The 288,358-nt window shown below is 39.2% G+C and overlaps 4 protein-coding genes and 1 long non-coding RNA gene across 14 annotated transcripts; 3 read left to right on the top strand and 2 right to left on the bottom strand.

The window, feature by feature from the left end:
- The first annotated feature begins 6,212 nt into the window (after positions 1–6,212).
- Positions 6,213–141,608, top strand: JADE1 (jade family PHD finger 1). Of its 8 annotated transcripts, XM_086612113.1 has the most exons (13): positions 87,046–87,084; positions 96,068–96,183; positions 96,954–97,108; positions 108,766–108,843; positions 119,725–119,807; positions 123,588–123,745; positions 127,425–127,612; positions 130,910–131,121; positions 132,563–132,730; positions 133,338–133,454; positions 136,975–137,505; positions 139,229–139,346; positions 140,252–141,608. In XM_086612113.1, exons 4-13 carry the CDS (start codon positions 108,792–108,794, stop codon positions 141,151–141,153), a joined length of 2,529 nt encoding a protein of 842 aa, XP_086468239.1. In that variant the 5' UTR covers positions 87,046–87,084; positions 96,068–96,183; positions 96,954–97,108; positions 108,766–108,791; the 3' UTR covers positions 141,154–141,608. The 8 variants fall into 8 exon arrangements, with proteins under 8 accessions (XP_086468238.1, XP_086468239.1, XP_086468241.1 ...); XM_086612112.1 differs by lacking the exons at positions 87,046–87,084; positions 96,068–96,183; positions 96,954–97,108 and adding an exon at positions 6,213–6,285; XM_086612115.1 differs by lacking the exons at positions 87,046–87,084; positions 96,068–96,183 and having other exon boundaries at positions 96,807–97,108.
- LOC147528680 (uncharacterized) lies at positions 74,529–86,801 on the bottom strand. Its single transcript, XR_015222161.1, has 3 exons — positions 86,764–86,801; positions 79,400–79,468; positions 74,529–79,206 (listed from the first exon to the last, which is right to left on the bottom strand). It is a non-coding gene; the product is annotated as an uncharacterized LOC147528680 (long non-coding RNA).
- A 2,627-nt stretch (positions 141,609–144,235) lies between the features above and the next one.
- On the top strand, positions 144,236–178,362 carry LOC147528681 (uncharacterized). Its single transcript, XM_086612124.1, has 8 exons — positions 144,236–144,270; positions 148,231–148,404; positions 156,001–156,125; positions 160,708–160,867; positions 165,529–165,739; positions 168,479–168,604; positions 175,112–175,231; positions 178,146–178,362. Exons 5-8 carry the CDS (start codon positions 165,735–165,737, stop codon positions 178,258–178,260), a joined length of 366 nt encoding a protein of 121 aa, XP_086468250.1. The 5' UTR covers positions 144,236–144,270; positions 148,231–148,404; positions 156,001–156,125; positions 160,708–160,867; positions 165,529–165,734; the 3' UTR covers positions 178,261–178,362.
- SCLT1 (sodium channel and clathrin linker 1) lies at positions 144,264–190,912 on the bottom strand. Of its 2 annotated transcripts, XM_086612122.1 has the most exons (21): positions 190,881–190,912; positions 187,172–187,239; positions 186,409–186,461; positions 185,436–185,505; positions 184,321–184,376; positions 183,808–183,940; positions 182,885–183,007; positions 181,055–181,120; positions 178,382–178,452; positions 172,401–172,491; positions 172,142–172,233; positions 170,350–170,527; positions 166,801–166,899; positions 164,875–164,946; positions 163,843–163,917; positions 163,200–163,345; positions 162,119–162,311; positions 160,260–160,456; positions 151,312–151,390; positions 150,128–150,223; positions 144,264–147,349 (listed from the first exon to the last, which is right to left on the bottom strand). In XM_086612122.1, the coding sequence occupies exons 2-21, from the start codon at positions 187,223–187,225 to the stop codon at positions 147,287–147,289; spliced, it is 2,007 nt and encodes a 668-aa protein (XP_086468248.1). In that variant the 5' UTR covers positions 187,226–187,239; positions 190,881–190,912; the 3' UTR covers positions 144,264–147,286. The 2 variants fall into 2 exon arrangements, with proteins under 2 accessions (XP_086468248.1, XP_086468249.1); XM_086612123.1 differs by lacking the exons at positions 150,128–150,223; positions 151,312–151,390 and having other exon boundaries at positions 147,319–147,349.
- Positions 190,913–193,931: 3,019 nt separating this feature from the next.
- C5H4orf33 (chromosome 5 C4orf33 homolog) lies at positions 193,932–198,809 on the top strand. 2 transcript variants are annotated; one of them, XM_086611967.1, is made up of 7 exons: positions 193,932–194,129; positions 194,494–194,534; positions 195,529–195,583; positions 196,008–196,068; positions 196,256–196,307; positions 196,415–196,614; positions 198,279–198,809. In XM_086611967.1, the coding sequence occupies exons 1-7, from the start codon at positions 193,943–193,945 to the stop codon at positions 198,376–198,378; spliced, it is 696 nt and encodes a 231-aa protein (XP_086468093.1). In that variant the 5' UTR covers positions 193,932–193,942; the 3' UTR covers positions 198,379–198,809. The 2 variants fall into 2 exon arrangements, with proteins under 2 accessions (XP_086468093.1, XP_009975463.2); XM_009977161.2 differs by lacking the exons at positions 194,494–194,534; positions 195,529–195,583.
- The last annotated feature ends 89,549 nt before the right edge of the window (positions 198,810–288,358 follow it).

The raw sequence follows: 288,358 nt of genomic DNA on the forward strand, positions 1-288,358 counted from the left end.
GGCAAGGGAAGAGCAGAAACTTACAGCCAGAGATGGAGGAGAAGGAGGACAGCTGCTTTCCATGACTGTGCAAACTTAGATTGCCTCAAGCTGCTTGTGAAACCACAGTCACAGTCTTTAGGTATTTCTAGGGAGAAGCATTTTTCTATTTTTAGGTTAAATGACATTGCTACTTCAGTTTATCTAAGTAGTGCTGCTACACAATACTGCTATATTTAGAAATGACTGAACTCCTTAATGCAAGAACAACATATTATGAAAAAGATTACAGTATGCTTCTCCATTCTACTAGCACTAAGAGTTTTATAATTTATGCTAGACCACTATATTCCTTTTTAATTACCACTCACATGAATGTACATCTTCCCTATGTAATTGTGGCATCCATTTCCATCAATCTTTGTCTCAAGTGTACGTATAAAGACTATTCCCCTGATTTTCAAAGTCATCATTAGCTCTGACACAACCAGAGGCTCTGAATCATGGGTAAGGAAAATGCATACTGGCACATGAAATTAGTGTGTGTATTGGTAGATACCAATGCATATTGGTACGTGAAATTAATACCTTCATTGTTCTGCCTACTCCTTTTGAAGGAATCCATTCCCTCATTAGGATTGGAGTGGGTGTCTAATGAGGGTGGATTTGTGGCATGCAATCTGCACATTAGCAAGCAGTGTGAGACTCAAATTTCTGAGTGAGAAGTACACTGTGTAACACACTTTCACATCTCACATCTCATTTTCATAAGTTTAAATAAAGAATCAATTCATAAAAAGACATACCTCATTATAAAGCAGCAAGGATCAAAGTCAGGCACGGATAGCTGGGACATAGTACGAAGAATCTTAAAGCAGTAAAGACTAGCAAAATAGAAGTAGGGTTACCTCTGGATCAGGACTTGCTTCTTTGAGCATCCCTATGGACTTCATCGTTCAGCTCTGGATACACATTTGCTAGTGGGGAGACAAGTCTATTGTTACCAGCTTCTGGCTTTGGAACATGATCATACTAGTGGTACTAATAAATAAAAGCCAGTGTTCTCCAAGATAGAAAGTTTATCAATTTTTTCATCTCTTGTTCAGGAATTGCAAATTATTATTTTTCCTTTCAAATACCTTCTTCCTCCATATTTGCATGGATATTTGCTTTCAGCGAGCAAAGGCTGTGTGTGTGGTGTCAGGAATTGAACTCTGAATTGAGTAGAAGCAGGTTATAGAATGCATGGAAATGTGTACCGATAGTCTTTAGGCCTTTAAAAAGCTAATGTGAACTCAACACTGACATGTCAGAAATACCTATCAGCATGAGTTAATGCAAGCACTTTTGATACGCAGAACACAATTTGGCACGAGGTTGAGACATTTCAAATGTCGGGGCTGAGCAATGCGAGTGCTGTAATCTTGTTACTTCTTCAGAGTGGCACACACGAATGCCCAAAGAGGAATCAAAGCCAATTTTCTACGTTTTAAGAATATGCTACTAGAATTTTTGTGTGTGGAAGAAAGTACATGATGTTAATTAAGTGAGAGGAATTCATATTGAATGTCACATGTCACCCACACTTGCCGTGTTCCAAGCTGTGCTGAGGCTGTGCTGTGACATAATACAAGCAGTGGCGTTGCACGGAACAGGTGGGAATCCACAAGCCTCAACGCAGGCAAACCAGGCAGTCTTGGCAACGCTTTTTCTGCTATTTGTCATTTGGCTGTAATAGGACAGATTTGCTATCACACTTTCAGGTGTACAGTAACAGGAACAGATTGGTTACTAATTTGAATGATTTCAGCAGTGCATCCAACGCAAATAAAGGAATTTACCAAACAATCTGTGAGTGAAAGGATTCAGAGCTTTGCTTCAGCTTTGTCATTTGTGGATCTAGCAACTAATTGCCTGACAGAGCTTTAATTAAAAGCAATATTATAGGTATAGATACAGACATTTACTTCCTGTTTCCTCACTAGAGTAGACTGAAAAGTCTGACATAGTGGTAGAATAATGAGATTGTCCTGCAATTCGTTGGTTTTAGAACTTTAGACAAATATTCTATTCGTGGGAATAAACAGTTTCATTATTCAGTGGTTCATCTAGAATAATAAATTACTTAGATTTTCTGTCTGAAGGAGGACCACTCCCCAACTGAGCGTGTGTCTTTAGCCTGAATTGTAACATGTAATTTAGAAGCACTTTAAAAATCTAATTCATGTGAGCCAGTCCACCATTACATATCCAGTATCAGATGTGTGTCTGAGGCTTGATAGACCAGTAAGGTAGATGATTTACTTGATTTGCTTATGTAGGTGGTTAGATTAGTGGTACTAATAATTCCACAGGCTCTGTCTAAATTGCCCTCTGTAATGTTAGGATGCTGCCCCACCCAGTTTTCTGTCCCAGCTTGGCAGCTCATGGTGCCACCTACCCTGGAAGGATGTCTGTGACCTAATCTCTGTATGGTGGAAGATTCCCAGTGCAGCAGCTTAGCAAAGGCTTTCTAAATCAGCACTGGTATGAGAAGATTGCTGTTTGGTTGGTCTGGTGTGATTAAAAGCAGACCAACACCTAGTTCCAGAACAAGGTCAGGCAATTAAAGGAGGTCAGAACAAGCTAAGAATAGCAAGTCGTGCTCGGGGGCTTCGCAGGGAGAAGCATTCTTGGCTGAGCTATGATGTTTTCCGGGGGGATTTTAGGAGGGAGGCACACACCTGTAACATGACACTGTATGTAGTGGGGATAACATACAGGGAGGGAATCTCGCTGCCTAGTGAGAGGTACTGGAGAACCTGATTTGTCACAATTTTGCTTTTAGGCAGTGATATATGTCAGGCAGTCTCTAGAGTTGCCAGCCCCATTCCTGGTCTCTGACTCAGTCGTTCAGTATTCTCATAGCCTGACTTCATTCCTGCAAGATCATTGTTTTTGTAATTGTCAGAGAGGTGGGGTGGGAAGCGGAGAGGGAGGGAGAGGAGCCTGCAGTCTGCAGTGCCAACGGCAAGGCTTCTGTGCCAGATGGTATTCCCCCATCTGAGGTCAGGACAGCATATGGCATTCAGGAGCCCTAGCATGCCAGAGACATGTTGCACGCATTTTGTGTCCAGTGATGGGCACTGTGATTATTGTAATTGTAGGAGGTGTCATTCCATCCTATTCCATGGCTTGTGTGATCATCGCGGGCAATTAATTCACGGATATCAGCTCCTGACTTAGAATGGTGTTAAAGTGCATGCATAACTCTAAATGTGGCTGCTAAGTTAGTTTGGTTTGGGCTGTATATCAGGATTTGTTTGCTTTTCTAAAAAATAACAGGAATTTACAGAATATAGTAGAAAGCAGCGAAACATTGGTGAGCTCCAGAGTGATTTTTCTGCAGGTATTGTTTTATCCACAGAGTTGTTGTTATACATGGTTAAGAACTGAATTAGGATGGGGAAGAGGTAGTTAGCTGAGACATGTCTGTGGTCTCCGTTCGTGTTTTGTTCCAGGCGAGGACTGAAAGCAGTAGACAGTAGCACTGACCCTGACCCAGCCTCCCCACTCACGTGCTTTTTAAACTGTATCTGTCTCATTCATCCTGGCTGTAACAGGTGCCCGGTAGGGCTATCCTGTGTGATTGCATAAGGAGTCAGAGGATGTTCACTTGCTACAGACTCTGCACATCACCTTCTCCGTACAAAGACAAAAGAAGTTCAGGCGTGCAGAGTAACCTCAACTATAGTGAGGTCTGGTGCCATTCTGAATTGTTTGGGACAGGATAGGGTGGTGGCAGTCAGACAAAACCCATGCAATCCACATTTGGATCCTGTAACTGTGTGTGTCTGCAGTGGGGAAGTGAAGGGGCCGTGTTGGTCACTCACTGCACACAGGTTTAGAGCAGCACGTATGGGGAGATTTATGCAAGAGCTCTTCTTTCTCCTTGGCTCATACATGTATGCTTTCATTGCCCAACTTCACTCAGTTCTCCTCACAGCAACCCTATTTACTTGGACTTTCTTTGAGGTGAATTGACTGAGTTTTCCCGCTTCTCCTGATGCCTGCTCTTTCTCTTAGCTGCACAACAGCAGAACACAGAGTATGGAATCACGTATATATTTTGTCACTGCTGTACACAATGGAATGGTAACTGGTCTGAAAAACTGCATTAAGTAGATTGTACTATAGTTAAATATAACACCCTCAAAATACTCAGAAGTGATTGCAACAGCCAGCTGTAATAAAAAAGGAAATAAAATTTTTATATTCATGGATGACCGTACTTTTACTTAATGCAAGGCTTGTTTTACACTTACCATGCAGAGTGATTCAAACTTTCATATGGTTCCTAGTCCAGAAAAAGGTAAGATAGCTTAAGAAATTATTTTTTAAAATTTATTCTTAAAGAATATGAGCATTTTGAAGTAGCATACGTTCCAAAAATTAAACAGAACTTTACATAACTATGATCTGCTTCTGTTTGCAAACAGCTATCCAAAAACTTCTAGCTTCTTTCAGTACAATTTTAGTGCTTTTACCCTAAAACTCTAATGCCAAATAATGACATTTGGAACTTACCTATATGTTCTCCTACAAACAAATTTTCTTATCACTCTGTTGTTTTATTTCCACAGCCTAGTTTTTCTTAGTCTAATTGTGTTGAAAAATAAGAATTGATGAAGAGGAGAGGCTAAAATCCCTTCTTTTACCTTGCTTTTTAGGCTCAAGGCTTTTCTACAGAAAAGTTCTCCTACTGCCCAGAAGGGAACCTCCTTCCCACCTGCTCACCTAATTGTGCATCTTGTCTACAATCAAAAAATATTCACCGGCTCCATAAGTCCATCCAGTGGCTGCATATGGGAATTGCATATTTTAAAAGGTAAATTCCAGTTTCATGCAATTTAGTTTATTGAGTAGTGTAGTTATTATTATTACTGGAAATAAACATGAGCCAAAATGTTCAATTGAAATACTGCCAGCCTTTGGTTGTAAGTAGGTCTGTATCTGTAAAGTACCCTTTGAATAATACTGAGAATGGATTTGTTACTGAAGCAACAGGACCAAGATAAAAGTTGATGATAATGTATTAGTATTTAAATTAATTACCTATTACTACGAGGAACAGAAACCTACTGAGTGAAAAGCTTTAGCTTATTTTCTTTCTGAAACTCAGACAGCTGAAGTAATTGTGAATACAAACTCTTGTGAGAGTTGTCCTCTTAGATCTCAGCATGCTTGTGGTTCTACTAAAGCAAACCTGTACAAAAATACATCTTCTGATCATTAAATATGTTCTCTGTTAAATTCCATAAGAGACTACAAAAAGTAATTCAAAAACGGAATGTAAAGAGGACGAGATCTGAACAGTGTGTTCCAGAAAGTCACATTAAGAATTTATATAGACTATTTGCAGAAAATCCTTCTTAAGTTCAGTATTGAATCTTGATGGGTCGTCAGATTAGAACTGGGTAGCTGATTGTTTCAGAATCTACAATTAGATGCATCATTTCCCCTTGGTGACGACAGCAATTTGAGCCTCAGTGCCTTGAGCCCTACTTCTAACATCACTTCATTATTGCTACCAGTGCTGGAGTTGTAACTGTGGAGAATATCAACGTGATACTTTTACCAGTTAGAGGAAGTCCATTCTCTAAAAGCCTTTTAATTCTCTGTTCTTGACAAATACAGGCTTCCAAAATCTTCACCATCATTACTTGCTTTTTTCTTCCCCTGAAAGTAAATGTATCTTTAATTTTGCCTTCTAGAATGAATACATTGTGATACAGTGAACAATTACATGATAGCCTGTTATTTGCCTAGGGGTGCCCTGCTTCAGTTAGTGCATGGGTTGAGAAGGCATAAAGAGAGAATGACATTAATGACATCAGCCTAAATCTAGCTTTTCTTAAATTTTAAGTGCTTTATTTTTCAATCCACATAAATAAATTTTACCCTAGAAAGTTTCAGAAGCATGTCTAAGATACTACCATGGTAGGTACTTCGTACATGTTGAAATGACTGTATAGTAACTATTGCATGCTGTGGTAGAACAGTTGCCTTTATATTCCTTTTGAAGTTTTTATACATTTCAGATCTTCGTTTATTTTCAGTTTAGAATTGCCACTAATGAGGTTGCTGTGGTTGTAAACTCTTACAGTTTCTCTTCAACAAGATACCTGGTTTTAGTGATAACATCTAAAGTTAGAATATTACATTTCTTTCTTGCTGCAATGATTACTATAAAAATGAGAATATCAACATTTTGTGGATATAATGCAACTCAAATCTCCTGTTCTGCTGCAGAGACTCTGCTTTCAGGTTTGTTTTTTTTTTTTTTTTGCTGTTTGTTTGGGTTTTTTAGCTAGGGCCACAAGAATTTTATACCTAGTTCCAGTTGCAGCACCTTATTTGGTAACCTGAGTACTCTCCAGGCCTGAAAACATAGTCCTATGTTTGGGCTTCATGGAACTTCAAATTAAAATAAGATGGCTGCAAAGGAACACAATGAAAATATACTTTTAGGAACATTATGAATTTAAAAAAAACCCCACAAGCAGAAAGCATTCAACTCATCTCTGGGCCCCACTCTAGCAGCTTTTTGCATGGTTCCCACTTCACAGAGTTGGCTGATACCTTATGGATTCTTTTTCCTCTATAAGGGTAAAGAGCTGAGTGATCCAGAACCACTGAATCAGCTCCTAACTCTCCTTTCCCTGTAAGCAGTGACTCTCAGCATCTTTTGAGTTGGAGCGTAACATAGGTTTCCTTAGAGCTGGATGTTTATTGCTCAGCCCTCAAAAGGCTGTGGATTATAACATTGCCTTTGTCCTGTCCTTCCTTCCGAGTACAACCAGAGGACCACTTGGTTATTTTCTTTTATCTGTATTTGCCAATGTTAGGACTTTATTATTCATATGTCAGTTATGACTACATCATTTAGCAGAACCAAAAAGACTTAGCTTCTTAGTACATTACAATAGCTACAAGTCTTTCCAGAGGTGTTTACTATATTGTTTTGGTTTTGTTTGTTCCATTCAATATTCAGGAAACTACGGATTTTGCTTAGAGCTTTACAGGTTTTGTAGTACACCCTTAATCCTGTACTCAGCTGATGAGATGTTACAGAGACCTCAGTACGGAAAAATCTGTCATGTTCTAGTTTCTCTGTCAAAAGATCTCTAGCACTTCCAGAAGCTGTGAGATCCATTCCTTACCTCAACTCTGCCCTTTCACAACAAACACAAACAAGGAGAAACAGTTTTCTAGTGTTGCAGGCAGCTTGTTTTTCTAGAGTGAACCCAACTGAATGACCAGCATTGCCATTTTTTGTCAGATTTCTTATTAATAATGTTCTTATTGAATGAAAAGACTTTACCACTCAGTGTGTATTTACTTCGAAGTGGAAAAATGCAAAAGGAAAGAAGAAACAAAATTAGAAGCTTTTCAGACAAAATAATAGTCACAGAATCTAATTTACAGGTCAACACATTACAGGCATATGTTAGTCTGTCATAATTATGAACGTCCATTTGTTCTTGCTTTATGAATAAAAATAAATGTAAAAATATGCCATCTATATTCCTTAGGCAGATTTTGTCTCATTTTTTTCTAAACCAAGCACTCCTTATCTTTTAAATCTTCTGCTGTGCACAATAAAGCACAATTTAGTAAGGATTGTCAAATGTCATTGCAAAACTGAGTTAATTTAGTGCCATTATGTCATTTAATAGTCTCTTTCTAATAGCCTCTTTCAAATTCTAGAATCATTCTAAAAATGTCTAGTCAGAGTTTATGATGTTATGCTCTGTATTTCTTACACATACATCCAGAGATCTGTTTCAATTATATCTTCACAGAGATTTCTCCAGTTAGTGTTTGGTTATGAGGTTACAAGTCGGTTTTGAAAAATTTATTTCATGAATATTTACAGTCCATCTGTTTATAACGAAGCACAGACTGAAGAGACACCATATCATAGATGAGTCATAGACTGGTTTTTAGTTGTTTCGGTTTAGAGGCATTACCGAGGGGTGTGCTTGCTCCTGTTGGCCTGCATACAGTCCTGCAGCTCCTGGTCTCCCCTTGAATTAATCTCTTGACAAAGCTGGAAAACTTTGGGGTACCCAGTCCTAAGAGATGTTCACTCTTCCATAAACCTGCAACCAGAAACTGATAACTGACAAATGTTTAGTGAAAGGCTAAACAACAAATGATCTTCACGTTCTAGTAATTTATCTGACAGTTTCTTAATTTTATTGTAGTAAAAAAATCAGTCTACAAAAGGGTGCCAGTCCCATCACCTTTCTCATCTTAGAAGTGTATAGTTAAGGATCACCATTTTTTTCACATGTTTACATCACTGGTTATTTTTCCATCGCTGCTCTGAGAGAGGTACTACAATATGTTCATTTCACATTGAGGGAAGTGTGGCAGAGAGAGCAATGACTTGCTTCAGGGCACACGTCAAGAGTGGTGGAGGCTCAGTCATTCCAACTCCCACTTACAGTGAACGCTACTTCATTCTTTGCAGCATAAAAAAAGAAAAAAAATAGCCCCAGTAGCTCCTTTGTTGGGAGACGATTTACATAACCTGAATTTTGGAATTTTGGCACCCAGATGCCATTTACACCTTGCCATAATGCTTTCTTCTTCTTTTTTTTAAGAGTAACTTTGTGCCTTTCAAAGAGACTCCTAGGTACAACTAGAAGATCCAAAGCAACTAAGCTAGCTTTGGAGCAGGAGCAGAGAGTGGGATTATTTTAACTAAGCAATGTTTTAATATAATGAACAAACTAGAAAAATCTTATTCCTAACAAAGCTCAAAATGATCCAGTGGCATTTGAATTATTCCTGCTGTAAGCCTTAGCTTACCTTTGAAGAGGTCTTCCCAGAAACTCCTATGTCGAACCCACCTAATAAGCTTTTATTCGACATGAATAATACTGCACTATTTTATGGATAAGATTAGACAATTATTCTACTTGGATGTAAGTGAGGGAAGATTTTAACCATTGAGATATAATGCTGACGGAGCATGCTTATACAAACACGCATGCCAGAAACATCCCTGGCTAATCAGATCACTCCATGTAGCCAAAGAACCCAAAATATGGATTTCACGGTAGTCACAGAGTGCTGAGTCTTGCCTCGTGTTCTGTGTGCTAAAAAAAAGCTGTTAGGACCAGGGTGTTGACCGTTAGTAGTCCCATTACTTAGACTTGTGCTTGCTGATAATGGCTTTCGAAAAAGGCAGGAACTACTCAGAATGGTGAAAAAAGAGTAGGAAGGACATCCATGGAGTCACTGGGAGGAGAGCTACTTTAACCACTGTCATAATATTACTTAAGATTGCCTGAGCAGGTATCAGCTGTGCAGCATCTCTCATTAAATGATGCCTTCACTTGGCTTTGAGGAAAAGCTGTATGTGGCCCAAAAAGTTGGGATGCAGCAGAAATCTATTAAAGAAATATAGTAATGGAGAAAACCAGCACTGTTTGTGCAAAACCCAAATGTTCTTCTCACCTCTGAAGTGACTCTTAAGTTACTTTTATCTTGTCAGCCTAACTTTCCAATAGGTTGGTTTTTATGGTGTGGTGGGTTGACCCTGGCTGTGAGTGCCATGTGCCCACCAAAGCCGCTCTATCACTCCCCCTCCTCAGCTGGACAAGGGAGAGAAAATGCAACAAAAGGCTCGTGGGTTAAGATAAAGATAGGGAGATCACTCACTAATATACCGTCACGGGCAAAACAGACTCAACTTGGGGAAATCAGTTTAATTTGTTACCAATCAAATCAGAGTAGGGTAATGAGAAATAAAACCAAATCTTAAACACCTTCCCCCCACTCATCCCTTCTTCCTGGGCTTAACTTTGCCACCTATTTCTCTACCTCCTGCCTCCTAGCAACACAGGGGGACGAGGAATGGGGGTTGCGGTCAGTTCATCACCTGTTGTCTCTGCTGCTCCTTCCTCCTCCTCAGGGAGAGGACTCCTCACACTCTTCCCGTGCCCCAGTGTGAGGTCCCTTCCATGGGAGACAGTTCTTCACAGTCTTCCCCAATGTGAGTTCTACAGCAAACGTGCTACAGTGTGGGCTTGTCTCTCCACAAGTCCTGCCAGGAGCCTACTCCAGTGCAGTCTTCCCACGGGGTCATAGCATCCTTGAGGCATCCACCTGCTACGGCATGCAGTCCTGCACGGGCTGCAGGTGGATCTTTGCTCCACCGTGGACCGCCATGGTCTGCAGGGGCACAGCCTGCCTCATCATGATCTTCACCACAGGCTGCAGGAGAATCTCTGCTCTGGTGCCTAGGGCACCTCCTCCCACTCCTTTACTGACCTGGGTGTCTGCAGAGCTGTTTCTCTCACAGATTCTCACTCTTCTCCCTGGCTGCTTCCCACTTTGTTTCCTCCCCCCAGTTCTTAAATATGTTGTCACAGGGGCGCTACCACCATCGCTGATGGGCTCAGCCTTGGCCAGCGGCGGGTCTGTCTTGGAGCTGGCTGGCATTGGCTCTGGCAGACATGGGGAAGCTTCTAACAGCTTCTCACAGAAGCCATCTCTGTAGCCCTCACGCTACCAGAACCTTGCCACACAAACGCAGTACATATGGATAGTATTTAGCAGGCAGCTTCTGTAGTTTTTGCTACATGATAAATATTTTTGTCAAGGACATTTTCAAACCTGGTTGGAGCGTGGGTCCTAACATCAGACAGCTCACTGTTGGCATGTAAGGGATCCATACTGGCTGTCATGCATACATTCAGTAGGTCACCCATGTATAGAGTAAATGGGAGGAAACTGTAAGCTATAGAGTTATAAATACATGAAGAGTCTCTCAAGCAAAGCCTGAGTGGTTTCTGATGTCAGCAGAACCCTGAGATGAGTTTAGTGTCCTGCTTGGTTTTGCTGTTTTTCTATTCTCTGCGAAGCAGGGCTTGTTTATAAATAGCAAGAGAAACCAAGAGTATTTAACAGAGAAATCAAACTTGGACGCTGAAATGATAACTGTAAACATTTACAAGATGTCTTATTCTATCGTTGCCACAGACAGGTGCATACAATTGTGTTTCATGGATGTAGCTCAAACAGGAATTCTGAGTTTATTCAATATAATTTACTTAATTTCCTGGCTGTAATGATGTTGTAATTGGATATTACGTAGAACAATCTTGGGCTTTAGAATGCTGTTGGTATATAAATCCAAGAGTAAAACCAGAAAACATGTTAGTACAGTACAGATTTAAGTAGGCAACTTAGGAAGATAATGAATATAAATTATGCACTAAAGAATAACAGGATGATCTATTTTCATGGCAATGCAACAGAAAATTTTTGAGAGTAAGAATCTAAGATTTTCATACAATGACAATCAGTAGTAACAAAGGAGGAATAACCTCAGTCAATGACATTCAGAAAAACAGAAAGAGAACTAAATTGTTCCTGAAAAATAATCCATAGGCTTCGGCAATAAAAAATAGTATATTCTGCAAATTGCACTGCAGATTACTCCAAAACCTGTAGGCAGAATTGGAGTGACAGTGCCCAACTGTATTTGCTTCTGACTCAGAGGAGTAAGAGTTCTGCTCTGAATGAAAAAGACAAAATAACAGCATGTCCCGTGTATAGGCCAGAGCTATCAGGCTGAAACTCAGTCATAGCAAATAATAACCTTGTTTCTATAGAAATATCTGTTTTTCACATTGTGCAGCATAGTAATCATAAGAAATCATTTGTGATCGTGTTGAAGGATATTGCGTATTTACTAGAGTTAGACTGAAGCAGCTCGAAGCATGGAAACAGCATAATTTGTTTCAGAGGTTAAAGGTCTAGGCCAAAAAGGCAGCATCTGCCTGGATCAAAAGCTAGTCTGAAGAACATCTGACATTTAAGTGTGGGTGGAATCTATAAAACAGCGAAGTCCTCTAGGCGGAATTACCTTTGCAACATTGCTAAAATGCAAGGTGTGTCGTATCTGCAAACATTTCTTTCAAATAATCCAAAAATCTCTCAAAATCTCATAACGTGTTCTGATCTCAAATCTGAAAAATTATATAAGCACAACTACCATTGGGAGGATGTGATTATTCTGCACAACCATCCTTCCTCATCCTTTGTAAAGCTCTGTAAAACTGCAGAATATTTTGTAATACTGTTGCTAAAATATGTTGCCCTGGCAAAAATGAGGCGCACTGTGGCTCAGCTGTGATTGCTAGGCGTGCGTGGAAATGCAGGACGGGCTCTGTGGCTCTGTTGTGTTGGAACCTAAAAGACTCTAGCCAGCCTCTGGGACTTCAGGTGCACTTGACTGACAAAAGTCCTGTCATGGGAGCAGGACTGAGCCATTATGTTGGACCCTGCTACTTAGTACTAAATTTGGCTTGAGAAACATGCTAGACAGTGTTGGTTGATGGTATATCAGATATCCACATCTTTTGCAGAATTGGCTGGTTGATCAAATCTCATCTATGTGGCTATAGTGTGTGAAGTGAAGAGAAATAAAGAAGTTTATTCTTTTTATGCCATTCACAGTTGATCTTCCAGCAGTTCTTTTTAGAGTGTAATCATAGTAACAGCTAGAGTTAAGTTAAAAGTAAGGTAGAGGTTATGGGATTACAGTTAGAGGCATTTTCTTCATGTCAGATTCTCCATGGTGGCAACGAAAATGCTCACTAGATTTCAGGCCAAAATGTGGAATCAGACTAAAAGTAATTACTCCTGTGTGAATATGCACTTCCTTCTTCTGACAGTAAATTTATCTCAGTTAGGCTTTAAAGAAGTCTACAGGCATTGAGAATTATATTAAACATATTCCATGTGTGCAAGAGCAAAAAAGAAATTTAAAATATATTAATTTCAGTCTCAGATGGGATATAACTCTTTAATATTTCCACTTTTACCCTAGACAATATCTCATAGCTCTATAAAACTTCTTATTCTAAATGCAGGTGTTTTCTTAGAGCAATCTCGAAGGCAAAAATACCAGTCCTTTCCCCTTGGAAATCTAGAGTAATAACTCACAGTACAGAACAATAACTCAGTTATATCCTGGAAATGATACTGTTTGAAAAAGAAAAAAAAGCTTACAAAATTCAGATTTGATATCACTTGCCAGAGTAATGCAAAAAGTTGATTGAACACGTGGCTTCATTGTCGTACTGTGCGTAAAATTGACAGTCACACATGGCATAGAACACAGTCCTGTCGCTGGGCCCAGCCTGAACAGAAGAGAACTGGTTAAGAGAGGCCCTGAAGGACTTTGGCTCATCTCTGTTTTTTTCTGGTTTATTCCACTTGGGCTTTTTTCCCCCCACTAGATTGCTTTTTTAAAACATTGTGTTAGTTGTGTTAATATTTCTGGAATTAATTTCAGAGAAATGCCCTGTACATTGTACCGTAAAGCATAATAATGCTCAGAAATTTGTCTGTGTAAAGTATTTCATCACATATATTAGGGTGATATTTTAAAATATAGGTCTTAATTAAATAATTGAAGTTATTTGGCTGCAGTAATACGCACACAAAAAGAAACTCCTGAAAACTTCAGCGTAGACCAAATTCGTACATGTGTGTTGTCTAGAAATAAAGGATACTAATTCTAACAACAGACAATACTTATATGTGTAGATGAACGCACCTATTTTTTTTTTTCCTATTTTACTTCAACGCATTTGGGAAGATCTGTGATGGAACATGCCTGCCACTTTCACTGTTAATGAGAATCTATGAAGTATCTGGCAGGATCACTTACTTTAAGGTGTGATTTCCTGCTGGAATAAGATCTGGAGGCCAAAGGGAGGTGAGGACTTTATTAATCTTAGCTGGAAGTGGGAAAGAGAGATCACATCATAAAACATTCTGTCAATGTCAGCTATATATTCTAAGATTGGAGTACCATTTTAAAATCTTACTGTGTCTGACAAGCAAGCCTTTCCATTTTAAAAAAGAGGAAAAAACCTTCAGAAGCCTGTATGTTTGTCAGAAATTAAAGAACTTAATTTATATAAGGAATGTCCACAAAACCATATCTAAGTTAAACTATATTGGTAGATAAAGGAATCTTGGAAATATTACGTGAAGAACTGTAGGTTTGTGTGGTTTTGTTTGTTTTTTGTTTTTTTTTTTAATGGCAACTGAGTCTAGATCCTACGCAAAAGACAGGTAGGAATAAGACATATGAAATTTTTCTATGTGCCTCTCCCAAAACACAGTAGTCAGAGCCTTTTCCTAGAGCAGAGGATTTGAATTTCTTGTTCTCTAGTTTGGAGTCGGAGGGAAAGGAGAAAACAGTATTGGTCATGTGTCCTGAAAAGCAGGTAACTCACATCAGTTACGGAAGAACAAAAATCAAGGCTTTAGTTTATGCAGAGAAGGAATTCAGACATGCACCTTCCTCTGCAAAAGCAAAAGCAAAAGCTTTAACCGTGAAGTGACTAAGTATTGCAAATTGGGAAACACTGTGAATCCTCTGTCTTATTTTTTATGAGAAGAGGCTGATAGGACATAGGCACCAGTTGTAGAAGAGAGCCAGTAGCTGAGAATCCTGACTAAGGATAGGCCTCTAACTGCTTATGGGTGGCAAATATTAGATGCTCTCCTTTTTTTGGCATCATTTGCTGATAGCCTAAGTGCCAGTCTGTTAAATTTGTTGGTTTGAATGCCTAAATTTCCTGCATTTTATGGGGAGTGTGGACACCTTCTCTCAAGAAAGTGAATTTCATTGCAACACATAAATCCGTGGTGGAAGTAAGCCAAGTTAATTTTTTCTACTCTAAAAACAACTGAGTTTTTCCAACAAAATAAAGTGCCAGAGTTCTTTGTGCTCATTCAGCATCAGGCATAAGGCAAAAATGAGGCTTTTTAAAAATTCAGATGTGAGAATTTGTGCAGAGCTCTACTAGAATGTGTAACTAAAGGAATGTGAAAAGTTTTAAGCCCTGGTGTCATCTGATATGACAGACTATAATATTTCAGAGTGGGCTGCCAAATCCTAATCTAATAAAGGCAGATACATTTCCTTTAGCAAAAGAGTTTCCAGTAATGTCAGAAAAAAATTCAACTAAAGCAGGGAAGGAGATTGTGATCTACCTAGGAAAACAAAGTAGTTCTTAATCTGGATAATATTTTTAAAATTACTTTATTGCAAAAGGCTAGATTCAGTCTGGATGCTGTTTTAGTAGTTGCTGCTTCCTGATGCAGTTATTTTGGCAAGTATGGTAACTGAAAGCTTACTGGACTGACAAAATAGTGCCTCTGCGTAGCCAAAGTGGGAATTCTGAAGTATGACAGATTAGCTTTCCAGTGAAAGTCTGTGATTTTAAATCATTATAAATCAAAATTGTTTCCGTTCCCTTTGGAGTGGAATGGGATCATTTGGAAATAATATGAAATCAACTAATCAGAAAAAGACCAATGAGGTATTGTCTTTCTCAGACCTCCAAATTTGTGAAGTAAAACAAATATTTTTTTTCTAGGCTTTTCTGGTACCTAGCTCACAGAGATGTTTTGTGGAAAAATGAAAAATTATGCACAAATATTAATACACAATAGTAATTATACGGAAGGACTACATTAACCTCTTAGACGTCTTCTATTTTAGTGTTGGGGTTTTTTTTATTTTTCTGCCTTTGTTACTTACAATTACTCACGATTGAACTTCAGAGTTTGGGCCAAATCTTCACATGTTTTATGTTTGAACTTTCTGGAGTGTTCACACCTAGATTTCACCTATATGTTCTATATGTTGCCTGAAAAGACTGTGAAGGCACTCGAGGACAAACATATGCAATGGTAATTAAGTAATCAGACGTCTCTAAGTTGCTCTGAATGCTCTACTACATCAGGAACACAACAGATGAAAGGAGGTTTAGTTTCTTTTCTGAAACGACCTATTATCTCTCTTTTCATTTCCACCTTCTTTGCCTCCTCTGCTTTCTGCTAGAAACCGACGATGTCCAGGAGATGGCACTACGCCATAGCAGGGTGTTAGGATGCCAGGTCCACAGCTCCCATTTTATAGCATGGCTATATCGCTCTTTAAACTCCAGAGATTTGTTCGAACTGTAGTTCCCTTATGCCACAAATATCCTGCCTTTCGGACTGTCGTCAGCTGGGAATTGCAGGTGATTCCTGCTAGGAGACTTGGGGAAATTCCAGAAAGGGACCAAGTTACTAAAAGGTTTGGGAAACACATTTAGCCTAAGCTCCCTCCGTTAAAGGAAACTGTTACGTGAAGGATCATCTTAGATAGGAACTAGCAAGAATATCTCTGAGGAACACAGATAATCAATGAAACAGGGCTTTAAAATATTTAATTAATATGTTCTTGGCCTATCTTCAAACTCATATATAAGGCAAAAGTTGTTTTTTGGTTAAATAAAAAAAATATTAAATAATTTAGGAATTGTATCCTTCAGGTAATTTTTATCAAGACTAGCACACAGAGGTGAAACACCTTATCTAGCCCCAGCCACCTGAGACCTACTGGGCTCTTCAGGCCAAGTGAATTGGTTCTGGGACAGGGCGCCATAAGCACTGTGGAGTGTACAAGGTCAACACTACCCCCTCACCCCAAATGAGACAGAAAGAGAAAAATCCTTCCTGTCGTGGTGCTGCTGTGCAGCTTTGCAGGGAGGAGAGCTCTTGCTTTCTGGAAGAGGAAGCAACCTTTGCAGCTGTGAAACCTGAGAGAACAATGGAGATTGTGTAGACCAGCAGTTATGGGAGGCTGCTTTTTGCTCTCCAGGGCTCGATGCCAGAGAGGTCCCACAGCAGCAATTTTTTCTCTGTAATAAATTCTAAACTTCTCTTGACCTTATTGCTGCAGTTGGGGCTGAAATGCATCTGAACAATTGACAGGAGGCACCCCGTATCTTAAAAATTGTGGATGCATCCTGAATGCCAACAGAACTGTTCTGGACCCCACCAAAATGTAGCTGAAAGCATTTCCCTTGTTTCCAAACTGACTTTGAACTAAGCTTTTGTTCCTGCCTTAGCCATGCGCTGGAATAACATGTCACACTGCTCAAGTCACTTTTGGTTAGTGTGCTACAAGTAGCTCTCATTTTCCTGTATTCACTCCTGTGGTTTTGCTTTTTTGCTTTATATTATTGAAGTCTGGTTTAACTTTATTTTTCTTCTTTTCAATTAAATGAATAGTTAAAGAAACCCTTTGAGCTTTTACTTAAGAAATCTGAAGACTTTTTACTCTACAGAGATACATTGTCCTTCGCCCTTCTCCACTCCCACCAACTTGCCGTAGTAAAGTAAGTTGCTCTCGAAAGTGTGGTCAATCATATGCAGGTAGGCCTTTGTGTATCCTGCACAGGCTCTCCTTTATGTAGCACTGCTGTACTCCACCGTAGCTGCCTAGAGAGGGTGGCTCCACTTTGCTGAGAGCAAAATTAGTTTAATACATCTGAGCTCATTCCCTTCAAGAAACCTTATCTCTGATTGCTGTTCCACACTCGAAAGAGCCCTTTGTTAGGCCAGGCTGTAGAGATGCATGGCTTGGCTGCAAAACATGCCGGCATTCTATCCCAACACATCCATGTGTTCATCATGGCATTTATACAGGTAGGCAGCCATAATGTGTTCATGTGTATCCATAAGTTGTTGCAAACTTGTTCTGTTATGCACTAGAGCTAAAAAAGAAACAGTCATTTTAAAACACCTACTTCATCTCCAAAAATTTTATTTGCCTAAAAATTTATATAGTGAGTTTGCTCTTTTAGTTCTCCTTTTTTTTTTTTTTTTAAATATGAAGGTCGACTGCAAACATAGAAAAAGTGAAACCTTAAATAATTAAATACCAGACTGAAGCAATCCTGAAGGCTATTATTATTTATACTTCAGTATCACTTTGAAGCATCTGTTCAATTTAAGGTACTTGATTTTTTTCCAGGTTCTAGGGAGAACATGTCTAGTTATTACAGACCCTTCTTTTCCATTTTGTCATAAAATTACTTCTATCCATGTACATACTAAGGCCATAGTTCTTCCAACTTTATGGATATACCTAAAATCTGGTCATGTGAACGTTCCCGTTGACTTTTTTATGTTGTGTGCAAGAACTTAGGCATGTATATAACTTGCAAGAAGTGGAACTGAATTATTACTTTGTCCTCAGAAGATTAAAACCCTTAGAAATGTCTACTTCTTGCCAAATGAGACCTAAGATCCAGATTTACACCATCAGTTTTCTCTACATCACAAGACCAAATGTATTTAAACAATACAATAAAATAATATTGTTCCTTGTAACATATAACAGTGGACTTTCATAGTAAGTAGCCCATAACTGTTGGATTAATATATGTAAGGATTTGTAATTTACGTTTTAAATTATGTACCAGAATGGACAGTATATTTTTTTATACATGTAGATGTGTGTGAGTATATAGTCTTGGATTGTAGCCAAGACTATGCAAGAAATATTACTTGTGTAGAAGCTCTGAATGGCCTCCTTCACAGCCATCATCGTGCAGGCATTTTCCCTGTCTAATGTCTACTACTCCTCAGTGCTATTTCCTTTAGGTAACTGTATTTCTGGCTCATGTCACACTAGAAAATATTCCCTCCACTGCCTGTCGTCTGCTAGGATTCATTTTAAATGAGATAGTCACTCTCCTTATCTAATGAATGATAGTACTTTGGCCAATATGGTTTAAGGATTTGGAGGATTTATAGATCAGTTGTCTGAACATAATACAAGATTTTCAGCAGTGAAATAAGCATTTGAAATTCAGATTTTATAAATGGGTTCTTTAAAACTATTTGATGTTTAATCATACCAAAAAAAGAACTTTATTACACCAGTGACTGTAAGACTTTGGGATGCTGTCTGTATTCATACCACACCAACACAAGAGAAATTATCATTACTTACTGAAGAAATAATCTCTGTTCTTTCTAGTTGGATTATATTTAAATCCTAGAAAATTTTGACAAAAGAGGAAGATGAAAGCTAAGGTCAGTGATAGATTTAGTCTTGAAATAGTTGAAATGTGGCTTGTGGGATAAGTGGTGTTTTATATTGACTGCGTGTCAGCTCTGTGTAAGATGCGAGCACGACAATGTCAGAGAAGATGACTCCCATAATTTACTTGCTTTTGTGAAAACAGGGTGTTGCTGGGTTAGCTATGCAAGGAAGGTATTATATGGTAACTTCGGGTGCTTTTCACACTGCTAAATCCTAGGCACTCCAAGGCAAGTGCCTGTGTTGGGTGATTAGCATTCCCAGGATCCTCCAGGGTGGGAGAAAAAGGTTTCTACCACCCAGAGGGCAGTTCAGAGGAAGAATTCATCACAGGTAACTGAATTACTCTCCTGATGAGGCCCTCTCACCCTGATGATACACAGGAAGCCAACAGCAGCTAGCTCCCTACTCTGTTGTATAAACAGAAAAAAAATAATGACAATGTCAGGAATCAAAATCAAATCAGTATATAAGCCTGTAGTACACCAAATGCAAAATTAGGCACGGAAGGCCAAAATTATAAGCCTGAAAATGCCTACTGATGTGGTACCCAAATTCTAGGCGTTCTAGCTTTCTCAGACTGTGCCGGGTGCCTAGTGATACGTCACCGGGCATGTCTGGATCTGCTTTAGATTTGGTAGTGCTGGGTAGGCAATGTATGTCACGCCTCAGTGTAATCAAGGTACAGAAACCAGCCGTTCTCTCCATTACAAGATACAGTCTTGTCTTTTCCTCTATTTCCTTGTCAAGCCTGTTATGAATGATTTTAGTGGTTAAAACAATGGCTAGAAGGCCCATTCTCATTTAAAAGCTGATACACAAGTGGAGGACAATTTTAAGCATTTATAGTTAGAAATTAACACTGATTGCAATAGATGCTGTACAGTATCAGAAGGAGAAAACTAGTTCTTACCTGAGGCAATTGTACAATGTAATAAGATTCTAAACCTGTTTTAAGTCAGAAAGGGAGAAAAAGTTTCATCAGGCTTGAGGAACTGGGGAATTGGCAATAACAGCACCAGGCTGATTCCATTGCTGCAGCGCAGGTTTGGAGTTTCTAGTGGAACTAAGCAAAGCAAAGATTATGTTACTAATTTTAAGTTTTTTTTTTTTTCTTTATCCCTAAGAGACAATGAAAACAAGGCAAGAAAAGTGTTAGCAGAGTCAAGGCAAATTATATTAATCTGTGGCAAAGGAAAAGGTAGGTCGAAACTGATGTCTTTTCATTAATTTTTTTAATAAATGTCCAACGACTAAAGAAATCAAACCAGATCTGAATGAGTGTCTATAGATAGTACATCAAAAGATATGTATGTAACAGTTGTTGTAAGACTGGCCAATAATCACAGCCTACATTAATTCCAGAAAGTACACACAAATAATATTTCTTGGCTCCATTTTCAAAGCAGCATTTGGAAAGTTATGTGCACTAATCCCATAACAATAACAGGATTTGTGTTTCCAACACAAGCATAGCTTTGAAAATGTAACCATAAGGGTCTAATGCAGCAGTCAAAGTAATCCCTGACCTTTTACCCTCTAAGAAAAGAGAACAATTTTGCAAAAATGCTTGCCACTAAACTAAAAAAATGTCCTGTAGCATCAGGAATCCTTACATGAACAGACTCTTTCTGGACACGGATGGAAGATCGTAACTAAATGCAGGAGAAAGAACAGGTATTGAAAGAACCCAAGTCTGCTTCTTACCTGTCTGAAAATCCCCAGTTTCCCCACCGCTCCACCAAAGTGTTAACATAGAAACATAGAATACTTTGAGTTGGAAGGGACCTCTAAAGGCCATCTAGTCCACCATCCCTGCAGTGAGCAGTGACATCTTCAACCAGATCAGGTTGCTCAGAGCTCCGTCCAACCTGACCTTGAATGTTTCCAGGGATGAGGCATCTACCACCTCTCTTGGCAACCTGTTCCAGTGTTTCACCACCCTCATCATAAAAAATTTCTTCCTTTTATCTAGTCTGAATATACTCTCTTTTAGTTTAAAATCATTGCCTCTTGTCCTATCACAACAGGCCCTATGAAAAAGGTTATAACCCCTGAGATGAAGAGGAGTGGTCACTTTAAGTACTTTATGATTTTAATTGGTAAAAGTAAATATGCTAGTTTACTCTCCTGTTGTCTGACAGTGGAAGGTGTCTGTTCTTCAGTTCTGATTTCCTTTGGTCCAAGGAGTAGGACCTTTAGAAATTTCCAGAATTGGCATTTTTCTCTTCTCCCTAGAAAAAGAATTGTGCGTAAATCTTACATGTGGGTAGGAAATTAAATGAAATTCAGTGATTCATGCAGGGAAGTAGCTAGTACAGTCCAAAAAGTTTCAAACCAGGTCTTCTTAGTCAGAAACCCTGTTGACTTCAGAGGAATGCAAGATGTGGCTCTTTTTCACAACAGAAAAACGGTACCCTGCATTAAATATCTGTTGGAGTGAATGGATGTCGGTGACTTTTTGTGTTGTGCTGGAAATTGTCAAGTTCTTAGGATATTAGTTTCCAGTCTTGTGGTTGAGAGCAGGGTTATTGGTTATTATTATTTGTGACACCTATTTTAAAGGTGACATATTTAATAACTCTGTCCAGGATAGCAGTATCTGAAGATTGCAGTCATGTATAGCAGCATTGTTGTGAATTTGAATAAAACTGTAACAATAAGGTTTTTATTTCACATTAATCAAGCACAAAGCCTTCTCAGCACTGGAAAACAAGACTACTTGCACACCAAGACAATAACCTAATAATAAAGTACAACAAAGGATCTTAAATATCCTTCCAAATATCTCTCCATACCTCTCAGTTAAAAGAAGGGAGAGACAATTTCTGAGGCAGAAGGACTTTATGGAAAAAGAAACAAAGTCACACACTAATGAGGTTTTAAAAATTAAGGAAAAGGTTTTTTTCAGAAAATAACCAAAAGGTGGCAATACTTCATGCACTGCTGAGTGCCTAGAGCCCTCCGCGCTCTCTGCTACTCATTCCAAAGTGCTTAATATCCACTTTTCTTCAAATATATCCAAGGAAACAATGTCTTTAAAAGAAAATAAATCCCTTTGTGGCTACAGTTGGCTTTTTGAGAAGTACACAAGACTACATGAAATAACATATTTTAATAGGTCTGAAAAATACTTGTTTGACAGATTCCCTTTCTACTCACAGACACTCCTGCATTCTGGCTGCTGGCTGTGTCTCTTGCTGTAGTCTCACATGGCATGTTGCTATATCACAAAATTCAGACAGTTATGCTCTTGGCTTAATTGGCATCAATCTGGATCCGTAGCAAAATTTAACAAGGCTAAGACTTGCTTGATTCCTCTACTTAAGAAAATCCAGGAGACAGCTCATGTAAAATCACCATGCGTTTAGAGAGGTATCTGCAGAGTTCCATTCAGACAGGTTGATTCTTTCTGCCTAGAGGAGTCACGCTGTAATGGAACTAAAACTGCAGGTGTTGAGATGGCAATAGCTGTGTTTTATCTCCTGTGGCCGTTATCCTCCCACAACCTTCAGACAGAATCCAGCCAATAATGGATCCCTTTTACATGCTGGGAAGAAGCAACTGAAGGATCCTTGCTGTTAGCAGTGGGTAGTTACGACAGATGGGGATATACAGTAATACTGCAATTCTAAATGTACATAATACAGTTATTAGTTCCTGCAAGGCCAGGACTGGATCTGTGGCACTGGATTTTGCAGTGCTCTATCACCGTCTGCGCAGTCTGCTCTCAAGCGTAACTGTGCCCGTGCTCTGTTGTCTTTTTTTCTGTTCCCTCTTTGGCGTCCTCACAGTGTTGAGTCTGTATTATCTCTGTGGTTGTCTTGCTTTAATGGAAATGTTCACCCTCTCTTCCCCGTGGCCAGGAGCATTGCTGCTTTTTCCTAGGATAAGACTCGAAGAGAACTGAGCCACCACACATTCGGTGTGAGTGGAGGTTTGTGTGTCCTAGAAGGCAGTTAGGGATGATAAGCAGCTCAGTGAGGGGACAAAGGGACAGGGAAAGAAATCTCCTCCATCTGATAAAATCCTCTGTATTCATCTCAGTCCAAAAAGCATGTTCTCAGCTGTATCACTGCATTTATTACTAACAGTTACTAACACAAATTATGTTCTCCACTACTATTGCCTGTCATGGTGCAGGAGGATTGCTTTCATTGCCAGGAAGTTAATCTTCTCTTACTGAGAACTGCAATTCTTTGGTTATACCCTTTACAACCAGAAAATATGGAAGGTGACAAGATTTTCTTTGAAAAACTGCTAAATTCAGCTGTTGGGCCAAATTTTACAGCCAACAGTGACTGACCCATTGGTTACTATCTTCAGTCAGAGTAAGCCTTGTTTTTCTTGTTCTGAGATTGGAACTGGTTTAGTGGCTTGCCACTGCTGAAAGGGTCAATTCCATTTCCCCCTTCTCCTGGCCACACATTCCTGTTGCTTTCCTGATGCTGGCTATTGTGTTTGTCTGATCCTACCATAAACCAGTTCCACTCACTAAACCAGAGAAAACTAATCCAACAAAAAAGTGAATAGTTCTCTGTGATTTGGTGGAAGCTGAAGCACCTCTCACAGGGCTCACGAGTGCTGTATCTGGTAGAAGGAAGGAGGAAGTGAATGGAGGCAAGACTGCCGCTTTAAGTAGCAGAATGATGTTACATTGGCTCAGCCATTCTGTGAAAACTCCCACTGTGAGCAATGTTGGAAACAGAAGAGTCACTGGTAAAGTTTACTTTGCAAAAACGGATTATTCATAGGCCCTGAGGTATGCCACCAGTGAAGTAATTGAGCTCTGTACTGTCTGAAAATACAGGGATGCTAAAGGTGCAGGCTTGCTAGACATTGGTTTTCTCAAGAAAGTCTATTTAAGAAACTCTCTCTCCTTCCCTTGATGGCTTGTTTCCAGTCTTGTGTTCAAATTGTCTGCCTCCCCAGTTCTGCCAATATAATATTTTCTAGGAGGCATTGTGAACTGGATCACTGAAATGATATGGCTTAGAAATCCGCTTTTTGGAGGGCTTTTTTTTATCCCAGATCATTTCAGTGGGCCTCAGTGGAGAGTATTAGTGGTGCAGGACCTGTGGCTGGGAATGAAAGGGAGGGAAGAAAAGCAGGATCTTACCCTTTTGGTGGTGTTAAGCTCTCCTGTTGGCTCAAGCCAAACCAAGTATTTTCATCATGTCCATCTCAAAATGTTTCATTAATGAAATAGAACTAGCTACACTAATGGCTGTACTAAATCTGAAGGCCTATAATGCTATTTTTTCCTGTATTTTTTCCTATTTTCCGCATGTTGTGGATTAACACAGTGTTTCAGTGTTATAACTGCATGGTGATCCATTTATTTGTGACACCAGGAAGTATTCTGAACTCAGTTACTGATATGCTCAGGTAGCAGCCGTGTCCGTTATTAGTAAAGCACATAACGCAGTGTCAGGCTGCAGCCCTGAGGGAGGCTGCTCAGGGTGCAGCTGTGGTGTAAATTCAGAGAAGCAGCAGTTGTCACCAGCCAGTATTCTTGACCTGACAATCTCTCATTCCTGGCTATCTAATACAGAAAATTCCACAAAATTATAATCTCTAAACCGTATTTATCGAGTTTATCAGGTGTCAAGGAAAACCTTTTTATGATCAGCAGCGGACCCAAAGTACTTAATCACCAGAGTGACTCTCTGCAGTACATTGAGTTCATGTAAATGAGGCAATTGTTTGCTAATCAGCCACAGCTGATTGCCTCATTCTTGGCTGAGGCCAGCTACTTCCTTCTCCCAGTGCTTGAGGTAGTTATTCACTGGAAGAGAACTTTTTCCTCCTCCCTTTTGTATAAGGGAGCATTTTGATATCTCTCTACTGTCTTCTGCATATAATTTTTTACTTATTCTTACTGCAAGCTTTAGTCCTGTCTACACTCCCTGCCCTTCTTTCTTTCTTGCTGTTCAGGTGAAAATCTTGAAGGGAGATTTGTTGTTTTGTTGCAAAAGCGAATACTGAAGTCCTGCACTGGTACAAATAGGTGTTTTGTTGTTTTTTTTTTTTGTCCTGTTACAGCATGTGCACGTTCAGATTTTGTGCTCAAGAAGTTACACAAAGTGCCAAACACACTCAGTTGGATGAGAAATATTTTTAGTCTGTATGATGTCATTTAAACATAAAGTTTCTTCTTGAATTCCCACTGACAATGGCAGATCAGTCACTTATCACAAGTCCTAAAGAGGCTTAAAGTGTGTATTGTTAAACCTGTTGTTGAACTCCAGTAGGCACGAATCCTTCTGATAATCAAACAAAAAAGTAAACAAATTAAAAACAGGGAGAAATATTGCTTCTACTCAGTTGTTATACCTCAATAACAGTATGTTAAAAGATGCTCTGAGAGTTTGAAGCTGAGGTACCTTTAAAATTATTTTTTTCTATAAGGCATTTTGAAGATATTATAACTTAAATAAGATCAGTCTTATCAATGACACGTCAGGAACACTTACTTTTGAATATATTATTTCTATCTTAATGCGCTGTTTAGAAGTGTTACAAGTATGCTGTTTTCTGAAATGTCTGCCGTTCTCTGACTATCAATGGTGAGTAGTCAGGAATATTATCAAACATTTAACAAAACACAGAGAATAAAAAGTAAAATCTATATGGACAGCAGTGATTAACACTGAAGATGGTCCCAGTTTGATCTTTTTATATATGACAGCATAGCATTTGCTATGATTTTCTGAACAAACAGATAGAAATGCTCATCTGCTTTTCTGAATTAGTTTGGGGAAGCATCTCAAAAGGTGTACTGTGATATTAAAGGCCATTTTTTATGCTTGGTAGAGTTTTCCCTTGCGTGTGCTTGGAGGCACATAGATAGTTGGGAAATCACTCTGTGATGATTCTTCTGAATTATGTGTAGCCAAAATTGGATGCAGAGCTGATGAAAGAGTACAGGATGTGTTAGCAGTCCTGCTCCAAGCCATGCTTATAAGTAAATAATATTAATCCCTTCAGAGCAATGTACAACCAAATTATTAAAGCTGGTTCCTGAAGAAATTTAGACCATGGTGCTTAATAAAAACGTCATGTTCCTTGAGTTATTAGTTCCTCCCTCACTATTGAGAATAGTTTTGAGCTTTTCCTACTTTATCCAAGAATTTGTATCTTGCAAGGAAAATGCAGCCATGGTACAATCCAGACATTAACTGCTACTTCAGCCGGAGAGGAACAGAAACTCATGTGTGACAACAAAGGTTGTAGGAAACACTTCAGTATATGAAGATTTCTGAATGGCTGAGGTGAAAGAGGAATTTACGCTGAAAGGGCTATCTGTTGCAATGTTCAAAACTAGTGAGTTAACTCTAAGTATGAAGTCTGATTACTTCCGTGCCAGATTTTACAGTTTAGCTTAAAAACACAAATATGTTATAATGCAATGTTAATAATTTCTCCAAGAAGTTTCATATCTGTATTTTTAAATTGCCTCCATCTGGTTATTGAAACAAAATGAAACAAAAAGAACAAGGCTAGCTGCTCAGCTGGCAAAAAACATACTTCTCTTGAAATTAGTGGTACTATACCAATTGGTATCAGCAGAGGAACTAGCCTACAGGTGTTAACAGCAAGTACAATGAAATTAATCTATCAATATATGTATTTTCTGTGGTGATTTTCCATTTTTCTATGTAGCTAATATGGGAAGATGCAAAGGTAGTAATTAAATTATATTTGTAGATATACATAGATCATTTTTAGGTACAAACAAAACGTGTCATTCAAAGGTCATTAAGAGATAGTAAATATGCAGATTTAGGGAAATGTTTCAGACACACTATTTTTACAGATTTCCATTTTAATGGTGCTCCATGCAGTAATTATCGAATTGTTTATGTAGGTCTTTGTTATGTGTGATTGGTCAGCAATTTCCGTTAGGTGGTTTTGCTTTCATTAATACATACTCTTTGAGTCACTAAATCTTGACATTCTCCTTGAGAGATCAATGCTTTGCTATTTTTAATTGAAAGATGATAATTTCCTGGTATTTTCTATCTAGAACTTTAATGCATATGTTTTGCTCTTGAATCATCTTCAATTAATATTTTTGTGGTAGTCAGAAGAAATTAATTTAGAATATAGCTTGACAGGACAATATTTTGTATTCTTGTCGTACTTAAGCCAGGGGGAAAATATCTATCTATAAATATAGACAGATATACAAGCATATCCCACATATAGAAAAGTTTAAAGAATCTGTTCAAATAAAGTTCTTACTAGTGATCTGCTGAAATAAAAAGCATCTTCAATAAGCTAAAATATCTAGCCTTATATTCAACAAAGCCCTAAGTACACGCCTAAGTGTAAGTACATGTATCCATTTATTCCCCTATGCAAAACTCGTATTTGACTTTGAGAAGGTACTTCAGGGCTTTGTGGAATTAGAGCATTGGCATCATGTATTCCCCTGCAAATCTCACCATGAAAGTTCATCCTGATTTTGGCGAAAGTTACGATCAGATACGATCTTAGAATCTGTCCACTGGCCGGTATGTATGACTTGTAAGTCATGAGAATAAAACAAGACATTCCTGAGGCCTACAGGAAAGTTGGAGAGGGACTTTTTACGAGGATATGTAGTGATAGGACAAGGGGAAATGGCTTTAAATTGAAAGAGGGCAGATTTAGATTGGATATAAGAAAGAAATTTTTCACTCAGAGGGTGATGAGGCACTGGAACAGGTTGCCCAGAGAAGTTGTGGATGCCCCATGCCTGGAAGTGTTCAAGGCCAGGTTGGATGAGGCTTTGGGCAACCTGGTGTAGTGGAGGGTTTCCCTGCCCATGGCAGGGGGGTTGGAACTAGATGATCTTTGAGGTCCCTTCCAACCCAAACCGTTCTATGATTCTATATGGTGAGGCTTTTCACTTTTACATGTCTGACATTATTTTGCCACTAGTATAAGTAAATGCAAATGCTGTGTTTTAACCTAGCAGGCAGTTGAACACCACACATGTTCACCCCCTCACCCTCCACAGTGGGATGCGGGAGAGAACTGGGGAAAAAAAAAGGTAAAACTCATGGGTTGAGATAAAGACGGTTTAATAGGTCAGAAAAGGAAGGGAAAATAATAATAATAATAGTAACGATAGAAGAATATACAAAAAAGTGATGCGCAATGCAATTGCTCAGCACCTTCTGACCAATGCCTAGCCTGTCCCTGAGCAGCAGCCCCTGCTCCCCAGCCAGCTCCCCCCAGTTTTATTGTACCGTGACGTCATACGGTATGGAATATCCCTTTGGCCAGTGTGGGTCAGCTGTCCTGGCTGTGTCCCCTCCAGCTTCTTGTGCACCCCCAGCCTCCTTGCCGGCAGGGCAGTGTGAGAAGCTGAAAAGTCGTCGACTCAGTGTAAGTGCTGCTCAGCAGCAACTAAAACATCAGTGTGTCATCAACATTATTCTCATCCTAAATCTGAAACACAGCACTATACCAGCTACTGGAGCAAAATGAACTCCATTCCAGCTGAAACCAGGACAGCAAATTTACAGATGACATGTCTCATTTTAATAAAAATGTCAGATATCAATTTCTATGGGATGCAGTTTCATATACTCCTTCATTACGACTAATTTTACCACGCAGTGCTTGGCGTTGTCTCTGGTAACAACAAATACCTGACAACTGAGGAAGTTATGTGCCTTCACATTGTGATTTCTGTTTTGTGAAAAATTTTATGATCTATCCTGGACCTTCCTTCTAATAATATTTCACAGGAGGCAGTGAAGAGCTGCACTCCCTTGGAAAGGGAATCTCTGTACCAAAGAGATTGTGCCTAATACATCTTCAGAAGTGCCTGCACTTCTCTGAGGCGTACTCTGTCATGTAGTAAGGATGTAGTAGGTTTCTCCTCCTTCTCATTCTTCAACCTTGCTTTGAAAGCAGAGACTGCCTGAATTATGATCGTGCCTTCTTCTGCTTCCTTTTTTTGGTGATTTGCAGTGTGTGGCCAGGTCTCTACACATCCCGGTTGCAGAGATCATGGCTGTCACAAGCCTTTCTACACTGTGAAAAGACAGATTTCTTGAGCATCCATGGGTTTATTAGTTATGTGAGATCATTGCAATATGATTCTACTAGTCTAATGCTTTTAAAGTCTTACTTTCTTTGTAAAAAACAACCTTTCTGGCTACTTCAACACTACAGTCTCCTGCCTGTGTCCATCAGGAGTTTCTGTGGGTCCAGAGGGCTTTATGTCAATAAACAATGTTTAAACAGCCTTTGCATAGTACAGCATGAGTTTCTCAAAGGGGTGGTAGGTATTGGAGGGATGAAGCAGAAAGCCTAAAACAAGGAAGCTGAGAGTTCTGCAATGGCTGGAAATAGATGTGAACAGCAATTTGATAGAACAGCTTAAAACCGAATCAGTTTTCCTACCATGCCCACAAAAAACACATCTCAATAACTTAGTGGAGGTACTGAGGGCCCTGATCTCTAGTGGCTCTTCCATGTTCTACATAAATCTCAGAGCACTCAGGAAAGATCAATGGATTTACAGCTCTTTTGGTGTGTGGAAAACTTGCTGTCTCTGACAGTTTGAGAGAGAATCATGGATGGTTTTTGTGAATGTTTTCCCCCAGTTTCCACCCCTCAACCCTGAAGCATTACTGTTTGTGGTTAATCGAATCCAGCGTCAATATTTTTGGTCAGGTACTTGGAACTCTGCATTGCTAGAGTTACATTTGCTTATAAAACTGTAGTCTGCCTCTCATATATCTGCACAGACTTGAATAGATTGAGCACGTATAACATCCTGTTTGGTGTGGGGCATCAAAAAGTAAAGATCTATCCAGTGGGTGTTTCAGACACCTTACAGTTTGGTAAATTAGATGGGATTTTTTAAAGATTTAGGAGAAGCTTTCTCTATTAAAATGTCTTCAATTTTTCCTAAACAGTCTGAACTCTGGGATGCTTAGTTAATTCTAAGTCTGTTATTTTCACTGTCAGATAATAGCTGTCAATATCTTTAATGGACTGCCTGAAAAAAGCGGTATTTTAGATATGTTGGTCATTTTCAGCATTAAATTAAATTCTGTATGATTCTAGCAGTAGAACCTGAACTTCCTGAATTATGCCAAGAGGGAGAAATCCGCCACTTATTTTGTAACTCATATAAAAGACTTATAATTAAGAAGATAATTTGTGGAGAGATGAGTAGGATCCCCGTCTTTTTTGTACACTAAGTAGTCAGGAAAATATGAACTTCTTAGAATAATGTTGTGCCTTCCAAATGTAGCTTTAATAGCATTCTGCTCCCAGGTCCTGTACAGACTCATTGCTTGTGTAGTTCTTGCCTATAGACCTTGCTAGATCCTCCATGCATAGCAGTTTCTAATTCATACCAGCACTGGCTGGTGCACTGGGCACTTCTGCAAGCGGTGAAGCCATAGTCCCTTCCCATCGGTTAGAGCAAGACTCTTTCTAACTTTTGTGAGAATTTTGCCTCCCAGGTAGCTACTGAAGATTATAATTAAGTTACCCACAGTCTAAGCTAAATATACTGAGCTCATGGAATAATTCTCTCCTGTAGCTGGTAGATAGGAAATTTTATAATTTAAAAAAAATGGAAGCTGGAGAAAAAACTTTTCTCTGCTTTTGAAAGACTGACAATGGATCCTTCCCAGCAATCTATTCAGTAATATATGAAATTTTAGTAGAAATAGATTTTCTTTAAAGGTGTAGTGGCTAATTTTCTGTTCCTTTTGATTGTGAGAGTCTTTTTATATCAATCATAACTTTTAGAATTGGATGTTCTACAATGGGATTCTTTTCTTGGTGACTAACCTGTTTTCTTGCATTAGCCCAGAATAGTACAGATAAACATATGGAACTTGGGAGATAGTTAGAGTCAAGCATTTGCAATTATAAAATACAGACAGATTCAGAAATGCACAAATATGCCAAAGGCCATATTTTCTTTTGGCCTAAGTGCTTAAGCACAGGATAGGCTTAAATTTATAACTTAGATTTACAGGTAGCATACAGTGCTATTTTGTTTTGTGAAAACGATTCACTATAAAATTGTTTTGCAACAAGTGAGTGTTTTCTTGCTTAACAGTGAAAAGATAATGAAGAAAGCATTTTTTTCTTCTCTTTCAAAATTAACCAAAATGTTGAAGTATTAGTTTGGGGTTATGCCGGTTCATAAAACTGCCTTCCTGGACAAGATGTGTGGCTGAGATAATTAGGCATCAGGTTTTGGAAGAAAGTGCAATAACCTTACAGCATACCTTCTGTAATTGTAAATACAAATGCCAACTGTTCTTCAACAGTTTATCCAAGAATAGTATTTTAATACATTTCATTGGGCTGTCAGTCTTTTCTTTGTAAGATCTAAGGAAAGGATTTCCTTCGATTTAATCTAGAAATCATCCTCTCCCTAGAAATACGGGGCTTGGTAGTCTTCATTTCTGCCACCTTCCAGGTGATATTCTTAGTCAAATAAATGTTTAACTCTCTATAGAAAATTACTAATCACTTAACATGGAATAATGAGAATGTCATTCTTCTGCATGTAAATTAACTGATGACGAGAGTTTACAGATTTTGATTTTCAAAATATGTAACTAAGCTCAGGTTTAGTTTACTTCCATCAGGAGAATCCTGATTCAACAAATAGTGTGTGCTTATCTTTTACCGCAAAAGTCAGCTCATGGATTGGAACAGAACTACTCCCATGCTTAGTGATAGGTGTCTTTACTAGAGACGTTGAATTCCCTTGACTAGACTCCAATGAGTATTTTCCTGAGGCCACTAGAAAAACGGTGAAATTTTCTGGAGAAAGTAAAAGGAATGCCTTACAATTATTGAGAAGTTATCTATGTAATTATCTCAAAATAAATAGCTATATTAAGAAATATATAATCTCTTATAAAAATGGTGAATCAGTACAGAGGACTGCCAAATTCCAAAGAAGTAATATCAGGCAATTTGTATTTTGTGTTTTTGTATTTGTGTTTTTTTTTCCCTCCAACATAGTCTCTCCAACTTATCACAGGCATGCATTGCTCCCCAGCAGAAACATCTTTCTAGTCATCACTTCTAAGTCCAGCACATGAACCTTCAGATCCTGTAAAGTGATGGTATATCCCACTTTGAAACACCCCTTACCATGTCCTTTCCTTTTACCCTGCAAAACTCCCACTAAACTTTGAACCCACAGAGAGCAGGGTCCTGAAAGCTTGTATTCCTAGAGCAAGCTTGTAACCTAGCTCAAACATTCTGTCAGAGGGTGTATCTGCCTGCTGAGGCCCTATTCCATGCTTCAGAAAACTTGTCCCCTTCCAATCTAATTAATCCAAGGAGCCTGTTCACTAAACCACAACCTGCTCTCAGCCAAATAGAACAACCTTATTTTATGATACCTTATCTAGAAGCTACTTCTGACCTATCCTGGACTTTCCCATAAACCTGCAGTCTTTCTCAGAGAGTGCTCTCAGCTCAACACAGGTGAGAAAGATCTAAACCCTAATGGCCCAGCTGCTGCTGGGTCCTTGTGTTACTCCCTGACTTCAGAGGCCACCTGGCTAGTGCTCCTTCCTTTTCTCTCTGCATGAGTGTCCTGGCTAGCTTTGGTTAATGTTTTCTAGAGGATAGGCTTGGTTTTTGGTTGCTTTTTCATAATCCCTGATCTACTCAATGGAATCTCCAGAGGATGGATTACAGAAACGAGTATTCCCTGAACAACTTAAAAATCAACACAGGTTAGTTTGATACAAACCAGTGCAATGTGAGGTCTATTTTTTTTTCTTCAGAAGTTGGTAAATTATTTTGTGTGTGAATGTAAAATTGCTTTTGGTGAGGAAGCAATGTGTTACATGATTGACCTCTTTAAAAAGGAGAAGAACCAAACTAGTATCACCTAGCTGTTACTTTGCTTCTTATTAGCACAGCATCGTTACTCTGATGGTGAAACGTAGGCAAAATGAACAAAATTCTTCTCCAAGAGATTTAGTTTGTAAGTATATTACAAGAAGTTGTTCTCTAATGGCTTATATCCACAGAAGATAGAAAGTGGATTTTAATATTACGTTATTACACATGCTTAGTAAAGCTATACAAAAGTCCCTCGTTGAAGTTAATTTCAATTTTGCATGTAAATGTTCAATTACTTTATGCATAGAGCATATTCTTCCTAAGTTTATAGTACTTTTATGTTTTTCTTAAATTGCAACTACATTAGTAAGTTTTATTGTTAAAAATATTTTCTTTAAGAATGTAGTCCCTTTTTACTTTTTAGTTTCAAATGATTCTAATATTGATGACTCTTCAAGTCTCCTTTGTGGTTAAAATTCAAAGTATAAAACTTTTAATAGTTGCATTTAAATAATTTTTGAAGTTTGTTGGCTGTTTTATCCTACTATTTTTCATAAGTAAAAATATCTTCTTCAGCGATACTGAGTGTTGATCAAGCTGTATCAGCCCTAGGAGAAAATAGGCCTCTCTGGGCATGTCTTTTCTGTTCCTCCTCTGTGGCTATGGCTTCCTACAAGTTTTCCTCTAAACTGTAGTGAAAATATGACTGTATTTAGTCTACTCCAAAAGCAGCACAATTGATATTGTAGCAGCAAGCTATTTGTCCGGGAGCACTAGCAGAGTCTGAAATCCAAACCAGGGTTAATGTTATAGAATTTCAAAACATTTTATAAGAATATGTTCATTGGAACTTGGCTTGTACGTTAGCTGTAACAAGAGTATTATATGCAATCTGGCAGAGTGTAAATCATCTGGACTCCAATTTTGGCATGATCTAATTCTAATTGAGTCTTGTTTTGTAACATAACAGCTACTAAAAATGTGTGTGCTGTTTCGTTGAGTGACAAGAGATGCAAGGATTGCTACCTACAAATAAATCTTAGGCACGTCTACTACATCCACTGGAGAGAGTTTAAAGTATACTCTGAAAAAGAATTTGATCGTGCTTTCTGATATGCGGTAGAAATTCTGGTCTGCTTATGAGATAATTTCAGAATCTTCATCCTTCAACTTCAGTATGTGAATGAATTCTGGAAAATGAAAGTACTTGGAGGTGTTAAAGAAGGCCAATGTGTTCTGCTCACCTACCTCACACGGTGAAGAATGAAAAAAATTGCGTTAAACTATGTTATAGGTGGGACAAGTAAAGGGACAGACTGTGATGTTCTGTAAAAGCTCAGTGATGAATACTAACAATTTGTTGTTAAATTTCCCTTTATCTATTTAGCCATGGAAACCTGCAGTTAATGCTGTTAATAGGAAGGAACTCTTTAAAAGTAGGTTCAGATTAAACAAAAATCCCTTTCGTTTGCAACACATGAAATGCTCTTCTAAAAATTTCAGTATTTCACCTTATGTAGGTCACCTTATGTGACAATTGTGTCTGCTGTATAAACAGACTTCACCTAGGATTGCGTCTGTACTTGCGGAGTTATTCTCTCTCATTCAGTTGTAAGCTATAATACTATTAATCTATTGCTGGTAGCCTTTTTTGAGATGATTCAAACTCTCCTTAACTTCTGGGGAACGTGCAGTCTTGGAGTCAGATGTAGAAGAGCTGTGCATCTGCATAGACAGGGTGGATCAAAGGATGTCTTTCTGGCACGGTGTCTCCTGAGATGATAAACTTTATATATTGTCAGAAAAATTCTTGTGAAAATCCATACCAGTTTGGTAGCCAAAGCAAAAACCCTAACGTACCCAGGTATGTAACTATGGAAAATAAGAATCATTGCTTGCAAGATTATGTCTTCCATGAGAGCATTACAGTGTTTCCAGTTTTCCCCACTTTAAGTCTGATGTTTTTGAGGCAATACACATTTAAATGCAGATGCGCTTTCCTTCAGTTCCGTAATGAATAGATCTTTTGTTTCCCATCTTGTGTAAAGGTGCAAAGTCCAGATATGGACCCAGCCACCACTGAAGTTCTGGAAGGATGAGCTTTTTTTTTTTTTTTTAACTTAGAATTGACAGCTTTGTTAGAAATTATTTGGCAATTCACATATAGAGTTGTCTAAGTGATGATTGCCTTTTACACTGATGTTCTGTAAGAAAGATAGCTCTTGTGTTTTAGGTAAAAGGAGGTTTGGAGGTAAGTAAGTGAAAGTTAAAAGACAGTGAAGGATAGCTGAGAATGCTGGATAGCATGATCATAGTGAGATGTAGGACTGGACTAATTTATTTAAAGTGTTTATATTAATGAAATCCTGGTAAAATCACCTTAATCTTGAAATCCAGTGTTGCTTTCACTCTGCATTTAGTCTGCTTTTAAAAGGCTGCGAATATTTCATACGCTAGTGATAACATAATAAGAGCACATGGAAATCCTATAAAGATTGGAGAAAAGAAACTCTCATGAGAAGAAAAACAGATGCAAAGCTATAACCTTGCACCTGGGAATCTTTCACACGGCAGTTCTGTGCGTTCCCAACCACCTCATAAGGACAGAAACAACACAAGCAGCTGATAATGTGATTGTGAGGAATGTGTTGACCGTGGTGATGACAGGGTGATACATTTACCCTAGAGAGCATGAGTGCACCTGTGAAATATTAGACTGTGCTTTTCTACTAGGAGATCACTTTAGAAATATTTAAAAGTAAGCTGGAAGACCGAAGGAGAGGGCAGTTAAAAGAGGCTGGGAAGAGGTAAATGATAGACATTTGGGGAAAAGCAGAGTGTGCTTTCAGAACAATTTATTACAGAGCTTTGGAAGCTTATTCCGTTCTCATTAAGAACAAAGCCTATGCAGGCAAACCTCTATCAATGCAACTGATTAAATACATTGAAATTAGTAAACAAGGAGAGAAAACTCATAGTTTATATTAAAAATACATAATTTAACATGTAATTAGTGATATATACTTGAGAAAGTAAAAGGGAATGTTTCAGAAAGCTGATTTGCTTGCACTGACTGTGTATTTCTAATTTATGTTTTATGTTAACACACCAAATGGTACAGAAAATATTACAGACATGAAATGCATCAAAATTGAAATGACTGTTGGTTTGGTATCATCTGAGTTTCCTGAGTTCTTGGAATGTTATCTTCCATACTCACAAATAAGTAATGTTTGTGATTATATTTAAAGGAAACTCTGCACACTGGTATTACAGTTTCCAAATGATCCCTTTCCATTTTGGAGTTCCCTGTGGGCTGAAAGAAATAAGATGTGCTTGTAGGTTGGTTTATTGTTTGGGGTTGGTGGTTTGTTTTTTTTTTATTTTTTTTTAGTACTGTTTAATGTAGCCTTATGGAAAACTTAGCAAACCTTAAACTGTCTTGTAAGGGTCGTGTGTGGATCAGGGTTTTTTATAGGGAAGATTCTTCCCAGTTAGCTGCTGTTGTCTGGCAGATGTTGAAATACATTGGTCAGTTTACCTCCTTCAGTGTTTTGTTGAAACTTGATGAAAATGTGTAATCTTATACAAAGGCTGATAAAAAGAATATAATACCATCTGTATAAAATAGGGAGTGTGTTTTTTGCAGGCTTGTGAACAGATGCTAGCTGACATGTCTGAGCCAGAAACTATGAAATTAATGATAAGGTTTCCTGGGAAAAACACTTCTGTAAGTATTTGAGGAAAGCAGTTTGAGCTTAAAATGTCTTCATAGTCAATTGGATGAGGACTGATTTGGCCTGCCACCAAGGAGAAGCAGATTCTTCACTGGCAACACCTGAAAGGAAAGGCAAATGCTGAATGGAGAGTTTAATGCTGAAGCAAATAGCTGTAAGGAGCTCAGAGCCAGGTTTTAGAGCATGAAGAAAGTGGCAGAGGATACTAGGAGGCAGAAACAGTAGAACACCTGGATGTAGAGTGCATTATTAGAGATGATAGATTAAATTTTCTTAATCTTTCTGTTGGAATCAACCTTAGGAAGAGAAAAATGCCTGGAAAACGAATTAGTATTTTGGCAGTCTGTCCAACATTACTTTGCTAGTGAAGTGGAGGAAATCAATATTAAATATATTTAGGAGTGCATTATGCTGACCTCATTAAATACATCACTAACAAGTGGCTACAGTACACTCAGTAGCATGACAAAATTTGAATCCTAGTCTGCTGAAGCTTCCTTTCATGGCAAAGACTTGAGTAGCTTCTTCAGGACAGGGCTGGGTGAAATCTGCTTGAGATTCTGAAGCTGTTTAGCCAGAAGAGAAGCTGCTGTCAGTTGGAGAAAGGGAAATAAAGCAATTCAAATCTCAGTGACCAGGAGGTAAATTTCAGACTTCCCAAGCAGCCTTCAGAGATGTGCTAAGATGGGTCTGGTCACACACTTCAAAATAGCGGAGGGGAAACGCAGTAAAAGGGCTCTCTGAGTCTCATCTGCCTTGTGCTTCAGAGTGCAGGACAGTCTGTCTCTAGGTACTGCTTGGGGACACTGGCCACTGCTGCCAGCAATCTCTGCAGCTTTCTGCAGAGAAAGGGAGCTTCCTGTGGCTCGGAGAAATACCACAAATACAGTTAAAAGGAGGAAAACAAGAAGAAAGTTGTAAGGGACTAGTACAACTAAGAATCCTAGCTGAAATGAAAAAGGATGTTTTTCAGACTCAGTGCTTGATTCTTGTGTTGTTTGGTTTAAAACTGCACTAAGTGGATGCAGATAGTCTTCAGAAATGAGATAGTACTACTGATACAGGAATGTAACAGCTCCAAGTACAACGCGCCAGAGGAATTAGTACGCAGAAATGCTTACTCTAATGCATTCAAATTCTAAAGAGAAGCAATTGAGACCAGAAATTTCAGAAAAGGATATTTTACTCTTTTTAAGAAGAACTATGCTCAACACCTCAGTGAGATGTTAGGTCTTGTGTCACCACTGCCTATCTTCTACCATTTCATTCTGCACCTAGCTATAGTGAGAGTCTGATTCATTTTACTTTTGTTAATTAGGCATCTACTGCTTTCATACTAGTAACACTTTCACATAATTTGTGAGTTTCTTTATTACTTAGTGGGTTTTGTTTTCTTTTTTTTTAATGGAGTTTCAAGTTGAGGCATCTGAAAAAGCCAGTTTGCCTGCCTAGAGTAAGATTCGCCCTAGGATAACAACCAAGTGGTAATCCATGAGGTTTCTGTCAACCGAGGGGGAAGCTGTGAGTATTTGCAGGACAGTCAGTCCACAGAGTCTTGATAATCTTATTGAGGGGAATTAAATCCCTTAAGAGTCGGGAATTCAACAGTTGGCTGTTTTTGCTGGATAAGGCCCGGTAAGATTTCTTGAGTTACTCGGTCAGACTTATTTACAAGGTTCTAATTTTCTCTTAAGTAAGTACAGTTTGAAAAATGTTGCAATATGACATTATGATAATCTATCAGATGAAACCTATCTGAAAGGTGTGCATGTGACAATGAACTGAAGGTTGCAAGCCTTGTTTCTTTAGGAAATGAGACTGAGTGTAATCTCTTGACGTTTGTGCTTCCCCTAACCACTTTTGAAACCATTGATTAATTTCAGCCAAAGCTGACAATAGAGATCAACCTTTAACATACTAGATGTCTATGAGCTTCGTGAAAACACAATCTATCTTCCCTACTCACCTATCTATCAGTGTTCTCATTAGGAAAACGTCGTAGTGTCAGTTCAGCCCTCATTAGTTATCAGATAATCTGTAGGTGGCAGCAGTGGCACGAATGCCCTGATTGCTTGGGTCAGATGCTTTTGTAGGCGTGGGAGAATCCAGTTGTGAGTGCTAAGACTATAGAAATCAGTCTTTTCTAATTCTGCTGTCCATATTTCAAACCAGTTTTACTCGAGGCACTGGTACGAAGAAACCATAAAGGTGATTAATGTTTTGTAATGAAGCTATTGGCACCTAATAAGCTGTTCACTTCTACAGACCCCTTACTAAAAATATTTAAGATCTTAAAGGTAAATGTGAAATTCAATTTTGAATACATAGATTTGGATATGAGATCCTTTGTCTAAATGAATTCATTACTATTGATTGATCAATTGCCTTTCAAAGAGATAATTAAGGGGTAATCTTGGTAGAGACAAATGGACTACTTAGCATGACTCCAAATGTCAAAGGACCAAATCTTGATTTGAGAGTGGAGAATAACCTTGTGGTTACATTGGGACTGTTAAAATGAGAAAGGCAAGGGGGGCTCATTCCAAAAGGAAGTGAGTTTTTGATAGGCCTCTAAGTCAGAGGAGCCTGCAGCTGGCTGAGCCAGCAGCTTTGCTTTAATAGTGCAGAAGCAATGGGGAGAATCAGGTTCATTTTTGTATCGTGCAGCAATGAAAGATAAGGTCATCTGAGCTAAAGCTTGTAATTTATTCCTGATGATGTTAGTTTTTAAAACGAAAATGTTGTAAAGTTTTTTTTTGGCATATGTTGGAACAAACCATATGGATAATTCTTAATAATGATCATTAATCGGCTTTCAAAAGAGTATTGCAAAGTTTAATGTGTTTGAGTATTTCCTAATGGTCAGCTGAAAGATGATGATATTAGTATGTAAACAGCATTTGGAAAATGTGCTGCTTCACGTTATACTGGCACTTTAAAAAGAATTAGATCTGAATACCAGCTGTATGTTTACTCTGTTTCTCTTCTGGAGTATCTTAATTTCCATTTTAACTACCTGATATAAAACATGGTAAGCTTGAACACATATCTGTAGGCATTGGGCCCCAGATCTTCAAAGACTGTTTTGGATTTTTTTTAAATGTCACAATTTTTACTATTATAAATGGTAATAAACATCCTTGATGTCTCATTTTATTAACTTATTTACCTTTCAGATAGTAGACTTATACATAAAACATCTACAGCTACATTGGTGACTGCCCAGGATTTCATTCTCTACAAACCTTAAAATATTACTTTGGAACTAAAGCAATAGAATAAATAGCTTTTCACCTTGCATGCAGTGGCCGCTGAAGCCTGCTCAGTTTCTCTTACACCAAGCCTTGTTTGCCCTGAGCTGTGTAAAACTTACTGATGCCGGACTGACCCGTTTTATAGGGACAGACTGAAAACATTTCTGCTAAAACAAAAATCTCTCCCAAATGGATGAGAAAAAAACTTTTAGATTGTCTTTTGAGTTATAAAAACCTGAGATGCTTTATGGCAATTTTATTTCAAGCTGACCTGCAATTTTTTTTTGGTGGCATTTATGCAAAATTTAAATATTATTCAAACTTCTGCATTTGTCAAGGTTTCATGTTTGTTGAACCCTTTGGGCTGTGGCTTAATGGTACATAATTTTGTATTTTTGAAGAAATGTCTGTGACAAACCAGCTGGGGCTTACAGATTCATTCTTTAATAGGTAATTCTAATTGTAGAAATTTCTGCATATATTCTGATGCTACAGTTAATCTCCTCTACACCCTGATATTCCAAGTTTTGTTTGTGAGCCCAGGTGACTCATTGTACCCTGATCTGTGAGGATTTCCAAGCAATAAGGCAGACTAAAACACCTTACATTTCAAATTATTTTGTAATATACCCACACATGAAAAAAAAATAACATGACATAAAAGTACTGCAAGACTTTAAAAAAAATGCAAGTGCCTTTTGGAATATGCACATGAGCTTTTTTTTTTGTGAACTGTTATTCATCCGGCTTTCATTTCTGTGGTCCAATTCCTACATTTTAGGTTGTAACCTTTAAGGAAGCTGTTTGAAATGTTTACCTAGGAATGTGGAATGAAGCATTCCACCTGCATAATTTCTGAACCTCTGTTTTACTCAGAGGGAGCACGGGATTGCTTGTCTGTCGTATGCTGTCACTCGAAGCACCGGAATTTATGTGGCTGAGGAACTGGTCTGAGTAGGCACAATCCATACAGACTGCAGCTTTAGTTATCCCTGCGCAAAGGGTTGGCATAAGGTTGAGCTTTCTCCTTTGACACGATCTGCAATGAGGAGCAAGTCTGTACTGGAGCAAGAGATTGTGTATAAATACTGTAGAAATTTCAGGCTCTGGCTCAGGCCTGTGTTTCAAACACAAGTTAAGTGCATCTGTAGTGTCCCCTTTCTTCTGGTGCCCATGCTGAGGGTTCCCTAATGGTGAACCTGTTGTTCTTTGTGTCCTGATAAATATTTAGGACACACATGGCAACAGCAGCAGCAGAAGACCAGGGGCTTGACGTTCAGATCTTGGATGAAAAATGGTTTTGAGCCTGTATGAATGTTTAAATTACTGAACTGTTGAGTAAAAAGCTATTTTTCCTGATGCTGTTTTGTGAACTTAATTCTTTCTTACCAGGAAAGCTCAAGTGATGTGTTTTGCTCTATAGTACTATTTATTTTTCATCCCAAACTTAAAACCAAAAACGCTTCTCACGATTGACTTAAATCACACTGTTTTTGTGTTGTTTTCAGAGTCTGGTAGGCTGTGCAGAAAATCACTTCTTCAAGTGAATGCCCCGTGATTTAAAGACAGACCTCTGGTAATTATTCACGCTTATTAGTTGGCAATCTGTAGCAGCTACTGCTGAATTAAATGGAAGTGGTTTGCACAAGCACTTCTAATAATTGAACCGTTTAAAGTATCTACCTGGGAGTGCACGTTAGGAAGTTCCTTGGCCAGAGAAGGCTTGAGTCTCTTGTAAACCAAACCATTTATTTAGACATTTATGTCCATGTTTTGGCGTCTAAGTGTAGGCTTATGCTCCGCAGGTTGAACTGTCACCTCTGCTTTTGAGATCTGAACCGTAGTCGCTCCTAAAGCCAGCTGCAGTGCTGCCACCATTTTATGATGGGGCTTCTGTCAACAGCATATGCAACACTGCCTGGGATACACTCTACTCTAAAATAAAAAAAACCACCCAAAAATCTCAACCAAAAAATCCCCACCCAAATTCAGGATCTTGTTAACACATATAAGTAAGGAAATGGATGACACTCTTTTAAAAATAAACAAATCAAAAAAAGAAAGTGCTTCTCTACCATGGCTGTCACAGACTGAGCAATGTCTTGAGAGAATTGATGAAGCAGAGAAAGAACTACGGTGCCCACTGCAGTACTAATGCCTCATCCCCTGGTAAGTTGAACGGCATCAAGGGCTTACCAAAGAGTGGCTTCTCACTACTGCTGGTGTTTCACTTTGTTCTTGACATAAAAGCAAGGCCAGCTATATGTCGATGTAGATTTATGATGAAGAATCCCAAGATTTAAGGATAGCTTCACCGTTCACAATTTAAAGCTTGTTTGCAAAATCTTTGTGTACAGACTTTTGTTTGTGGGTTTTCTTCTTGGTTTTTTGGTTGGGTTTTGACCCTCTGAATGGCTAGGTGAATGTTACATTGTTCCACCTGTGACTCTGATGTCATCAGCTTGCCCTTCCTTGTTCCAGGTGTTCAGGATTTGGATATGTGTGCAGTTGGTGTGGGCTATCAGCTGAAGATAGGAGGACTGATTCTGAACTGATTACGGTTTGGCTCTGAGTGATGAGTTTGAGGGGAAGGTGTAGGATATGTTAGCTTAATCCTTCAGGGTAGGATTCCTCTGCTCTAAAACGTGACTTTTGAATGCATTCTTGTGAGCTGATTGATTTGCACAGAACGAACAGATGATGTAGCTTTCAGGTTTCACACATGGCCAGTTTCTTATCATGCAGTTTTGTTACTTCTTGCTGCTAAAACAACTTATACCTTCTGGTTTTTAGGCAAATGGCTATAACATGAGGTGTGCCAACACACACTGAAGAATTGTTCAGTGATTCTCGTCATAATTTGTTTTGGTGGGTATGAACTTGAAAGATTTGTTGTGGCATGGCTTTGTAGGATCAGATAAATCTGCAACTAAATGTTAATAATGTTTGGTGATGGATCTTTGGTTTTCTGTTATTTCTGGATGTGAGTGATCAAAATTGGCCTTCGTCTTTGTGATGTGATGCCATGGCATTAAGCACAATAGAATGAAGTGGCTTTAATTTGTTTCTAGATACAGTTTGCAGTATTGTCTTGTTTATAGGCATGATCTAACAAATCAGCAAATTGACTGGGATTCAAGGAATGTGAATTTTATTATTGGCTTTTCCAGCATCAAGTACAGTGGCCTGAACGGTGAATTAACCTTCTTTTGTAGATTAAAAAGTTGAGACCTGGAGAAACAAGCGACACTTACATTATAAAAACAAATATGGTCTACATAAATATTTATAAAATAAATGAAAGTTATTGTCAATATTACTGTAGCATTACTATCTGAAATTGTTCTAGAGTTTGTAATGCAAAGATTTAAACCAGTTCTCTTTCAGAGCTGCTTCTTGTGCTTTGTGATGGTAGAGACTCCTTTCTTCTTTCCATCCTCTATCTGTCCCTTCGCTACCACTCCCCACCCCACAAAAAAAAGTTATGATTGAAGTGGCTCTTAGTTCTGACCCTTCCAGCTGACAGAAGGTGCACCTCTTTTTTTTTTCTTTTCACCTGTGGCCAGGGTGCTTGTGTTCGTGCTTCTCCAATCAGCGCTCTTTTTTTTTGAAGTGACCTCTACAGCACTCAAGATTTATGGCGACGTGTATTTTCATTATGTATCAGTCTATGCCAGCTCACTGCATCTCTGTCAGAGGAAGAACAGCTTCTCAGAGCAAGCCTACAGTATTATCTTTGAACATATGTTCTCTATTAAGTGAGATGAGAAAAGTCACTTAGTTTTCCTTCCATTTGGAGGTTAAAATGGAGGGCTTGTCTAAAAACAGATTGTAGTAAATTGGAAGTTTATTTGAACAGTATGTCAGCATTATTAACTTGAAAATGTATAATAAATTGATAGATTTCCTTTAATTACTTCATCTAGAAAGCTGTTCTCAACAAACAGGCAAACAGTTCAAAAGTGATTTAATCTGCCTGAAAATGAGAAAATCCAAGGAAAGCACACAGCGCTACTTTCCTAAATATGACTTTTGTTCTAAAGAGTGCTAGATAAACTACGTAATGTTTTTGGCCTATTCTACTTCTTCCTGTTCAGAAGTAAAAACAAATTAAAAAAATTGGTTGTGTCCAGAATCTAGGGTTATTCTGCAAATGCGCAAACATTTGTCTATACTTTGTGTATCGACAGCATATTGGGTTGTGGAGGTGCTGGCTTTTGGCTGTGACCAGTTTGAAACAAGTTATGTGACTGGGATCTTAGAACACACAGTGTCACTTGGCTGCGCTGGCAGATGTTGAAGATGGCTATTTAAATGCTTCATGTGTGAAATGCATTACACAAATATCTGTGAGACTTCCTTGCTTTCAGACACTATTCTGAAGATTTTAGTGCTGTTGTATATGCCAAGAAAGCCAATTTGCTTTAGTGTTCCACATAATCATAGACATTTCAGCAGCATTCACTCAGCACTACTTATGTATGTGCTACCCTTTCAGACTGAAGAGCTAAAATTAGGGGCCTTCTAGATTACCCTTTTGCAGAGGAGAAACTGGGGATTTCTAGGGAAACTGAGCTCCTTTAGTACAGTTAATGAGAAACATGTGCCAAGTCTGACTTTCTTCAGCACAGCACATAAACAGAGACGTTTCGCAATTCGGAGCTTTAAAACTGTTTCAATAAATAACCCATTTTAAGAATCCACTTGTTCTTGTCCAGAATGTGCCAGTAATTCAGACAAGGTTTTCTTCTTAATGTGGCTTCTGAGCTGTTTCCTTCCAGGTGAAACTCTTTGGGTAGAGACTCATATCCACACCAGAGCTCAATAGCAAAGCTCACCTGCCTTTGTTTTAGGAAGCAGTGCTGCCATAGTAGGAGTTGGTCATCTTCCTGACCTAGTGAAGAGTGGTTCTTAAGTCTTGATAGAGTGTGAGAGAAACATGACATTTTTAGATCTTCCAAATTGCTCATTGTCACCCTTCTCAGTGACTATATCCAGAAAGATCACCATCCAGAAGTGATGCTTTCTGACAAAATTAACTAAGGATACTACAGTTCTTCTAGGCAGCCACTAGCTGTCTGGTAAAGGAATCTTGCAAAATTACCATTCTTTGCTCTTGTACCTCAAAAAATAAGAAAGAAATAACAGATCTTGACCTATGTGAATATTTTGTTCTGAGTAGCTTTGGCAGTGGTCGATAAATCACTTCTGTTATTTTAAATACTGAGTTTACTCTTGAATCTGCACCCAATTGTTAAAAAGACAGCATTATTGTTGTACAAATTTAATCGTGTATGTCAGTGAATCCAGCTGAGATTCCTAACCATTTATGCAACGAAATCGAGTGATGGTGCAGCACGTGATCCTGGTGTGTCACACAAGGTACAGACACTCCCTTTAGTAGAAGGGACTGTACAGTGTTTTCTCCATAGTTTGTGACTGTGCACTGCACGCTATGAGCAATCTTCGGTGCTACGGCTGAAGCCGTGGTGGTTCTGAGGTGGGATTTGGCTTCCTGTATTGTTCAAATACCTGAAGGTGGTCTGCTCCCCTGTCCTTGTGTCTCTGCGCTCTCACGCTGAAGGGGCGAAATCTCTGGGCCTCATTGACTAGTGCTTGCTTTCAGCTATCATCCCACGTCCCTCCTCTCTGGGTTATGTTTCTCTTGACCCTACCCTAAGTACTAAAGCAGAGCATAATACCAGACTATCCCAGTTGCCACGTGCTTGGTCGCTTCCTCATGAAATTTAATTTTCTACTTCCCACCCTTTCTAATGTTTATAGTTATTTTTATATGTACATCCTTTATTCATTCAAGTATGTCTAGGCTTGTTTTTTGCTGTGTTATTATGCATAATTTCCAAAATTATCCTCAGGAACATAACATTCTTAAATACCATGGAAAAAGCTTTTGCAATTGCAAGTTTTGCAGTTTCTTGCTGTCCTTATAAAACTGTGGTTAACATTGGGCGATAGTAGTTTGTCACAGAGGGATTTTGGACACTGTTATAAAACATAGCTTTTTTTTTTTTTGAGGAAAAAATAGCTTGGTCAGTGAAAGGCTTGCCCTAGGCTCATCTAGTAGAATCACTGACTATGTGTATCTGGTCTGCCAATATGCAGAACACATTTAGGGTGTCTAAACTGCTGAATAGGGGCTTGTTTAGAGGTTATAGTTGTGTGAATGTTTTCAGAAGAAAATTCTTCAAAATGCCTCTGTTTTTTCGTGGTACTATATTCCAGAAAAACAAGCATGCTTAGAAATCCTGAGAATCTGTGATCCAGATGTCAGTAGAAAAGAATTCACAGAAGTTGGGGCATCTTCCTTACCTTTAAAGGTGGTGGCTTTAAACTGTTTTGGGAGGTGCAAAATTTGGACTAGACTTAGCACAAAAAACATATGACACCTCGTATACAATGATACAGTACCGCTTATCAGGATGTGGTATTTCCAACAGGAAGCCATAAAGCCAGACAGTGTACTCACCTCTCCTTTCCATCCATTTACAGTACACGTGAATATCTTTTCATCTTGCCAGTTATTTTTTGCACTAGTGAGTTGGCTACTCCTCTTCAGTACTTGTTAGTTTATGTGATGCTTTAGTTTGTGTGTTCCTGTGTCTTATGTGGCAGCTTGTCATGAAAGGTCCCAGCAATTATCACTCTGTACAAGTCTACCAGACTCTGCTCCATGGCCAAATTCCAGTTGAGCAGTTACAGTCTCCTTAACTGTGAACTGCAAAGGAGTCAAGCTTTTGCTCTTATTTGCTCTATCGATGTTCTGTGGTATCTCCATCAAATGTTTCCACTCTGTGTCCAAGGATTCCCTCTTCCTTTACTAAAAGTATGGAGAGTAAAACTGAAGCTGAATCAGCTGCTGTGTTTACTTATTTTCCCCCCTTCAGATTTATTGTTGATAGCTTCATGCTGCATATTACATGAAAATAGACAGATTTGTATCTCAAAAAGCTTATTATGCTCCTTTTGTAGAAATGATTCATTGGGAAATCCTTATATTCTTACTAAAGTTTGGGTGTCTACCTTTCTCTGCGTTCTGGAAGTTGGTAGGTAACTTTAGACACACGAATGGGTCAAGAAAATTACCAGTACAAGCAGGACTGAAAGTATCAAAGCCTTTGTATCTTTACATGCATATAGCTGTGATGAATGTAAATGTACTTTGTGACATAAAGAGATGCAAAAAGAAGCCTTGGTTTATGATACAGGCTGTATCATGCCTTTATTAAAAACGTTTACGTGTGTTTACTTCCCAGGCAACAGGGCTGTTGCTAGAGGCCATCTGATTAAAAGCCTTCATCCTCCAATTCCCTGTATTAGGATAAATCATAGAGCGTTGTTTATATGACTCCTTGTGTTTCATGTCATGTATCCTCACATGCAGATGTTTTTCATTGTTTATTGCTAATAGTGAGTATGTGTTAAAGTTTTCTGTGCATTTTTGTGGCATTTTGTATGTTTAAACTCTACGAACATAGAATGGGAATGATTATGTATTTTGTCTGAGAGAAATGAAACTCATCCTTGGGATGCTTTTTGGTTTGTTTTCTCTGCTTGTACAACAGCCTTTTGCTGTTCTGGAATAAGGCAGAAACCTTTCACCAGCTAAACTTTTTGCCTTGCATTCCTGGATTAATAATGCAAGCAGATGATATATGTCAAGTCACATGAAGGATGACAAGATGCCAGAAAATACTGACACAGTGCAGGGTAGAGCTGGCTTGCTGAAGGACCAAGACAAATGGGAAGTTATTTAGCAATAATTCCGTACCTCAAGTCCTCTGTGTATCAAAAGGATTCCTTTATCAAGAACTTCAAAGATAAAGGCACTGGGAGTCAGATTTTTCAGCTGGTTTAAGTGACTGTAGCTCCGTAAGTGATTGGATGCATGAATGAATGAATGCATGCATGTGGTTAACTGGTCTGAGTTACTTGGAGATCTGTTTGAGAAGCTCTTTCTAACTGAGTAAAGGGGAAGGATGGGGAAGATAGTTTTGTAAAGAAGACTCTTCTGGAAAAACTGACTCAATTTTTTTTTTTTTTTTTTTTGTAACAGTTTTATTTCTCTTTATCTTTTGACAGAAAATGGCTTTGTTGAGGGGTGTGTTTGTGGGTGGATGTATGTATGTGGGATAGTGGTGTTCCATTTTGTTTCCCCCTACCACCATCCAAGTCTAATAGGAACTGTTTCTGATTTTGGCCAAGAACTTCACAACTGTTGCTCTTCTAGCTAGTGTGTTCAAAAAGATTTGGGAAGGGTTTTGACTTCTTGCAATGGAGTTAAAACTCTAGAGAAGGTTCTCATAGTCTGAGTGAATGAATGAACATATGCTTGTGCTTCTCATTGAAATAAATCTCAAAACCCTAAAAAAGGGACGATTCAAAATCTATTTGTTTAAATTCCCGACTTCCAAAGTGAAACTTATGTATTTTATAAATAAGGCTTTGTTACAGAACAGCCAAACTGTCCTTATGAGCTGTTTCTGGCATTCCGGAGAATTTTATTCTAAATCGTAAGCTTTCTTTCCTCTAGGGTTTGAAAAAGAAACAAAATGGTATATGAGCAAAACAGCAGCACATCTAGGATGAATCCGTAGGGACTAGTAGGCCTAGAGTTAATGGCCTGCAATTCTTCCAAATATATAGTACTCCCAACATGAACTACGTTTTAAAAGCACAATCTGATTTTAGTAAATGCTGCAGCACTGTGTGTAGCTGGGAAGGTTGTGTTGTGCTGTGGGATTAGAATTTAGGATTCTCTTGGATTTCGATGTTTTCAAAGCTACTCAATTGCCTTTGTTAGTTCTTTCGTTATTCAGTTACTGATTGCTTCCGCAGCAGCAGGAACAACATGACAGAAACTCTGTCCTTTTTGCTGGTGCAAGTAGTAACCCGATTCTGTCCTTAATTGTTAAGATGCTTTATTCTTGCAGTTCATGTGTTTTAGTAAAAATCTCTTATAGTAAGCAATATACTATCTAAGATCCTGACTGACTTTCCTTGTCACTCCCTTCCTAGGCACAGGGAGGATGTTGCGGAAGATGGGTTTAAGTGTACCTGCAGTCATGCAGCAGCATATAAAATGCTGCCGGCTGCAACAGATGTGTCGTACACCTGCTAAGCCCTTGCTAGCAAGCTGGCCTGGCACCCTCTGGTTGTAAAGCAGGCAGTAGTGCGGTTTGATGACATTATAATTTCATTTTTAGCCAGCCTCAGGTTTTTGGGGAGATGTTTGGTAAGTCCGTGTCTTGGTCAAACTGAGCGTCCTGTCTTCTTTGCAGAATGAAAGTCTCTGGTATCTAAACTTGTGACATGGGAGAAAAAAGTCATGTCAATGCAAACACTTCACATACTCTGCCTTTGGAAGCTATGTGGATTCTATATGTACGTCTTCATACATGTGTATGTATGTGCCCACCTTTCTCAGAAGAGTAAAGGTGTTATGCTCCGTAACATTTTTTTTCTTGTTAGGTTTCAAAGTGTTTGTTTGAAAAGGAGTGATAAAAGCTGAATAGAAAACACCATGCTTTTGAATACAGCTGTAGAAGGTATCATCACTACATCATTTACTTGCTGGAAGGATAGAGGAAAATGGATGAGATGAAGTAATGAATAGGTCTGAGAGAATAGTGTGGGAAGGTGGAAGAAAGCCCTTGCATGTGAAACGACCTGACTGGATATCTTTGGATTGTCTCATTTTAAAGAAGGCGGTTTTTGTACAGTTTTACATTTCTGGCATTTTTCTCTATCTTTCAAACTGTTCTTAATTCCTCACTGCAAAAGTGAAGTTTCTTATTAGATGAAGTAACTTTTAATTAATGCTTGTCTTTTGTGAAAGCAGCCTGAGATATACTGCAAAAACATACCAGACTCATTTGATTGAGCAGACCTACCGTGTGACCAGCTGCCAAAATTTTGACTATAGAGTCAAAGTGAAAGGCTTATAATCGATTTAGAAAAGTACATAGCTGGGCAGAGAGAAAAGTGTTTCAATTTTAATTTTTAGATAGTGATTTGAAGGACACAGAGAAGATTCACATGAAGGGAATTGATTTTTCTTTTTTTTTTTTCCTCTTCTGAACCTAAAGGAGCCGAGTTTAACACTGTTGAAGGATTTTCTGTGAGATGTTCACGCAGCTCTGGTGGTGACAGTATCTTGGCTTCAGTTCTGAATTTTGTTCTAAATTTAGGTTTCCTCTTTGCCTCTCTCTTGGAAATGTAGTTGTTCCCTTCCCTGCTTGGTATCAATAACAATCTGCCTCTCTTTCAGCATTATTTCTGCACTCAATACCCGCACAGTGTGTGAATCTCTTTATATCTTCTGTGACTATCACCATGTTGCGGACATACATTATTTTTACTTTCACAGAAGCAATTTACAATAGATGAATAGATGTTGACAGTTCTGCGCGGCTAGAGAAAACTTGTATCACAACACACTTAGTTCTGAATTAAAGAAATGTTGTCCTTACTGCCTCCTACCACATTTGCAAAACCGTTTTGAGTGAGTTGTCCATGTTTCCTCTCTTTTCTTGACAAAAAATAAACAAAAGTCAAACAGAAACCTGTCAGGAGGTCATGCCTGAAGGACAGATTATTATTATTTTTAATTTCTCTCTTCATCAGGTCTCTTGTTAACACGTTGCTACAGATCTATGTGTAGCTGCATCAGCGCTGCTAGCAATCCTGTTGTGTGAAATGGCTTGTCTGCCGTCAAAAATTATGAAGAGACAGCCGGCAGCAAGACAATAGATCAGCCAGAGTGTCTACAGATGTTTTTAATCTGATCCTCTGTTATTTATACAGTGTCATAGGTATGCATGTTGTTTTATAGATATATAAACATGAGAGTTTCCTGTCCCAAGGGGCTTACAACATGCAAGACTGTAAATTAAATCCTGCAAGATTTCTGGTCATAGTGTTCAGTGCCCAGTGTGTGTAGCTTACAGCAAGTGCGACATGGAATATACCACCTCTCGCTACCTGCATATGTGAGAGGGAGAAACATGTTTAAGTGATGTGCAGTCAATAGTGAGTGGGAGAACTGGTAATGGATCTTCAGAGCCTTTAACACTGATTTAAACCTATGTCAGGGCAGCAAGGGCAGTGCTCTTGTTTAAGCCCGAACCATGTTTTGTTGAACAAGAGGACTTTCTGAGGCCTCGAGCATGCATGAAGTGAAGACAGGAGATGTGTGTGTCTGTGTTAGTAAACTGTGTGCTGCAGAGTGGTCCAAAGGCAGCAATCTCTGTTTATTTCACTCAGCTGTACAAGAAATCATTTCTTATAATCTTGGTCAGTCTAAGGAATGTGGATCAAGGTAGCAAGCGCTGAGGAGTTGGATGCATTTTTACTACAGCCAAAGCGTCAATATTTAAGGATAGTTAAAGAGTTTTTAAGCTGATTTGTTCAGCTCAAAATCATATGGATAAAGTCTTCGTAAAAGTCCAAAATCAGTGTGACATTGTACAGGTCAAATTCCTCTGTGTCTGAAAGCACTTGAGTGTTTCTGACTTAGCAAGATCGTCTTTAGCATTGTAGATTGATCACATGTTCTTTTCTTTCTGCGTATGACCCAAGCATGCGTAGCTTATTGCATGTTTTTACAGACTTACAGATAGAATTTGGAGAAATTTTTCAGAGAATTCCAATATATGAACAGAGTTGGGTTTTGGTTTTGTAAAGTTAGTTACTGTAGCAGAGCTCAGAAACACGCTTAGCTTTTCTGTTTCACCTGCGTGTGCATGTGTCTTCAGATTAGGCAGTGCAGGGTGAATTTAAAAACTGTAGAGGAGGAGAGAGACAATTAAATAATTTCCTTACTAATGAAACAAGATGACCATTTCAGAAGCCTTTTGTAAGGCTGTCTAAGGTCACACGTTTATGAAACAATTAGATAACTTTGCTAGCATTTTACAGCTACCGTTCTGGTAGAATCCTTGCCTTCAGAATATGTCTGATGAAAATTTGTGAACTTTGCACTGTAGTTCTCCCATCTTGTCCCATTAAATATTGACTGGAAAATTTGACTCTGAAATGTATTCTTCCCTTAATATAAAGAAAGTTGTATGTTAGGAGTGTGATCTGAGAAGCAGTTTTATGGCCTCTAATACTTGTTTAAGAAGTTCTTGGCTCTCAATAGATAAGGATAATTTTTGTAGTCCTTAATTCTGAACCTGGGAAGTGGTAGTATTGATCTCATCAGCTTACTTCAAGCACAATTCCCATTTTTTCACACTACTTAGGAGTGATTTATGTTCTTCAAAATGTCTCCGTATGATACAGACCTTTTTTTTTCCCAGTCATTTTTGATTTGTGGGGTCATATAAATTGTTGTCTGATATCTTTGACTACATAAATGTCTCTCCCCCCCCCCCCCCCCCCCCCCCCCTTCAATTCTACTTTCTTTCTCCCATGTTATTCCTCATTTTTGAGATTTGAAAACAACTTTAAGACAGTGGAAAAGGCATTCCAAGAGGACGAAATCTGGAAGTTGGAGGCTCAGAAGAGAGTTAAGGGGGGTTTTTCCTTGCTGTAAAATTATTGGGCAGAAGCCAGGTGCATGAGAGCTAGAGAAGAGGAATTGCAGAAGTTGTTTCTCTGTGTGTTGCAGTCTGGGGGAGGGAAGACGAGTGGAGCTAAAACAGGGCACGACTCCAGGGAGGGAGCCTTTTATGACAGCTTTCTGGGAGCATGGAAACTAGCAGAAAAGATGGCCAGAAGAACGTGCATGAAACATGTTTGTTTTACTTAGCTCAGACTGCTGCTTAAAAATTTTAAACTACGTTAATTAGCACTTGCAAAATGCTGCTCTAATATGCTGAATTGCTTCCCGTCTTTGGGCTAGTTGATTTAGAGTTAGCCAGTTCCAGGCTGAGATTGCCAAGTTTCTAGCCTTGACTGACAAACAGTGAATAGGCTCATACCCATTTAAAACACCTCTTTGCCCCACATCCGAAACTCAGTGCACTTCCCGATTTCACATTACAACAGGTACAGTGAAAAGTGGAAAGGATGTTCAGAGATGTGGAATGACTTCCACACAAAACCCAGCTGATTGATGCTGGGAAAAACATGACTCTGAAGAAGATGTGACAAAAGACTGAAGTCCTGGGTGGCATGGAGAAGGTGACTAAGAAACAAGTAACCACACTTTGTTGTAATGTAAGGACTTAGGGCGCCTCAAACGGCCAGGTGCCAGGCTGCAAAAGGACAAGACAGACGACAGCTCTGGGGAGCTCATTGCCATGCAGCAGTACGACTGCCTGGGGTATGCTTGGGTTCAGGATTGATGAGACAAATGAAAGCCCATGAGAGACTTCTAAATGCAAAGACATCCTCTGTGGCTCAGAAAGTTACGGAAAAACAGCGGAATATGCTGGTATAATATCACTTTGTGCTTCTCCTGCTCTTGTGCTCTTTCTCCACATACCTGCCACCGGCTGTTGTCCCAGAAAGTGTGGCTGTTCATGTGGAATAGCAGGTCGTATACAGTAAATATCATATGAAACAATCACTTTGGGACAGTATAGATTTGCTTTTGGAATCTCTGAAGGTGTGTAAATACTTCGGATGCTACTTGAATTCAGCTGAATAGCAAAGTGGTTTTGCCTCTTTTTCTCATACCTTTTCTGCTTTTAAGCTGTAAGAGAGCAATTACTGAAATCTAAGGCTATTCACACAAAATATCATTGCTGAAAAGGAGGTTATGTATGAAAATCTGCATGATACACATGTTTGATTTGATGTCTAAGTAAGCTTCAAATATGTATCCAAATGTTAAGATGCTGGCAGAGATTCAGACAAGCTAATATCAAACATCAGCTGTTGCTTCAACACACTGGATATGTATTTTGCCTAATTCATGTTTAGTTCTAACAGTGGCAAGCTGCGTTGCCCTGAAGTCTAACTGTAGAGTAGTTGCAGGAAAAGGTGTAGTCTTTTTGTTCTGGAGTCTCCCTTAACAGCTGATGTTTCGTTGTTCAAGAAAATGACAGACATAGTTACTGTGAGAGTTCTGGGCTCCTTAGGAAGTTCAACAACTTCTTTTTCTTTTAAAAATCTTGTTCTTTGGCTTTACATCGATATGTTTTGAGCATAAAATAGGGCCATTGAGTATGTCTTCACCTTTGGACCTGATTTTTTGTTGGCATAGACAGTTTACCATACACTGAAGTACTTGACTGTGCCCATGTTTATATGCTGAGATTGGACTCAGATAAAAGTTATTTCTGCAAATTTAAATCATGGTGTTCACACCATGGAACTATAGCCACTTAATTTCAGAGGTTACCTTTCTCTCTAGGCTGGTGGAGAGAGAGACTCCTGCAGAACTTTGTGCTGGGAACCATCTTCCAGAGGAGATTCTTTGGAGTAAGACTGTACTCACTGTACTCTGTCTCGCCTACTCTAACTTTCAGCGTTTGGTTTTAATAGTCTCCCTTCCCTGCTTCCACCTTCTCTTCCTTCCCTTGCCCTCAGCAGATAGCTGGGAGTGGATATAACCAGGAGAAAAGAAAATTTGCTCCAGGGGATCTTGACCCCTTGTTTTTCCCCTCTCACTGCAGTGCTGGCACACAGAATTAATTCTGTGAGCAGCAGGAAGACTTACTCATGGCAATAGTGTTCAGTGGTTAGATCCTCTGCCATCTGACAAGGTGTGAACTCTGTCTGAAGCTTCTCTTGGGATGGCATTATTCATAATTTGCCTCACTCCTGTGGCTTCCCTCTGATAATGGACAAGTTCAGTTTGAGCAAAATTGCCCAATGGCTACAGAAGTTATTTGAACTCCTACTGTATGTCTTATGTGCACTTCTGCAGGTCTATCACAAAATCCTTCTTTCCTTAAAAATTAGTTAAATTACCAACTAGTAGGAAACTCAGTGGTAATTGGACGTTTTAATGAAAATCTTTCTACCTTATAACTAAAAAATACACCGTTGTAGCAGATGGCAATTCCGCACCACAGTTCAGCTGACATCAGCATACAGTGCACAGAACTGGAAATGTGTGTAATGCAAGTGTTTCTTCATGGGAGGAGAGGAGAAAAACATCCTAAACCATTTGCTATTAGGGGCAGTAATCTTAAATTATCTGAATCTAAAATTAAAACCCTACAAGCCAGAGGGAGGGAAGAGAGAATGTGAAAGACACAGGACAAAATTTGAAGCACTAGGCAGTTAGAATGGTGGCATTTGGATGTGTCCATGGTGTATAAATATTTGCGGATTTGTTTCCACTTCCGAAACTGCAGAGAATGCCTTGACTGAGGCAACGATAAGGACAAACGTAGATTCAGAATGCATGTAGTTCACCACCTACCATGGGAAAGTTTGGCTTTAGTAGAGAAAAATAGATATTTCAAATATATTTTGGAATAGGACATTCTGTTCTGTGATGGAGTGCAATTCAGCGCACTGTGAGATCACAGTATCATGATAATCCACGCTGGTGTTTTGACTCCACTCTGGTGCCACGTAGCCTCCTCTCTATGTGAGATAGCTGAAGAATTCAAAACAAGTAGCTCCTATAATTTTGTGTGTGTGTTTAAAAAAAAACCCAAACAACACTTATGTTGTGTTTGGTTGCTGTAAAGTAAGGAAAAAGATGCAGTATGAAACCTTGGAAAGCCAGGGTTGATGAAATGTCTGCGGCGTTAAATATTCAAATCTATTGTCTTAATGCCCAGGCCATGAGCAGCCATGGGAATTTCAGGTAGATATTGAACAGGAACATATGGTGTTTATTTGTTTGTCTGCCTTTAAATGTCAAAATTAAAGAGGAAGAACATGAAGGATTCCAAGAAACAAGAGCACGTAAATCAGTTACATAGGACAAGTTGTAGGTCAGATCCATGCGTGTTCTGAGGGTGACCACTGGCACATCTGAGGAATGGAGTATAAACCTCAGTACATGTGTGAGGCTTGGTTTTTTTTTTAGGGGAGCAAGTGGGACAAAAGTGAAGGAACAATGAGAGAAATCCTCTGTGAAACGTATGTCATACATGCATATCACAGGAGTAAGGTGTAACCTGCTGTGGGTGTGTCTTCATTTTAATAGGATTTGAGGCAGGAATGGAATCAGGGCTTGTGGCAAGGTGCACTTACACCTCTTCCTTCCATGTATTTTCCAAACACTTAAATAGTAGTTGTTTCCTGCAATTCAATTAATGTTTATTACGTTTTCCTTCTCATTACGTACAGTCAGGTTAATTTGGAGGTGATTGCTACCTGCAGTTGCTTAGCCTGGCACAATGGAAATGCAATGGTAGTAAGCAGAAAAAGAGAGAAAAAAAATCAATTTACAAGGTAAATCCAGTCTTCCATTAGCTGAAACTATGAGAGCCATTCAGTGCCCACGTGTTCTTAGTCAGTGTAGAGTCTTGTCTGTCTTTTCAGTTTTTCCCTTTGGAAATATAAAACTTCATACTGGAATTTGTCAATTAATATCTTTCTAGTGAGCATGACAATTAGAATCATTATTTCAAGAGAGAATGTCTCATAGCTATACATTTTTAATTTTCCTGCCCCAAACGACCTCCCAAAGGGAACTTGAAGTTGCAGGTGCACATCCATGAGAAATCCTTAAGACATGGCCTCCGGTTGCTTATTGAGGCAACTGTGTTTCCCAAAGTCTCCACAAAAACTTTCCTATTGTTTAGTATGGCTGCTAGCACAGACAGGGTTGAAAAATTAAGTACTTGAAAGTTAAAAAGTGACCGGCTGATCTTAAAATGGAATCAGAGTTTGTGTTCTTTTCACAAATTGTGATAAATTGTGCTTCTGAACTTTGCCCGCAGGTTTTGTACGCTTCAGGTATACAATAGACTAATGCTTCCTCCTTGTCAAATCTGGTAGGGCAGCTTTAATTCATACCCTGATTTTAAAATAAACTTTCTCAAAAATACACATAAATAAGGAAAAAACACCAAGAGTAGGATTCTACAGCATGATTGTAGCTGTAATTAGGTAGTACATCACAGGAGAACCTTTTAGGTGTTTGATACAGGAGGTGACACTTAGCAGACCGACTATGTATCGTATTGCTGTTTGCTAATCCAATGTTCAATTTTTAGTTCAACAAAGCTGGATAAGCGACTCCGATGCTAATTTGAGCTGAATGTTACTGGAGTCATCAAAGCTGTTCTAAAACCAAACTGAGCTCAACAAATGGCTTACTCCTGCTCGGCTGTGGGCTGGCGGGGGAGAAGTGAGAAAAAAACCCTTCACCTAATTGTGAATTCATTGTTGCTCTCTGGCACAACTGCACATCAGGACTGAAAGCTTTAATTCATTTGCTAAACCATACTCTCAGTTATGGGGGAAAATGGGTTGCATGCAATTCCCTTAATGTAGTGTGCAGTAAGAATTATTTACCCAAAGCGTAACTCTGGTTCTATACTCTGCACACTGAAAAAATTTCCAGTGCTGGAGAAGGCATATGGAATCACACTGTCCTTTGTGCAGCAACTTCTGGGGGTTATTGTCCAGCTCTACTTTTAAACTTATTTCTCAAACAAGACAATAAGTGATTTCTTAGACAACTTCTTATCTGGTTGCCAAAACTAGAACAGTGTGGTTGACAAGCAGCTACTTTGGCTATTGTAAATTTTTCTTTCCATTCTAAAAATGTTTCATGTTTGTTTAGTTCTACCAAGATTAGTAACAAAATAACAGACAGAGGGAAAAATGACTGTGACTATTGAATGTATTTATAAGAGTTTTGCATACCATTTACCACTCAAATCTGCTAGCTGAGACATCTGGCAGAAGATAACCTGAAGGGAGACATCTGTGTCACCTTATGCACTCTATCATAATTACATGGTAAATTTTTTTCCATAAACTTTTATGTTATGATGCATGGATGGTTTTGAGGAATGTTTCATAAGTTTTCCATAGGAGGAATTTTTCCTGTCTCAGTCGCCTTGCAGATGTGATGAATGCTGCCTATGTCTTCAAAACACAGATAAATGCTGCAGTAGGAAAAGATGAGGAATAAAGGGAATCTAGATTCACAAAATCAGATGATTAGACCAGCTAATCAGGTATGTAAGTTAATCGAACTGCCCTTATAAAACTGTGAAAGCAGTTCTCAATCAAGTCACTCCACCACCAGCAGAACAAATAAACCCTGGTTTCTTACAGATTTGCCTGAGTAGCTGCAGTTTTTGGTGTCTAGGAAGATGTGAGATTCAGCTGAGGCTTTTTTGCAGATAGGACAACTTCAATACTTCTGCTATGCATGCCTTTTCTGGTGTCTAGTACGGCTGGAACAGAATTTACAGCCTTCTGCAGGTGTTGATACTCTCCCTCCTCAGCTTAACTATCTAATATCATAAAGTTTGAAGAAAATCACTATCTTTGAGGAAATTAGCCTATTGATTCAGAAATTACTAGAGTGAGAGAGGATGTGAGGATTATTTCTTTGGGAAACCTTGACATAAAAAAGTTATAAGGCAGTGAAGATCAATATCAAGATAATTATTTTTATTGTGGTCTTATTTAAGAACTCTGTTTTAATTCATTCCTTTATAATGTAAGGAAGTCCAAAATGATTAAGGTTGGTTTTGGTTTGCTTTTTTGTATTAGGTTTCTGTTCTGGTCTTTTTATTTGTAAATAGCCCTTAAAATACATTGTTTGGCATATACTGGAAGCAGTAACATACATCAGGGTATGGCTGTGGTGTAAAAATCATGTGCTTACATTCTCTTCATAAGGTTCAGCTCTACAGGTGAGGCTCAGACCTGTGCAGCCTCTGCTGGATGTTTCAACCAGCACATATTCTTCCGAGAGAAAGAGAATACAGGATAGATATATATATCTCTCTATAGAAAGGTAAATAGACAATTAAGCACATAGAAGAGGAAGGAAGCAAAACTACATGAGAAAATGAGCTCCTGAGGTGAAGGAAAAAAGTTACACCCATGGAATACAGCTACAGCAGTTTCTGAAGGGTGGAGAAAAGAAGGGAGGTACACCAAATAATGATGGTATTCAGATCACAGAAAAAAAATGCGTATTAAGGCATCCATGCTTTTCTATTTATTTTAGTGTAGCATTCCCTCAGTTGTCTTTAAAAAAAATTAAAAAGTTCCCAAAGGTGAAGCTCCAGAAAGCACAATTATAAGACTGTTCTGCCTTTGTGGGGTGTGAGGAACTATGAAACCTAAAGTGACTTTTCGTAAATGCGATGTATGCATTTCTCCTTGCCTGTTGCTTTGCAGAGCTTTTTCCTTATCATTCTTGAGCCTTTTCCACATTTTTAGTAAATACTTAAAGAATCGTAATTGAAGTGTACTACTGAATCAGTCCCAAATCACAACAAAACAAACTGAGTCTCCACCTCTCAGCCAAATTATACCTTCCCTTCCAAATGCTTCCCAAACTTGTAGCTCTCAGTTAAAATCTGTACAAGGAAACATACAAGAAGGAGAGGAAAGGCTGGGGAAGTACTGTCTCTCTCTTTGTTTAAAGTAAATTAATTAGCATAATAGGTAAGATCAGAAGGAAAGGCGAGTTCTTCTCTTTTACACGGGAAATGCAGAATAGAAACCTCCTAAAGAGGAACTTTATTTCAATTCATGCTGATAATTAACACTGACATTTTCCTGTTTGTTAGAAACCTGCCTCCTCCAGAGTTGCATTAATCTTTCACTGAAATGTTGCTTCAGTAAGTCTTTTAAGAAGAAGAAAGAATAGAAAACATTTCTTTTTTTAGTTATAATGTATCTGGAACAGCAACAGTTACGCCACAAAACCCCTTCAATCTCAATAATGTGAATAACTGAATGAAGGCATTCTCGACTTTGCTGAAGTTAATTGCCGTTTAAGAGCCTAATGTTAGCCAATTCCAATTTCTCCATCGAGCAAAAAGGAAATATGCAGCTTTGTGTGGGAACAGTATATCATAACAGCCTAATTTATCCTGCAGTAGTGAACCTGACTAGATGTTGATTATGTCAGTCAATGCTAATGTTTCTACTTCTGAAGACTAACTATGAGCAAAAAATGATAGTGTGGAACCTTATTCAAAACCCAGTTTTCCTTCGTTCTCCCTTCATTTGTAGGAAGGGATGCTGTGCTGCTGATGTATACTAAATTTATTTCAGCAGTTGGAAGCAATGATTCATGTTAGATGAATTTGGAATTTTGAGATTTGTACTAATTAAGAATCTGGCTTTTGGGGTCAAAGTCTCAACTTCCTTTCTCTGGCAGTACTGGAGCTGAGAATTGGAACTCAGAATTTACTTCAGTTAGGGTTTTTTTTGTTAAAAAAATTCTCCAGCTTTTAAAATTTTGTTTAGGGAAGAGAGAAAGAATGGTGAAGTTACTTTTATATTTTATTTCCATGAAGATGAGGAATGTATATGACTCTTTATATCCAAAAGCATATCTGAACCAATAATCCAGGAAAGATCTGCTTATTTAAATAACAAAACAACAGAACAGCTCTCTTGGTTTCTTGTCTGATTAACACTAGAAAGGTTTGTAAGCCTTGAATGGTCAGCATAACTTGGTCCATAATCTCCATCACAGTAAACAGAAGCTCCTTGGACTTGGAGAAGAATCAGCTTTGATCCCGTGAGATTATGAAGCTGCGTTAACGTTTTCAGACCTTCTTACCAATTCCCATACGTGTGTTTTTCCCACTTCAGAGACAGATATATATTGAAGCGACCTGTAAAGAAACAAGAACAGAATATCCAAAGGATGAATCCAGATGCAGAGATTCTTTCTCTCCTTAAAATAACCTTACACACATGCACACACAAGTCATACATGTATATGTTAAACATGAGTTACGTATTGAGTCAAGAATCCTACTTAGCTTTTCAAGTTACCTGATCAGGATTCAGGTAAAGCCAGTGTACCTCAGCGTATTTGTTGAGGACTTTTCATTGTCGTACAAACCACTACTCTGACAACTTGAATGTCAACTGCAAATGACCAGAACAACACCTACAGGTACGGATAGGTTCACTCTTCCAGTGCTGACTTGAGAGCACCTGATTCATAAGCCGTGCTATTTTTCTTCCTCCCTTTGGCAGTCAATCCAAGATAGACTGGCCTTTTTCTAAGCCTTCAAACTCTTTCTTTCGTGGTTCTAGTGGTTTTGCTCTCTGTGGGCAACAACTGGGATAGTATCTTGATGTTGCTCTGCTGTAACGAAAGAATGAATACCTCCTAAGGGGCACGGTGAGTTTTTCTTTAAAAGCTAACCTTAGATATTAGAAATTATCATAGGCTTCAGTCTTCACCTTTCCTAAGCATGTCTCTTGGTGATGTGGAGCTACAAATGAACAGATTAATAGTTAACAGGCTCTGGCATTTTTGTCTACAGCTCCAGTATTTTCATCCATACATGATTCATAGCATCGTATCCATTCTGGCTTCTTGATAGCATGTGTCATACAGGGAGCATTCCTGTGAAATACTCCTTAAAATTGCTGGAGAGTAGTATGACCACCTTTTTCCAGCTAGTCCCATGTCGTGGCTGTCAGCTCTTCATTCCTTTCATCTCGAAACCCATTTTTTTCCCAGCTTCTCTTCAGTTTCTTTAGATGAGGATTCTAGTGATAATTTGTAGTGACTTGTCTTGATTGGAAGGAGTTGAGAAAAAGAGTGGTCTTACCATTTTCTTCACTGTTTCAAATCTTAGCAAGAGGATTTTAAAGATGGCATGCACTGCATCAGTATTTTATGTAGACCTAAGCCACGTGTTGTTTGGTGCACATTAATATAATTATAAAAGGTGTAATTTTATATTGCATATATATTATGTATTTTTATGTATATATTATATTTTTAATTGAGGTAGAAATAGATAACTGGGCAGCCTTGCTCACTTTGCTGACAGGGTATGAAATCAATACAGGTGCATGAGAATCAGAACTACAATTACATAAGGTCTTAAGGACTCAGTGAAGTCTGTGAGAGCTTGTATTAGTTTTGTTTCTGCTGTACATCTATTCTGTGTCTATATGCTGTCTGTGCCTTGTCCTCCAGATTCTATCAGTTTGTTTCTTTTAATAAAATTTGACTCTGAATTCCTTGATAGGCGCATGAGCAAATATACCTGCCTGTGGAATTATACATTACAGATGACTGCAAGTAGTTTTTTAGGTTTCTTTTTGACTAAGAGTTACATTTTGAAACAAAGTTGCTGTCTCTCATTGCTTCTTACCATGATCAGTCCACGGATGATATTGTAAAATATTTTTACGTCACAAACCTTAATGTGTCAGGTTTCATATTTTTCGCTTGGTATCAGAGAGCATTTTTTAGGTTGCCGTGTTTTCTACATGTTCTCCGTGTTGGCATAATCCTATTAATATCATGTTACAGATGTGAACATTTTGGATCAATATAAACTGTATTTTTTGTACAAATCAAACTATCCATGCAAAATGAAAATCAAGAGACTGACAATAAAGCAGTGAGGAGTTGTTGACAGGCAAATAAAAGAAAGCATTTATAGTTGATCCAGGTTGTATCGTAAGAGGCCCAAACTCGGTATGCAATGAGATACAAGCCATCATCTGAATTTTTTTCCTGCTCAAGAAATGGCCTACTCTAAAAGATTACAGACTCATGCCTCACATTTAACAGAAGATAATCTACTTTTGTCCTCAGGTAATTTTGTCTTGGATACTAGTCAAGTTTCTAATGTACTTTGGTAGAATCCTCAGTTTTGTCGATTTTCAAAACCTTTTAGTATAGTATAAAAGCAGCTGCCTGTTTCTGGCAGTAGGTATTTGACCTCTAGTATCCTTACCGTACTCTTTGCATTTAAAAGCCTGATTTTCATTTAGTTCTTGAGGAACTCCAGATGCAGAGGAAGAGTTTTGTGAGTTCAGAATTTGGTTCTTACTTCCATCTAACAAAGCAGGCACGACTTTCTTGTGGATCTTCGTATAATTGTTTTTCAGGCATGCATCAACTGCTTTCTACAACTAAACGAATTCTTCATTGGAATTACTTTTTACCAAAGGCCCTGTTTTGGGCAAACAGAACCATTTCATATTTTTTTTGTCTGGCACATTGAGATGTTTCAGTGTGCAGAAAGAAACTTGAAAAAATTCTGAAAAAGACTGTTTCATCTAGAAGATCCTCTTTTAAGATTCTTGTTTTCTCTCAAAGGAACTGAATTATTATAATAGGAACCAATGTATTAATTTTGACTCTTCCCACCTCCCCTCACTCCAAGTCACCCAGTGGAGGAAAAAAAGTCAGTTTTCTTACAGCTTTTCTAAGGACTTTAGGTGGACTTGGATGGTCCTGCAGAGATGCCTATTTCTGTTCGATGATGCAGCCAGATGGGCAGCTTAGCAGATCTTCAACCCTGAGCTGCTCCAAAAAGGAGTGGCCCCACTTCCACTCCTTCCTATTCATTTTTGCCTTCTTTTGCATGTGATTATTTTGGCAGTAATCATGTCACACCTGTTTCTTCATAGAAGGATCTCGGAAATTTTTCTTGAGGGAGGAAAAGTGGAAAATTTCTCCATAGGTGATTGAAACTAGAGATTGTCGTTTAAGCAAAACTCATTGTCTCGTGTATAATCATGGGAGGAGGCAAGAAAACTTGGCAAACTCATTTATCTGAAGTTGCCCATTGAGATGACTGTTTGTTCTGTCTTGAAATATCTGTAAAGCAAACAAACAACATGGGGTATTGTTCAGTTTGCATAGTTTGAAGCTGTTACAGACATATGCTTGAGTGAGACCTTAAGAATACAAAGGACAGCAGGGGATCTTCTCCTAGACTTTTCATTTTCTCCCATAAAACCTGCTGCTAGCACCATCGAGTTAATTCATGAGTAAAATGTTCTATGTTGTGGGAGAGGCAGTCTTTAGCAAGTGTGTTTTTAGCAGGATTCCAGAAGCTCGGGTTGTGTCTTGGCAAAAAATAATCCAGTTGTAAGTGAGATGGCTCAGAAATAAGGTGGTTGGATGTCTAAGCACTATGCGATGTGTTTGAAGGAGTTTGTGATACAAAATAGGAAGAAAATGAGAGTTGAAATCCTTGTTTAAAAATTATGCGTGATTTTTCAACTTCCTTTCAAATGTGTTGAATGAGTTGAATCTCATACCTGCTGACAGATACAGGAATCTTAGGACATGTTCATATGCAGACTTGCAGTTCTGGTTTTATCACAGAGAGAAGGTTCCTGCAAACAGTGTTGGAGAACAAGTTTTTGATGGGAGAAGGTTTCTTTTCAGCTATTTAACCAAAATAAAGTAAAACTGAGCAAATCTAATGAAAGTAACTTCTCAGAAGCGTTATTGAATTTTTGTAGGATTTCTTGGAATGGTGTTAGCAGGAAAGCTATCTTAGGTCTTTCTAAGGCTTTCTGTAATTTTCTGTCTTCTGTGCAACTCATCACTACTAAAGCTTTACTAAAGAAATTATTTAAAAGCAGTTCTAATTTAAGAAACAGACAAAGCTCAGACCCTTTTAAAAACATTTAATGCTTGACAAACTGTATTAAATACATACCTTATTTGTGGATTTTAATTTGTAATTTATTTGTGCATATAGTGCATATAGTGTACAGATTTTTTTTTGTGAATTTGTCACACTAGTGAAGATGTACAGCCCAGTTCCCTCAGCTGCTTCTCGTAGGACTTGTGATCTAGACCCTTCACCAGCTTCGTTGCCCTTCTTTGGACACGCTCCAGCACCTCCATGTCTCCCTTGTAGTGAGGGGCCCAAAACTGAACACAGTATTTGAGGTGTGGCCTCACCAGTGCTGAGTACAGAGAGACAATCACTTCCTCAGTCCTGCTCACCACACTAGTTCTGATACAAGCCAGGATGCTGTTGGCCTTCTTGGCCACCTGGGCACACTGCTGGCCCATATTCAGCTGGCTGTCGACCAACACCCTCAGGTCTTACCCTCAGGTCTTTCCCACAGGCAGGACGGGAGTGCCTTGCTTGGCATATACTTGCATTCAAACTTGGTCTTAGTTTGTTGCTGTTACTTGCCATAGGCTTTGGTACCCATGAGAAGCTATTTCCATAGGCTTGGCCAGCTCTTGTGTCTCTCTGTCTCCTGCACAGATGAGTTGCTTTTGGGAAGGAAGGTTTTTTTGCTTCGTCCTCTCCAGTGCATCACTTATTTGTATGTGCTGGGCTTAGATGATTGATTGCTCTTGAGGACTGATGCTTTGAATTTGGTTTGCTAAGCTATGGAAAGCCAGAATGCGTAGTGGGGGACACTTACGCCTCTACTGTTTGGGAAATGAACAGCAGCGTTTGTTTGTATCTACTGTTTCTTAAGGGCTTTACATTCAGGTACACAGTGCTGTTGTAGTCTCAGTCACACCTTGGTTCCTCCTGGGTTTGCTGTGTAAAGAATTGTAAGAATGGGGCTTATAGTTGATGACAAGTCTACACTTCAAGTAGTTAATCTTGAAAATGAATTCAAGATAAACAACACTAAATCCACTGTAGTTCTGAATGAGAGTACCCACACAAAGATTTAATGGATTAAATATTCCATTAGATTAATTTGGATTTCTGAGTGTACTTAGTCCACCATATGCTCTGAAATAATTTCCTACAGACTTCAGTACTGTGGAGGATTGTAACCTGAAGATGTTTATACTTTTCATTTCTTCTGCCTCCTCGCTGTGCTACCAAGTATGTTCTGATACTGCTGTTACTTCGCTCGCTCCCATGTGATAAGTCTTAACAGCTGTATTTTAGGTGGCCAGAGACATGTATAAGCTCCACCAATTTTGGTGGCCTCAAAACACTTGTCTCAATGCTCCAAATTTCTCTGAAGCTTATGTTACTAAGAATGCCGTTAGTTTGCCACTGCAACAACTTGGCTGTGGTATAAATGATTTGGCTGTACCAAAAAGTTACTTTTATAAAATTTCTCTCTTCAGATGCTGTTATCTAATGGGTAGCACCTTCGATTGTTTGTTGCACAGATATGCTCCCCTATTTGTGGTAGTTGTTTTCAATTGATGTTGACAGAGGCACAAAGACTGATACTTTTTTTTGTGCTTCTAGATGCCAGTGTCCAGGGTAATGATCTGTAGGTTTCTAGTATTTTAGCCAATTGTTTGGCTGTGACTCAAGGACTTCAGCTATGTGTTTTGAAAATACAGTTCTGTAGCAACCATGTGGTAAAACCAATTTCTCTTCCAGTGTTGGTGCAGGGAAAGGAAATGAGTGACAGTGGCTTATTCTACATGACATATTTACATGTAAGTCCTATCATGCTAGTTCATATATAGGACTATTCACAGAGGTATCTTTTAAGTTCTTTTTAAAAATCAACATGATTTCTCAAAGAATAGGACTGTTTTGTTTATTTGTGCCCAGGAGTGCTTGTAAAGGACCATGTACGTGTTCTATTTCCTGACAGCCAAGGAATGTTCTCCCCAAAGAGGCAAATAGCTGAGCTAAAGATTGTAGCTGACATGGGAGAGTCGCTGATGTGACAGTACTGTGGCTGCTAATGACAGGTTTACTGCTGTTCTTGCTGCCCTGAAGGATTTTTTGCTGAAGGTAGGAATATAGCACAGGCAGTGAGAACTAGAGGGCTGATGGTTCAGATTGCTGGCTTTGCTTGTAATACTGCTTGGCATAGCTTGTAAGGAGATCTTTTGTGTAACCTGAAGTTTGTCACTGTCAGCTCAGCTGCAGGCAACTCCCTTGTCTCTGATTGCAGTTCTTTATTTGGTATATGAAAAGCATAGATTTGCATTACGGGGCGGGGGAGTGGGGAGGATGTGAGGCTTGGGGCAGGTGGAGAGAACTTCGCTGTGCCGGCAGCAAGGAATTATTATCCAGGCTCAATAATCTGAAACATCAGATAAATGTTCACTGCATCGTGTTGCTCTCTAGAAAGATAAAAGATTTGATTGAGACATTTTTTGAGCCACTAGAGGTATATTCAAAGTGCCTTTAAAATGTTGGCTCCAATGCTCATCTTCTCCAGAATCTGAAATGTGACTGTGTGTGGAAGGGGGGCTGAGGGTGCTGATTTGACTCACAGAAGTAAATGTTTATCTGTAAGCAGTGGTTTTTTTTGGGAGCTATAATTTTTGAAAATTAATCCTTGAGGGACTGCCAATGGCCCATTTGTTCAAAAACCTTGAGCAAGAGCTTTAAATGAATTGCAAAAAGAAGGAAGCCTTTGATGCTGAAAGAAGTTTGTCAACACGCTGTCACTGTGTCAGAATGTGTGCCTCTTCCCCTCACCCTGCCTTTTGTTGAATGTCCTGTTGCTTGATCTTGTAAAATAAAGCTGGGCTGTGCCTAGAATTGGGAATAAACTTGCTTCTTCCTCAATCTCTTCCCTTTACATCTTGGGGAAAAAAAGACATTTATGTTTGTAAAAAGGTACATTCACAGAAAAACAAGGAAAAAAATCTTAAAAAAAAAATAAAAAAATCCTACAGACCTTTAAGGACTGATGCTAAGCTTTGGGTAGCAGTTTTTGTGAGAGAAAAGTGGTTAGAGGAATAACCAAGAATAAACTCTTTTTGTTGAGTGTGGTGAGAGGTGTCAAGAGGAAGCTGGAGGTGAGAGATGCTTGATGTTGAGCAGGTGAAGAGAGGAATGTGTATAAAACTTATTTTATGTTGTGTTTCTGTCAAGTTAAAACACCTTCAACACTGGATGCAACTCGTAAATTTAAATGTAGCAGACCGAACAGCAGAGCTACACTTGGGAAAAAGAGTAGGCAAAATGACCTTTGCAAGCACAGTCACTTAAGCTCACAAGTTTTCTACTCGTATATGCAGTTATCCAGGTGTGTCAGTATGGGCTGCGTGTTCACAAGTTTTGGTAGAGTCAGTCCCTACTCGTATTAGTCTTTGGGCTTGTCCGAACTGTGGTATCTAGGTTTGTTACACACGAGTGTTTATTCTGTTGTTCTTGTTTTCCCCTGTAAAAGTGCAAGTTACTTGGTGTTGAAGGAGACTGAGTAGACACACATGTACGTTTTCTGCTTTGCACATAAGTACTGCTTTGTTGATGTAGATCACTCCCTTAGCCCTATTTCTCATTCCCTGCTGCTTCTCAAAATGGCCACCAGCCACACATTCAGGGGTGTTATGGGCTGAAAAACTATTGTTAACAGAATACGAAAATCTATTTATAAAAGAATTAAAGGGAGTCGGGTGCCCAAAACATTTGAATTTCAATTGGAAGTATCCAGCCCTGTTAACTGAATGTATTATTTTGCCAGCTTTCTTTTAAATGACATCATGATAAAAGAACTCAACCTGTTTTCAAATGGCTGCATGTTAATAGCTTCTAGCAGGTGCTCCAGAAATCAAGGGAGTCTACAAAATTTCAGAACGCCCCCTCCCCCTAAAGAAAGCTTATTTTGAAAAAGTGCATGTGTTTTTAGTCTGGTTTATCGAATGTGTGAGACTATGATCTGTTTGTGCTTCTGCTGTTTTGAGATGGGTATTTCTGTAAGGATTCAAAGTGCATCTGTCTTAAGTGGAAATTCCACACAAGCTTAGCTATATTGATGTCAAGGCACCTCTAAAGCATATCATTTTAGGGTTCCGAAAGTGCAAAACCAGTTGACATAAAGCTTCAAGGGGAAAAAAAACAAAAACAACCCACAACCAAACAACAAAAAAAGCCCGAATCTCCCTGAAATGTCTGTTGTCACCTAAACTGCAACTGCTTCAAGAAGCCGGCACAAAAAACTACAAAACCGCATTTCATCTGCAGTTACCGACTGATAGATATTCTTTGTAGCTGACAGTAGGCAGCGAAGCGTAATTCCTTTTGTTCCTTCAATTGTTTAGCTCAGTAAGTAAATTTAGGTCAAACTCTCAATCATTTGATCACATGCCTGGAGATGTAATACATTTTGTCTAATAGCCAGGGGAAACAGTCATTTAACTGAGTAACTGTTTCATTTCTTTAAGTGACTAATTTGATAGACAAGGCACAGTTCATAGGAAGACAATGGATTCTACAATGGGATGTTCTCAGCCTGACCTTTGCGCCCAGCTGGGTACCGGTGGGGCCTGTTAACATGGAGATGTTTGCCAGATTGAGATGAGGTTAGCAGCATCATACATATAATGCAGTTTAAGTGACATCATGCAGCACATTGCATCATGCGTCTACTACAAATAATTTGCCTCTCTCTTTTCCTGCCACAAGGTTTCCGAAGTAGGGTGCGAAGTAAGAGCGTTTAGTTAAAAAAAAAAGCAGACACCTTGCTTTACCTTTAATTTCAGAATAGGTCTTGTGTCTTTTTCACCCTTCTTTATCCCGAAGACCCAATTCAGCACTTTATTGCACATTGACTATCACACGAGAAGCAGCTAAAACAGCAGGTGGATTTAAAATGAAGGGACAGCTGTATGGATGAGATGCTGTATAAGCAGATTAGAAAATACACGGTTTGGAGAGGTGGAACTTATCTACCCTCAGAAAGGAACTCTTTGCTCGTCATTACTTGATAAGTTCAGCCGTCATCTCTTGACGATAAATTTTGGTATTGCCATTGTAGCTCTGACTAATTCCACATCGGCCTCTTATCGTCACGCAGTCATGGTTTTGACTCTTTGGAAAGGTTTAGTTTATCATGGAGATGTATTTTGCTGGTCTACTTTAATAATTAAAAAATCCTATACCTGTAGTTTAGTGCTGTCAACTGAGCGTTTGTAATTATTCAGTATATCATGTTCCTCTTCAATGATACAGTTGCTTTCAGTTTGGTAATGACCCAGGAGAGATAATCTGCATTTCTATCTAAACAGAAAACCACTAGAGGAACTGTATTGTTAAATGAGATATTTTTTTATTCTGATTTAACTGAAAAAGGAGTTTCTACTGCAATTTTTAATTTAAATGTGGAAAACAAGGCTGTACAGCTAGCTTTGCAAATTGTTCTAGCCATTTTGTCAGGCAGAACAAGTGTCTGTCTTTGCTGTCTTCCTACCACACCTTTTATCCTAGGCTCTCATTGATGTGCCTCCTTGAGGGAAGGTCTTTATTGTACCTTCATCTGTGATGAAAGTTTGCAGCAATTACTGCTCATTCTCTTCTTTCTCTAGAGCATAATATGTGCATGATTTTTTCAACTGCATACCAGCTAATAAGCATATTTAAAATAATGAGTCCCAAGGACTGTGGGGAAAATAAAATATATACAAGTTAGCTTCTGAAAATCTTTGTTTTCAAAACCAAAATTTATTTCACTGGTAATCGTATTCCTTTATTTCCTTGCACTTTCACTTCCCACAGGTTCTTCCCTTAATGCCGTTGCATTTAAAATCTTATTTTATGCTGCTTTTTTTAATTCATGAAGGCATAGTGATCTTGTGTGTTAATTTGCCCATGATGCCAAATTGTGTGTTAGACTGCCTGCCACAATGCCCCTGGTAGCTCCTCCTTTCCAGTGGTAACTGCTGAAGTCCATCTACTCCTTTTGTCACTACCTGGTTTTTATGTACCCCTTCAGTAACGGTACGGTTACTAATTCTTTCCATTCCACTTCTGTTTCTCACCAAAATTGTTGGAGTCCTGCCCACTTACAGCTAGAACGTTAGCCAGAGTTTTCACTGATTGCATACATCATTCAGAATTTCTCATGTTCAGCTAGATATACAGAGAAATGCTTTTAAATAGAAAGTCTTGCTTCATCCTCCTCCCTCCCCCACTTCCAGTATAATATTCTCCACGTTTAGCTCGCAGTGAAGAAAAGATCTCTGATTTGAACTAGCAAAAGTAAGTCATGTTGCCACGTTTAAAACCTGATGTGGCTGAAGGAGCGGAGCAGTCGCGAGAGAGACTGAAGCACTGGACAACTTTGGGTAGGCAAATGCAGACCTATGGTACTCTTAAAGAGAGCACATGTATTAAATTAGTTTAATCATTTTATCTTCCTGCCTGGCCAAATCCAAAAAGCTGAGCAAAGTTTTATGTTCTGTACAACTGACTGCTAGGCTAGCATGATTTTGTATGTGCTACACACCTGAAAATACGAGAACTTTTTTTTTAGGCACCAACGTGGATTTCTTTCTTTCTAACTAAATGTTTAGAAACTAAGTGTCTGGCTTTGCTTCTGACACACTTTGGGAACAGTTTTACACACAGACTTCTCTGGAGACTCCTCTCCCTCAGTTTTCCTATTATTAACATACAAATCACTACTGTTGTAAGTGAGAACGGAGCCAATTTTATGATCTCCCACCAGGGTCCTCCCAGTCTTCTCGCAGCTAGGGAAAACAAATGGGCCTTTTAGTGTGCCCTGAAAGTCAATAAACTAGAACTAGTTTGTAGGGGGTGGGGTACAAGTTCCCCAACTGGAGGGGCTACAGCAGAGAGTGCACATCTGCCTTCTTTTAGAGGCATTCCTGCCCTAGTGCTCAGCTGCTGGCGATCTGGTACAAAGAAGTTGTTGTTTGTTGGTTTGGTTTTTATAGATGCACGCTTTTCCCAAATATTTTAAGGCAGATTTCCCAAATACTTTAATAATTTAACCAGAAAAAAATAAGATCCTTGAATGCCATGTCCAGAAGGGGTTAAGACAAGACGTATTTGGTAAGAAACGGGATGCTGATGCTATCTTGCTTTATAGGTGGCTTTTGAATTGGACACATAGTAGTTCATCTGGAAGGAAGATGCTGTGCTGAGAGCTGCAAAATGTAACCACTGGTAATCTAATGGCAGAGAAAAAAACTGATTAGGTTGTAGCTGTTAAGCTCTTCCTGGTTTGGGGCAGAAATCTATTGGCGGCTGCTTTTCTATCCTGCAGAGCAAGTTTAATATTCAGTAGAACGTCACAGTTTTTTAGATATAGTAATTTATTAAATTTCAATGTACAAAGTTGTGAGGATTAAAGAGAAAAGGAAATAAATTTACAAACGTTTACTGTGTAGCTGTTATTGGACAGGAGTGAAGGGAAAGGGAAAAAGAAGTTGTTTTGATTTTTGGCTTTGTTTAGTCTTTTTCACCCATCTTTCTCAGCAGAATCTTCCCCACAGTGTGAAAACAGAGCAACGTCCTTATATCCTCAAAAAAGGAGGCACTACAGTAGCCTAACAATAACGATCATGTCTAAAGCAACTTAACAGTTGAGATTAATTAGGCAAGAGTAAGTTACTTTATTACTTTGCAAGCAGACAATGATAAGAACATACATCTGCTTTAAAATGGCGTGATTTCCTTTTCCAGTGCTGAGACAGACTTGCTCTCGTAGTTATCGGGTCCGGCCTCGAGGATGCTGCCAGCAGCTCCAGGTTGCACTGCGAGCATGAGAACGCGTTAGGGCAGGACAGGCTTGTCTTAGTCAAACAGATGTCAACTGGCTTTGTAAAACGAGGTAGCTCCGTTTTGTGTCTGGTTAAGGGTACCAAAAATGTTCTGCCTCAGCTGTGTTTTTTTATTTCTTTGGTGAGTACTTTTGAGGTGGTGTGTTTAGGGTTTTTTTTTTTTGCTTTTTACAGAGAATTTTCTTCTATACTTGCTTTCTAATAATGAAAGAAGTGATAAGTTTACAAGCTGTGGGGTTGTGGGGCTCTTTCGTTTGCTTTAAATTTGAGTAACAAAGATGTTACACCCATACCACATACACAAAGGTATGCATCATGTGTTATATTAGCATATAGTTTTAGATGCTCTCTTGAGAGTTAAGAGAAAAGGACTTGGTTGCATCACACATTTTTATGCTGAAGTACACGTGCATTAAGATATCTTTTTCATTCTATACAGGGTCTATATTTTATCCAGAAAATTAATTAGGGATGATAAGTTCTCAAATCCTGGGCTTTGCCTTTTCAGAAAGAGGAGAAAAATTTGCAACACCAGCAATAATGTGATTTCAGGCTTTGCCTACCTGTGTCAGATGAACTACCTACTGTGAAATCCCAAGGGAAGCAGGTTGTTTCTGGGGGGTATTTAAGGATAGGTTTTACTGTACTCATTTGCTCATGGCTGACTATCTGGTTTGTTTTGTGATAAGACTAAAGACTCTCTGTAGACTAGAAACTGTCTCTACTAGTGAATAAACAAAAGAAACCCATTTCTGGCAGTCAGGATAGAGCCATAATGTTCCAGATGGCTCACAGTATTTGAAGTAACTCTAATATTAAATACATACAGTGTTTCAAAAGCTAGAAGTTTTTTCTTTTTGTCTCTTTTTTTTTTAAATTTCAAGATTATTTGACGCAGCCTATTGTTGAAGAAAAATAAAGAATTGCAGAAGATGTGGCGCTTCACACTAAAAGTTTGAGAGGCTGCAAAATAAGCCAGACATTATCTTTAAGTAGTGCTCTTGTGGTAAACTCATCACAGGGTGAAACCCCACAGTTCTGACGTTTGTAAATGATACGGGCTTGTTGTAGTGTGTACAGTATCGTATCTTTTCCTATGTGCTGAACTAAACATTTTTACAGTGGGAGCTTAATATAAGTACAGTATCTTAAGGTGTAAGCTGTATTCTGACAGATAAAGTCTTTGTAAGTATCAATTGCAAATCTAAACTTTCCTTTTAAAGGAGTTATTCAACAAGAAAGACAAACAGATTAGGAACATGATGCAGATGAATGGGCAAGTACAATGGTAACAGTGAAGTCCCAAGCAGTGCTGGAAGCAACGTATTTGCAAAGATATGCACTGATCTGAAGTTAGAAGTAGGAGTGGGTAAGCAGATCAAGAGTCCAGGGGTGGCCAAGAGGTTAATTTCTTTGATTCTTTAATCTTTCTTCAGGATTCCTAGGACTTGCTTAGATCAATGGAGAAGATGTATTTAAAGTGAGCTATTGGAGAAAGGTATTAGAACTAGGGTCAGTCTCTCCTTGGCTTTCAACAAAACTTTGAAAATGCTGGTTTGAATCTAATTGTAGCTAGAGCAGATTCTATCAAAAATGAATTTACTGGTTTTGAGTGAACACATGCCTAAATCCTGGGCAAAAGAATTAGGCAAGACTCACTTAGCATGTTTTGGCCTGTTCTATGCTGGTTAGATTTTTATCAGATCCCAATATGGTGATGAGACTGGGCTACCAGGCCACAACTACTTCTGGTTGACTGCATGAATACCATGATTTATTGGCATAAAAAGTAGGAGTGACTACAGCCTTGTGAACAGTAGTTAAAGAAATTCCCTGTGGAACCAGCATCAGTTGGAAATGACCTTGGGTGCAGTTACAGTATCTCAGGGACACTGAAATTTATGTGAGCTTTTTGGCTCTATTCAGAGAAAGAATTTTTGTGTGTTCTTATTAGCTGCTGAATTGCAACTTGATATTTTCGTTTTCCAGAGGCTCCTAAATCCACTAGAAAGATCATCAGTGCTTTGCTTTCTCAGCTGAACCATGCACAAGAGTTGTGGCCAATAATGTGGTTTTGGGAAGATTTGCACTTGGCAGGGAAATGCATTGGGGATGCCCCCTCTTTGCTCTTTTTCTAGAACCCTGTGCCCTTGGAAAGCTTTGAAACACTTACGTAAACGCCTGTGTGGTGTGACTATGTAGGTCAGACATTGCACATGACCCTTCCTAGTTTAACACCGCAAAACTGAAGATGTAGGTTAGACTTCACAGTGCTTAGGATTTACAGTGATTGATTTTTATTTTTTGTAATAAAACTTGAAGATGCTTTTTTTTTTTTCCCCAAAAGGTGCAATAGTCTCAACTTGTTTCTAAAATGTGTATAGCACTGGCAATGATTTTATAAGTTTACTTACACTGCCTAATATGCATCCTTCAACCCCGACTCTTTGAGCAAGGTGAAAAACTAACACACTCCACTCAACTCACAAACAATTCAAGTGCTGTGATCCAAAACCCTGCGATTTTTACAGGCATTTTTTATTCTGAAAGCATAGGAACTCAATGGAATGGATACCATATTTATCCAGTGATCAGTACAAAGGAAGTCTAATCCCTGATTTTCATCTTTAGATGCTTTTCAATAGACAGCATAATTTTTACATCAGATCCTGTATCTTATTTAATCCTTAGACTATGAGGTTAAACTGGTATTTGGAGACCTGTGGTGATGGGGGAGGAGGGATGTTTGTTAGCTAGGCAATGGGTCCAGTTCATTTAGTGGTGGACAAGAGTGTGTGTAAATGTCAGATACTGAATTCTCCAGATATAAGTACAAGAAAATGTTTACCAGTTCATAAATAAAAAGAGAAGAGAACAAATACCTGGCTAAGGTTTAGAGCAGTAATGAGAAGACTAAAGCTGTGTCTATATTAGCAGCTGGGTTTTAAATAAGAGTGTGGTTTTCAAGTGAAGCCCTTGATTGTCCCAACTTCATGCATATTGATTCAGTTCTCAGAGTGGTCTAGGATCAACTAGATCCCTCTAGGAGAAAACAAAACTGGAAGTTCAGGTCCAAATATGTTCCAGTGTTTGTTGGAGTTCATTAGGCTCCATCCTCCGGTTTGCCACCATGAGGTCATCTGGGAAGACCAAATACAAAAGAGTCAAGATAAGGATCTCAAATGCTGATGGCTCTTACAGCACCCTGAATTATTTTTGGCGCTCTATAAGGGGCTAAATGCCATGAACCCTTTCCTGTTTGTTGCTGCTGCCAGCCCCCTGCTCTTTTTTGCAATTCTGGTGCTCCTTCCTCATCCATCTGAACCTATTTGGATTTGAAATCCTTGTGCTCCTGTAACTACCCATGTTTCACTTGCTGCCTTCCCTTGCTGAATTCCCATTTCTTTTTGTTTCCACTTTCTATAATGCCTTTTCTACTTTATTTACCATCTTCTGCCAAGTTTATAGTTACCTGTTTTACCTCATAAAATTCAGACACCTGCAACTCAGAGCCTCAAGGAAGTGGCAGTCTTTGAGTTGTGCAAGGGTTGAGATTTTAGTGCCATCAAATAATCCTGCTGCCTACCTGGAAGTCATTAATCTCATGATGGTTGCTGATAGAGGAGATTGACAAGCAATGAGGAATTCAACCAGATAAAAAAGTAAAGGTAGAGTCTTTGAAAGTCAGGAAAAACATCCATGCTTAGGAACACCAGAGCAGACATGCACTGTTTATGTGGAGCCCGAAAGCATCTTTGCTCGAGAGCATGCCAGCAAGCTGGTGTCATGTCTGAATGCCAGAACCCCTTGGGACAGAAACATCATGTAGGAGAATCCAGAGACGAGCGCCCATTCTGGCATTCCCTGTTCCCCATAGAAGGCTCCTGCAGGGGCAGGCCAAGAAATACCTCCTCCTGAGTTTCCAGCCAGCCCTGGCATCAACAACCGCTTGTGCCAATGCTCTGGATTCCAGCCCCACAAAGCGTGCTGCTTTTTCTGTATGTTGCTCTGGGGCAGGGGGAGTCCGTGCCTGACCTTTCTGGTAGGCTTACAGCACCGGGCGCAGAGCCACAGTGAAACTGTGCTCACTGCTGGTCTCACCTTTATAACGCTTTCTACAGAGTCATCAGCTGTGGAAAAATTCTTCCATGGAACAGCTATCTCAGAAATTACCTCTCCAGTCCCAACTCTGTGTGAGTGCCTAGCTCAGCCCCAGCACTGGGGAGCTGTGTGTAACGCATGCCGTGAAAGCGCCGCTCTCCCAGGCTTCGGTCCTGAGAACCTACAATGCAGCCCCTTTCTCACACTACTGCCATGGATTACCTTGCTTACAGGGCAGTAACTTTGTGGAACCTCTACTTGACACACAAACACAACAGTAAGTACCTTTTGGAGGTTTCTGTTTATCTGAAATACAAAGCAGTTCCTGGCAGAGGTGCTGGTTGATTGCAGTAACCCCTCTCTCCCTCGTGTGTCTCAACAAGCAGAAGTTGCTGTGTCAACTTCTCAGTTCTTTTTCCCGTCCTCAGCCAGCCCCTGAACGGGAGCTGCAAGGATGCACTCCTGCTGCTGTGACTGTCTGTAGTCGTGAGTCCCTCTGCAGAAATGCTGTGCAGCGCAGACTCATCCCTCTCATTTCAGGAGGCTGGGAGCTGTGCTGGTTCCTAGTTTCAGCGAACAGCTTGCAGACAGCATCAGTTAGAGTCTCGTGGCGTTGGAAAGAGAGCAAGGGCTATTGTTGCCTGTACAGCATGTTGAGTTCATGTAGTGCCATACTGTTACCAGTATGGGATGGAGATGTAGGCAGGCTTGTGCATCAGCAGGAATGCCAGAGAGGGCAGCCCACAGCATTCTTCACAGCTCCCTAGCATGTGAGTCTGCAGGGAATCAAGTAGATTCCCAGCAAATGCTCATAAGAGGCCTCTGCTGTCCTGAGATCACTTATCCATTACTCTTGGGGAACAGTAGATTTTCTACCTCCTTTCTTTATGGCACAGGCTACAAAAAGAGGGGTGCAGGATGAGACAGAAATTCATATCTCAATAAAAGAGGGAAAGAGGAGGTTTTCTTGCTGAGAGGGTGCCACCCCTCCCACCCAAGCTGGCTCTGCCATCTGATTCTCTAACTGTTATTAATTTTTCCTGTGCTGTGCTAAGGCTGCTGCTTTAACAGCTCTTATCAAGCTTTCCTTCACCTGTCCTTTCTCTCTGTAGCTTGACGGTAGAGGCTTTGACTGTTGTGGATTGATGCCAACCAGCAGCTAAGCACCCACAGAGCAGCTCACTTGGTCCTTCCCTCAGTGAGACAAGGGAGCGAATAGGAACACCAAATGCAAAACAAAAATCGTAGGTCAAGATAAAGACAGTCCCATAAGTGATGGAAAGGAGGAGGGAAAAAATCCATAAGTGATGCAAGGGCAATCACTCACCTCTTCCCACCATCACACCGATGACCAACTAGGCTCTGAGCAACGGCTACTTTGGAAGACAAAACCTCCCAGTTTTTATTGCTAAGCAGGACGTTATATGTTGTGGGATATCCCTTTGGATGATTCGAGTCACCTGTCCTGACTGTGCCCCATCCCAATTTCTTGCCCGCTCCCAGCCTACTTTCCAGGAGGGTGGGGCCAAGGGCGCGGAGTGAGGAAAAAAAAAAAAAAGGTGCCCGTGACCCTTTGCAAGCACTGTTCAGCCACAGCCAAAACACTGCTGTGTTATCCAGACTGTTTTAGTCACAAACGTGAAGCACAGCACCGTATGTGCTGCTGTGAAAAAAGTTACCTCCATCCCAGACAGACCCAGTACAAGAGCCCAGTGTCACAGCGGGTCTACAGCACGTCCCACAGTGTAAATGGGCACCCAAACGCTGCCAGTGATCCTCTGTCTTCTTTGTGTCTCACTGCATTTGTAAGCGTTAATGTGGTACTGAAACATTTGTAAGAAATGGGAAGACAGTGCAGTGCTTCTTGGAGAGGCCTGCAGTTTTGGTCGTGAAGCCTGGGGGTAACTTCCCTGCAGAAAGTTTTGAACAGTTTTATGACAATGTTTTGGCCCTAGGCTGGACTCTGATCCAAAGTAACCTTCCTAAACCAAATATGATGGAGATATGAAGTGTTTCAGCGCCAACCTCACAGATCGGCTCAAACGCTTGCTTTGGGCTAAGGGACTTCCCGATGTGGAAAACCTAAAAGCCAAGGTGTTCTCCTGCAGTCCTTTTAGCCATTTAATCTTTCACTCATTTCGTTTGCACAGTGCCTCACCCTGTTTCTGCAGCTAAATACTCACAAAGGGATCTGTTACAACTCGTGAAAACCATGCCAGTTTTTATTAAAAATCCCTGTCACGCTTTGTGACTGTTTTGCTAACGAAGCAGCTGCACAGATGTTGGGATACCATTTATACCGGTATACATCACTGATGGGTGGAGACCAGTCTTAGTTTTAATTCTGAGGTGTTGTGTGGCAGGTGTTGCTGTAGTGTGTTGTATCCACCCTGCCTTACCCGATCCAGTACGTGCCATCGGCCATGCTCCTTAAGGTTGTGCTCTTGTTAGTGCTTTTCAGGTAACGGGATTTGGGCAGAGTCACTATTTGCATGGGAAACATCCTTGGAAAAAACAAAAGTGCTGAACGAAGGTTGTCTGAAATGCCATGTAGTGTTTTTTCCTTGCTGCTCAGTAATTCATCGGTGGTGTAGTTGGGAGGCGATTTCCAAGTTGGTATCTTTTAAATGTCAGACTTTTTTAAACTAGTTGTGGTAATGTGATACCATGGTGACATTTACCATCAGCAAGAAGCATTAGTCTGGGGATCCTAGCCTTCTGCAGCAGGCAAGAGGTGAACTTTGAAAACTTGCCTCTTCAGGAGGTGCCAGTGACACCACACATGCAACACTGATCCGTGTTAGGATGACATGAGGAAGCAATATCTTTTGTAGCTATCAGTTTTCCTTTAGTCACATAAGCAAATTTAAACCCAAAATCCAGAGCTGACAAAATGTTGAAAGTGAGAAACAATGCCAGTAAATCCAACTGTCTTTCCACGTAGCCCTGTCGCTTCTCAGGCAGCTCTGTGGGAGTGTGTCTGTCTCACCCGGCTGGGTTTGAAGGTATGTGTGTGGGCCTGGGAAATGATGTTTGCAGCTGAAAGTAAAAAAGCTGAGATAGCTGGCTGTGTTGTCAGCCTTCAGAAATAAAACCGTGGGCATATCAGAGGACCCAGTACTGCAGAGAGAAATCTAAATAGAACTAATAACTCTGCGAAACCTGAAAGAAGGGACTACATCTCTAGCGTTTGAAACTGAGCTATCTGGAGAGATGCTTAAGGGAAACGTACCTGTTTTAAAGAGAACTGTCTTCCAAGAAAACCAAATGAATTTGAGCAATATGTGAGTACTCAGGATTCCTGGAAAGAATGAAATAACAAGACCATTATATTTTTGTCCTCTGTCTAAATATCAAGAGCCAGTTATTAACAAATGACCCCTGCATCCATGCCTCTGATTTTGCACATGCTCACTGACCCTTGCAATGCAGGATTTTGCACACTTGATTCTGAATGAAAAATATCTTATTGGATAATGTGCTTTATCTTCAATATTTTGCTCTGGGAGGCATAGCAGAAGTGAACGAGCTCCATAACAGATAATACCTCCTATCACCTACATACCAAAACTTCATGTGGCTCTTTGGCCAGAATGTGAACATCCATATGAATTGATGCCTCTTAATATACCCAGGTATTGAAATTGATTGGTATTGATAGGTATAAAAATAAATTGGTATTAAAATTCATAGTTATTGATGCCTATCAATTGGTATTGATGTCTACTGATGATTACCGTAACCATAACTATCTATGTCTGTCAAAAGGTATTGATAGGTATCAGTGTGTATCTAAATCAGTCTATCAATACCTACCTATCAATAGATACTGAAAATGATAGGTATTAAGGGCTATTGCTGTTGAAAAGTATCAATATCCATAGGTATAGATGCCTATTGATATTGAAATTAGCATCAAAATCAATAGGTATCGATGACTAATGAAATAAGTAGCTATTGAAATCGATAGATATTGATGCCTATCAATGTTTATTGATGCCTATTGATTTCAAAATCAGTATACAAACTGATGGGTATCAATGCCTCCCTTTTGATACCTATTGATATCAGGAAGGATCAATGTCTAACCATATCAAAATCAATATTGAAATTGTGTCAATAGGTATGGATGCCTATTGATACTGAAAGCTTTCGATGCCTACTGATACAGAGATTGGTATTGACAGACATGGATATTAAGAGATGTCAGTTCCTTTCAAGAGATACCATACTCTTTCAGTGCCTTTTTGTTATCAAAATTAGTAGTGAAATAGGTTTTGATGCATACCAATATTGAAATTTGGTTTCAAAATCAAGATGTACTGATAAATCTACTTATTGGTAGGTAGCAACGCTTTTTGATAGATATTGAAATCAGTATTAAAAATGACAGGTATTGATGCTTATCAGTATTGAACAGTGTTGATATTGATAGGTGTTGGTGCCGGTTGATGCCTATTGATATCAAAAGGCAACGAAGCATGTGAGTATCAATGCCTGTCCATATCGCAGTTTTGAAGTCAATAGGCATCAGTGGGTAGTGATGCCAATGGACATTGACATCAGTAAGTAGCAATGCCTCCTGGTGTCAAAATAGGTATCAAAATTGATAGTATCGATGTCTTTACTATGCGCAGAGACTTGCAAGTGGGAGTACATACAACTACTGTGTACCCAGTAATTATTCATTGGCTAGCACATTGGTAGGAACAACATTCTGTTAGGTCAACCTGAAACGTGTGCACCACTCCTAATGCAAACATCTAATGAGTCTCTGCTGGTCAGTCGGGTGGAGAGGCATTGGCCTCTGCTGCTTCTTGGAACAAACTGTTCCTTGATCTTGCTGACTTTTGACTATTACTTCTTTGAGGTTTTTTACCTTTTCATGGCAGTATTTGTCTCTCGAGTCCTTGAGTCACTGCTTCCAAGTAAAAAATTTCACTTTCATCTTTGTTTTTACTTATTTTACTTCTTACTACTTTTTCTTCTTATCTTGCATTGCTTTAGCTTGCCTACTCTCTCACAGCTCAACAATAATTTTTCCATAAAGCTAAGCCAAGGTCATACCTCTGTGCTTTGCAGAACTCAGCCTCAGACCACAGAAATCTGAACTCCTGGACAATGGGTCTGCGTTCAATTTACAGAGAAGAGATGGCAATGGATCAGTATGTCAGAATTCCTGTTTAATTACACTGACTTGTTATATCCTTTACATTTAGTGGAGATGAATGTTTAAAGGCCAGACTTAACCAGGAGATGTCCCACTCTTAGACGTAATGATGAATTAATTTACAACTTGGAGAACTCCTTGGTGCTTTAGTGATTGTGCACACATGAAATGAAGAGCAAAATCTGATTCTCATTCTTCTTGAGACAATCTAGACCCATATACAGATATGAAATTCACTTAGTCTCCAGCATCTGTATTTTATTCCTGTATCTGAAAACATCTCTGTCCATATGGCTACAGACAATTGCTTTTCTTTCAAAGAAAAAAATGTCTGAGCAGTGCAACTTTTTCGTCTAATTTTACTTTTCCTACCACAGTCTCATTTAAGTTTCCTTAAGGTACATTAATACTAAACAGACATCTTGGCTGTAACTTTTTTGCCCTTCCTAAATGGTTACTCCAAAGTTAGCAGGCTTTGTAACGTTCCTGAAAAGGTACTAGGTTATTAAATCAGGCAAAGATTTTAAGAACAGAACTCTCATGGAAAACATGCTGTTTCTCTATCCTTTTCGTCTATATTAAATGCTTTCTGTCTCAAGTATTTCTGCTGATCATCACAGGCTGCATATATGTTAAAGTATTAGGTCAGAGAGAGGATGTCCTGGCAACATGCATCTTTCCATCCTCCTTCCTTGCCTCGCATTGGTTTGTGTTGTCAAATTGTCTTGGAGAACACAAACTGAGTTCCTTTTAGATTAAACTAAGACAAAAGGCAGGCTACAGGAGCATATTTAAAGTGTTTAAACTGCTAATGGTCATTCAGTGCAGGAGACTGGGGTAGAACCAGTATAAGGCATTTCCCCTTCCCTCCAGAAACACCTGTAGCAAGGGTTTTTGGTTTCCAGCAACGCCAATTTTGCTCTTCAGACTTGCTCTGATTGTGCTGCACAACCTGCTAATGAAAGCGTAGCCACAATTATGCTGTATTCTCATCAACCTACAAAAGTATTTAAAGTGAGGTGCGAGTCCTAAAAATAGGCTTAAATATTAGCATTTTGGTGCTGTTTTCAACAAGATAGCATTTTAATAAATAATAGCCTGCAAGCTCAGTTTAGTCCCTACCATCACTAATAAAGCCTACTGGCAAATACAGGTCGTCAGCACAGTAGTTTGGTGTTTTAGTCTTTAAAGCAGATGTGTCATACTTAGCGTTTGTTTAATCCTGATGTTATCAGATGTATGTGACAGAAATTTAGTAGGGAATTCTATTGATGGTTACCAGAGTGAAATAGTATTCTGTTCTTTTATAGATATACTTTGCTGAGTTAAAAGGCTAGTAGTTCTTATTTTCATCACTAAAATAAACGCAAAGAACTCTTGTCTGTATTGAGAGGTCATGTTTCTGAAGTGCAGGAGAGCTGTTTCTTAATGATGGTGACTTGAATGGAACTGTACCTGCAGACCTGAATGTCACTCATTGGCACCACAAAACTCCAGAGAAAAGCTTTCCTGTTTAAAATCTTGGGCTGTTTGTTTTTACATGGTGGCTTTCCTTCTAAACTGCAAGAATATAGATAGCATAACTCCTGCCACAGCTCAAACCATGACATGGATGCTTTTAAAAAAATTGCCATCATGATTTTTCTCTGAATGTTTGTTATTAAAGCCAATCAAATGAAATAAAAATTATTCCTGCTGCTTTTTTTTCTCATTCTGCAGATCGCTTTTACTGTGGAGGCAGTCCTGAAGTATAGACCTCCATACTTACTGATAAATTAGTAAACTCATTTACTTTCTGAATTCTCTTTGATTATTACAAAGTGTACAATAATTGAGAAAATGCACTCCAAGAAACATCAGTTTTACGAGGCAAAGAATAAGGCCACTTCTGTGTTATTTCTATGAAGTGTTCCCCTACTCTTAGGCAACCATTTTTTTCTGTGTAGCTTTGTTGATTCAGATGAGCATATGGCCTTACCTAAAGAAATGATTCCTGGGAGTGGCAGAAGAAAAGAGTCAACTACCTCTGCATTGACTACTATGTATTAGGTGCTTGGACTATTATAACTCGGTGGAATTTGAATTAGGAGTACAATTTAACAAACATGCTAGAAGAAGTGGTCAGAAAAAAACCCTAACCATTCTGCCCAGTAAGCAAGTAAGGGCTCATCTGGCAGATTAAAGAACTTCAAAGCTTGTCTGTGTAATACCACGAAAAGAAAACTGGATTTAGAGATCTTTTGGTAGCTGTGTTTGGAATGGAGAGAACAAGTACACTGAGAAGTGAGGAAAAGCTCATGTTTGGTGGGCCTTTTGTTTCAGAGAACAGCTGTGTGTATAATAGGGAGAACTGTATACCTCTTAGAGGACTTTAGCCTTAGTCTTGGACACTTTTTAGACTATTTTGAGAATCAGTATGTACATGGGGATATTTAGTATATAGACACTTTTAAAAGCTCTATCTACAAACTGCTTGTATTTGCTAAAATGGAGATTCGTGGGCATTGTGTTGCACACAGAGTGAAGGATCAGTTTGCTTCAAGAGCCATGTGCCCTCTGAAGAAATGAGCTGAAAATCGAAGTGTCCTGAGGCACAGAAAAAGGCCCATTTTGAGGAAGGTCAGTATTGGTTTATTCAGAACAGCAATTGGACTTAGAAAGTCTCATGAAAGAGTGACTGATAGAGAGCTAGTGAGCGCTCTGGAAAGGCACCAAAGATGCCAAAGAAAGAGAGAATACTTAAGCCTTTTCAGTCCAAACAAGACTAGACACACGAAGTCTAAATATGGAGGGCTGAAACCCAACAGCTTGATGAATGTCTAGACAGCTGTTTCAGATTGTGACGTGTTTATACCACTGAGCTGCATAGAGAAGTCCAAATTTCATTCAGTCACAGGATACTCGCCCACTGTGAAAACTAGCAAGGCTTTCTGGCACAAAAATTGCTTCAGAAAGAGGGTGCTCTTGCTGCATTTAGTAACCAGGGGACCACCAGTGCGATGCTTTTGCGTGGCCAACGGAGCCCAAATGACTCCTGTCTCTTGCTGCTGTTGCACCTTCTGGGAGGAACAGCTGCCAAGAATGGAAACAACATAAAGAATATCCATGAAGAACAGGAGAAGAGGAAATAAGAAGCATTAAAATGAAAGAAAAGACACAAGACGGGTTCTCCTCAATTAATGGAAGAATTTTGATGAGGAAACTTTATATTGACTGAAGCAGAGTAACTGTTGAGGGAATGTATAATTTGTGTTTGGGAAGCCAGATCTAGCCGCTGATTTCCAGTGAAGAGATACTTTGAAAAGTGCTATTCACTTTCACCATGCAGATTATAAATATATTAGTAAAATGTTATGCGTTCATTACTTACTCATAGGAAGGGATGGCTCGTCAGATTTAGGGTTCAAGCTAGTGCATTTTCCAGGAAAATTTGTATGTCCAGCTCCTGCTTTGAAGTAAGAAACCAAATTGCAGATTGTTTTCTTAGACAGTTGGAGCTTGGTATATCTAACAAGCAATTTTCTCCTGAAAATGTTATTGCTGTGGTATCAATGAAATTCTTTAGTTCATCTACTGTTTTTGCTGTTTGTCAGAGGAATCTGTTGATTCAAGACAGATTTAGAGTAATTATGGCATAGATTTGGACATTAAAACCATTACAAATGTCTGGAGAGTTCAAGTGTTTTGCTGTTCTGGTCATCAGCTTCTCTTCTGTTTTCCTTTTACTTGCGTAGGCTTTAAGTTGTTTGATTAATTTGACCTTTAATTCAAAGTATGAAGGTTGGTATCTACGAGTATGGAAGAAGTGCTTTGACCTTGATCATGGGAAAAATTAACATTTCGCAGAGTATTCCAAGAAGATTCTAAAAATCATGTCCCAAAATTGGGGTGAAAAAGATGGGGAGAGGCATTAACCCTCAAATTGTAGATTTTATGTCTTTTTCCTTTCAGAACTGCTACTGTAATACTAGAACAGAAGAATTAGTGATTTCTAAGTCTGGCACCTAAAGCAGTGAAGAATAAGGCTGCCTCTCCCTATGGAATGTAGCAATCAGCAGTTCTAACAGATAAAAAAAAAAGAAAAGTGTCAGGAAATGAGGACATTCCCAACTCTGGATCATACATTTGGCACATTCACTAAGGGACACTTTGTGGTTTCTCATTTACCACAAAATAGCTGTGGAATTGCCCTTCATATATGTTCTCTTCTGGTTTGGGTGGTTTTGGGTTTTTTTGTTGTTGTTTTTTGGTTTGCTTGTTTTGTTTTTGTATGAGAGGGGAAGACATGATGCTCAAATGTCTGTATTCTTATAGTACAGGAAAAATGAATGGCAACAACCCTCTTTTCAAAATCCAAATTGAGTTTCACAAATATCAGCAAATATTTTTATAAGATGATTTTGGATTATCAAGAAAAATCTGTATTTTTTAAATTAACAAAAATAGGCACACATTTAAAATAAACTGACTGTGGTGATATTTCATGTACAGGTTCTGTTGCCAGTGTGACTAAAAATCTGTATGTACACACAATAGGGATAACACGGCACAAGGACTGAATGTGGATTAAGGAATAGTATCAGAAGGAGAACTATATCCTAAGCATCTAAATCTGTATATTGCTTTATTTTTTAAAAAAGTAAATTGTTAATTGCCTGGGGCACCTTAGCACCCAGTCTGATTTAAGAAATTGTCTAATTTGGGGTATGATAATAGTCCAGTTGATGTCTCTGGGCCTAAATATGTGTAAAACAGTGTTTGCGGAGTTACTGGGTCTACCTGGCAGGCAGTTAACTTTCTTCATTGCAGCCTGCGTGGTATTGAAAATAGTGGACAAAAATTTTGTTGTTGGTGGTTTTGCTTTGTTTTCAAGCAAAAGAACGTTGTATTTTTGTAACCACTTGAGATCTGAGTGTTGATTTTTCTATTGCATTATTTTACACAAGAAAAGGTTGGATGTTAGGAAGTATTTCTTCTCTGAAAGGGTTGTCAGCCACTGGAATAGGCTGCCCAGGGAGGTGGTTGAGTCCCCATCCCTGGATGTGTTTAAGAATAGGGTGGATGATCTACTTGAGGATATGGTTTAATGGGGATTAGGGACAGTTGGACTCGATGATCTACAAGGTCTTTTCCAACCTAGAAATCTATCAATCTATGAAAAGAGGAAAATGAATTAGCAGAACAGCTTTATCCAAAAAGTTATTAACTGCCAGGTTACAATTGCTTCTAACAACATTTTATATAAAGAGAACAAATCAGTAAATATTAGTCATTAGTGTTAATCTGATATGTTAAAACAATTAAGCTATTTAAACGTTAGTTTTTATAAATCATACTTTTCTAGAAGACTCAACATATGAAGTTTAGAGTGAATTTGCAAACACCAATGTGCTTTATTGCTATCTGTGGGCTTCTTCTGGTCTTACCGTAACGAAAAGCTGCGCAGGGGTATTCTGACTGCGATTTGAAGATTCCTCAAAGTTTGGGTTGCTTATTCACTCATGCACGTTTATGAAGTTCTTCTCTTGGAGTTATCTTGCTAATCTCAGGGCAATAGAAGTCACTCTTGATTTCCACTGTGCTGGTGAGATCGCAGCTTTCATCCTTTTATGATTGTCTTTGCCACTAAAAGAAAAAGAAAACTGGGAGGATTTCTCTGAATAGAAAAGAAGGAATTGCTGGTGACATAGCCATTGGTTGTCCTGGGAGTACTCGCTGCATACTTCAGTTTAATTTGCTTAATATAGGTAATTAATTAAGCAACTACAAATTGATAGAAATGTATTTGTGGATTCAGTCTCTGTAAATTAGTGATAAACAATTTGATACTGCAGGATGTTAGTGCTTTCTCTGTGGGGCTTAATGATCTCTAATGCCTCAGCAGTCGATTGTGGAGCTCATCGTGTTTACCTATTAAAATGAAGTCATTACATTTTGCTGTAGAAATCTTAGAATGCTCTTGGTACTACCTGTATTTGGCTGTGAAATTCTGATCGTGAACAGGACCTGAATGTTTAGCTGAATCCTGGTGGACAGAACCCTCTGTTATGGGGAGATAAATACTCTTTTAGCTTTAGAGGGTGTTTGTAGAGATGTGGAGGACTCAGCTGAAGCATCAGCAGTTAATTCAGTGGTACAGGACATTCTGCAACCTGAAATTGAACAGAATTACCCTTTTTTTTGTTTTTTAAAGCCTCACCTACCTGATCTTTCTCAAGTCTTCTACACAGCAACTATATGAGACAATTTTTGAACTGTGATGCATTTTATGGGACTCAAGGGATTAAGGTGTCCTCTTCAGAACTTGATTTACAAACATTTGGGTATGCATGCTTCTGTGTAATGTCATTTGAAAACATAATGCTACTCATGAGGACCAGTGACTTCAGGATTAAAATATGTATCTCCCACAAAGGCAAAGAGTGGTCTCCTAAAGGGTGGAGATTATTTGAAATGCTTGGGGTGAATGGCTAGAATTTGTCTAGAGACAGCTGTAGTGCGCGCAGGCACTGTGCCAACAGCGTGTGCAGTTTGGGTAGCTACATATGCAGCTACTGAGTCTGCATGCACAAATGATACATTTTTGAATGTGAAACCTGTAGAACAAAATTTGGAGTCTAAACCGAAAGAATTTTTGAAATTAGATTCAAGACCAAGCCTTCCTTCTTTCCTAAACAGCATTCTTGCTGTTTTTCTTCCCTCAAACTATTTAAAGGAAACTGATAATTTAGCTGGAGTACAGGCACATGGTTATTAGTGTCATCTGTACCCAAGAGATAAGTGACGTAACCTTAGTGCAAAGAAAAAAAACTTGTTTCTTGCAAAAGTGTTTTTTTTCTTGAGGAAATTAATGTGGTTTGTTGTCACTGTCAAGCAGTGTAACATACTTATGAACCTAATCTCTTAGAAAAAGTATTGTTTGTTAATTTTTGCAAGCTGTGGCCTTGCAAAAATACAGGAGATTTTCCTGTATCTGGAACAAAATGATTTCTCAATAGGGAAGTGTAAACTGAACGTACTGGCTTTATTAATAGATGTTAAAAATATAAAAAATGTTAAGATATTTTCAGCTGGTGTCCTATGTTTGTAGCATATCTAGCAAAAGTCTTATGTAAGTCTCAGACCTAAAATATTAGTGTAATTTTAAAAAATGAGTCAAGCATTAAGAGTTTTTTCCTGCAGTTTTAAAAAAAATAGTGTAGACAGAGCAAAACCAGTAAGTACAGAGATATGAGATATAATGATTTAGTCCAAAACTTGGGCTGAAATGTGTGTTCTCCATCCCTTTTATTAAAGTTGTGCAATGAAGCACATAGGAGCCATGCAGCAGCATGAGAACAAGCAGGCCCTTTGGCTCTCCAGCAGAGAGTTGCGAAATTCAGCTTTAAGAAAGTGGAAGCATCTAACCAATAGGTAGCCCTAGATCAGCCCATCTGGCTTCCTTGGGCTGAGACTGAAGCCATGACCTCGTTATGCAAACTCAAGCAGTTCAGATCATGCCAAAAAAAGTAAGAGCTGGAGATCTTCAAGGAATGTTGCAATCATGCAGGGAGGTACTAAGTAAGTTTAGACTATTCCAGAGCCAGACAAATGAGCAAGAATTTGCTGAACTATGTTTTTAGCCTTGGACATCAAAGTCCTTTGAACCTCATCTCAGTAACCTAGCACATTTTTGCTTTACTTGTGCTTAATGCTCTCAGACCTGGCCTAAATTTTCATGGGGTTAAATGTGTCTATTTTTGTGCTATGAAAAGTAAACAGGGTTAGTGTGGCAGACATCTTGCTAAGTATGATTTCATTTGGTGCATATGCTGGAAATGACGTGCAGCTTTTGAACCCTCTGTCAACTAATTCCTGGTGCAATGTTCAGGCTGAGATGGTGGTCCTCAATCAGAGTACAATGTGTTGTGTTTGATACATGAACTTACTAATATTATCATACACTTTGAATGGCAATTGCTATATAGAATTCTCTGTAATTACAAAACATAGGCTCAGGAAAAATCCTAACTCCTGGGAAGCTAGTGGCATAAACACTCATTCCCAGTGAAATGAGAATTTCAACTCATGCTTTTGGTTTCAATAGTTGCTTACAAACTGCAGGTACGTGGAAGGAATTTTTAAAATAAGATGAGTATCAGTGTCTTCTTCCCTTAGGTGGGCTTTGAGATCTCCTGACTTCGAGATGAACTCACAAAAACAAAGCGTGCATGTGTGCATGTAGTAGAAAAGGATTTTGTGTGTTTGCTTTAGCTTGATTTTCTGGACTGCTAGTTTTTCATGGAAAAATACAGAATTCAGGGTATTAGCATATCTTTGGCAAATTTAAAAGGATTTAAAACATTTAACCAGCTGATGTTAATTGTATTCTGAAGGGTAAAAAGCTTACTCAGTCAATGGTGCTCCTTCGCTGGGGACAGTACGTGACAGAAGTACGCATTTTCAGTACTTACTCATTCTGCTCGCAGGAAACGACAGGGCTTACACAGTCGGTGGGTGATCTTGGGCTCTCATTATGTTGCCCAAGGTTTGGTCACTGATTTCCTTCACTGAAATGGAAGTTCTGCAAACAAGATAACTAGGATGTCTGAGGCATGTGTCAGGCACTACTGAGTGCACAATGCTTGCAAGGTTTCATTAAGGCAGTCATGAAAGATGCTTAATTTCCTTAAAAACGGGCAGACCCCAGAGAACCCACAGGAGCAGCTCTTTGAAAAGCAGGAAATAAATATAAACATGTAAAGATAGAGCCAAATCATTGCTCTAGGCTCTCGTGCCAGTTAGAATCATAGAATGGTTTGGGTTGGAAGGGACTTCAAAGATCATCTAGTTCCAACCCCTCTGCCATGGGCAGGAACACCTTACTCTAGATCAGGTTGCTCAAAGCTCCATCCAGCCTGGTCTTGAACACTTCCAGGGATGGGGCATCTGCAACTTCTCTGGGCAACCTGTTCCAGTGCCTCGCCAACCTCAGAGTGAAAAATTTCTTCCTTAGATCTAATCTAAATCTGCCCTCTTTCAGGGTATGTTGGGAGAGGAAAAATCCCTTCGCTCCCTCCGTGCGTCTGTCCAGCCTATCAGTCAATATGTGCTTTATTACAGATGTTTTTGACCCAAAGCACTACACCAGAGTGCCGGTACGAGCTGTACTCTGCATGGGACTGCCTGCTACACGGCAGGTGCTCTTTCAGGCTTTCTGAACTTATCTTCTGTAAACTTTTTTCCCCTTTCGTGTGCTGTGGCTGAAGACTCTGCCTGGCTCCCTTAAGTAGCTGGGCCCGTTTCCAGAAGAGATCTGAGACACTGTGGGCTCACCTTTAGCTTTGGCCGAGGGCAGAGATGCTGCTACGGCTGCCTGAATATTTGAGAAGCCGCGTCGGCTGGAGCGGTGGTTTTGGCAGTTACGTAAGGATATGTGTGCTGCAGGATGTGCCCGTTCCTCCTTTAGAGATACCAGATTACAGGCAGTTGGCACGTTTGCTTTGCCCCAGTACGTGCCCTTCCATGTGAAGAACGTAACCAGCCTCAGATTGTCGAAGAAACATAAATGTACAAAAGTTTAAAAGCATGTCCTGGGTAAAAGAGAGAGAGGTTTTCTTTCCCGACTTGTGCAATTTGAGGAGCAAACATAGATGTTTACCCTGTGCCAAAATCTGCCCATGTAAGCAGATCAGACTTTTTTTTTTTTTTAAATGCTGTTCTGGAAGGTCAGAGACTATTTTGTTTGCTGCAGGTTTTCTTGCTTAGTGAAGCAAAGTTCACAGGAGCCACAGTAATGATTTGATTTCCAAGTTTTCTTCATTCTTCACTGTGTGCTTAGTTAAACAGATTTGTGGCAGACTCGGCTTTGAGCAGTAACGAAGAAGATGTAACTTCTAACTAAACAATAAACTCCTTTGTCCACAAAAAAAAAAGGAACTTCAGAATTACTGTTATAAATGGTATGAAATGACTTGAGGGCTCTTTGCATCCTGTATGCTTACATTATGTGCACTAAAAATTTACTATGCAGCTATTTGAGGTTCTGCCTCTGAACATCCTCATGTGCAAAGGCTCTGCCACCTCCTACAACTCTCATTGCTCCCCTAAAGTCTGAGGCAGAAATTTGGAGTTAGACACATCCAGTGTGCAAATGCCGCGTTAAGGATAGTTGACCTTTTGTGTTGTGTATGTTCCACACAGCACTGAAGGATTATGCTATTGTCATATGTTAGGGCTGAATCACCAGATCGAGTCTCTTTGCTTTGCCAGGGGCGTTTTCATTTGTATCTCTCTACCATTATGTCTCAATGTCTTATTTGCAAAACAGATAATAAAGCTCTACTTGATAAGGGTGCCGTGGCTTTTTCTTACGTTTGTGAACTTTTTACTGAGCTTGTGTTTCCGATAAGCTCTTAGCAAAGCGGAAGCATGACAGTGTGGACTCTGTTTTGGGTCTGTATTAATGCCAGCCAGAGACAGAGGCAGTCAGCTAGGGCTGGGTGCTGCGAGGTTGTGTGGCCCATTGATACACGGGATAAGCTGCCCTGGTTATCCCAGTATCCCCCCGCCCTTTTTCGGGGGTGAAAGATGGAGGGAGGGAGGTTAGAGAAGGACTCAACTTCCCTTCCTGTGTAAAGGTTCTTTTGTCCTGGATATTCTGAGCCTCTTGTTCCGAGTCCTGTTTGCTAGTGTTGAACCTCTGAATACATATATGGTAGTGAAACGGAAGTACGTGAGGCACCTTATATTACATTTATGCTGATTAAAACTTTCTAAACTTAAAAAATGAAGTGCTTACTTATGCCATGAAGCTTGTAGAAAAGCTCAGCGATCGATACTGCCACAAGAAAAAGACATTTAATTTAGTTAATCATTTTTTATTAATCATTTTTCCTGTGTGTTAAAACATTGGACGACTTAATTTCTAAAACATATAATTGGTTAAGTAAAATAGCTGAAGTAAACAACAGTTGCCTATTTGTTTGACTAGCATTTTCTTTATTTAGAAGTGATGGCTTCTTTATACCCTTGTTGCCTTGTCTGTGTGTACTATGGAGCTAAAGTTACTCATATTTGAAGTAGGTTTCAGGACAACTGCATCTGAAATCAGTGGACCTCTTAACTATTAAGGGAGAAAATTTGCCCTTTGTCAAAACTGTGATTGAGACATCCCCCACGGGGGATTTCAAGCATGGAAACTGATAAAGTGGTAAACTGAGGAGAGAGAGCTATGTCCACTAAGGATAAACAGAGTATCTCCTCTGCGTTGTAACTTATGTATAATTGTCCTAGGTCCGTTTTCTGCACAGAGGGTGTATGATCTCTTGGCCCTTGTGGCAGACCTCAGTTTCATGGTCTGGAAACAGCTTTACATTCAATGAACTGTGAGTCATCACGTTTGGAAGACGCTCTCCAAGGAGAGACCACAAATAAAAGCAACTCTGGGACAATTCCATAAAGTACCGAGTGGAACCCAGAAGGACCACAGGGGAAGCTACTTCCAAGGTTTCTGCTCTTTCCAGAAATGTTACTACAAGCTGCTCAGTGCAATTTCAACAGCTGATTTTTTTTTTATTTAATATTTTTCTGATCTTAAGGATTCAGATTTTAAGTTGCCTTTTTAAATTATTATTTTTTAAAATCATTTTGGCACTAGGTTGTTACTGAAAAAAGAAATTGATTTTTCTTGTACTTCCCCAATAAACTGGTACCTCTCCTCCACTTTGAGCAACCGGTTATCAGGACACACTCTGCAATCGGAAAATTCGTAATCAGATTCTTTTGAACGCTTCTATGAGTCTTTTCACAGCACCTTTCTCTCACTACATGATTTCTGCCTGCACAAACACAATTTAATATCGAAGTTCATTTAGATTAGCCAGTGTAATGTTGCTTGATGAGCTGCCAGATAGGCACATGTATATACTTCAACTGAGACTGGATCTGTTGCTGCTAAACTCTCACCTGCCCGGGGTTTTCACAATCCATTCTTCCTGTACTTAGGGCATTACCTTGGCTGCTAATTGCTTCACTTGTCGTGTAGAAGATTGTGGTGTTTACCTTCAAGGTGATGCACCAGCTTCATCCTGCTTAACTCGCAGACCTGCAAGTCAACTGCCTGCTTCTAGTTCTCCCCTTGAGGTTTTGTTCTACTGGTTTCCTGTCAGCTTCTGTTTTCAATTAGAATAATTCAGAAACACTTGATTTCAGTAGCTGTGCTTTTAGATTTTGGAATTTAGGAAATTTTACCTACTGGGCATACCTGTTCCCAATTCCCTGTTCCCCTGAATATACAACGTCAGCGGCCGCATATTTGTGCAATGCTGGTGTTTGACTCACAAAAATATTTTAAGCTATCTATGTGCAAAATGTCATGGAGGTATACTTTGTACCGTGGTATGTGCTACAGACCAGGCCAAAGGAGAGGGTATAGTTTAATCATTAGAAACCTTGGACTGAGAGGCATGACTTCAGATTTCTATTCTCAGTTTTAATGCTGACTTAACATGTGACTTGTGCAAGTGATTTAACCTTTGTATGCCCCTGCCTACCCACACATAAAATGAATACGATAATCTCTACTTCTCAAGTTTTGTCATTTAAAAGACTACACTAGTCTCTCTGTTGCAAGCATCCAGTCTGATAGCATGTTAAACACGAAGTTCAGCTCTAAGATTAATTTCCGTCTCCATCCTCATCCCCTAATGGCACAGCTTCTGCTTACTGGGTTACTGGCTCATACACCCAGTTAATGACCTCTCACAACAACTACATTTCAATAAAAGAAAGGAACTATAAACTAGAAGAATACGGCTTGTGAGCGCAGGAGAAAGCATATCTTCCGAGCATGGCCTGTGAATCTGCAAATCACTCCCACAAGCCATCCTGGTAGCTGTAAACCTCAGCTTCAAAGTAAAAGGAAATAACATACCACCTGAGCTTAGTCTTTTTGACCCCCCCCTAATCCAGACACATCAAAAATTCAGTGCTTGTAGATAAGGAGAAGGAAGAAAAAGCCAGAGCACAAATTAACTTTTTTGTGCATAATTTTGTGAAATGGTCAGGTGCCACGTTGCCATAAATGATGTATTTGAATTAGACAAAACTGACAACCGTGTTGCTCTATGGTCTATACGTAAGCCGCGTGAGCAAGTTTTATTTCTGCAGGAGTTAAAAATATTGCACTTAGGTAATTCCTAAGTGGCATAGATTTACATACGCATGAGTCAAAATCTTTTTTTTCCCTTGCTCATGTGAGTAGACCAACTAGAGACAAAATGGACCTCAACAGGATTTGGCCCAACTGTGCATCTGTCTTATCTCTCTGCAGTACATACATCTCTCACAGGAGATGTGAAAGCTTTCCGAAGTTCTTACTCTTGAAGATTTCACGTACCAGCTAAAGTCTTGACAGTGCTGGTTTGGATCCATACTGTGTTCCTCCCCTGAAGTTTCTAATCTTAAAAATAAAGGAGAAGAAAATGGAAGTGGAAGGTCTTAAAAACTGGAGCCAAAAGAGCAAAAGAACAGTTTTGAGTTCTGAATGATACCTGGGTTAAGTTTAACAGTGGGGAGAAACCCAACTTCATTAGCTCCACCTTCATGTGCAGAGACTCTGCAAGAATTAGTAGAAAAGATTCCAAGTGTAAAAGGAGTATTATCAAGTTTTTTTTTTTTTAAAAAGAAGAAAGAAGTAAGTAAAAATATTTTATCAGACACTGCTGCAGCAACAGGTTTCCATGAAAGGCTGGGGAAAAAAGTGCTAAAAAGCCACATATTATTTCCTTGGCTTTGTGCATCTGCTCAGAAATGACACTGAAAAGGGAGACATTAAGAAACCATACAAAAGATCAAAAAATTTAAATAAAATTGAATATATAAGTGACTATATCTGATGAAGATGGGACCAGAAGTTCTGTGTGTTAGCACAAAGCCTGACTCCAAGTCTGAGACAAATTCTTTGAATGCTCCTGGAATGAGTGTTAATGCTGATACAAAGATGGCCGAGTGAGGCACAGTCTAATGGCGTTATTTATTACAACAAAATGCCTGCTTTGCTGAGAGAATAAATATCTAGTAGAGATGACGAGTGAAATTCTGGCCCCACTGATTCCCATAGCAAAACTTTTACTGACTCTACCTGCAGCAAAGCTGTACCCATCACCTTGAATTTTACCAGGCAGCAGCAGAAGACTACTGTGAGGTCATCCCTCACTGTTTTGAGTCCCAGTTTTTATAGAGTCCGACTGCGATCAGATGTTTAACACAGAATTAAGACTCCCTTTCTTTGCCCCGCGTGGCTTCCTTTTACCATCCTCCTCTGTTCCATCGTAGGGAGCCTGCGGGCTCTGGCACTGTTCGCAGGGAAGCACGTGAGGATCACTGATACAGTCCGTTGCGGTGTGTGCTGCTGGTGTTCTCAGGCAGGAGTCGTAATGGTGTCGTAAGCTGCTAAAGCTGATTCTGCAGTGAACAACTCATCACTTTATTTAGACCATATGTAGATTATTTTTTTTTTTTTTTTAGCACTGTTGTAATAATGATGCCAGTGGCTTACTCTGGTGTGTTCTATCATGTTCTTTCCTGTTTGACCATAGCTATGCTAGTATACAACTTCATACCTGTAGTGTTGAAGCAGTACAAGGTATAACCTTTTATTTGTGAAGTGTTTTCCATTAATTTCCAAAATTATTCTTTCAGCTACTAGCCCTTCAATTTTTCAATATTTCCTTTTAAAATATTTTCCAGAACAGTCTCAGTGATGTGCTGCACACAGAGATGAAAGACCATCTTTGTTCCAGTTGCATTACCTTCCTCATACAGGCTGGACTGGCTGTTTTTACATCACAGAGGGCTCACATTTGGTGAGTTTTCTACAGTAATTTAGACAGCATTTTTAGGCACTACTTTCTAAAACACAGCCCACCGTTTTGCAAACATTCATATTCTGTTCGTACATGTATGGCCTTGCATGGCTTCCAAGAGAAATGTTTCCTAAAATACAAGATGTAACTTAAACTTGGCTGTATATGTAAAGGAAAACTAATTACAGAAAAAAAAACCCAAAAATATTGCCTCAAATCTAAGGAGTTTGAGACAGCAAAGTTTCTATTACTTGTCTTTAGAAATTAGACGCATTCACATTTAAGGTTTTCTCAGAAGCCAGTTCTCAACTTTTTTGGAAAGAATTCAGAAAAGTGGGACAAAGAGCATTTCCTGCTACTCTTCAGTCTTTTACAATGGGCAATATTAAAAAAAAATCATATTTATCTAGTAGAGGTGCGTACCTCTGTAGAGTAAATGCCAACTGACAGTAGCTTTGCTAATCTTGATTACTTTTTATGGATCTATGAGTAGTCGTCCATGAGCTCCCAAGGGACCTGCAGACCACTGAGTGAAAAAGCTCTGACCTAATCTATGACGGGGTTGATGCCATAGTACAGCAGCGGGCACATGCTCTGCAGATAATACAGACCAACAGAGTCGCCAGTCACTGACTCCTCTGGAAGTATTGAACATGAGTGCTTGGAGTAGGTTCCTGGAACCTTGGAGGTTAAGATGATGGGTGCACGAATGCAATTCTGGCAATGAGTGGACTATTTTATCAGATAATACCATCTGGTGTGTCGCACAGATGATCACAGATGCCTGATGGCTGTACCACGAATGGCAAAAAGCGAAGGCCCTGATCCTGCGAACGTGAATGACATCAGTGGAGCTACTTCTAGTTAGACTGCTGATGTGTGCAAAGCTACTCCGTCAGGTATCCTCACAGGTCTGGATGCCAAGGTAAGCGTGTGAGAACGTAGAGAATGTGCGTGTGTTTTTTTATTTTAATGGAGATGAAAACAAGGGGAATCAAAGTCTTAGTTTAGGCTCTAAAACCCTGAAGATAGTTCAGGGTGTTCTATGAAAAAACCACAACTGTCTTATTTTCACAGTGAAAAAAATATCTTGGGTGGAGGAAAGGATATTTTTATAGTAAACTACAACTCTTTAGGATGTGTAGCAATGTAAGTACTGTTTCATTATTGGCTAGGTAGGTGGGTGAGACATCAGGATAAATGCCTTGGTTTGCATGGATGAGTAACGACCCAATTCCTCTTTTGAACTAAGGTGTGATTCTTTGGCTGACTAATATTGCTGTGGGGGCTGCATTAATTTGTATTTGCATACTACGGGGATTACTTTCCACAGATCACCTTAATTCTGTTGCCGAGATTATGATGAATCTTTTCCGTAGTGTTTATTACCTCATCCTGTATTTGCTCAGGAATTCTGCTCCAAAGGGGGAGTTCTCCTTCACTGAGGGAGCGCAGGTGCGTGGTGTGAGGTAAAACGTTTTCTGTGGAAAATAAAGAAATCTGCATTCAAACATACTTTTTGATAATGGGAAATTTAGTGTGTAATTTGGTGCCAATTTAGGATAATTTCGTTTCCTGCTAGAAAGATGTGAACTGAACCGCGGTATGTGTTAGCTCTTTCTAGTCTTTGAGGAGTATCAAAGTTAGGGAGCTGGAGGGATAACGCCGGGGGCTGAGAATAGGGAGCCTGCAGTTTTATTCTTGCCCTGGCAATTATGCGCTATGTATGTGGCCACAGCGTTTAACTCTTACGTGCCTCAGTTTCTCTGCCTGAAAAATAGTGAATTATGCGTTACGCACAGGGAGCCTGTGCAGCGTTCTAATTCCTGGTTGTGAAATCGGCTTAAATTTTTCGGAGAGGAGAGTTAATTGTTGCAGGATAACGCCAGCAGTGCCACAGGCGGGATCCGGGTGCAGACACGAACCGTTTCCCAGCTGCCAGCCTTGCAACGTTGCCTCCTGGCTTCACTTCCGAGCCCGCTTGGAAACAGGCGCGGAGGCGGCAGGAGCCGGGCGAGCGCGCACCGCCGGGCTCCGGCCAGGTCGGCGCACAGGGAGCGCGGAGCCCCGCGGGAAGCCGCCCGCCGCCGAGGGAGAGGGGGAGACGGCGGCGAGAGCCTCCCCGGCAGGCGGGACCCCCCCGCGCTGCTGCGCTGCTCCGCCCGGGCCCGCCAAGAGTTAACGGCGGCTCCCCCCGGGCCGCCGCCGCCGCCTCCCCACGCCGGCGCTACGTTATTACTATTCCCCCCCCTTCCCTCGCCTTCCCGTTTTGGCAGGGGATTAAAGCAGCTCCCCCCTGTGGCAGCAGTGACCCAGAAACGAGTTTGATTCACGGAGTCCTTCCTCCATAACAAGTACAAACGTCAGTCAGAGGGAGTCTCTGTGTGTGCGAGAGGGAGCGCGGGCGCGTGTGTGTGTGTGGCGCAGGGAGCCGCTCTCCGCGCCCGCTCCCCGGCGCCGCGCCGAACTCATGAGGCGGCCCCGAGCCCTCCGCGCAGGGGGAGCCCGGCCGCGCCGCCCGTCCTCGCCGCCGCCCCGCCGCCGCCGCCGCCGCCAGCAGGTAACCGTGCCCGCCGCCGCCCCGCCGCAGCGCCAGCCGGGGGAGCCGCCAGCACAGCCATATTTGATGTTTTTTTTGTCGCTCTGGAGGCGGCGAGAGAGCAGTTTCGTGCCGAAGGTCGCTGCCTAGTGGAAATAAGATAGTACGTCATTAACATGGCGCCAAGAGCCGTGCGGCTCGGTACGGGGCGAGGGGAGGCGGCCGAGTTGCGGCTCCGCTATCCCACAAGCAACTTGTGCCGGGCTGGGGCGGGCGGGAGGGACGGGGCGGTGGGAGGAGGGAGCGGAGGTTGCGCTGCTGCTGGGCGCGGCGGGCCGGTGCCGGCAGCGGCGGGCGGCTTTTTGTTGCGCTGCGGGCTCCGGCGCCGGCAAGTAAGGAGCGCGCAGCCTGGAAGGTGCCGCGGCCGAGTGAGCTGACGGCGTGCCGCGCTCCCGGCCCCGCGCCTCGGGCATCGCTGCAGGCTGCGGCGGGGAGGGCGCCTCGGGCGCATCGCTGGGCATCACCCTCCGCGGAAAGTAGGAAGCGTTGGAGCAACTTGGTAGACAGATGGCAATGGCAGAGCGCAGGTCCTGCTCGGATCCTGATGCGCAGGGAGAAGGCGGGGGGAACCATGGCCAGTGTCTGTCACCGTGTCACCCACATGTCTCTCTCGCCGAGGGCGGGAGCGTGCGTGGGGGGAGGAGGTGTTTATGTGCAGGAGCAGCTTTGTAGTTACGCCGACCCGCCTGGTCGCACTTGTCTTTTGCTCACAGGGGGTAAAAAAAAAATGCTTGGAAAGCATAAAAACTGCTCATCGGTGAAATTAAGTAGAAGTTGCCCTGCGGAGCGGGAGAGCCGCAGCCAGTTAGTCGCGTCCTCGATGGGCGCAGGAAGGTGCGCTCTGGGGCACCGGCGGGTGTTCTGCCGGCGGTGGAGAGCGGCGGCTGTCAGAGGTGCTCCGGTCACCGCCTGCCCGCCCGCTCCCCCAGGCGAGCGCACGGTGTCTCCTGCTGGAGAGCGACTTGCGAGAGCCCCGAAGTGCACGTGTGTGAGAGCTTGTGCGCGGCGGAGGCGTGCGGAGCAGCCCGGGCCCGCCGCTGAGGGGGACGGCATCCCTGCCGTCGGGCCGGGGCAGCGGCCAGCAGGTGCACGGCGGCCTCGCAGCGCCGTGCTCCTGCCCCGAGTCGGGGAGTTGGAAGTGCGAGAGCGGGACGCTGTCAGGAGCAGGCACGGAGAGGGGCGCGGTGCAAACTTCGGGACGACGCGGGGGGGGCGGGCCCCCCGCCCGCGGCTCGGCGGGTGCCTCGGGACAGGACGTTGCCGTGCCGGAGTTTGTTTACGGGGGAACGGAACATCACCGGCGGTGTTGAGAGGCGAACGTAACGTAACGTAGCAGAACAACAAGCGCGGGGGAGCGGCGGCAAACGCCTGAAGTTGCTCGGGCGCCAGTCAGGGTAGCTCCGCGATTTCGCTCTTCCCCCGGGGCTTGGCAAGCGACATGGGTCTGGGCTGCGGTGCGCCGTATAACCGCCGTGTCTGTGTAACGGTCCCCCCTCGGCCTCTCCGAGGAGGCGAGTGCGGCTCCAGCGATTATTCCACTTGCTGAAATTAGACAAAGCCGCCCTGCCGCTGCCACCCTGCCTGGCCCTGGGCTCGGGTGGTTGTCTGCTCGGAGGATGATTTTTTAAATTTTTTTTCCTCCTCTCCTGATTTTCCCTTCCCGTTCGCGCCCACCCGTTCATTAACGGTAGGCGGTGGGTGTTCGTTATTTTGGGGAGGGTGGAGGCAAAGGGTGTTTGTTTGTTTGCACCGCCTGCTGGTTGGTTTCCTGTGACAAGAGGTGATACACAGTTTCCAGAACTGTCTGGGAGTGGGAGGAGAGACAGACACAGAAAATGAGCTCAAGTCTCCGCCGTGCTGCTGCTGCTCAATCCGCCAAACGGCCGTCCCGCCGCCTCCCCTCCCCGCTCCCTCCCTCGCAGCGTGGGGATGGCGGGGGCTGGGAGGGAGGAAGGTGCTTCGGCCGTTGTCGGCAGTGACGGGGGTTTGGGAGAGAGGGAGCGGAGCCGGGGGCACCAAGTTTGATTTGCAGGCGGGGCCGAGCGGATTGGTGCGGCCGGCGGCGGGGAGGAGCAGGAGAGGGAGCCGGGAGGAGGAGGGGGGGCGAGCCGGGCCGTTTCAAATGGCAACCGGCGGCCGTGGCGCTGCCCGGGAAGGTGCCACCCCTGCGGGGGAGGTTTAGCCCGGCGGCACCGTCTGCTCGGCGCCGGGAGCCCTCGGCGCGGGCGTTAACGGCCGGCGGGCGGGGCAGCTGCCGCCCGCCCCGGCCGGGAGCCGAGGTGGGATCGCTGCGTGAGGAGGAGGAGGAGAGCCGCCCCGAGCGGCACCCGGCCGGCCCGGAGCCGGCGAGCGGCGGGCGTGAGGCGCCGCTTTTGAATTTACTCTTCCAGCCTCGGCTCCCGCCCGCTGGAAGGGCGGCCCTGAGGCGGCAGCCGTTGGCGCGGCGGGCGGCGGCCGCCCGTCGGGATCGGCGGAGGCGCTGCTCACCTGCGGGGCCATTTCAAAAAGCCGCGCTTCCCGGGCGGAGTGCGCGGCTCCGACTGCCCGCTCCCTCGCTCTCGTTCTTTTCCTTCAGCCGACAGCTTTATTCTAATAAAGTTCTTTGGATTCACCCGTGGTGAAGTCCGTGGGATCCCGAGACCTGTCAGTGGTCCGGTACAGACCCGGCGGTGTGTGACATGCGAACGACTGGTTTGTGCGGCTGCACACGAGCGTTAAAAATAGATTGCTTCTCCTTGAGTAGCTGTTAGGTACTATTAGAAATCATAATAGCGTTTAGCGACACATTTCAGTTGACATTTTAATGTTAAAGCAGGAAGATGCTTTTATGCTAGCCCGTATTTTTTTCTTTTTACAGAAAGACTTAGCTGTGATTTGGAATCATTTCCTTTTTAAGCAGGCGCTGACTTTTAAGTAAGTCAAAAGCTGCCCACACTTGCAAACCTTCATTAAAGTTATGCCAAAATATGCTTGTTATGATTCTATTTCTAGAGGTTTCTCACACTCAGTGGGATATTGTTGAAACAGCAAGGGTTGTATGTTTTAGTGGCAGGCTTTTCCCTCTGGCTTCAGATACCACTCGCTCCCTGCTTTTGAGCTATGTTTAATACATATGTTTAAAATAAAATAATAATAATAAACTTCCCTTTCCCCTCACAGCTGCAGATTTCCCTTCCAGCTTCTCTGGTTTCATTCCCAATTCACAGAATATAGTAAAAAAAACCTGAAGTCTTTCCTCAAACGTTTTCTCCATGTGGTTGGTAGTTCTGCTTTGCGCTCCTGTTTTCAGCTGGAGCTGACCAAGCTGACAGCTTTTCCTAGATGGAAGAGATGAACTGCAATGGGTGCAGGGTAGGTTGAATTAATTCACGGAGCCCCATTTGTCATTGCTTAAGATTTTGGGCGGTCAGTTTCATCAGCACAGTTGGGGAATAATTTGCTGCCACTGCCTAGATTGTAAAGTAATGTTATGAGCTGACTTGCACAGGTGCATGAAGGAGCACGTGAATTGCTAAGAAGTGTTGGGCTGATATGTCCAAATTGTGCTTCTGCCTTTACTTGTGAAATTTTGAATAGGTGTGCTGAAGTCAGTAGAAATATTCCTTGTGGAGAATGCTCTTGGCATTGGAACATACTTTTTTGTTCCATGAGACTTGGAGGATCTTTTCTCCAAATACAAGGTCTGTGGCTTTTTTTGTACTGTGGACTATGCTATATATTACTGTAGTATTTAATTTAAGAACTCTTCTTGTATCATCGTGACTGTAAAATGCCTTTATCAAAGCTTTCATGGATGATAAAGAGGAATTACAAAGCTTTAGGTGGATTTGAATAGTATAACATTTTTGATATAGTTCCTTTTCTTTTTCGTTTGTTTGTTTGTCTGAGCATAGAGGGGAAAAAACAGGTTTTTTTCCTTGCGATGTCCGGTGTCAGTTGGTGAAGACGGGGGTGGTGTCATAAACAAGCTACTTAAAAAGAATACAGTAGTAGAAGCCAAATGTCTTCACCTACTGTCCCCTTCATTAAGACTATGTCACACTTTGCATCCATTTATACAATAAGTGTTTTGAAGCAATTTCTTGTGCCCTAGAGATAATTGGGTCCTAGTTTCATTGCAGTTAGTGAGTTATGTTCAGGAAAAGCTGGTTTTTCAGTTTGTCTTCAGGGTGTACATCTGTCATAATTCTGCTTTCTTCCCATACTGTCACTGCAGCTGTTCAGTGCAGTTTATTATAGTGACACCCGTTAACACGGTTACACTTAATTGTCTGTCAGAGTTTGAATTATACACTTTTTTTACCCAGAGGTTTATACAGCCCTTAAAATACTTGAGTAGGATTTGTGCTATGTAAAACCTTTGACCTGAGGATGTAGATTTTTTTCATGTATAATTATTTTTTTAAATCTGGTTCTGTGTAGCTATTTGCATAACAAAGACTGACACACTTTACATCTTTCTCTTTGATCGTCTCTCTACTTGGGGTCAAACTGAGTGAAAAAGTATTCGGTGTTCTTAACCGCACAGTAGTAGCATGAAAAGTTCTGTGGTGTGTTGCACAAGGGTGTACGTGTGTGCACACTACCATGCCAGTTTTATGGGGTAATGTCTGGATTTCTGCTCTGAGGAAGCCAGGAAAAAGGATTAGGATTTTTTTCACTCTTACGCGTGTAACTCCTAGGACTTAAGTGTGGAAGGAAAAAAGTAAAAGGAAGGATATTGACATTGCTGTCCAGCATGGGTTTTGTTGTTTCTTTTAAGTTAATCTCATGCAGAGCTAAGAACAGAGGAGTGTGATAATGCATGCTGGTAAAAATAGTGAATTTGCTGTACTGTTTCGTGTTGCTGATTCCAACCTATTGCACTACATCTGCCAGCAAGTACTGGGAAGTAGGCAGAAATGTCTGTATTCCTAACTGTATCTAGTTATTTGTGTAGAGTTAGATGTTTGTTGCTCGTTTCCACAAGGACATGTAAATCCAAATGTTGTTTAGTGGCCTGACATTTGTTATTTTGAATTATGATCTAGTAGTTTAATTTGCATAGCATTTTACAAGTATTTTGAAGAAGGCTTAGTGCTCTCTGCGAAATACAGTAGCCAAGAGAAATGTTTAAGGTGTTGTGATCTTGCCTTTAAAAATGATCTGTGCGATTGTACCGTGTGAGTCAGGTCGCTTTTGTATGTTTGAAGTTTGTACCTAATCAATGAGTAAAACTCGGAGCTTAGCTCTCAGAGCTAGCGTGATGCAAAAGGATGGAAAAGCCACTGGTGATGTGTCTCTCTAAAGCACAGTGCCTTCAGGCTCTGGGGCAGTGCGGCAGAGTGCGCTGGGAGCTGTGCCAGCCTGACCAGTCCTGCCCTGGCATGGCAATCTCAGCTGCAGGTGCGTGGTGGCTAAAAAGTCACGACCTCTGCCCCATCTGTGCCATATTGTGGTGGCGTGATTGCACAAAGTGCTCTTAGATGCTTTGACCGCCCTTGGAAATGGAGTAACGTTGCCAGCAGAGTCACATCTGTTTCTGTAAAGCTGTGTTTGGTTGAAGGCTGGCATTTGCTTGAGTCCACATTCCCACCCTGTCGCCTCCTCCTCCCTTCCTCCTCCCCCCAAAAAAGAAAAAGGTAAATGTTATAATAGAGTCCTCAGGAGGAATAGCTATCAGCATGCTGTGTGTTGGTCTGAGTTCTGAAAGGATGGTTTTAACATGAAGAAACAATTATCTTTCAAGGAAATGAAACTGAAATGGAAATGCTTTACAAAAGTTGCTGGGTTTTTAGGAATTTGCAAGTCACTGAAAGCTCAGGGAATGTTTGGCTTGGGGATGCGGCACCCTTTGTTACGTTAGGGCTGATGGACTCAGTGGTAAGGTTCTCAAGTATTGGGCTTACTCTGCACGTGAAGAGCATGTGAGCAAATGCCCTTTTGGGGCTGATGTAAGAATTTGGCGGAAATGCCTGTAGAAATGTTTGGGATGGAAGATACAGCGTTCAAGGGCACTGCTTGGTTGGCTGCTTCCTTGCTGCAGAGAAGCATTCATTTTGTGAAGGGGCTTGGGAAGTTGCTTTGTGGCGTGTGTGGGTGCAGTGAATGTTTTGTGGAAACTTCTGGACTAAACAGCAATTACGTGGTTGGGAATTGAGCTCAGTAACCTGGGTGATCTCTTCCTGTCCTGCAAGTGTGGCAGGCTGAGTGCATAGTTTTTACTTATTATTGGTATAAATCTTAAAGCTTGGCTTAAATATTTCACCCTTTTAATGCTTCCATGTGAAGTCCCTTTGCTTGCAGGCACAGGGATCATAGCCAATTTGTATCATTAAACTGGTTGTGGTGCAATCAGTCTCGATGAACTTGCTCGCTCTTCTGACCTGTTGAAAGTGACAGACCTACTTCAGTTTCGGAATATATTTTAATGAGATGAGAGTTGAATCAGATGCATTATACATGCACCTGAGTATATTCAGTGTATGTCAAAATAAAGTCAAGTGAAAAATACCAGCATTTTCATGACTGCAAGGAGTGAGTATTTCAAAGAAAAGTAATATTGCTGACACTTAAATCTCAGATTAGGAAAGGAAAGAGAATGAGATAAGTGATTTTACTGAAAAGTTTGATAGTTTTTCCATTCTGCCTTTTTCAGTGTAAAAATACCTCCCTAATACCTCGTTAAGGATGTCCCATGAAGAACGAGTTGTTGTAGTTCGGTTTCTTTTTTTCCTCGAAGATTAAAAAAGCATTGCTTGAATTTACAGTATTCTGTAAACATGCTGGGAAAATGTGTATGTCTGTGGTTGAACAGGGAAAGCCTGCGCCTTCCATCTGCACCTAACCATCACTATCCATAATCCGTGTTTATTTTTAATGCAGTTCTTGCGTGACTTCGAGGTCACCGTCACCTGATAGAAACTGATAGTCTTTGAGCAGAGGCACTGTGATACCCTTAAGAGCAGCAGCATTTCAATCTGTGTGGTTGTAATTCTTATTAGCTGTTCTAGTGTTATCTCTAGAACGCTTGTTCTGAACTGCAGATATGAACATCTGGTGGAAACGATTTAAAATGATTTTAGAAGTTGAAAAAAGCTGTTTTATTACTTCTAATGACAAAAATTATAGGGGGTTAATCTTATGAGGTTTGAGACTTGCTCTTAGAAGCCAAAAGCTGCTTTACCATCTGTGATTTAGCTCCCTGTAAACTCAGGTTATGTTCAAAGATGGTAAAATGAGATATCTGGATTTTAATTCTTTTTTTTTCTTCACATGATCTATAAAGGAATCTCACAGAAGCTTCATCAAATGAGATATTTCTTTTAATGTCACTGTTGAGAACACCATGGCCAACTTCTGTCAGGTTTCTGAATGGATAAGGAAATTAGCTGCCTTATCTAACACTCTTAAACGCTAGGACTAAAGTGGCTTCTGTTCTGACTTCTCTTATTTCCTGAAGAACTGTGGAGAACGCTTGAATTGGGAGGTGTGAATACCACTCTTTCCTTTAAACAACAACAAAAAGACGTTTAGTTTGTTTTTTAAAGACACGTGGTAGGATGGAGAAGCTTCTAAGTCTTCCCTTATTTTCTGAATTTGCTGAAAGAAGGGCTAGGAGAAGATGAACTCAAAATACACTTATCCAAAAAGATGTGGAGGAGCAGAATTTCAAATTTTCCTGTTCATTGCAAGCTCATGAATGTGTCTCAGTGTATATACGCCGTGTTATTTTGCTTGATGGTGCATAGTACTTTTCAGATCATGTGAGAACGAACCAAGAAGTGAGGATTTTGACCAAGAATAAACAAGCTACATTTCTGAGATAACATTTTTTCTTTATTTTCTTCCATATCCTCTTTACTTTGTGGGACATATTTCCGTTCTAAGTGACTATGTTCTTGCAGATTGTTATTCTTAATATTGCTTTCAATTAGAGGAAAAGTATGTGAACTGGTAGAAGAAGTACTTTACAAAATAGATATTTATTCCCCTGGTTTTGGCCTTGTAGCAGCTAATGGATTTTTTAGTTCTGTCCTGGCCTGTTTAGGGTCTGAATATTGGCTTTCTGTCTTTATAAGTGGCTGTATCAGAACTTGGCTCTGCATCTACTACATTTATACCAGGTCTGCATTCAGGTGATTTTGATGGTCCAGGCTGGTCTGTGTATTTATTCATTGGCAGCATTTCCATGAGCAATATGCACAAAGTTCTGGTCTGCTTCAAAGCAATTCTTCTGGAGAGAATTCTTCTATCACTTTAAGAGCCTGTCATCTATGGCTCTTTATTCTCTGGCATCAGACATTATATGTGAACTTATACTCTTGAAACAGTGACAAAAGGTCTTGGTGAAGTGACCCATTCAGTTTCTCTTCACCTTTAGTGAGTAAAGTTTGCAGCTCAAAACTCTTACAAGATTCAAGGACAGCCATATTAAGTCCCACTCTGAAAAGTCACTCTGGGAGGGCGGCTTCCCCCCCTCTCTGTCTGCATGTATAACATGAAAAAGGAGGCAACCTTGCAGTGCTCAGGCTCGTGCAACTGTGTTCAGTTCACTGGAAGTGCAAAATAGAGTCTCAGGTTCAGTTGCTTGTGATTTGCTAGTGATGATAAAAGGAATTTCCTCAAAAAAGTGCTTATTTCTTTTTATATGAATCACTTTGGGAAGAGAAGATATTTTTGTGCTCTTTTGGAAGTAGTGTCAGGCTTTGGTTAGGCATTTTGGCTTTTCTTATTTTGGGAATTAGTCTTAGAAAAGTTGAAAGCATTGTTGAGTCTATTACAATGAGACGTGTGTCAGTGGACAAAATTGAAGTAGTAACCTGTATAATGCAGGGTCGATAAAAAGAGTTTTGTTGAGTGGTTTGTAGGAAATCCCAACTCACATGAAAATGCAGAGATCAGATTTTCTGCACCTACCTAGAAGCAAAAAAGCATTTTGGCATCTGATTTCCAAATGTGCACCCCAGAGGTATGTGTGAGGGCTTTGCTGCTTGCAGAACACCCAGACCTTGTTGATACCATGATTGATAATGTGGGAAGCAATGGCTCGGGGATTTGATGTGCATCCTAGAGTTCTTGTCAGTTTAGCTTAGGGTGGATGTGCCTTTCTGCACTTGTCTTGTTGTGTTTTTTCTGCTCCTCAACTTGCACTTTTTAATAGCTTTTTACATGTAAATGCTGACTAGCTATTTACAGCTTCCTTAATTTTTCCGAATTTGGTTTCATTCCACAGAGAATATGTGCAAAAATACCAGCGCTCTGTGAATAGCAGTTAGAAAGATACGGAACTTTTTGCCTTTACATCACTGGTTCATGTGCAGTTGAACGCAGTGTTGGTAGGAGTCTGGCAGTTTGGAGGAGCTTCCGTGTAATCAATTGGTGGTCTGATTCCTGAAGAACAGTTAAGGTTAGGCACTAGAAATGTGCCTGCAGGGAGAAGTAACTCTCTTACTTTAGAGGGAGGGAGGTGCCTTCACGGGCATAAATGATGCATGTTTAGTTCATCTGGGAAAACTTGGCTTGCTACTGCTGATGTTTCTTTTTTTTTGTATATAAGTGGATGACTTTAATATTTGATTTTGTAAATCTGGCACTTTAAACAGGAATAAAATGGTTCCAAAAACATACTAGCCAAAGTAAATATTTACAGAAGCAGTAAAAATGTTACTGTATTGCAATGCTGGTGTCAGAATGGGCAGGGAAGTTAAGTAGATTGACTGCAGATATTTAGTGATTTTAAGACCTCTCAGAACAAAATATGCTTTTGTTTTGGGGTGAAAGTGTTGATAGGGTTGTTGCTGATACTCTCCAGTTTTGTTCACCTGCTCGTATGATGACTGCCTAATTAAGCATCCTTGAGATGTTTGCTGTTCATATTTCAGATGCTGTTTAAAGTTGTTTGTTTTCCTTTGCTTGCTGTAAATCCTCGGATGCCATCAGAAACACAACTTGATGACTGTGTATTATCATCTTGGGTTAAGTGCTGTCTCATTGCTTTGCAGGCTGCCTGCTGTTTCCCGTGGAGATCATGAAACGGCGTCAGCTTCCTAGCAGCAGCGAGGATTCTGACGACAATGGCAGTAAGTGCTTTTTTGTTGTAGAGTGCAGTAGGTTATGAGTTTGAAAACACATTTTAATGCAGTTATTTATGTGACAGAAGCATTTTGCATATTGGGTGGACTGGTAGAAATGGGTATTACAAGGATGTAGTTTTGAACTCAGTTGTTCTGAGCACAGGTGGACACTACATTCAGGACCCCTCCACTGTATTGACTGTACAGTGTTACTTAATAAGATAAAACGAGAAGAAATTAGTCGTCGTCTTTAAAATCTTTACAGGCAACACAGTTTATCATTACAAGGACAGAACTTGCACGGAGACATCTGCTGACGTTGTCCACAGCGTGCTGTTTAGTAGAAGTTTACATGAGGATTTTAAATTTGCTTCAGTGTTCTCATACTCTTACGCAATGGAAAGGCATATTGCTTCAAACTTCAGTAGAAAAGATTGATGGTGCATAAAAGTTGTTCCTTACTTTGTTTGAACATGATCTTATTTGAGGAATAACTTACAAGAATTTGAATTCAGTAAATCAGTAATTTGGATACAGAATGTAATTTTATTTTTAGCTGTTTCTGTACTAATGTAACTAACACTGAGCTGTGCATGGTGTATATATATATCTTCTGTTTGGATTCCAGGGATTGATAATCTTTCATTTAAGCAGAAAAAAAAAGAAAGGGGGGGAGGGAGATAAAATGACAGGTTGGGAAATGAGCCAAGGTATTTTATTTGCCCAAACAAGCAAGTTGATTGTACTTGACAATAGCACAGTTTAGCCAGTTGTCAGATTTTCCTGGTTTTAATTTGATCTGTCTGAGTGCACATCTTCAAATCTGAAGTCTTTTGTGAGACTTCAGAGTGAAATGTAACAGAAAATGATCAGGGAGATTTTCCAGGTGCTTTTGAAAGCTTTACTGGGTGCTGCACTGTGGCCCTGCATAGACCACTACTTCATCTGCATACATTTCTTAGGGGTGTCTGTGTTGCATGGCAGTCTGCTCAGGTATGGCCAAATCTGTGCCTTAAAACAACCTTAGGCAAACTGGTGCTAAAATGGAGGAGTGGTAAAAGGATTGAAGGAGGTGAGGACTAGCAAGCTGATTAGGAGCTAGTCCAAATAAGGATTGAGTGAAATATATTAAAGATGTGGGGTTTGGCTTGGTTTTGGAGAACTACCTGCAGCTGGGGGATTTTGGAAGAAGAAAAATCCTGAATCAGACCTGTTTTTTCTTGGTTAGAAGTTTACTTGGAGTTGTAAAAATTAAAGTTGGTGTATTTCTTCAAAGGCGACATGTGCTTTCCCAAAACAAATATGTGTTTTTACCAGTAAAATAGACAAGTAGCAGCAAATGGGATGTCTTTCATTAGCATTTTTCCTTACCCTTTTTTCATTCGCTAGCAGCTTCATATAATAGTGTTTCATTTTGATAATAGTGTTTATTTTTACTCTCTTATCTGTGGTGGTTTTTTTTGGTGGTGGGTTTTTTTTTTTTTTTTTTGACTCTTTGATCCCTTCATGTGCCTTGTGTTACAGGCTTTACCAAATCAAATATGGAGCAGATAATCTTGAAGTTCTGAAACAGATACAGTTGATGGATCTGTTGCTGATTATAATGCTTATTTGTAATATCATTTGATATATAACTATCTGCAGTAGAGTTGTCGACTTACTGGGTTGTGTTTTCCAAAAAACTGTGTTTTCATCTGTTCCGGAGGTCAAGATCTAAAAAATGAGTTAGGAAAAGAATAAAAACCCTTGCCCTGTTATGATCTCTCTATTTTAAAGCCTAATCAATATGAATAACTATTTGTCGAATAAATGGCAAAAGGCAGTGAAATTTTAGAAGTGTTTTCAAGTATTGTTTGAAATACATACCACTTCCCTTTCACTACACCTTTTTTCCCTTGAATTCATTATTGTTTTTTCCCCTTGTGAAGTTACTGGGCAAATTCAGGTACAGGTTCCTGCATATTCATTCTATTACTGAGCACATGCTCAAAAAAATCAAGGGTTAATAATCAGAAGCTGAGATAACGATTAATGTAGGGTCAGCGTCTCCAAGGCTTTTTGTCATTCACACTTCCCTGAGAACAATGTCTGAGCTCAGGCCCTTTCTCTCCACTTTTCGTGTTCTAGGAGATACCAGTAGTTCCTTGCAGCTATGTTTGAATGTCAAGGGTCTCCCCTTACAGGTTTCACCTTCATTTAATCTTTTAGTGTCTTTAGTAGAATTACTGATTACTCTGACTATGTTAATTTCTGTATTATTACCTTGCCAGTAGCATCTCTGATTCACTGTACTGATGCTGGTGTTAAAAGTGTAAGCAAATTTTGTCACCTAAAAAAAAAAATAAAGGTAAAAATTTCTGTGAATTTCTGGGCTCTGTGTAGAAAGCTCTAAGTTTTTCCCTAGCTATTTTTCTTTCTCAGAGTTTCCAGAGGCAGAAAACAATTAAATAGACTATTCTGAGCATTTCCAACAGCCGTCTTCTAATTGAAAAGTTGAAATTTTAATCAACACTTAGTTGGAATCCTATTGCCAAACATCTGCTTCCCTTCACTCAGTGGCACCTCTTGACCCTCCAGTGTGCTTCTTGCACTCCAATCGTACTGAACTCGATAGTCCTTCAGCTTAGAGCTCAGCACTGCTCTCCCTCATCTCACAAGGTGAGGATTTGGCCTCCAGCTGTTGGGTTTCTTGAGTTCTGCAGTTGAGTTTTCATACTGTGCCTTGGTAGACTGTGTGATCAGGCGTCTCAGATTCATCATGAGTGTCGCTGAATAAATGTTGTTGGAGTAACCTGAATGATGATGCTTGTCTGGGGTAGACTCCACCGTGTAGACTAGTGCCACCTGGAAAACGTTTTGGCATGAAGAAATACAGATTTTATTTATTGAACTCAGGAACCTGAATGTTTATAAGGTAATAATAATGATACTGCTAATAATGGAATTTATCTAAAAAAATAAATGCACATACAGAGATTGTTTTCTGTTAGATCACTTAACTGAATCAGTTTGCTTGGTAGTCACAAGGTGATAGAAAAACAAGCCTTATACCCCAAGCACTAAAAATGTGTTATACTGAAGAGTAAGCCTATCTGTAGTTCTTCAGAGGAAGAAAGAGGTGCTCTCCTTTTATGAGATGAAGGGAGGAAGAATCGTTTTTATTTAGGGGTGAGTACAGAACAGAAGAATGCTTAACAACATGGCTGCAGCCCTAGCGTACATGCATGTATGCACTGACTTAGGTAAGGTATTTTAGTGTGGGTGGTTACATGTTATTTGCAGTATTTTGAAGCCTTGCAGCTTAAAGACAATCTTTGCCTTTCTCATCACTTCTCTTCTGCCCTCTGACTTGATTCTTTCCCAAAAGCTCAGTGCAGACTTCAAGCCCCCAAAAGTGTTATTTTACGTCCTTCAGCCTACCTACTGAAAATCATGGAGCTGTGTCACCTTAAAAATCAGAGTTCTGAATCCTTATTTAGATGTGAGGCCAAAATAGCGTGTTTGAAGCACTGAGCAAGAGATGTCAGTGAAAGCTGCGCACAGCAGTTCTGCAGTTAGTCCCTGGATATCTGAGTGTGTTCTCAGGGATTTAGTTTACTGAAATTATAGGTCACTTTTGAACATTTTATCCGTGAAATCTAGTTGAATGAAAAATGGATGCAGGCATAGTTCTGGATTTTGAACTTTTGTCTAAATGCAGAGGAATGGTGTTGGGGAAGAGGCTTGGGGAAGGATTTAAAATTGCTGGCACCTCAAAGTAATCCTTTTTTTGTTGTCTGGCAGCTCGTTAGTTTCTGTCCCTTTCCCTATAATGTATTACAGCAACTATAATAGATGTTAATATTAGCCAGGCCCATCATAAAGCCTTGTGATGTACATGCTGTCTTCTTCTAAACCTGTATTAAGTAAATTAGTAATGTTTACCTCAAACTCAATTACGTCCTTATTATCTGCATGGCTGGCTGGAACTTTGATAGTTTTAAAGCAATTTTTGTTACGTTCTGTTTCAGGTTGCTCCTCCATGGCAAAAAGTTAGTCTCCTTATGATTCCAAGTCCTACTCTAATTAAATGTTAGATACTGAAGCCGTTTTATCTTTCCTGCTCAGTGTTTGTCCTGACTTTTTAGCCTCTTTGATCTGCAAATCTGCAAAGGTGGTTTGTGCTGAATAGTCCATGTGCTCTGTTTGCTGGTGAGATAAAGTTGTGCAGTGGAGTAGTTTCCATTTATGGCTTCAGGGCATTCCTTTTGCTCATATTGCTTGGACACCTGGACAGGTCGTGTTTGAGACAAGATCTGAAGCGCAGACAGTTGTATTGTAGAGAGCTTGGGTGAAATCCAGGCCCTCCTTGATGTCAAGGAGTTTGGTTGCTGTTTTCCATGAGCAAGGAATTCACAGCATGATTTTCTTCACACTTTACTTAGTGCCACGATGCTTCTTTGTTTATTCTTGGAGGAGTTATCATCATACTCGTACAGCGGAGTGTCTGGGAGAGGAGCTGAAGACACTTGCAGATGAAAAGTACTTCTAAGATTTACAGGGTTTCACATCGGTTTTCAGAAATGTAAGATGTAATGCTTATAGATTATGGAATATAGTTCTGTGTTTTAGATGGACTCTTATTCTACAATTGCTAAAATGTTATTTTAAAGTTAAATGTATTTTGCCAAGATCCATTGCTCCGACTGAACGATAAGGATCTTAAGTTTAGAAAGGGCTTTTCATCCCAGTGGATTCCCGCTGTTTGAGATGGATCCCAGAGTGCCTTCACAGAGGTTGCCAAGTTCATAGCCGTAGGTGTGTACGTCAGTTACCACAGAACTGCAGCCGCTGCTGGCCTGAAACGCGGCGATTACGTAGCAGTGCGCGTAATGCTGTGTGGCATTTTATGAAAAGGAAGGAAAGAACATTTTTGGTTTTCAGTTGAACTGGCTGGTAGGTAAGGGATGGGGATTAAACAGCAGAATGTAACGAAGTTACAGGGCTGGAATTTGGGCTAAGCAGCAAGTTTAGCAGTCACTGCTGTGCTTTTGGAAAAGGGTTGTGGCATTCGGAGTGACGACAAATGGTCACTGGGACAGGGTGGCTTTTGGTGAAATCGTTACGCTTTTGAGCAATCTGGAAGAGTGACTTGAAGGACTTATCTGGGCTGGCAGGATATCGCACCTGAGGAAGGGACATCACATAACCGTGACTGTCATTTCTAGAGAGGCACAAGCTGCTAATATTGAGTACATCTGACTCCTCTGGAGTTTTGAAAGGCCTGACAGCATCACATTATCAACCTATGAATGCCGTCCTGGGAGGTACTCAAACTGATTCGGTAACCTGTATTAAACTTGGGCTAATATTTTGTATACTGTTACGGTGAAACATGTCAAATGACGCTAAATTTTGAGTAGGATTGATGTTGACAAAAGATAAAAGGCTGCTCCTTTTTCTGTTTTGATCTTGAATGAGATTATTGTATAATAATCCACTATTATGTAAAAATAAGGAAGATAGATGGACAAATCCTCCGGCAACAGAAGCATGAGAAGGGAAATTTGGCTATGTGAAACGATGTCATAGGTTGTGTTTGCATACATGCTGCTTGCTCTGTGATAAGGCCTGAAGACTTCTGCACAGACAGTTCTTTCTATACGCATACCATTACAGGTATAATCTCCTATAATGGAAAACTGCCCTTAGAATAGTCTGCTTCTCTTCTGTTTGTGCTGGAATTTGAGTCTGACATGTGGAGTTACGTCTAAGTGACATAAAGGCGTACTGTAGAGAGTTGTGGGCCAGGTAGTAAATGGGGAGACTGAGCATCTATATTTTCTCTTCAGGCTGCAGATCTTTCTGACAAGAGTGTTGGCAGCAGCACCTAGTTGGTCTCAGAGCGAGCTGAGGAGCAGCATCGGCATCTTGAAATGCCAGCGTTAAGCAGAAGTGACAGCCAGACATACATCCTTGTCGGGGATGTTTTGCTCTGTTGTGCCGCCTGGCGTAGTGGTGTAGTGGGAGTGTATTTACAGTGGGAGAAGTGCTCCAGACGCCTGGTGATCTAAGGCTTTGAAGTGTTCAGAGGCTGTAGCAGCAGGTAGTTCTCTGGGGACACAGCTGGGTGCCTTGCAGGTGGCTTTACAACAGCCTTGTGCATGATACAGAACAGCTGAGCCTTTTCTGCTCCTGCTGGGTAGTGTATTGTGGGGTAGAATTCCCCAAGGGCTTGAATTGCTTTATTGATTGTGAGGATTTTTCTGTTTTCATGGGCGTTTTTTGAATTTAAACCTGTTCTTCACAGATCATGTAATAAATGGATACAGTTAGAATTGATAATGTTTTTCCTTTTGGAAGTGTTTGTTCTTCATAAATACGGAAAAGAATTCACACTCCCTGATTGTTTTCTTTTATTATCGGGAGGTTTATGTGTTATATACACCCCGTGGCAGTATTACAAAAACACTGTATTTACAGTGTAAGGTGTATATAAGAGCCTAGAGCAACAGAAAGCTTCCCTACTCGAGTCGTGGAAGTCACCTTTCCAGCACCAGTAGTGTGCTAGAGCTTTGCCTGTCTTGCTCTGAATTCAGCCTCATTAGTTGTTTGGGATTTCTTTTGATTTTTGTCTCTAAGTGGATAAATGCAAAGGGAAAACTGAGCTATATAGTAAGACTATGATCCTCCTCCATGGTTCTCAGTGATGAAAACCTTTTAAAACATATGAACACTTAGGACATCTGAAAGGGTCCTGGCTGTAAAGGAATCAGAATGGTCTTGGTGTATCTCCTGGAGTGATGGTGCTATGTAGGCTTCTGTTTTAATCCTTAACTTGCGCAGTCATGTAGCAGTGAAGGCACTTAATGAGGCTCCTTTTATCTTTGATGTCTAATGATGATAGTGATGCATGTTTTGGATGTGTTTATTTAGCTTCGTGCTTTGGAGTTGTGTATGTTTCATATTCACTGTTACTCACATGGCTTTTGGTAGTATGGGGTCTCTTAACTTCTCATTAATTTTCCATCTGCTGTAGAACTCATTTCTCATTTCTCCCATGAGGTATCTGATGTTATCTTACAAAAGTTTTGCATCTTCCAAATCCCAGTGATTCATACTTCCCTTTTTTTTTTTTTTTTTTGTTATTTTGTGAAAACTGAGTTTAACTCTGTCTGGATCTTTAGTTGTTGTTCTAATCTTGGTGATCCTAATCCAGTTTAGGACTAAGGCTGGTATTCAGAAAACGGTTGATGAATATGGTAATTTTGGATACTTAATGCAAGAGGCTAGTTTTGGTGAAAAGTGTCTGGAATCTTTCTAGAATAACTGAATTAGGTTTGTGTGCTTTTATGATACAGAAGAGCTGGTTTGAATCCTGTGTTTATTTTGACCAAGGTAGATTGTTCCTTTTGCGTAATCCAGGAATGGTTCTTACTTCGTGTATTTAGACGTAAAAATCAGATCATTAATTACTGAAGTAGCTGTAATTGCCTGTGAAGTTTTCCTTTCAGTGAGGTCCTTCTTCTGGATTAGGTATGAAAATATGGAAAGGATGCTTAAAAGTCAAACAACATCCATCCTTTTCCTCCTGCCCTTTTATTGGTATACTCAGAGTGGGTGGATTGCTTATTAATGAAAGCAGCTGTGGGTAATTCAGTGACCTGGCCTTGGCACTGTTAAAGGCAGTCATACTTTGTCATTAACTTCAATGGAAGCAGGGTTGAAACTCTTATTTGAGATTTCAAAAGTAGTTAAATTTAATACTGTTATGGGCTGGATATTTTACTATCATTTGTCTGGCTTCTTGATTTCTTGCACTTTTGTGTGTAAGTGGTGGTGGTTGTTTTTGTCTGAATCTGTGAATGTGTGCCTTACAGTTGGGTTTTGTTTATTCAGTGAGTAAATGTTTTTTCTATTGAAGTGAAGCCCTTGCCAAAGGTCATCTGTTAGCTACAGTTACAGATCTTAGTGGGTAGTAAATCTCAGTCCCATGAGAAATTCTTCCACCTTTTTCTCCTGGTATAATGTACAGTCAGTTTACACTGCTCAGAAAAATACAATAGTCTCTTCAATAACTTAGTAAAAACATTTTTTGTTTTCACTGTTCATTCACCAATTTTATGTGCAAGGAAACAGCTACTACAGAACTATGTAAGAAACTATTTATTCCCTTATTCATTGTAGTAAGTTAGTTGGCATGGAAAAAATACTCATTGTAATACATCCTGAGGAAGGCTGGCTGTGTTTGAGTTGTCCCTTGTGCATGGAAATATTATGTAGCATACTTTCGTATAGCCCTTTAAAAAAGTAATTTAAAATGAAGATTCTGTAGTTCTGTGGCTAAGAGTTGACCTTTCCTGTTGCGTGGAATAGTTAATTAATCCAGTGGCCTAACCCTTTTGTACATGGACGGCATCTAAAATAGAAGTACACATTTAAGACACTGTTTTGATGTGTAGCATCTGCAGAGGTCACAGTAAAGAAATGGAGATGGAATATATGGTAGGGATTATTTTACTCCTGGCCTTAGTAGCTTTTCTGTGGCACAAGGGACACCTGGAAATCCATCTTTTAATACTCACATTACAAAAAAAAAAAAAAAAAAAAAAGAGGCCCATCCACTTGCTTACTTGTTTCCAGTTTCTGATAAGTTGTCATCAGAGCTGAATTAAAGCATACGGGTAAAGATCCAGAAGTACATCATGCTGCTACTGCTCTAATTTTGCTGGATGCATTCATTACTTGGGAACAACTGTATTAAAGCCTCCAGACTCACCAGCTCTTCTCCCGCAGAAACTTCGGAATCAAACACCACTTTGACGGGACAAATTACCTTGTAGGCAGGCTCCGTCCCCTAGGTCCAACAGTGTGCAAAACACTCAGATCCACAAACAAATAGGGAATTTCAAAGCGTCTGACTTGCTGGTGCAGTGGTCTAACTGGCTGCATGCCTCAGTGGCAGATAGTTGGTCGGATATTAATGTCTTGCTGATGGGGAGTATCAGAACCCATGAGAACTGAATACTAATCTGTGCCAGTATGTATGTGGTCTGTGTCTTCTAGTGAGGCTGCTGATTAAAGAAATCACATCTGTCTGAATGTTAAAATGTTAATAATTGTTATATTGCAGGAAAAAATCTGTCATGAATTTTAGCTGTATATCTGACACTTATTCCTCTGACTTTTTTAGATTGAGTTTAGTTACAGGCTGATAGGATGCTCAGAAGGAGTTTATACTGCTGCTTGTGTTTTTTCTTTAGTTTTCAAGAGAACGTCTAAGTGGAATGGTCTTGGGAATCTGGCTTTCTACACAGATTAGTAAATAGCATTTGATCACTTTTTTCCTTTTTTTTTTTTTCTCCCCTTCATAAAAATAGAAAATTGTAATTGTAAAATAGAGAGGCTTAGGAACGTGCCCAGGACACTTCAAAAATCTTTCAAATCATCAACGTCTAATATAAAACACTAATGTTTACTTAAAATAATGTTTTCTGTATTCTTACCTAAGAAGATAAGGTTTTTAGCTGTTTGCTGTGTACCTTGCCTCAATTTTGACCATTATGCACATTCTGCGTACCATCTGTTATCATTGCTGTGTTACAGAGTGATTTTTGTTGGGACAGATTCCTTAACATACTCCTAACTGAAAAGAGAAGTCAAAAGTGTAACTACAACATAACAAATTGTGATGACGATGTGTTACTCAGTCGTATCTTTCCAATGAAAGTCTTGGACAGTCACTTCACTTTGAAAATGATTTCTGTTTTTAATAGAGAACTTGACCTATCCTGTGCAATCTGTATTTGAACAGTGCTTTCTGATCCCCAAGGGGTTTCTGCTGGCTGATGTGAGGTGATGCTACTCTTACGAACTGTAACTTTAAACTTTTTACTCCTGGCATCTCTGTGCACAGAGCAGTGTGGGAAGGCCTTTGCCTTGTTCCGTTTTATTTGTCTACAATTAATGCCCAGAGTTGCAAAATCTGTGTTCGTCCTTCAGAGTTCAACGCGTAGGTCCTAGTGTCCCTGTCATACAGACCTTATTACAAGTCCTCCATCTCTCCAACCCATAAGGATTGACCGGCGTTTTTTTTCGTCACTGCTGTGTAGTTGGCAATGGAAAATACCTGCCGTACCTGTAAATCTTACTGAATTAAATTCGTTGATTTGCACGGGTGTGATGTACTCCCATATCAAAGTACTACCTTGTTAGCAGAGTGTAGGTTTTTTCTCTTTTGCCTTTTCTTCTGTTAAAATATTTCTGAAAGCTGACAGATAGTCTGTCAAAAGGCTTCAAGGCAAAAAGGTATAATTTGTTTGGAATATAATGAATGATTATGCAGACCAAATTGTACAACCACACCGAAAGATTTGCTCAAGAGAAGAGACCACAGCTTGTTTTGTGGGCTCTGCTCTGTGTGCATGGCAGTGTGCTTCATTTTGAAAAGGCTTGCTCTGGTAAAAATTGGGTAACCGATACAGATACTTAGGACATGACTACATTAGCTTCAAAGAGTACATCTCAGGCTATCAGCAGACTTCCTGGTCAGTTATTAATCTGCAGAAAGTCGTTTATTGATACTCAGGGGAAAGCATATTATGAGGTAGGTTTCTTCAAATACTGGGTAGAAAGCCAGTGAGTGCAGTGCACCGATACATGCATGTATCAGTAGAAAATTATGAACAAAACAAAACCAGGAGAGTGATCACAGAAGCTTACGACTGAGTAACTTTTATTTTCTGGCTAATTTTGAAAGAGTCTTTTGAGGTTTGTCATAGAAGCCTGACTCTGGCTTGCCTTGCTCGTTTAGTCAAGTCAATTGGCCGCTATGGGTGTGCGGGGAGAGCACAGCCTTTTATTGAGAGATGGCAGCAGTGTCTGCAAATGACCATTTCTGTATCCTAGGTCTGTCCACTTGGTCCCAGCATTCCAGATCTCGACATCGGAGGACTTCATGTTCCAGACAAGAAGATCGGAAACCTTCTGAGGTGAATTTGATTTGCATTTCATTACATCTATCAAATACAAAGCTGTACACATGTTCTGGTAATGGATCCATTTCTTCTGATTTACATTTTCTTTTTGCTACATTTTAGCTGGCACGTGCCCTCCCACTCCCCACCCCGTTTTCTTTTTTTTACATTTACTAGGAGGTAAGAAAGTTTAGCTGTTCACGCAGCCACTGCCAGCACCAGTTTCTGTCCCTGAATTTGGTTATAGTCTGACACCCATTCAACACAGCTGTGGAGTCTTTCTTCTAGTATTTTAGGCATCAGGCTTTATTTGTAGCTTGATTTGTGAACAGTGAAAATTTACATTAGGTGCATTTATTTCGTAGTTGGTGTTGGGTCTTGGTGTGTGATCTTTGTTAAAGTGCTTGTCAAACTAGAAATCCGATGCCTGATAGTTCTGTCTTGTGTACTGCTTTGAGGAAATCCTATCAAGGGAGATCCAAATCTTCCAACTTTCCAGAATGGATCAACTGTTAGTAACATATAAATGCAATCCAATTCTTTGGAAATATTCTTGCTAAATCTCCCTATCTTCAGGCAAATACTTATACTGCAGACTTTGTAGAGGCTACAAAGAAAGCATTAGCTTTGGGAGATGGAATTTCTTCATTTAACTTAATTGCCCAATACGTGTATTTCTGATGCATGAGTGAGTGATTGATGCTGAGAGAAAAGACATGCATAATCTCCCCAGTGATGGGATACCTAAGGCCCAGAGGAGAGTCTTCACATGAAGAATCCCATTCATAGTTCAGTGTGAACTACAGCTAGTACTGGTGTTTTCCAGTCTTCTTTTTTGATTGTTGGCTGTTAAAGACTTTTTTTTCTTCGGTGAATTTATTCTTGCTGATGGCAGGCTTGTTTTCCCTAGTTATCTTTTGTACATCCCATAGAAGTAGGCCCTTAGGCCCAGTTTTGAGAACTACCTCATGAAAGGCTATCAAGAAATAATCTGAGATAATTATGAATCTTGCAGTTTGTTCTTGTTTTGTGTTCTTCTGTTTTCTTTTCTCCCTTTTCTTGTAGTTGTTGTCAGAATCTTTGCAGTTTTGTGCTGTTCTCTCCTGTTTTCTCAGCCTGGATTGACTTCTCATGTACTTCCCTTTAACTCTGTTCCACAGTCTTTCCCCCCCCTCTCCCCCCATCCCTCCCTCCCTGTGCGTTGTCTCTGCTAGCCACAGCACGCTGTTCTGGTGATGTGTGCTGGCAGAAAAGTGACACTTGCTAAACTCCCCGGGTAAAATCCTGGTCTCATAGAAGTTGGTGGCAAAATTCCCATTGACTTCAGCGTGGCCAGGGCTTCACCCTTTAGCTTTGAAGTGTTCAGTGCTTCTGAGAGCCAGCACTTCTGTAAGCCCTGCTTTGCTCCAGGCAGTCTGATTGCATCAGAAATTAGAGCAGAAAGAATGGTGTCACAGGGCCACTGGCCTGGGAAGGAGTTTCTTGGCTGTCAGGTGCTTCATTAGCTTTGCTTTTGAGGGAGTTTTGCAACAGATTTATCTGAGAGCCTGAGTTACTTTGACTCTCAGATAGAGCAAGTTTTTCATCCCATTTTATGTTTTTAGTTTTCTTTCCATTTGACATTTAACTGCTTTAATTCAAATCCCTTCAAAGTGCAGAATCCCCTGGCCAGCTGTGCTTGTTTGTTTTGTGAGCCGGTTTACTTTGTGGCTTGTTTTCATTTCTTGATTGGAGCCTCCCAGGACTTGTAATTTGATTGTTTAAAACATTCATTATATTTCATTACCTGCATTCACCCTTTCCTTCATATAGTAATATTATTCTTTATTTTTTAACATTGGCAGTTTTTCTGAACACGTCAAGACAAGTGTTAAGAAAAACGTCATGATTTATACTATTTTTGTGACAAAACCAGAGTGGAAACAGAAACATACTGAGACAGAAGTGGGATAGTATGTGTGTTGGGAGGGAAGAGAGGTTTCAAGATGTGCAGTGTGGTAAGGCAAATCACACTCTGAAATATTCTCAGAAGTATAATTAACCATCAGGTTCACTGTTTCCCTAAAATACTTCCCAGAAATCGTAGGGAATCTGTCGAGATTTCAGGTGTGTGAACAGCGTATGACAGAAATCACTGTCCTGGGGAGGCCTGCCTAGTTAGCACCTGGTATAGATCTGGTGCCTCCTCGGCCATATGCAGCAGTCGGCTGGAGCTAATGTCAAACAGCCAGTGTCACCAGTGGTTTGGGACTGGGTAGGAGACAGGGAGGTTGTGTCACTTTGCCCCATTAGCAGCCCCAGAAGAGTAAGCACTGCCCTGATAAGGAAGAAGTTTTTTGCAATGAGGATGGTGAAACACTGGAACAGGTTGCCCAGAGTGGTTGTGGTTGCCCCATCCCTTGAGGTGCTCAAGGCCAGGTTGGATGAGGTTTGAGCAACCTGATCTAGTGGAAGGTGTCCCTGCCCATGGCAGGGGATTTGGAACTAGATGATCTTTGAGGTCCTTTCCAACCCAAACCATTGTGTGTGTGTGCTTGACCATGGCAGGGGGTTGGAACTACATGATCTCTAAGGTCTCTCCCAGCCCAAATCATTCTGTGATTCTATGATAATCTGTCTTTTCCTTTGTAACTCTGCAACGTGGGGCTGGGTGGATGTTGACTGCGGACTGAAAATTCTGCAGGGGAACTTTTCTTAAGATGTTACCTATCTTTTCTTGTCCTGGTGGTGCTTATTTTCTGTCACCTGGTTGCTTTTTAACCCTTTCCTTTGGATGTGGTATTGAGGAGTTAAAAATTTGCAGTTGTGGAGGTGAGGATTGCTGAGTGCAATTGCTGTAGTCTACAGCAGCCTTACTTTACAGGGAGAGCTGGGTGGGGAGAGCTGGAATATGCATAAACAAGTGCAGGCTTGTAGTTCTGGTGCCTGTGATAGCACCCTTTGCTTTCTGCAGTGCTGACAGGCAGTGGCAAACCCAGCTGAAGCTGCCGCAACGGTTCCACAGCACGCCCGCCACAAGAGTGAATGAATCCCTTTTTATTTCATTCTGTGACTTGTTGAAGAAAGCATCGCTGCTTGGTTATGGCTACTGACCCCAGAATTACCCAACATCCTGTTTATTTTAGAGGTGGATGCTTTTACAAAGGCAAAGTAAAATTACAGCTGTGATGCAGAAGTGTCTCGCTGATCGAATGACAAGCACCTGTGCTGAACATGAAGCTGCCACCAGAATTCCAGTTTAGGTCTTATTTTATTTGATCTTTTGGGTTATTATTTTAAATACTTGCACAAAGAGTCATCTCCTTAGAATTTCCTCTTGTGGCTGGTCATGGTAGAGTTACGCCTTGATTTCTACCACAGGGAATTTCTAGAATGTCTTTGGATTAGTCAGAGCTCCAATAATTTAAAAAAACTTAAAAAAAAACTTTTAGCAAAATTAAACCTTCCTCATGCTGCTCTTTTAAGATGTAAAGCTCCTGCAGCTTTTATTGCTGCCAAAACGGAGGTGAAAGTGGGTGGCACCTTTTAGCATCATGTCTCTAGTGCAGGACGAGTGCCAGGACTTGTAGTGGAGTTAGCTGGAAGTCATTCTGTCAGTATTTGCACCTTCAGCTACCCCTTTTGTCTGTGATGAAGCTAAAACTTGTGTCCTGCAGTGGGCCGGGTTAGTTCCCTGTTGGTACAGTGACCTTGTTACACACTGTGCTCCATGGTTACCCTGAAGCTGTGAATCATAGAGTGTAAATATCAAATGTCAGTGTCTCTATTTTTCTCTCTTGGTCACTCTCTTTGCAGGTGTTCAGAACGGACCTGATCACTGCCATGAAGTTACATGACTCCTTCCAGCTGAACCCTGATGAATACTATGTGCTGGCAGACCCTTGGAGGCAGGAGTGGGAAAAGGGAGTTCAGGTGCCAGTTAGCCCAGGGACCATCCCAGAACCAGTAGCCAGGTATAGTTTGGAGGAATATAAACAAATACATATACGTCTGTGCTAGCAGCTTGTGTCTACATTGCCTTGGCTTCTTGAGCTTTGTTCCACAGTGTCTAGCTAGAAAGGTCTTGGTCTTCAGCTTAAGTGCAACCTGCCTCAGCTTTCTGAATGGTTGGAGAGGTCCAGAGTCAGGCCTGTTCTGCCTGTGTGTTGAAATACGAGTGTCGGAGAATCGTTTTTGGCATTACATTAGGATGGAGCGTGATGACAGGAACCTTAAAAATAGCTTCTATATTTAAGCCCAGACTTGACCTCACTCAGCATTGCTGGGAGAGCCCATGTCTGATGCTTCTTGTGCTTAGTTCCAAGCTGTAGGTTCCTTTCAAGGAACAGTTAGACAAGCCAGATTTAAGGGCTAGGGAAAATACAGCATTTATTTTGGTTTCATGTTATTTTTTGAGTTGTTTCATTTACTAACTTAGGAAGTTGTTTGTTGTACAACAGTTCAGCTGTTTTAAGTAAATAAATACGTTGATGTGAGATTTTCTAGCTCTCATCTAAGAAACCCTTATTTTCCTTACCTTGTTTCTTACACTTAGATACTGTTTTCTGTTTCAAATTAAACAGTACAGTTGTAAAAGCAGGAGTGTGCTGCAGCCCATCTATCCTATGCTTAGTTGGGATTGGAGTTGGAGAAAGTGACAAGAACAAGGATTATTGCCATTTAATCACACTAGATCTCTTTCAGTAAGTCCAGGCTGGCCCATAAGGCGTTACCAAATGACCCACCAGTGCTGGTGGGGCCAGAAGAGCCCAGTCTCTGATACACAGCAAAACATTCTGAGGGATGCTACACTGCTGCTGTTAGGTCTGCATCTGCCAGCTTTAACCTTGGAGTAGGGGGACTACAGGAATGTTTGTTAGCACTTTGTGTTCTGTGCAGAAACCTGCAGCCCACTGCACAGCCCCACTAGGTCTGGATGATGAGGAACTTAGCTGCACATCAGGTAAACCCGCTCCTTCCTTCTAAAGGACTGGACCTGGAGCTCCAAGGAGAACTTGGCATTTTCCTCCATGCTGTGCAGTTTAGAACATGGGAGCATACTGTTTCCCTGCAGTGCTCGTTGCCTTCTCCATGCTGACCTCACCCAGTCCCTGCATAAATGCACACACATTGTGCATGTGTGCTCACCTGGTCTTCTCCTCACTGCTTTCTATTTCAGGCATCTCCCAAGGCTGCAGGAGGGCCACAAGACCTGTGGGCTTTAGCAGAGGGAGACCTTCCAGGGGATTCCCACCCCATATCTTTCAGGAAGGTGGTTTGTGGCTATAGTGGATCCAGGTACTCGCTTAGGAGCAAGAGCTTTTCTCTGGCAATGGCCAACAGAGAGGTTGCTCCAAATTTAAGATGTTAAAGGTGATAGGGAAAGAAGGCACCCAGAGTTGTAGGTATCAGCACAGGAGGCATCACTTTTTTAGTTGCTGAGCTGTCTTATGGTCCTACTGGAGAGCACCTGCTGGTTGGAGAGACTCTCTGATGCCTGATTATTATCCTGTTTCATCCCTCACAAAACATTTGAAGAGTCCTGCTGTGGTGGTGTTGGAGTGCTAGAACTGTTCTGTGCCTGACTTTGGGAGGGGAGAGAGATGTTTTGTAAATTAAATCAGCAATAGTCAAACAGTCGCTGGTGTAGAACAGAAGCAAAATACAGTACACATAGCTGATGCTAATGAGGTACATAATAGAGAATAAAAGGTTTTGGCCTTGTAGTGACTGGTCAGGGCAGCAAGAGAGGTTCAGGGGGGTGGGGAAAGGAGCAAGTCTGTGTCAAGATTCAGCGTAAGCCTGCAGTTGGATGGATAATTCAGTTGAATGTGGTTTTTGGTATGTAGTAAGCATTGCTTTTTTTTTCTTCTTTCTGTCACAGAAGTAAAGAGATGAAGGTGGTTTGTTTTGAAGCCAAACTACCTGTGCTTATTTCTTCTGTGCCACTACAGTGGTATTTAGACAGCATGTGCAGGGCGCTGCCCAGAGGTTGTGATTTCCACATAGAGAGGTACTCAGGAAGGAATTTATGGTGCAGAAGATTTCGGAGCGCAGTGCCCAGTTTAAAGTACATTCTTTGTGAGATGTAGTAGTCTGTAATATTTTAGTTGTGTGCAGTACGGCCGGGAACAGTTTGGGTAATGCAGTTAGGCTGGCAAGGTCATTCAGGTTTGTATTTTTCCACAGTGCCCATCTGTACCTCAGAAGCCCCAAATTCAGCGTTTGTCTCTTGCCCACCATTTCTCAGATTGTTGTCTGAAGTAAGCTAGGTGAGGGGAAGATTTAGAGCTGTGCAGGACCCTGAGATCTATGTGCACATGCAGTAGTGGCAGATCAGGGTCTCCTCACAGGAGGAGTTAGTTAACATGTTGGAGTCTCAGTTAACTCAGATGGGGGCAAAATATGATGGAGAATGTCCTGCTTGTTGTGGAGCTTAGGCTGTTCCCAGCAGGAAGTTGTGTCTACATGGGGTGGTGCTGTCTCCTTCCTTTTAGCACTAGAGCACCAAAAAATCCTCAACACTGGTGCTGCTGGAGGCAGTCGTTTGGCGGCATGGCCTGTCACTCCTGAAGGTACCAGCGTTACGTCGTGAAGTGGGTTTCATCCAAACTGAATTTCAGTTTGTGCAGTTAACTAAGAGAAGGTGCGATGTCCTCTATTGAAAGAACTGCCCTGTAGGTGGAATGACAGTTATCTTTCTGTTCGGAGGCAAGTCACCAGCTTGCTGGTAGAATGGCTGCTGTCCTTTGTGAATTGGGTGGTTTGGTCCTTAGCTCCTGGCTTTGCAAAGTTGCAGCATTGTAGAAGTCTGACCTAGAACAAGTTATATGCTGTAGGTACTTTACCGTTTCCTGAACTGATACTTGTGGTCGAACAAAATTCCAGTTGGCTTGCAGCTAAAATAGACTTTCATGGTGGTTGTTGGCCAACTGGAGCCTCCAAAACCTGAGAAAAGCGAGTTTCAGCAGCAGCTCATTAATATTTGCGCTTGGTCCAGCATGGCAGTAGTGATTGTGACAGGGGAAATGCAGACTCAGAATGTCAGAGCTTGGATCTGCTTGGGTAAGTGAAGGTGAAGCTAGTGCAAAGTACTGATTCTCTGTGGAAGGGTCTCCTGAATTCCACAAAGATGGCAATTCTGTAGCTACACAAGCTCCCCCAAAAAGTTCAGAAGAAATATACTTTAAGAAAGAAAACTTCAAATGTAGCAGGAAATACTACTTTTTTCCTTGAATTTTCTTGATCTTGGTATTGTAGTTAAACAGATTGATTTTTAAAAAGTCTTAAAACAGAGTTTAACATCTGTGTATATAACAGCCATCACTACATAAATAGTGTCCCTGCTCGAGCTTTAAACATGTGAATTTCAGGTACGAGTAAGCACAGCTCTATCCTCTAATATTTCCATTTTATTTAGAATTCTGGTAATGAATTTGGTTTCTGGACAACTCTAATTTCTTACAGTATCGCCAATCCATTATGAAAGTGCACTGTACTGCTTTCCCATCTCAGTGGTGCAAGGTGATGGCTTAGATGGTTAGATGATTGCTGAGGATGGTTAGTCACTTAGAATGAGGCATTTTGAATTCTCTAGAAACAAGTCTGTCAGCAATCCAGCATACCTGACGTCTGCCTGTCTGTTTGTTTTAGGATTGTGTCCGAGACTAAAGCTGTCACGTTTACCCGTCCCAGGAAGTACATCGTTTCGTCAGGTTCGGAGCCTCCCGAGCTGGGCTACGTTGACATTCGAACCTTAGCAGACAGCGTGTGTCGCTACGATCTCAATGATGTGGATGTAGCGTGGCTGCAACTTGCCAATGAAGAATTCAAGGAAATGGGTGAGCAATGAGCAGTTGTGGTTTTGTTGCCTTTTTTTTTTTTTTTTTTTTAAGCTGACAATCTTAGGAATAATTTTAGGGAGGACAACAGTGGGAAGAGGTGATAAGAGTTATGAGTAATCACATGAGTTGGGGTAGCCACGGGAAACCAGATTAAGCCATAAGTTACATGTTTTCATAACTTGTATGTTGTATGTACTTAGACCAGGTCAGAATCTGGCCATGTGGTTCTCTGCTGCTTTCCATTTCAAAAGGGAATTCTTACAAAGTTCCCATTTTGCGATCAAGGTCCTTGAAAAGAACATGATAGACCATTCAGGTAGTTTTTCCAGTTAGTTCTGGTTTTATTTATTTCTTTTTCTCTGTGTCACATGTCTGTATCATTGTTTTAGATAGTGGTGGTCAGTGCGAAGAAGGTAGACAAGGAGTCTTGGGAGTTTTAGAGAACGTATCCCAGCTGAATTGTGCAGGGAATGAGATAGTAAGGAATTCCTGCAGTAATTTATTGGAGGAACCTCCCAAACCTTACTGTGACTGTGTGCTCCAGTTGTGAAGCAGGAAGAGGAGCTGTCGCAAGGGGAGCAACTGTTCCCCTTTCTACAGGATAGCTTGTGTGTGGGAAGGAGGACGGGAGGAGGGCAAGAACAGGAACATTTATTTGGTAAGGTGTGTGCTTCAGGAGAGGAGTTCAATGGAATTGCAGAGGAACTTTTACCACGTTGTTTAGGTAAGGGAAAAGATGCTGTGCCAGATGGAAGAGGTTTGGACATGTTGGTGAACACTTGATTCCTCTTTTAGCACTGTGGCAGTTCCCTGCTTTGGGTTACAGTTTAGTCATACGGGTTTTACCTGGCAGTAGCCCCATGTGTGGCATGGCTCCAGACCTGGTAAACCACAAACTGACCATTTGTAACAGATTCTCCTTTTTAAACCCACATATGGAAGAAACAGATGACCCAGCCTTGACCTGGTCTGCTACCCAGGCCTTTTTTCTAGATCTTGAGTCAGGCCTGCTCAGGTTTACTGTTGGGCTTGGATGATTTCAAAACAGTTGATGATTCAAGAGGTTAGGTTACCTTTGCAGTTACCTTCAGCAAAACAGCAGCAGCAAGTCCCCTTAGCTCGCTTCAAAGAAAAATTAAAAATACTTCTTACGATTTATAATTGATATCCATCTATCCAGTGTAGATAATCCCCTCTGTCTGTCTCTTTTGCCAAAACCAGAGGAGGGCTACCACGCTGGGGTGTGAATAGCGTTAGTGATAAAGCGCACAAGAGGGGCTCTTGACTGTGCAGATGCGTACCTGTGCAGGAAGCCCTGTGGTAGCTGTTTTGCTGCACCAACATAACCTTCAAAAGAACATCTCGCACCTGAAACAATGAACAGCTAGAATTTGACAGACCTGATCTTAGATGTTGTGTTTTGGCATGGTTTCTTGTAGTTCGTTTGCTCCAAGTCTTTATCCACTCAGTTTGGCTTTACACAGAGGGAAGGAAATGCTCCTGCCAGTGCCAGGCAGTGTTGGGAGTTTTGAAACATGTACCTGGGTGCTCTGTCAGCCACCGTGCTCTACAGGTGCTATTAATGGGCATTTGAAAAGTGAACTGTTTCCTGATCTGCAGCTGTAGCACTTTCTTTATGGTGTCCCTGCAGCTGTGAATTCCCTGTGTTTTCTTTGATACCTGTTGGAGTTCTTCAGGTACTGAAAAATGTATATTCTGTCTTCAAAAGAACAAATGTAAACTTTTGAACTGAAGCCACAGCCCCTTAATTCCCTTTTTTAACCCTTACAAATGCACAGTCAATGACATATCTCGTGTTTTTTTTTTTTTTAATAAAGTGATAGCGATTGTGAGGTTAGAATTTAGCTGCAAAACGGTCTAAAATCTGACATCATCTGCTTTGATGGTGCAGTATTTCTGGACCGCAGGGCAAAATTCACTCGCTTTCATCAGCAGGATTTTGGATGTTCCCTCCTACTACTTTTCAGCTGCTCGGTTTGGGTTAGTATGGGATGCATTGATCTCTGCTGCAAGGGTTTACCTGTCAGTAAGGGAAGCTGGAAGTGTTTCTGTAGAGTGTGTGTCTTCCGATCTGAGGGAGCTAGAGAGGTTTTTTTCTTCTTCCTTTTGTGGAATTTATGCCTCAGTTATCCACAGGGAGAGCCAAAGGGAGGATTCTCTTGTTAAAACATACATCGTGAGGTTGCCACCTTCTGTATGTCACAGAAAATGTTAGGTGTTGGGAATCAGACCAAAAGCAGGACCTCCTAAGCCTGTGCTTCATTGTAGCGATTTAAGTATGTGGATATTCTTGTGCTAAACTGACTTGGCAAGAGGAAGATGGCTGTTTGCAGTGGTATAGCTTTCTTGGTTTCATGGGTGTTTGTGTGGTATGATGTTGTAGTTAGAAGTTGGTGCTACACCAATCTTTAAGTGTTACAGTCACCTCATTGGCATGGCAAGTGAGAGATGAAGCCAGAGGGGGAAGCACTGTGCTCTTGTTTGATATATTTCTCGCTGCTTCTATGATAGATATTCTTTTAGGTCTGTAATAGTAGTTTAATGTAATTAACAAATTTGGATTATTGAATACTATAAAGTCATCAGCCTGTAGCTGTGGTGTCATGAATTGTTTTGTAATGGATGCTGTTTGAAAAGACCAAATCCCAGATTAGATGTTGCGTTTATTTATTGTCCCAGATTTGTAGTTGCTTTTATTACAGCTGTGTTTTTTGCTTTGTAAAACAAACTTAACTTATTGGTGTAGCAGAGTCTGATGGAGACCTCAGTTGGGGTTGCACCGTTTTGGGTTGGAACTTGTAAAAACCAACAACTGTTGTTAGAAACTGTGTTTGCTGCAAGTATCGTAGCAGATTTTGTCTTGATTTCCCCCCTCTACCCCCATCACTTTTGGTTCAAAGCACTCTCAAATCTTTTTACCTTTTATCTAGGTTTCAAAATTGAAGCAAAAGCCATAGACAATGCCGTCCCAGAAAGAAAAATGAGAACAACATGAGGAAGCCAAAATCAGTTTATGAAAGTTTTTCTCAGGATTTTGAAAGATCAGTTTGGTGGATACTCTGCTTCTGTTAGTTTAATACAATTAAAAGACTTGACTTTTTTTTTTTTTTTACAGTTTACCTACTTTATGCTGGAATAGGCATGATTTTTAGAAATGGCATATGTACGTGAGTGGGTCAGCTCTATCTACTCAGTGTTAAAAAAGAAGCTGACTTTTGCGTGGTGATGGTTGTCGCTCTTATGTTTAAAAAAGTAACAACTCCTGTTTCCCAGGGATGCCTGAGCTGGACGAGTACACGATGGAAAGGGTCGTAGAGGAGTTTGAACAACGATGCTACGATAACATGAATCATGCCATCGAGACGGAAGAAGGCCTTGGGATTGAATATGACGAAGATGTTGTCTGTGACGTCTGTCAGTCGCCAGATGGTGAAGATGGCAACGAAATGGTGTTTTGTGACAAATGCAATATCTGTGTGCACCAGGTATGGCGGCCAGGGCACAATGGGAGAGTGTATGAGTGGTGATGGAAACTTTTCCAAACCATTAAAGATAACAGGTTGGATTTTTTCCAGTGACAGACATTGATCTGTTAAGTTCTGCCAGAGTTCACCATTGAGTGGTGGGATGAATTTAGAAATTATGTAATTGAGAAGTATTGTTACATGCTACTCTAGAAATGTCATGCTAAGAGGGTTAAACGTGGTATTGTGTCTGTGTGGAGGAAGTTAGAGGGTGAGGAATAGCCTCCTCAAAGCATACTCGTGTCTTGTTGTACATTCTCACCTGCTTACTTCTCTTGCTATATTCTTTTCCTCTTTCTGCACGCTTCTGGGGCTAACACACCTTTAGTATCAGCCACCTGGGCTCAGCAGAGAGGGAAAAAAGAACTTTCAGGCAATCAGTAGGGACACAGGTAGGATTTGTTACAGTTATTTTAATTTAATGGAGAACCTACCGACCTGAGCTGAGCTAATGAAGCACCATTACATGCCACCTTTTTGTGGCAGTTGAGAAGTCTTAGTGTGAAAGAACAGATGCAATTTTAGCTTATGTGTTTCTGTGGATGCTTCTGACTGTGGCAGATGCCTTCCTATCAGCCTGTCCTTCCTTCCCAGCTTTAAGAAGTTTGCTTTGTCATTGAGTGTTCGGAAAACTGTTGTCCGATGAGTGAGAATGGCATTTTCTTGCACGTGTTACTTAAATGCCTTGGTGTTAATGATAAAGAAATACACCTGTGATGGCTGTAAAGTACAGGTGGCTATCTTGCAAGATACTCAGAGTGAAGTGGACGTTTTTAGACCTGTAGCAGTTCTCTGATTCTTACTCTCTGATCACATCAAATCTGAAACTTAAGCAGGTTAAAATTGACAGTAATTTGGACAGAGGTCTCCATAGAGATGCAATCTTCTGAAAAAAGTGATCTTTGTTAGTTGCTGTTCTGCACTTTTCCCTCTGAATAAGAAGTAACCTCCAATGCTTTGGAATAACATTGAGCGTTGCACAGCAGAGCTCTTGAACTTGTCGTTCCTGCCTTTTGAATTAGTTCCTGTTACGTGTAGTCTCTGTGATACCGAACTTTGTCCTGGCTCACCGATGGCAGGGTTGTCTGCTGGAAGTTCCCTTGCGCTGGTAAACACATTCGTTTTCCCGGTTGAAGTGGGCAGTGGTTTGTTGCATAACCGCTGGTCATGACTTCTGCTCCTTTCACTGAAAGATCTTTCTGGGGAAAGAATGGGTAATGCTCTTGGCTAAGTTTATGAAAGCGTCCCGAGATCCTCCACAAGCTATCATTTCTATAGTGTTAGTAATTCCATAGAAAATATTTTGAGAGTTGTGAGAGGCTACGTGTAAACAGCTAAAAAGTAACAGAAACACGTGTTGTTTCCTTTGTTTTCTTTCCCGTTTCTGTAAATGGGAATACAGGCATGTTACGGGATCCTGAAGGTGCCAGAGGGCAGCTGGCTGTGCAGGACCTGCGCGCTTGGCGTTCAGCCCAAGTGTTTGCTGTGTCCCAAGAAGGGTGGTGCCATGAAGCCGACCCGGAGTGGCACCAAGTGGGTCCACGTTAGCTGTGCTCTGTGGATTCCAGAGGTAGGTGCCGATCCTCTGGGAGTTCAGGGCAGCAGTGATTCTAGGAGAGAAGAAATCCATTAAAACCATTGCTCAGCCTAGTGTGTGCTGCTACACTGAGAGTAGCATATATATGGTAGTTCTTAGGAAGACAGTATAAAAGATTTTCAATTAGATCTACAGTCTGGCAGCATGAAGCATCATCTGTAAAGAAAGTAATTACGTTACGTTTGTCAACCAAAATTAGGCCTCAAAAAATTAGGCCTTTGCTGCTGGCAAAGCTCATTGAACAAGCACACAAAGTACTGTTTTATTTTGTAAATGGAATGTTAAAGGTGTATCAGGGAGGTTTGTATGTGACAGTGAGAATTCCTGTGGGTTCTCATAATCGAAATATTTGTCCTGAATGATAAACTGGAGGGCTTCACCGTGAAACTGTTTTGTTCATGCAGCGAGAAACTGATTTTTTAAAAAAGGAATTTTTTTAGTTTCGTATAAACTGAGGAACTTGGAACACGGTAATTTTGTGTATGCACTCAAGGAATTTGATTTCTTGGATGAAATAGTTTCCCTTTTCAGTTAACAGTGTAATAGTCACTCTGTGTTTTTCTAACCTTTTTTCTCTTAGGTGAGCATTGGAAGCCCAGAAAAAATGGAGCCCATTACAAAGGTATCTCACATTCCCAGCAGTAGATGGGCACTGGTGTGCAGCCTTTGTAATGAAAAAGTTGGAGCTTCTATACAGGTAATACAATCACACAAATGTCCGTGTGTTTTGTTTTGTTGGTTTTTAGCAGATAGACAAAATGTGTATCTGCAGGAAACTTTCTTTGATTACCTGTTCGTTACTATGGATTAATTGCACACAAAGTGCTTTTGAATGTTAGTGTGCTCTTACTTTCTAGTACAATTTTAATAATAATAGCCAGGTCATCCCATAAGACTTCCTAATTTCTAGATACACTGATAATGCTTAATTACATTGAAATTTTGAATGTCCTGAGCTTGCCCAGCTCTTGGTGAAGTCAGTGGAAGTGAACACCTCCACTTTGATAAAGCTAGTTGTACCTTTGAGTTTCTAATTTTAGGTACTACTTAACAGTGGACTGTTCTGGCTGTAACTGGTTTTTCTGTAACTGTTCTATTCTTGGTCCAGTTTTTAAGTTGCTGAGGACAGTATCTGACCATTTAATATTAGGCTTTTTGAGCAATAGGAAAGAACCAGATTGTTTGACCAGTCTGCCCTGAGATTCAAGCAAGCCACAAGCTGAGGAAATGTGCCCTATTTCTCCCATTGGTTGTGCGTAGATTCTGGAGCTCTTGGTGTTTCTAAAGGGAAGAGCATTTCCTGGGTGTGAGTTTCCCAGTTCACAATTGCTGTAGAAGCAGTGCCACGTTATCGTTCTGGCTTCTGGTACTCGCTTGAGCTCAGGGATGACGATTGCCCAAACCAGCAAGATGGGGAAGAATCAAAACAAATGTCTAGTCTTCATAGTTTGAAAAAGAATGATTTCCGTATGCAATAAATAATGAAACAATAAAGGCAGCGCTGTAAAGCCATTTGTTCCATACCAGCAACTCACATTCTTGGGTCAGTGCCAGTTTGTCTCATTACATACTTGCGAAATTCTCTCTGCAGTCTCAATTGGATGTGGATTCAGCCTTTCTCACCGTAGCCTGTGAATTGTCGCTGTTAAAAACTGAGTTGATCTGCACCAGAGTGTTTCAGACTGGGCAGTGTGGTGTCACGTGCATATTTTATTGTGTTGTTAGCTGTAAAGCACTTGCAGATCCTTTACAGTGCAAAATCACTCAGAAATGTTAAATAATTTCAAGGACAATTTCAAAACCTAGAGAGACTGAGAAAACCCATTACCAAGCTGCAGATTTTGGAAAGAGGCAATACTTGGTTTCCTGAGACACGAGACAAAACTTTGATGTACTTTACTTGAGAACAAATGACAAGAGCACGGACAGGTGACCCACTTGGGGCAGTGTTGTGATTGTGTAGAAAAAGACAGTAAAGTGTAGCTTACTGTTGTGGTAATGTTCTTCACCTTCAAAGTGCTTTGTGTACCTCAGTGAAGTGATATTCAGAAAGCTCCCTGCAACAGACAGGAAGATATTACTGTCTCATGAGAAGTCAGAAGAAGTAGAGCTCTTTCTGTTCTGTGGCTAGCCTAGTTACAGGGTCTGTGATGGTAAGACCAGCATTAAGGCACAGGAATTTCTAAAGTCTTACATTTTTTTAAAATTAGGGTTTATGCATTTCCGTTTTTCCTCTGCTCTGAGTCATTTGATGAGGTTGCCGGAGAAAGTTGTGAAACAGCAATGCAGCAGTAGTTCCAGTGAAACCTATCAGTCCGTTTCCATTTAAGGAATGTGTAAAATAGTAACTGTTAAGTAGAGAAAATAAATCTGTCCATAGCATATAAATTTGCAATTGTAATACCTCCTTGCAGAGCTGTCCCCTTCCTCTTGGCCGCTGTTTTGTAGTTGAAACTGTTTTGTGCATTCTCCAGGCCTGTTCTGAGGGGCAGCTTACTGTAGTTTTAAGTTGAACATTTGAGTATTTATGTATGTTGGTGTGCAGGGGAGCGGGGAGCATCCTTCCATATTTCTTCTGATAGCACCTCTCCCCTTCTAGTGATGACACAGGATGACATGCAGGCACGTTGGCTGCCACTTCAGACAGTTCTACATTTGAAATGACAGGGGAGAGACCAAAAAACTAGTTGTGCCTGACATTTTATAGGAGTTGTGTAAATCTTGGTGTCATTAAAGCTAGCAGTGAGAAATATTTAGATTTGTGTTGTGAAATTCTATACAGCAGAGAAGAACATTATAAAAAACCACCGTAATAGAAAGGAATTAGCATTAACTGGATGAACTGAGAGAGAGAGAGATCCTCCAGAGATGTTACGAGATGTGCACCACAATTAGAAAATCCAGCAGCTGGAAGTATGTGTCAGACTGGGCAGAGAACAGCTGCAGTAAGCTGGGAAAAGGGGGACTGTATGATTCTCCCAGGTTCAGCAGATTTCCTTCTGATGAGACAGGCTTTCCCCTTCTTCTCCCAATAAAACATTAACCACACTAAGAGCTATTATTCTAAATGATAGCAGCCTGGAAACCATGGCTAAAGTACTGGGCTGTGTTTGCCCTGTTTGTTAGTAAGACAGGAACAGGAAAAAGATGCTTTGGTATCTTTTTCTTTCTTTTAATATGTTGATTTTATTAAAGAATGTTCATTTCAAACTTGTGCAGTTTAAAACCGTGGTGTACTTTTATATGCCATCTGGCTGCTGAGTCAACCTGAGCTGGAAAACCCAGAGGAGAAAGATATTTGGCTTCTTTACAAAGTACTGTATAAACATCCCAGTGCAAGGCATTTCTCTTTAAGGTTAGGTGACTCGGGTTAAGCATAGTTTTGTTTCCTCCTAGTTAATAGCACTAATGCTCATTTCCACTCCACATTCTTTCCACTGGAGGTAGAGGTGTGAGCTGATACAAATGCATGTGTATGTGTGTGAGCCTATACATACCTATATATATATTTAAATCTTCCAGTTTGTGGCTGGTAGTAGCTATGACAGCATTTTGCAAGAGGAAGTTACATATAATTGAAATGAAGTGCTAAATCAGCTGAACTAGTGCCCAGTGCTCTGTGACAGCTGGGTTCACTGGGAGGGAAGAAAAATGACAAAAAAATTGAATTTCCTGTTCTCCTCGTGCCCCGGGTGAAGTGAAGGCTGTAGTCAGTGAAGTAGTGATTGACAAGGATTTAATATTTGACATTACAAAACTGGGATAACAGGAAAAAAAAATTCTGCTTGGTTGAGGCCTTTTGGGTAGCAGGAGTCCAGGTGCTGAGAAAGACTTTTAATTAAAAAGTACCAGCCAAAAAGTACCAGCCTGGCCTGGAGCCACCAAGATGTTTTCCTCCCTCCCTCATGCTCAAAGGGGCAACATTTTCCTTTGGTGGCCCCAGTGACGGTTAAGTTCGCTCCGTGTGGATTTGCTGGTTTTTGAATAGCGTGACTGGGCGTGGGAGGGTTAACCACTCCTGTCCCCCTGGATCGCTGTCTGGCCTGAAAGCACCAAATCATAAACCTAATTAAAAGAGAGCAAGAAAGCACATGCATCTTCGAAGCAGCGTGCAGTAACAGGGTGGTTCTTCCAAAGCAGTCCTGGCTGCTTGAATAGTTCTAGGCAGTGTGGCTTCTGAAATTTATATGTGATTAATTTTAACTTAATTTCTGTAGTGTTCTGTGAAGAACTGCAGAACAGCCTTTCACGTCACCTGTGCGTTTGACCGTGGCTTGGAGATGAAGACCATACTGGCGGAGAACGATGAGGTGAAATTTAAGTCGTACTGTCCCAAGCACAGCTCCACAAAGAAAGCAGACGACGAGACTTTCAACGAAAGCCCAAGCCAGGAGAATGGGAACGGGATTCAGGACAGCTCTCTTCCTGCCCACGTCGACCCTTTTCACAGCATGGATCAAAACCAGGAGGAGGCCCACAGAGTCAGCCTCCGCAAGCAAAAGCTCCAGCAGCTAGAGGATGAGTTCTATACGTTTGTTGAGTCTTTGGAAGTGGCTAAAGCGCTGCGGCTGCCTGAGGAGCTGGTGGGATTCCTTTACGAGTACTGGAAGCTGAAGAGAAAAGCCAACTTCAATAAGCCTTTGATTACCCCAAAGAAGGATGAAGAGGACAATCTGGCTAAACGGGAACAGGACGTTCTGTTCAGAAGATTGCAGCTCTTCACACACCTGCGGCAGGATCTAGAGCGGGTAAGCCACTGCACTGCCTGTGCCTGCGCGAGGTGCGCTGGCCTTCCTTAGCGAGTTTCCAAACCGCGCTCCCCGGTACCGCTCTTGCACACAGGCGTTCCACGCTGCGTCTTAACCCAAAGTTGTGTTTTCAGAGAAGATGGTTAACACTAAATTTCTACAGAGCACAGCGGTTACATCCATTACCTTTTTCAAATGGAGGGTTAGTCCACAGGCCCAGCAGGTCTTGGTGTGTAGCATCCAATCTCCTTATAACTGGATGGTTGTATTTCTGCTTAGGCTTTTTTACTTATCAACATGGATGGCTGTGGACTGTACTGCAACCTCCAGCTGCAGCTTTTTTAGCCTTTTCTAGCTCGGTGGGATAGCTGTTACCTAGTATCTTTTGGTTCTGCTCCGTGTGCTCAAGATTTTTTAATCTTCTCTTTGGTGAGCTAAATAAGTTGTTTGTCACCATGTTCACTGGATCTTAAACTGTTCTGTATGTATCCTTTCCATTTTTAAGTGTGATGTCAAAACAGGATACATGATTCTAGTAATATTTTTTAATATTTACTACTTCGTTGTTCCCACTGATTGTACCTCCAGGGTAACTGGGGTGAAAAAAAATAAAAAATGAGGCCTATGTTTTTTTTTTTTCTCCTGTTTATTGATTATGAATGACATGTGTCATCCATCTAGAAACAGATTTTGAAATTGTGTCATCCAGTTCAACTAATGAAACAGGTACTTCTGTGGACATGACACATCTGTTGGGCAGCTTGGATCAGACGAGGCAAAGAGCAAAAGGCTGTGGACTGTATCAGAAAGGGTACCAGGCTAGATGGATCCCGTCTAATTCACATCCACAGAGTAGTGACAGTTAAAGTACTGGCTGTTCTGGGACTGGAAGCCTGAAATAGAGTAGGATCTCAGCAAAACCAGTCACACTTCTTGAACTTCTCCTCCTTAATGGTTGTGAGATCAGCCTGCAAGGTTGTAATCCACAGAGCACCATGCTGTATGCAGCCACACTGAACTGGGAGAGGAGCCTTGGAAATACCCTCGTATACTTCTCTCATCTGGGAGAGAAGTAACTTCTAAGCTCTACAAGAGCGGTTGTTGTGAAACTTAAACAGCTGTCTAGATTAGACAGTCACATTTTAAGGGTAGAAATGTACTTTTCTTCTAAAAAGACCTGATTGATAGTGGAAATTATTTTATTATTGTTTCCAGTTCCTGCTACCTTCATTGTGCTGTGGCAGGAACAGACTGGCCTGCCTTCCTTTGATCAATCATACTGCAGTGGCAGGGTCATCAGAAAGACTGGTGCTGTTGAACAGCTCTCTGCATTTTCATGCTATTAATTAAGTATAATTTTCTGTTGTGTCTCAAACAGTAAGCAGCAAATGGTGCTAGGCTATTTAATACTGAGTATATTTAAGCATTTCCACCACTTCTATAGATTTCCTCTGTGTATATGTGTGTTTACATATACACGCACACATCATGCAGGTGTTCACAGGACTTTTGTGCTGTAGGCCTCCCAAATGTGATGGAGTGATCTGTTAATTAAATGTTATTTTAGACTCTTTTCTAAGCATGTTGAAGATGGTTAAATTTAAATACCTTACTAACTTGTTTAAATGGTGTCTGGAACTTAAACTGAATTAATTCAAAGCACAGATTGACAACATAATAGAAACATAATTCTTGTGAAACTAATCAACTTAATGTGTTCTAGGTGCGTAATCTCACTTACATGGTGACCCGAAGGGAAAAAATCAAGAGATCTGTTTGCAAAGTTCAAGAACAGATATTTAATGTTTGCGCAAAGCAGCTGGAACAAGACAGAGTTTCAGGTATGCTTTGGTGTTATCTTTGTCACCTAAGACCACAGGCATAAGCAATGAGGGTTTGGTTACAGGCCAATGAGTAATTTTGAAGGACAAACAGGACCTCAGTTACTCTTGTTAAGATCTTGTGTAGTCCACCACGTATCAGCAGATTGGAAGAAACAAATGAGAATCTGTGTAGCTCTAATAGTGGGCACATTGCTATAGAGATGGGTAAGTCTGCGTTCTTATCCACGGGGCACTGGATGGCTTGCTGCTTCAGATGTTTCTGGTGTGATTCTTTGACTCCTTGTGACAGAAAGACCCTGACTTACATCGAGGTGCCATATGGTACCCAGTAAGTCTGTGGTGTATTAGTGCTGCTGCATTAGTGTTCTATATGTGCTGCTTTGCACCATAGATGGCAGATTAAAGAAAATGAATTTTGAAAAAGTAGCACACTGGTTTTAAAACAACATGTTTTTTTCTGCCTAATCTCATTGACAGTAGTCGTTTCTCAGAAGGATGAACAAAGTTCCTGCATTAACTAGATTATCAAAGTATTCAGTAACCCATAAACCATATTTTAGACAGAAGAAATCAGATCCACTTGCTGGTTGCTGCCCCCCCTCTCCCCCCAGAGGAGTCTCTCTGTCTTGCTGGATACAGTCATGCTAGGATTTGTCTTTGCTACGTGTGTAATTAGGTAATTAGGTGCAGCACGGCTACAGGAAAGTAAACTACAGCAGTATGTTGTGAAACCACAGCATAGCCGTGTAATGGTGGTGTAAAGGTGATGGAGAGGCAGCCAAATACCCATTTATGCTGAAGAACGTCAGGCCTAAGGAACAGAGGTAAAACAGGTACATTCAAAAGTGGTTTTTACCCAGACACAGAACTGCTTAACTTTAACTTGATTTGCTTACATTTAGGTGTGCCTTCCTCCGTCTCCTCAGTGGAAAACACGGTGTTGTTCAATAGTCCATCTTTGAGCCCTAATGCCCCTAAGATAGAGGATTTGAAATGGCATTCTGCATTCTTCAGGAAACAAATGGGCACATCTCTAACCCACCCTTTGAAAAAACCACACAAGAGAGACAGAGTAAGAAACAGCTCTGGGAATGACAGCAAATCCATGCTGAGGCAGCCCAGCCAAAGGGAAGGTGGTGCAGCTCCAGGGGGCTTTTTAAATTTTGACAAGACCTTTGCAGAAACACGGATTGTATCAGCCCAGCAGAAAAATGGCATAGTTATACCAGACCACAGAAAAAGAAGAGACAATCGTCCACAGTGTGAGGCGATCAAGGCAGAACTAAAGGAAAAGACTTCTAAACACAACCACAAACCACTGAGACCCACAGAACTCTCTCAGAGGCAACTGGAAAATAAAAGGGCTGTGAACCACTCCAGTGGTAGGTCAGCACCTGGCACACGGAGGGATATAGTGCCTAAATGCAACGGAGGTCTTGTCAAAGTAAACTCTAATCAGACAGTAGTTAAAGTGCCTACAACGCCCACAAGCCCAGTGAAAAACTGGGGCGGATTCCGAATTCCAAAGAAGAGGGAGAGGCAACAGCAGGGCGAGAGCCTGGAGGACACCTGCCGCCAGAACTCCAGCTACCCCTACCTGGGCATGGGCAGAGTTACACCGAAGGACAGGGCAAAAAGCAAGCTAAAGCCTGACAGTGAGAATGATGGGTACATCCCTGATGCTGAAATGAGCGACTCCGAGACTGAAGTAGCTGAAAAAAAGTGCAGGCAGCAGAGACTCAGTCCGAACAGCCCTATCAGTGGAAGGACGGACATTATCAGGAGGAGCATCCTGGCATCCTGACTGGACACAGAGACACGGTGTCAGCACCGTGCTCAGTAGAGTCACTGCCCACAAGCCAACTCCACATTATTTATTGGTGTGAGAGAGGAGAGTTCTTAAGACGTGGCTACAGACTTGACAAATTGATCACCCATTATTCCTGAGTTGTATAAACATGTTTACATGCACTTAAAAGCTGGGTTTTTTTTTGACATCTCCCCCTAGTTTCTCTGAGAAGTCTGAATCTCCTTTATTTGCAACTTTCCTGAGTAAGCAGAGAATTAACATTACTACTAAAATAGGATTTGTGAGGAAAACTAAAATAACTCACAAAAACCTGTTAGAAGGGGCTAGGGTGGGTAGGGGGAACTAGACTGCATTCATCCCTTTTAGCTAAAAAGCACTGATAAAATTTTACTCCCTCCCCCTACCTTCTGGAAAAGCACAAGCTCTCAATTTAACTAGTGGGTACTGAACAGACGATGGTTGTTTAACCATGCTGCACTGCTAAACCCCATGACAAATGGCCACTTGCCTTGGATGGTGGTAGGTCTTTCTCCTGTTTGCGGAATGTTTTCTGTTTTATTCAGTTTGAGCATAGACGGCAGCTCAAAACCCTCCACAAGCTCCAGAGTTTACATGTAAATACACCTGTGAGATGATGAGATTTAACCATGACGTTACACTGGAGAAGGAGGACGGGACAGGTCAGGGCTGCAGCTGCCTTACAGTGCAACAGCTTGAAAAAAGAAGCACGGAGGACGCTCTCAGATGGCTCAGTTCTGAGCGAGGGGACAGGCTTGTGGGTTACTGCACCCCATGGAACAACCCCTCACTGTTCAGACAGGTACCTGCCTCCAGGAATGTGATGACAAAGTAAGAAAAAAATTTCTAAAGCACTAGTCAGTAGGATTTCCCAAAGCCCACCGCATATGCACTAATGGTATGTATTGGGAAAGCCAGGCTTATGACACTAAAGGGTTGCTTTAAAATGGATATGAATATATATTTTTAAATAGAATAAAATGGAAAGGCAATAAATTGTGATTAGCTCTTTACAGTCAAAGAAAAAAATATTTCATTCTATTCTGGACTAGATTTGATGGAAGAGGGAACTCGTATTCTGATTGTGTACTTTTTTAATAATTGCAAATGGCAATAACTAGTAAGTTATGAGCAATAATATTAACAGATTGTTAGGATACTGTTTAGTACCATGTAGAGTGCACATATAACAGTGGAGTGGTAGGAGCCTGTACGTTTTGGAATTCTGCATAGATGTAAGTCAGGTATGTACTGGTGAAAAAGTTGCAGCAGTGATGTGTTAAGACAGACGGGCATAAAGAACCCCCTTTCCACCCTCCACCTCCACTCCTAGCCTGCTGTTACTACATCCACTCACTTTTTAATGTTAGACCCTTGCCTCTTGAGCAGGGAACATTTAAAACACAGTAGAACTCTACCGTGAGTCTTCCAGAGGATTCAATCAAAAAAACCCATGCCATTTTGCTATGCAAGTTATTCCTTAATTAAATATTTCAACAGAATGCATCCCTATCATTTGTTTTAAAACAACTCGGAAGTCTTAACCTTTTGGGATGATGTTGAGAAGGGGGACTGTTGTGTAAGTTAATGTACTTTTAATGTACTTTTAAAACACTATTGCTAGTCCCAAGACATTAGATGAACTTCAGTACTTACAGAGGTGAAAGTCAAACAGAGCACTGGTGAACCTGAAATGATGTAGTCACTTTTGGGATGTGTTAAAAGACAAGTACTTATTTGATCAAACAACAACAGACAGACAAAAGGTAAATGCAGGTAAGTTCTACTCAGCATACCACAGTGTCTTCCAGACAGGCACTGTTATTTTCTGTATAAAAGAAGCTCATGACCATATAGGGAACCGTTTGTCAAGCCATAAATGGAATAATCTAAATTTTGATTCTAGTAAGCATTTAACCTCGCACCATTTTGGAAGAGGTACCTTGTTAATTTGCACTATTCTGAATGCTAACATTGTGCAGAGTTAATGCCTTACCTGTTTTGCTCCCCGACATTTAGGTTAATAAGCTTTCTAATGTTTCAAGTTCAGCTGAACCAAAACCAAAAAAGCTGTTAGGAAGACCGCAGTATGACCAGCTCTGTAGGTTAGTTGTGTCTCCCGTGCTTAGCGCTCAGCAGAAGAGGTGTCGTAAGTACAGCAGTGACGATACAAACCCTCCCCTGTATTTTACCGGGATAGAACCATTTGCTGAATTTCTGTTTTTAAGCATAACCTTTCCTTGTGCAGACTGACCAAGAGATCTTTGATTATGATCGGTGTGTTCTGTCCAGCTGTAGGTTAGTTGAACTTCTGTCAAGTTGCCTGGAATGCCGTTTGTTAGGTTACAAACTCACACAAATCTAAATGAAGGGTTATACGTGTTGTGTATAAATCTGAAGTTCAGAAATTTGAGATAATTGTCATTACGTTTGTAAAATCTTGTACAGAAGATTTTTCACTATGTGCCTAGCTTTGGTGTCCATTCAGCTGAAATCAATTAAAAAAGGTGCATGAAGAGAAACAGATAGAAATAAAAAGTATATGTAGAGATGACTATTTTATATTACATGGCCCAATCCTGTATTTATTTTCTCCCTTTTTTGAAGTATTTATAAAGACCTAGTTGAAGACGGCTGTATTTTTTGTTAAAATATTCAGTAGAATTTTGTGCCTTTTTGTCTGTATGTGAATAAATGCTGTACATTTTTGCAGTTTCCTTGCCAGCAGTGTTTTAGGATTTGCAGCAGTTACTTTGTTTGAAATTTTACATAAATGCTTCACTGCAATGATCTGAACAATTTCATGGTTTAAAAAAAGCATTTAATTTGGATTATTACAGGTATCAAAGTGCACACTGCAGTTGCAAGATTGGTTTTTTTTTTGAGGAATAGTACTGGGTCTTGTTACTGACAGCTGTGCCTATCCCATCAACAGAAAACCGTACGCTTTTTTTCCTTGAGATCTTCAAAGAGGTGTTGCTTACCTCAGCTAGTTTACATTTGTTGATATGTGATGTCCTTCCAAAGTCCATAATCGTCATATATGTTCCACTGCAAGAGGAACGTGAGGTTTCTTACCTGTAGATCTTCAAGGTAAGCAAGCTGAATATACACCTGCACTATAAACTGCTTGTAGTCAAGCCAGTGCCGACAGCGTTTGCTGCCATAGCAGGATCTCTAGGAGACGAGGTGTGAAGGGCACAGTAGGTCCTTTCCTCCTGCTTCCTCTAAACTCAAGATGTGGAAACATGGAAGGGACTTGGAGCAGAGCAAGAGAAGGACAAGCCTGTGAAGGTGTGTGTCTACCAATACATCTTGAAAAACAGCTATGGGTTAAGTAATTTTTCTCAGATTTGTACTTGTATCACATGCATTCACATTGTGGGCAACTGAGTGGCACCCCTCAAAAACATGCTTCAAAGAGTGAAGGCTAAAGGATGGCTCTCCTAAGAGTTACTAGTACAAGCTCTTCAAGGTGTGAATAAAAGTCTGAAAGAGGTTCTTGCACCTGCTTTGTAGATCTTGCTTGCAGCAGCTTCTCTGAAAGGCACTGCACTGCTGGGGTTAGCAGAGGAAGACTGGGTCAGAGTTGAGGGCAGCTTGCTAACCACCTAAAATAGACTATGAAAAAGCTTCTTGTATGCAGTGACAAGTCTTGCAAGATCTGGCCTATGCCAGAAGATATAGAGGGCTCTTGTGAAGACCCAAACTGAAACTTCCGCTACCTTCATAGTCAAGTTTCTCTGACCTTTTGAATGGAAGTAACTATTCACCTATAAACTTCTTAAATAAACATAGTCAAGAACAAAGTTTCACTTAATGGGAAACATTAATATCACACTAGGGAATCTTTAAAACACCGGAGAACTGGTGGGGTGGGAAAGGAAGGTAGGGGGAACAAAAACTTTTTCGTGGAAGAGTGACAAGAAATACATAGAAACAAATGTAAAACCACCAAGACAGATGGTTGAAAAACCTGCTGCTCAATTCCATGAAACAATCTAATATGAGGGAAAGAGCAAAACTTAACCTAACCAGCAAGCCTCAAATTTTAATTGCCTCAGCAAGTGCCCGTCCTCTCAAAGTCCAGTTTGTGAGCAACATGACAGCAGCCTCCTGTAGAACCCAAACGGAAATGAAAGGTAGTGGTAGGATGATGAGCTTCATTTGACCACGATCCCTTTTGTGGTTCAGATAGATGTATTTGGTCAATTTTTAGCTGCTCAGGATTAGGCAGACAGAGGAAAGGGGGAAATCTCTTTTCTTTCCTGTGTGATCTCCTGCAATTGCTCTGCTGCCCCTTAACTTTACTATGGGGTGTTTGTGTCATCACTGCAATTCATATTCTGGCAAATAACCACTACACAAGAGCTAGACTACAAGCTGAAACGGATCTACCCATACTTAAAAAGGAACCCAGCAGGTGGCCTTCTGTGCCTCAAGGAACAATTACACAAATACTCAAAAACTTACCTGCCATTTTCAGACAGGTTTCATTTCACAGCTACAGCCTCTCTTTAAGGAGTGAATGGGATTAATAGCTCACAAAATCTTCCAGGTGGTCTGTCATCATCATCTCAGATGTGCATTATGCAAATGAAAATAAGGTGCTTGGTACTTACCTCCCTCTGCATCATATACATGGTTGATGGATGAAAATCTCACTGCAACAGACGTTTGGAGCTTCTGGACAATCTATCCATGTTGCTTTGAAAAAATCTTTTTAAGTCTTTTAGCAAAATTAGAGATTGCAATGGATACAGGCATTTATCAAACTCAGCAAGCACTAGTAAAGAAGGGTGTACAACTGTAGGAAACAGTAACTTCTGGGGTAAGCAGAAATTTTTCTTGAGGTTGCATCCATCTTGAAGGCTCTACTTGAACAGCCAGGTTTTCAGGAGGTGGCACAAATTCTTGCTTCCATGTGGTGATCGACCCAGGTCTGTCCTCTAAAATGCAAATCTGGTGAAGATCCACGGCGACAGACGTATGGGTTTGTTAGTCCAAAACAACAGTTTTCATCAAGCATCGGGTAAGCAGTATCCATCAACTGAATCGAGTTATAAACCAGAATTATACTCTTCACATTTAAGAGGAAGGACAAGAAATTATGTCACTTAAGTCCAAGATGGGAGCACTTCAAAAATCAGTTAACACCTACCAAATGTTTATAATATAGGCTGAAAGAGAAGACAGAGTTCAGCTCTAATTTTAGAATGATCTATATATGAAGTTTCTCAACTATCAACCAAAAACATGTACACAAGAGGATTCCCACATACTGGCATCTGCAGAATTCAGACACGTTATTTCAGAATGCGTAAAGGTGGAATGACTGGATGACTTCACCAGCTTTGTGCAAACTGAAGTAATAGAGAACTGAAGTTTCCAGACACATACAAACCAAGAGAGCAGACCAACAAAAAGCAAGGAACAATTGTAAAATACTGATTAAGAAGAACAAGCACAACTGAAGAAAGATTATGGTCCTTAGAAATGAGCTGTCTGAATAGCCAGAGCAGCGTTTTTATTTATTAACTCTTTCCCAGGGGCATCAGAACAAACTGAACTGAAGTCTTAAAACTGGAAGGCAATGGAAGCATTTCACAGCTGTCACGCCTACCATAAAACCAGCAACTATTTGACATTCATGATGTAATTAGCGTCTTACTACAATGCATAAAAGAAAGATCTTCAAAAGGTTCCCAAGTTAGTGCACTACAAAGAAAAATTAAAGGTATCGAGTGTATGTGAGCAAAGCTGTTCAAGAATTTCAATGTCATGTTGTCTTTTCCCTGTACACAATCTTGTCATAGTTGGAGCTGGTGTTTTTTAGACCAAAAAAGACCAATATGCTACAGCAGTGTATCAGATTGTTCCATCTGCTACATTAAAGGACTTCTAATTAAATCATTTTGCAGTCTTCTTCCAGTCTTCACGATGCATACAGATACAGCATCTTCATCCACCCCCCTTCTTACCTGAATAAAACAAAACGTTTATCTACGTTTTACAAGTCTTGCTATGCATTTGACTTTAATGCTCCAATATGAAGTTTCTACAGCAGTCGTCTTAACTCCAACATGGTGTGAATGAACAATATGTATGTTTAGATATTTTCCAGATCCTTTAGGGAAGCAGCTTTTTTCTTCTGTGTAGTTATCAGGCTGAGCTGTAATTAAAAACAAGCAGATAGTTTCTTAAATATTTTTTTGTAAGACCAAAGTATCAGTAGAACTTCAATGTGGAAGGTGTCATGAAGAAGAGAGGGAACAAGCATAGATAAGTGGGAATTTGGGGTAAAAAGTAGAATTTACAATGCATTCTATAGATGATTACTGCTTTTGTCTTATTTCAGATGCCAAAGAATTCAAGATTATGAAAGATAAGGTAGCAGGAGTACACTTCAAAGACATCTACACTGAATACATCCATTTTAAACCTGTACAAACAATATCCTGTATTCTTTATGTTTCTTAACTGAATTACTGTTATTTAATAACCTAAGATTTACAGTCATTGAACTAACCACAGTAAAAAAAATGTAATTTCTAGACTCCCTAATAGTCCAGCTCTAGCCTATACTGGATTTGATTTTATATATAAGCTGGATAATGTAATGACAATACCCAATTAAGTCAGAAAGTAGCTCTCAACCTACAGATTCAGAATATAGAGAGAGTTACCATTCTGAATCTGAGCGAGCACACACACACAACCTGTCTTGTGAGAGCTGGAAGAGAACAAACACCTTGTTTCTTCAGATTCAGAAGAGTACACATTCTTGTAGCAGTACTCCTGGAGACCACTTTTTCCAGCCTTTAGCAGGAACAGTGCTGGTACGTCTCTTTTGGGGTGAGATGGTGGGGGTGGAGAGGAAGGGGCTTGGCACAGAAGTTCTTAAAGTCACTACAATGAAGCTATGCCTGACAGCGGGCAGCAGTAACTTCTGCCAAGCCTGAAGAGGGCAAGGCAGTTCTGAAAACAGGCAATAAGATCTGGACAACAATTTAGCTGCTAAACATCTTATCCAATCTCTTTTTTACCTTTCAGAGTGAGACTGATGAGGAACAGTTAATTATTGATGTTTACAGAAACCGCAAGACTTCTTCCTTTATGGGCACTGAGGCCAGGAATTTACTCCCTTGAAGGGTGACGTGACTGTGTTTTTTAAAGGAAGATAGCACCTCAGAAGTATTAGAGCTGAACAGATCCATATAACAGGAGGTAAAAAAAAAAAAAAAAAAATCTCTTTCAGAGCAAAGTTTCACCAGCTGGGTAGACCATGTCATGACAGAGAGCATTTACAGCCAGGAATCACAGCTTATGTTATGATAGCTTGGCAGCTATGCCCATTTATTCACTGCTGTTGGGAAAAAAAAAGAAGCCCTTTGTCCTGACTGGACAATTTAGATCAACCAAACATTTCTTCTCTGCAACTCACATGAGATCACACACATTAAAAAGCTGTAATTTGCAAATGGCTTTCTTACATCACTGTAAAAAATCAGGAGGCAGAAAGACCACCTTTACTTAACAGGAGACCAACTTGAGTAACAAATTTGCTTGGCAAGTAAGTGAAGCCAGCATGCAAACCCCCCATGGGATTAGCTTCCAGATGTATAGCTTGAATAGTATGGAAAAAAGAATGTTGGATGGAAAAAAAAAAACCCACCCACTGTCCAGCAGAGAAAATACAGAATTATAGGTAGCATGGGGTTTAGACAATTAAAGCCTGAAGTTTCTCTGTAGGGAAGAATACCTTCCCTCCCAATATCCTTAACGTATAGACGTACTGACTTGTACTGCTCAAAGTTGGAACTGAGTTGTAAAAAAACTGGAAAAAGAAGGCAGCAGCAGTTCAGCTCGTTAAGTGATGGCAGTGGTGCAGAAGGAGGTCTTGGGCATCTAAATGGCTCTAACACACCTTGTGTGCAGTTTTCAGAACCACTGAAACATGCACTAGGCATGTTTACTATGGTAGCGAGAGACATAGACCATCTCTCCCTGCTGCACTTCCCCCGGCCTGGGCGAAAGAAAGATGTCCTATTGTGTCTGCAGCATTTTCGGTCTTTTTGACATTACAGCACTTATTGTGTCTCTTACACCCAACTGATGATAACTGCGGTGAGGGGTGCTTCTCCAACAGTCTCTGGGGACACAGCTACTGGAAGCCACTACTGGAAGTGCAGGTGGACAGACAGGAAGTTAACAACTTCAGGAGTTCATATGACATGGCAGAAAGTACACAAGGTTGCAATTTGATGAACACCAGACTGGTCCACCCTATCAGTCTGTCCTGCAAGCACTGCACACCGTTTCCCCATGCTCTTTCTGCAGCCACACAGTGAATTAGACCAGGGAACAAACTTGGCTGAAAAACACACAAACCACAAACCGAATGGCCACAAACCAGCTATGCTGCCAAGCAGTTTTTATAAAGGCAGTCTTCTAGCCATCAACTGAAGACATGATGCTTTAAATCAGACTCCCCAGGAGACAGGTGTAGGAATCAGCACAGCATTTGCTCTGTCACGTGAAGCCATCGTTTGTGACTGCTGCAGTAGGTTACACCAAGCTAAAACAACTCGCAAACAGGAGCTGCAGTTATTTAAGGAGGTTTTTTTCCTCTTTGTTAATTTGCTGCCATTTCTGAGGGTGGAAACAATCGTACACCTTCATTCACGTATTTTGAACCACACAAGTTTAATTTGCATCAAAGTTGTTTCCATAACACTTAAGCATCCTGCCAGAAGATGGCATTTATTTGAATATGCATCAGTTTTGTGATGACACATCCAAAATACAAGCTTGTTGTTAAAATTATATTAGAAATACTGCACATAACTGATCACCTCTGCCTCAGGAATGATACAAAGTGAGTATTTTTGTAATATTCAATGGGATTTTTAAAATGCAGTAGATAACATGTTTTCTGTTAGTTTTGTACCTTTTGAGATGCTGTAGCTGCCCTCTGTTCTGCCTGGCTTAGTCGCCTTTGAAGCCTATCGATGTATTCTCGATATTCCATCATTAATTTTTCATCCTGTGTAAATTAAATAACTCATTACAAATGCAGAGTTCTTTTTACTGGGTCCATACACACTGTTGCGAAAAAGCTTAAAACAAGAGGAACTTGAGAAGTGGAACTGTTTACCACTTCGAATAAGACTGAAGACATATTGCTGACACATTATAGAGAATTTCCAGCTCAAATATGGGAACATATGACTTTTCCAATCAGAGTAATCTGCAGAGGAGGTTTTACTTATTTCACCATCTCAAAGGAAGATGCATAAAAGCTGACATTTTAATCCAGGTAATTAAATTTACACAATCTTACAATATAAATGTTTTAGCTATACTCAGAGGGAAAAAGAATATACTAGATATACAAATGAGATGATAAACTTGCCACAGGTTCCTTCTGTTCTCTTCATCAAAGGGTACACCATAAAGTCTTTCTTAACTATCCTTTACTTACAGAAATCTATTCTCACATCAGCCCCCTTTTTCTCCGCTGAATAATATTGCACTACAAAAAACAACACCAAAGGACTTATCCTAGATAGAACTGGACATTATCCCAGATGTATGAGGCTGATGGGATAGCTGTTTTCTAAAGTGGCCATTAATTATTGAACAATGCACATTCCAAAACAACCCTGCCCTTAGTCTTTAATGGATAATGCTTTTATCTCCATGCATATATGCACATACAGTATAAATTCTACTATATACATAACATATGCTGAGAATTTGATACCTCTGCATATGCTACATTATCCACAACACAATGCCTGTTCCTTTCTAGAGATATGCGTAGGCATAAGAGACTTCAGAAACATTTCCTGAATAGTCTAAAACTGCTGGATTAGTAACCTTGAAAGATGATCTCTCCTTTACCTTTTCTTGTAATTTGAGAGTGAGGTTAATTTGTCTTCCTGCCATTTGAACATGTCAGTCAGCAGAAACAGTGGGGTTGGTTTTCCACTTACGACTATTGCTGTCAAAATTCCTTAATTTTTTTCTAAACCAGCAACATAACTCATCTAAATAGACTTCTCTTAAGATCCTAGTGTGCGTGCATCAGGTGGTAACTGAAAGTAGTTGTCATATCAGTCATTATCTTACCTCAGTTACCTTTTCATTTGCCATTTCCAGCTGAGAAATAAGCTCCTGGCTACGAAGTTTTTGTTGACTCAGCTCGCTTCTATTAATCAGAAGAAAAGATGCTGATTAACACACAGTAGTGGATCAGTTATTGGAATATAATTCCATAGGTACTTCCTTGCATTGTAGGGACTCGTGGCATATTTCTAATAACAGAGTTGCTCTTAAAACATTTCAAAAGCACTACACAGCTAGCACTTCATGATATGTATTCACAACTAAAACAGCAGAGGAATGAGATGGATTTGTTCGAAACAATAGGACTTTGCCAAGAGTATTTGACATTTTACAGAGGTTTTCTGTATTCAGTGATTCTTATTTTACAGGCATGTTATCAAATATGCTAGAAATATAAGCCGCATATGCACAGGGCCTTTAATTTTTAGATTAACATTCTAATTACTGTCCCATAACCAGATTCCAATGTGGACATTTTTGAAGGTGCTTCCAAGTACCTAAACCCAAATCATTCTATCCTACTGAGACAGACAACAATGTAACACTTCATGAGGAAACGGAGAATGCCACCTTCTTCAAAGCAGTCTTTTTACTTTTATACTGAGTTTTAGTGATCCTAAATTTGTATCGTATTGAAGACAAAAAGTGCTGGGTTATGGTAGACATCTGTGAGTTGGTGCTCAAAGGAAACTGTTCTTGCCTCCTGTCATCGCAAACCACTGAAGGAGGAGGATGACCAGAGATGGAAAAAAAAAATCTCTGAACTTTGGTAATTTTAGCTAGAGGAAGATGCAAAACTAAATGAGCTGCTCTAACCCTTTGACCAGTCTCTACTCTCCACTAGCAACAGCCATCACAAAAAATGGTGTGATCAAGATTCTTGCCACCAGTTTCACCTTCTACGTTGAGGTTCAAACATATTTGTGAAGAAGGATTTTCCAATCTATTCTCACTTTACCTTCCTTTCCCAACTTGAAAGTACGCTGAAATGGAATCACCTTCATGAATATGTAGCACACTGACAATGCTCCGAAAGCTGAGACCTAACCTTTAGGTGCTCTGCCTATTACTGTAACTACATCTACTGTCAAGGAAGCTAAAGCTTTTATTGTTTCTGGGGGAACAGAGGCAAGGTCGGAGCTACTTTAACTTCAGATCTCCATCTTAAAAAGCCTCTGCTATTTTAATGATGGCATTTAGTTCTCAACAATAATTTACTCTTAGAAACTTTTAAACTTAGTATTTCATGAAAGTTTGACTGAAAACTGCTATGTGGCAGTTGAAATACAAGGTTGCAATGTCTCTGTTAACATAAGGTTGTGAGTAAATCTGGCTGGTAGTTTCCACTCCCAACCAACCCCTATAACCAATCCCAGGTAGATATCATAAAAAGTTCAACATCTTTTGACTAGCTGCTATACAAATGAGAGTACACAGGCAGATATTTAAACAATGTTAAACAGTTAAAATTATATATAGATTATACCTGTGTTACCACATGTGAACATTTTTGTACAAAATAAGAACTAAACGTGGATTAAAATTGCAGGATCAAGATAGTATGTTAATACTTAAAAACTATTATTGCAATTTGTCCTCTGTAATCAATATCAAGCATGAAGATGAAGCATTTTCAATACAGGAGCCCTAATGAATGGCTGTTTTTTCAAAGTTCAGTTTTTATAAACTGTTTTATAGCAAAACAAATTTTATACAATTCCTGTTGTATCTCTTCACACATACCTTTTTGAAATAAAACTCCCTAGAAAACTATTTAAATGCTACTCCTCACAATATGTAGACTGCTTATGTTCAACTACGCTAGTAAAATAGGCTTTGAAAATAAGGAAATTCTTAAATTCTGACAAAGCATCTTTATTGTTACATAATCTTAGAACAAATAGATTGATTTTCTAAATTAAAAATTCTTAGTCACTGAAAACAATCTGTCCTCTATACTTGTACTGAGGTGTGGAATTAGCATTCTTAGTAGCACAGGCCATAAACAGAGTTTACATGCTCATATACAGCTGTATATTATTTTTATAATTAGATCACACTGAACATGTATTTAAAGAAAACAGTTTAACCTTGTAAGCATAAGGAAACATGATGGCTATTGAGCCTAGACAGTGATTCATTCTGACCGTTAACTCTCTCCCAAACTCACATTATGAGATTTTAATATTAAAATAGAGCAGTAACTCCAACTGCTGAATAATCAAATCAGTCCCTACTCCATATTGTCTTTGTTAAGTGAGCAGGAAACAAAAGGTGAGCTTCTAGCATTTTGGCAGACGGGTGATAAATCCGCCAGCTGTAGCAAGTACATTCTGCAAAGCTCTCAGATGACAAATACAGCATGTGCCAGCTGTTTTTGCGGTTGAATTATACTATAATATGCTTCAGTTACTCTTAGTAATTAGGAATTTTGTATACTGCCAGTACCTGCAGCTGTCTCTCATCCTGTTAATTTTTTTCTATAATGAACATCTTAAAATAAGCAGCTATGGCTGCCAAACATTACAGAAGTGCAGCCAAGAATAATGTTTTAGAAATGGAAGAAACTTCTTCATCTCAAGATGCTGTGCAGTTCACTCAGTGTACTCTACAGGACGTAGGGAGAAGGAGAAGACAGTCCTGGCCAACCCTTCATGTGCAGGCACCAGAAAAGGTCATATTTCAGAGACAGAGTCTTTTCAATCATAAAAAAGATAAAACAACTCAAAAAAATGCACATGGCTACTGATGAGTCAGGGACTCTTAACTATGACACAGAAATGTTTCAGAAGCAGCAACTGGAACAAAGACACCCAAAATAGCTGCCATCAGATGACTTCAGCTAAGCAAAGTGTTTGTAAATTTAATAACAGTATGGCAACGATTCTCTTTTTGTAAGTATTGACACTTAAAATCCTAGTGAGTATTAAAAAAATTAAACCACTCTGTATAGGTGTTCAAATATACTGGATTTATGTTACAATAAATATTGTATGGGATATCCCTTTGTTCAGCTGGGGGTCGCTGTCCTGGCTGCACCCCCTCCCAGCCTACTCGCTGGGGTGGCGGAGTGAGAGGCCGAGAAGGCCTGCTCAGCAATAGCTCCAACATTGTGTACCATCAACGCTACCAAACACAGCACCAGAAAATTAACTCCATCTCAGCCAAACCCACTACAGGTCTTTAAGATGCATTAAATTCACCTTCATGTAAAACCATAAAATTCCCCCAAACTTAATCTGAGGGTGATAGTTTTTGTGTGTGCTTATTAACACATATAAACAGATACAGATTAAATTAATTTTTTACATACACACATATTCTTAGAGAAAGAAACAATCTAAATTGAATGGGAAAGCCTTGGGAAGACTCATTTTTGAATAAATGTGAGTGCTACACCACTTTTTTACAACCTTTAGCAGTAATCATTCATTTGCATAACTGTTATAATTGTAAATATTTGCTAAGTTCACTTCAGTAAATGTCGTTAGAACTCGAAGTGTATCTAAAGTGGACAGAAAAGTCAGAACAGCTTTGTTTCATAGTCTGCCAGACTAGACATTTTGCAGGAATCAAAAGAATAAACACTAGTCATGAGTGGTCAGTCACGCTGCCAAAAGCAATGTTTTTATTTGGAACCATGACCTATGTCGCAAGAAGCACTGACCTTCTTAGTTACCTTCAAGATTGACTTTTGGCACAAGTGTATTGAAGCAAAACTGGTTCCTTGTCCTCCTGCAAGGTGAGGTGAGGTCTATTACCAATAAATCTTTCTGAAAGCCTACAGAATCTTAAGATGCTTAGAGGGAAGAAAACTTCTCATAAATGAAGGCTGTAATGTATTTTTATGAAGAAAATGGTGAAGTTGAATCTACAAGTATTCAATATATTGCCTACTGTTTCAGCACTGTTTTTTAATTCCAAATTCAATTTTACAGGCAATGATTAACTTGAACTGAGACCTAAATGTCCAAGAAAACACAACATAATAATATTCAGTGAAGCCTGAAAGTATTAATTTGTTTATCAAGATTTTTATCTACAGGTTTTTCACTGACCTACTAGATTCTCATATTATTTAAAAAATCATCACTCTGTTCTTACGGGTTGCAAAATTTCCTTTTCCTTCTACATTTTTAAAAAATTCAAAATCACCTGATGGTCACTGATGTTGCTTCATTTAATAAAATTATTTATTTAATACTTCATTTATACATATGGATTACACCTCACAAACAAAACACCGCAGACTTAAAAGATGGCAAACGAGCAGCACAGAACATGGAAAAGTTAGCAGCTGCTCCTAGTAAGTTAGTACAGAAGCCAAAATGTTTCGGACACCTTCACATGGAAAATGAAAGTAATGAGGATAGAACTGAAAAACAGCAACAGATCATGAATTTAAGGCAAAGGAATGGGAAACACCTACGTTAGCAAGTGGGACACTGACTCCATGCTTATGAGAGCTGCGCAAACACCAGACTTCTGGAGAAATGCAATATAAAATGCTTTTATGTAAATTACCTCCCCAGTATACATGGATATGACTTTGTTAGGAGATTTACAACTTCCTGTAAAGCATTCACTTATAAAGCACATTACTATGCTGTAAGAGTAACAATTCTCATTAAAAACTGAAATTCCGCTACACGTCGCCAACACGATCTCTGTTTTTTGCTCATGTATTTACAGGGATCCGGAACATCAAACAGTATCTTCATGAGTGCCAAGGAATGTCTCAGACTGTCCTGAAAATATACAAAATAACCACAATATGCTGCTAAACTCGGAGAGCTCTCTATTTAAATCCAAAAAGGGTATGTTGATATCTTCATCTAAGTTCATAGCCTTGCTGCCCAGTCATGACAAGATGGAAGATTTTGAGGAAGATGTTAAGTTTTCCTTCCAAGCTCACAGCTTAACTAACCAGCTCAAAACCACATAAAAACGTACGTGTATAGGAAGGCTGGGTGAACGTCAGCCCTTTACTTGGACACCGCTATAGGGCTTGGTGATAACACTTCCTGCGTTAGCCTCAAGAGGACTTTCAAACAGAGCCTTTAATTTAATGGATCCGCTTACCCAGCATCAGTCTATTATTTAGTGATGTGGCTGATATTTCCATGATAAATGCATTTGCTCGAAAATTGTTTTGCTTTTTAAATAATTGACAACTTTATTTTAGTTCACAACAAAGTAATAAGTGATTTGCCATTCTGTCCTTGCACTCAAAATACTTAGAACCTTATTGTGATAAGATTAAAATAAACATGATAATTACTCATTTATAATATAAGCCATGACTATGACTATGCATTGAGTAACTACTACTGTGTAACTCACGAGCTAATTTTCATACCAACTTCATTCTGCACTATATAGCTAGGTGTCTGGTAACGCATATAATGTGAAAAATAAGCTGGTTTTAAATTTTCTAGATAATACTTCTGGGTTCTGTTACAGCCACTTGTCACTGTAACATCAGATCAGCACTGTACAGATTTAATTATCAAATTCCTTATATTAGTTTAAATTACATCCTTCTAGCAGAGCACAGACTTGTCTCTATTGTCAGCTTCCTTGTTGGGTAGAGCAAATGTCTGATAAAAACTTCTGCTTCTAGCTTATACAGTATGGAAAAGCATCACGTATGAAATCATCTTAAAAAGTGACTGACTTTGCTTTTAGACTTGCACCAAAATATCTAATGAAGTCACAGAGAAACACGTGGACTTAGTGTAGACTTAAAATTTTCAATATGAGTTGAACATTTCTTCTGTTCTGCTCATCAGGCAGCATTCTCTGATACAGGATGTTAAATTATTGCAGGAGTTTTCCAGATGATGCCACATAGGCAGTCTCTCACATAACCAGGGACATTTTCAAAATTTACTACCTATTTTTCATACAGATTCACAAAGCAGACTTCCTCTCATGTCTGTTATATTTTCTGTGTCAGCATTTTGCTGCAGATAAATAAGGTCTAAAGCTTTTGGTCCACTATAACAATGTTTTAACACTTAACATGAAAGCTTTAAGAAGAAAAGCAGCTGTTTCCAGACAATTTTAACTGTTTTGGGAGTCTGCAATTTTTCCCTTTTAATTGGACGTTGAACTACAGTCAGGATCTAGTTGTGAACCTAGATGCTCAACTGTAAGAGTTTTTGTAGCTTCATTTACAGAAAATAAACTACATGTTTAACAGCTTAAATCTACCTTAGCATGAAATACTACAAAAGATTTTTCTTCCCTAGTTACTGTGTTTACCAAAGATGTCAAAAAAGCATTAGTAAGACCCAGCTAATTACATACAGTGCAGCTATAGCACTAAAACTGTCCGTGAATAAGCACAGCTCCAAGTGTCTCGCAGATGTGCTCAGCACTGTGATGACTTCTGAAAGAGATGCTTTGTCTTTGTAAAGAACTGTTTAAATCTTTGCAAGATGCAGTACGTTTTAAGGCAAAATAAACCCAGCCTATATCTGGACAGATAAGGTAAAAAACTCCAAACTGTTTACTTAGGAGAGGTAAAAAGGACCACAGTGATTATGTAGGAGTTGCTTTTCTAGAAAAATGGGCAAAAATGTTACCTCTAATTAGATTTAGTATTCTTTTGAACTATCGTAAAAATTTAAACTGAACTAGTTATCATAGGTAAAAATCCACTACTGCTACAGAGTGTTCTAAACACTCAGAAAAGGAGCACTTGAAAAAATGAAAAGCACATCAGTGAAGCTGCAAGTAAAACAAAGATCATCAATAAATGTCTTCTCAACCATTCTCGTATTTCAAGCAGGATGGAACTCACAGCATTCCTGGTTTTGGACAGACAAGAGGTGTAACTAGTCACGATAGACACCGTGTCACCTTTAAAGAGGAATGAAAGTAGTTTCAAGGGGAAGCACTACTACATACGAGACTGCTATTTGTGAAGTTTCTCGAGAGGTCAAATCCACATACTTCTCTAAAAAAGATGGAAAACCAAGTTAGAGTTGTGGTAGAGTAGATTGTTTGTAGGCCACATTTTCAGGAAGTTATTTTCCTTGCTCATGTTTAGGAATTTGGGTTCTAATTCCACTCACACCATTGGCATTCTGACAACTAAGAAATGCCAAGCTGTGCTTAAAAAATTTTGACTCCAAAAAAGGCAGAGGATACTGGAAATATTATGGTTCAAGCTGAGAACATGCAAACCATTATCATAATAAAACATGAAAAACCCACAGATTACTCCAAAGGAAATAAACGCTAGAATTGGCAGGTTTCCATTTCTAATAGGACAAAAGCTTTGCCTCCTTATTAACGTGACAGTAAGCAGCTTCTAAAAATCAATGTGAGCAAAGAACCATCCAAGAGTGCATCCTGTGCTTTAAGTGACTAAAGTTAAAGGGTCATTTCAATTTCTCAAATTAACCGAGCTGCATACCCTGCATTTTTCTTCTAAAATCCACTGAATGCACTTCCTAAAAGATAATGATATATGCAATGTTACAGTCTTCTCTAACTATTTTAATTTTTAAGAAATCAGACTTAGGAAATCATGCTTCCTAGTTTAAAAGTTACTATGTACCAGTCTGTCAAACTCCAATTTTCAAGTGGTTTTGAAGAGGAAGAGATCTTCAGGACACAAACTTCTAAGAAGTTCTACAAAAAACATCAGGCTAATTTAATCTCTAATTTATAGTCTACCTGATCTAACTGACAGAGCTTCCTGAGCTCAGAAATCAAATAAAGAGTGAGGCAAACATGTATCTTTGCCTCTGTTGAGAGAAAACCCATTTAAAACTTGGTGTGCTACAAGCACCAGCTAGCTGGCTAACCAGTGTGAGTGTGTGTGTCAGCTTGCAACTAGCCAGTTTGGCTGTTCCTTGCCAGCCAAACCCAAACATTTGGGGAAGCTGAGGTGGGGAAGGCAGTACCAGAAAAGGAAAGGCACTACAAAATCCACTGTACACAGATCAATTCATTCATGTTTTAACACCGTGCAATGTGTCCATACACTGGAAAGGAAAACCAAGATGAATGTAGATGCCGTAAGCTGCTTATTTCCTAAACTGATCAGTGTGGATTCTTAATGGTTTTTAATGGATATTAAGATTCAAGTAGAAGCAAACACTATCTATAGCAGTAGGCGTTTAAAACAAATATAAGTTTGTAGAATTGATTTCCGACATAACTTGCAAATGGCTAATTTCTCACTGGGATACTTCCTTCTCTACTCCTCCATTTCCAGTAACGCCATTGTCTTCTCTAAACCAGTTGATGTCTGTCTGCATATAGGCTCACAGGCACCATTAGGTGCTTGTATTCCACAGCATCTACGAATGGTATGTAATTTGTATCTGTTGGTGAGATGCCCTTGTCATTATGCCCTTTCAAAACTGAAAGCATTCTTATGTTCTGTGCTGGGAATACAAGTATCAGCTAGTTACCTGGCAACCTGTATGATTTAAGAGAAAAGTAAAGTTTATATCATATTTTTGCTTAGGGCAATCACACAACTCCTTTGTATCCTCATTTGTGACAGCAACTGCTCAGAAGAGAACATTAGATATGCGTCCCAATTGGTTTCTTCCCAGCTTATTTTTGAAGTCTGGAGACTCACTCCACAAGTGATTTTATGACGACTGTTCTGAATAGCTATAAATATAGAGGTTTTCATAATTCAAAGCTAAAATTCTCTAAATTGAGCGTGCTGTATCATGAAAGAGAAAATTAAAAGTAATATATTCCATTTACTTTTTGTCATTACAAAATTCACACATATCAACAAGACACAAAATTTTTACTTCAGTGCTAACTTCACAAAGAGCATCCAAAGTTGTCTTTAGAACCTTCTTTCTTATTTTGCTGGAAGCACGTCATCTAGTCTGGATGGTTTGCTCTTCATGTACATGAAACAGTAACCAACACCATAACAGCTTCCAGAAGAGGAACAAAATTGCACTTACTTTAGCTTACTGATCCTGGCCTCTGTAGTTTCAGCAAGACTTTTTGTTTCTTCTTTCCACCGATTTGTTGTTTTTTGCTGAGCTACTAACAGACGCCTAAGTTCAGCAGTAGACTTTTGACTGGTGTCTTCCATTTCCTTAAGTCGAGCTTCATACCCATGTTCCTTCACAGCATGCTCATGCTCCATCGTGCTTATCTAGAAAAAAAATACAAATTGGATACAATAAAGTCGCTCACTTTTTTCTTTTTAACCACTCTTTAGTCAAATTTATAAATATTCATTGAAAGCATGTAACATAAAATAAACTTGGAACTATATGCTCAAAGAGATACATGTTCCCAAAGCCAATTTAAGCAAATAGTACAACTGACAATAAAGGATAATGAGCTGTGTATGCTTATTTTGGTAAATAATCTTTATCCTTCTCCCTTGTGTTTTCTCCACAGAAACACGTTCGTTCTTTTTCATCTAGCTAAAATGCGTTAGGAGTTTCTTAACTGCATCTGAAATCCTTTGTACATCAGAGGAACAGAAAGCAAGTAATAAATCTTATCTGTGACTATAATGGAAGCCTGTCTGATTACAAATGGGACAGACAAAGATCTGGTATGTGCTTTATAACCACTACCTGTCTGTTACAAGACTGATCCTTTGGTTTTAAACTACATCTGAGCAAAGGGCTGTGGAGTTGGAAGATTTCCTGTTTAATTTAACTGCTTCCTTTATCTTGTGCTGCAAAGTGGAAACTGGATTTGAGACAGTCCCCATTCACAAGTTATAAAGCTGCTTACTAAAGACTTCTTCATTGCTGCAGATTCTTAGATCCCTTTTCAGTATCTCTACACTCCTGGAGTTAAGAGCAGAGGGGAAAGTACCAGCTTTATATGTTTAGAAAGCACATCAAGGAGCAAAGCTGTTACTCCCTCCAGAAGCCAAAGGTACCATGAATCTGCTGAGGTTACTATTAATTCATTATTCCACCTGCAGTCTGTTCAGGTGCATTTAACAGAACACATTCAAAAAGAACCACCACCATCTTTCAGCTCATTATCTTGTTTGCAACTATACATATAGAAAAACATTCTCTGTCTAGAAAACACAGAACCAATGTTTGACAACCCCAATATTAAATTATTTAATAGTTACACGCTGCTCTGACAACATAGTAGACACACAAGAGGAGGAACTCTGGACTGAAAGTCATACAGAGATTCCTAATGCGTTACAGACAGTGGATGAACGAAGATCTGGAATTGGTATAAGTCAAATCACTTGAAGGAAAATATGTTATTATTTAATCTATTAATCTTATAAAAAGGAAAGAACATTTGGGATCTTCTTATCAAGCAGAATTTAAAACATATTAAAATACAATTTAATTAACAGAGATTGAGTTACCCAGTAGATTATAAGGACATAAAATCATAGAATCATAGAACCGTCTGGTTGGAAGAGACCCTCAAGATCATTGAGTCCAACCGTTCACCCTGCACTGTCAGGGTCCCTAAACCATGCTCCTCAACACCAAATCCACACGGTTTTTAAACACCTCCAGGGATGGGGACTCCACCACCTCCCTGGGTAGCCTGTTCCAATATATGTGTGTATATATCTGTGCACGAGGGTTGTGTGATGGCTTAGCTCACACTCATGTTCTTTTTCCCTTAGGAAAAGGAAAGTGCTATGCAGAAGTCTAGGAGTGTCTGCTACAATGAAATTAGTTTTAAGCAGAAACCAGGAGACATCATTGAACCTTTCATCCTTAATTCAAACTTCCAATGATATTCTCTTAGAACTGCTGTCTTACAAAGCAAATATCAGTGTTACGTTAAAATAAAAACAACATACAAACCATACCTTTATTTTAGCTTTTTGTTGAGTCTCTATGGCCAGTTTTCTCAAGCCCTCCATTTCTTTTTGCAATTGTTCATTCTCTTGCTGAAGTTTCAGCCTTTGTTCACTGACAAAGGCACTTTTTTCTCTTTCTGAATCCAGAATGCTTTGCAATTTACAGATAGCTTCCTGGCAACGAGATTTCTCTTCCTCAGAGCTGAAAGAGAAAAGTCTTGTTGGAACTCAAGAGTTGAACAACTACTGTACCAGTGGAAAAAAATATACACTGGGCCATATCTTTGGTCTGACCCAGTAAAGCTGTTCCCCTGCTTCTTCCTGAAAGTTTTTATCAGCTCAGCATTTTGACTGCGTTTGACAGCTAGAACTATGCACAAGTCAGCAAAGAATTTTATCAAGATGATGAACTCAAAACCAATCTAACATTGTAGCAATCTCAGTAAAATGACAACGTGAAACAAAAAGTTTTATAGCATTTCCAGATGCCCAACTGAGGATTGCTCTGGTGAAGTGACAGGATTTACCATCATCAGAGTACAGACATGACTGAAGCTAGAGAATCCTACGCTTCTCGTGCTGAAAACAACCTGGTCTGAAAGCGTGTACCAGATTGTGCTTTTTGACACTGTATGACTGGAACTGCAATGATGTCTGTTAGCTCTGAACACAGACCTGAAATTCAGTCTGCTATGTAAACACAGCGTTCTGCACGGACTAGGAGACACCGCCCTGAAGATGAATTTATGAAGTAATAAATTCTGCCTGAATATTTCAGAGTAACTTTTCCTACAAACAGTATTTAAAAATGCAAAGATTCCAAATAATATACTATTTTCATTTTTTTTTGTCAAAAAACTGCTTGCAGTTCTCATGTTTTAAAGAAAATCTCTCATTCTATAGCACGTTACCCCCTTTAATTCTTTTACAGTGATAATTGCCCTTGCTTCAGAATTAATGTTATCTTGATACTATTTCTGCTACTGGTTAAAAAGAAGTGACAAAATCCTAACACATAATCAACAATTTAAATAGTCAGAGATAATTTCCACTGTTTTCCATTCGAATTCCTGTAGCATCCATTACTTACTTCATTTCCAGTTGTTTCAGTTTATTTTGAGTTGTCTGTAGGCTTAGCTGAAGGTCACCTTTTGTCGTTTCTGCAAGTAAATATTTCTGATGCAGTTGCTCTAGTTTTCTATTGTCAGATTCATGTCCTCTGTCTTCCCTGTAAATCTGAAGAATAAACTTACATCTGAGATCATCTTTACCTTGCACTGGTGATTGGCAGTGCAGTACCGACAAGGAGACTACTTACTCCTCATTACATCCTATTTGCCAGTGATTTAAAACACAACTGAATTTTGATCATTGTTGCCGCTACTTGGGAAAAGTTTTCAAAGATCTGGCATTCATCTATGAGCTTAATTTTAACTGGAATATGTACCAACATTCTTTCAGATTATATCAAGCATCTCTCGTTTTACTTTTTACACTTTTCAAAGAACCCTCTTTTTCAGTTTAGTATTACAGCTTTAAAACGCTTTCTGGATTAAAAGACACTCAACCTTAAAAGAATTACCTGAAAATTTACAATTAAGGAACTCTACTCAAGAAATAAAATAAGAAAATTAAGGGGAAAAAAAAAACATCAGAAATGGGAAAAATCAATCTAATTTTTCCTTCTGAAAAGAATCTTAAACATGATGTAAAAATGCATGCAATTGCCTTACCTTTTCAAGTTCTTCTTCCACTGCTCTCTTTTCTCTAATGGCTCGTTCAATTCGACCCTGTTTTTCTCCACATTCCTATTTTAAAAAGTAATTAAAAAATAAATCTAATGAAAAATAACTCAAAATAAAAATTCAATAAGTGCCAAAGCCAAAAATCCGTCAATGTAAATGTCATTCTTGCTGCTGGTATGTATGCATTTGATTATATTTACCCGCTTATCATTTTCTCTATAGAATCAGTCTCATTCAATATACAAAGATACTTAGAATTAAACCTTTTCTTAATAAATTTAATCCATAAGTAGATGTATATGCACTGAGCTCTTTTGGTCTCCCATATAACTTGTTACAAGTTCCTGCTTCATTCAAGAATATGATGATTTTGATGCACAGGCTTCTCTTAGCATACTTTATCAACTTTCATATACTTCATTTCTATATACACCACTATAGATATGCAATACTCAGCTTTCCATGCTTTATTTATCCCTGAAAGAAACAGGGATACTTAAGAAATGCTATCACATAGGAAATATTTTCTGGAGCACAGAATCTCACCACCAAGATGCTTGTGAACTATGATAAGAATATATATAACTTACACCATTAAGGAAGAAACTTACACAAAGAAATGGGTGGATTTGCAGAACTGTATTAATTCATGCAGAGCGAGGCAAGTTGTCAGTAAGATACAACTGTATACACATAAGGCAAAACTGTACAATAAAAAGGAATTTTAAAAGCCAATATCCTTTACACCCAAATCTGAAACTCTGCACTGACTGTTAATACACTGCACACAGTCGCTTTTGTCAAGTAACATGGAAGACGTTGTGTGTGTTGCATTAATGTCTGGAGACATGCAGGATGTAAAGTGCTGTACAGTAAAAAAGCATAGTCCTAGATGATTACCTGTTCATCAACTTTTAGCTGACTTACTTCTACCCGAATTTAGTATTTTACTTGATCAACAAACACCAGAAACCTCAAATGTTCTGCTATCAAAAATACTTTCATCAGTCAATGCCATACCATCTGAAGAGCTGAAAGTTCTTCTGTTAGTCGAGAAATCTGCACATTATACTGCTTCTTTGCAGAGTCTACCTGGGATAAAAAACAGAGTAAAACTAAAAAATTAATCCCATGAACTATGTTTCCATCCTGGTTTTATATATATAATATATATGCATATATAGTCTAATGTGGTGCATGTATATAAGTATGAAAATATCTGGGACTGCAATAACTGACAAATCTTACTACATAAATGTTAGAAGAATGTTTATTATCAATCAAATGAGGGTGTTTTGAAAAAAAAGCAGAAAAGAAGACATCACATTACAAAAAGAAGAGTAAGACTATCAGGAAAGCTGCAAGATGTTTGCAATATGCCTAACAGGTGTTTTTAGATCACATAACAAAAGTATTTGTTAATAACTGGAGAAACACGACAACTTGCAGTTCAAAATTTTACGTTTTATTATTTTGATAGATTCACTTTTACTGAGGTAATTTCAAGTTAAGCAATAGGGCATTTTTAAACTTCTAAATTCTGATTAGTAAATCATTCCCACAACTACGGTGGTTATCCTGGTTGCTCTTTAGCTCTTGCACCTTTTCCAAACCATGTATGATGTTAAATACTGCAGTTTTAAGTAATCCACACAATTTTTGTGATTCTTTCAGGTAATCACCAAAAAGAAGGCACAAACAGTCTTTATCTGCATCTTAAAGGCTCTGAAAACTTAGGCAGTATGTTCCTGAAGCCTCTCCAACTGAAAGCATTGGAAAGAACAAGAATCCTTTCATCCCTATAGAGTACATATGCACATGGTGTCATACTGAAGAAAGTGAAAGGAGGCAAAATCAATTACACCACTGAAAACTTACAAATGAGGTAATTGCTTGACACTGTTGTGCACTTGCAACACAAGACATTGCCTGTAACAAGCCTTTATTTCCTCTGGAGTTTGCCCTGAAGTAAAGCCAGTCTCTTTGACATGCAGATAATTACTGAGAACCTCCAGGTAGGTTAGTCTGCATTTGAACAGCAGACAGGACACAACACAGAAAATTAATGCTGCGACTAGTCTTTTTATCAGAAGAGCTGCAATTTTTCAGATGCTCATAACAATAACAAAAATCATAGACAGACTACAACATTTTTTTTCAGGAATTTCTCTACCAAATTCTAGTTTCTAAGTGTGCTGTGATATTGAGCCTTTTGATAGTTAGCTGTACTTGGAAGAGGAGCCTATTTGCCTAAATCACAGCATGGCATAGGCTGGAAAGGACCTCAGAGATCATCTAATCCAATGTCCCTGCCATAGGCAGGGACGCCTCTCAACTAGACCAGGCTACTCAAGGCTCCGTCCAACCTGGCCTTGAACACCTCCAGGGAGGGGGCATCCACAACTTCTCTGGGCAATTTATTCCAAAGTCTTACTACCCTTAAATAGGGGAGTATTTTTAAGTACCACTCCCTTAAATAAGGGAGTATTTTTAAGTACCGAGATGCCAAAAACCTGACACTAGAACTTTCAAGAGGTCCCCTCATCTGAACGTACAAGATAAGCTTCCATCAACTTCCAAGAAAAGGCCATGTATCACAACTTAAATACCTTGATACCAATACAGCACTCAGTCTGTTGACATGCTACTGAACAGAATCTCCAAAATCAAAGTGCCATTCTTTGCATCTTCACAGTGCAGCCTTCTCTATACCAGTGTCTGCACAGGCATCAACACTTCTGGTTCTTGAGAGATTTAAGGATATCATTTAGTTTGGAAGAATATATGTCTAGATAAGAAAGCTGAAGCATACAGCAGCTGCCTTGCTACCTATGTTATCAAAACATTTCTAAGAAAACTGCTTATGATAACCACGCACCATCAATAGCCTTTCATGCTGAGGAAAACAAAAAGATCTTCCCGTTCTTTCTAAATATCATAACTTACTGCCTTTCTAATTCTTGCAGCAGTATCTTCTGCAAATTGAGACATTTCTTCTTTCATTTTTTGGATTTCCTCTTCCTTTTGCTTCTCCCCAAAGAGTGCCTAGGGAAAAAAACAACAACCCAACTTGTAATACTACTGATAGTATTTCAGTGGTGACATAGTATCTAGCACTGAGAGCAGAAACCACACAGTCACTGTTCAAAAAACCTTTTTTCCTTTTTACTTTGGACTAGCTGACACCGAGACCCAACAGGAAGACAAGAAGAGCGAGAACATTTTGCCCTAAATGCACATTCTTGTAAATCAGAACCACACAGAAGTTAGTGTTGGTAGATGCCTTTTTCTATTCGGACTTATTCTTGGGACTTTCAGATTTTGGCTGGGCACAGAATTATAAAGAGGAAAGCACAGGAACTCAGACCAAAAGGCTAGGCTGCTCCCCAATGTTCTCCTCTGGGGCCAGGATCTGTAATAAAACACGTTGACAATGACACAGAAATTTCTCTGTTAGGAAACAAAATATCCGTATATACACACAGACGGGCTCCTACATATAGCTAAGCAATTTTTATGGCTGATAGACTAAATTACTCATCTCCCAGGAAACTAAGAGTAAAGGAATAAAAATTACAAGCAACTAAGGAATGTGTATGCAGTACCTTTCATGGTGGGTAACAACGAATCAAACAGCTCTTTGCCTGAAAGAATGGCAAGAATTACAGACAAAGGTGTAGCAAGGAATCGTTCCTTTGGAGGATGCAAGAAAGCTACTGATGTTAAAGTATAATAGGAGATGCTGGTCTGAAAAGATGACAGAATGTAGAATTCTTGATGGGTGAGACGAAAAGTTGTAGGTGGCACATGGAGAAAATGTAGGTGCATAAAGGGAGAAAGACATAAAAACGTCCCTAATAGGTGATATAAATTCAGCCTATAGGAGTTACTCGCTTCAGGCAGTAACACGCCACTTCACTGGTCATACTTCCTGTTATTGCTCCCATTCAATTCAACTTTGTGTTTTATTTCTCAAACTACTCTTAAAATCCTTCTGATGTCTTTCTGTAAGCTTATCTTGGTGTGCTTTACAATGTTAACAGAAGAGGAGCAGCACTATTGTGACAGCCTGTTACTTCCACCTCTCAGTCTCTTACAGAGACGGGAGAAACCCCTGTGGCCACAGTTTACGACACAGAGAGTTAACTGATGTGTATATTATGCTGCATTTTTTTATCCTGTTCATTAATAAACTTCTCAGTTCGAAAAATTCAGGATGTTTTAGCCAGAGCAGTAAATTAACAAGTGTCTGCAAATTCCAGTTTATTCTTATGACCGCATTAATCTAAACTATTACTTATAACAAGCCACTTACTTATCTGTAACTGTTCAGTTACTGTCTTAGAGACACAATTTACATTACGATCATGTTTACTGGGCTGCTTCCTTCTGTCAATTTCATGTGAGTTCATAGCAGGTGGCATCAAATGATCTACTTTTGCATGACAAATGGTGTTCTAACACTGCTCTGATGTATTAATACTTCGCAGACTGGAAATGTGATTTATACTCCTTACCAGTAATTTTCAAATGAAAAAGCGTTTTCTGGTTTTTAAACTCTGCAAAAAAAAAGATTTTAGTTTTACCTTTCATTCTTTGTATTCTCTCCACTATTGGGCTGTAGGGGAATGCTGTTAAGGATCAAAATATCTTACTACGAAAAAGGAACTGAAAAGTCCAAAGGCGGCCATCAAGAGCTGGAGGATGAAAAACTTCATTTTTCACCCCTTTCTGAACCAGAGCCTAACAGGTAAAGGGAATTGCAGAAGATCAGTTCAAAAAACAAATGAGATGCAGAAAGTTATGAGGAAATTATGAAAGGGAAAAGATGCCACCAAAGGGTTTCTTAAATGACTATAAATACATAGGAAGAAAGACTATAACAAAATGATAATCCTTTTTTGTATAACAAGAACAATCACAAAAGTTTAACTGCAGTAATGACTAGAAACTTAAGCTTTGTCAATCTTTTAATCTATTCTAGAAGCAGGCCAGAAGGTAGCAGGATCTCTTTAAAGATGTTAGTTCCCTTTTCTGTCAGAAAAAAGGAGGCAGGTCTGCCTCCTTTGTCAGAGAACCAAGAGGAACACTAACTTTAAGATTCCAAACATTAAAAGTAAAAAGTTAGTTTAGATACTCAGGAGGCTCCTAAAGTTTGAAAAGCAACTTCAGACTAAAAAAGGGTGCATTTATCTCCTTAACTACTCAACGGTTCAACATGTTAGCCCAAACAGAATAAATTCTCAGAGTCTCCATTTATTCCCACAGACATTAACTAAACTGGGTTTCACTTACTGATGGCCACAGTCATCAGATGTGCATAAAGGTTCTGTCTTGCCAGCAAACACAATTCATTAGATTTCTAAAAGTCTGACTCAAACTGAAGTTTAGCATTAAAACACCAAGAGCCCATCTTAGACAAAAGTTTACCATGCCCTGTATCCTATCTCCTAAAGGGGCAAACAGCAGATACTTCAGGAAAGTTAAGAACTGGATAAACAGAGTGACTCTATTTTTTGATCAATAGACATGTCAGGACTTACTGGATTAGATTCTTGCTGTTCTTTAGGAAGGTTTGGGAGATTGTTCTCTCGTGAACTTTACTGTTTTCATATCTACACTTTTGTCATACACATCATCCTATGACAGTTTAATCACATATAAAAATTTGTTTTAAGGCCTCCCCACATATTGACTCCTCCTGCAGTTTCCTAATTCTCCCGTGTCTTGCCTGAAATGGGCTGATCAAAACTGCTCATGAAGGTGCACTATGTTTAAAGGTATCTTTATTTTTAACTCTTATTCTAAACATTCTATTCATTGTATTGAGTACCACTGAGGGTTGCGTGAATGTATCCTTAAGACACATGCATACTATTTCCTGAACTGGTTTTTGATTTGTAAGACTAAATTCAGCACCTAGTATGGCACATTTGAATTCCTTCTGCTATAATACATTAATAAACACCTTTGCCGTTTTTTTCTGACTGGTGCAGGAGTAATGAGTCACCCACTCATTACTCAGCCACTTTTCCAGATTTCTCTGACTAATTAAGATCTGAACATAGAACTCACTCTCTTGGTGACCTATGTCCATCGTATAACAAAAAAGTCCCTTTAGTTTTAGCTCTTCTTTCCTAACCATTAATAAGTTATAAATTCATAACAAGACCTTCTTTTTTATTCTGACACCCCAATTTGTTTGTAAGTATTTGACAAGAAATTCTGTCAAACATTTTTTAAAATTCAAGTTCAGGTACAGTATTATCACTTAGATCACCTTTATCCAGGCACTCAATATGTTCTTTGAAATTTATACTGTATGACAAGTCTAAGCAATGTATTGTCGTATCACAGTTTGCTGTCTTGTGCATTACTAATTTTAGTACAACAGACATAAAAGAAGCTTGGTTGTGTATACATAATCGGGCACTTCACACTGTAAGTGATGAAAATATTCTGAAATCTAAGAAATATCTTCCTCCATTGCCTTACCTGACTCTTTTGTAGGTTAGCTTCTTCTAAGAGCTGTATGCAATCTTGGACTTTTGCAACAGCATCATACTTCTCCCTTTCTAGATTAGCATACTTTGTCTGAAGCTCCCTGATTTGTTTCTCCAGGGCTGTCCTTTCTGTTCTCAGCTGTTCAGCTTCTTGGACAGTAACCTGTAATCTACAAGACATGAATAATTTTACACATTTAACAATAAGATGCTTAATTAAGACACTAATTAAACTACTAGGAAATATTTATTCATAAGTTGCCAAAACGGCATTCCTGGTTTTCTGCTTGTTTTTGGACAGAGTCTTTGAGTTTAATATTCATCAAGTCCTAGAAATAAACAGAATTGAAGGAGTTAACTCAGACCCTTAGAAGAATATTGCTGTCCTGGGATACATCACTGAAAATGTGCCATATTAAAACAGAATAGAACAGCCCCAGAAGGAATAAAGTTTTCCTCTGTGGAGGAAATGGAATAATTGGATGTGGGCAAAGAAGTTGCAGCTATACCATTAGAACAAGAAAACCTCTGGTAATTTTACAACAGCTTAGAAATTCTTATTGTTTAATTCTGATTGTCAGTAAGGGCAAGAGAGTCTCAGAGGTATCCTCAAAAAAAAAAATCTCAAAGTTCCACAAGTGCTGCTAGTTCGAAAAAGTGCACAGTTCTAAATATCCATAGTGAGCACTTTGGCAACACTTGGGCTGCCTTTTCAAGCAGCCACGCTCTTTTACTTTCTAGCATGTTTGTAGTAAAACATACAAAGACAACGACTCTACTTCTGTAGAACCAAAGCACAACTGTTGTAGAACCAAAAACCTACAGAAAATAATAAAACTAGCTAATTTCTTAAGACATTCTGAAAGAAAAGACTCCACAATGCTTAGGCCAGTGAAATTCTTCAAGTAGCCACACAAGTCTGTGCAACTCCTTGAGGCAGGACGTGACCACATGGTCACAAGGTCCCTTCCCTAATAATTACTTGGTTTCTAGAGTTCTTGAAGAGTCAGCTAATCACGCTCACAAGGCTGTGACCAAGAAGGGAAGATGAACAGTCACACAATTATTCAAAAAGAAATTTACCAGTTCCTCTTAGCTATCAAGTCATTTGACTAATGTTAATAATTGAATCAAAATCACTGCACTCAGTTAAGTGTGATATCCTTGGAAAGTCAAGGGGAAAAAAAAAAGCAACAAACTTACACAAAAGAACCTGATCAATTCCAGTAGAGTGTGCTGGTATTAAAGTTCTACTCCTTTGCAGGTATTCAAACTTCTTTTGTAACTAGCATTTATAGTTAAGAAGTGTGCTTTAACAGTTTTATTAAATAATCTTTTTTTGTATAAAGACTGCTGAACTAAGACCTGAAACCAAATCTTATGGAAAGAAAAAAAAAAAATCTGTATTCACCTTAAAAACAGCTCATTTACACAAACATTTTCAAATTTCAGTGTGCATGTTTTCTTTAGAACTCGACCTAAAGCTAACAAGAGTTGAGCAGAATTTATTCACTAAAATGAAAAATAAATGCCTGATTTTTTTCTCCATTACAGACAATAAGATCAGGTGGTCTGTTTTATAATTTTAAGTACATTGAAATCAGAAGCTCTTCTGAAAGGTTGCAGAATAGAACAAATAAGATAGAGAGCAGCCAAGCATAAGATATCTGTATTTTGAGAAAACAGAACTGCTCAGAAACACAAAACCCAGAGGCCGAAAACCCCATAATATTTCATCTTACTTGCATGTTTCCTGTCATTAACGCCCAATGAAGTGTCTTTACCTTGTTTCTAATTGTTTTATACTAGACTGCACTTGCTGCAAGCGTTTGTCAGACGCAGTTTCTCTTTGCTGGGCAGATAACATGTCTTCTTCCTAGAAGAATATATGTATTATCCAGACATCATCTAGCTTCCCTGAACAAAATAAATATATACTAACATAAAGCGAGTTAGAGAACACCTTGCGATTAATTTGTCAGCATTCAGATAGCTGACAGGCCGTTCAGTTACAACAGAACATGTTTCTTTTCTCCAGAATACCTTTCTCTCCAATTGGCCTTGAAGCTTCTCTGTCAATCTGGTCATTTCATGAACCTTCGCGTTTGCCGTCCGCCCATCTATTTTGGCCTGCCTGTATGCAGAAAACAGCCTGTCAATTACATTTCAATTATGACAGGGGAAAAAACCCGACTCCATTACCACTTAGCTGAAACAGAATAAATAATATAAACACTGCGAAGGGCAGCCAGATTTCATAATTCTGTTCCTACAGGGTAGAAAAGGTTTCCCCCTTCTCCTTCGTACTATGTGGCAGTGAGACAAGAATACCAAATTCATTAAACGACTGTCCTGTGGAAATTACTGCTTAACAATAGCTTAACAAGAACTTGTATGTGTTAATTAAATGTTTGGGAGGAGTAGGCAATCAAAAACTTCAGGTGATTCTACAACTTAAATATAATTGGCCACACATGCTTAATAGAGATATCTTTTTCAGAATTAGATTTCAATTTTTAAAGCAATTTGACTAGAAATTAAAAAAAAATAAATCATTAACCACTTCTGAAGAATTTAACTGATATGCTTTGTCATCTGCAGAGAATTTGACAAGCTGAAACAGAAAAGGGGGGGGGGGGGGAAAGACTAGTTAATGAATCAGATTTCCTCCTCAGTAGAAAAGCTTAGAAATGAGCAACTCTTCTACTCCTCTGACTTGGGAACACAAAGACATACAGATTCCTTCACCTGGGGTGTAACCCAATTATTCAGGCTGCGTATTAGGCCAGATTTAAAGCCCAATGATTGAATGTACAATAAAAAAGAGCAGACATATTAGATAAACTAATGCAAACTAGAATACTAATAGCCATGAAAGAAGCTAGAAAATATTTAATACTGTTAAGAATAAACTTCAAGCAAAAACTCCTTATAGAAATATTAAGTTTGATTTAATGGCATAAGAGACAAGAGAATGTTATACCTATATGAAAATCTTATGCAAGATACACATAATCTCAACAACTGTACAGGAAATGCTTAATTTCACCTTAATGAGGAAAAACAATTGTGTCATCATTTCGTTAAAAAGCAAAAACAAAGATAAAAACATTATTCCCAGAGAGATTCCCTCTTCATTGCAGGTCCAGACCTTTCATCTTATTCCATCTGAATCTCCTACAAGAAGTACTGTTCGGTTTATGAGGACATTAAGTTGCTTCCTCAAAAACATTTTAAAATATTTAAAATGTGCTGTAAAAACAGAACAAAATAAAAACTCAAAACCCAGCATAAGAAGGGAAAAATACAAAAAAAATATAAAGAGCTTATAAAACAAAGAACAGCTTAAGTATTAAAAAAAGCATTTTAATGGCAAAATTCAGATTCAGATCCAATTCCTAGGTGTGTGTTTAACAAGCAAGAAATTTATTCTAAAGATGCAGCTTTTATTCTTCACTGTGCAACGTATTTTTAATGTAATCTTAGCAAGTTATCTCTGTTTAAAATCTTTTAGATTCTAAAATGCAGATACCCGCCCTAGTAATGCCAAGTTTCCGTCCTAGCAATGCCAACAGAGCTTCGAAGCACTAATAAATGTTTTAATAAAGATTCTAGCATACAAATAAGTGGAATCTGTTCAAACCTCAGTTCTCTACAGAAATACATCAACTATTACATTGTCTCTATCCATGGCAGATTCTGACCCTTTAACAGCTAGCGTAATAGTATGTAAACAGTATATAAATAGTACGGTGTAACTGTACATTTAATATTTTGTTTATATTAACACTGATGAAAAGCAATGACTCTGTTCTCAAACACTTCTTAGGGAGTTTTTTTCCAAATTTCATTTTTTTTTATTTTAGGTAAGGTCAGCTTCTGATCTAAATAATAAAAACTATTTTCATCCTGAAAGTAACTTCCAGCTGAACTCTTAATTTTGTCTTCCTTTTCCCAGATTACTTGCCAAATCTTAATCTGGCAGTTTTCCTTTAGGTACAACATACTGGAAATACAGGATGACAATAGGTCAGGAACATGTTTAAAGTGTTTTATGGCTACACATGTCAGATTGTATACTTTGCCATATATTAATCTTAAAATATGTAAAATTCAGCAACACATGCTTATAAGCTTACCAATATCAAAAGCTCCAAAATTACACTCAATTTAGGCCATACAAACCTAAATTCTCCTATATGAGTTGGGCTTTTTTTAAATCTACTTTTCCTCTCCAGACTTCTTACTCTACCACCATAAATCAGTGTAAATCTATTAAAAAAAGCCAAAAGGATTAGAATTGTCTGCAACATATGCTGTATAATCCATGCAAACTATGTCTGTATAACTTCATGTTAGAGAAAAAACTGGTGAAAATATTCCAGACTTCTTTGAGAATCACTACAGCACTTACTTCAGAGCTATACAGAACTGCTGTCATTAGTTTTGTGAGTATAACATAGTACTGTTTCTAGGGTTGCAAGAACTTTTAGTGATCCAAGAGGATCGTGAGCATAATCAGTGCCCATGATTAGAAATGCAAAATTCCTCTGAAAGCCTCTTTGCCCAAAACTGAGAATGCTACGAGGAGAGCAACAATGACAATGTTTGCTCATGATCATCGCCAGCCAGATTAAATTGATACAAAGATTTCAGAGAAAACAACAGCTTGAAAGGGAACATGAAAACTTGTGATTGTGAGTGACAGACCTTAGAGTGACAGCCCAGCAGTGACACTGTGTTTGATCCCACAGGAGTCACTCCATGGGCATTGCCACCTTTTCCCAAGCCTGCGAGCAGCTGCCCCACCAGACCACAGGAGCAGCCTGCGCCCAGCTGCACCAGGATGAAATAGATGGGGACCACCATATCAGGTGTGTGTATGGGAACTCCTGGGGTGCTTTCTCAGCAGGGCACAGCTAGCAGGCTTCAGGAAGCAGCACAAGTACACATAAAGCTGGAGCACCCACACTTCCAAGAGGAGGGGTTTGCAGATGGGGGAATCCATATTTTCCAAAAAGGGAGTATCTGTGCACATGCTTTAAGCCATGCTTCCTGTGAGAGAGGGTGTGTGTACCTATATCAGAGCAAGCAAGAAAGAGCATGTGAGATCAGTTCTTCATGGGATCAATTGCAGAAGGCTGTTTATAGATGGGTGTTTGTTTATTAAAATATTGCAAATGTCTAGCATCATGGTTTACCTGTTATACTATTAATATTGATCATTAATCTCCACTGATTGCTCGCTTATTCCTTAATGGCACACAGTTAACTGCTTTGATTGACTTAAGCCACTTGTGTTGAGCAGTCTTGCCCAGCTAGAACATACTAAACCAGAAGTCTAGTGTTGTGAGCTGAGAAGGAAGATGACTACTCCAGCCCTGTGGATACTTACATGTAAGTCAATTCACTCACAATTTCACTATTAGTAAAACAGCAACTCAAAGATACACGTATATATTGGGGCACGTGTGAGTAAAAGTTCAGAGCAAGATGATCCACTAGCTTTCAGTCAGTCCCAAGGAATTCTACCTTTTAATATTCCTTCTTCCTGAAGGAGCAGTTTAAGAAGAAAACAGGCACTTCCCTTCTACCGTCCCTGCTTGTTGCTGTACAGACAGTTACACAGATCCTTGTGTGTATGCATGGCTATGAATCACAGAGCGTGGCCCTTTGGGTTGTCATGCCCTATTCTAAATTATTTGATCCAAGCGGTATCATTAAAGAATTTCACATAACTCCAAGGATCAAGCCTAAAAAGGAGTTTCCTTTTAAAAATGAAATAAAGATGAGACCAAAGGAAATTATGACATCTGTAATTTTGACAAAACCACTCAGCTGGCTGCTCAGCCACTACCTGAATGATTTTAAAGTTTGGGTGGTTTTTTTTGTGGTTGTTTGTTTGTTTAGGTTTTTTTTTTTAGGCTTTGGTGTGTAGGTTTTTTTGTGTTTTGTTTTTTTTTTTTTACAAAACCATTGAGAGTGTTAGAAGTGCAGTAACAAACTGAACTTTGACAGCATCTATTGAATGTCTAAAATAGGTTCAGTTAGCACTAACTACTTTCATACCCACTTATTACATGAGACAATGTAAGCATGTCAATGCAAGACCAAGGATTTACAGATGAATGAGATACCAAAACAGTAATTCAATACTAATACCCTCTGCAAGGAAAGAAATTCCAAAGAAAATATGAAACCATTCTTTCCAAGAACACAACAGTAGCATGAACAAGGAAATTGCAAGTGATGACTGAGTTTGGAAATAGTTCATTTTACCAAATACCCTGAATACCACATTAATCTTTGATTGCTTGTCACAACATTTTCCTTCTCCAAACCAAACTATTTTTGCAAATACTTTTTCCATGGAAAACTTGGCTAACTAAAATGAGAGGTGCTAACAAGTTCCCCCTCAAAAGCACACCTTCAGTGATTAAGTTAAATTGGCATTTGTAAGCAGGTTCTGGTCCTAAATTTATTATACAAAGGAAATGTCAAAATAAACATTGTTTAAAACAAATAAAATTTTCCTAGTAAGTAAACCATAATGTACCAAGCAGGAGGTTTATTACTGGAAACAGCTAATTTTTATTGTTCTAACAGTGAGAAAGTTTGGATACAACCAATCTTGAAAAAAAGACCAGTTTTTAAATTGGTTAATAAATATTCAACGATGACCAATATCGAACATCAATGAATCTGTTCACTCTAAACCCGTGTCTTGCACTGTGGGTATTGGGACATAGAGAATTCAATATCTACAAATGGTACAACGACACTCATTGAACAGATGCTGCAATTTGCGTAACACCCAATCTTTACAGTGATAAGCATTAAGCATTGCAACACATACCAATTGCTCTTCATGTAATATTTTACATGGGTTTGGAAGAGAGAAGGAATGTCTGATGCAGCCATTCTTTTTTGGAGGGATAAAATCAGTATCAGCAGACGTTCAGTCAACTTAGGTTTCTGTATACCTGCATCTCCTGCAAAAGCTGCTTACAAAACTGAGTGCATCAACACATGTGGATGTACAAACACACAGAGCCATCTTTAACCATTTACATAAAAATGGATATTATTTTTACCATTTCTGGGGTGATGTTCTACAAAAATTAAAAGATACAACTAACTAAAACATGATAGCGGTTCAACCAAATTAAGTAGTTTAATCACAGCATCAAAGGAAATCGCAGTAACTAAAAGCAAAGGAAAATTCAATAATTAATTCAAAATTTAAGTAATTACAAATTTTAGGCTTAAAAACTTAAAAGTTTGTTTTAAAAAGCTTATTTAAAGCTTTAGGTAATGCTATACAAAAAATTATCAGTGGTTGATAATAAATCCAATTCCTTTCTATTGTCAGTCCACAAACCCACTCTTTCCTGAAATTAAATTTTGACATCAGTCATCACCAATTAAAAGAGTTAACAGACAGTAAACTGGCGTTGAACAGACTTTGGCTGTAAACACAAATAATCACGAAATTATGTTGCAAGTATTTTTCTCATTTTCCTTGATATACTTCAAGATTATAATTAACGTTTCTCGTACCTCCAACTTCCAAAAAGCCTATGGCTTTGAGCTCTTTATGGAGAAACACTGAATGGAAATCTTACTCAAAATATTAAAACTTCAAAGTGCTTTGAACATTCAAATTTCAGAACTGGAATGAGTAATTATGTAACTGGATTTTGAGCAAACTGTATTCTAAAGAAAACCTGTCTATCTTCAGAGTCAATTTTGCTGTGATACTGACACTGTGTTCAATTTAAATCAAAGGTCAAACCTCGAGTATTTCAGGCAACAGCTGAACCCAACACACCAAGTGGAAATACGCTATCCTAACACAAGGGTATGCTGCACATTTGGTACCAACTTAAGAGGCACTAACTGAAACCATTTCAACCATCACTGTCAAGTCAGTTTGCAGTACGGACAGGCCCATGACACAGCAACAGGTTAGAAAGAACTATAGAAAAGGTATTTTCTAATTTTTAAAATTGTCTGGTTTTTACCTCAGTTGTTTTCGAAGCTGCTCTAGTTCCGCTTTCTGTTCTGTTACAGTTTGCAGAAACTGTTGGTTGCTCTGCAAAATAAGGAGATATTTGTAACGTTCCTTATTGTATTGAAAATGTTATATATCAGAATTGTTGTAGGGCATTTCTACAGAATATAATACCATAAAAAACAGCCAATAAACTGCGACTGGTCTCCAAGTGCCAAGCTTTAGGCAGAGTATTTTAGAAAGACAAATGCAGAATGATGTTACCTAATCCTCCCCTTCTTTCTCCATATTTTGGCTATGCAAAAACTTCCCAAGATAAGAATTGTAATAGCAAGGACCTACCATCTGCATTTTCATCTCCTTTCAATGTCCAAAATACCTTGTCACAATGAGTATCACAGTAGACCACATACTGCTGGAAAGAAGTCCTTTGTTCTAGAGACAAGAAACTATGAGCAATTGCTCCTCCTTCGTTTTTTTTTCTATGCCAGCCATAGTGCTGGAGGTGTCATTCTCCTTCAACTGTCTTCTCATGTGAGAATCATTTCATGTTTTTGTTACCCTACTAGCCTTTTCTAGACCTTACATATACGTAAATATACACTGAGATATTAGAGATGACCACAACTGCACACAGCATTCAAGATGCTACTCTACGGTGGACTTAAGCACAAGAGATTTCTTTCCCCTCTCCTCTCGTAATAATTGCTAGCATTCTTCTTGCTTTTTCGACTGTTGCTAAGAACTGTTATCAGACCCTTCCTACTTATAAAATACCTATTATGAGTAATAGCAGTTAATTTCAAGACCCTCACAGAGTACCCAAGGTGAAAGCTCCCTCTTGCCCTCATGCGTTATTTTTGCTTTTATTAATACCAATGAAATATCAGGTAAAATTCACTCAGATACTCCGCATCGCAAGATCTTTCTGCAGTTTACTTCATCTTTCACTACCTTAAATAGTTTAACATCAGTAGTGAACACTGTTGCCTCAATAACAAATCTGATTTCTAAAACATTTATAAATATGCTGAACAACTCTAACCTGAGCACATCTAGGAAACAGATGGTTTACCACAATAAAAGACCTGACAAATGACTGTCTCTTCACTTCCTATTTTTCAGTTTGTTAGTTCAAGAAAGGGTTGCTTTACGCCTTTGGCAACAGACCTTGCCAAATATTTTTTGGTTAATGCGAACAAATGGATTACCTTTATCTTAACATTATCTATTCCATCTCTTTCAAAGAGTTCACATATTTCACTCTCTCCTCTCCAAATGATCTCTTCCCATTTTTATGATTTTAAGCGCTCAGTGATTTCGTTTTTTTTGAGGTATCTACTGCTTATCTGCTTGTAACAGCATATCAAATAGTCTGTAACTTCCAAATCCTCAGCAAAACTGCTTTAAAAGCTCATCATTGTAGTTGCTTGAGATTGTTTTTAGACAGCAACCCCCTAGTAACTCTGAAATATCTATCTGTAGAGAATAGTTAATTTTGAGACCATCACTGTCTACATAAGGCAACAGTTCCTCTCTGAGTGCATTATTTTGCTTGTATCAATACTAACAAAATAGCTTGTAAACAGGCTAACCGCTTGCAAGATACAATTCTGTAGTAATATGCAATATACTACTCAATGTTGGTAAGGGCTTGACTGAAGTATTGTACTGTTTCCAGCACCACAGTTCAAGAATGATGGCACAACTAGAAGGAATTTGAAGGTGAGCAGAAAGAATGATTAGACATCTTAAAAACATTGTCAAAGAATATCTAAAGACTTGACTTGCTTTGAACAGCATAGAAAAAGCAGGGAAAGGGAAAAGATGGCTATATAAAAGTTTTCAATAACAGAAGCACCATGACAATGAATGTAGTAATTTTTCCTTCATACCTACAATACTCAACACCAAAAAAACAGGCTTCTGTTTTAACAAGAGGTCAGTTGTGAAAAAAGGTTCCAGTGATAAAGACAGAAGAGAGTAGACTGTCTCGAGTAGGAGTCTCTTTGCATTGCCAGTATCCAAGATAAACATTAATCAAAAATCACACAGGAATTATGTCTTTCAGAGAAGCTGCTCAGCCAGAAACTTCACCAAGTCTTTCACCTCGATTTTTCTCCGATATTAAAATTGTGAGTCAATCCTGGAAGTCCTAAGCTAAAACTTAGAGACTACGAAGTCCCACAATCTAAGGATATGGATGAAGCACAAGAAGATGATTAGAGCTCAGAAAAATCTCCAAAAAGGTCAACAACAAAGACTGAAGCCAGCAGTGCCAAACTAGGAATTGGTAAACGTGCAGCAGAACTAGCCTATATAAGAGGTCATCATTTAAATAATTTTTTCCTTTGTGAAGATGGTTTTGAATGTGTTACTGAAGCACATTCACCACATAGTAAAATTCTGAGTCTAAACTTACCACTGACTTCTTTAAGAAAGAGCTCGCATAATCTTAAGGACTCATCTCTCAAAAACCCTCACCTGGTGTTTGGAGTTCTTGAAAAAAGCCATGACTACTTGATTTTTGACTGGTCCCTAGAGAAGTTTGCAAATCTGAGTGGCACAATTTCTCTTTCAATCAGGTATGTATGAAGGATTTTTTTGCTTTTCTTTTATACTTTGAGGCCCTAGTAGGAAAAAAAATAATTTCCTAGGTCACTGCTCAGAATGTTTTACTTACCAACTCTATTTTCTCATTGGTTCTATGCAGTTGCCGAGTCAACTGTTGAAAGCCAGTCAGTTGATCCTAAAAAGAGAATTCAAAGCTTCTTGTAATCATTATCATCATAAAGAGTGTATAATTAGAGAGTTTCATCGTCAACTGAAAATATTTTCCGTAAAATCTACACATGCTGCAGGAAATGCAACATGGCTTTGTAGATTTTAATTAGATTGCTTTTAGCTGTTGATCTAGTAGTCTGGAAAATTAGATTTACTACTGAAAAAGGTTCTGAATTTTACTCAGTCACAACTTGCCTCATTCCAAAACTCATATGCACTCACTATCAAACTATGAAAGCATACATGAGTAGTGCCTTTAAAGAGCTATGCAGGCTATGATGCTACTATCAGCATTTTTGCTCAATGCAGTAGCAGACATGTACCCCTTAATTAAAAAAGGCCTGTATGGACACGCTTAATTTGCTCTTTGCCAGACAGGATGTTTTGTGTCCATACAAAATACTGTTAGATTGAAATTTTGAGTCCCTGAACGTGAACTCTGTCATCCTAGGAAAACTAGCATAACACAGAAAAATCATCTGCAGCACGCCAAGTGTCTTCAGAACATAGAGAAGACTCAAATCCCTGAGCTGGAATATCTACTAATTGTGCTGTGTTTATCTAACAGCCTCAAGGCCAAGTATATGCAAGAAACCTATTCCAACAACTCCCTCATTTACTACACCCAACCCTTAAAACAATATCCTCTCTCATCTTTGCTTTCTGTCAATTTAAGTTCTAGTTGGCGTTACCTATTTCTGTTTACCTCTGATAGCTATTTTCTACTCCTCCATTAAAAGCAAAACCTAACATAAAAAAAACTTAACTGAAAAGCCATTTTCTGTGGGAGACTGGCAGCATTTAACAAAAGGCAGCTCAACCTCATTCTTGTTACAATGGCATTAAAATCCACCAACAATTTAGCTACCAACCAAAAGTGGAATCTGACAGCCCTAAACACTCCCAACAGCTACCAGTGACTCTGTATGCTCTACTAGGTGTTTGTTACCAGTAACTGACAACACAACACGAGAAATAATGTCATATAAGGAACAGAGGCAAAAAGTTGAAACTACATGTAGATATGAGAGTTCTCATAACTATTACTTGAAATAATTACGAAACTTGATGTAGCACAACAGCTGTACAGATATTTTTCTGTAAGCAAAACAGCTTTTCTGAACTAAGATTTCCTGAAAGGCCTTCCCCAGAAACAGGAGAAGACAAACAGGCTGCTAAACACAAGCTAGCATTAGAAGAACACTGCTGAACTTGATTTTTTGTCTGTTTACACATGCTTCTTTACTGAATGACAATAGGAAATGAAGAGTACTTTTCCCACTGTCCCACTGTGAACTTGCAGACAAAAATCGCGATTCAAATACAGGAAAAACATGAAAGACTTCCACCTTAGAATTCAGAAATCTTTAGCAGGTTTTTCAAATGTTGAACTCTACTGAAGATTTCCCACCATGCAATTCAAACATGATTATTTATATGCACATGCATATCTTGCGCACATATATATGTGCCCTCAGACTCAAACTCAGTGCATTCCTCAAGTTCCGGCCCAGATATTTAAAATAAAGAACTTTTCCAATCGTAATGGTGCATTTAGTTGATGAATCAGTGACCACATCTGATCAGTCAACTTTAGATGACTACTGTGGAAAATAATTAACAGTACTGGCAGAACCCCCCCACTTCAGTTAGACTACACACACAGACCCAGAATCTCTACAGTATAGAAAGACACCCCAAAAGTAACAAAAATAGAAATTAAAATTACTTTATGCTTTTGCCTTTCAGCCACGTGAATCTGCGTTTCAGTCATGCGTTCCTGGTACTGCTGCTTGAGTCGATCGTGCTCCTGTAATACGGTCTGATAGAGCTCCATTGCTTGTTCTTTTTCCTAAGTTACACATCAGTGGTTTGAATAGAATATTCTATTACAGCACATGTACCTTCATCTGTCATTCTCTGGAAAGAGAGGTCTTAACTTCTATTTTGCAGAAATGCCATTTTCTGTGCTCTTCTCTGTATACATTACCACTACACAGACAAATTACCAAATTCAGATGCAGAAAAAAAAATGCTTAGAAGTTCAAATTCCACCTAAAAATGAACTGCAAGTTTTCCAGATTTTTTTACAGCTCAAACTTTTACAGGTATTTATTGTAGGCTTACAGTATATATAATATTCAAATACCAAATTCAGTTGTTAATTCAACTTTAACTTAATCATATGCAACAGGATTGATACATCATTGTAATAAGTTCAAAGTTTGCTTATCTTTTCAGATTTAAATATTATTTTCCATATCCCACACATACTCGCCACCTCGTATCACATTACAATGTTTTTGATTAAAATGACAAGTTACTACAAAAACTCAAATTAAACAAAGTATTTCATTAATTTCCTTGACAGGAATTCAATAAAGATCAAGTCAACTACGTGAAATGACAGGCACAAATTACTATTAAGAAGTTCTTAAACGAATCTGAGAAAGAAGTTCCTTCAGGTCATTAAGTTGAAAGTGTAAGTACTTGCTTTTTCAGTTACAGAAAGTCAAGAAGGCCTCAAAACACTCTCAAGGAACTCTGAACAAATGAATTCTGAACCAAGAAATAAAACAGCATCTCCTAATCTGCCAAGGTACAACAAGGTACAAGAGAAATAAAAGAGCACAAATGTTTCATCTCACGCACTTGGTGCATCACTTGTAGTTGCTCTTGAAGGTCTCTCACTATGCCTTCATCTGCAGGAATATCAGTTCCCAGAGGCATGAAAGGAAGACCCTCTAGTTGCTTCTCAAGAGCCTCTTTCAACTCTGTGTGCAGCCTGAAATTCAAAGCGCTAAGGTCAGCAAAGTGTTTCTTTAACAGGCATGGTTTTTTAAACAACTGAAGTGTGTACCACACTTTCAATCTGTACATACTATTTACTTCTAAGTCATATTTGAATCTATTAAGTTATGTTCTATAAACATGAGAGACAGTTTGAAATAGTTCAGTATTGAGTTGTTCTAGAGATATGGTTGTATCTCCTAAACCTGGTGCTGTAATCTATAGTAAGCACTTAAAGACTCTAACATTAAGCTCGTGAGTATGACATCTTCAACTATTAAGTAGATAAAAAGATTTCAAGGTCCTAAAAAAAGATTTTTAAGATTTAGAAATCAATAAAACCAGCAGTACTAATAGGGCAGTGCAATTATTTACCTTTCATTTTCCTTGGTGACTTCTTCAAGTTTTAGTCTCATCTCGCTCATTTGTGCCTAACACAAACACATGCAAGAGTAAGCACTAGTTTAATTAAAACAAACCTTGGTAATTCTTTCATCTTCTAATTCTGACTGGTATTGTAAAAGGAGGAAAATTTAATTCAGCATAATCCAGGAAATGAAAGTCGCTTTCTTTTTATAGGAAAGTCACAGGATGCCACTTGAATTCAACAGCTGCTCAAACTTACCTTTTGGAATTCTTAGAGCTCTCTCAGACTGATTCTTAATTAACTCAAGTTCTTTTAAGTATACAGTGGATAACTCCCATCTTTTATGCAGTAAGCATTTGAAAAAGGAGTTTAGGACTTAACCGAGGAGAAACTTCAGTTACACAAGTCAAGCGGACTGTTTCGTTAATGAAATAGTGCAACAAAACCATAGTGCTTCTATTGCCTTCTGAAATCAACCAAGCCTGAAGACTGTATTTGGAGAATCTTTGTGATGGACAGATGAAACAAATTAAGTGCATTAAACCAAAACTTCTGCATGTAGATCTCAAGGAAAAACTGCTTTCGGTATGCCACAGGTTTTAATTATTAAACGTATCACTTTTGCATTAAAAAGCTTCATTTTTCTGCGGTTGAAAGGAGCACAGTCCCCCTCCACCTCAGCCTCTAAGACAATAAACATTTAAAGGATTATTTAAATCTGAAGAATTATTACGAATAGAGAAGGCTGGGTGTATCTACACTTGCAGGACTGAGCTGGATGGCATGGCCAAGATCAGACCTGTAAGGAAAGAGGGAAACAGCTGCTTCATCTGAATGTCACCTAGGAAAATACCTGCAACCCTATCCGAACATCTAGAGAAATAAACTCCAGGTTTCATTTCACAACACTACTTCTCCAAACGCACAGTGAACTGTGCAATTTGGACATCTCCCAACCTTTTCATAGCAAGCTCCCCGTTCATTCGAGGCAGACTGCAGTCCGGCAAGTTTGTGCAGCGTAGCGCAGGCATACTTTCCTTTAGTGACAAAACCCTAATGGCCTAGATATTAATACTGTAAAATCCTAAGAATGTACAGTCTGAAATGTTAGGAACATCCATACCTGATAAAACTGCTGCTGTTCTCTCATTTCTTCTAAGCATTTATCATACTCTGTGATTAGAGTTGACAAGCTAAAAAGTTGAAAAATATGCTTAGAATTAATCTGTAAATGCTGAAACACTCTTCTGATAATTAACTACTTTTAAAGAATTCTTAATCTAGAGAACAGAACAAAACAGTCACTTAATTTCCAGGCTTGAAATTCACCTGAATCAAATGAACAAATTTAATTACTACTTTTAAAGCGTAATCATTAACAGCAGATTTCCTGCATAACATAACTAGGTCATAGGACAGTATAAACAAGCACTAGTACAACAGTAATATTTCGTACATAGAATACCAAATGATTAAAGACTAGACTTTGTAACTGCTTTCACATACAACAGTAACGTGGCCTATAAGGCAATGTAAAATAATGTAGTTCTACCTATATACTTTTTCCCGCCTAGTATTTTTGTAACTGATAGTAATACTCTGAAAATTCTATATTAGTCTAGAGTGATAATGCCTTATGAGCTAATGAGAAAGGATGGGTTATTTTTATAACAAGAAATTACAATGATTACTGAACAGTTTACTAACAGGCAACTGTTAGTTGAAGATTGTTAAATCAGCATCTTTAAAAACATCCGCTTGACCTCAAGAGACAGCAATTACCTGTGCTACCTACATCAGTACCATCTTACCTGCACTTCTGTTTATTATCTTAAAATTCAGACAACAGAATTCCTTCCTTTATCTCTCACCCTTTATTTTACAGATTGTGGAAGAAAAGTTATTATTTAATTTAATGTATAAACAGAATAGTATCTAAAACAAACTATGGGAACACTTTTGCAGATGTCCCTTCACAAGTTCAGAGCTGTGAACAGGTGTACCAGGTTCACCTGGGTATTTACACTTTTAAAAGCATACGTCAATTTCTTTAGAATATTTTGTAGTATTCCCACCTGTCACTTGGAATCAGTTACCTTTGGTCCATCGTCCTGGATCCTGATATGCCATCACCACCGGGGGCACTTGTCTGTAATGGTATACTTTACATATTAGTACGTGCACATGAGTGCATGTAGTTTTAATTTTTTTACATGCAACCCAAAGCTGTTGTTCTGTCCGGACAGTAATAGCACACAATATCGCATATGATCACTTCCAGGTTTATGTTCAAAAATCCCTGAGTGCTGGCCCAATTTGAAAAGATTATCTTTTTTTTTTTTCCCTTGGAGATGCTCTGATATGAAGCACAACTGCATCTGAGAGGGAATCATCTTGCTCTTAAAAGAACAATCAAGTTTGTGTAAGTGCTTATTTCACTCCCATGCATCTCAACATCAGGAAAGTGTTGATGCCTTGTCTTCTGCACAGACTTTCAGACAGGCTCATGGTATCCAGCACAAAAAGTTATCTCAACATGGGACAAATCTCTCAGAAAAGAGAATTCTAAAAAAGTGAAAAAGTTTACTAAGTAGAAATCAAGTATTCTTTCAGGCATTTGTACTTCTGCATATGACAAAATTTTGAAAAAGCACCAAAAATACAAGAATTCACTGTTTGTTATGACAGTTTTATTCTGCTGTTGCTGCATGGAAAAACAACAAGCAACTCTAGAGCTGTGTGATGAACGGACCCAAAGCAGGCCACATTGACGTGGGCTGTGCTCTATGTATGCAAAGATATTTGTCACAAAACCTCATCACAAAAATTCATATTACTTCCATCCCCAAGTTCACATACCTGTTCAGCAGTACCTCTCAAAACCTCATCTGTTTCACACTGTCCAAGTGCCATATTTAGCCTCTGACCTGAAAAATACAAAGTTTGAGAGTCTCAGCTGCAGCATGGGCCATTATCTACCTAAACCTGACTGGCAGTCAGAAATACATTTAACAGTGTAGTGCTCTGAAGGCATACAGTGTGCTTCATAAAATTCTTCTACTTAGCACAACTATTTGAATGAAAATAGGACCTGAAAAAGCCTACAAAGACTGTAATAATAATGAACTCAATTTCTTTCATATTCCTTCTGTTTTCTTACAGTAATTTTAAAAAAGGAACTTTCTGCCTAGAAAACCCACACGTTCACATCTTAATGATTCCCGAGGTCTAAGTACAACAAATCACATTGTGTGTCCAATTCGATCAGCTGGATGTTTGACAATTAACTTGTTTTTTGGGAACTCATCCCTGCGGTTCTCAATAAACTTGCAACAAACTTCGGTCAAGGGAGCTTCACTGATAAACAGATCTGACTCAAGCATATCCAGAAGAAATCCAGACAAGAATAAAGACATGCAGTCTGTCAGTATCTATTATTTCTGAAAGAAGCAAAGCAATGAGTATTGAGATCTCACACCGCTGAGCTGGGAACATGAACTAAGGCATCACTCTTCCTTATTCTTTTAACTTTGGCTATTGAGACTTCAGAGACTACTTGGACTACAAATTAAAGACCCAGCAGAAGGCTGGAAGGAAGAAGTAACCCCTTTGCACTCGTTCATGTTCTTTGATCTAACAAAAACACAGTATAACCAGCTGGTCAAAAGAGGCGATTATCCTGCTGCATTCAGCCTTGGTGCGACCTCACCTCAGGTACTGTGTGCTTGTTTAAGAAGGATGTGAATGTCCTTGAATGCGTCCAGAGGAGGGCAACAAAGCTGGCGAAAGGGCTGGAAGGAATGTCTTAAGAGGAGCAGCTGAGGACTTTGGACTTGTCTGGTTTGGAGAACAGGAGGCTGAGGGGCGACCTCATTGCTCTCCACAGCTTCCTGAGGAGGGGAAGTGGAGAGGGAGATGCTGAGCTCTTCTCCCAGGTATCCAGTGACAGGACACGTGGGAAGGATTCAAAGCTGCACCAGAGGAAGTTTAGACTGGACATTAGGAAGCACTTGACTGAGGGGGTGGTCAAACACTGGAACGGGCTTCCTAGACAGGCAGTCCATGCCCCGAGCCTGTCAGTGTTTAAGAGGCATTTGGACCATGCCCTTGATACCATGCTTTAACTTCTGGTTAGCCCTGAACTGGTCAGGCAGTTGCACTGTATGATCATTGTGGGTCCCTTCCAAATGAAACATTCTATTCCATTTTATCAAATCTGAGTGACACCTTTGTAACTGGAATGGGTAAAGAAGAAGAAAAAGGAAGTCAGGAAGGTAATGCATACATTTCAATTTAAAACAACTTCTTGCCTATTTTTCTTGATACACATCCCATGGTTCTTTTTCTGGTTCTAATCTTTTAAAGCAGGATATAGTGAAAAGACAGAGGGGACAGAAAGGAAGTAATAGTAAAAGGATGCCAAGGAACAGGAAGGGGAAATTAGCTGCCCTCACCAGCCAAAGCAGTCTGCAAACATGAGAGGCCACAGGTGCAAAAGGGAACAAATCTTAAACACCTCTTACAGGTGTGCTTACCTTCAACAGTGAATCATTACATACATTGATTAAAGTTCTACGTGTTTAGTACCTTATCACAAAAACAGGTAATGGAATAGATTAATTATTATTTGTAGGGTTGGCTGCTGGTACTGTAAAAAGCATTCAGGTGAAACTCAATTGGAAACTGATCAGGGCCAGAGACTGCCATTTCATTCTGACAACCTTCCTTACAGATACATATTTAACACAACAAATAGTCTATAAAGCCAAATATACTTGTGCTTAGAGAATCTCTTTTCATGTCTATTACACACATTCAGCATTTTAGAACTTTGATTCCACATCGATGAAACAAGAGAAAACATCAATCCATGCATCAGACCTAGAATAGGCCTCAAATAACTTATGCCTCACTCGGCATACAAGCCAGCTTCAAATTGGTCATTTGGCACCTTAAAAAACTTATTAAGTTTATTTTTTAAAGAGAGAGTTAAACTTGATGGAAAACACAATTCTTACTGCTTCACAGTGAATTTAGTCTGAGCTCTATTTAGAGCCTGAAGATTTATAAAATAAGCAGCTACACACAGTCGAAATAAATACATATAAAAAAGCCACTACTTGTTTGCATCACAGTATAATAATCACTTAGAGCTTGATAAAGATACAGGCTTTTGAGCTGGGGTGACTCTGTTGGCTCAGACTTATGTCTGAGGAATCAAGAGTTGGTCCTTCCCTTTTTGGCCATCCAAAAATGTCATACAAAGTTTAGTATCAACTGAAATTTTGATTTTTGAGTGATGCACAGCCATTGCACTTTATGCACTGTGATCTTGTCCTACTTCCTGCCAGGGTATCAAATCTTCCCACAACATTAATCAGCAACATTCTTGGGACAATGCATCAACCCATTCCCTATTTACAGGAACATAAACTGCAGAGGCAAGTTTAGCCAGTATTTTGCTAGTATGCAATTAAAGTGCACTCTGATTCCGTCATAGTAAGCTTCCATTAAAATCATCACAATTGTAACAACGCATAATTCAAAATATTTATTTTAGTCTGTAAAGCAAATTCTATGAGCAACTGGCAAGACAATTTTTTGCCTTTCAGGTGTAAACCAAGCATAAGAAACGCAGTAGTTTCTTAACTAGAGGAAAGAGGCACTACAAGAAAAAACGCGCATGTTTTTTGGCTGTTACCCCCATTAGCCGCTTTTAATTATTAGTCTCGAGCTCACTAAAAAAATTCTTTTTATGCTATTCACTACAGCAAACACCAGAAGAGCTACAGAAAAAAAATCTTTATTACCACAGCCATAGACAAAAGGGTGTCTACCCCCTGTAGAACCTCACCCGGCTCCCGAGGGGCAGCGCCCGGGGCCTCGGCTCCTCCGAGCAGCGCGGGGCCGCCCCGGGGCCAACCGGCGCCGGGCAGGCAGCCGGCAGGCACCCGCCGCCGCCCGCTCGCGGAGCCCTCCCCCGCCTCTCCCCCACCGCAGCGGCCGTATTTCCAGCGGAAAGCGCCACCGCCGCGGAAGAGTCTCCCCCCAGGAAAACCCGCAAAAGCCCACGGAACGGCGCGCTGTGTCAGCCGCTCGCCGCCCCCGGTGCCCGACGGCGTTTCGCCTCCCCGGCAGACAAGGAACGGTGAGAACCGCTCGGGAAAAAGCCGGAGGCAGGAACTTCCAGGCGCCGGGGACGCGCTGCTTGCGGGCAGCAAAGCCGCGGCTGCAGCTGGGCGGGTCGGTAACGGCAAGCGGGTCGGTAACGGCAAGCGGGTCGGTAACGGCAAGCGGGTCGGTAACGGCAAGCGGGTCGGTAACGGCAAGCGGGTCGGTAACGGCAAGCGGGTCGGTAACGGCAAGCGGGTCGGTAACGGCAAGCGGGTCGGTAACGGCAAGCGGGTCGGTAACGGCAAGCGGCCCCGCGGCCCCTCCGCCGCGGCCCCTCCGCCCCGGTCCCTCCGCGGCAGCCCCGCCAGCCCCGCCGCGCGAGAGGCACATGGCACCGGACCGCCCGCGCGCCTCAGCGACGGTTACCCTCCCCGCGCGGCGCGCGCCCACCTACCAGCCCCACGCGCTCTTCCCTGAGCGACCGGCCCGGCCCTTAGCGGTACGTCGGTCACGTGGCAGACGCGCGGCCGAGCGCGCGAAGGTGGGGACGCGGCGGGCAGGGAGGGGCGGCGCTGTGCGCGTGCGCGCCGGGGCTGGAGGCTGTGCAGGCGGCGGGCTGCGGAGCGGAGTTTGCGTTCGGAGTGGCAGCGGGTTCCTGGAAGTGTAAGAAACCCCGTGTTAAACTGCTTTAGGGAACTTCCGAGTTAAAATAGGCGCTTGCGCCTTAAACTTCTGTTCAGGAAATGCCGCCGCTGCTGCTTTTAGTGACGGGAGTAGCTGAGGGGTCACCGGCACCGGGGGCGGCTTCGAGCGCTCTGGGGACCTCGTGCTCGTGTCTAGTAATGGCGTTTCTGCTACAGCAAAAGCTGCTGTCTCTTACGCGGTTTCCAGCTTTCCCCGTGTTCTCTTGGAGCGATTAACAAAAACACCAGTGCAATTACTTCCCGCTTGTTTTTTGCTCTTGTTACCCACGCCGGCCGGGCTGGGCGTGGAGGGCGGGAATGCCTCGCGGAGGACAGGCGCGAGGCGGTGCACGCGGCGGCGGCTCTCTCCCGGCCGTGAGGAGCGGCGCCGCGGGCCGAGCGCTGCGCGGTGCGGGTGCTCCGAAGGGCTGAGGAGGTACCTGCTGTAAAACTGTTTCGTTCAGCGTTTGCGTCTCTTTGCAGTGCACTAAGAATGGCCTGAGGTGTGGTGTTAGAACGTAATAAATGGTCTCCTTTTCCTCTTGCTGTCTTAGCTTGCTTTTAGTGCTATGTGTTGCTGTTTTTATTGTAGTTGAAAAGCACGCGAGCAACCACTGTACCTGTGCAGTGTCATAAACTTAAAACTTGCACCAAGGGCCGTTAACTTGGAAAATCTCAGATCTGCTGTAAATTGAGCAACCTTAGCACTAGGTGGACTCCTAATGAAAGCTAGTGAATGTTTTGCAATGTTCCTTATTACATTATGGTCTTAAAATTGCATGTTCTTCTATTCCTGAGTAGTATTGGTTTGCAACAGTGGGCTAGATCTTCAGTATGTTCATTTAAGTACCCTGTAAACTGTCCCTGCAGGAGTTAAGGTTTTTACAAAAAACAAGTAATCTGTCTCTCATACAGGTACAAATAGGAATGTGTGATGCATCTTGTGTCTTCATTTTAGACACTCTAGTTGCAGTAGTTTTAGCAGGTTCTGTTATTTTACTGATTTAAAAAAAAACAACCTTGGTATTTTGTGACTCTTTTCCTGAGACAACCTCTCAAATCTTGTGCACAAGAAGCTTCACATTCCTTACTTCAGTCAGAAAGTGTAGTAGCTAGTCCCATAATTCTCCCTGGATTTTAAGATCTTCCCAGGCTACTTTTATTAGAAGACTATATTATTTTAAAACACTATTGAAGTCTGGCAGTATTTTCAAATTCATAGATTTCTAGATTGGAAAAGACCTTAGAGATCATCGAGTCCAACCTAAATAAAGGTTTTGGATATTCGCCTTGACCAGTGAACGCAATGAGTTAAATATATTAGCACAAACTGCAAACAGAATAATAGAAGGCAATGTTGACTTATAAGTGTGTAATGTTAGTTTAATAGTGTAGAATAAAATGGGTTCATAACACTTTATTAACTTTTTGGGTAGATGGGTGCACCCATCTACTCTTAAGCCTTACTGTTGAGTAAGTGATCCTGCTTGTGGAGTTCTGACTTTTTTCCTTTCACAGTAAGTGTGTGCAAGGCATGTGCACTCCATTTACAGGAATTCTCTTGTTCATTTCAAAAGACACTAGGAAGGGTCTTATAATCTATGGATGCTTCATGTTCATGCTGCTCCATGTTGTTTGCAGCTTAGAAAATTAAGAATATAAGATTTGTCTACATTTCTTGTGTATTAATGTTTTCTAGCTCAGTTTAAGGTTCTGTTGTGTAGTGAAAGGGACTTGTTATTTAACATATTGCTCTTTTATTTGGTGGTGTGCATTGTAATTATTGCAGAAGAGTTGTCACTGTTCTTGCTTAGAATACCTTTTCTTACTAGTTCTCTCTTTTTGTTTTAAACTGTAAAGATGATTTAGCTTTGCCTGTTTGAGTTACTGCCAGTACTGGACCATGAGCCAGTTTCTGCTGGCTTAAGAATGCTGTTAGGACACTGTTGGCTGTCTTCCCTCCCCATGCTTTGTACACTGACTGGTTTCTTTCAGCTTGCATCATCTTGCTTCCAGAAACTTGCTACTTGAGTGAACTTGGAGTGAACACAAATGATGGTAGAGTCTTTACAGTTTCTAGGGCTCTCCCAGGCCTCTTGCATAAAGCACATCTGATGCTTGTCTAGCGTATCATGCAGTTAAAAGGCTGATGTAAGAATTTAATTAGTTTTCAGTTTATTTAAATACAACTTAGTCAAAAGTGATAGTCTGATACTGGACTTAGCTTTTTTACTGGACTTCTTAAATTAAGGTGTCTAATTACTAAATCTATTGCTTCACATTTTCACTCATCTGTCCCACTTCTTTGGTCACATCATCATCTCCTTGGTTGTGAGCGTATCTACTTACCTAATGTCATTGTAGCTGTTTTACCAACTTAAACTCAAAGTGAGGATGTCTGGTGCTTTTCAGCATGAATATCCATGAATGGAAACTGTCTAGTGTGACAGTAGCAGAGGGTATGAGACACAGTTTATGTGTGCTCATAATATCATGTAGTGGAGACTTCCTTTGTTTTATATGTTCTCTTTATGAATATTTGTGACGGTTCTGGAAGTTGTTTATTTAGGTGCATAATTGAAACGCCTTAAGCTTGGTAAGACTTCAGAGTGATTTGTAACCATGCAGGTATAAAAACCTATGAAAAGCATTCATGTAACTTTATTTAGCTAAACTATTTCTGTTCTGATATCTAAAAGCATGATTTGATGATTGACTTTGTACAAAATTTTTCCTGGCCAAGCAAACAGAGCAGTTGGTGTTGAAGTGGAATCTTCTTTGTGAGAAGTGAGATCTTCTTTGACAGAACCTTCTTTTCTTGTTTCTGTAGTAGATGAAGATGGAATTTACAATTAAACACACGTGGGATGGTTTATCTGTGAGCCATGAGCCAGTAACAATTGGGCTGAAGTCGGACAATGCAGGATTGCTAATGGAAGTTAATGCTCCCTTCTTTAATGATCCTCCAGCACCACTTGGAGAGCCAGGGAAGCCTTTTAATAGACTGTGGGACTATGAGGGTAAGCCTAACTTTTCTGCTGCAAAATATATCTGATTTGTGTAGAGACTGATGTTCCTCTGTAGGTAATATACCTGATCTTTGTTTAAGAGCCTATGATGGTTATGTTTTCAAACTGATCTAACTGTTGCGAGTGTATGACATCTAATTCAGTTTGGTTTCTTTGGTCACAGTACTGCTTTTAAAGGTCATACCAAAAATGTAAAGTGAAAGTTTTCCTTGCTGTTATATCCCGAGCAGTCTGGGAAAGAATTTAGTTGTAAACACTGCCTTACCCTTCAACAGCTCCTTAAGTAACTGTAAGCCTCATGCTATATTCTGCTGACAACTACCCCAAACTGTATCGAGTGATGCTCTATTTCTAGGTGGTGAATTGATTTTCATCACTAGCACTGCTGACCATAAGGTGAGTGGTCGTTTTATAGTAGTACAACAATGCAAATGACTTGGAGAAGGAGCAAATACATTGTGTCACTCGGTGGCCATAAAGAAATGGAGTCTAGTGAGCTGGATTGATTTCAAAAACGGATGAGATTGACTCTTCCTGATCCTATCAGTAGTATAGGCAGTCAAACTTAGTTTCTGGGTTACTGATATAACTTGTGGAATGACAGAGGCATACGTGAATGTAAAATAATTTTGTGGCATATATATATAAATGCATTTGCAGTAGATAAATAGCACTGAAATCCTAAAAATAGGTTCTACTTTGCTTTAAGAAGTAGAGAGCATTAGCTAAAATAGATGTCTATTTTAATTACTTTTCCAAAGTCTATTTGAGGAATAGGAAGGTGTGAAACAAAGAAATAACAGCTCATAGAATGTGTTTCAAAATTGCACCCAAATGAAATGGGGAATATTCTCATGGTAAGGCTTTTCTTTCTCCTTTTCTGTCAATATTGTCACTTTTACCTGCTGCTTTGAATAATGCAAGAATTTAATGTTTCCAGCAGTTCTCCGCTTCCTGATTATTGACCTATTCTGCTTAAAGCTCTACTGAAACAGTATTAGCACCTCTTTGATATTATTATATTAAATAGGCTGATGTAAAAATAAAATAAAGTTATTAATGATATCTAATCATAATTCTAACTAAAGCTTTCTAATAATGTCATTGCTGTGAGAAACACCATTATAGTTCTACTTTGTGTTCCTGAAAGGTGATATCAACAGTCACACATAGCTTTCAGGTACTCCTGGAACAGTAATCCCCTGTCCAAACTATCGGCCATGTACAGGGAAAAAACATTTAAGAGCTAAACACTTTCTGAATATTTCTGAAATTTAGGAGTCGTAGTAATGGGGTGTGTGCTCTGCTGTGAGTGTGTGTTCTTTTCTTTTTCTCTTTTCTTTTTTTTTTTTTTTTTTTTTTTCTGGTCTCTGGTGATCTGAATCCTCAGGCTGCCAGCAAACACAAGACTTCTGCACTTAAGTGCTCTACCTGGAGTGCCTGCTGTGAGTATGATCGACTGGGATCACTCTGTTTTGGTCAGCTTTGTTCACAGCAAGCATACTAGGTGAAAGAGCTCTGTGCCGATGCTTTTCTTACTCCATGAGCAGCTAACATTAGTTAGTAGACTTGCCATATTTTTCTGCTGCATCAAGATGAGTGTTTCCAAAGCTGGAATTGGTCAAGTAAATAAAATGAGTACAGTGCTTTGTAAAACTCTTTATGATGATAGGCATTAAAAATAAAAGCTCTTGAAGTTACAATTATGGCATGGTGTTTTGAATAGTCAGTAGCATGTACACAGCTAGTCAAGCTCTGGCATAGCACAGGCCAAAAATCTTGGAAACAGAACTGTTTAAGTGGGATATGAAGGTCTCAGGATATTACAAAATAGTTAATATAAAATACTGACAGCCTGTTTTTTTTTAGTTGTAGAAGCATTTTTCCTGAATGACAGAACCGAACAGTATTTAGAAGTTGAACTGTGTCCGTAAGTACAGCACCCTGTAGTCACCAATGTTGATTTGCATGTCCAGTTCTAATGCTTGTAAGATACATGTATGAGGAAGACTGGGTACAAAAATTGTTCCAATATGGGAATATATGTATTTGTGGCAGAACAGTACACTAATAGCTTGATATCATTTTAAGAAAATTGTACTCTGATTTTTTGACAGCCATGGACAACACTTGTTGCTACTGCTTTCTGGCAAAAGAAAAGTATGGAAAGTAAGTTGTCAAGAACATTCCTAATGTACAAGAAATCCCCAATTGTTTTTAGGTACGCGTTGCCTGACTGGAAGATGACATTGCCTCTTTTTTTCCTCCTTTAACAGGAAGAACTTCCTTTAGAGTTTGAAGTGACCAGAATGAAAACCAAATGGGAGGGTAAAGCCCGTCTTCCTTGGAGTTATTTTCCACCATGCACTGACAAGTTCAATGCGTTCGCAATTCATGGCTCAGGGGAAGAGAGAAAATACGAAGCACTTTATCCTGTGCCTCGACATGAACTATGGGAAGGGCAGAAACCAGATTTGTAAGCATAAAATCAGGTCTTCTATAATATAATTGTACTCTTCTTGGAATGCTTAAAGAAAGCTAATCTGCTTTTCATATTGAGTGCCACTAGTACTTTAATTACACTGCTTAGCCCCAAATCCACTGGCACTATACTTTGTGTAAGGCACTGTGGCAAATAACTGTAATTAGTGCTTGATTTCTGTGTTATCCCCTAGGTGCGTAGAAAATGATGCATTCAACACCATTGGCATCTGTTTTATCACCTTCCTCAGCTAAATCATACATAGATTTTTCTGTTTTTCCCTTGCCTCCAGCACCTCATGAAATGCCTTTTTGTGTTAATTTCACCAGATAAGATTTTTTGGAAGTGTTTTTGCTTCTCCCCTACTGTTGTAAACAACCCTACCTCTACAGGTGGCTCCATATTATGGAAAAATTTGAAAAGGCAGACAAAACTAAAAGGTGTAATAAAAGGATACCCAGTATCAATAGAAGAACTAGAATATCTTGATTTTGAAATTGTGCTTTGGGCCTATTTTATTTTTCCTTGATCAAAACTGCTACTTCTGGGCATTTTGTATAAATGAGCTAGCTCTAGAGAGTACACTGTAGTTCTTATGCAAACTCGTTACTCAACATACAGCGATACCCATGTAAGGCAAATTTCAGGTAAGTTACCCGTTTTTGCCTCTATTCAAGAAAAACTTAGCTTCTGCAACTGTTTGCTTAAAAAAATTCTAAGCTATTGCTAATAAAATACATCCTCTTTATCAATGTTTTGTAAGAAATAGAAACTTTTATTTTTATGTGGTAAACTGGAGAATGCATGGAATATTTTTCAAGAGAGATTCTTTTTATTCTTTCTATAGTACCCCTTCCAAAAAAACCCTTGACTTTTTTAGACATTTGTAGCAGATGCAATCATGTGAAGAGGTCACTTCCTTGATACTTCCATTGCTTGTAGTTAGTCTTTACTCTTACAGATTACTTCCTAATAAGAGAATTCCATTTACCTTTTTACATGATTAGTGTAGTGTCAGATGTTATGTCTACTATTTGGCAATTGTTTAATGGAAGTATTAATTAGCAGTTGGCTTCAGTGTCTTCCTTCTGTTGTTTCTGTATGGTAGTCTAAAGGAGAAATTTGTAGCAAGAACCAATTCATAATGTTGAAAAGAAAACAAGACTTCTAGTCTAACAGAAAAATGATATTTACTAGCTTCATTATTCTGTCCAGTCTTCCTCTTTTCTGTAAGGAAAGGATATTTCTGTGACAGGATTTTTCAGTTGGTCAAGAGTTGTAAGTTTTTACGTTGTTGGAGTGTGGGTAAGTCATAAAGCAGGATATCACCGTGTTCTTGCTCTGGCTGCATTTCCAGGCAACGTAAGTTGAAAGAGTTTAAAAGGGGAGCACTTTGTTAGCTTCACTTTATGCTGTGTGAGACTTGTTCATAGCTGAGGATTTTGCCCTGTGTTTTCCAGTACAAGATTTTCAGAAACACAATAGTAGTTTTTATTTATAAACTCAAGTTTTGGTAAAAGAACACATGGAATGCTGGTTGCATCCCTGTCTAAGAAAATCTGAAAATAAAAATTAATTAAACCTTTTGAGGATACTGCCTTTTATTAAGAGACATATTACAAGACTTAATTTTTTGTTTATTTCTCTTCTCTTTGCAGTCATCGCCTGGAATTTTTTGAAGATTTGAACCTGAAAGAACTAATGGGAGAAGACTGGAAGCAGCCTGAATCAGATATATGGAAGTCTCTCACTTACTAAATGGGTTGAGGCATACATTTCTATAGCACTAAGGTTGGATGAAGTTGTGTGGAAACAACTTCATTCTGAGCAGAGTTTGTAAAGATCAGATAAGTAGAGCTTTCCTTGACACCAAAACTATTGATCAATCTTAAAATCAACTGTAAAATATCCAGGCCAGTTGATTGTAAATGCATGAAGTTGCAACGGCTTGTGTTTCAGTTCGTCTGGCTATGGAATTTTTCATCTGTGTGTGTTGGGTTTGTGTGTTGGGCTTTTGGCAGCAGGGGAGGGGCTACAGGGGTGGCACCTTTGAGAAGCTGCCAGGAACTTGCCCGGCTCCAAGTCGGACCTGCTGCTGGCAGGGCTGAGCCCATCAGCGGCAGTGGTAGCGCCTCTGTGGTAACATGTTTCAGAAGGGAAGAAACCTGCTGCGGAACCTGCAGCGGAGAGGGGGGGAAGGTTTACTTTTATTTCTCATTATCCTCTCTGATTTGAATGGTAATAAATTAAATTGATTTTTTTCCCCAAGTTGAGTCTGTTTTGCCTGTGACCATAATGGCGAGTGATCCCTCCTTGTCTTTGTCTTGACCCACGAGCCTTTCATTATATTTTCTGCTCCGTATCCCACTGGAGGAGAGAAGTGCGTGAGCGGCTGCGTGGTGCTTAGCTGCTGGTTGGGCTTAAACGATGACACTGTGGAAGAGATGAATCTGTTCCTACTAGTGAATGGGAAGAAACGTGCTAAAATTACAGCTGTGTTTTCACGGGAGCTCTAAGGCTGACGAGGCCGATATCTGGCTTGGAATCTTTGCGTTTCCTCTAGTTGCTGCATTTCTGCTGTATTTGCACTGCTGCTTGTTTGTTTCTTGGCTGTTGAATGATATTATGTGCCTAATTTTTTTGATTGCAATCAGGAGAAAGAATGTCTCCTTCAGGAACAGAAAAGAATATAGCTGTCACGGTGTTTTGTGCCCCAGTACTTGCGTTGCAAGATGCCGTGGAGGTGTAACGCTGCCCTTCCCCATACCTTCCTGTGCCTGAAGTTTTCCCTTGCACAGTGCCGAAGGAGAACTTATCTGTGTTCCTTTATTAGCAGACCTCTCTGCTTTAAATTTAGTGTGGAATCTCTAGTGATATTTGTATACAGAGAATAGACTTACAAAAGGTTTTATGTATTTCAGGGAAAAATTCTGCGAGAAAGAGTGTTTAGTAAAACCTTTTGATTTAGTTGTATGCCTACAAAAGCTTGTTTGTTCTGAGGCCTTGTCGTGTGACCTTAAGGACTCAGCTCAGACGTAGGAGTTTTGTTTGCATGCCACCTAACGTTGGAAATACTGTAATTGTATGTGCCTACATTTTCTACGTATGAGCATGAATACTATTAACAGCACTGAATGCTGTTAGATGGTAACATCTAATCTGTAAACTCTCACAGGATTTACAACTGAGATGTTCCTTTTTTGTCTAGTATAGTGAGCGCTGCTTGATTGTGGCTGCTGACTTGATCCTGTATAAATTAACTTAGAGAATGGGAAGCTACATTTGAAAAATAAGTGACTTAAACATCAAACTTATTTGGTTTAGTTCAGAATGAAGAATCAGACCAAGACATGGTCCTCAGTCCTTTACTAGAAAGAAGACTTCCTTCATCCTGTTGAAATGTCATCATCACAGAGTAAAAGGTGGCCAGGTTCTCTAGTTTTGTGAGACGAATTGTTTGGGAGTCTGAAACAATATAGCACAGTCGTAATTGAGGGAGTATCTTTCAGAAGTTATGCCCTGAGGATGCGATGGTGGGTCTCAACTTTTCGTATAGCGTTTTCTACTGAACAATTTAGAATCTTCCAAGTTCCTGGAAGGGATTGGTGTTCTCGTAGTCTAACATCCTGCTCAAAGCAGGGCTGTTCTTGAAGCTAGATGAGTTTGCTCAGGGCCTTGTGGAGTTTTGAGTAACTCCAGAGATGGAGGTTCGAATGCTCTGGGTAGCCTGTTTCAATCTCAACTAGTTCTGTTACAAAAACTTCTCTATTGCCATTTCCCATGCTGCAACTTGTGTCCATGGCCTTTTGTCCTTTCTCTGCATCTCCAAGAAGAGTGACTTTTTCTTTAGAGCTACTGGTTAGGTATCTGAAGAGAACTGTTAGCTCCTCATGGATTTCTTGAAATGTTGTCATTTTCAGTTTGCCTTTTGTGACTCTAATTAGTAAGCACCTTCCGCTCAGTTAAAACTGGCAGACAACTTGAAAGTGTAACTGGGGTTGTAACTCAGAGGCAGCAATGCTCCCAGGCATTTCTTGTTTATTTAGCTCATAAATGTTTCTAAAAACCTTGTGCAGCTTTAGACATCAAAATGCCTGTAAAGTTTTGTGCAAGTTTTCATACTAGTAAAAGGATTCTCTATTCTCTTCTGAGCTTCTGTGCAGTAATAACCATAGTCTGATGGTTATGTTTTCTTTGCTATCTTTAAACTTAACTCTACGTGTAAATTCTGCCTGAGAAGAAAAGAAGATGTGAATATCCTGCCTTTGTGAAGAACATCTTGGTGTGATTAATATCTGAGATAGAATGTTACTTCAGAGTTTTTGTTTGGCTTTACATTCCCTCTTTGTACTTTCAGTTGTACAGAGCTGTACTTTCAAGTGCAAGGATATGACGCTTTTTCAGGTGCAGACTTTGGCATGTCAACGCACTTGGCTGTCCGATTGTTTTTGCTGTCTTTTAATTAGACACTGTAGATTCCTTGCTATAAAGTGCCATCTGTTGAAAATTATAAGTATCGTACATTCAATTGTTTTGCTGCTTTTCTACCCTCAATCCATGTAGTTTTCTAAAGAATGGCATCAGTCTGAAATACTGAATAATCCAATACATGTTGATTAAAAACATCTTCTAGATACTGATCTTTCAAAGCTGCTTTTGAAATTTCAGTCAAAAGCAAAACCATATCACTAAACTCTTAAACTTCATTTTAAACACTTTGTCAAAAAAGTGTGTGCAAAGGTTCAAAGTGAGTTGACTGTTTCTCTCACAAAGGTTGTTTTCATGCGATGAATGATGTTTTATGTGTAGAGGACAGTGAATCAAATTTATTCAGACACTTCGTCTCTTATTCATTCCCGCTTCAAACTAGCTACTTCAGATTTGACTTTTGATGCAAATGATAAACTTTGAGGGAAATAGATTACTTTCCCTAAATAATTTTAAGTAAAATTGTCTCTGCAGTACAAAATGCAGTGCTAGATGATTCTGAAAATGGGAATTATCATACAGACTTTATTCAAGGCACATGCTACTCCACACTGCTGTCAGATGGTTCACTTGTATGTTTCTAATAATCTTTAAGAGACTGTTTGAACTGTAAGTGCTGGCTTTCATCAGAAGGTTTCCATATGGGTTCTTGGAGTGCAGAGTTAGAACCTGTGCACTGACTTGTTTCTAGAGGTTTGAAGTGAAATTAATCCCTTGGTAGAAACTTACTGTGGGAGGGAGTGTCTGCATAAGGCATATGTTAGATGGAAGCACAGAGTCTTGGCACATGGTAGTGAATTCATTGCTCGTCCATGGACAATGCAATACTTGCCAGCATCACTTAAAAGCTCCCAGGACTTTGCAGGGATGGGTATCCATGTTCACTGAGATGACTCGCTAGTTTGTGTCTTTCTTGCTCTGATCTGCTTTTTAACCAGGCCTTGTTCTGCACTGTGGAGACCAGTTGTAGACTGTCTTTCCTGAATTGCCTGTCTTTTTTGATGACATGCAAACACGAGGAAAAGACAAAACAAACTCTGTTCTGCGTGACTTCCATTTAAGTACGTGCTCATTAACTGTTAATCCTGATTTAGAAGGAATTTGATTCAGTCCAGTCTACCTCAGTGTATGTGCGTATATACATGCATGCATATATCTAGGCATTCAGCATTGTGCTGGTTTTGTGTGTCAGACTTGTTTCAAGAATAATATAGAAAAATTCTCTAAATTATCACACTGGATATACTTTATGTAGGATATCAATTTGATGAAACGTGGAGCTGCATGATAGAAAACATAGATGTTGTGGTTTAGCCTGAGCCCGCAAATAAGCACAACTGGGGAGTGCAAAGTATTTGATTATTTTTTAGCTGTGGAAGGGCTTTAGATAACCTCAAGTGTGACATTTTCACATGTGAAAATGTCAATGTCTTGGCAATTTTTAATTATTTTACCATATTTAGACAGAATTCCTAAGGAAATGAGGCTGTTGGGTTATCACTACCTTCTTGTCTTTCTGGCAATGCTGTCATCTCCTTTTCCCCCACTACCACAACAATTTTTAAATCTGTTAGCCAACTTCAGCTGGATCAGAGGAAAAGACAGCCTCAAAAGATATTGGATTGATGCAAAATGTTTGGGCATGAACAGCTGGAGGAAGTTCCTCACTATGGCACTCCAAATTGAGGAGGAGAGATCATCTCTTAGCCCGTATTCTGTAGTTGTAGTGCCAAACACTTGAAGCAGTTGGTGTGTGCTTGACTTCAGCTGTATTACATATAGCCCCTTACCTTTGGACTTTGATTAGGAAACTAGGGAGTGTGTGGAACTCCTGTGATATGCGGTGTTGTCACAGAGGTGAGCTCAGATTCCGTAGGCCTAGTGTTACCTTGAGGAAAGAAGCTTAGGAGACAGCGTAGGTATGGAATATGAATGTATGAGAAACCATGTGTTGTTAGTCTTGCTGCTGACAGATACTAGACAAGGTAAATATCCAAGCATGTTTTCAGTGCTCCATTTTATTTGTTTTTTGTTTGAAACTTAAGGAAATAATTCCCTCGATCCTGTCATTTTTCAGAAGAAGATCCCAACAAAGGATCAGGGGTGGAGTTTCCCCAAGTTTAATGCCAGGGTTAGATGAAAACACAAGGACATAGTATCAACCGGTCATTGCTTCTGAAAATACACTTCTGGTTTAATCCATTTTCTAATTGAATAGGTTCTGTTGCGAGAATGTTGATCCTAAAGTGAAGCAGAATGCGAGCTTGAAAATACTGCTCTTGCTTAAAATTCCAGTTGAAACAATGAGTATATTTCTATTGCTTACATTGTGCTCAGTTCTAACCGGTGTGTTTTTTCCACTGCGGCCGGGTAATTCAGCAGAAACTTTTAATTAGTTCTCATATTCTGCTACAACCACTCCCCTGTCTATAGGGCAATAAAATTATCTGTCTTAGTTTGTGTTATTGTGGTATTCGATTTACTAAGTTTAATGAAAACACTGAGTAGTTTTGCTGTAATGTATTTTAATTGTTTTTTTTGTTTGTTTGTTTTTTGTTTTTTTTTTCAAGTCTTCTTAGTAAGTACTTGAGCAGTCGAGACAGAATGCAGATTTGTATAGTTGCAGCCTCTTACTTACAAGATGATCAGACTGAATAACGTGGAAAACAAAAATACTGAGCTTCATGAATGAAAAATTTGCTTGTAAAGAGAACTTAGGTTTGTTTCAACAATTCTATCTCGTAAGTGCATTTCTAAGCTCCTTGTGATAGTATGTTTATTACTTGTGAACTTCAACATGAAAACCAGGACTCTAAATGACTCAGTCCTCCTTATGATGTCAGTGAATTTTTATACAGCTGGTGTTTGAAAACATCTGATGATTGCACTCCCAAAGACCTTGTTTTTTTACTTCTTGCCACTAGGTGGAAGAAGAAGGTTATCAAAACTGTGCCTTGGTGCTACCAGCCTAGTTATCCTTAACTAGATCCCTTTCTTCTTACGAAATCCTTGATTTTAGAGAAAACATGTTTCAGTCGAGCTGATAATGGCTTATTTTGATTTTTTGAGACATCTTTATGAAAGGAAATACTGTGCCATGCTGTGTAGTTACAGTTCTAGTGTTTCTTTTCCTGCAATAGCATTTCTATAAATAATTTTGAGCCAAAATTAAGATAAATTCCGTGAGGTGTCAGTCTGTAATATAAAAGGTAGTGTTGTGATACACAAATTATTTGAATATTCTTTTGTTGGTTTTGTTGTGTTTTTTTTTTTTTTTTGACAAATGTTTTGAGTAGTCTCTTGCAAACTTTCCAAAAAGGCTATATTTAATTCTGAAAGAATGTTTTTTTTTAAATACAGTCTGATTGGTAAGAGATGGTGCACCGCTTCAAGGGTGAGGCTTGAGTGGTGTGAACACTCTGGAGCGATGCTTAGAGAAGAATGTGAAACAATGTGAAAACTGTAGCTTGAGAGGGACAGAAAATTGTAGTTCTTCAATACAAAAATGCAGAAAGAAGGTGTTCTTTAAAAAAAACTGGAGTGGTAATGCGTCCTGTTGGCAGAAGTGATTTGTGTCTTAACTGCAAAGATGGAGCAACTTAGGCTGTCGGGTGTGGTAGGTGAGAAAATCTAACACTGCATGTACTGACACTGCACAAGGCTTTTTTTTATGCAAAAGCTCTGAATGGGAGTAAAATTTTCCTGATGTCATTGCGTACTTTTTAATAATTTTCTCTAATATGCCAGGTCAGATGTTAGAGCTAGTAAACTCTAACTTCCTACTGGGTGTATGTGTTTTGTTTGCCACAGCTGCTGCCTTACCTGTTCTAGTTAACTCATTAGAAATGCGAGTCAGTTAATATTTGTGCTGCCCAGCACTGTGATGATACAGTACTGATCAATGTGATGTTAAGTACTATGTTGCTTGCTGTTCCTTTTTCCCAGGCTGAGGTGTTTTGTGCCTCCGAAGGGCACAGCACAGAATGTTTGTTGTGTTTTAAATTCTGATAATGTAAAATACTTTCAAAATATGAACAGCACAGTGTATAATTTGCTGCACATAAAATTTAAAACTGTTATTTCACACTGCCAAAGCCATCTCTAAAGTGGACTTCATTGCATTTAATTATAGTACATTTATAATATTGCTGTGAAGTTTGATTGTTAACCTGCATTTATTTTATTGATGATTCCTTCCTTTAGCTTTCCGTGAGTACTTCAGTTTACTACAGTGTCTATGAACAGTGCTTCAGCAAAGATACTGGGAAGTGCTTTAAGCCTGATTATGGAACCCTTATTTACACTGGTTGTATAAACAGCTATACACACGCTCATACCCATAGTCCCAGTGAGATCAATGCAACAGTTTAAACATACAGTGTATTGCAATTATGCCTTTTTCCATCTACTTGTCTATCTGTTGAAATTAGTATCAGTATTATCAGGAGAATTCCATTCTAGAAGCTAGTTCTATCCCAGCATACTGCTTGGCACTGCTCATTTTCTTTCCTTTGGTTTAACACAAGCAAAAGGCTTATCTGCAGGGTCCGTGGGAGGGTTTTAAGTGATGGTTCAGGAGGCACTGTTTGTATCTGCACTAGCAATGAACACACCAAAGTACGTTTGTCAGAAATAACACTATAGACGACCACTGAGTATGTGTGTAAATATCCCCTGCCAGTTATGTGATTTATTTGCAAATAAAAATGTGTTCTCACACATGTGCTAAACTAGAACTAACTAAATTGTGTTAAAATAGCACTGAAATAAAATCTGAATTACTGTGCCTTCACAGCTGTTTTAAAACCAACCTAGCCACACTAGTTTGGTGGCTTTCTTGGAATATGCAACAGATTCTTGAGGGGAAAAAAAAATGAAAATAATTTTCAGATGTCATCTTTTTAAAATACAGAACTCCCCTCTGTAGAACACATTTTAGCCAGTTTAGGCTTGTCTTTCATTTCATGAGTTCACTCTCTTCAACTCAGTCACCGCAGGCAATGAAGTTTATATCTTGGTGTCAGTAGTAGCTGTCATAAAATTATTCATCTCTTTAATTCCAGGCAATGTAATTGGTTCACTTCCTTCTCACTGCTGAGTTTGCTTCCATCAGCAAATTAAACATTTTGGAAACTGGTACTTTCTCTTTCTCAGTGCTTTATGGCTTATACAAGCCATGGTATTTATATTTAATTGTGCCTGCCACTTTAAATAGTTGGCTCTTGTTCTCAAGTTGTACATTCCTTTCCTAAATGTTAACAGAGTGGTCTGTAACCTCTTAACGCCAGGTATCTACTTCAAACCTTTTTTACTTTCAGCAAAATACTTAGCTGTTTCATAGGAAGGTAGTTCATGATGTCAGAAGACAAAAATGTGGTCTTGTACCTCCTTAAATTCTTACGACTTCTAGAATGAAATCTTGAGACTTGGTGAGAGGTCTGTGTTATTGTCAGGGGGAGTCTTTTGTAATCTCTGTGAAACAGCTTTTCAGAAGCTATTCTGTACGTTTTCAAAAGAGCTTTTTGCATCTTGACAGGTGAATTCACTGAAGACTCTGCAGGGAGTGGGAAAACACCAATGGCAGGTAGAATTGCCAGGCTTTAACTTGTTCAGTGTTGAGTGGTCTTTCTGCCTCCCAGTGACAGGTTATGTGATGGGGAATGCTCTTTTCTCTTTTTTTTTATGAGCATCCACTGGTTAGGTTTGGGCTGTCTTTAGCCTGAAAAAGAGGTAATTTGAGGATGTGGTAGAGGGCTGCAAATTACTGTATAGAGTTTGGATGCGTGTAACGGCAAAGAGAAGCTGGATGAGTATTGACTTCTGATATGAGGAGGATGGACCATCATATGAAGCTAGTGTGTTCCATGATCATAGCAGAGAAAGGTGGTACTTTTCATAACATTGTAATGCCACTCTGTTTGGAAAGTTTCTATGGACTCAGTGGGAGACTGGGAAAGGTACTTGGAAGAAAGGTAAAGTGGAGGTTTTTAAGTATATAAAATCAGGTTCAAGAAATCCCCTCAGCTGAAAATAATTGGAGGTTGGGAGTGTAAGAAGATAAGCATATGCTTTCTTTAATTCCTATTCTTACTCTTCCTTAGGCATCTGCTTATGGATAAAGGTCACTGTGCTAGATGGATTCATGGTCTGAAACGCTATCTATTTATCTGGAAACCTAACTGAAAGAATTTTTTGTGATTCCCTGCAGTTTCTCATTACGTATAAGTTATACTAGAACTGCGTATTACAACTGAGAGGCAAAGCAACTCTTCTTGCTGAACCAAGGTACTGAGAAGTGGAAGAAGAAAGCTGCTAGAATTCAGGAAATTGGGAAGCTCAGTCTTAGCTATTGTGGGCTGAGTGTGAACCATGAAATGAAGAGGGGATGGAAAACACAAGGTGGGACATGGAGCTATGAAGGAAGACTAATTCTGGGAAAAGGATATAAAATGTAAAAGTAACTGGACAAAACAACAGAAGGAGATGGCTGGGGATACATGATCGAAGAACTAAGGGAAGATAGGAGAGAGTAGACTTGGCCTGGCAAAAAGTCCAGGAGAATCAAGGGAAAGAGCTTTGAGGGAAGAGGAAATGAAGATGGGGCTAGGAAAACAAACAAACAAACAACAAAACCCAGAAAAAAGTTCAGTGACTTTACAGGATATTCTCTCTAGACCCAGCAATACTTTCACCTTCCATTGCTGTTAGCAGACCACCATGAAAGCCAAGTGCTAAATTTGTCTTTTGTGGTCCAGTGGACCATGAAGAACATAACTAACCTCTCATTGCTATTGCTTTTAACTTGTACTGGAGATTTTAACCTCATGAATAAAATGGTGGAGGTGGAATGTGGGGCAAGGTGGGATTACGTTTATTGGTCGGTTGTGAAAAGTTAGGTTTCAATGACTTTGCAAGTATCCCATAAAATTCTGTGTCAGAGGAAGAAATAGAATTCCATTTACCAGAATATCGCTCAAGTTACTGAACTGTGATTCTTTCCTTTTTGTTTGAGTTTTTTGTTTGTTTATTTGTTCTTTCTGGATATTCTTCCCAGCTTCTGCAATAAATGCAGAAATCTTGCTGGTGACAGATTCATTCGCTGCGTGATGTCCCTCGTGTGAAACGGGAGTACAGAATAAATGTGGTAGTTCATGTGGTATATGTAGTTCAGTGTGGTGTAGTATCATGTAGTCACAGACAAGAAACTAAATGTGAAATATATAAGGCTGCAGAGTACGTGGTCACTTCTGAACTCGAGTACTTTGTGCCACAGTGGCTTCTGTGCTCCTTTTTTTATTGTTTAATGGATCCCTTCAACCATTTCAACAGGCTCTTTTACCTTGAGGACAACAGGTGAAGTGAGAGCAGTCTGTATGTCACAAGTCACTGTTCAAACTAGTGTTAATCATGTTTTTGTGATATTGTTAAATGGATCCGGCTCTCTTATTTGAATTTTTAAATTGTTGATATAATCTGTGTTGCAAGGAAGAGAGTAAAATCATCTTTTAAGGCATCTCATACTTCAGACTGTCAGGTCATGTAGTAATACTGTTCTTTGGATAGGAAATGGTGACAGTATGGTATCTCTTCAGTACTATTGATGAGATGGTCATTAGTGAAGTCTTAGAGATTAGGATGGTTTGGAAAGTTGAGTGCAGGCTGCTACTTAAAAGGGGGCAGCTTTGCTTTGCTAGTGCCTCTGGCTTGATATCCCTTTTGTGCTTGCAGTGGAAGGTTTCTAGCCACGAGGTGAGTCGGTATAGACAGCAACTCTGCCTATAAAGAAGCAAATAAGCCCTTTCCCCACCCAACTCTGAACCCAGGTCCTCTCACTGAGAGAGACACCTGCAAAAACCCTAAACCAAAATAGACTTCAGTTGAATGAGTACCAACATAAAGAAAATAACATAGACATGGACATTGGGTCAGGGAAAAGGGATAGCTACTACAGTTTAAGGTATTGGCAAATGTAAGGCACTTGCATCCTTTGAAGGAAGGAGATTTTTTTTTTTTACATTCTGAAAGTTCCTTCAGACATGAGTCCATTTCCACATGTTGCATCTCTGTGGTGTCAAAACTTACTGAGATTTAGCATTCAGGATTGGAAAAGAATATCTGAGTTAATGAGAAGGGGAAATTTTTTTTTTTTTTTATTTCTGCACCTGTTTAGTTAGTTTTAGTAGAGAAGTAAATTGACTGCTTTCCATCTCAGTTAATCTATGGTTTTGATGTGCGGGTGAGGCTCTCCAGATTAATTAGCAGGTTTAGTAAATGATATAGGGAAAAGTAATCACATTCTGCATGTGTTAGTATCACAGTGCCAAGTCTTTATTTTCATCCTCCTGAGTCTACAATGCCTGAAGTGCTTAAAATCATGATAGCATTGCTTATAAGGTGTGTAATTTATCTGTTAAAATGGGGACGGTTGCACAGATTACATCAAAAGCATTGACTGTATTCACCTAATTTTTGCTTTTGCTGTAATGTGAAATGCTGAATTCCCCTCTTCGGTTATTAACACCTTCACCTTCCATGATTCTTAAATGTGTTCTGAAAGCTCTCTATAGTTTTTAACAATGTCTGTTTTGTGGTTTTTTTTTTTTCTGAAATCCATTTTTTTCCTGATTAGCAAGACCAGAAAACCTCCTTAAAATAGAACCTTCTCCAAAGATCTGTGTAACTTCTCTCCTTCCTCTGTTTAGCTTGTGTATCAACATTTACAGCTCAAAACATTGGTTTAGCCATTAATCCCTTAAAAATTGAATTTTAGACAGAAGAATTGTCTGCTGTGTTTAAACTTCATGAAATCTCTCTTGTATTTTTTTTTCTCCACTCATGGAAAGATGATTTAATTTTAAAAAAATGGTGCTAATTGACAAATATAATGATTCTTTTAAGCTATTAGATATACTGCTCTTAAAATCAGGCATTTATAGGTACAAGTTAATGGCTAGTTTATTAGAACTACTAATTGTCTAGTTTTTTCAGCAGCCGTAATGTAACTAATTATGGTCCTAAGGACTGGATTGTTTAAAATAAATTCCAGGTATTATGCAAGATGAATTTTTTGTTTTTCGGTAAGCCACGCAATGGGAGCCACGTAGCATTGCTTTCACGTTTTTTGGCACTTCTGATCTTTTCTAACTGAGTTGTGATGTTCCCTAAGCCATATCACGAACAGAATTAATTGTGGATGGTTGTGTGTCTTTCAGCATCTAATTAGAACATACTAATTACAAGCTGTTTTGTGAAGCCTGGTTTCCATTGGATTTGTGTTCTGTGTTCCCTGAGCCCTTCTATCTGTGTTAGAAATCGCTTAACAATCTAAGGTCTTGTTAGAAGAGTGACAGTTAAGGAGCTTGTAATTGCTGTCAGGCTCTGATTGAGCTGAGCATCAGTCATCTGTTTCTCACAAACAGGAGACAACAGGAAGATGTTGAGAGGTTTTTTTTTTTTGTGAAAAGATTTAACTCTTTCTTTGCTTACATGTATGTTGTCAGCTTTCAGTAAGATCTACGAACTTGCATTTGACATTTTAGGAGGGTTTTTTGAAGCATTTGTTTAAGCTCCATTAGCACTGGTATTGAAGGTTATTTTTACCTCTAATGGTTACAAATTGGCAGAATCTGAAGTGGTGTGTGAATCTGAAAAGCTGGGTGTTAGGAGGCATTGCACTCTGGAAGAGCTATATTTTTAAGAAATCCGCTGATGTCACTTGTTACCCACTCGGAATATTAATATTTATGATGAGCTATGTCAGGCCATAAGTTGCAGTGCAGCACAGAATGCCTGTTTGGAATTAAGCAGTCTTCAGTGCGAGTATATTTGAGAACTGAAACCAGAAAACTCATGCCAAAGTTCACATGGGGCGCGGGGGGGAATCTGTGGTAGATGATGAGGTTGTAACTACAAATGTCTGTTCCAGCTTTGTTAAATCAACTCTGTTGTTCCCAGAAAACTGCTGGAATTGCCTTGCTGTAATGATTGTCATATTGCTAGGATTTAAAGCATATAAGCATCTGTAGTCTGATTCAGATTTAGGCCTAATTCTGAGATGTGCTGAGCAGCATCTGCAGGCTTGTGATTAGCAAGAAGTCCAATGTAGTATTCTAGGAATTGTGGATGCTTCCTTTCTGATAGGATCAGAGCCTGTGACAGTTACAGAGCCATGTTATTCAAAAAAAGGTCACAAACATGCAATTTGCACATACCAGTCTTTATTATGAACCAAGAATCATTTGTCACACAATTAGAACATATTGCTGACAAACAGTTTCCCAGTGTGTGGTTTCTTATAGTTTTGTTTTCTGTGCTCCCTGTGCCTTTCTGTCCTTTGATGCCTATCCTAAGGAGAAAATAGTTGATTCCTGGAGCTACGCACACACTGTTTGGGCCAGCAGGTAATCTGCTTGATATGCTGGGTGCATGCATCAGCCGATTGACTAGCAACTACTTATTAAACGAAATGCAAATAACTGAAAATTGTACCCCTCTTTACTTCATAGGGGCAATAACTTGAGCCTCCATCTATCTATTCGCTTTTTTGCCACAAAAATTATGAAAGTTTGTTTATTGTTAGTGCATTCTGCTTCTCCTGCTCCCCTTTTTAGATGAAGTTGCTCCAGGGATTCAAAAGTAGTAAGAACAGGGCGGATACACCAGTAGGGCCATCACATGAGCTTCACTTCTGGGTAACTAGACAAACGTTCATGTCGCTACCAGAAGACAGGGGCATGACAAAACCTCCAGGGTTAAAACACCTTCACTAGTTCTGTTGATAGGAATTGATGGAAACTATCATTCGCTTCAGTTTTGAGTAAGTAAAGTTAACTGCTTAGTTTCTCTGACAGACGTCGCACTGATGGTGAGGTTGTTGATTGCTGAATCTTCACTTGCCTTGAAATTTGTATATGGAGTTCTTTATCAGTTCTATACAGTACGGTAAGCAATTAATAAAATGAATACAAACATCTGGTCCTTAAATTTGTTTTCCTGTTTAGTAATTAAATTCTGATGGAGCTAAAAAGTTAGCTGATGAAGTTTTGAATTGTGCTTTGTGTGTCTGTGCATAATTTAGATTCAGATACCATTTTAATTTGAACTGGTAACTATTGCAATGGTTTGCATGAGGATAAAAGACTGCCATCTTTTATGTGGCTGCATATGCCTGTGTATTTTGTTCTTGATGGAAAATTAGGGTAGATCATCCCAGTTGCTGACTGAAGAAGAGGTTAGATGTGAAGTTGAATTCAGTATTTAATGAATGGTGAATGAGCTTTTTTTATCATTATAATTGAAATTCTGGTTTGAGGTGAATTTTTTTTGATGGCATATGGAGGAATCCTTTCTGGAGGAGACTGCTTTGCAGTGAGTAGTATCCTAAAAGGATAATGAAATGCTGTCTGAAACTATTTCTTGTTTCCTTTCTTGGCATTATTATTTTTATTTCTTTTTCTTAAGAGTTAAAGGACTTCTTACTTGTGTTCTTATCAATGAGATCAAAGAATTTTCAGGGAAAAAAACTTCACGATGATCAGGTTTTTGGAAAGACAAAATTCACGTTGTTTTGATGTCTTCATAACCTTAATCAGGAACTGCATTTCCCTTTAATTCATACAATAAAACCAGACTGCATTCTTGAACTTTTACTGGATTAAAGGCATCCTGATGGAGAAAGTTTTCTGCAGACAATGCTCCCCTCTCCTATAATTTTCCACTACATGTGTGGAAAAACAGGTAGTTATTTGCATGGAGAAAACAATGAGTAAGGAAGTCTTAGCGAGTTCTAGGTGTGTTCAGTGCTTAGAAGCAATTGAGATCTGTGTGAAGAGAGTTCTGTTCAGGACAACAGATTGTAAATTTCCCAAATACTGACAAAATTCTCCATTAATAGGGGACAATAATTAGATTATAAGTAAGTTGGATACAGCTAATTGGGTACAATGTCACTGACTTCATAGTTATTTCTGGAAGTACAGCATTTCTCTGTAAAACTTGCCTGAGAATTGGGATTAGATTGAGCCTTGTAAATTCACAGGAGAAAACCAAGCCCCTGTCCTTTCTCATTGTTAGCCACAGTGATGAGAGTGGTTCCCAGCAATTTCCTGTTCTAGTTTCTTGGCCAGTAAGCAGAAAGTTGATGGTTATAGGTGTTCATGCAGACACTAAAATGTCACAGTGATGAGTTGTGAATAAACAGGTGAGTATATGGATTGATAAGATCCTCTAGTATTCTAATGTTAACGGTAGAGAAATAACAGTACATGATTTCGTATCTATATCTTAACCATTCTGCCCACACGTGTACTTTTTCACATTAAAAAGAACTTCTAGAATAAGAAAATCGGGTCTAAAATATTTTCCTTGGTAGATCACTTTTAAAACAGATTTGTTTAGTCGATTTAGGTGCCTAGTAAGAACGAGGATTTTTTAAAAGTAGGATTTAGAAATATTTTTCTGAATTACTTTATATGTAACAGCACTAGACAAAAGAAGCCTTTTAAATCAAGAAATGCTTACTTACACATGGTGCTCTGTTTTAAGTGGATAAGGAGTTATTTGAGCTATTTTTAAGAGTACCTTTGTTCAAGAACATTAGAGCATAAGATCCAGGAATATGTAAAATATTTCTGATTTTTGCTAATAAATTCACACCTTGTCCTTATTTAAATGCAAGTAATTCTTTAATGATATAAAAATAGATGAGAACCGTCATGGTAAAATCAGTTTCTCTACTATTGTTGCTCTTTTTACCATCTTCCCCTTTATGATTTTTTTTTTTCTTCTGGTTCCTGAAACCTGTACATTTCACTTCATTTGTTTTAGTGTCCTAAAACAAATAATTGAAATAATGCATTTTAAGCAATGACAGGATACCTCTGTATCCCTTGTAAGTTGGCTCAGGTTATCCAGTTAATCAAAGAATTGTTCTATGGATATCTCTTTATATTCAAGTTTATACTTAAGCTTTATGGAAGCTCTAAGAAGACCAAAGCCATTTTTCCCTATTAACTGTCAGAAAGTCCAGCCTCACTTTAACACATTGTGCAGAATACAAATACATTTTTTTCGGTAGCTCACGCTTCCAGTTAACTGCACACTTAATGTTTTTAGAGTTATAGGATTTCTGTAATGTGTGGAAACTTTGGCGGGTAGCTCTTAGGATGTTTGTGTACTTTAATGAAGAGTATTACTTTAAAACAAAAGTTGTGAGAGTCGTTATAGTGTTTCATCTAGACTGCAGAAACTTTAGTTGGTTATAGTCTTTCATTATACTTTTAAAGTTGTAATCTGGCTCCTGTTGAATTAAATGACAAAACTCATAGGATTTCAGCCTATGTGATCAAAATGTTTCTTGTACTTAAGCAGCTCCTTTCCTAGGTTTGGGTTGGTGTGTTTGTTTTTTGTTTTTATACTACTGCTGTTAATACAAGTACACTGCTTCTGCTGTTTCGGTAAGAATTTGGCATGGTGGCTATCCCAGGGTGACTTACTTACTTGATGCTTTCTTTTGCAATGTAACAAAAGTTCTTGTCTTCAGTTGGGCAGGTGAATTAGTTGCAATATTGTGATCTCAGGCTCGTCGGAGTCTTGCTTAGCTGTTTTCCTCTGATTTGGAAGATAAGCAACAGTTCCCTCCATGATTGGCTGAATTATGAGTAGGGATTGGAATTTATGCTGTAGTGTATCCAGTCATCTGGTCAGGACCAAACCAGAATTTTCCTGAAAATGCCAGTTTGACTGACTTGAGTATGTTGTTTTTCTTGCAAATAGAGGGGAGATTTTTTTTAATTACCACAGCTTAGGAGTACAAGATATGCAGTCACAATTCATAGGGCCAATTGCAGTATTGTGGCAGAAGAACAGTCTTCAGAAGTAAAATTTCTGCCAATAAGCTAGGGTAAATTTTTTTCATCCAAGAACCTACTCTCTGCAGAATATAGAAGGAAGTGGGCACAGAGAATCTGTGAGAAAGGAAAAGTATACTAGACTTCTGCAGGTGGTCTTTGCCATTCCAACTCGGTGTTTGATTGCATCTAAAGCTTTTTATGATATCCTCCAACCATAGGTAGTGTGGAGATACTCTCGTGCATATTTGCAGCAGCTTGTGTGTATGCAACGTGAGTAAAATAGGGAGCCTGCTGTTTTGAAATGCACACAAATATTCTTTGTCATCCATCACTTTCTGTCCTAGTGGGGAGCATGTGTGTTGTTGCAGGTATCGTAACACCTAATTGTGCAGTTACCAAGGCTAAAGAAAAGAGTCATTCTTCTGATTTGTCTTAATTTTTTATATTTGTCTGTAGTTAGACAACATGGTAGAACAACTTCTTGATTGTTCTTTTATTTTTAATGAGTCTTTGAAAAAGCTGTAGAGGAAGAAGGTAGTGCTTCTATCGGTACTGTCCACAGTAAGAGTGGATTTAACACTGAAAAGCAGTTATCTTTCACCATGGTGGTGGTTTAGACATAGCTGTTTTAATCCTAAATGTCCGTACATACTGTTTTATGAGATTAATTAGAAACAAATTTATGCCCTTACCTCAATGCTGAATTGAAAATTTGGTGGTTTTCAAATTGAAAATTTCAAATTGAAAACTTCAAATGGAAATAAAAAATGGAAAAATTGATGGTACCACTGAGGGCTTTGATAGAAGGCCTGCACTCTTCAGCGTATATAGAGACTTTATGAAGTACTTATTACTGGCACGTACAAGTAACAGAAATGTTCAGAAATTAATTTCACTGTAACGTGTAAGATAATGTGGTGCTCCATTCAATAGCACCTGTAAATCTGTTTGTCTCAAAAGGTGATCCTTATTGTGTTCACAAACTTTTGCCTGTAGAACAGAACGGTCTCTGATGATGTAGCTAGATGTGTAGTCTCAACTGCTATTTCGTTTGCCATTGCCCAGTTGCATTAAGACAGCTAAAAATGACTTTGTTTATATTTTTCTCAGTTAAGGAATTACTGAAGTTACCACAACTATTTTAACAGCAAGCATGACAAAAGTTCTTGTGCTGTCAGTCTCCATGCGCAATCTCAAATGGGAGAGGAGGAGGTATATAGGAATGACGCTAGTTTGGAAAAAATTCCCAACAATCTGTTGAATCCAGCAGGAATTACTACTCAGTTAATTTAGTGGAGTTTGGTCTCTTTAACAAAAACATTGCATATCTCTAAGCGTACTATTGGTATGGCAGTTTGAAGAAAGAATACTATTAAACATTACAAAGTAATCAAAATCCATGTCTATATTTCAACATGTGCACTGTAATGCTTGCAACGATAACATTCAGTAATTCTTTTCTGTAGGTAGTCTTCTGTAGTTCTTAATTTGTATGTTGAAACTTTTGTTTGGGAATCAGTTTAATAATCCTTAAATAATAAATAATTGTGAAATAGTAGAGAAACTTGGAGATCCTTGTCTGAATCCTGTAGAAAAAGAAAATATTTTGGAGTATTTGAAAATGCTTTATTTCAAAGTACTTTGCCAATATCACATTACAAGTGAGATTGAAATTTTAATGACTTTCTTTTAGATGCCCTGCAAAGGGATCGATCTGCTATAAAAGTGGGTATAAGCTGGAGCAGTTGGAATGGTGTGTCATTTATTCATTGAAAGTATTTGCCACCTGAGAATAATGAACTCAATGTTATCCATGGATATATGATTGGAAGGATATATGAGCATTTTATCCAACACTTAAAGAAGAAATTGAACTGGATCAGGAGCCTGATTTGTGAGTATGAAGAGTTTCATTTTGCCAGTAAAGTAGTATTGGGCTCTGAGGCCTCCAAAGTTGGGAAATAAGTTTTTTCCTTTTGACTTTAATGGGTTTTGGATTAAATCCAGGATGGAATGTCATCTGGACTGTCACCTGCAATGAGACTTTTCAGCTAATGATAATACGGAGCATCCTATGTAAGCTGATTATTTGCATACAATTACAAGAAATGAATGTTCTAGAAGAAATGTAACAGCCATATGCAAACAAGTTGCAGAGAATATAGTTGGCTGTATTCCTTCCATACACGAGCACCAGGCTAATTTATAGTGCCCAGTGGCCCTGATTTCAGAACTTAAGCAGGATTTTGTTAGTGGAAAAAAACTACTGTAGCAGCTTTTCCTTCATATCAGACTTGGTGGTTCTGCAGTACATCAGAATTTTCTGGCTTCCTGAAAGATCCTGAGTGGTCTCTGTTTAACTCTGTTAGCGCATGTTTTCCTGCTCACTATTGTGGCAAAGGAAGTGGAAATTGCTCTGTCCCTGCCAAAAAAACCTATTTATTTGCTGCTTTAAAAAAGTCAATATTTTGATATCTAACTACTTGACTGTTGGGAATATAGTAGTATTCATATTCTTAATATTATATGATTTTACTATACTGTTATTATACAATAGTAGTTCAGTTAATGCCAATCAGCTCTTAATAATTACTTGCAAAATCAACTCAAAGCCTCATTGCATTTAAAGCAAAATGGAATTTTGTTGCACTGAAATGTGTGGCCAAGACACAGTTGTATCTGATGAGATACATGTGTGGCCTTCAGTAACATATGCACATGCAAGTGGCTCCATGTGAAAGCCAGAAACTATGAATTCTGGTTTCATCACATCTAAGGGAATTTAATTTTTAGTTGTAAATTATTAGCAGAACTCATAGCATTTACTTGCACACTGTTTCCTGTCCCTTATTTTCTCAGTTAGTTACCATTTCAAAATGTTAAGTCAAAAATGTAATCTGGGAGAGATCTGGGAACCAGCTGCCTTACTATTGTGGATATATGTGCATCAGTTCCTACTGTCAGTATCTAAAACTACTTGAAAACAAGCATTGGGTCCAGATCACTAAAACTCTGTTGTCTTATGTTGAAAGTCACGTTCAGGCAAATGAGCAAGTTTTGTCATCCAAGGGGCTACACTTCGAGTACTTCTTAGTTTTTTCATTCATTATTATAAATTATGACTGTGGAAGGATGATTGGTGCTTTAAACTTCTCTTCCTGGGCACAGTGTGCTTTCCTGTAACATCCCCTTAACAGAAAATATTTGAAATTATTTTGACCAGTCATCTAAGTATGGTGATATTCATATTATAAAGCTATAGATTAATCTCTGAAATCGAGGGAGACTTGGTTGTTTGTGTTCTATTACCACCACTGTAAAACCATGGGTTTTGTGACTAGTTGGAAGTTATTTATATAAAAAATAACTGCTACCAGCTTTCATTTTCTTCACCTGTAGAGTAAAATTGTTTTCCAGAACATTGAAACACTTTGCAAAACACGATTTTTGTTTTTCAGTTAGTCATCCTTGGTAGTCACAAATGCTGTTATAACTAATCCTCTTGTAGGGAAGGAATAAGCCCTTTGTAACAGCTACAGTTTAATTACAGCCACCCTGTACCTGTTTCTTTTGGATCCAGATTCTGACTTTGCAGATTTTCATGTAATGTGTTTCAGAGTGACTCTTGGGAATGCTCTTGTGGAGCTGCTAAAATTGAATTCTTTCCAGTGGCAGAAACAGAATTCTCTCTAATGAGATTTTCAGAAGAATAGAGAGACTGCCTGGGTTCCTCACGATTTGTAATGTGCATTTGGGAATATGATGGTAGATAAGGTGACTGTTTGCGAGCTGTTTATTCCAGACAGTCCATGGCTTATGCTTCGTGGTAATGAGTTAACTTTTCTTAGATCGTGTGTCGATTTTACAGGAATGTGTATTCTGGAGTGTTTCAAGCTTCTTTGCTCTAGATAGATAGAAGGTGAAACTCAGTAAAGAATGAACTGCTTCATAAACCGTGAAATGTTACCCCCCAAAAAATAAAAGCATGACTGCTTTATATAGATAATCCTTCTGTAATATGTTTAGTAACTCCTTTATAGAGCATGGATTTTTATAGGTCGCTGAAAAGAATGGTTAATAGTAGGGATTCTTTCCATTAAAAACAAAACAACTGTTGTCTGTTACTGAGCATTGCTGGATGTTATTGTTCTATCAAAAAATCCGACATTGGTATCATTACAAATAATGAACCAGCTGATGATCATCTGTTTTGCTGTAGTTTCACTGTGACCTTTTATCTCTCTCTGCAGTTGAGAACATTCCCCTGGTGACGGCGTTCCTGCAATGCATAGGTCAGTTTTCTGAGAGCAACAAAAAATGGAAATGTGTTTAGACACGTTGCATTATCTTGTGTGCTGTGCTTTGGGTCAAATCTTGTCTTGGATTCAGTACACCTATCTTCAAGTCAACTATGTGATTGAGTGTGGCTTGAAGTCTTAAAAAACATTCTCTGAAATTCCTTATATTGGCTCTTTAAATGTAAGTTTAGGAACTTTAAATGGAAGTGTGTTAAGATTTCTTTGCAGAGTGTTATTAACTAGAGGGATTCTGGATTAATTTAGCAGCCAGGTCTGTTCTTTGAGCCATAAGCCATGCTGTCAGGGAAACTTAATTACACTTTAAGTGGGATGCAAATGAGTTGTGACACTACATCATTTCACATGAAAGGTTCATTACTTACGTTAACTGCACGATGCTCTCTCCTAAGCATAGGACTCATTACAATTTTTCTGTTTTTTAACATGGCTACATCTGTGTACATCTTTTACTATGTCTTTCCTTACTATATGTCCTTTCTTTAATCGTTTAAGCTTTAAGCTGTTGAGTTTATTAAATTAGTTGAACTTGAGTAGCATAGAAGATACTAAAATAAAGCCAGACTTTATAGGCTTCCAAAACTCTCACTTTGAATTTATTTGTCCTCTTCTGAGTCTTCATGTGTGCAGAGCTGTTTCATGTGAGACATCTCTCTAAGTAGGGATGTACATTTCTTGCTTATTTCCCAGAAAAATTAGCAGAGAATAGATGCCATTATTCTTAGTGATTTACAATATTCATTGAGTCATGATAAATAATGTTGGTTCTTTTACAATAGAATGAAATATTTTTATAGTGACTCAAAATTCAAAATTAAGGAATTTTGCTTCGTGGCTGGTTATTCTCAAGTGAGAAAATAACTTGTATTGTTATGTCTTATACTCCTAGATGAGCTCCATAGTTGGTTGTTAGGTTTGTGCCTGTATCAGTGAAAAAGGTCAAAAGGATCTTTGTTGGATGCAGTGTTTAGTTGTCTTTAAATTCACCAAAAGACTGAATTTTCGTCCTAGTGGTCCTGTACATGATGTTCTCTTTCTCGCTTTAATAAGGGGAGGAGGGTGTGTGGGAGAGAATCTTGCTTTTCTGGCACAACAGTGAGCGGACATTTAATTCCATTAATTATTCTTTCTTGCAGGAATATCACATCAATATTGACAATTGTTATAGGATATCCCTCAGGATTTATTTTCAACTTGCATAATGCAACCAATCCATAGCACTTTGAAATAGCATTGAAGTTGTCCATTCTCAGGAAGTCCTGTAAATATATTTGGTAAGAAAATAAATCTTTGGGCTTTTTTCATTATCAGTAAACTTATTTTATTTGGAAGTTCACACTAAACTAGACTGTAGCTAAACCCTTCATTGCTGCTTAGGTAGGGCCCTGAAGGCAAGGCTCTCGGGTACTATCATCACTTCACTGCTAATTTAATAATTACCCGTTAATCTAATAAACCCCATTCCATTTCACTGAATTTAGTGCTCCTGAAAAATGCCAACATGATATCCTTGAAAATATCTGGCGATCCAAGGTCAGTATTTTACTTCACTTGTCTTTTGTATAAAGAGCAGCTTTATTGCCAGTTCCCTTGCGTTCCTCAGGAACACACTGTAACCCTGGCTGCAGAGGGTGAAGCAGTGATTCTGTCTTGATGCCTGCTCAGACTGTTGTCAAGTGCAGAGTCTGAATTCATGCTCTCATAGCATCACTTATCCTGCTGAAGTCAGTAGGGTCACTATGGAATGGAGCGGGACTGCGCCTTGGAATCACTGGGCCTTCCGTAGGTCTTAGTTTCATTATGGCTTTAGTAAAAATAATACCTAAAAAAGTTCTAATGAAAAGTTTATTAGGTCAGCAGTCTACCTCAGTCCTAATGTTATCCATCTCTGAAGTGTGTATATCAATGGCTCATTAACTGCAAAACCGCAGTTTTTAAGAAGGGTATCCAAGTTCGTAAACGCTTTATGGCATGCTGCTGTGAACGTAAGCAACAAAATAACTTGCTTTTCCTTAGGGGGACCTTGGGTGTCATCAAGCTGTCTCTTAATTTTGTATCTTGGCCTTCTGTTAGACGAGAACACGGAAGAGTTGAGATCTCATGAGCTTTGCCCTAAGTTTGAAACAATGTATGAGGTAGTTTTGTGAAACTTGTGAAAATGATTATCCAAAATTAGCGTGCAGCATTGTTTTTAAGTATAAATGCACCTATAACTATTTTCTGGGCTGAAAGCTGGTTCATCCATAACTATCACAGTACCATCAACAAATTTTGATCTTGCCCATTCTTTGAAAATTAATCACTCTGTGAATATACCTGTTGTTTAAAGAAAATAGAACACATTAGAAAATGAAACCAAAACTTTTTGAGGTGTTTACTCTTTTCGATTAGATTATTCCTTCTCATGTTTTATCTTTTTTCAAGAAAATTATGTAACTTGTCTCAAACCTAAACTTTTCTGAAGGCTGCATGAACAAGCTGACTGTAATTAGATTCTAGAAACAGTTCACGAGCAACAAAGGCCACATACCTTGCTTAATGAAAAATTCACAAGAACTCAGGTACTTCGCTGGTTCTTCTCTAAGGCAGAATGGATTCATTATAATAGAAAACAGAATGTGCTATGGTGTCTTTCTGTAGGTTATATGTTTGTGGATATATGTATTCCTAGACCAAGCAAGAGGGGAACAGACTTGGCAAACTCTTCAGTTAAACTGAGTGAATGGAATATGTGACTTAAGAATTTAGTAACCTGTTCACACAGTATAGTCTTCACAAAAGTCCCATGTGATGCAGTCATGTGAATTATCTAGGCCAAGGCAAAAGCTGGTTCAGAAGCTCTATTGGAACATTGCACAGGTTTTATTCTGGTGCAAACAGCTAAGGCTCAGGACTTGTAACACTAGCTAAGTCCTGCAGTGCAGAAAAACAAGAGTTCATACAAAATCATTGAGCAAAGCTAAGCAAGAAATGGGATTTTTAGTTTATGGAGAGCTTGTTTACCCCAACTGCATGATGTTCTGGTGTTTTTGGTAGACTGAAGATTGGAAAGCTTCACTTTTTTTTTATAAGTTGATGTGTTTTTCAGCAATTTTTGAAAGCTTACGTAAATAAAATGAAACTTCAATTTCCTTTAATATCATCCCTTAAGAACTGAAATAGTCTAAAATACCAAAATTTGCCTTTTAAAACTCTTCAGACATTACCTTTTTAGGTATATGATGCAGTGAAGAGGAGATTGTGCTTGACGGTTATTTAACTTTTTGGTGTTCTCTAGTATTTTATTCTCTTTAAAAAAAAATCAGTGCTGCTTTCCCACCCCCTGCCATCTCCAGCTTTAATATTTTTTTGAATGAGATATGTGCAAGAGATCGTGGGCAGATACCCTGCTCTAGAGCTGAAGAGGGAGTTGTGACTGAAAGCAGGATATTGTTTACCGTGTGTTTCTGTTTCTGGGGGCAACCTGACTTTAATGGCTGGACTGAAAAAGGTTGTGATCAAAAGTCCCTTAGTTTCTCCTGAAGTAAGAGGGGAGGGAACAGGAAAGACATAGAAGGCAGAGGCATAAGGAGTAATAATGATGATAACAGGGTTTTCGGGGACATTCTTACTTTTTTTTTCTTTTTTTTAAGTTTTTTTAGGTTCTGCACCATTTATCTTCACTAGAATTTTTTCCAGACTCAGAATAGCCTGAGCTCAGAGCAGATGAAAGAAGAGACACCATGCTGTGTATTAAGGAAGTTGAATGAAGTCCCTAGAAATGATCTTACAGAATGAGAAGTCCTGTGATTGAACAGGTACAGGCAAATCTGAGCATAAGCTAAGAGATATAAATTAAATGTAGTGAGATACTGCATTAATCTGGCAATTACATTTAGAATTACCCTTTTTAATAGCTGGCACTGAGAAGCATTACTTAAATGTCTTTTCTGAAGAGGCAACTGTGCTAGTAGTCATGCAAGTAGTATTAAAGAAAGAACGAGGTTCTTAAACACTACAAAAGTGACTTTGGTAACTTTGCGCTCCAGGTTACTGCTAGAAGCTTGAGGATATTGTCTCTAACTACTGTTAAAACAGTCAACTGTGAATTTTAATGTTTCTGCTGCGACTTAGTGATAGCTGATTTACTGAGAGGCTGGGGCTTAGGCCACATATATTCCATTCATGACTACCTAGATGTAAATATGAAGCACAAATGCATAGATGTTCTGTATATATCACAAATAGATTTTGAGGGAAACCAGCTTACATTATTTCGCACTTTGGAATTGTTTTTCTCTTGTTAATATTTGAAAATCCCCATGAAAGTAGTTCAGTTCTTGAATTCTGTTTTGTAATAAATTTAGATTTTTTAATTTCATAAGTATGAGATTATTGTTTAATTGCAGGTAGGTAGAAAAAATGCCTTTGCAATATCTGTGAGGATAGAATGATTCTAGGCAGTGCAGCTTGTGCAGTGCATTAACAATACTTGGATTTAAACCATTTGCCCCTTCACTAATTATTTCTATGCAAATCATTAGACTTTCTGGAGTACAATGAGAGGAGAATTGCTGAGAACTTTTGAAAAATGCAGTCTCATTGATCCTTTCCAAAACAACTGGGAAATGGGTTGGAATGATCTTGAATCTCTAAAGTTGGTTACTAGTATTCAGCAAGGTGCAATCTGGAGGCCATCTGAAATGCTTTGGTGTAAAATACGCTACACTGCATGGTAGCAAACCAAAATATTAACAGAGAAGTATTTCTGTTTCGTTCGATTGTACGTCATCTTGGAGGGGGGCCAAGACACAAGTAAAACATCTACCGTGAGGAACGAATTTCAGGACTTTGAGATAAGCCTTCAAATATTGTAGCAAAGTAGCTGTAAAAATATTCCAAAGGAAGTATGTGCTGGGGAGAAAATGGACTGCTCGAATATATCCGTTACAATTAAGGATCTCCAGCACTACTGTTCAGACATCGATTTGCACATAGAGTTAGAAATTCAGTACAGTCATGAAGTGTAATACCTAAAACAGTTTTGAGGAGTAAAAAGTACACCAATAAATCACTTGTCAGAGTAGATAATAGAATACTGCATCATTTTCTATCAGCTAAAGTAAAGGTTATACACAATTGTTTACTCAAACAGTGTGGTCTTACTGGAATATTCAGCATTGACTGCCATGGTTGCTGAGGGCCGGGATGCCTGGGAACAAGTGGGTAAGTGATCTTCAGTGCACTCTTCTGCGTGATTGTTTTTCTCTGCTGCCTCTTTCCTGCTCTCTGTTGTGTCTGTTGCTTTTGCTGAACGAGGTGAGTTGAGAGAAATGGGGAATGGCCAGCACTTATATTTTAGCCTTTGCTGTACTGGCCTTTCTAACTCAGGTTGAGGAGGGTGGACATGGAGAGAGGGTGGGAATTAGGAAGAACTAAACTGTTACTGATAAAGGTCTTGAGACAAAAGGCAGCAAAGAAATAAGTATTTCAAAGATCCTGCCTTCAGTTCCTCCTGAGGCACAGCAGTTATGAACTGCCCAATTTATTATTTACAATGTGCTTTTGTAATTCAAATATGTTACCTTTTCCTGCGGTTGTTATAATTTCAAAAAAAGATGCCATGGTATTTAGTAGCAATAGTAATAGCAACATTTAAAAGACAATGATTATTGAACTAGGGGAAAAAAATTCTTTCCTTGAAAGAATAAGATGTTGACTGTAAATATTATTCAAAGTGTTCTGAATAAAAAAGTGTGCTAAATGAATTGCTTGTTTTGCTTTGAATAGTAAGATGTTAAAAATTACAAATATTTACATTTGAATGGAAGCACTAAAGTACTTCAGTGTCTTTACAACTAATGGTCTCTAACCAGAAACAGTATTTTAAAGTAGCCTTTATAAGTTTTATTTTTCTGCCATGAAATTGCACAGAAGGTGTGGAACGTTATAGATGAAAAGTAAATTACAGGAGACAGTTCAGGCTAGACATTGCCACCATTATATTGAGTGGCATTTTATGCTAAATTAGTTTAAATGGGACTGTCTTGGGACTCTCATCTCAATAAGATTTAGCCTGAAATAGAAGTCACACCATGGCCACTGTGGTCACTTATTTATTTTTTTCCTTTGTGGATTGTCTTGATCAAAATTGTTTTCCTGTGTTCTTTAAATTCGTGAATTTTCTGCCTATGTTCAGAGAATAAGGGATTCTTACCCCTTTGCTGTTGTGGGGTGAATTACACCTTCTTAGTTTTTTTTGTAGTTGCTGTAATCTTATGAAGACGATAAAGCAAGACTAAGGGAGCCTTATGTCCCTCTTTTAGAACTAAGCAGTACTGTTTTCACTCATCCTCATGTGCTGAGGAAGAGGCTTAGTTCTGTCTGATTTAAAGGTGTCAATAGAAGTTGTTATTCATTCTCCACACTGGAGACTTCATTTCTTTCTCCTGTCTATACTAGCTGTCATGATGGCACTGTAAACTTTAATAAAAAAGTTTGCATTTTTGTATTTTAAAAAGTGAGGCAAGGCTTAGCTGAAAAAGACATTGATGATACCACATGGTAAGTGGAGTGCATACCCTCTGTTAGGGACATAACACGCCTGAAAGCTTGTTAGCCTTTAATCAAGATCACAAAAGCAGCTTGATATACTTACAGTATTTAATTTTCTCTTGCTCTTCAAGACATGGACACTCATCTCATGGTGCGTTCGCTTTGAGTGGTTCATTGCTTCTGTGTTGTGGGGCCTCTGCTAATATCATTCCCCTCCTGGATATGCAAGTGAAAGCATAAGAAAGTGTTTCAATCAATGAAGCTAACAAATAAACAGCGTGTGGCTGATGCATGGCCTGTCAGTTAGAAAATAGTGTGTGGGTCATATCGATGGCTTCTGGGGAAGAACCATGCTGGATATTGACAGCATAAGTCTATATGTATTGACAGCTAATTGGGATTATGTTTACATGGAACTATAGCAAGTTAATAATAGCGAGAAAAATGTGATTCAGCTTTCTGCTATGAAAAAACTATGAAGTATTATAACAGTAATGGAGTTAATAATGTGGTCTAGAAACATGTTTTAAAACTTAATTTCAGACATACAGGCTGTATGAGCCTTTTATTTCTCTTCTGTATAAGAAAGAAGGTGTGAATAACAGAATATTTTCTCTTCTCAGGAATTCTCAGTTTATTTACTATTTTAATTTTAATTTATAGCCTTCCTTGGATTACAGATGTTTTTTAAAATAAATCCTAGGATTTACAGAGCATGTAAAAAGCAAACAAAAAAGCCAGAGGAAAACGATCCAAAAAATCCAATTACTGAGTGATTGAATTTCTTTTAGCAGACACTTACACCCTTGTCCAAATAATAACCACAAATATGCCATGTTGATGAGGTGCTGATATGCTGTGAATTACCGCAGGTTTCCCTTTTGAATAAAATAAATTCATGTTAAACTTTAGTTCTTCGGAATGGCTAATACAAAAAAAAAGTCTGTGTCATGATGTCTTTTTAAAGGGATTTTCAGGAAACGATCATGTTAGTCCCAGGTCCCAGACTAGTTGGCTGTTTCAATTCAGGCTACTGTGGATGAATTTTCCAGGCAGCTGAGCCCTTATTCTGAGTGCAATGCTTTTACTTTGGTATAATTTATTTAGTAAGTCTGAAGTATTCTGAAATATTGACATATAATGCACTGTTTTCTGGTTTGTGGGTCAAATATCAGGTTACATGAAAACATTCTACTGAAGTTTTTGTCTTCCTCTCAAACTCATACTACTTCTATAAAGAAGTATTACATTTACTGTGTTCAAATTAATAACTACTTCAAATTCTGATCAGATTGGAAAGCAGGTGAATTCTGTCTAAAATACAGGAAAAGTAATTGAGCCTTTTGAATTCCAAAAGGTAAGTGTAGTTCAGTATTTTTGTAGAGACAGTGAGCACCTATTCTATACTTTTTTGTGATTCTGATACTTTTGCAATGATTTTAGTGCAGGAAATCAATGAAAGTAGTATGACTTTCCACTTTTTCCGGCAAGATTATGGCCAAGTGATTTTAGAAGGCCCCAGTGAACACACACTTAATCTTAGCAACCTAAGTATTTATTTAAATAACTGCAAGAGTATAAATAAAAATGGAGCCAAATAACTTACTCTGCATGCAGAAATTGGAATGATTTTTGGCAAAGCATTTCAGCTATAACATGGAAAGATGTTTATATGTGTTTCCATTGTAGCTTGCCATCTATATGATTTGTACAGAAACATTTGGCAGTAGGATAAACTCTGCAAAAGTCAAACAAATTAAAGACCTTGCTTAAATGCCACTGAACATGTTGATTCTGTGCTATATGTTACCTATGCTGATCTTCTCTGCAGAGAAAGAGTGTGACAATGCCTAATCCGGCGGTACAGACCATTTCCGCAGTGGTGTGTGAGGTGCTCATTTGTCTGTTTTTACAGTTGGTCAGGGACTGAAAAATCTTGAGTGTAGATTCTAGACAGTGGAACTAGGCTCCATCCTATACTTTTGCGATAGGAAGATTCATAATAAAAATCGAAGTCCTAGTAAGATACAACCTAGTTTTCACTGAATCATATTTTTTAATAAAAACTGATTCTAGTAGCATATCTTTGGTGAGCTTTCCTTCACTGTTGTAAATTATGACTTCAAGATCTTACGTTTTGGAGATACCAAAACAAAGTATGTAGCATGTCTACAGCCAGAACATACTGTTAGTCTTAGCAAGTTCTGAATCCTTTTACAAGGATGATAATGAGATATAGCAGGATTTAATTAGTATTATGTCATGGCCGGTTAGGACACTGGCTTGGTGCTGGTCAAATTCAGTTAGCTAATGAAGGCTGCATTATTGTGTGAATGGCCCAAAAGGTGGTTAGGCAAATAAGGGATCATCGAAAGTGAAAGTAGAAGAGGCAAGTGATATGTTTTGGAAACGGCTTGATGTTCAGACAGAGAGGTAAAGAACTCTTACCTGTGTATTATCAATGTGGGTGTAGCTTTGGGATTGTGATCAAGTGAAGGTGCATTGTATGCAGTCAGGAGAGTAAAGTACAGTACAGAATTAATACGTTGATGTAATGTCAGGAAATATCCGAAGGAAGGTAACAGAAAATATGAGAGTGGTGAAAAGATTGATGTATGATAAAAACCTCGGCTGTTGTACATGACATATTAAGTAGATATTACTGATTGTACAGCATCTTAAAAAATTTCGCTCTAGTCTCCTGTTAGTCTTACTTTTAGGACAAATTTTCTATAGTCCATTGTGTACAACTGTGCACTGTGAGACTTAACACCTCGTTACAGTTTTTGGAAAAATGAATTCTTTAATGATACCTGATATTCCATCCACTTGAACTTGATCCCTCATTAGTAAAAGAGGAAGAAAGATACTGCTAGTACCTTCTCATTCTAGAGGATTTAGAACCTTTTTCTCCACTACAATTATTGCCTGCTTCTAAGGGGCTAGCAACATGCATTGAAAGACTTAAAACAGTTCAAAAAAAGAAAAAAAAATCCCAACCTTGTAAAAGAATTTGATTTAGGAAGCGTCTGTTTACTGTTTCATTTCCTGGAATTCGGTGGAATAATAATCACAAAAGACTCATTTGGAATGCATGCCATAAATATGTTTTTACAGGGTTTGCTCTGTAATTTAGCGTTGTGCTAAATAGGCTATTATTTTAAAGCACCATTTTACTTTTCTAACAAGCAGCCTGCAGCTTTTGCATCTGTAAGTCATCGTGACACCCATGCTTGTGCATGATGTCTGCAAACGGATTTTTGGTGATTTTTAAAACTTAAGCTAAAGCCATGCTTACAATTTGAAATCTTGCACCTCAGAGCCAAGTAACTCTGTCGATTAGAAGTTTTTAAAGTTCCAGTCTTAAAACCGCAGCATCCTGGAGGTGGCAGCAAAGTACGCGCCAGGAAAGTACAATGAACACTAAGGCATAAACAAGCCAGAGATTAATGATGCTCTGCAGTACTGATCAGGACTCTGACTACATGCATCAGCCTCTTCTAGCTTAAAATGACAGTGCAGGTAAATAGAGAGCTGATGTATTTATCTATTGGTTTTTAATTATATCGGGTTTCATCCAAATGCACTGAATTTCTCCTTTTACATCTCCATTCTTAGCAGAAGGTGGAAGTTTGCATGTTCTTTCGCTTTCTTTTCCAGTATCATTGCAAGCAACTAAGGCAAAAAGCCCTTGTTGATTAAAATTTTTCAGTTTTGTGCACCAATCCAACACAGTTCAAAACCCATCTTTGCTAGTCTGCCTGTATTTTTCAAATAGTTTTTCTTAATCTGCGAATATACGCATTTCAATCCCTCTTGGTTTTCATGTCTTCAGCATTCATAATGATGTGATTAACTGGCAAGGTGATTCACACTGTAATAACAGATTGCAAAGGACATCATATTAGACATCCGAAGAGCTCTCTTTACTCCAAAGTATACATACAATAATGCCCCAGCAGACATGAGTTACGGCTGCTGTACCTTGAATAACAAGAACAGTAAGTGCTGGCAGAAACATTATTAAAATGAAGGGGAGAAAACTCCTGGCTGCCAAATTGCAACTGTAGGTTTCAATGTTAAACTTGTTTCTCAAAATACTCTTGGGTGGAATTGATAAAAGCTGCAGCCAGAACGTTCTACAGGTTAACAGTCTAATGCAGGAAAGTTCATTGTAGATCTGTCTAAATGGGAATTCTTTTGGTAGAGAATCTACCACAACCTTTTGCAAGCTGGCTTTTTTGGTTAAAAGAGAAGGCCTGGAGCATGGAGCCGTTTATTCGCAGACACGATGTAGGCAGTAATGGGATAACTTCTCTGCTCCCACTGTACCTGTGTGCCTAAATCCCAGCTTGCATGAAAGGCTTCAGGAGATCAAAAGATGTCATGTTCAAGAGAAATTTGATGTTTGGCTGCTGTGAAACAGTGTGCACACTTTGTATGAAGTGGTTGCTGGGAGAGGGAAAGAGGGATGCGTCTGGCTAGCGTGAGAGAACAAGCTTTAAGGTTTCGATTGCCTCCTTTGGCTTTGGTGGTGAGAGTGACAGGCAGCTGTAGGTATCAGCTGCATGGGAGTAGTGTTGGTGGGGCCAGCATGGGTATGAGTAACAGAGAGGGGGTCTATACTCCACAGCTGTGACCTCTTTTGCTGGAACTGGCCATAAGCTTCAGCGGAAGCCTGTAAGGAAGCCTGAAAGCAGAGTCCATTCTTGGTGATGTAGGGATATAGTGTCCTTTGCCTCAACACTTTAGTGTATCCAAAGGGAAGACAGGTATTCCTAGCACCTGTCTGAAGAGGAAGGAAGCAGGAAGCCTGGTAGCTTTCTAGTAGGAATGTGTAAGGAAAGGCTGAGCGCTTGTAGAAGCTATTGCCAGTTGCTATATTGCTTCTTTCCTACTGAGTTAAAGAACTTGCAGCACAGTTCAGTCTCTCTGGACTCCTCACTCTGGGTGGCAGTGACAGTGATGGTGTGGTTCTACATTGCCCCTTTTGTGGCAGGTATGACTGATGTAGCATGTCTGCTAATCCTGCTCTATCTATGAGTTCTTGCACGGTTTGCAATTTTACATAGCCACTATTTCATCCATGGCTTTTTGTCAAATAAAGGAATCACAGATGTTGGTGATACTGTTTCTAAATGTAGTGGTGTGATAGCATAACTATCACAATCTAACATGTCACTATGTTATAGCTTGTGTGCGTGAGCAGTAGGAGGTCCCTGTATTTTAAAATACGTGCTTAAGCCATTAGAAAAATATTTTACATTACTTGAGAAGATACTAATTTTTATTAAGTGAACTGCTAAAAAGCTATTGCAGGCAGCTTTTTTTTTGCATTGATTGACTATGGGATTTTTGCCCAAGATGGAGGTGAAAAGTAACATTCTGATAGATTTTAAGTCTTGAAAGGGACATCTTCATTGTTCTATCTTCTTCGTAAGAGTTCATCTGTGTTAAATTTACATGGATTTATCCTGAAATGTGAATTTCATCTAAGATGTTCATTACAGAGAGACCTCTCCTGAAGTCCTTAAAACTGTTATTTTGAATTAATAACCTTTCAGTTTAGCTCATGTGGCGTTTAAGATCACCTAGAACTTGTATGCTCAGAGGTTCACGTCACTCTTGCTTAAACCACTTCAAAATAATATTCAAGTTAATTCCAGGGAACATTTTACTGGATATGTGGTCATAGATAACAGGATTCTGACCCCAAATTCTTGTATTATAACAAATTTCTAGTTGAGTTAGAATGTATGTTTTAGGAAGAAATCTATACTTGACTCTTAGACATTAATTGATGGGAAACCAATTGGATCAACTGGGTGTTGTCCCAAGTGATAATTACCCCCACTGTTTGAAAAAAAACAAAAAGGAAAGAAGCTCTTCAATAATGCATTTTCAACTTGCACTCTTCATTCACTGACCTGTTCACCAGATTGAGTTGTATCTCGTAAGCGGCCCTGTTGGCTGTTGTGGGGCTGCACACAGTACCAGATGCTTGGTCTGAGTGCGGGTATGGCAGTCTGCCTCGCAGCCTGCCAGTGCTTCGAAGGGGCAGAGTAGTATCTCCGCTTGCTGAGCTCACAATGTGTGCCAGTGAAACTGCAGTAATCTACTAGGCTTCACTAATAGGCCAAGTATTTATAGAAACTGAGTATAAGTATTTAGTTTGAGCAAGCAAATATAAACCAATATAATGTCTTGCTTTTGTGTAGTCCTTTTCCTTTTGTAATCAGACCGACCTAAAATTCTTTCCAGCAGTAAGCCATCTCCCTGAGCAGTTGTTGTCCCCTAAGCCAGGTGTGCTCTGAGTGCACATGGAATGTTTGGGAAATCTTTTCATCCTTGAAGAGATCTTAAAGTGAGGAGTGAGAATGCAAAGATGAAACAGGCATTTTATTAAAAAGAAATGTTAAAAATGATATTCAAAATAAGTAACCAGTTCTGTTCTTTATGGCTAGTTTTCTGTAAAGAAAATTAAATTATGTTGAAGATAATTGAATAATTTTGATTTGAAATGCACCCCATAAATGTTGAAGAATTTAATCTTAAAATCGAGACGAGTATGCCAATGTAGAACTTTTAAATGAACAGATTAAGACAAGTCTTTCAGCCACGACTACAAATAACAATGTCTGACTAGGCCAGTAGCTTGTAAAAGGACCATTGGCACAGCCTTGATTTGATTTATTTTATAAACACGTTGTGGGTCCTGAAAAAAAAATACATCCACTGCTAGCCGTGTAAGCTCAGATGGTTTTTTTCCTGCTCTTATGCTGTTAAGTGCGCGCTCTCCTTTGTAGACCTAGTCTTGTATGTCTTTTCCCTTATTAAGTGCTCAGACGCTTAACTTAATAACTTCACTCGCATCAGCTCAGTCAGTAGTAACTGACTCCCTGCACATTTGCAGTACAATACAAGTGCAGATTTAAATGTCTTTGTTGTTTGAGCTAAGAGTTTTCCTATGTAGCTGGCCGAAATCATGCACAGACACTGGGACTGCTGCTCAGTTGATTAGCAACTCATCAAGCTATGGGAATATAGCTGTCTGTATGAGCTTTGAATTCGTCACTGACAGATGTGTGTACTTTTTTGTTCCCTCTGTATTGGGCCTTCCTTCTGCATTGAGCTGCTCATACTTCTGATTATGAGTAGTAAATAAAAATTGTATATTTATTTAATTCTTGGGGCTCTCTGCTGTACTATTTCTGTACCTGGTTTCCTCACTGGAAGTGATGAATGGGACACTTTGTAGAAAGAATGATTGTTAGAGATTAGCAGGACTGTTGGAGCTAATACAATGAGCTAAGACAGTGTTAAGCTGTGTCAGTTATGGTCTTCCTGACGGTCTGTGTTCTGTGTGGCTATTTATTTCGCTTGTGAATGACAATTTAGTGAAGCTAGAATTTCACAGAAAGTTGAGAAGCAAATGGAATGGCGTATCAATGACACAGGTAGAATGGCAGATTGCCAAAACAGGCTGAAATGAGGTTTGCAAATTCTTTGTGATTTGTTTGCAGTTAATAGAAACTTTGAAGCATTAATCTTCTGAACCTCAGTCCTGTGACATACGGAGCCATCTTAAAGCAAAATAAAAAAGTTACTGAAAATATTTTTAGTAATAGAGCTCAAAATGAGAGCGGACAATCTTTATACCGTTTTTACAGGTTTTTCTCGTTACAATCTTAAGGCTACAATGCTGTCATGATATTCCTTAGATAATGACCTCCTATTCGTGTACTCCAGCTGATGAAGCTCATTTGTATGTTTTTTATAAGACATGTATTCAAATTTTCTCCAATTCTATTAAATCTCTACTGATTGTGGCTGTCGTCAGTTTCTGTGAGTGGGAAGAATCTGATCAAATCTGTCTTGTCAAGAGGAATACTTTAAGACATGCTGATATTAAGGCTGTAATATGTTACCACTCACAACAGAGTCCACAGCTGGGAAAAGCGGCCTTGAGGTGAAGGGTGAAACTGGACCTTCTGGCCAGAATACTGGTTGATGGCAGAGCGCCATTCTGGTCTGATGCTTGGCCTGGGTAATTGCCCTGTCTCATGGCTTTCTAGCTTGTTTCAGGATCCAGGTTGTGACTACTGAGTTAAATTAGTTAAATGGAAGAACTTACATGCTTTCAATAAGCAGCTCTTAGGTATTTCTAGCTATTCTTTATCTCATGCAAAAATGCTACTGGTATGAAGATTGCCAGGCGTTAGATGAAGCACATTCATGGGTGTAAACCAATTGAAGATGAAACTGAGAATCAAGTAATACTTGATGGGCACAGTGAAGTATTTTGTGACATTTGCAGATTTAGTGCGACCTCCTTGGTAGAAGATGATAGCTGTGGTTAATGAATCTGGGCTATAGCTTGCTGTCGTGTAGCAGGAGCTTTCAGTCATATTCTTGATGGACCCGAGCTTGATTTGCTGCTCATTTTTCTGTTCCTCCTTACCTGGTCTAAACCAGTGCTCTGTGTATATGGGTATATCTTCAGTACTCAGGAGGTTCTGCTCAGTTAAAAACCATTGCAACAGATCTCAGCAATACGAGCACTGAGCTCAGTTCTCTGGTGCCTTCCTGCAGAGATTTTGATTGAGTTAAAAAGACTTGTTCTGTATCTTTAGTGGGTTCCATGGCATAAATTCAGGGTAACTGAGTGGTTGCTTAAACATTCGGGATACAGAACTGCCAGTATTTATGTAAAGGTAAAGTCTGCCTTTAAGGGAGACAATTTCTGCAGTAGTAGCTGAAGATTGTGGAATGAATTGAATGTGACATCTGCCTTCCTCCGTGGATAGTCATATTTCTTTGAACTTGCCTTCTTTTTTCAAAAAAGAGTACTTGCAGCACTCTTCCACTGCTAGATCTCGTATGGCAGAAGTTTATAATGTATTTCTTGTCTAGCCTTCAAAAGCAGGAAGGAGAAAGTGACCAAACTTGTCTCAGATGTAAAGTCATGCTGTGTAGTGTAGTAATAAACAGAAGTCAAAAATAAGTGTTCAACGCACGAGGAATTTTGGTGCAGCATTTCCCTTTGTCACTAGTGGCCATTCATGTATTCTCTGCATGAATTCAGTGTTTTGTTTTTTTTTTTTTAATTTGTTTAAAGGTGGAAATGATGATAGATTTCAACTTCAAGTACTTTAAAATCCACTGAGTTACCTCACGTCTCTTAATATTTGAAGCAGACTTCTTTTGTGTTTTCTCTGTTTTGCAACTTTTTAAAACCTGCATAAAATCCTTTCACTTGCTGGCAACAATAAATGTCAGAATTATCTTAATAAAATTGCTGGAAATTGGCATGCAACCTGTGAAGTTACTTTGTTTCACATTCATCTGCATACTATCAAGACCCTGTGACACTGTTCCCTGCTGATATAAATAGAGGTCTAGTCACATCAGTGGAATTTCTCTCCTTGATGCTGACACATAATCTAATATTTCTGTTCAACTCTAAGTAAATTTCATCAACATGGAAAAATGTTTGGTGCAATTTAACTTAAGAAAAGAAAAAACAAAGACTTTCAGTACCAAGTCAAATACTTTGAAAGGTTTTCCTGTTACTTCACTCTCATATAAGTAAGCAATCCATCTATCCTCCAATACAAGTGCCTAGGGTCTCCTATAACATCACTCTCTAGCCATTACTATTCTTTTAAATTAGATGTTTCAGACTGCTGTCAAAGACAGACTGGTACTATGAAAGTCAGAAACAACACATCTCTGGTAGTGCAAGAAGCAAAAGTGATATTAACTTGTTCCTAAACCCAGTAATTAGGGAAAAAGGATGAATAGTACTATAAAGTGTTTATGGGGGCTTTAAATGAACCTAACCAGTGTGCTGAAGTGGGGTTTGCAGGATTCTTACAGGCATGCTCTATGGTCACCAGTTGCTTCTCTAGATCATTTCCAAGGCTTGGTGCTGCTTGATGAAGCACAGGTGCTAAAGCTGTCATCCAAGGCAAAGACTTATTCTCTTTTGTGGTACTGTAGAGCTCATGTGACCAGCACTAAATCAAGTGTATGTGTACAGGAATAATGTTTTGCAATGATGACCCATGGAGACCCTTTAACTTTTCTTGCCCTTTTATCATTGCTGTTGGTTTTTGTCATCTCTCATCATTGTTTTGAAATCCATGAGATTCACTTTCTGTCTTAATTTCTCAGCAATGAAGGTTGCTTCACTGTAGTTTTATTGCTATTGATTTTCTGTTGGTATGTCATACCACTAAGCAGTCTAAAGTAATATTGAGAAGATGAGGTACCCCAGGGCAAATGAGATCACTGAGAAATTCAGATGGCTGCTGCAGATCTCTTTCATTGTGCCAATCTCTGGTAGTCTGTACCATCTTTCTAAGCAGCACTGGCATGTGGTAAAAATATGTCTTAGTTGAAGTTTGGAGCATATTATCTACAGAGCTTTTCTTCAAGGAAATTCACTCAAAGGTTTCATCCTCCAGTTTTCATGACAGTGACTATCAATCAAAGTCACTGCCTGTGGATTATCTGCGTACCCTTTGAACAGACTAGAGAAATCTTTAATTACTATTAAATGCTTGCCAAGCGTGGACATACGGAAAAAAAAAAAATCAGTCAGTCAAGGTGCAGATCTAGTGTAGACATTGAATTATAATGAGAGGACACTTGAGAAAAGTAAACAAAATCAAATGAATTAGTTGGAAAAGCAGAGGTAATACACAGAGAGAAAAGAAGATTTAACAGGAGAGCGGAGACTTTATGGCCTTGTCTGCAAGCTCCATCATGTGATCTAATATCCCTGCCTGTATTTACACTGATTCCATGTTGGGAAAGGAGCCTACTAAAACAATGTTTTATATTAATTTGTTTTCAGACTTTTTGGTTACAAACAGGTGAACACAGTTCTCAGTCTCTGCTCTTCATTAGTATTCTTTCCTCCTTTGTCTTCTCAGGTCGAAGTATCTTGGGATGTTTTTTTGATAATAATCTTGTGTAAGTGAGGCCAGACTGAGGCAAAAACTGGATTTAAATCAAAGTTTTCTGTAGCCTTGGAGAGCCCACAAAGCTGATGCGCAGTTTTTGTGTGCTGGGTCTTTGTCTTATTTATTTATTTATCTGTCTATTTACTGTTTAAAGAAACTACAGAGATACTCAGAAATAAAGGAAAACAGGTAAAATCCAGTATTTAAGTTTCTTGTTCAGAGTGCTGTTTCTTTTCCAAAGCATGTACTTAGTTGGTGACCCAAAGATGAATTGAATAGATGTTGCTGATCTACGCTGGTGCAAGTTGGGAGGTCAGGTCAGGTGATTTTACCCTGTACTCACAGCTGGGAGCTCTTGGAGCTATGCTGCAGAGATGTGGGGAGTTGTTCAAGAGAGGGTCAGCTGAGCTAGTGGTCCTGATCGGGTAAGTGCTGCTACCAGCTTTCAAGTTCACGTTGTCTTACTTTACAACTAAAGCAGCTTTGCTACAGCTTTTTTCCAGTAAATTGGTTGCTCCAACACATCCCTACTCTGTAACACAACTGGATTTTAGTCTCCTGCTTGAAGGAAGTTGATTTGCAACCTCTACCTCCTTCACTGCCATGAGGAAGGCATATGGAATAGACAGAGATTTTGGGGGTGTGCAATATTTCAGACACAGTTGCATTTCACATGCAGGTATTAGGATTTTTTACATCTGTTTTCTTTGTATTTTATGTGTCTTTAAACATGACTTTTAACTTAGACTGGAGGGATGGATGCTCGAAAGAAATGGAGAATCAAATACTAAATGAAGTTACAGGAAAATGGCAAACATGCACAACAAGATGTTTATTGAAAACAAAAATATATCATCTCCCTGTTCATAGAGTGCTGCTGAGGTATGAACACTTACAAGTTATATAGGAGGTTGCTACTGAATGCCATAAGGAACTAAGTCATACTTCTTGGTCAGAAAGAGACATCAAATATAACGAGAGCGAACTGAAAGGTATTTGAGACTTTGCTCTTTTGTAGTTTGGAGTGAAACCAGATTTCGAGTTGTAAAAGAACTCCATAAGCATAATTCACTGAAATGAGAGTGTAATAAAAGACCTTTTGCTTTCTTTTTTCTAGGATAAATTACACTCAAATGTACAGGAATGTTCTTTTCTAGTTTGAGAGTAAGTGGGCTTGTATAATAAACATTTCTGTAACATTCAGCTACTTTAGCCCAGACAGCTCAATTAGGGCTGTGCTGTAAAATACAACTTCTGTGCACTTTGTGAGCACTTAATGTGACTGAAAGCCTGTTAGCAAGAAATCTCATAGAAAATAGGTCCTGTCAAGTGTTTAAGGAAATTGAATTGGCATGTATTTAACTCATAGATCTGAAAAGCAAGAGATTTCTGGATGCTGAGTAATTTAATTATATTGTCATATTTGACTTCTCCCGTTAAAGTCTCCTTTATTCATTATCTTTAATACATTAAGAGCTGTGCAAAAGAGGATGGAAGTTACTCACACAAGCTGACAAAAGCAGAAAATATAAAATTAAGCTTGACAACGTTTTCCTCATTTCATAGTTATCCATAACCAGTCTCCTCAGGTGAGGGATGGGCTAATGTTTTTCAGCCATATGTTCTTTGAAAAAGTACACATTTTCCTTCCTAAGGCTTTTTAAGGAGTGTTCTGATAACAGAGGAAAAAATATTCTCCTACGTTTGTATAGCATTTTACCTATATCAGAACTTAATTATCTGTAGCCTAGTTTTAATTAATCATAACATATTCTTTCTTCTTCTCTGAAACATTTGCCGTTTTCCTACAGTTAGGCCAGGAATTACTGGTTGGCTGTAGCCCCTGCTTCGTGAATACTTGTTCTGGTTTGGTTTTTTTCTGAGTCGTGTGTTACTTTGGATGAAGACACTCTCTGAGAGTACCTTCTTACCTTTAGTTATCTAAAAAACCAGATATCTCATTTATGCAGTGGTGAACAGATAGGTGACAGAAATTCTGTGTCATAACATTTGTTTTGGGATGGGATGAATTGCCTTCTGGAGATGCCTGTTTCTCACTGTTGACTGTAAGGAAAGCCTGGAGGGCTTGCTTAGCCTATTGGTATAACTTCAGGTAGTCAAAGTAAGAAAAATCTGACCTGTTTACCATTCCTCATGAATAACTCAAGGTTGATGTGGGTAAATAAGGCTAATGGTGAAGAGCTGTTTTCAGGCAAAGCTAAGTATGTGACTCTTTATTTATAGAGTAAGTATTTCAAAATAAGTGTCAGATTGCATCTTTAAAATAAAATAAATGGTATCATACTACCAGTGCTAGGAAGAGCACACTACCTAATTCAGTTATTTTGCTTGGTGAAGATGGAGACAAGATTCATAAATTGGTACCAGTTGCATGTCTGCTAGGTGGGAGCCAGAAAAAGAAGCAACTTTCTATCTTGTGAATTATACCTAGTTGTGTTAAATACACATTCAATTCTGAAGAAAGGCGTGGGCAGACAGGCTATTGTAACTACTTCAGATGAGGTTTATTCCAAATGTTTTGAATGATCAAAACTGAAGCGACGTTTTGGGGCATCCTTATCGCCGTGCAAAACTGATGATTTACTCTCAAGAGAGTACATAGTTGAACAGATATGTGTTATCTGTCTTCTACTCAGACAGGATTCATTTTACACCAGTGATAATAAACAATAAGAGGACTCATTTTTGTTATGGATCAAATAACCATCTGCAGGCAGCCACTGTTACTTTTATAATTGCCAGTGTAGCGTAAATGTGTTAGGAACTGTATATAACGTGAGAGAGATGCTCAGCAAGTGCTGATGATAGTTCATGCTAATATAGCTTGAGGATGCCAGATCCATCTTGTCAGAGTGAGAAATTGCTATTCGCTTTAGGGCAGGGACCAGATAGAAAAATCAAAGTTTGAGATGCTATTTTAAAACAGTAACACTTCCAAATATATTGGCAAGTTTACATTTTCTAATTCACAAACAATAGGAACACAGAGAATATTTTGGCAAATATTATTTTTAAAAGGAAGATCAAGTGATTATGAAGGCACTTTTAATTTTCTTCTTTTATTGCTCAGCAGGGAAATCATCAACACTTCTGAGTGAAAGTAAATATTGAAATGCTGCAATTTTCTCTTGAAGAACCAGTCAAATATTTACTGTTGTATGTAGTGCCGTTTTTCATTACTTGCCAGAATACCTCGTTTATTGAATGCTTCAATTATACATTGAGGAAGGTGATTTTGTGTTATGGTAAGCAGTTTAAACATTGTTCTGTTCAAAATAGTAGTTGAAGGCTAACAGAAATGGTTTTAAAAATGGATTAAAGGGGCTAGCCTGCTGTCTGCTAGTGCTACTCTGACTCACGAGTGCTGCTGTTTTGCTAATGAAGCTTGGCTGACTTATAATAATAGTTCTGTTTCCTTACAAGGGAGTAGACACATCACCACTTTTTCTTCTTAGTGAGTTCACTTTACTGTGAACATCAAGTGCGTTATAACCTGTAATGATTTTATTACAATTAACCACGTTTGATCTTGTTCAGCATGTTCCTGAAGAAACACTTGGGCAAGTCATTACCATTTTTACATGCAAGTCCTACATGCACAGGTTTTAAAGCAAGAATAAGGGGCTATTTGATAGTTGGGCATTTAAATCCAGATATAGGTGTTCAAATGAAGTTAGGAATGATGGTATAACATGGGCACTGTTATGAAGAGCTCTAGAAAGGATATGGAAGCTCTAAATGAGATTAGGACGGACTTGTTGGCTGTTGTACAGATCGTAGCTCTGTTACATGCAAAGAATGTCGATCAACTGGGTAAGATCCTTATGTTTGGTCCCTTAATTCTGTTCAGTGTTTGATTCTGAGAGAGAAACAGGTGCACTCATGTTATTTTTATCTACTGTAACAGTATTTGGTAGTCACAAACAGCTTGGACCTTCCAGCCACTTAACTTTTAGCACTACACTGAGAACATTGTTGTCTCAGACTCCCTCTGTAGTCACTTAAAGGAAGTAAGCACTCTCCAAAAGCCATTTGTTCCATAGAAAATCTGAATTGCTTTCTGAAAGTATCTGTCGCTAATGATTATAGGGGGAGCTTATGCTTATTGTACACCTACTTTTGGTACCTCAGTTGGATGTAATGAATCTGAACCTCAACACTGTGGGATTCGCACTGAATGATAGTCTTGTCTCTAAATGTAATCTGAAAATCAATGGAAATCCACAGTATTTACCAGAGCTTGAGTGAGATGGTAAGAGATTTTGCAGAGTAGCTTTGGAATGTGGTTTAATTTTGCGGTAAATCTGGTAAAGATTTTATACCCTGAAGGCATTTGCAGAAAACCATTATGAATCTTGTAGTTGAAACTGTTTATGTGCCTACCACTGAGAGTAAAATACTGATGGAGATAGATATGACATTTATTTTATGCAGAGACAAATAATAGGATGAGGTGGAAGGCTGAATGTCTTGCTCTTGACACTAGCTGAGACCATGGATGCTCTGATGCATCCAAGTTATCATGACATAGCTATAACAACAATGACTGCAAAGATGTTAAGTGATGCTGAAGAAGATAATGAAGAAATTGGCTTCAAAGATTCTCAGAGCGTGATGAAGGCAGCACCTCTTTTATTTACATATTTAAAAATTTAAATTAATGTACAGTTCACTGTAAGATGAAGAATCTCCTAATTTGTCTACTAAGACTCAGAGTGTGGAGGGTACCAGGCTACTAGATGAAAGAAATGATGAACTAAGATTTCACAAGAATAGAAGCAAATGATAATCTGGGACTAGTAAAATAAGGAATTCTTTGAGAAGAAAAATAAAGCACCAAGACTTAGATAACTGCACCTCTTAGTAAGTGCAAGGATATGCCTCTTAAAGTTACAGTTTGGTCCAGTATTAGTGGAATGGGAGGAATATTGTGTATGGTGCAAGTGTCCCTTATCAGTGCTTACAGTGTATTTCTTAAGGTAAATGTTTAACGAAGCTCAAGCTTCAGTAAAGCTTAAAACCCAAGCAACAAGAATTGTGACTCACTAACAACGTTCCCTGTTGACCCTGCAGATTTCTTGGCAGGAAGCTGGGGGAGAATTAAAGATGCTTTAGAAAGAGCACTGACTGCCCTCACTTACTCTCCTCCACGGGAGAACTGTGCCCGTGGTGGCTGGGGGATAAGGGAGGGCAGTAGGAGACTCACATGCTTCTGTGCCAACTCCTCTGTGCCATGAGGGCAGAGGTTCCTGTTCATAATTTAAGCCCCTGCTGAGAGGGCTGGTAGGGCATAAACACTTCTGTGGTTTTTGCAAAGCCTGGTTAAAATACGTTTGCATAGAACTCATTTCTCAGATGTTTTTCAAAAGACAGTGTTGAAGTAAAGGCACTCATTTTGTGGAAACAAATAAAACAGCCATAAAGAGAGAGTTTTCTGTAAATATGTATGAAGGTGATGCCACTTTATAAATATTACTAGATAACTGATAATATTATACATAAACAATGCTGTCACAGAGCTAAAGAAAGCCCTTCAGAAACTGGACAAGAGCAACTGCCTCATCATAGCAGGAAATTGAATAGGAAGAGTTCAGCCTCTAAGGATAACCCAAGAGCTGAGTTGCTGAAGTATGCTTGGTAGACCAGGTTGTTATTTTAAAAAGAGGGTTCAGTCTATTAGACCACATATGTAGATGCATTTGGAACCTAACCATTCAGATGGAGCAGTTCCCCTCAGAAGTGAAAGGTCTGAGTGTGCAAAAAAACTTGGTTTTGAAAGCAAACTGCTCTGTTCTTTAAATATAATATACGTATTTTACAACCATCTGGAATTCCTAGTATTTTAAAGCTCTTACGATATCCTTATGAAGTGATGTGAATGGGATACAAAAGCATCTTCTAGAATTCAGATGTAAAAATGTCTCATGCCAGTCACCTCCAGGACGTGCTGATTTTGTCTTTAGGAAGACTATTGGTGTGTGTAAGTGGATCTGGTTCCAGGGCTTTAGAATCACAGAACCCAGGTTGGAAGGAACCTCAAAACAAGACTGGCTGCAGCAGGTTGCTCCAGTCAAACTTGAATGTATGTATGTATTTGAAGCAGACAAAACCACTTAGAAATATTGGAAAAAAACGCCACCCTTCCTTAGTGGGACCTGAATTCAAGGTACTGTTTTTCTAACTGTTGTCATCAGAATCTCTGATGTTCAGAAAACCTGATTCTTTGCCCTTCTTAAAGGGTATGATTACAGTGGCAGAGAAAATCAAAACCTGCTGCTCAGCAGGTGAAAAAAATTCAGTTTGCAATATTTGGTTTCTTTTTCTGGTGGTAGAAAAAAATCACTCATTACCTGATTCCAGAGGTAGAAAGTTAATGACTTTTAATCTGAATGTGAGTTAACCTCACAGTCGTCAAATAGAGTCTACAGGTAAAGTCTACTTCCAAGGATATACTGAAAAATGCTTTAATGTGGAATAAAGCTAAGGGGAATCTGGTTAGCCTAATGATTTGTGATGCAGATTCTTGCCCTGTGCTACCACTAACTTTCCTTCAGGAAATTTTTAAAAAGCCATAATCAAAACCTATTACTGATCTTAAAAGCTGTGGTTAATCTCTGGGATTCAAGTTCATTTTCTGTAAAAGGTAAATATTAGAAAATTCTCTTTCTGTCTGTAATTAAACTAGCTGGAGTTCTTTGGGTGGAAAAGACTAGGCAAGCCTGAGCCAAAGCCTGCTAGAGCAAATGGGAAAACTAACTAGGTGCAATAGGATTGGTTCCTCTAAGTGCAAAATACAGCTATTAGTTGCCTATAAAAAACTACAAAACTTGCAATAGGGAGCTGAAACTTCAGCTAATTCACAGGTACGTTTAAGTCCAATTTTAAGAATAAATAGTTTTCACGAGCTCAGAGAAGTCTCCAGAATGGTAAAAAATTTATTCCAAGCCCTGACTTCCAGGTCTTTCATTGGGAAAGAAGGATACAGTACACAGGTTATTTATGGCAATATGCAATTTATATTTCCTGTGTTATATAAAACATGAACTTCTTTAATTTTTGAGTTACTGAAGAACACTTCAACTCATACGGAAGCAAATATTTTTTTCCGAAAGCATTTATTTCTTTCCTGAACTGACTGAGCCATTTCTCTTGACACCTATCAAGCTGACTTGAAAAAGAGTATTGAAAACAAAACCTCCAAGATTGCATATATCAGGATTAGAGGCAGAACAAATAAGGCAGAGTAATGCAATCAAAATTAGAAGGAATTGTTTCACTTGAGACTTGGCCAGCAGATGGCAAATAGAGTTCAATGTAGAAAAATGTAAGATAATTAAAGTTGAAGGAACTAAATAATCTGGGGAATACCTGCTAAGTGGAACAATCATCCAGCACAGCGATCAAGAAAAAGACTTGAGGATTATTGTGGAAAAAATTGTTGAAACCATGATCCTATTGAACAGTTTCAGTAAAATAGGCCTGTTGCATATTAGGTTGTATTAGGAAAGTGGGAAGACATAAGATCAAGGAAAGGCATAGTGAGCACTTACTAAAAGCTTCCAAAGTTGCTGAACACTTTCAGTATAAAACCTTCTTTTGACAGTGCAATACATTTACTAAAGTGGCAGAGCAGGCTGTTGAACCCTCCTTTTGTTATTCTGTCAGTTAAATTTGTTTTGTCATCCAAACCTGGGGTATGCTCTTTCAAGGATTTGTGCTGTAAGAAAGTACCTTGGGCTTTCTGCTGTTTTCCACCCGTGGCTCTGTAAATAAGAATTTCAATGATGTGGCTGGTTTTGATGTTTTTTGTGTATATTTGTGGGTTGGGTTTTTTTTTCTTCTTTTTAAAAAATTATTCTGGATTTTAGTCTGGATCCAGAGTTAAGTCTAATCTGAAAGAATATTTTCTCTGATGTACCCTGAATGGATCAGGTTAATTGGTCCTACCTGGTCACTCGTGCCAGTTGCAGGGGGGGGAATTTGTAAGTGACTTACGTAGAACTATTTTGTGTGTGTTCTAGGGCACCTGTGAGAGTTTGCTGTGAAATGCTATTTTTGATTTCTTTGCATGTAATTTTCAGATTGGTGTAAAGACTGCTGCTCTTAAGTTTTTGTTGAGACAATCAGCTTGCAGGAGGTTGCAATATCTTTATGCAACACCTGTAACAAAACCCTCTAGAACATCAGGGACTGGAGGAATTTGCAGTTTGATAATTTGATAGCCTCTCAGCAAAATGTTCCATAATTTCCTACAGACGTTAAATTTTAATTTACCTGATTTCTCAGAGAGACATGTATACTCCCAAGCATTGCCATAGATGTGTTTATGAAGGCTTTAGAGCTTACTGGAAAGTAGGGCGGGTTGCTGGCAGGATTTGTTCAAGAAATTGTTCTATTCTTGGTCCGAAGTGGCTTTTATACCTTTAAAAGGTTCTCTTGCAAGCGATGGTTGAGACCAGCTTATTGTGTTGTGCTATATTAAGGAACTCTGACCTGTTAGTCAGGCATTGAAGGAAGCAGGTCTCTGCCTGATTCTCAAGTGGCTCTGATGACAGAACAACACACTGTATCTGAAGCAAACTCAGCTACACAAACACTGTGAGAGGAAGGATAGAGCAGGTAAAAGTTCTTCCAGAGAGGAAACATTCTAGAAACTGCAAGGACAAACTGAGAAGTTTTAAATGGTGCTTCATTGTTTAATGCATATAAGCAAGAGGAACAAGGAAGAAGGAAGACGGTCAGAAAATAGTCTTATTTAAGATAACAGCTCGCTTGGCTCTTTTGCAGTGTTTAGCTAGTTTTGAGTTAAGTCATGCAGAGGAAGACAAGTATAAAACTGCCCTCCATTTAAAAATGAACACATGATTGATAACTCTTTTAACAGTGTCTGAAGAAAGAGGAAAATTTTGCTGAGTTTGTCTTGCATAAAGCAAAAACCCTGTCCTTTTTAATACTGCATTTATGGTAGGGGACAGGTGCATTCTTCAGTGTGTCCTAGAGTCCTGATCCTGAAATGCCCAGTGGAGGACCCGGAGTGGTTGTCTTACATCCTCCGGTACACGTTCCTGAGTTTCTCTCCTGCAAAGATGATGCTGCCAGTTTCACTGCAGTATGGGCATTGTTGCAGCCAGGGTATCCATCTAGGCTGGAGAACTTAGCGCTTCTACATCTGCCAGTTCAGATAGTGTCACTAGGGTCCTTCCTAAGAGCTGGTATCTCACCTGGGAGTTAAGATGTTACACTTGGAGTGTTTTTACACAATAGGCACATTTATACTGGCAACTAGCTTGGATTCCAGCAGAAGTGTTGTGATGTTTATCTGATCCTCTGTCCAGACTGATTAGCCCCACAGGATACCCATTTTAGCAGAGAAATTAAACTCCATAGCTTTAAAGTTTCAGATCAGTGATTTGAACACCGGCAGGCAGCCAACCTGGATCGCAGCACACTGGTGTCACAGCTGTCTGTTAAAATACACTGCTTATTGCAGAAAGGGCTTTGCACATTTTTGCAGTAGCCCAGCTTTGCGTTTTGACTTGAGCTCCGCATGGAGCATTCATTTATTGAGGTGACCATGGTAGCCCTAGGCTTCTGGTTAATAAGTGCGGTTTGCTGCAGGTATCGCTAGTGTTATAAAGAATGCATAGTGCCAGCTATAAAAATGTAGGTTTTGGCCATTATACTGTTGGAAATACTTAATCATTGTGTTATGCTAGGTTCTTTGTTAAAGATTTTTTGTTTTCATTAGTCCTGCACAGCACTCTGAAAAATCTAGAGGCATAGTCAGCTCTTTCCAGGTTTAACTTACTCAAAAGTGAAAGTACCAACTTGATACAGGTCTATTGAAGGGCAGTGCAGGGCATATGCTTGGTTTTGAGACATGTTTATAGATTGAGTTTCGTAAGTGCTGAGAGAGCTGTGCTTTTGGTTCTGAAAACAAGTGAGTACCATACCTGAGGATTAGAGTTAACGAGTCAGCAATTTGCTGTGATGATTAAAGCTGTCATGTTTGAGGTCTTGCAGAGAGTACTGTTATGTGTAGGACTTCTTCGGTAGCCATTCAGCTGCTTTAAAGGAAGCAAAAGCACTTGATCCATGAGCACATGACTCTCAGAAATGCTTTGCAAGGAAGTCCAGTTTCCCAGGGGTCTTTTGAGTCTCATGAGGGTTGTATTCCTCCGTTCTCAGTTCAATAATTGATGTCTTTTCTTCCCACTCCTCATACGCTTGCGTGCTTTAGAAATGGCATAGCACCCAAAGAAAACTTGGTTTTGTTAATAAGGCTCTATTTTATATATTTCTATGTGAAACAGACCATGATATTTTTAATGCTGAAGATTATTATTGCTGTTATTGAATCTTGAAAGCTAACAGAAAAAAAGCCAAAGCCGCTCTTCCCTAATGTACAGAGAAACAGAATACTTCATTCTTGCCTATAGGTCATCTTTGCCAAACCTTAGAAGGGCTGAATGGCATAGAAATAAAGTACTATTTTACGGGAGAATTTAAGCAAATTTCTACCTAAACAGGTTTCCACAGGGCTCGTGGATGGCTTGCAAATAGGACAGCATGGTTTTGGTTTTGTGCTGGAGCAATCATAGGATGGAGGAAACTTCAATGCAAAAGAATAGAAGTCATGGGCCAGTTCTGACTCAAGCAGGGTGACATGATTTTCTCCAACAGCCTTGTTGCCTTTTAAGGCTCACTCATCTAACGCAAAGCTGCCTGCCATCTGGCGAAGTTTGCTTGCAGCTCTTGCAGGGGGTCTGTGGAACTGTGCAGTGCTCTGTCCGTTGTCTCCTGAGCATTACAGAGTCACTGCACATATAGAAGGGAGTAGCCGTGGGTTGCACCTTTCACAATAAGGAGCTGAAAAGCGTATCAAGATTAGTCAAACTTTTTTTTTCTTGTCAAAGTGATTGTATTCTTTTTGCAGTCATAGAAAATATATTGAGCAGGTGTCAAAAGTGACTACAGGAAAAGAATGCAGGCCTTAGACTGGTTGCTCTTAGACAAGTTCTGAGATACCCAGTTTGAACTCAGAGTGCTAACACTGCCTGCTAGTGTATGAAACAACGTGCAAATACAGACAGAGTAACTATAGTGAGGCAGAGGTAATAGCTAATCATACCATTTTCTTGATGTTGCACAGGTTTCAGCTGTACCCACTCTGCAGAGCTGGTACTGCCTAGCCACATATTTTTACAGATGCCTGACTAGAGCTTCTAAACTCCTATGAAGTGGGTGAAGAGAGACAAAAAAGTCACAGCTAGAGGATGCTTAGCTCCTCTGCCTGTATCTGTTCATTTACATGCAGCTCAGAGTCATAGGCCCCTAGATTGGGTTGCTCAGTAAGTCTTGCTCTCAGTGACCAAATGGGAAAGTGGGGAATCCCAGGCATCCCAAGAATACATATAATGCATAGAGGTATGTGATAGTCTAAGAAAATTAATATCTAGTGGAGGAAATGAAGCTAATAAAATAAATCTAAGACCTTCTAAACTACTTCTTCCAGTGGAAACATACATTAAGCAAATCTAAACTGCAATGAACCAAGGATACATGTGGAAGACAATGTCTGAAAGAAAGAATCCTCTCAGGAAAAAAAATATATGTATGCCGAATGTCTGGCCAAGTTTCTGGAGAACACGTTACACTAAGTTCCAGTGAGATTGTTTGGACCTCCCTGAACTTCCACAGCTTCAAAGGAAGCTGAGACCCAAGACAGAAACTTGCTTTGAGAGTCATAACCCTTTGAGAGGGTTTTATAGCTTACAATTCTCCTTTGCATACCTGTCTAAGGGGAAAGGCAGTATGATGACGTGTATCGTCATAGTGCTAGAGCTGGGATAAGAAAGCATTAAAATGACAAAATAATGCAAGAATTACTAGAAGATCGCTAAAAACAATATAAGTGATAAGAAGACATGTCTCTTGCTGCCTAAAACCTTTCCTGTTACAGCTTCCTCTATCTCCCCAAAACCCTCTAACATTGCTACTGGCTTATGAGATTGTGATTTGGTGAACAGAGAAGGATTTTTCTCAACAAACTACTTGAGATTTACAGGTCAGAGGAAATCTGAGTGAACTTGCAATTTAATTCATAGTTTTGTTTGGAATGACTAACTTCTATATTGTCATGACTTCCTAGACAGGACAGGCAGGACTATTCAAGATTGTGCCAGTAATATTTATAAATGTTTTCTCTGACTGATGCTGATCTAACTGCAAACCTTGAAGAGTGTGGTACCTCTTCTGTGAGATGTGGAACAGCTTCAGCTGCTACTGAATGCGACGGGAATATCCTGATATTGAGTCCTAGTTCCATTTCTGGTGAATCTCTGTAGGTTAATAGTTGCAGAGAAGATGGATGTTCCAAATTGCATTCCTCCTTCTCTGTAAATGTGTAGTAGATAAGAGTTATAGAACACCAGTGAAATCTATTGGCCAGGTTAATTTGAGTTCTCTGCTATGCAGGGACATAGAGATTTAATAAATGTATGTGTTGTATGTTAATTTCTTCTCTTCTTTCAGGCTGGCAGCTCTAACTAAATTAGGTGTCAAGCACCTGCTGTTTTCTCCTCATCTCTATTACAACATTATTTGACATTCTGGGGCATCTCTCTAGAAGTATTCAGAAATGAATATATCATAACTAGCTTGTCATAGATAGTGACCGTCTTAAGGAAAGGGGAAGTAAGTCAAACAGAACAAATCACAAATTGGCAAGGAAAACAAGAAAAACCCACAAAAGCTCCCTAAAGTTCCCAAGTACAGTGGCTTGGCTGCTCCCTAGCAGGGAAGGCTCAGCAGGACCTTGTATTGCAGCTTCATTTAATCACTGCTGCTGCTGTCACTCCACAGAGCAAAAACTGCTTTCGAACCAATTGCAAAACATCACAAATAGATTGCTAACACATGGAGGTCTGTACAAATGTCACCAGAGGATATTCTGTGAAGGAAATGAATTACACATGTTTTAATTTGAAATCTTCCCCTCTTGTGGACCACTTTGCATTGCTGCCATAGTCATATGGCTCACTCAGTGCTTTCCTGTGACTTTACAGCAGCACCTGTTTCTGAATCAGTCATTAGCAAATGTAAAATTCAGCAGACAGAAGTGGTAAGATGTTTTAGCTTTGTAGCATATGTTTTGCATCTGTGATGGAGATGGCAGTGAGTTGCCCACTGGAATCTTTGAATAAGCAGTTCTGTGCCTGTCTTTTATTGACGTTGCAATGGTGGCCTTACAGTGAAGCGCATGTTAAAATGTGTTGTGAAACCTAAACCTACCAGTCAGTCTGAAAACTGTCACTCTACGCTGAACACAATGCCATGTAGTCCAGAGCCTTGTAACTCTCTCACTCTGCTAGTTCTGAGTAGAGCACGGAAATTAGAGCTCAACGTCTTTTGCTTCAAAAACTGGTATTTGCATTAAAAGGGTTGTTTACTGGGCATTATTGAAGCTACTACTGTTGAACTGAGCATAAGAAGATTTGATATGCTTTACCCAAAGGATTTATCAGCATGAGTAAACACTGGAGTTACTACCCTCCTCAGTCTTACAATATTTTTTAATATTTTATTTTGGACGATTTTTTCTTGTCTGATGGATATAGAGTAGTGTCTTCCACCTATTTAGGCAAGATGCGGCCTGAGTGAGAAAAGACTTGCTGAGATTTGCTGTTGGAATATATACTGGAGTTTAAATAGAGGGCTTGGTTTTGTTTTGTTTTGTTGTATTTTATTTTTTCCAGTCTGTAGAATGAATTCACTGCTGTGGACTTTAGAACTGAAAAGTGACAGAACTGAACCTGCACCTCTTGGCACCTGTGCCTTATTAAGAATTGCTTTATCCCCTTACTGTTTCACAAATGGAACTGAACGCTTCAGAGAGGAGGGAACAAGAGTGGAAATGGAGGGAAGCTCCAACCATCAGACTTGTAAGATGTCCACTTGACTGATAACTGTTTTGTACTCCAGTGGTGGAATTCCCTTGATTTCAGTAGAGTTTCATCATTGCCCAGCTGGAGTAAACAGATCTATTACAGACAGATAAGCTGTCACTATCCTGTGCACCTCTGTTGTCCTGAGTTTTCTTCTGGAACATAGAGAAAATGGCCACCAGTCAATGATCCATGCATTTAAAGAAGCATTTACTGGAAGTGACAGTGTATAAAGCTGTGTGACTTTCTTCAAAGGAATATACAAGATAACTTGTATAAATTAATCTTGCTGAGAGAACTGGTGGATTCCTCTAAAATATTGAAGCAATGCAAAAGAAGACTTTGATGTCTTATGTGCAATCAACCCTATGTGCAAGCAACCACTTCCCTTTGGAAATGTTGCTTAGGACGATTACTATGCTAGAAACGTGAAGCTTCTAGGAAACAAGACTTTTTATATTTAATAAAATAATGAAGTGTTATTTTTAATATTTTATACTTCAGTATTGAACTGAGTTCTCAGAAATTTCGGTAAAGCATTACAAGACCAGAATTTATTACTCAAATTTATGCAACGGAAAATGTACTACTTTCCAAAACTGGAAAACAGTGGTTGATGTGAAGCCTAAAGGACAACTTGGTTTAAGATAATTCTTGCCTTTCATAAGGAAAAAGAGAAGAACAGACATTGAGGGAGCAGTGATTGCCATATCGTTTATGCATTGAATAAACTTCATATTTGTAAATCTGAAACCCAGGAAAATCTGAATTATGAAAGAGAAACTTCAACTGTGGGAGCATAGCCTCAGCCCAAATTGAATACAGAGTTTTCTGAAATTATGTCATGGGGCATAAAGGCCAATATCAAATATGGTTAAAACTCACTTTATCCCTTCCATCCTCAAAAAATAACATTTTTTCCGAGGGGCTCATTCTATTCCAGGCAAATAGTGGCAAACTAATGCAATCAGGACATTGCTATTGTTTTTTTATCTCCAGGAATTGTATTGTCCTTTATAGACAAAGGAGGAAAAATGATAATGTCCCTACCTCAAGGGCTTGATTATTGAGAAATACGAAGCTGTAGAAGAGTAAGTTGCTGAAAGGGGGATAAGATGCTGAGGATTGATCTGCCTGTGTGATATCTATTTTGTTAAAACTAATTGTTCAGACAGGGCTCCATTTTTATATAACTTCCTGCTTGTCAGCATAAAGCTTCTGGGTGTAAAGCTTGCAGCATCAGACTGAAGCAGGACATTTAATAGTGTGGATTTATGCTGGAGTACCGGCACCAGCATCTGTGGTCAAGTTGTCATTAAAGCAAATAATGATATTAGTTTTGTGTTGTGGAGGGCATATATGTACTGCTGCCATTTCCTTGTTTGAAATAGGGCAGCAGCTGAGCTGAGTGTACTTAGAGTTTTGGTCAGGAAGAGAAATCTTCCTTTAAATCACTTTGATTATTGTGCACTAACAAGTAAATTCTAAATAAGTTTCTTGCTTAAGATGATGTTGATTTTCAAAATCCTGTGAAATCTGATGGAAGACATAGAAGATCAGTTGCTTGTCCCTCTCATTTTACAGGGACTTTCCCTCAAGGCTAGGTCTCAACAACAGGCAGAATAAATTAATTCAGAATGAGACAGAACAGCTGTTTTTCCCATGTGCACTTCAAAAATTGGTGTTTAGTGGTTTTTTATTTGTATTGTAGTAATTCTTGGAGGTGAAGACCACAGTAAAACTTTCTTAAAAAACAAAACAAAAACTTAAAACTTTTACAAGGTGGGAAGGAGTACATGGATATAAGGGAAAATGACCAACAGTTATGGGTCAGTAGTTGTCAGTCGAGTGCCTACCTAAATAGCATCTGCCAGGTTTGGCGTTTCTAGGACTGCCTGTTACCTGGTTGTAAACTAGTATCAAATGTCAGCTGTTTTGCTGGTAATTATGTCACATATTCCATCCTGTAAATAATTTTCATCAGAAAATGCCCCTCTTCTGTTTCAGGTTCTAAGTGACACTAACTTGATTTGGAATTTTGCTCTGCAGGTGACTGCTGAAATCAAGAATCATCCTGCTGACTGCTTGCTGAAATTCAAATCAGATCCTGAATGGGTAAAGCTATATTGTGAGAGAAAAAAAACAAGAAAAGAAAAAAGAAAAAATCAGTACGTAAGGACTACTTAAGCATTTGAAAACCCTTCAGCTTCTAATGTAAGAAGTCTGGACTTACGTTAACAGTAGAGGAATAAAGCTTAGTAGGGAAAAATGTGAATTTTCTGGTACAGTGCAAATCAAAACTTGGAGTTATTACAGAACATGTCTTTCGCTTTAAATTGTTATCTGACGTCACATGTAGGATTTTCAGCAGTATGGTTTGAGAACTGTTGATTTATCATTTGCAAATATTTCTCAGGAAAGATTGGTAGGTATAAGGTGTGGGGCAAAATGATCCAGGTATTTCAACTTGAAAGGTGCAAGTAAACAGAGATCTGTGTGGATTTTGGGTCATGTGAGGGCAGCAAAAACATCTCTGGAGGAAGATGAGTGTGACCACACAGCTGTTTGTGTGGTACTTTCCCCACCGAAGCCTGGCTGGCTGAAGGAGTAGAATAGCAATTATTGTTGCCAGTAATTACCAGGTAGACTGTTCAGCTGGAAGTGGATTTTTGCTCTGAGGTGAGCACTCAGAGTAACTGTTCGCTGCTTTGGGTCCCCTTTTCTACACTGAACTGTGTGCTAACTACTATGTTGGAAGAGGGAAGGAGAATGGAAAGGAGGTACTACTCTTTTCCTCCTTTCTGTCTATATTTTGCCCTGAAATTGCTGTAATTTCTTACCTTTCTCCTAAAATGGATCTTACTGAATACTTGGAAGCTTTGGAAAGGGGAGGAGGGATTTCTTTAGAGGGGCTGTTAAGAAAGCACTTCCCTCTTTTTAAGCATTGGATTATTATCCAATGATCTCATTTTTGAAATAGAAGATATCTAATATACATATAATTCTGCCTTGAAAGGTTGTTTTCTCAGTTTTCACTGCAATCCATTTTAAAGCTGTATATAAAAGTTCTTTCTTTACTAACAGATTTTTCCTCCATGCACTATGTTTAAATGTATTTCTCAAGGAAATAATTGAAATCTCAGGACAGAGTCGTAAGCACATAACTGTAAATGATCCTGCATAAGGACTCCCATTGAAATTTGTGGGATAGCTGCACGTTGAGACCTAAGACCAAACCTTATACGTTTGTAGGAAATGGCAAATATACAGATTTTTGTCACTTTGCAAGCAGAAGAACACACGGATAGCAGTTTCGTAACAACAGTGTTTCTCATCATAGCTTGCTTATTTGAAAGCTTCCCCTAGAAATGAAAACATGGATTCACCTTGCATTTTATCCTTTATGCTTGTAGTGTAATGAATGCATGGCACAGCTGCCAAAAAAAAAAAAAGAAAAAAAGAAATTACTGGGTGCTGCATAAATGTCTTAAATGTGCAATTACTGCCTGCTGTATTTAGAACAAAGAAGATATCTGCTTGCCCTTTTTGGTGTTGTCTGGGAATATAAACAGTAGAGAAAGCTGTTGCTTTGGTATCTTCAAAGTGATGCAGGCTTCATGATAGCCCCAAACATTTGTACATGCAGAAAACTACACCTTTGCCATACAGTCCCCGTTTCCTTTGCGAAATAATTTGTCATTGGTCTAGAGAAGAACTATTTTGTTCCCCTGTCTTTTGCTTAGAAAGTGCAGTGATTTTGCATTCAGCTGTGTGTACTTCCATGTTGGAAAGCTTATGGTTTAATTTCTTTCATTATGCCATGTTAACGTGAAGAGGCATTAAAAGAAATCCCTGTAAGTGATTGCTTGCTTCCTATGGAATAACCATTCCTATATGTATGCTCTTTGTCTCCACAGGGACTTAGTATACAGCAGCCAAGAAACTGCTTTTAAAAAGTCCTGCCTTTATTTGATCGAATTTCAGCCTGGTAATCAGTGAAGGGCTAATTATAGCCAGCTGCAATTAGCCAGCCAGCCCCACAAGGGGCTAATCTAGCCACCAGCAGCCACGGTGCTGACTGCAGAGGCCAGTGGGCAGCCTGGGACCAAGGTGAGGTAAGAAAGATGTTTTTTCTTGGGACTCAGAGGGATGACTGGAAAGCACACAGTCACACAGAGAGCTCCCACCTTTGCTGGCCTGACTGTGGGGCAAGGGCAGAGCTGGGGATGGGATGGGTAAGGAGTCTGCTCACCAGCCCTGCGTCTGGCCTTCCTCACTGCAGAAAGTGGCCTTTTGCTATTTGAAAGCTTGCCATTATAATTTTTGTTCAAATAAAACTTGTCTTTCACTTTCAGAGCTCCTGGCACTGCTAGTCTCGGGGGAAGGCTGGCCCACGCCTGCCCATGGCTCGCTGACCCTGACCAGAGCTGCTTCCTGCTGCGACGCAGCCCCGCGCTGGCTCCTTACAACAGCGAAGCCCTCAGAGTTCCCTTTCGCAGAACCTTCTGACCTTTAACAGGACAGCGCCACAACAAGCAGCAGGTAAAAGCAGGAATGCTAAGAAATAGTGTTTAAATTAAAAGCAACAAGGAATGACGACGACAGAGGGTGACAGGAGGGAATGCTCAAGGGGGAAAACAGTGCTGTTCTGAGTGGTTTTCATTAGCAGAAGAGGTGCTGGCACTGCTGCCGGTGGGTGAGCAGCTGGATCTCCGCAGTGCCCTGCATGCCTGTGTCTCTGATCTTCAGGTCAGGCTTTGGTTAGCTCCTGTTAGGGTTGTAAGGAGTGGGGAATGGAAGAGGGATGGCTGCACAGACAGGTTTTGTCCTGGGATGCAACTGAGATGGAGCCTAAGTATATACTCTTTGTAGACACAGCCTCTGACTGCGCCTCTATTTATTTATAATGTATTTTTCAAAGCTGTATTTTCAGAACCTGATCAGTTTAATCAGTGACCATGCTTGGGCTGAAGAATAATCTTCTGGGTGCATTAGGGAAATACTGTCTTTTCAGACACTCGTTTATAAGACTTGAAGAACTGCAGAGGCTGGGGAAACATGGAAATAAAGGCGCTGGGCTTTGCCCTTTTAAAGTGTGTACAATGCAAGGCTTTTGTGATACCGAGTCTCACAGGAAAGCTGGGCATCTCGTAGAGATAAATGTAGCTCCCACTGCTACTGAAATCCATTTTTTATTGAGTTACATGAGAATGGGGTCATGCTGTGTTGTATTTAACAAACTACCGTGTTAGTTTGAGAAAATTCTTCCTTACTCCCTCCTAGCGTTTGTTTTATGTGGTGATACATAGCGTTGCTATGTCCCTATACGTACTTTGTCTTACCGAGATACAAATCTTCTGGTAGTTCTTAAAATTAATTTTCCATTGGCTCTGAGTTCTACTGATTATTCCTTAAGCTTCGCAATTTCAGTTACAATATCTAGTGTTGATTCACTTAAGTTTATATGAACTCTTTTTTTCCCCAGGATGACTTCCATTCATATCTCTTAATCATAATTCCTAATGTCTGCAGTGAATGGCAAGTATGCACTTCCTGGAGCAGAATTGGAGGTTATCCTTTAACATAAAATATCTATTAGTCAAAGGCAATTACGTTTAATGCTTTTCTGGTACTAAGTTGCAGCAGGCCCTTGACACTTCTAAGTTCTTAACGTCTTTCAGAAGACTAGTAGCATACATTTGCAAAATGCTTTCTTATATTTAATTTTTACTAGGGGTAATTCAGTTTTTGAAAAAATACTTGAGTGTCTGATGACGTGTTTTGGGCTCTTCTGTAAGTGGAAAGTGTTTTGGTTGCTGTAGCAGGAAATGTTAATGAATAAAAGGGTGATGACGTCTCATCTATTATTATGTAACATGCAGAGGCTTAGAAACGATCTTTAATATTATTTAAAAACATAATATCAGTGTAATAATTGGTGCTTACAAAATCTTAGTAAGGAAGCAGATTTTCCTTGTTTTTTAGCATTTGTGGGAAAAAATAGGGAGAGAAGGGGAAAGAAGGACTTGAGTAAACATGAGTTGTAGAAACAAGATTTGGGGCTTAAAAGTTCTGATTCATCTTCTAGACCAACCCGAAAAACTAAGTGAGGCGGTCACCCTTGTATGTGGTTTTATGATATCATTTGCTGTTGTCATGTTTCCCTGATTTTTTTGTTTGAAATAACACAAGAGCTGTTCACAACTTTTTGATAGAAGCCAAGAAATGTGCCCTTTTTCAGTTTGAAATGAAATTGCCAGTACAGTCTCAGGTTGATTTCAGTGTAAGTTCATTTTTTTCTGCTTCTGCTTGGATGTTTACATGCTGGGTTTTCTCTAGCCTGTATTTTTCTGCCACATGTACTCTCATCTTCTGCTAGAAATGGTGCTCCTTACTGTAGTAGCTGGGCTTGAGGTCTGTTTCTGCAGGCTTTCTGCAACACGTGTTGTGTTGGTAGTGCAGTCGATCATATGAGAACATGACAAATTATAATAATTACACTCTTGTCCATGAAGTTTCTGCTTTGCAGGGAACTGGAGCTGGTGATACTTATTTGTAATTAGCTTTGTGAACTGCTGTAATTAGACATTTGGAAAATGACAGCATTTTACTTTTCCTTGTCGTTGGACAATAACGGATGACTGTAGACAAGAAGTACCTTGTAATGGCTCCGAATTACATTGAAGTGTTTGGTGTTTAATACTGCTTAATACAGTCTTATCAGTGTTATTATTTTTAAGTGTTTGCTTGGGTTCAATTTATGGATTTTACAATGTTGATGTGTCTGATCGTTTGGCTTCAAATTCCAGGTAATGTATAAACTGCTAAATTGTTTGTCAGTGCTGTCTTGTACATATGCATGCTGTGTAAGCCCCTTTCTGTTTATATACCACATATGTGGAGCTGAAATGGATTTGATACCTTCATCTTGTGCCCCTGACTGCTTCACTTGCTCTATGCCTTTTAATCTCTCTCTCCAGGATTTACAGTGGCATCTTAGTTTCATGAGGCGTTGCGAATACCTGCCATTAAAAAAAAAAATCTTGAGAGGAAAACACTTTCTCTTACAGTACTCCTCCTCCTCCTCCCCCATGCGGAGCTCCACTGCAGCCCTAGCAGAGAACTTCGTAGTTTGCCAGACGTACCCTGTCACCGGAGAAGTCCATGCTGCTGTGAGCTGGGTACACCCGTTTGGTACGTGCACGTGGAGTGGCTGAGTTTCACTACTGACCGGTGGAGAAGTCTCTGTCGTTTTCAGTTTGCAAAGCACACAAGTATGGAGTGCGGGTTAATAGACACATGTTATTAGAACATAGTTTTTCTGAAGTTCTGAGAAGTTATTTTTTCTTTTTCTCAAGTTTTCTCCATAAATTCAGCTTTCATAGTACTATAACTATAAATCTTTTCTCTCAAAAGAGATGATTTACAGGAAGAGTTGTGAAAATGTGGGTGGTCAGAGAATAATGTCCTGTGAAGTCATGTCATTCAGACACACTTTTGAGCCCAGATCACCACCCTACTCTGGGGGACTTTTATTTAGAAAAAACACATTTTTATTATGATATTTGTGAATAAATTTCTTATTTTTTTTTTTGTAATAATGAGGTTTCGAAAATAGGTTCACTTGTGTCAGCCTGAGTCCCGTTTCCACTGTTATTCAAAGTGAAATATTGCTTACTCGTAAGCCTAAAGACGCCACCAGTATAACAGCTTTTTCGTATTATGATACTGTATGTCTAAATCTGATAGTATATAGTCTTCCTGGTATAGACTGTAATTCCCGCATACTTTTTCTTAGCTGCTTATTCCTACTTCAATTTAATTTGCAGGCCTATGACTTGTACTGGAACTGCTATATGTGGAACCATGCTGTAAACTGGATCACCATCTGATCATTCTCCTCTCACAAAAGGATGATGTTGGATACAACTTTGTACATGCTTAGAGAGTGAATGCAGGTAGTGTCCAGGGGGTTGATACAGACCTGTCTTATACTTTGCTCAGAATTATAAGCCTGGAGACATAAATTCTGGTACTTTTAAAGATCTTTGTAGCCTCTTGTTACATGTGGGTCATGATACCTCAGATATAAACATCCACAAATTAGGGACTGTTTGAAGTCTAGTATGAAATCTAAATCTGAATTTTTGAGCAAACTACTCGGACTTTAAAGGTGAAGATTAAAGTCCAGAATCTGCAGACCACTTCAGCTGCAGAGTAGATGTGACTAAGATGAAAATAATAGCATTTGTGTTTGAATGCAGCACAAGACATTAACAGTATACTGTTTCCGGTATCATAATGGGTCATGAGAATTTTGGAGGGTGGAAATTCTTAACATAAAATCTGGAATAAATCTATGTATTTAAAATACTGAGAACATTTTCCCCTTTGCTTTTCTGTAACTTTTATTTATGAACTTCATTTATGGTTCTGGGCTTCATTTTCTTCCATGCACTAGAAGAAATTTGAGCTTATTAAATCCCAAGTCTTTTCAGTGTCTATCACAAATGTAAATGAACAGTCTGTAGTGTTGCATGCTCTCTGGATTGCTCTGATGATCATGTTGCCATGGTGATAACGGAGCATCCAGGTTCATGAGCCAGTATTAGTAATGCAGCAGTTTGAAACTTAATCAATGTACTGCTACTTCTCTGTATTTCAATATCACTTCAGCAAAATTGAATTCTAGTCAGTTGTCAGTCCAGTTTATTTCCTATGGATTTCTTCTACAAAATTTCCCTCTTTATTCTAGGCACTGATCGTGACATAGTAATTGAAATCTGTAGTGGTCTGTCATACTAATTATATGACTGTCTTCTGCAGGCAATCTTTAGCTGTTGTATTCAGCAGCAAACAAGAGAGAAATATTTTGGGCTGAATACATAAGTCGTAACTTTTGTGCAGAGAAGATTCTTTTTTCAGAAGATAAATCTTGGATAGTTTTGTTAATTCTGAAAAACTTTAAGCATAGTGTAGAACTGGAAAATGGCTGTGCCTGTTAGAAGTAAGTTAAAGCTGTCAAAAACAACCAAATGAATGTTGTCTCCTAGAGCTTAAAAAATACATATTTTAGCCTTATGAAACATTAATCAAAAATATGTTCACAGCAGTACTTCAGACTCTCTTGCTTCTGAGAGAATTTTGACTTTTAAAATAATGTCACCAAATGATTATTGATAATTATTCATCTATTGATAGGATCATTAAAGGCCAACAGTGAGATAGGGATCTGTATATTTTTAGAGATGAATGTTGGTCTGCAGTTAAAAAAATGCAAATTCTTCCCATGTGAACAGCTTTGATCATATTTATTGAAGAGTAGGGTTGATTTTCTGTACTGCATGTCAGTATTAAAAATTATCTTTTTTTTTTTTTTTGAATGCCACATTAATGACATTTAACGTTCAAGGTCATTTAAAACTGAATTTACACCTATGAATCATAAACCACAAAAGCTGTTCTCTGAAGGTTTGTAACATCAGAAAACAGTGCATATGTACAATGCAGCCATCCCTAAATAGAATATAGACCTGTAATTAGTTTCAAGACCTCTTCTTACACCACAGGCATGCAGAAAAAGCTTTTATTGTTTTATGAGGAGTAGCAGACTGCAGAGGGTAAATTCAGTTTGTTAGGCTCTCTACGGTCACTCCTAGGAATGGCATGTCAGAAGACATTGAAGCTGAAATGGAACTATACCAAAATATATCAATCCAGAAAGTTTCGACTCTTTTCGTAGTTAAGCAATGCCATTTATACTCAACTGGTTCCAATTTTGTGGTAGTGATAGTTTAAATGTCTGTAGCTCTTTTCATTTTACTTAAATGGATTTAATCATTGGTTTGTAAAAAAATGAGCCATCTTCTGAATACACTGAAAGGTAAAAACTTCTGTTACCAGGTTACAGACTAGAAAGTGGAGTACTGAAAAGATACCTGTCTTCTGTTGGGTTGTTCAGGGAGTTGTCACCTTAGCAGGAAACAGACCTCTGAAGGCCTTGCTCGTGATCTCTTCTAGCATTTGGAATGTGTTTGCTCTTCAGGTGTGAACACCTTGCAGTGCTGTGGCACACAGATTAGAGAAGGCAGAATTTTTAGTTTTGCATATACTCGCATGTGTTATTTTAAACTACTAAGCTAAAACCAGTCTACATTTATTTATTTTAATTTGGAAAGCATGGGTTATGGAAAGGCAGAGATGAAGACCTTTGAAAATACATGTGATTGACTAGTTTATGACATTTTTGGACAAAATCAACCTTATTGACTCAAAACTAGTATGTAGGAAGTGTAGGCGCTTTCAGAAGTTGCTTAGCCTCAGTGTTTAAGTTCCCCCCCCCCCCCTTAAAACATCTTTCTTGAGTTATGTTGTAGGGCTGTATTAATTCCTCCATCAAATTAATTGTAGTGCATAGTGCTCTCCAAACTCCTTACAGAATGCACTGGGTAAGTACTTCCCTTTTAACCTCCTGCTGAACAGGTGGGGTGCCTGTAAGAAACCGATATCACAAAAGCAGAGACTGAGGGCAGAACATGACCTGATGGGAGTACAGGGAGGAAAATCACTCTGAGGCAGACCTGGAGGTACAATCTCTCCTTAAGTCTCATTCCAGTCCTCCAAAATAGCTCTTATGAAGGTTGCTAGTTACAGACTGGTTTGGGGCCAGATCGTCACAGCTGAAAAAGTGAACCTGAAGAGCTGTTACCTTTTCTTTACTGCCCTGTTTTCACACACAGCTGCTGCCGGAAATCTGTAGGGCAGTGAGGAGTCATGCCTCTGAAGAGATAAGTGCACAAGCTAGAGGTACAGTCAGATGCCAGTGAGTGGCAGGAAGTGTTCTGTTTGACTCCTGCAAGGCCCTGAATCCAAGCAACCACATAGTTTACCCCCCTGCCCCCTCCCTTCAGATAAGGCTACAGTAGTTTAAAAAGTTTCTCAGGGAAATGCTATTAGTAACAAGATTTAACAAAAGCGAAACAACTGAATATGAGAGCGGAGTCGCTGTTCTTTTGTTCTTCCTATGTAATGTAAGATAATAGTGAGAAAGCGATTACATTACAACTAAATGAATTAAACAAAGCTCCAAAACATAAATTAGAATTTAACTGTGCCATTAAAAACTAATTTAATTTGCAAGCCATCATTACTAGATAATAAAGACCTACTGCAAAATGCACAACAATCTCTTGTGAACACAGGAAAAAAAAGCAAGCAATAAATCTCATTGAGCAGATGAATTTCTGTTACATTAGTAGAGGAAAAAAAATGCTGAATGGATGTTTTAGTACATAATGAGAATGAGGAAGTAATGGAACAATTGGGCAGCTTAATTTTCACCATAAATGGTTTTATAGTTAAGGGAAGACCCTAGGGAATATTAGAAGAAAATGTATGCAGTATTGATTTTCTTGGTATGAAACTTTTTTGAATCAAACTAACATGAATTTAGAGTAACATTAAGTAACATACACTAGATGTTATCCTTAGTTTCAGAAAAAACACTGAGTTGAAGGCTCCAGCCAACTTCTTGTGTATGGCATGAAAATACACAGCATGAGTGTGCATTAAAAGATGCTAATTTTCCTCAGACAAAAGTACACTTCAGGCTGATTAATACTTTTCTGTTTTGCTGGAGTTTCATCTCATATTGAATTTATGTACTAGCTGGGTTAGAACCTGCTACCAGGTTTGCAGATGTGAGCAAACATTTGCTGTTTCTGCAGTTTCTCTTTGCTTTTAGTTTTCTGTGTAAACTTATGTTGGTCCCTGTTACGTCTTGCAGTACGTGTCAGAAAACATCATAATCTCTGCATTTCTTGATGCATTTAATATACCTGCTGTAGGCAGCACGTGCCTTGGTGTTGCAAGCCAGTGCTGTTATTTTGGCACGGTACCACCGGCAGGTATGCCAAGAGCCAATTCCTGCAGGAGCTTCCAAAAAATTATTTTTTGGCCATGTTTTCATTATAGGGTAATGCCAGCAGATGGCAGTCCGGTACTTTGCTTCTAGTCTACTAGCGGTCAGATGACAAAATTATAGTTTTTATTTGAATGCCATTAATATTGCTTCTGAAAGAAATGCTTTTAGCTTGATTATTCTGATGGTTTTGTTTCCTTCTCTCCCCTCTATACCAAGGCTCCGGCAGGAAGACTGCCCCTCTGCCTTCTCTTCTGCGTGATACCAGGGTTCAAACCTTACCTCCGAACTGTGGTTGTATGAAACTGAGAGTAGGTGTATGGAATTTGCTGTGTAGTGTATCCCCGTGGCATTGACAGGACTATATAATTTATAAGCTTCATATTTTAAGACTCATTCCGTCTGAGTAATTTTAATCACCCTACCTGCAATTCTCCCTGCAGTATCCTGAGGTCAGACACTCTCTCGCCTCGGTGCCTGTGTTGTGTCAGTGTATGAAGCTAAACCAGCTGCCGTGCTCGATCACAGAGGCGTAAGGAATGTAGTTTGTAATTTAGGCCCAACTCTTGCAAACACTTAAGTGCATGCACAGCTTGAGGCATGTGAGTCGTTTTCTTAGCGGTTGGAGCTACTCATGGATTTAGTTATCTGTAGACTCACACGTGATTGAAAGATTGGAGCATCCTTTGTAAATCAACATGTAGAACTGGTTGGGCTACTTCAGCCATTGGATACAGAGAGCTGTGTTAATGGCAGCTGACATTATTTTACTGAAAAATACCCTTTCTGACTCATTGTAGCCACCAGGTTAAGAGTCCTGAAAGAGAAAGACAATTCTCATCTTTAAGCTTGCACTGTTCATTTTATTTTTGCTTTCTTTATTGTTTATGTGTTCCCATTAATGCTTCTCATGCTGCTTCTTTCGGTGCATGCATAATACTCACCGTAACAACATCTTCCAATACAACAGCAGAGACCTTGTCTTTTTAGAGGGGTGACTTTTCCTGACAAGAGAGAGCGTTTGGGAACTCAGGGGATTCTGGAAGCTATGGCTAAGCAGAATAATTACCCAGTATCTCCTGGGCTGTCGTTTTCACCAGCTTTTCCCAGGGCAGACTTGTGCAGAGCAGCGGAAGGGAATGTGCTAGAGTGTTGGCAGAGGTTTCCAGAAGGAGCTTGAAATCTATCAACATACATGATTGCATTTGGGAGAAAAATTAATAATATTGTATACCTTTTTCTAATATCACTTCCTATTCTATCTAGACATGATTTTACACTGGAGGCAAAGCTGATGACGTGCGTTAATGATATACACTGAGTGTAACTTTATTTACACAGATGTGCTACTTCTGAAATGAGATGGTGAGCAGCGAGTAGACTTACCTGATGAGCTGATATAATCTGATCCCAAGGCTAAGGTATTGCTGCTTGTGTGGCTTTCCCTCTCTCCAAGCTGCCTTGACATTTTTCCTTAGATAGCATTAAGCTACCACTACTGTGTTTTCTAAAAGTGAAAAAAAGCTAAACACAGGCAAAGAAAAAGAGATTGATAGGTTATAATATCTCCACGGGATGAATCTTAGAGAGTAGGCTTAATAATACTAGTAAAGTATTGTTATAAAAAGTTGGAGTGGGTTAGAATATGTATAAATGCACTGTTCCTTCCCTCTTGCTGTGACACCAGTCTTATCTGAAAAAGTACTACGATCAACTGCCCCTGAATTAAATAATATTCAACCCTGTAATTAGTGGTGTGGAAACCAGTTGGACTTCAGGGTCCATAAAATGTTGGCATAATTTGTCTCCAAATTAAGGTATGGAGCAGTACATTCTCACTGGTAAGCTGCCTTTACTGGTGTGATTCCACTGAAGAAAACAGGGCTGCTTGTGTGACTGCAAGTCTTAGTGCAGAATTAGTCATTAGATTGTTCTACCGTATCAGGACTGGGTGGTTTATATAATGCACAACTATAACACAAAGAGTGATTAAAAAACAGGTAATCACCCATAATGCTAATGGACTTGTTGCCACACAAAAGAAATGTCAATTAAAATTCTTATGAATTATTTACACATTTTTTTCCCCTATAATTTGATTCTAAATTGAGTGTTAGCTTTAGGTCAGGGTTTTATGTGGAGATCTGTAACCCTTCTGAGCTGCACATGCGCTCGTTAGCTACAGGCACATTTGCAAATGTGCTGAAGTTCTCTCTTGTAGCTGCCAGTCTATTAAATAAAGATCAGGTTCCCTCCTTGAAGCCCTGCTGCTATGTTGCCTCCTACAGGAATGTGCCTTACGTGGTTCTAAAAGCTGTCTTGGCCCAAGGATTCTTGATCAGATTTGAGGAACTGACCAGCTGTCAAATTCGCAGCTATGAGGGTTGCTTTTTATTTTACTTTGATTTCAGGCAATTAGCGTTCAGCCTCTAGCAGTAGTGTAATTATCCACAAAATATTAAAAAATTGGCAATACTCTGTGTGTGTGCAATGCCTACCTTTACCCCTTCTGGTTGTGTGAAACAAATGAGAGATGTAATCATCTGAGTAATTCCTAAGTAGAGATATTTCACAAACATGTGAAACTTGTACATGCCACCTGAAGCATATGTCTTGCAGTATTTGTCACACTTGGCCTCTTTAACATGGGAGTGTAATACATGTTACCATTTCTGACACTGTCACAATAGATTAAATGAGAGGATTGGGATGTCCTATACATGTTTCAAAAATGTAAAAGGAGCAGAAAAGATGGTAACTTATTTAACTGTCACAGTGAAAATCATGGAATTAGATTGACTGGTGGTTTTTCTCCTATTCCGTTGGTTGTCTATTGCTGTGATTTGTTTTTGTGTGTCATAACACTTATCTGTAGTTTTAAGGTGGCTAAAAAAAGACTTTTCTTGTTAGACACTAGTAGAAGATTGGGTGGCTTCTGTGAGGACAAGTGGTCCACCACTGAAACTGAGCCTGTGTCTTGTCTGTAAGTAAATGTTGTCTTTCCTCTCATATGAACTTTTCTCTCTGTGTTGTCGTATCTATTGATAGTGTTTAGTATTATTTTTTTTAGGAGAAGCAATTCAGTTGCAACTGTAGTGTTTACCAATGAACAGGATCTCAGTTTTCCTGTTCTATCAGTAGCATTGCTGGCCAAGTTTCACTGGTTGGATCATTCAGGTTCATGGCCAGTCCGATGGTACTGAAAATCTTACAAGAGCATCATGGACTGTAAGATCAGTTTGACTGTAATGGCTTGGGAAAACAAAACAACAAACCATTACTGCTAATATTTAGATATTAAAGGGAAAGACCTTATACAGCTCTTTGTCCAGATCAACTTCAAATTGTTAGAAGTTAAAACAGAGACTGTCTTTGCATAGGAAGTGTGTATATTTGACCTAGGAGTCATTGAAGGACAAAATGCTATTCTTTCCCCCAAAACAGCTAGAGAGCAGGCCTGAGCCTTCATTAGCTCCTTCTTCCCCAAATATTTCTCTGTTTGGAACATTACTGGAGTGATTTATTATTTGTAAGTAATTTATTATTTATTAAAAGTAGATTTTATTGCACTGTTGAGCTTTCAAGATCTGGTCTCGTATGCTGCCTCTTCCAGTGGCGAGGGCACATAGGAGAGAGAAATGTGCAGGAACTTGTTAGATTTTGTGGATACTCTCTGCTGCAGCTGCTTGTATGAAGTAGAGAACTGGTATGTTAACTATAGAAATGTTGACTCTCTTGCTCTTGTTCTGGGAGATTTTTTTGCCTTTTTAACATTTCTGAATTGAATGGAAGAGGGACAGGATGAGGAAGCAGATGTACGTATTTTTGCTAGCATCTCAGTCTTGTGAAGTGCCTGCTGCAATATAGTGGCATGGAAATGACTTTTTGTCTTGAGAGGTGTTACGATACAGACAGAATACTTGAGGTCTTGTCTCTGCACCAACAAATATTCAGGTGTTAGTGCAAAGTGGAAATGTTCCCGCAGGAAAGGCCAACAGAAATTCATGAGAGAGTACGAGGCAATAGGGCATTTAGGATAGCCTCCTGCAGAGTGGGAGAGGAGGACTCAAAACTTCCCTTCCAGTCAAGCCTGAAGTGGGGTCCAGATTTGAATTGCACAGTGCAGGTAAGTATCCTGCCTGAGGGCATATTGTGAAGGAAAGGGATGTTCCAACTCTCACTACTTTTTCCTTGTCTTTGTGACATTTTCCTACCTCAGTTTCTTAACCCTCCCTACTGTTTCCTCAGAACAGTTTTTCATCCAAAACCACAAGAGAAATTTGAGCAGAAATAAGTCTCCTGGCAGCTAAAACTGTGCTATTGATGAGTAAAATATTAAAAAATGACGACTTATTACTATTACTGGCATGACACAGAAGGTTTGAGGTCAGAGTGGTGCTACCAATGCTTGGGAGCTCTCAATAGTACAAAAGTTACTAGGATAATCCTGATGGCTCTGGGATTTTGTATTTCTTAGTAAATCCTGTCTCAGATGTCAGGGTTTGTTTTTTATTTTTTCTTTTTCCTCTTAACAGTACGTTTACAGGTTTCACAACAATATCCTGGGATTTGTGCTTCCGTAAAGCTGGTAAGAGTGATGTGGTTAATCTTCCTCACTGCTTTCTGAATGTATGCTCTGTTTCTCAGACTTCCTAAATAAGTATTTTGTATTAGCCTGTATATTTTCCTCCTTATTGTCTTCTTCACATCCTGCTTTCCCAATTCTGTTTTATTTTATTAAGCAGAGTGATATATATATTGTAAATGTCACTTTCATGATACCTAACCTAGCCCAGTGTCTACATTTAGGGACTGGACAATAGCCAGCTGTTCTATTACCCAATGAACCCCCCACTCAAGAAGGGGAATCAGGAAAGGGAAGGCAGACCTGTAGGTTGAGATAAGAACTATTTCATAATTGAAATTAAATAAAATAAAATGGAAAATAATAATGATAATAATATGTACAGTCAAGTGATATACAGTGCAATTGCTCACCACCCCTTGACCAATATCCCCCCCCCCCCCATCCCTGGCTTGCCATGACTGGCTACAAACTAAAACCAAGTGACTTGTCAACTTTGTTCTCACCAAATTGGGTGCTGCAGTCTTGTTAAAAATGCAGCTTCCTTTAGAAACGTAGCTTCTCTGAACAGAAGATGGATTCTATGATTCTATCCCAGGGAAACCAGGACATCCAGTATTAGTCTGTATGATTAAACTTTGTTCCTTGTCCTTTTTTTTTTTTTTTTTTTTTTTTTTTATATAAAAGGAGTCAGTTGGCCAAAAGTTGAAGAATTTCACGTATTCTTTTCAGTTCTCTCTTCTGGCTAGTGCCTTTTACCATACAGCAGCAAGTACTGAAAAAAAAAAAAAAGGGCTGGCAGAAAGGGAGCTTTTTTAGAGAAACCTGAGTTTACAGCATACCATTTCCTGCACTGGAATGTTAAAATGCAAACCTTTTCAGCAGTTGCCTCTCTGCCCATTGAAGATAGAGTTCCCTTTTCTTGTTATTTTGTCTGTAGATTCATTATCTTACCTTTTTCCAAATGGAATTGCATAAGCCACTTACCTGCCCATGATTCTAGTTTAGCCAAGTCCCTGTGTATTTTATTGCTCTCCTATTGTGCATTTGTTGCTTCACCCATTTCTTGTCATCAGCACATTTCATCACTTTGCTGCATGTTCCTCCTTTCAAGTTGATAAAGTAAATAATATCAATACTAATGTTACGATACTCCACAAGTCAACTCCTTCCATTTGGAAGTGCTTCTAGTCATAAGTACCTTCTGGGTCTAGTGTGCTAGCTAGTTTTTATCCACTCAAGCAGCTTTTCTCCTGTATCTCAGGTACTAAAGTGAATATGCAACAACTTGGAAAGCATCTCAACAGCGTTCTTCATTAGAAGTTGAACACTGCTTCCAGTCAGTTCTGAAACAGGCTGACCAGAAGGTTGCGTAAGCTTTTTAAAAAGCAAACTAATTCAGAGAGATTATCCCTGGAGGTTACTTATAAAGAACAGAAGAGCTCTGAAGTGGTCGTATCTGCTGCCTCTTTGCTCGTTCTTGTCTCTGCGTTAGGAGGCTCTTCTGTATATCATTATATGACGAGACAGTTTTTTAGCTGGTGAAAATTGGTGAAGCCTGGCTAGTCTCAATGGTGTTATGATGATTTATGCTTGATTAACACCTGGCTCAGGCCACTCAAGGGATGAATGACATTAGTGCCCTGCCTGATAATCTTTGCTATCCCTGAATACGATTTTGTGACTTTGATGTCAAGTATCATGGTTACATGCACGCATGATGATCTTCCATCATGATCAAACTCAGGATACTCTACACTAAGAAGGCAAGTCCCTGACAGTGCAAGAAGGGCAACTGTTAACTCCAAATGAGTAGTAGACTGTTGTAACTCCTTGCTTTGGTCACTGAAGAAACTAGACAAACAACATCAAACTGTTGCTTTTACTTTCTTCAGAGGGAAGCCAAAATATTTACAATCAATATAAAAATAAACGTCTTACAAAGTTGTTAAATATTATATTGCAGCAATGCCAGCTATGTTATGTTTTACATGATATTTAATGAGAATCCTATGCATGAACCTTCATCTGGAATGAGATTCATTAGTCAATGAACCTATGAGGGCAAAGTTTGTGAAAGAAGGAGTGAGATCTGTGTGTGTGTGTCTTTCTTTTTGCTAAAATGCACAAAGCCAGCCAGCATGAATGAATACGTTCTAGGGAATTTTGTGTTGAACAAGGACTGAACCCTGACATTACAATTACCTTTGAAGTCAGTGCTTGGTCTCATTGTACCAGTCATTTCACAAGAAAGACAATAATGAGGGACAGTCTGCCCTTAGAAGTACAGAGTTTCAATAAACAAGACAAAGTCTGGAAGTGAGGGGAGGGAGGCATCAAGATGTGAAGTAAATTGATTATGGTCACGCTGTAAGTAAGTGGCTCTAAAGGAGTTTTATTTATATCCCTTGAGAAATAACACATTTTAAGTGAGTCTGCAAAAAAAGCTGAGACTTTCATATCTTCATGAAGCCCATCCTATTATATCCAGTGGCATGTACAAATCAAACAATTTCTTTAGTGCTCTTTGACTCCACAATAAATTGCAGACACAAAAGAGATGCAATCCTTTCATTTCCACACTATGAATGTTATCTTCCCTTCTATTTCTAGTTCATGTACTTGTGTCTGACATTAACAGGACTATCTGTTGGCAGTAACGCCTGAAACAACTTCTGGTGTAAAGTGTAGTGGACGAAGGGCTCCTCTGCATGTCACAAGCATTATGGGCTGAATTTATTTGCCTTCAAAAAAAGAAGAAGAAAGTCTACACTTCTGCTTCACCAGAAGCAGTACTTTTTCTACAGCTGTCTGAGTTTTGACATTTACCTGATTCAGTTTCAATGTTTAATTGTTATAAGGTGAGCTCTTCTTCCTTGTCATTATTTCAAGACTATCTTCAAGGTCTCTGAACAAGGTAAGAAGCAGGATAACAGTACAGAGCCCAGTCTAGTCATGTTTAAATCTTTGTCCTTTTGCAATAACTATTCTTATACCTACTGTTCTCTCTCTGACTTTTACAGCTTAATTGTATTTGTCAGCAAAAAGGACAAATTGGGTTTTAAAGGTGTATTGGGGTTTTTCCTCCTGACAAGTCTGTTGGCTGTAATGAATAGAAGCAATGCCTCCTGCATTTTACAAGACATTTTGACTTGGAAGATCTATCTAGTCAGTCATCCACTTCATTCTTCTGTATTTTGTGTTTCGTAGTACTCCATCAAAGTGGTGGATTCTCTGTCCTCCTAAACCCATCACTCAAAATTACTATGTTCTTCCATCTGAGAATCGTCAGTGTTACCATTAATAGAAATGAGAAGACAGCCAGTCACCTCACTCAGACCAGTTCTTGGCTTAGTGAACCTTATGGTTTGCGTAATAGGTTCTGTAGGCTTGATTTTCTATTGCTTTCACATTGAGTAGCCACCTATGCCCATATAAAAAAATAAGTGTTCAGAATGGTCTGATTTAGCATCCAGTCAGGATCAATGTCAAGGAGTTCAGGGCAGTGTGGAATCAAATGTTTCTGATTTCAGTGTGTTTCAATGAAAATGAAGAATTTTTTTTTTTTCTGGGTATAAATTCCTTGATAATACTGTTTTGAGATGCTGTTCTTAGTCAGGAATGAAAAGTATAAATAATTGAGATACTACTCTTCGTAATTGTACGTTGCAACATGTTTTACATATTCTTAGCTAGAATATAACCACCGTCATCTTCTGTGTAGTATTAACTCACCACTGCTGCCGTAGCAGGCAGATACCTTGCATCTCGCTGGCTAACTAAAGGAGGTAGCCACAAACTCATTTACTGATTTTGTTGATCTCAAGATATTTCAGCCCCACAGGATTTCACAAAGGAAGCAAACACAAATTGCACTGTAATATGAAAAACATCCCAGCAGTATTTTAATGGTTATGGCTAGGTTCATGCTGGCAGTCCTTAGTCCTCAAAACAGGTTTTGGTTTCGAAATTTTCAGGGAGTCAGTAGGCAGAGGAACCTGTGAGTTCCTATTAGTTGTTACAAGTCCCACATTGCTTTTTAATTAACCAGTAAATAACAGTGATGGAGACCAAGAGGACCACAATTCACAGCGAGTGTTTTTGTGAGACAGCACTAGTGAACTCTCCCTTTTGAGGTGCATTAACAATGCATTTCATTCCTTGCTGACTGTACCCTAAGCTACAAATTAATTAACGTGCAGTTAGCCATGTACCCGTGTGTCAGCTGTCTTGAGAACGTAACTGGAGGAGATGCTGGTGGTGAGGTGCACCTCTCTGGTTTTCGTAGCAGCTGACCCATCACATACACTGAATGGAGTTCAGTTGCTCTTTGGACAGAGGCAGAGTAAATTAAATGGGTCAGATTAAAGTAGACTGCTACTAGTAATGCATTTCATGGGTGCCTCCTGCTCTCTGTCTGACTTGGTCTCTGTGAGGCTGCTGCATATAAAACACTGAGAAAAGACAATTTTATGTCTTTGAAAGAGAGAAAAATCATAGCTTGAAATAGGACATTCTTTTTTTCTAACTGACAAGCAGTATCATAAAGGCATCTGCTGGGAGCATAGCATGTCTGTCAAAATGTAAATTGTTTGTGACTGAAGCACTCTTCTGCAAAGATACAGAACCTACCTCTTCAAAGGAGCTTCTTTGAAACAAAGCTGTACAGATACCGTATCTCATTGTAGGAGAGCATATAAGTGAGCCTTTAAAGCTGTCTCCCATGATGTCCTTAGGATTTATAGTAGATTATATTTCAGAATGTGTTATTTTTAGTGCAAATTACTACAAAGTTGGTTTAAAAAATGTATAGATGCAGTGAACCTGAATGGAGTCCCTACCTTCCTCCAGAACAGCATCAGAATGGAAATAATTTGACTAACAACACGATCCTCCCTTTCAGAAAATTGGCTGGTGCAGATTTTCTCTAGATGGCAGTGGAGCTCTTTCAATGATGAATCTGCTTCCTTCCCCCACCCTCTTTCCATTTCTTCTGGAGACTCATTTCCAGCTGTACTGCACTATGATTTAACAGGGCTTTGATGCTTTAAGATGTTGGCGGGCACAGACTTTTTTTTCCTAAAAGGATAATATACTGCTTTTTCAAAGTCAATTAACACTTAGGGCAAATGAAATGGGGAGAGCTAAAGGTCAATTACTAAAGGATGGCCACAAAAACCTTTCTGGTTTACACAGCATTCATCCAGGGATTGCAGATCACTGGGAAAAGAAAGGAAATAGTGATTAGCTCATTTCATTTCTTGGTGGTTACCAATAAGATGGTTTAATACAGCTTATCTGTTTTATTTTCAGTCGAGTGTGACTGGTGTTAATAATCATTCTGACCAGCCTGAAACTGTGTTGTTTCAAGGCATTGTACCGTCATCACAGTAGCTGGGAGATTGTTGTGGCAATTTATGCACCAGGGAAATGTTAGCATAGATAATAGGATTAAAACTTCAGGTTTGGAGTGCACTTAATAAGCTTTATGTGCAAAAGAAATATAGCAGCTGGGCACTCCAGCCATTAAACAAACAAGGGCATAAGAAAGATGAAGAGCAAGTGCCATTTTTACCATCACTCATCATTGTATTTAAAACGAGCAGGTAAGTTAAAACTTAGCCTTTGAAGGTGTGTCGTGTTGATTTGCTGGCTTACCAGCTGCTGACGTTTCATGTCATAACCATGTGCTGTTTTACAGGTGAGCTGCTGTGGACATAAAGATTTAACCAGACAGGGCTCCGGCGCTGCTTAGACTTACCGGCCTTCGTGTTACTCACGTGAGTCACCCTGACACCAGTGAGGCAACTCACCAGTGTAAAGTACCAGCAATGTCTAAAGCCTTTTGAGATGTGTGTCTTATCTGGAAAAGGGAGATTCATGTCAAGAGAGCATACAGCTTAAAAGAAGCTTTAATAAAAATAATAATAACCTCAAATTAAAGGACCATTCATAACAAAATGAGGGTAGCAGATTACTGTCTTGTCAGCTTAGTGGTGACTATATATGAAAATGGCCAGACTTGACTTGAATCTGCGCTTTTTGCTTGCCTTTTGTGTGTTGAACAGCTTTCTAGGCAAGACCTACACTTAAGATTGCAGTCACAGTTCATTTCTATCTTTTTTAAAATAACTCTGCTGAGTTTAATAACCTTTTCCTTTTTGAATAAGGAGTTTCTGTTTGCAGTCACATGAAAAGAAAAAAAGGCCAGTGCTACAGGCAGCAGGAGATTATTTCATGCCTACCTACTCAAAGAGGGTTTTACAAGAGCACAAGGGCCAGGCAAAGCACATAATGAGCAAACTCTTGTGAGGTAAATTATTATTTGGGATTCTGAATGGGCCCTTAATGTGTGTGGGAAACTATACAGCCAACTAGTTGTGTGTGGCACTTGACTTTCAGGTAAGTAGCAACTTACATGATAGCTGTCATCCCTGCCTCGTTACACTGTCTGCGACAGCAGGGAAAGGAAGAAAAAAGTGCTGGACCTAGAAGTCATGCTCCCTTGTTTGCTGCTGTGTCAGAGAGACAGACCTCTTCCTGGCCGTGAGCATGCTCATGTAGTGCACTAATCGTCTGCCCCCACCTACGTGCAGCCAGCCATCTTTGTCCTTTAGCTTTGAAAAGCACAGCTGCCTGGCTCTTGAGCAACAGGCACCGAGGCACAGTGCCCGATTTGTTCCCTTGAGCTTACAACGGGAGCGAGGATCGAATGTGGAGCTCCCGTTCCTCAGCTACAGACTATATCCTGCTTTAAGGATATATGTAAACTTTTCTTATGGCAGTGGCTGTAGTGTGGTGGTGCTGGCGCTCACTAGAGAGTACAGAAGCTGCAGGTACATTTGCATTGCACAGTCCAACCCAAAGCGAGACCTTTCGCTTGAAAACATGGCAGCTGCATGGGTGCAGTGTTTTCCCTGGCATGACGAAAGCTGTTGGAAAGCAGAGTGGTAGCTACTGTATCTTTCTGCAGAACTGTAGCATGTAGGGCTATTTTGAGGTGTGTCTGCAGCAGCAAAACACTTGACCAACTTTCTGTGCAGGTTTTATAGCACATGCTAAGCTATGTACTGGTGTGGGGTCATGCCTAGCTTACATCTTACTCTGACGTTCATGTTTCTCTTGCCATATCCACTTATTTTGCAAAAGATTTTGTTGAGGCAGAAAACAAGGGTTCAGGATATTTGTTTGGAGTCCCAAATGCCCTGGAAATCAGAAGGTGCCCACTCAACGCTTTCATATCAGTTGTACTGTGCCTAAACTGATCTGCATAGATATCATAACTCAGTGCAAGGGTCACATGTGGTGAAGAATACATATCTTTTTCTTTTTCTCAGGAAAAATATTATCTCTGCTGAGGTTGTCTCAGGGTTGTTACTGTAATGGCCCTAGAGCAATTTTGGGGAATGGTCCTCAGGATGTGAGCCATTTCACCATGGTATGGTTCTGTTTGCTACAGGTTGAGGAGCAAGAAATTCCAGCAGAGTGTGTCTATAGAAATACACGCAGGGAGATACATTTTCCCACAACTAGCAGAATTGTGAAACTGACTCCTCTCCCTGCCTTTTTTGGACTTATTTTGTTCTCCATGGAATGAGATAAGATCTATACTACACTGTTACAGAAAAAGGAAATTTGGATGCAACTTTTGTCTTCACAGCTTTGAATTGGTAAGCTTGTGAGAACAGCTGTTCTTTATTTCAGCAAAATCAGGAAATGCAGAGATGAGCAACGATAAAAAAACCCCTGGGTGATGAAAACCAGTCCGTAAAGCTTTGTGTATGCTGTCTTTGCATCTGAGCCAGCATCCGTTGAAATCAATGACACCTCCTTTTCTTTTATTGTTGATGGAAACAGCTTCAAGCAAAATTGGCAAGGTATGTTAGGCCACGGTTTCCCGGTGTGTTATGTTTTAGGGAACCCGCTCTCCCACCAGCATATATAGTGTGCAATCCATTGTTTTACGTGGAGTAAGCAAGTGAGAAATAGATGTACTGAAAGATTTTAAATTATTTGATTTTAGTGTATGTATTTGGCAAATATTTTTAAAATGTATTTTCAATACATCTTCATCTAAACCTTACAAGCTAGAAGAAAAATATAGATCAGTTATAGCTCTCTGCAATAGTAAGTTTCTTTAAAAAAATGAAACTTTTCCTCATAAGCTGGTGTCATGGTTCATTTCAGGCAAGCTACCTGAATAGATGCATAAAAGAACAGGACAGCATGTGGCCATTGCCATTTAAGACTCCTTATGGTCCTACTTGTGAGCCACTCAGATCAGTCAGAACCTTTCAGAAAACACGCATTTTATTCTGAAATCCAAATGATCCGGTAGCTGGAGAGAAGTGATTTATGAGGAAAGATTAAAGTCTCCTGAGTCAGTCAGTAATGCATTTGCACTCTTCACTGCTTTGATCGCTGTTGATAGTAGGGCCAGAGCTATGAGCATGTGTTTACTGGATATTTCTAATATTTCAGTATTTCCAGTGGATTGCAAGGAGAGTAACAAAAGTGAATTTAACAGAATTAATATTTCATGGATTTTAATTTGATAGAGAAGTTTTTGAGAGATTGACAAGGTTCACTAATTCATCTGCTCTTCTGGTTGGAAGATACGTCTTTCATTTTCATTCAGTCTATGAAAGAGATGACATTTTGGTTTCTTGACTTTCCTGGAATCTGCTTTCTTATGCCTCTTGCCTATTATAAATAGGATTTGGATTACTGGAAATGAATTTCTGGGTCTTTTGTTAGACATTGGGCTAATGTGACAAGGTCAATAGGAATAATAATAATTAAAAAAAGTGCACAGAATTAGTATCCTTTCACTTATTTCACTTATCCTTTGTGTAGTTGAGAAGATAATTCAAAAAGTCCATGAAAGTCTTTCTGGAATGGAAAAAAAAACATGGCATGAGGATAAGGAAGTCTAATCACCTGTATCAATGCCATTTCTCTGTCATCTTGGAGCTAGAAGGAAGTCTTAGGGTATCAGAAACTGAATGGAAGCATGATATGTTATGGGCTGCACAGGCTGTCAGGACTGGGAATATTCGTATGCACACCCAGCCTTGACTTTCCTTTTCATGTAGAAAGACCCTGAAGGATGGTTCTTCAGGAAACTGTAGCTACAGAAGTCTGAGGCAGTACAGCTTTGAGGGAGGAGGTCAAGAACGTCATGAACTCAAGGTGGCAGATGTGTTTGTGGAGGAGGCTCCCTGGCAGAAACCTTATGGTAGTCTCCTTTCCTTGGACAGATCTACAAGAAAGAAAGCAGAGACTTTTTTTTTTTTTTTTAAAAATGTTTTTCTTTTTAAGTTGTTTTGCAGATCAACTTGAAAAGGAGAAGGGAAGAGGCTGTGATACACATCTTCACCAATGGGGAATTTAACTGAAATAGTTTGTCAGCCTCATCTGATGCAACAGCCAACAGACTGTGGTTATCTGTACAAGATTTGAATGCTAAAGGGGCGCTGAACATCCTTATCCACTATGAAATACGATTTGAATAAATATGAGCTACTGCTGTGGTTCAAGCCAGCCCCAGAAACGATTGCTTCCTCATCTGGAAACAGACTCTTGATGTATGTATTTGTCCTGTAACCAAGAGATCCCTAAAATACTGTTCAATTCGGAGCAATTTGGTTAATTGATCACAAAATAGAGTTCACTGTGAGCCAACTTTTTAACAAAGCCCTAGTTTCATGTACTTGTAGAGTGAAGTACCTCCTCACCTCATTCCATTCCCAGTGTCAGACTCAGAATAGTCATTGCCATTCTTCTTGCTTCTGGAAAGATACAATTCCAAAAAAGTCTTATTTTGCAGTTCTGAGGGAAGGAGTAATTCTCAGGGTTTACTTTTTTATTTTATTTTTAGCAATGCTCTAATTCAAGTGCCGATTAAGCATCACATATTGAATAATACTGAACTTCTCTAATGTCATTTATATGGTATTTATATCACATTTCCTATGGAATGAGTTTCAAGCAGGGGATTTAACTATACCTTCCTTGGCAAGCAGATACAGGTTGATTTTCTGAGGGTGTAATATTATGTTCTCACACTGATAAAGAAGCGATCAATGACCTTCTTTCTTGACACACTTTAGAAAATCTGTGAGATAGTCTGTTTGTGTTAGTCTGGGTTGAGTGTTATATGTTTCATCATATGATTCTAAACTTTTTTTTTTAAGGGAGGAGCTCTTTTCTTTTTTTTTTTTTTTTTGTACCGTAAGGAATGATGTGGAGGAGAATATAGAGTGTGTCAGAATCCTTTCAGATTCATCGTTTAAATATTTCCTTCTGCTACAATGGTTTAATTAGAGTAGTCTTCTTTTGGTAAGGGCTTTTGTATATCTTTAATGAAACTGAAGGGCATGAAATGTGGTTTCCCTGCTTTTAAATGAAGCCACTTTTGGAGAAATAAAATGAGAAATGAAGAAACTGTTGAAGTCACAGTGCATGAAATTAAGAGAGCCCTGACTATATTGGCAACAAATTTTTTCTTTAGTATTTTGATGACCATATAGCTAAGTGGTTGTGGGCTAATTGTGAAGAGATTTTCTTGTTTTGGTTCATATGCCTTTGACAGTTATATTGGCTTCAGGTTCATTTGAGCAATTCATGGTCCCAATCCTGCAGTTGTCTTGAGGCAGATGGAGCTTTGTGCTCTAGTGAAGTCCACTGGCTTCAGCGCGGTCTTCTGTGTATAGAAATGGTGCTTGCAGGCAGGTACATTGAAATCCGCTGGGCTCTGCGCAGACCTGTGTCTTTTCCTGAATGCAAAGAGTTGCAGAATCAGAGCCATTGATAGGATTTTTGAAGTTATTCAATGTAGTGGCAAGTTCCTAGTCCTCTGTGAGAAATCTAGTCCAGTGCAGTGGGGTGAGTTAACCTTGGCTACGGGCCAAACACCCACCCAGCCACTTTCTCCATCCTCCTCCTCAGCAGGACAGGGGCAGAAAACAGGTAGGATGAGAAAGCTTGTGAGTTGAGCTAAAGACAGGGAGACGACCTAGTGATTACTGTTGCAGGCAAAACAGACTCAACTTGAGGAAGACTAATTTATTGCCAATTAAAATAGAGAAGAGTAGTGAGAAACAAAGACAAACATTAAAACAATGCCTGTCCTCCCACCCTCTCCCAAGCTCATCTCCTGTACTTTGTTTACCCCCATCAAGCAGCGTAAGGGTGATGAGGGGGTATGTCATGCTCTGAAATCTTCCTTCGAAAGTATGTCCCATGAAGAAATCTGCTTATTTTGAAGCAAATTGACATTTCTATTGAAAAGAAAGATCGTTTTTAAATAATAAAGAATTACTTTTTTTTTTCTCCAAAGCAGACTTGCCCAAAAATGCTCACTATGGCAGTTTTCTTCTCCAAATTGTGCTTTCATCTAAATCAAAATGTTTCACAGAAATTTACCACTTTGAATTAAATAAAAATTTTCTGAAAGTAAACACTCAAATTGAAATTGCATGTTACTTACACATTTTGTATTAGAAATCGACTTAGTGTCTAGGAGCATGTGCTTAATACCTCCTAAACTGGGGCACACAGGACTTTGTCACCAGTTGGGGTGCTGAGTACTGTAGCACTGTCATAGAAGATGGTTCCTCATGTGCTTTCTTCACTGCCAGTCAGTTACGGCACTGACTGCAAACCACAGAACACCTTCAGTATCTTCTAGCAAACTTCATACTCTTCCAGGGCTTCTGGAGACTCAAAAAAAAGAAAAAATCCTGCAGGAAAGGGGGAGGAGAGAGAAATTACATTAATTTGATAAAGCTGAATGAAGCCTTAAAAAAAAGTGGGAGAGTAAAATCAATCAAAATTCAGTAGAGTTAATGGTGAGAAAGGGAAATTAAACATTCTGAGAGTCTAAACCAGAGATACAGTACATTTCAAAATGCTACCTTTTTGGACTGTTTTGGAAGTACATTTTTTTAAAACGGAACAGAAGTTCTGATTTTTCACCACCAAAAAAAAAATGCCAAGAGATGTTTTAATGAATAGAGTCTAATTTTGAATGAGTACTCATCAGAACAGATCAGTATTCCACCATTTTTGCTAAATAGAACCTTTCTTTTTCAAAGTGCATTGACAGACGTCAGCTTCTATTGAATTGTGACATTTGCCCATTCATTTTCAGTTTTACATGTGTCTCTGAGCACTGTCTCAGTAACCTAAAGGTAAGGTTCATATTCTTGATGACACTAAAATTGGGATTCAGCAATCCATCGGTGTTAGCGATGTCCTTAGACTGCTGTTGAACTTCACGCATAGACTGACTGACCTCAGTGGGACTGCAGTGCTGTGCTCATTTGGGATGTAAATCAGCACAGTTTCCCTGATGGCTGAGGAGACATCTTGATTTAACCAGCTGAAGGTCTGGCTTCACATGAACACAACCTTGTATATTTAAACCGGAACTCAGAGCCTCTTCTGGTATTCGAATGGTTTTAAATATATAATTCCAGTAGTTGCTGCATCATGTTGTGCTTGATCTGTGATCAGCACAAGAAAGCTTGCAGACTTCTAACACTTATAAGCCAGTTCTGTATTGTTTTAGTGGGGAAGATGGGAAGAGACCAACTTTTCTTGATGAGGGCAGAGTGGGAATCCGTGGGGTACATCAAGAATTTAGCAGGGACAAATAGTATTTAGTCATGTAGTTTAAACTGTTAGCAGTATAAACTTGACTGTGTGTAATGACTAAATGTCAAATCACTAACCCCTGTCAAATGCTGAGTCTTTTTCCCTGTCTTGGAAATTAAGGATCAGTTTATGTAAGCGAAAAATGATGGTGAAATCAGGAACACTGATGCATGAGAATGAAAATAATTGTTTGCAATTTTCTTGTAGGATTTAAATTGCATGCAAACAGATTTTTTACATCTCTTATTGAAGATGTGTTGTCTTTAGGAAGGGTTGACTTGACTTTGACAAACTTCAACAGAATACAAAGACATGAAAATGGGCTTGTGTTTGCCTTCAAGTGATTCACTGGCTCATGCTGTGATGTTCCTTTTATTCCTAGGAATACCATAGGATGCTATATTTACTTCTGCATGAGACTAAAGGTGCTAGTTACACAGCAGTTGTAGGAGGTGTTGAAGCACAAACATGCCATGCAGAAAGACTTTTACTTCCAAAAGAAAAATCTTTTTTTTTTTGAGATTAAAACAAGTACAAAGGATAATTTTGAAGTGATGGTGTTCATGAAGTTTCCTCACTAATGAGTAAAATTCATTCTAGAAGAAACACAAGATGTTCTATATAGATTTATCCTGTATAGACATAATTTGGAAATCTTACATAATTTTTTTAGGTGATACAGAAATGTGTATTACTAATTTATTAAAATACAATATGTATTGCTAAATAATAGACTTTTGCTGCAGTTATTTTCAAGGTTCCTATATGTTTTTCTTTCTAAAAATTGAACATCGTACTGTTGGCTTGGTTGGTTTGTTTGTTTGATTTTTTTTAAATATCTAAAGGACAGGATGGGATTTCTTCTATACCTGTTAGGATCACTTGTTTTTTTCAGAGGAGTCATTGCTAGGTAATATAAGATGGTGGTGTTCCTAGGAGCTGGACATTTTTCAATAAAAGTCAGGGCATGATATAAGAAGATAAGGAAGATAGTGTGAATTCTAAAAAAAGGGTGCTGTTAGCGCAAGGACGTGCTAAACCAAGACTGAGTTGGCTTTCCTGAAGTTGGCTTGCAACAAAGGCAAAATCTACTTGCATTTGTCTTTAGCTGCCTATGAGGATGTACTTATTTTTATTGGAACTGTGTGCTTTGGTACCTATTATGCTTGTGCTAAATGAAAGTGAGACTAATTTTCCTGCTTTAGGTACTTAATGAAAATAACCCAAAATTACGTATTGGTGTTAACTTTATTCAAAGTGATGCTAAAAGCACAACTGGAATACAGTAGCTAGTAACGTGTAGCACATCTAATTTGTGAGGCTACAGATTTACAGCAGAGCTGCATTCTGCACTATGCTGAATGTGGAGCACAGAGCAAATACATTTGCAAGCATTGATAGAATGTTCTTAAGAAAACAGAGTAAAGCATATTATTTCATTGTGAAACTACTTCATACAGATAAGCAAATTATAGAAACTAGTTCAACAAAATGTTTAGGGAGTGTTCATCAGGAGAGAAGCATCCCATTGATAGTCTCTCCTAGCCTGGAGGCTGGAGATGCAAGAATGACTTTCTGTTCTATTTCACCCACGCAGTTCTCTTCTATTTATATGAGAAAGACAGGAGATCAGCTAGAAATTACAACCTAACCCGTATTTTCAAGTGGCAGTTTTTGAGAAGTGAACATCAATAACATGGTGTTAGAGACCATGAGACGGTACGGGTGTATAGTGGCTTCTAGAGAACTTTTCGTAATGAAGATGTGTTTCCTGACCGTAATCTTGAGATTTACTTTGCCTGTTTAATCATCTTGTCTGTCCCTCTTCTGAAAAGGGATTGAAATGAATGTAGATATAGCAGATCCATAACAAATAATAACGTATGTCTGGTTGCTCAACACATACATTTTTATCTGATTGTACTTGAGGATGAATGAGTGGGTTATTCATGCCTTGTCTAAAATAAATTTGCATTTATACATTGGCAGAAACAGACATATTCTCTGGATGATTGTTAAAGTGCCTGGTGCACCACCACGGACTTCAATGACTGAGCTGTCAATGGGATATTTTTATTAAATCCTAGGGACTAAAAAGCCTCAGAGAACCTTGTTACAGTTTTATGAAGATTAGATTTTTGTCATCTTTACCTGAACTGGATTTCACCTTACTCTGTGTGTAATCCTCTGATTTCTTAGTTTGCTCACAGAGTGAGAGTCTCTGAAGTATGAGTAGCCCTTAGGTTAAACGTACCTTATTACTATAGTCTGAGCTTGGCCCTTGACCCTCACCCCTTCCCCCTGTCCAAGAAACTGCAGTTTTTCATCTATCTTTAGATCACAAAGAAAAAGAAGGGCAGATTTCTAGAGCAGAGCACTTTGCTTTGTCAGGGCAGCATGTTGTGAACACGTCTTTTGTGGTCATTAAACCAAAGAAAAAAGAGAAGTCATGGCAATAACACTGTATTTCAAAACATTACATAAATATTCAATATGCGTGTAAAGAATATGTGAGTGTATTGTATTATTTCATGTTGTAATATCTTAGTCTAAGTAAAGGTTTTCCTCTGAAGTGAAAAATTAGTAGAAAAGGCACTTGCTGACTACATTAAGAATTCTGTTTTTAAAAATAAGAATACAGCTGCAAATAGACTGTCTGCCACCCTCTCACAGAGGAACTGTGCATGTGATAGGGCTCCATACTGTAAAACAAAACAGAGCACAGTGCATTCCATCATTTGAAAAATGGCTTTTTTTTTTTTTTTCATTTATGTGTAATTTCGAAGTGCAGTTAGGGAAAAAAATGTTTTGATTTGGTCACAGATGATAACCCAGAGATTAACATTTTTCTTCTTTCTTAAAGCTCCTGCACAGTAAGCAAAGGAAGAGAGATTTTCTGTGAGTATGTCAAATTTCATATCAGGCAAAACTTGAGATTTTAATTATATTTATCTAAATGATCTTTATTCAAATTGGGAAAAACAAATAAGAAAGCAAGCATTCTTTGGAGCTGCAGTTTTGGTGCACGCACAATCTGAACATGTCAGTGCTTGGAGAAGACAATGACAGATTGGCTTTTAAGGAGCAAGAACAGTGCATTAACTTTTCATTCTTTCTAGCCACACATGCAGCCTTGAATTAAAGCTGCCAAACATGTGCATGCAGTCTGGGTAGGATATTTAAAAGCACTTCTCATTGGCTGCCTTGTGTTCTGATGGTTTCAGGTGAATCTTTACAGTGGATTTAGTGGAAGCAGAAGCTTTCCAGGACAGCCAGTAAGTCTGATTACTTTTTACGCTTGCTCTTTTATTTTACATTTCAACAAAAAAGCTGAAATCTAGCCAAATAAAATAAATCTATTTATTGGAAGTAAGTTTTTATAAAATAATCCAGAATACTTGGCACATATCAGAATGGTAGAAGAAAAGTGATGCAGCTTCATGTCAATATTGACATTTCATTGACATGGGCTCCCTGCACCTGCAGATTTACTACATAGCGTACTCATCACATATAGCATTTTTATATAATCTGAATCATATTGTAACAGCTTTCTAGACTCCAAGATGTTGGTTTTGTTGAGGGCCTTACTTCATGTAAAACTGTTTTTCTAAAGTATCCTGTTTATGGAATGGTTCCCAAGAAGGGAGAGCTCAAGAAATCCCTGTAGGACCTTTGGATGAAATGAATACTGAAAAAAAGTAAAGAGAAAGGGTGAAGCCCATCAGCCTCCAGACTGGATTTCCATCACTTACATCTGAAAGAAAACATTGTCTTTCTAGAGGTAAGAGTTAACTGTGTGCTATTTCTTTCCCATTCCATTTGAAATAGTAATACAGCGCTTTGATTTTTTGCTTTGGCATATCTTTAGTTAGGTATACGCTTTTTAGCTTCTTTGAAAAATAAATTGTGTAACTCGGAGGTTTTCCTGGACATTTTCATATTTTTCAAAAATGACACTAGGTTCTTAGAAGCTTTCTACTCCGAGTTGTTTGGGACTTGTTGAGGTTAATTGAAAAAAAAAAGTGAGGCTGAAAATGTCAGGTACTCACTTGTTTACTTTTCTGAGGCTGTTTGGGAGAAGCGTACGGTTTGCTTTCTGTTGGAGACTTTATATGTACACCATGTTATATGTTAGCTGGTGCCCAATACAGCATGTTAAAAAGTGAGTCTGTGTTATTTTACGTCAGCTTCTAGATTCAACAAATTAATTTTAATGCACATCACGTAGGCTATGAACCTTTAAGTGAAAGTACATTTCAGATACAGAAAAAAGATCAGCTAGTAATTAGAACCCAACTTTCCTTGCGTTGACAGCAGCCAAGTCATTTATTAAGTCAATGTAGCAGAGTAACACGGCAACATCACACTTGATTGAAATCTTGGCCAAGTCTGACAGATGTTTTCAACTCATTGTCAATCTCAAGTATGCTTTAATGAGTTTCAAGTGGCTGGAGCTCCCCTCTGCAGATGCCACTGTTACTGAAACCGTGAAAAGAATCTTTAGGGCAATGACAGCATGGAAAATTCTTTTGAGTAAGCGATGTGTCAGAAGAAATCCTAACTAGCAGCAAAGTGCCGTTCCTGATGATGATCCTCACCTTTTGAATACGTTGAGCTTGTGCAGAATCAGCTGGGTTTAGCTGAATACCCCAAATTCTCAAAGCATTTGATTCTTGAAAATAAAGGTGGCATTTTGGAAGAGAGAATTATTCAAGGCTTGATGATAATTCCTGTTTCCACGTTACTTAGAAAAAAATTGTGGATTTTTCTGCTTACACTTCCAGGCCTGGCTAGGAGTCAGAAGAACAAAAGCATACCAGAATAGAAACAACAACAAATATTTTATACTGGGCGGAGCCGAAATGGCGGTGACTCTTCAACTGCAATAGTATGATAGGTTCAAACAGAATGAAGTGCAAAGCTGCTGATTAGTAGCACTTATCTAGTTGGATGGTGGCTGTGTACTGCAGAGCAGATAAGTGGGATGGCTGAGAAAAAGAGACTGAGATACACGGGATGCCTAAAGGTGGCAGTCAGTTTAATTCTTCATTTTGATAAGGTTTGTTAAGTCCTTTGCTGGGTAACAGACTAAACTGATGCAAAATGAATTTTGGGCAAACCAAGTTTTGGTAGGTTGCCGTATGAGTGAAGTAGATCTACCTAAAAATTGGCAAAGCATGAAGTGACTGATTCAGACTTTTCATGACAACGTTCTCTTCATTTTCCATCTGCCCAAATGAGTCTCTTTGCTTATTCTTCCTAGTTCTTTCTCCTTTCATGTGCAACATTTGCAATGTCTCAAGTCTAGTATGTATTAGGATATATTTTAATATTTAGATGTATTTAGAATTGAATAAAATTACAAGAAACTAGCTAATATGGAGAATGGATAGGTTCTTTTCATTCTACTTAAAAAATTAGACAAGAGCAGGTTTATCCCTGAGTGGATGATAAATTTTGAACACAACTCATTATTATCTTCATTGGGAAGTTGGATGTGAGCAGCATTATGTCATGTAACTTATTTGTTAACAGCCAGATGAAACACCATTAAATTTCCCAGTGAAGGGAAGTCTCGATGTTTCAGGCTTAATCATATTAGAAATCATCCTGAACCAAAAACATGCCCTGGAAATTTGTCATTTAGAGGTTTATTGGTTGTCTATCTAACACAGTAATTCTCAAATTCATATATGTAGTTTGAAACTAAAACTTTGTGGTTCAAGCGTAGCTCTGTGTGAGGTTTTTTGCTTGGGTTTTTTTGGGGGTAGTTTTTAGTTTTTTCTTGTTTCTTTATCACCTTAGCAACCATGTGGAGGGTGAAAAACTTACTCTGATAGACGGAGAAAACTCGCTTGGAAATATGAAGCTGTAAACTCTTTGTTAACATGTTTTTGTTAACATATTTGTCAATGTATTCTTTGTTGAAGCAGCATGTCAGATGGAGTTCAGTATTGCCCAACGTATAACATTCAATTTTGTGTAATGCTTGCTTGGAGTTGAGCACGTTCCAAAACATCCTTTTAAAATGTAAATAATCTACTAAGTGTGCTAACTGAAAGCTTTGCCTCATTAATGGCTCTGTATAATGTCAGGACAAGGAAGAGGGAATTAGTTGTGAAGAGAAGCTGGCCAAAACATTTTCTAGTTTTAGGTTTTTTTTTGCTTTAACAAATCATGCTGTCTTTTATCTCTGGTTTACAATAATTTCTGAATAAAAGATTTTTTCAGAATCTTTTTGCCGATACTAAAAAACCCCACTAAATCACTTTATGAGACCAAATTTCAGTAAATGTCTGGGATGTACATAAAGTGGTAGTATATAGAAATTTAAAAGGAAACAGCCCATACAGAAAAGACTTGGAATTGAGTTCTACGTCTCAACATATATCAAGAAGGACTCAAATTTATCCAAAGATTTATTTTAAATCCTTAAATAACTAAACTGTGTACGTATAGACGGATATAGTTTCTGGAATTATTGTATTTATTATTAAGTAATTTAACAGATGCTGTTGGGACATCTGTGAAAGTAAAGACTTCCTTCTAACGAAAGGGGTTATTTGCCATATGTAAGAAATGAAAGAGTCGCACTTTAATTAGGTTTTGCACTGGTATCTGAATTTAATGTCTGGAAGAAATATGTTAAAAATAGTGTTCTGAATGACGAATCCAGAATTCCTTCTACAGCAGGGTCTAATGGCTGTACCTGTAGCCTTAATCTCTGAAAACTACATGGAAAACAGCAAACAAAACTGATTTTATGCTAACAAGTGCTGATCTCTTTCAGAGATCTCTTTCTTTCAGAAAGTTTGAGTTAGGTGCTCCGATTCAGTGTCACTGAACTTGTACTTCTAAATAGCTCTTACAAAAATTCTTTGATATGCACATAAGCAAGTGAGATTATCATAATTTCATTGAGATCACTTGCTCAAAGCAACATCTTCAGTGATTTGGCCTTTTGGCTGTTTTTTATGTCAAGTTTGTTGAAAATACGTAACTCTCTTTGGGGCCTTTCTTCTTCTTCCAGCTTTACTGCTATCATCTGATGAATACCAGATGCATAGGTAGAGACCAGGAGAACGAGCAGTATATGACCAGAGATACTGCATAAATCTGTGAGGCTTCCTTGCAGCCAGCTACAATGGAGAAAATAAATGAGCGCTGAAGTGGTTGCAGCAGGTTTGGAGGTGAGAGGACAAAAAGGGAAGAACTGTGTTGTTGGGAGGAATTTCTGGGTGCAATTGTGTGTAACATAAAGTATGAAATGAGACAAGTGTGTATGTGTCTGTTCCACTTTCAAGGCTGTGCCTATTAGGCTGGACTGTAGAACTCGAAATTTTTCTGGCAGTGTGCCAGACCAAAGCTATGCTGATACTCTACTGTGTAGTAATCAGTATCATCACTCTTAGGTAATCACAACCTGTCACAATCAAGTACACAACTTATTGTTTACTTCAGCGTCAGTCCAAAGAAGAAAGGACAAATTTCCAATATTTTAAATGTGTTCCACTGATGTGTTCATCTGTTCAAATTCTGCAAGGGTTACTGGAAAGCTGGCAGAAAAAATAAGCAAAGTTAACTTGCATTTCAACCTTAGTTCAACAACAGGATATTCTGATTCAGTAACTGTGAAAGCAGATCTCTGAGAAATCCAGCATTAGACATCTGGGTTCATATTTTCATTGGAATAAACCATGCTTCAGGTTTCAACTTACAAGAAGGAAAACTAGGCATTTGCTTGAGAAGGCTCTGGTGCCTCTGAAACACATGTGCTGATTAGTACTGGTGTGTCACCAGCTGGAAATACTTAAGCTAGAGGGCACTTTGTATTCTTCCTCTCCCCATCAGTAATTGGCAAGTATATTTTCTGCCTACAATCAATTGCTTTTATATTCTGAGTAATATTTCTAAGTAAGAAGAAATATTACAGCAGCTAGAGAAGCTATTGATTTTAGGTAGAAAATGCCCTTTCCAAATGCCACTCCAGATGACTGAAATACAAAGAAAAATCTGTGACATCACTAACATGGCCAATAAACCTGTCACTTGGCAAACCAAGGAATGAACACAAGTAAACGTGGTTCTTAGTTTAGGTTCCATATGAACCATGGCATACAGACAAGGGAAGAATCAAAGGAGATTATCACATGCAAAGACCAGTCTGTTGTGCTAGTAAGTGAAAAAAGCCCATATATAGATGGTATAAGAGAACATCAAATGCCCTGTTTTGTTTTAGGAAAGAGATTGGAACGGCAAATATAACTTTCACTATCCTGGAGACCAACAAGAGGTTACCAGTGCTCTTGCAGCCCATGGACAAGCATATGTGTTGTGGTACAGTTCTAGATTCGCAGATGACACGGTTTCTGTCTTTGCTCTATCCACCATGTTCTTTGAGTTCCATAATCTGTATCTCCAGTGATCCTTGTTAAGAATTGATTA

The sequence above is a fragment of the Tauraco erythrolophus genome, chromosome 5 (assembly GCF_009769465.1).
Source record: "Tauraco erythrolophus isolate bTauEry1 chromosome 5, bTauEry1.pri, whole genome shotgun sequence".
Lineage (NCBI taxonomy): Eukaryota > Metazoa > Chordata > Aves > Musophagiformes > Musophagidae > Tauraco > Tauraco erythrolophus.

Excerpts from the sequence above, each read along its gene's own strand:
- JADE1 (XM_086612112.1), top strand. The coding sequence starts at position 6,213 with ATGAGAATATCAACATTTTGTGGATATAATGCAACTCAAATCTCCTGT. Across the intron at positions 123,746-127,424 it reads ATCCCAGAACCAGTAGCCAG|GATTGTGTCCGAGACTAAAG; the intron begins GTATAGTTTGGA and ends TGTTTGTTTTAG. Across the intron at positions 133,455-136,974 it reads AAGTTGGAGCTTCTATACAG|TGTTCTGTGAAGAACTGCAG; the intron begins GTAATACAATCA and ends TAATTTCTGTAG.
- LOC147528681 (XM_086612124.1), top strand. Across the intron at positions 168,605-175,111 it reads TCTGAACCAGAGCCTAACAG|GAGTCACTCCATGGGCATTG; the intron begins GTAAAGGGAATT and ends TTGATCCCACAG. Across the intron at positions 175,232-178,145 it reads GATGGGGACCACCATATCAG|GTCAAACCTCGAGTATTTCA; the intron begins GTGTGTGTATGG and ends TTTAAATCAAAG.
- SCLT1 (XM_086612122.1), bottom strand. The coding sequence starts at position 187,225 with ATGGCACTTGGACAGTGTGAAACAGATGAGGTTTTGAGAGGTACTGCT. Across the intron at positions 166,900-170,349 it reads CTAACCTACAAAAGAGTCAG|GCACTCTTTGGGGAGAAGCA; the intron begins GTAAGGCAATGG and ends TTTTTTCCCTAG. Across the intron at positions 150,224-151,311 it reads CAAATGAAAAGGTAACTGAG|GATGAAAAATTAATGATGGA; the intron begins GTAAGATAATGA and ends TAATTTACACAG.
- C5H4orf33 (XM_086611967.1), top strand. The coding sequence starts at position 193,943 with ATGAAGATGGAATTTACAATTAAACACACGTGGGATGGTTTATCTGTG. Across the intron at positions 194,535-195,528 it reads CTAGCACTGCTGACCATAAG|GCTGCCAGCAAACACAAGAC; the intron begins GTGAGTGGTCGT and ends CTGAATCCTCAG. Across the intron at positions 196,308-196,414 it reads GCAAAAGAAAAGTATGGAAA|GAAGAACTTCCTTTAGAGTT; the intron begins GTAAGTTGTCAA and ends CTCCTTTAACAG.